The sequence below is a fragment of the Sylvia atricapilla genome, chromosome 5, assembly GCF_009819655.1.
Source record: "Sylvia atricapilla isolate bSylAtr1 chromosome 5, bSylAtr1.pri, whole genome shotgun sequence".
NCBI lineage: Eukaryota > Metazoa > Chordata > Aves > Passeriformes > Sylviidae > Sylvia > Sylvia atricapilla.
In genome coordinates, this window is record NC_089144.1 from 49,011,315 (window position 1) to 49,273,957 (window position 262,643).

General features: G+C 43.6%; 4 protein-coding genes and 2 long non-coding RNA genes across 9 annotated transcripts; 2 read left to right on the plus strand and 4 right to left on the minus strand.

Moving 5' to 3' along the window:
* Nucleotides 1–38,121: 38,121 nt before the first annotated feature.
* On the minus strand, nucleotides 38,122–160,598 carry ETV6 (ETS variant transcription factor 6). Its single transcript, XM_066319458.1, is given in 10 exon segments — nucleotides 38,122–38,584; nucleotides 41,774–41,819; nucleotides 41,822–41,873; nucleotides 44,215–44,357; nucleotides 57,200–57,689; nucleotides 57,691–57,743; nucleotides 62,234–62,368; nucleotides 65,314–65,478; nucleotides 116,601–116,727; nucleotides 160,156–160,598. Coding segments are annotated over 10 exon segments (1,350 nt in total). The 5' UTR covers nucleotides 160,189–160,598; the 3' UTR covers nucleotides 38,122–38,478.
* Nucleotides 160,599–170,369: 9,771 nt separating this feature from the next.
* On the minus strand, nucleotides 170,370–188,167 carry LOC136360894 (uncharacterized). Its single transcript, XR_010743535.1, has 2 exons — nucleotides 188,034–188,167; nucleotides 170,370–172,465 (listed from the first exon to the last, which is right to left on the minus strand). It is a non-coding gene; the product is annotated as an uncharacterized lncRNA (long non-coding RNA).
* A 1,805-nt stretch (nucleotides 188,168–189,972) lies between these two features.
* On the minus strand, nucleotides 189,973–194,079 carry LOC136361491 (uncharacterized). Its single transcript, XR_010743648.1, has 4 exons — nucleotides 193,754–194,079; nucleotides 192,953–193,028; nucleotides 192,251–192,385; nucleotides 189,973–191,653 (listed from the first exon to the last, which is right to left on the minus strand). It is a non-coding gene; the product is annotated as an uncharacterized lncRNA (long non-coding RNA).
* An 84-nt stretch (nucleotides 194,080–194,163) lies between these two features.
* Nucleotides 194,164–218,880, plus strand: LOC136361485 (protein mono-ADP-ribosyltransferase PARP12-like). Of its 3 annotated transcripts, none has more exons than XM_066319451.1 (16): nucleotides 194,164–194,502; nucleotides 197,116–197,248; nucleotides 199,940–200,192; nucleotides 200,302–200,421; nucleotides 200,791–200,859; nucleotides 201,430–201,498; nucleotides 201,774–201,887; nucleotides 203,167–203,268; nucleotides 204,604–204,727; nucleotides 205,964–206,129; nucleotides 207,908–208,028; nucleotides 208,581–208,677; nucleotides 209,097–209,178; nucleotides 214,329–214,459; nucleotides 216,322–216,473; nucleotides 217,043–218,880. In XM_066319451.1, the coding sequence occupies exons 1-16, from the start codon at nucleotides 194,222–194,224 to the stop codon at nucleotides 217,420–217,422; spliced, it is 2,394 nt and encodes a 797-aa protein (XP_066175548.1). In that variant the 5' UTR covers nucleotides 194,164–194,221; the 3' UTR covers nucleotides 217,423–218,880. The 3 variants fall into 3 exon arrangements, with proteins under 3 accessions (XP_066175548.1, XP_066175549.1, XP_066175550.1); XM_066319452.1 differs by having other exon boundaries at nucleotides 209,100–209,178; XM_066319453.1 differs by lacking the exon at nucleotides 201,430–201,498.
* A 2,589-nt stretch (nucleotides 218,881–221,469) lies between these two features.
* Nucleotides 221,470–237,668, minus strand: TTC38 (tetratricopeptide repeat domain 38). 2 transcript variants are annotated; one of them, XM_066319456.1, is made up of 14 exons: nucleotides 237,604–237,668; nucleotides 234,184–234,261; nucleotides 233,651–233,732; nucleotides 233,125–233,296; nucleotides 232,006–232,179; nucleotides 231,066–231,141; nucleotides 229,877–229,996; nucleotides 227,658–227,717; nucleotides 226,563–226,601; nucleotides 225,733–225,814; nucleotides 224,680–224,845; nucleotides 222,552–222,711; nucleotides 222,194–222,267; nucleotides 221,470–221,719 (listed from the first exon to the last, which is right to left on the minus strand). In XM_066319456.1, exons 4-14 carry the CDS (start codon nucleotides 233,292–233,294, stop codon nucleotides 221,626–221,628), a joined length of 1,215 nt encoding a protein of 404 aa, XP_066175553.1. In that variant the 5' UTR covers nucleotides 233,295–233,296; nucleotides 233,651–233,732; nucleotides 234,184–234,261; nucleotides 237,604–237,668; the 3' UTR covers nucleotides 221,470–221,625. The 2 variants fall into 2 exon arrangements, with proteins under 2 accessions (XP_066175553.1, XP_066175552.1); XM_066319455.1 differs by lacking the exon at nucleotides 237,604–237,668 and adding an exon at nucleotides 236,968–236,991.
* On the plus strand, nucleotides 237,334–243,276 carry PKDREJ (polycystin family receptor for egg jelly). The gene has a single exon (XM_066319450.1). The coding sequence runs from the start codon at nucleotides 237,334–237,336 to the stop codon at nucleotides 243,274–243,276; it is 5,943 nt and encodes a 1,980-aa protein (XP_066175547.1).
* The last annotated feature ends 19,367 nt before the right edge of the window (nucleotides 243,277–262,643 follow it).

Genomic DNA, 262,643 nt, shown 5'->3' on the forward strand with positions numbered 1-262,643 from the left:
ATTTGACTGCTGATCAAAGATGTTTGAAAGCAGAGGAAATCTGTAAATTTTCAAAGTAGAATCAATCTGTGATGAACAAATTGACATTTTGGTGTCATGAAGCACTGATGCCTGAGGAAATTCCATCACTTCTCTTTTCCTTCATATGCATCTCGGAAAGCCAGAAGAGAGCAGCACAGAGACAACTAAAAAGCAACTGCTTCTCCAGAAAATGGTAAGAAATGCTTGTCTTCCAAGTATATCTTACTGCATATATATGTATGTTTCATTCACATATGGAGCCCAGGGCAGCAACTCGATGTTTCTCTCTCTTCATAAATTCGTGCTTTATAAGCTCTGTTTCCATAGTTTTCCATAGAAACTGGCAGCACAGTGTTGTAGTAAAGGTCAGCCTTGTGCAGATCACAGGGCAACAGATCAATCCATTAATTATTTACATGGGAGTTGCAAGTGTCCTTGTCATCCTCAGATCTGGAGTGTTTATTTAGGTGCCACTATGGGCAGAAATTCCTGCAGTGTTTCCTTCACTGAAGTCTCACCTGCAGCCCAGAATTCAGCTTAGGAAGCTTCATAACTGGGTACTGATGGTTCCTAAGACCAAGCTTTAGGCATCATGGCTTTAAAATCCTGTTTTAGGAAATTCTTAGCTGAATAATAATGTGGACAATATTTCACTGTTGCAAACACAGCTGAACAGCTTGATGGGTGTTCCTGAGGAAGAGATGATCTGACATAGGAGGTAGCAGTGCAGTTTCCACAGTAAGGCTTTGGGATGGGAGGTAAGTCCCTTCCTTTGGGGCTTTTCTTGGTGAATTTGGGCTGTTTCCCATCCTCATGTGACTGCGCTGTGTTTCTTAATACGTCACGCTATTGGGAATATTCCTAGAAAGAACAATATCTCTTTGAAGTGCTTTAATCCACCATTTACCAAGGTGACATGGCCTCTTGGACAGCTGGCTGACTGTCAGGACGAGTCAGCAAAAGGCGGGACTCCAGCTAAGGATTTGTTTAGCTTTTATTATTTTTTTTAATTACATGTCAAAATTTTGTTTAAATTTTGTTTTAATTAATTTTTAAATTTTAATTGACTCGGGAGAGGCCCCCGGCGAGGCCGCCCCTTCCTGCGGCGGCGCCAGGTGGCGCCATGGAAGCGTGATCGGGATACCGCCGGGATACCACCTAGATCTAGCCGGGACAGCCCCGGGATACCGCGCCCGGTGCCACAGCGCATTTTGGGGAACATGTGTTGGTCACCCCCGAGTGTGGGCCGGTGCTTTTCAGTTCCACACAGGCACATCTGCCCCGGGCCTCGCAGGTCCTGTGCACTCCTCCTCAACACCCCTCGAACACCATCCTTTCTCCAACAAAATCCTGTCCTCTAGCTGGAGAACACAGAGCCTCTCATTGAGTTGTGTCAGTTCAAAACCAGTGGAGAACCTTGTGGGAGAAAATGTATGGTAGGTCTGCTTTAGGGAGGCAGACTTAGATCCCGTTTGCTTTTGCGAGGAGGGGAGAGAAAGAGGAGAACAGGTGTTTGTATTTTTCTGTATAAGAAAGAAAACGTGGCCTTGTTTCATGTGTGTGCCTACCCACAGGCAGCTTTTCCAGCCTCCCTGCTCCTGCCTCACACACCGTGGTTGTGGCTGCCATTGCCTGCTGTCTGTTCATCTGTTCAGGCCTTGTGCTTTGCTATTTCCTTACCAGTTTTGGTTTAAAGCCTCACTTCACAGATATCCTAGGATCAAAGTCTGCCTTCCTCACACCTGTCACCCCCCGGGTGGCAGTTTCTACCCAGCTGGGGCAGCTGATCCATCACCAAAATTTCAGGACCTTCGCTGTGGGATGGTGCAGCAGAGGAGCCTTGGAGCAGAGCAGGCCCAGAGGGGTTTGTATGGTTCCTTCACAGCCCACAAGTGTGCGTGGTATTCCCTTCTCTCTGTCAGAGGTTCATGGGGCGCTGCCATGTGAAGTGTCCTCTGTCAGTCCGTTTTAAACAGTTTGATCTTACTCCAAAGTGTTTATGTGATGGTTTCCTCTGACATACAGAACCCGATGGGTGTTTGCCTGGAGCTGGATGTCCTCAGCATGAGTGAACAGTGAGCGACGGTTTTTCCCCTGCTCTTGAGCGGTGGTTTGTGTGTGCCTCTAGTGTCACTGTCAGTCCAGCTGCTACCACTGCCACCAAGAGGAGCAACCCCTTCCTTTCTTCCCACCCTCTGCTTGCTTCCACCACCCGTTGTGTGATTGCACAGTGCTCTGATTCAGCTGAGAGCCAGAAAAACCAAAAAGTGCAGGAGGGCAGGGATGGGGGGGAAGTTCGTTTTCAATGGGATCAATTCCATGCTCCAAACACTTGCATAAGCAAACACAGGACTTGGCCTGGGCGCAGGAACAAACAGCGTGGGCACAGAGGGAACACAGTGTCCATATCAGCTAAAACTGGTACTGATAACTTGTGTGTCAAAACATACCCTGAGGGCTCTTGACATTAAAGTAATTGAGACATAATCTTCCACACCTAGACATTCCTGATCTAACCCAGTAAGCTGGAAGTAGAGGAGCTGGCAGTGGTGGTATCAACATACCTTCAACAAGGTGGTATGTTTTCTCTGCAATACAACATGAAGGGAAGGGAAGGGACAGGAAGGGAAGGGAAATCACAAACCAAAATCCTCAGTTTTTAAAATACAGTCATTCTGTTGCTGGATTGTTTTTCTGGTGCTGTACCATTAAATGGAGAAACCTTTTCCACTTCCCTTTCCACTCTCCTCTTCCTGTGGCAAAATACAGATGGAACCTAATACAGATGGACCTTAAAGTGAGGAGTGGGGTGGGGAAAGGTCCCCTGTTCATTCTTGTGAAGATGTTGCTTTTGTTTTCTCTTTTTTTCTGCATTATGGGATGAAAACAGATGTTTCTTCTCTTCACGAGACACTGTATAGCCTGTCTAAACACAAGGAAAACAGCACTTCTGCAGACAGTGCTAAATTCCAAGACTGGAATCATCTTTATCATGAGGCAGCTGCACTGTGGTGGATACTTTGAAGAAATCTGCACCCAGATTCATGCCCGCATGCTAAACAAATGAATGCTCATTTGTTTCAGAAAAATAATTTGCTAGAGATCTGTCTACCAGACAGTGGTTTGCATTTAGGGATTACCTTTTGCAGAAGATTAAGTGCTTTGTCTCATGACCAAAAATATAAAGAGTTTTTAAAGACTGAAAGCAGACAATAGACTTTACTTTTTATGGTGATGTTTGCTGCTGATTTTGTTACAATTGTTTGTAAGTTGGAATGCTCTGTTTGCAAGGGGAAAGCTCTCGTTGGGCAGGTAGGAGTACCGGAGTGGACAGTAATTTTGTGAATAGTAATGTTGAGATCACAAAGATATTGGCAGTTTGGAAGCACTGAGTCTTGGTTGGCCAGAGTCATCAGTCACTGAGTAGGAAAAAATCAAGTCTAAATTAATACGCTCAAGTAAACAGTTAGGCAGAAGTTAAGCCTTGAAAGCATTCACACTAACAGTCAACCTTGTTTCTCATTCAGCAGTTGGGTTTCTCCACAGGAAGTTCCTGACAGTTTGCAGGGAAGTAGCTTTGGCTTTTATTTGGCGCTAATTTCTGCTAACAAAAATAACCTTTGCGCTTTTACGTGCTCATGCATAAGTCTGGAAAATCTTGACTCCTAAGCAATTAATGTGGGTTAATGCAATAACATTTCTTGCCCAAATAGCTGACAGTGGCCAGGTGTTCCTCTGAGAGTGCTTAGTGCCAGTGACCCTGTTCCCCTCACCTCGGCATTTTTGGATGGAGTCACTTGGCCTCAGAGGCCACACCAGGGAGGCTGATTCACTGCCCAAGGCATCTACTCCTTGGCAAGCTCCCTGGACATCTGCATGGGTTGCTCTCCTTGCTGTCACATATACCTGGGGGACACAGTGGGGGACCTGCTTTGCTGAGTTTTTTAATCCCTTTTGGTTTCCTGCAGCTTCCTGAGTAAATGGAGAGGCATTTTCTTTATAAGGAATTGTCTGTACACCCCACGTGTCCTTCTATTGTTCAGGCTGAGGGAAACTACACTGCAACAGGATCTTTGTTTCCGGCACCCCCATCCCTCTCCCTGTACACAGGCTGAAGTCATAACCCTCTCTAGGAATCCTTAACATTGGTTACTCTAGAAGCAATTGTGTTTTTGTAGACAGCTGTTTATAATTTCAGGTCTGTGAAGGAATGAGTGACGAATTTAGAGGAGTAAAGCTACTTGAGAGACTTTACCCTATTTGCTGGAAAGAAGTAAGGAAAGTTTGGGGAAAATAAAACAGCTGGACGGCAGGGAGACATTGCAAGAAGTGGGTAGTTGCAAAATGAACCTTATAAGGGAATAAATGCTTGGCCTTACCAAGTTTAGAGCACTAGACCTAGAAAGGCATCCTAGATAATTGCATTTTACAGCAGCTTGAGTCAGAGAGCAGGATGAAACAGTTTTTTAGGTCTTGTAATAAGCCATGAGCTATTGTTGTTTTTTAGGAACAGAGAAAAGAAATTGTCCCCTGTTGTCATTCACCTTTCTTTCTCCTTCCCCAAGATGATCTTCTGCCAGAGATTTTTCCTCACTGGTCCCAAGGCTCAGCTGCCTGAGTTTTCATCACAGGTTACACACAGTCCCCTTCAGTCTTTTCAGTGAGGGGATGGTGGCACACAGCACTGGAGTTATATTTTATCTGCTGCTCTTTGCTTCTGAAGAAGTGTTTCCTCTGGCCTTTCCCGGATTGCTGCTGTGGGATGGGATCTCTACTGGAGGCAATCATTCAGGGGGATCTCTGATTCAGTGAAAATTGCCTTCTTGGAGAGTGGGTCTCCAGCCATGCCCTCAACATTTTCACTCTCCACATCCTCCTATTTGTCTTCTACAAGAGCAGTATTGCTCTTCTACGTGTTTTTCCTGCATCTCCTCACCTGAATCCAAACATGTCTCTTCAATTCTCTCTGAACAGCTGCCACTCGTGCTTAAATATATTTGAGTGGAGGTGCCACATTCTGCTTTGGTTAGACATTCGCTCACTGTGGAGTGGTCCCATCTGTTTCAAAGCCCTGGGAGGTGCCTGCACCAGCACCAAGGCAGTTCATGGGCTCCACAGGTCACCCCTACAGTCCCTGGCAGTGAAACCCTCCCAGTTTTTCCCAGTATACTTCCTTTCCCTAAACAACCAGTTTTTCCCAGTTTACTTCTTATTTGTGTCTGCACATCTCTTGCAGTGCACTGCTGGCTTCTGTCTCTAGGTTATCTCAGGATTTACTTGCAAGCAACACTACTTTTGAAGTATTGGTGGTTGTCTCATATGAGCTACATACTGGAAAAGTGCAGGGATTTTTTTCCCCATTACACCGTTGTTCCTGCAACTACCCAATTGAACTATCACTTTATTTTAATGTAAACTCATAACTCTTGTGCTTAAAGAGAAAATCTTCAAAATCTACATCGTAGCAAGTGAATTAGGAAAAAACATTGTGGGAATTTTTTTTGTGTTTTAGCTTTTGGAGTCAGCTCATGATGTGTAAGCCCTAAGGGTTTGCACTATCATGGAAGGAACTGCTTCTCTGTTGTGTCCATATCTGCAAAATTATAATAACCTCTGTAACTCTCTTGTATTATACAGAATCCCAGGATGGGCCAGGCTGGAATGCACCACAGTGGTGTTGTCTGGTCCCACCTCCCTGCTCCAGCAGGGCCATCCCAGAGCACAGAGCACGGGACTGTGCCCAGATGGTTCTGGAATATCCCCAGTGAGGAGACTCCACACCCTCTGTGGACAATCTGTTCGGGCTCGGTCACTGCCCAGGGAAGAAGTTCTGCCTCATGTCCAGGTGGAACCTCCTGGGCTCAGTCCCTGCCTGTTCCTCTGGTGCCATTGCTGGGCCCCCTGGAGCAGAGCCTGGGCCCTGCTCGGAGCCCTCCCTGCTCCCAGGGACACACAGGGATGAGGGACTCTCTCAGCTGGACAACCCCAGCTCAGCCTGTTCTCCTAAGAGAGATGCTTACATCCCTACCAAATATGATAGTTTATATTCCAGCACATTTCTGTTTGCTTAGGTCACAGCCTCCAGTGCTCCACAAACTACTAGTCGAATTCATGCACAGTGATAAGAATGGGCATGCGGCAAAGTGTGGTCTGCAGCAATAAAGAAGAATCTAGATTTAAAAGAAAAAAAAATGCCACTAATGCTGTCCTTTACAGAGAGTATTATGGAAAATTAAATTTCTCAGAATCTCTGAAAATATCAACTCTTAATTTTGTGTCCCTTCTGCAAGACATTTTTCTTATTTAAAAAACTAGCTCTGTGATTTTTTCCCCATAACACTCTCTTCACCTTCCTTTGGCAAATTAAAAACTGTCAAGCATAACTCAGCTGCTCACTCATTTCAGCCTCTAAGTTTAATAACTTCAAAATAGCCAAACCTGTCATCTTCTAATGTTAAAATCTCTATATATCAGAAACTGCTGACCAAGAAACTAATTTATATTTCAGGGCTATACTTTAGACTATGGCTATACTTTAGACTTCCTTGAAGTCTAGACCATGGAAATGGGTCTTTTACATCCGTGTTATGCCCTCAAGGTTTTTGTTGAAGGCTTGACCATCCAAACAGTATAAACCAAAATTTTACATGCAGTGCATAAGGCAGAAAGCACACACCAGTCTGCTTTCTACTGCTACTTTTTGCTGGATAAAAACTCACTACAGCTCTGCTGGGGGCCGTGCAGGAAGACATCAACACAAGTCTTCATGAATAAACATAATGTCGTTGGATTTTCCCTGCTTTTGCTGTGGGGATTGTTATGAGTATACTTGTGGAAACAACCTCTGGAAAAGGCAGGTCTTTGTTCCTTTATTCCCTGCTTAAAGTCAGCTCAATGAGTTGTTTACTTGTGATAGCCCCAGGGGTGTGGCAGCCTCACCTTATGTTTCTCTTGGGTTCTTGGCCTCAGCCTCCAAACGCCTTCAGATGGCAACACCACTCCTTCCTGCAGCTGTCTGGGGGTATTTGGGAAGACAGAGATGAAGGCATGGAGAAGTGTGCCTGGGTCAGAATTCAGCTAAGCTTTTGCAAGGCAGCACACACTTGGGACACAAGCTGCATATTCACTACTGAGATAAATCTGTGTAGTTCATTTGGATGAGCAGAGAGGGAAGCCAGGCTTGAAGCTGAAGCTTGGAGCTATGTACTCTGTGGAGAGACCACCTTGAAAGGCTGTGTATGAAGATGCTGGTGTCGAGGGCTAAATTTGCCACTCCTGGTTCTTAAAACTGAGACATTCGATTTGATGTAGTTTAATGAATCTGTGTGTCTTCAGTCTGCTATGAACTGACTTAAAATCAGTCCAAATCTGAGGTATAAACCAGACCTAAAATAAAACAAAAATAAAATTCTCAAGAGATTGAGAGTCTTTAGTCAGAAATTATTTCTTCAGTGCAGTAGGTGTGGTCTATTACAGAACTACAGAGGAGCAGAAAAAGCTTTTCAAATATGAAGCATGAAGGGGTGGCCACAGTGTCCTGAGCGTTAGGTGCTGACAAACAGATCATTAGTTTCAGCTTCTGTAGTCAATTAAATATGGAAAATAATAGGTGTACTCATTAAAAATAAAAAAGAAACAGTAAGCAAGGGCATGCTTTGGAAACTTTGGGAAGTTGAAGGCAAATTTGCAGTTTCTGAAGCCCTGATTCACAGTTCCTGAATGTGTGGGATTGCTGATGTGGTCAGAGATTTGACCCTTAGAGCATGACAGGCAAGTCATCTCCTGGCTCTCTGATGAGGCTTGTCTTGGTTGTGCTGCATACTGGAAGCCCAGAAATTCCATGTTCCCAATGTATGGGGAGAGGAGAGGTGTCTCCATTTTGCGAATTCTTTTTTTAACGCCTCACAAGTTATGCAAACCCTGGGTTCTACCTCTACTTCTTCCACAGAGACCTTGCAGCAACAGGCAAGTCTGTGCCTCGGCTGAAGATGCCACCAGCCCTTCCATGTCCTTGACAATGTCGAGGCTGTTCCCAAGCAGTAATCATCAAAGGAAGACTTTATTTCCAGGGGCAGTTAAGTGACTAACCCAAGATCAAACAGTGGGTCAGTAGTAGAGGCAGGAACTGAAATCAGGTCTTCTGACTCAAGTTTCTCTTGGCTACAGCCTCTGGGTTACACAGCAGAATTCATTTGTGCTGTAAGTTTCAGCAGTTGCTGAGACAAAACTACATTTTCTTTCCCTGAGATACCGTATCTGTGTCATCCTGTTCTCTGCCCACTAGGAAGCAGCTTCTTAGCATTGGACTTTAAAAAGGGAAGGCAAGCAGGAGATGTTTCTAAGCAATTTCACTCTTTTGATCGATGAGAGAGGTGAGCCAGAGTGTGTTCCAGTGACCTCCTGCTATATAAAAGCTTGGCCTGCCTGACAAGACTTCTGGCTGCCGAATTGCTGTGAGTCACAGCCTTTACTGCTCGGGTTTGATGCGGATTTTTACACCAGGCACTGCAGAACTGAGGTGGCCTCTCGAATATTTGCATTGCTTGGCAAGCAAGGGTATAACCGGGGGTGGATTCAGGAAGTTTTGGCAAGGGCAAGCACAGCTGGTGTTAAGGTCTTTGCAGGGCTCCTTTGTGTGTGAGTGTGTGTGTGTAGGAAAATAGCAAGGCCCCTGGATTTTTTTCCAGCCAGGGTTCCTGGGAAAGGATGAGTAATCTGGAGATTTCCTGTTACTTTTGGACTGAGGAATAAAAACACTTTGCCTTTTGGGGGAATCTTCTTGGATCTTCCAATATCCCAGTTTTTCCCTGAGTGACACAGAAGCCTCCTCCCTGGACTCAGCTTTGTTTGTGGCAGCAACATGAGCTGTGCTGTGCAAACACTGTGCTCTGCCCTTGTTTGCCTGGACAGTCCAGGATCCTATTGGTACAATTTCTGTTGCCTCTTTGAGTCAGGTTTCAGGAACTAAACTCCACGTACGGCACGGGTACCTGTGGTCAAGCTGTGCCTGGCCTGGGATGCTGGGAGTGTTTCCCTTTCATGTCTCAGAGCATCAGCCCTGCCAGGGAGGCACTATGCAGCCACAGAGTGTTTGCACAGCACCTACCATGGCTGGGGTCAGGTTCATGATTGAGTCAGCTGGGTGCTGCTGCTGTGCAAATGAGTAAATAGGAATGACAGAAGAAATGTGGGGGTTTCCTGTTGGCAGAGGTAGAAAGGAGTGAGGTACCTCAACTCTGAAGTTATTAGTATTTATTATTTCAATTGCAATACTCCCTGCAGGCTGCCTTCAGGGGCAAAGGCTGTGTTGTGCAAGGTACATGCACCCAGCAAAGGCAGAGCCATTCCCCACCCTGAAAAAGGTGTTCTCCAACTGAGGCAAGTTGTTGGAGCCTTTGAGAGCAGGGATTCAGGGGCTGGAGTGTACAGCAAGGGGTGCTGCTGCAGCCAAGAGCCATACACAGGGAGTTTGGACATCAGGTCTATGTCCAAACACCTGCTGCTGTTATTTTTATATTCTTGTCCACCACTATTTGGCCACCTCTTTCTCTAACTGGTATTTCTTGATGTGTGCTTAGCCATTTCATGTTCTAAGGCTTTACAAATATTATGTAATTAGGAAAATAACCCTCTGCTTGCGCAGGCAATTGCACAACCACATGTTCAAAATTCAGCCTTCAGAAATGCAGCCTCAACTGAAATTTTCTTATCTGCTCCTAACTCTCCCAGCTGCTCTTCCCAAAATGATTTTTCATCCATGCAACCCCAAAAACTGACTGTGATGATGGCAATAAAATGAATACAGCCTGGGCAGATAAACTGCTCTCCTCTGCAATGTAAAATGTAAGGCTAGTAAAAGAAAGTAAAGGCTGGTAGGGAGTACATGTTTTAGATTTCAGGCTTGGTCTATTTGCTAAATATGATGGCCTTTAGAGGAGGAAATCAGTGCAAAACAAAAAGCCGCATCCCCCAGTGCCTGATCTCCAGCTGCTGCAATAGAACCATGGGCTCAGGAAACAGCCCAGTTGCTTCCCTTTCTTACAGGCCTTGTCTTAGGGCTGGGGAAGAATTTATCCCTAGGACTGCCTGTATAAGTGTGAGCCATTGACACCAAGCTCAAGAATTTTCTGCCTACCAAAATCCAGGGTATTTTGTTTTGTTTTCCCTTTATGCCTTTTTTTTTTTTTTTTCCCCTCTCTCAAAGGTTAAATGGTTCCCACAGGGTGCAAGAAAGGGTTATTGAAAGCAGCAGGTCCACTTTTGAATATTGCACTTCTGGTAAATCTCTGATCCAGCATCTAGTGGTTAACCACTGATACAGGAAATGACATTTAACGTTTTATCACTCAGCCAGAAATGGAAGAACAAGGCACGTCTGTATGTGGTGAAGATGGATCGTTGCCTACTACCTACCCCTTAAAGGCATATCATGCCATTTAAAAGGAAATGTTTTTCAAGCAGGGACTTTTTTCCCCTCTTTGTGTACCTTTCTGCTTAAGGCAGACCAAAAACCTGGAAACAAATACTCTTCTTCCTCCCCCGCCCGCCCTCCAGATTTGGCTTGCTAAAATAGGGGTTATGGCCTTATAAACAACTTAAATCCTCTTTCCTGCTCTTTTGTGTCTTTTGGAAGTGTATCCCAGGCCCTGGAGGAAGCTGGGGGGGGGAGGGGGAAGCGGGGTGGGCGATTAATCGGTGATGGAAAATCCGTGTTTCAGTAGGTGGCACTCGCTGCCCTGACTCAGGGCTCAGCTCTCCCGGGCACGATGTGCTGCTGCCTTTAGTCCGGGCAGTCCTGAGCAAAGTGCTAAAGTGGCAAAGGCAGAAAACAGGAGGAAAAAAAAAAAATCAGAAGACGGAGCCGGAACTTCAGCATGATAAATTGTTGTGGGTTATTGATTTTCGTGTCGCTGCATTGGTTTTTGGTTACAGCAGCGAGCACCCGTCTGTTGTCACCACGGCGGCCGTGCTTTCTGTGGGAGCTGCTAAAACTTGTCTGATTGCCGAGTGCCTATTCAGGAAGCAAGCAAGCAAGCTCGGAAATTCAGTGGTTGTGTATAGTTCAACTAAAATTCAAAAGGCTGTCAGATCTGCCTGTATAAATTCTAAAAATTTCAGATGTTTTCCGTATACATGCTGGAGTGGAAAAAACAAAACAAAACAACAGCAGAAAGATGCAGCATGGCACTTAACTCCTGCAAATAGGATATGTGGGCAAGCACTTTGATTTTTTTCAGCTCCAGTTCCAGAGGCCATTTTCACCTAATGACATAGTGTGAGATGTTTTCCAAAGAATGAACTTCACAGATTGCCAAAACTTTCCTGGAAGTGAGCACAAAAAATATGTTAGAAAGCAACATATTAAAGGTAGACCAGCTCTCCTGGTCTGTGGGACTGCATAACATGATTTTCATGAGTCCAAGAGCCACAAGAATCAAATTCTTCAGAGAGCCAGTGAGTGGTGGCAGCAGCAGAGTCCTTCATGAGGAGTTCAAGGCTATGGGTGAGGGCAGCTCTCCAGAAGTCCTGCTGTTCTCTGGCTTGGCTGGAAGTGAAGCTGGATGATGGGGGTGAGCACTTGGATGCTGGGAAGCTGGCTTGCTCAGTCCTGCAGCAAAGATCTTGGATTCCATCAGCCAGAACCTACCAGCACGGCTCTCCTGTAGCTGAAACACTGGCTCACTCAAAGTGTTTGAAAGCCATCCTTTCAGCACCACACTGGTAGCTCAGGCAGAGAAAATCAAAATGTGTACGACATAGAGACAAGGTCATATTTGTGTTCAGGTGTGTCTGATGTGTACCAGAAATGAGGATAAGGGTCTGCAGTTTAAACCATCAGTTGGCATCAAAAATTGGGAAGTGTAGTTATAGTTCTCAGCATACTCACTGTTCACTTAGAGTGTCCGTCCTTCAGCATCTGCTTATTTTTCCAGTTGTTGAAACCTGCTTAATACAGAATGCAAAGTGAGAAAGCTGTGGAAGCTGCTTGGAGCATGTGGATAAGGGCTCTGCAGAAGCACACATGCACCATCCACAGAGTGAAGATGCACACGCATGAAACCAGATTCTCAGCCCTTAAGGCTGCATATTTTGAAGGTGTTATGATGTATTTTGTGCAGCTCAGGCATCCTGTAGAATGGTCTCCAGCCTTGCAAAGCAGTAGGACACTGGTCCTGCCAGAAAGTCTGCGGAGACTTGAGCAGGTCTTTGACCCTTCTGAATGTTTGCCAGCAAACAGTGACTGTCAGGATCAGAGCCTTGAGCTACACCTTGGGAAGTGCTGGTGTTTATCTCTGCACTTGATTGCACCCAATTACTTGCTAGGAACGTGTTCTTTGAAGAAAGATCTGGAGCTGGATCCTTCTCTCATTGTGACTCTGCCAGCTGCCGTCCCCAAAGCTATTTTTAATCAGACAAGCTTCTCCATTCCTGCCAAAAAGCCCTCATAACAATTAATAACAATAAAATTAAGGCAATCTGGATAAATGAATTGCGCTGGCTCTATAAATCAGTGGCAATGGCAGCTCAGGAAGATCAGTGCTGCATTGTTAATGTGCTGTCTTCCATTTTGGTGTAGCCTTGGTCTCCTTGGTTGGTTCACACTTGGTTGTGCTGCTGGTCTCCACGCTGCCTGTGGCAGGTAGGCTGGCAGATGGGCACCAGCACCTCTGCACAGCAGGCTGCTTTGATTTGCCTCGTTGTAGCTGTGAGGAGGGTGTGAATGATCCCCTTTACGTGCCAGCCATCTTGCATGACAGTTCATTAATTCTGATGACACAGAGCTGCACCCAAGGCAGGCCCGGTGCTTGGGTTAACTCCCGGCCCTGTCATGTCGCAGCCTCTGGTGTGATAATTTGCCTGCAGGCACGTGTGTCCCTGTGCTGTGATCCTGTCAGAAGCTGGGCCATGCTGGGCTGGATCAAAGTGTGGACAGGAGCTCTCCAAGGACAGGCTGCCACCAAAGCCACTGCAGGCAGTGATGCCATTGCGCAGGGGTGGTACTATGTGCTCTGCCCCATGTCATGCTGCACTGCTGCCGGAGGCCTGCTTGCCTGGGCACAAGCTGCTGTTTCTTTGACCACATGTTAACAAAACATTTCCTGGCAGTTTTCTTTAGGGAAAAAAAAAACCCCAAACCCAAAACAAATCAAAACAAACAAAAAAACAACCCCCAACCAATAACAACAACAAAAACCCAAAACAAAAAAAACAACCGACCAAAAAACCCAAAAAACCAAGGAAAAAAAAAAGCCACACCAAACATAGGGGCCTAAGTCCAAAGGTACTGTCCCACCCAAGTCCCCGTCTGAGTGTCTGCATTTGGTTTGCTTCTTCCTGCTGGACAATGTACTTCTCAACCCTGACTCCAAACTGTTGATAATATTGCTCTTGAGGTGTTATTTCATACTCCAGAGCTGGAGGCCTTCTCTGGTGAGGAGTTGCACAGTTTTAAGGGTTCTGGAAGGAAAAAAAATAATAAATGAAAAAAAAAAAAAAAAAAGAGAGAAAGAAAGAAAAAAGTAAATAAGTAACACCCACCACCACCACCACAACTGTTGCATAAAACCTGTCCCCCAGAAGAGCATGACTGCTTCACAAACAGCAAGGATAGCTTTCCCAGGCCCTGTGGGATGGCACATTCATCTCCTCAGGAGAAAACATTGAAGCTGCTCCTTCAACTCCTCAACCAGCAAGGGCACTGCAGAGATCGCAGAGAAGAAGAGAATGTGAAAGCAGAGACAACAGACAGCAGCCTGAGGAGGGCCCTGGAAGCCGTGGGGGAAGAGAAGGAGAAAGCTGTCTCCTGTTTCTCTTGCCTCTTAATCTCATGTCCTTAGGATCCATTTCTAAACTATGCCTGTGAAACTGAACTGAAAGTGGTGTCATTTCTGAAACTGCTGCTGGCAGTAGCCTCTCTTTAAAAACCTGTTGGGATCACATGCAGAGAGCCTCTTGCAAGCCCAGTCTCCCCAGCTCTGAGACTTGCATATGTTTTTCACATGGGAATACACGTTTTTCACAGATACTTTCTTTTCCACAAAAAAACCCCCCCAAATAAACAAACATAACAAAACCCCCCAAACCCCTCAACACTATTTTGTGCTTCTTTCTGAAGAATAATTGCCAAGGTGATGTTCACAGGACCCTGGGAGGTGATAAAAGTGAGTTAAGTGGCCAGCTGCAAGTACCTGTGCTCATCAAACAGGCTACTGCAAGGCAAACCTGCAAAAATTTCTCTGTCTGCCAGCTCTGGAAGCAGCTAACTCTGAAACTGTGTTCTCTGAAAACTCTTACTTTGCTCACCTACCCAAGGTTTCTTATTGTCACCTATGACGTGAGTACAGATCTATTTCAGGCAGTGGTTTTAACATAAGAGGTGAATATCTAGATATTTCCCACTGGATCTGTATTGCCATGAACACTAAAATTGAGCTGCTTCTCCTGAAACACTGGACCATTCTGAAACTATTCATGGACCTTTCCCAGCCTCTGCCAGACAGCAGCCACTGAGGTGGGGCTTTAAGGCCAGAGGTCTAGTGTGTAGAGAATTAGCCTGAAGCATGGTCTCTACAAGTTAAGGTGCTGAGGACAAAGATATGCAAAACTGGCTGAGTTCTCAGTCTACATGTGCCAAATGGGTTTGTATTGGTAAGCTGGTGATCCGGGAAGGCAGAATCAGAAATGTAATTTCCTTCTCTTATATGCAGCTCCTTCCCTGGATATGCAATCTCTTTCACTGAACACTTTGATAGTTGGTGTCATCCCTTGGCAGAGGTGCTGAGAGACCTCAAGATACTGATCCCAAAAGGAAGGATATCTTGTCCAAAAGGCAAGATACCCTCCTCCAAAAGAAAGGTGACATGACTAAGGGTGACTATATGTTTTAAGAGATGAAAACGAGGGGGTTGTGAGAGTGGTGGAAGGCAAGCTGCTCTCATTTTGCCTCAAGTGCTTTGCACAACTAGTGCTGCAGCAAGCTCTGCACACACACAGATGCTGTTGAAGCCATTGTGCAGGCTGTGCAGCCACATGTCACCTCTCCTTTGGAGAGTCTCAGCTCCTGCCATCAGGTGAGGAATTCATCCCCATTCAAATTAGCCCCAGATAGTCATCTCAGCCCTGAAGTCAAGGCCAGCCTGCAACACCAGGCCAGGGAGTGTGGTAGTCTGGCAGCAGGCCGGTGTGGAGCAGGTGTGTGAGCACAGAGGTGTGTAAACACAGGGTTCAGGGTCAAAGTCAGGCTGACTTACCATGTTCTGCAGGGAACACCTAAGCTTTATTCCTAAACTTGGTATTGTAAATTTTTGGGAATGAGCTCTACCAGTGTGAGTGTCCTTATGCTGTTGGAACTAGCAATGGCAGTGGCTTTCTGCTGTGAAACAGAGTAAGCATCACTCCAGTGAAATCCATGGGTGATTTTGTTGTTGTAGTGTATTCACGTAAACACTGCACGAGTCCTTTAGTGGTGGTTTGAATTTTAGAAAACTAGCAGAGCAGTAGAGGAAGAATGAAGGTAGGTCTTAGAGCTGGGCGTTGTTTGTTGTACCGATATAGTCTTCCACTGCAAATATCTAAGTGTTCTGATGGTTTGTGTAATTACACTTCTATTTTTTTTCCATTTTTTTTCTTTTTCTTTTTAAGAAGTGAAAAACACATCAATGGTGCTCTGGGAAAGACTGTGAACACCCTTATAAACAGGAAAGTGATATGAAGCAATTCAAGAGAGATTAAAGAATGTCTGGAAAATAACAATACAAGTTCCAACTTGGAAAAATGCAAACTGGAGAAAAACAACTTGAAACTCAAATATGCAGTAGGAATAAATTGTGCTGAGGAGATCTAGGAATGATAGCAGCTAGCTGATTGGAAGTGGTATTTCTTAAGCTGCAGGAGTGGGCAATGCGTGGGAAGGCACCCTCTTACATGTGGGAAGGCAGAGCATGTGGAATATTGCCCTGAGTCCTGTGTATTGCACTTCTAGGCAGACAGAGGCATGTTGGAGGGGATTCAAGAACAACAACTAAAAAACAGGAGGAAGATTGTCTGTGAATATGCCATCCCAAAATTTTTCACCGTGAAGTAGTCAGGAGATGACAAAGAGGGAATGTGGTAACTGTCGCCAGTGTTAGAAAAAAGTAAATGCTAAACAGATTTACTTAAGGATGTATGCAGGGGGATAATCAGGAGTAATGGGAGTGCTTCTATAAAAGGAACATTGAACTGAATCTCAGACATCTCCTTGATGGAGAGATGTGCAATGCCTTGCAAGGAAGTGGTGGAAACTTCATTCCTTGGGGACATCTAACACTTGACCACACAAAGCGCTAGGAAGTTTATTAGGGGAAATGACTGCATTGGATAGGGGGGAAGTATGATACAAAAGATCACTTTCAATTTATCTGAATGTATGATATGAATGGGAAAATATGTACCAGGATGTTTGTGATTTCCACATTCAATGGTCTTAAGCTGCTTTCATTTATAGCAATGAGAGACCAATTTATTCCCAAAGGTTCCTCTTTTTTTCGCTCAACTATATCTTTCCTAATTTGTGCTGTGAAGCAATAACCTTAGAGCACAGAGGACTGGGAGTCTCTTTCTCAGAATAAACAATAGTTTTGTCAGAAAATCTCATTTTCTGGGTGGATAATGCCAAAACACAAGGCAGAAGGTAGTCATGTTGAGTTAGTGGGTGTCACCTCAGTACGATGTTCCTTCACTGGGAAGCAGCTTGATGTTCCTCATGGAGACACCTGGCTTTTATAAATTCTCACGTGGGTAGTAGAAGCCGCTTGTATTTGCCATTAAAACTGGACACCAGAATGAGTTGCCTTGTTTGTTTGATTGGAATGCTTGAAAGGCGTGCTATCCCTACAAAAAGACAAACAGAAAGTTATACATGCGGCAAAAAAGAGTTTATGGCTACAATATTTTACAGAGCACGCCCCTCCCCGCTGTGGAAGTGTTTCCCCATCCCGCCAGGAGCACAGCAAGCGCCTCATTCCTGTGGGCTCCAAAGGCTTTCAGTGTTGCCTAGATATTCACAGATCAGGTGGTCAGGCCGCAGCTTCAGAGCAATAGGAGCTAACCAGGGAGAGTGGGAAAAGATAGCAATGTGCATCTGGCTGTGCTGCAAACCAGCCTCGAGCAGCTCCTCCAGAGGTGTCCCTTTGCTGCAGCACCGGGTTAACCCCGTGCTCATTAGCCTTGACAGTCTCTCTTGACAGTGTGCCCTCTCTATAATCTAAAGCTGTGCTTGGGAGATAAGGGCTTTATGTACTGGTTATAAACAGCGAGGCTGGAGTGGAAATTCACAGGGCTGGAAGTCAGAGAGCAGCTTTGCAGCTACATTGAGAAAGCCTCAGAAAGGGTGAGGGCTCCTTCTCTCTGCACATTCAAAAGCAGCTTCTCCTCTAGTGTCTCACAGGGCATTTGTTTGTGCTTTGTGTTCTGCCCCCACCTACACAAGTCCTTGTGCTGAAAGGTTTTTCTTGTTTTATTCTGCAGTCACTTTGGATGCATTGTCCTCTCCCAAGTGCTTTGTACTTTTGACAAAGCAAGGTGCTTGAATAACATTGCTGAGGGGGAGGGAAAATAGCTGGATTGAAGGAAAAACACTTACCTTGGGAAATTTTTAATAATCTAGTTTTATTTTGTGTCTCAGATCAAAGGCTAATTTTCTCTTGAAATGTCCAGTTCCGTGGTATTTGTCTTCTTGCACTTCTTTGGTTCTTAATTGGTTTGGAATAGTCCCATGTTTATTCACTATGAGAGTACTGAGAGCCCTCCCACCACCATTCTCGCTCTGCATATTATCAGATCTCGGGGAAAAGCTGGACTTGGCAAGTTCTTAATTAAAAGAAAAAGGAAAATCTAACACTTCTATGTGGTGAAATGAATAGAACTGCAAGTGGTCGTCAGTAAAGGACAGATATGGATTTGTTAAAAAAATATTGTCTAATAGCCTTAGAAGTCATCTAAAGATATAGCAGTAAGAATAAAGACATCAGATGTGAAAGGGTGCACAGCCTTTGAGCTTCCTACCCTCCTGTCCTCCAGCTTTGGTGTTGTCCCAGAATAATTTCCTTTTCACTCACCCATCTGCTTGGCAGATTTCAGTGGACTTGTCAAGGCAAACAAAGTGAAAAAAAAAAAAAAAAAGGAAGCTAAAGAATAGGTTTCTAACCATTATCCTGTTTAGAGCAATATTTTATGACTCTGAAGTGGATGGAGGATCTTGCTCGGTTCAGCTTGGTCCTCAGTGAGCACATACAAAGTGTTACAAGAGCAGTTGTAGCCCAGGACCTGGTGGGGACATAGGAAATCAAGCAGAGGAAATACCAGAGGTGTACCCACATCTACAGATGGTCTGTGGAGGTCCCCAGAGTGAGGAATTGAAATAGCAAGGTGTTCATCTTTGATTCAGCGTTCTTACTGAACTCCAGCATCCAAACTGTTCTCCATTCCTGAGGCTTCTGTGTATCATATCTCACATCCAGCATTTCCTTGTCTGTCTACCAACTCAGTGAAAACCTAGACCTTGGTATGGCCATCCTTCCTTCACTTTCACTGAAGCATCCTGGGTGCATGCAACACTAATCCTCTCAAGTCTCCTAAACAACAACCTCTTTTTTGGCTTCTTGCTCTGACCACTATATTGCTCATCTCTTTCTTCCTTTTGCTGGATGACTCCTCCCCACTTTTGCTGGCCCTACCTTTCTTGCCAAACAAATCTATCTCCCAGGGGCCTTTTGCAAAGGTGACCTGGCTGTCACACCCCAAAACCCCATTCAGGCTGGGACACATTCCTCCCAGACGTCTGCAAAAACATTTTCCTCTCCTTTGGATCTCTGAAAAGCTGCCATCCCTATACTCTACCAGCACCTACTAGGTATGTCAAGAGTTGACACTGCCTGGTCAGTGCCAAATATTGTCCTTCTGTTATTGATACTTTCTCCTTCCCTCTCTCCTTCACATGAACCTAAACACAAGTGAGATTGTGCAGAAGATATTCATGTGACTTCATTAATTTCAGGCTACTAAATCAGGTGGAGTCAGTTAAGTTCCCTACAGAGTCAATAAAGGAAGACAACCTTAATAATAAACCTCCTAAGTTGTCCTATCCTTCTCCACCAATTGCATAAGGAGATTATTTGTCTAAGTTAGGTAAAAATATTCCCGTGAGGATATAATAAAAATATCACCTTTCTTCTCTATGCTCAGCTTCTTCTTGGAGAAAGAAAGTGTTGGGGAATTATGTGTGCAGTAAAGAAAGGCAAGCACAGGGAGCAAGGAGGAGAGAAACTGGGGAGATGAGGATGAGACTGGAATGATGTGAAAGCAAGAACAGGAGATGAGATGAGGTAGTTGAAAGGATCCTCAGGAACAAATAAACTTAAGTGGTGGAAGCGGAGGAAAGATAACTGCAGAAGAGACACTGAAGGAAAAGAGAAGAGAGCAGCAGGAGGCAATATGATGCTTATCAGAGAAGTCTTTGTGAGTGAGCAGGAAGGAAGCAGCCACCAGGAAGGAAAGACACATTTGGAGTCATACCAAATGTGAGCCTGGGGTAGAAGAGCCAGCTGTGATACTAAAAAGCCTGAGAAGGGAAGGAAAGAGGAAGGGGAAGGGAAGGAGAATAGGAAGGGGAAGGGCAATGAAAGATAATGGGCTCAGGAAACAAATTCTTAGAAACTTTTAAGGAATGACACTATGAGGAAGGTTTGGTTGGACCCAATGACAGAAATGGTCAGATGGGGGGAAAAAGAAAAGGCAGCTGTAAGTGGAGGACAATGAACAGAGGAAAGGCACTAAAAGGAGAGTAGACACAGAAACCAAGGGTCTTGGCTTGCTGTCTTGGAGTCTTTCCAGGGACTTCAGTGGGAGCAATTTGGGCCTGGAGCATTTGAAATCGCTGTTACACAGACTTTAGCCAGAACTCATTCTCATAACTCCTATGTAAAAATTTTGTATCTTCAAAGCTTTTGTGGATGTGTATGTATGCAACCCCAACCCTGCCAATCCCCACACTGTAAAATCCTAGGTGATTGCTGCACCCTCGGGGACTGAATGGGATTTGACCTCTCCAAGTATGTAAACACTCACTGTTTGGGTTGCACTTTGCCACTGCAAATAGAACCACTGACCTACAAAGTACAGCAGCTTAACTCTCTGTAAAATAGATACAGATCCAAAGGTGTAACAAAGGTGGACCCAAGACTGCTCAGTGTCCAAACAAAGCAGCAGTTTCCAGCTGGAATGGTCCCCATACTTACATACTGAATTTCTGATCTGTCATTTTGGAAGGCTGTTCTCTGCCAAAGTGTTTTTGCCCTTTTTTTCCTTCATCCCCTTTCCTCCTAAGGAATGACCATGGTGCCTCTGAAAGTAAACAAAACACAGGACAGGTTTGGCAGAACCTTTCAAAAGGAAAATATTCCCTCTCCATCTGAGTGGTTATGAATAATGATCTCCATAGCACATTTAGTTCAGACTTCAAAGCCATTGTCACTGAGGTTGTGTCAAAGTTGATTTGAAACGCAGACTGACAAAATGAAGGCACTCACAGGAAATACAATCCTTGCCCAGAACAGATTGTCAGAGTACTTGTGGCCACTTGGGTTAAGCTGCTTTTGTAAATTATTAGATTTCTCTGCTTAACGCCTTCTACTGGCTTTCTGTCCGTCATTGCTCTTCCTCAGGGAAGTGTGGCTTTTAATGCTGCCTTTGAGAAAGACAGAGGGTGCAAATCTGCCGAGCATCTTCAGAAACGGCCCCCCTGCTGCATCATCAGCACCTGGCACTGCTGCCCCGGGCACTGCTGTCCCAGTGTGATGACTTTTCCCTGGGCTGCAGTAATTTGCCTGCTATCAAGCTGTGTTTGATGAAGATCAGAGCTGAAAACAAGGCTAGATGAAATCTGCTTGGCTAATTTGTGTACCTCACCCTCTGTAAGCACTCAGCCTCTCACCCTTTGCCCTCCTGCGAAGGAGTGAGCACATTGCTGAACTGAGATGTATCGCCCTGCTCTGATGCCAGGGTGATGAACGTGAAACAAAAAGCTCATGAATGCAGGCACCCAGCACCCCTGTCACAGCTGGATGGAACCCAGTCACTGAAAAGCTGTTAGCATGTTATGCTCCCTGGGCATGACATTGTTCTTTCCAAGCTCTGGCAGTGTGTGCTCCCTCTCCAAGCCAAATAGAGACAGCTCCATCCACTTGAAAAAACCCTCCAAAAGGCGAAATTCCACAGGTAGACGCTGCAGACAGTTGATGCAGAATGTTCTAGAGTCCATCTTGCTGTCAGAAAAGCAGGAAGTGCTCTTTCCCCTCCCCTCTTTTGGCCACAGATTGATGGCATATTGTCTGGATTTACCTCCTTTTTGCTGCAGCTTTCTGGCAGTGATAACCCAGGGCTGCAGAGCATGGATGGTCAGTACCTACCCATGGACAAAATGGGTTCCTGTTCAGCTTCTGTGAGTGTCTGCTCTTCAGTGAGGCCTCTGGGTATCTCCTATAAACTGACTGCTTTTGTATTTGGATATGTGTATGCACATGTAAGTGGCCTGTAATGGGTGTGGAGCAATTTTAGTACCTCTAGGCTCTAGAGGAAATGGACTGTGTCAGGATGATTAAAAAAAACAACACGAAACAAAGAGAGAGGACAGCAAAATAATATTTTCTCCACAATTCTTAGAAGGGTTTTGTGGGATTTTTGTAGAGGTAGAAATTGGGTTGAATTCTGTCAGGAGCTGCTGAGGCTGAAATCTGTTTTTGGCTCAGAGGCCACCTCAGATGAGAGGTGCAGACCCAGATTTTGGAAAAATGCACGTGCCTCTGCTTTTGGATGCCAGCAACCTGTTTTTGCAGAGGCACTGAGTTGTTGTTTTTTTTGATCTCAGTAGGAGTTCTGGGTGCTTTAATGCTCATGCAAATCAGGCTGCGGGTATCTGAAGTCGAGCAGCCAAAAGCAAGGCGCCCCAAATTTTCAGGCTGCTTATTACATAATCACAGCTAAAAACCTCTCTGCATTTAATTTTCCCATGTTAATTTTCCCATGAATACCGTGACTCTAAGACGTTCCTAAGATGGATCTTTGGACAAGAGTTAAGCCTTAATTTAGGAGAAAAACGATCCGTGTCAGTGACAGCCAAACTTACTGTATTACAGGAAAATGTATATCCAAAGATGTAAAGTGTTCTTATTCTCCTTGCCCATCCTATGTCCCTGGATATATTGAGTAAATTCTCTGTGGTCCTGGTTGTGCACACCAAAAACCGTAGTCTTGAAGATGTGCTATGAGCTGTTCTTAGCATTTGCAACACCCAGTAGGGAGGTGGTCATAGTTTTGCTTATGGCTGAGGTGAATTTTTGGAAGAAGTGCTGGTTCAAGGCAAAAAATCAAAGGATTTTTTCCCCCTTGAAAATAAAAAAAGAAACTCAAGCATTTCTTTCTTATTATTTTGAAATGCTATACATGATTCAGAGTGATATAGGCTCCTTCTTCTGTTAATTAATATCATCCTTACAGAAATTTAGATCAATCTTTAAATGAAAATTTCCATCCTGAATTTAAAAAGCAAAAAGTTTCCATTTGACATTTCTGGAACAATAATTTTCAGGGATGCCAGACTAAACTTTTTCAATACTACAATTTTATTCCTGCTTGTTTTCAGCTGGAACTCTTTGCTTCACTTGACCTGAACTTGCAATTCTTGACAGTCCATCTGAAATGGCTTTTCCCCAGAAAATACACTGTTAACAAAAATAGCTCATCCAGCTGAACCCAGGCAGAGGATTTTAGTCTCATCTGGTTGGTTACTGATTGTAAAGTGGGCAGCAGCCTGTAGCCTGGTAGCCAAGTTGTCAAATTGTTCTTTATTTCTGCTGAATGAACTTCTAGGAACTCCAGTGAGTAAGCGGGCCCTGGTTCATTAAGCAGCACATCTATGTAAAGCCAAGCTCACCTATGCTGCAAAGAGCATGTTTCTACCAGGTAATGAGACCAGGTAATGGAAAAAAAAGGTATTTAAAGGCTGCAAATAAACTAGAAGTTTCTGCTGAAAAGATAATTGAGAGAGCATGTGCCTTGTCCAAAGGCATTGAAAGCAACAAGAGCCTAAGGGTGAGAGACTGGGAGGTAACATGAGCTACGTTGGGATGCTGGCTTGGGATTTTGTTCAAGAATAACAGGCAGTAAGTGCTGGGAGCTCCTGTGCAGCCCTCCAACAGGAATCTCCTATCTGACTCCAAGGTGGTGTTACTATTTTCCTCAACTTCCTCACTGGAACCTGGTGCTGCTGATAGAAAAGATTGGATGTCAAAATGTGGCCAATTAAATGACTTAAACTTTTACAGTTTCTTTTCTATTGTGTGCCTGATGCAGAAAATAAAAGCGGGCATCGGTGGTAATGATGAAGAATTTCCAAGTGGATTTTTTTTGACAGGTTCAAGGGATTAGGGTTGCAGAGTCTGGGTGTTGGACAGCCTGGCTGTTCCCTCAGGGCAGCCACAGTGCACTTGCGGGTAGTGCAAGCAGCAGGGGCCCAGGCAGCTCACCTGGGCTGCCCGGGGCTGGGGAAAACCCACGGCTCGCCCTCTCAGATGCCACCAAGCCGAGGCCCTGCTGCAGAGCAGTCGTGTTGTGACAAAACCTCTGTTTTTTCTGATGGAACAGAGATCCATGAGAAGCCTTCTGTGGGGGTGCCGTTGGCCCCCAGGCAGGTTGGTGGGGAGAGCCCAGCTCTGAAGGCACACGGGCAGGGAGGGAGCAGACGGGCCTGTCCTGGCAGGCTGTGAGGGAGAGCGCTGCGAGCACCTCAGCTGCACCGCTCTCCTCGCCTCCCGCCGTGGATCCCTGCCCGGCCTCCTCCTCCAGCCGCAGCTCCGGAGCAGGGAGGAGAGGAGCCCGGCATGGCACGCTCCCTGAAAGCTCCACAGCCAGCCGGCCAGGAAGGGATTGTCCTACTCTGCTCTGTGCTGGGGCAGCCTCACCTGGAATATTGTGTGGAGTCTTGGGTGCCACAATAACAGAGACATTAAACTACCAGAGAGTGTCCAAAGGAGGGCACAGGGATGGTGAAGGGCCTTGAGGGGAAGCCGTGTGAGGAGCAGCTGAGGACACTTGGTGTGTTCAGCTGGAGGAGACTGAGGGGAGACATGGCAGTCACTGAGGGGAAGAGGAGGGGCAGGCCCTGAGCTCTGCCCTCTGTGCCCAGGGAGAGGCCCGAGGGAGCGGCTGGAGCTGTGTCAGGGGAGGTTTAGGCTGGGTATCAGGGAAAGGGTCTTCCCCCAGAGGGTGTAGGGCACTGACCAGGCTCCCGGGAATGGTCACGGCCCCGAGGCTCCAGAGCTCCAGGAGAGTCTGGACAACGCTCTCAGGGATGCACAGGGTGGGATTGAGGGGTGTCTGTGCAGGGCCAGGAGCTGGACTCAATGATCCTTGTGGGTCCCTCCACCTCAGGATATTCCATGATTCTGTGATTCTGCTAGCCATGACTAGGGGATGTTCCCCTTCCTCAGCCCTGCTTGGGTGCTCTTCTGCCCCAGCTCCACAGTGGCTGCTAAAGGTGGGCACTGGAGAGGCAGCTCTGGGCACTGCAGTCCCTCATGGGCACATGGATTGTCCTCCAAAGACAGGGAGCCTCCCCTGTACAGCGAGGACAAGGCTCCTGGGACGAGGCCTTGCCACTAAGGCTGGTTTCAGTGGTTGCAACACGGATCTGGGCTTTGAGGAAGCCGAGATTACCGTGGCATGTCCTCCTCTGCCCTGCTGTGCTGTTGGTTTCCCCCCAGGCACTGTGTGAGAAAGTGAGCATGGATTTAATTGCCATGGTGGCACAACATCCAGATGTTTTGAATACTTCTGTAGATTCCTCCTTGTTTGTGATGTGTGTTAAGGCTGCTGGCAGCAAGGTGGGGAGCATTTAATTTTTGTGTCAGAGGAGAGAAAGTGATAACCCACTGTGATAGTTTGCTTCTTGCTGGGGCCACCACTTCTGCCAGCAGTCTAGGTGGGAGGGTGAGGGCTAGAGATATAGGGGACTCCAGAGAACCCTTGGTGAGGGGAACACAGCCTGGGGCAAGCACAGCAGCTTGGTGGTGAAGGCTGCTGGGCTCAGCCCTTGGCAGGGGGCTGAAGGTGCACATGAGCAGCTAGCAAGGGCTTCTGCCCTGCTCTGCTCCATCTCATCACAGTCGTAGCTCTGGAACACGGATCTCACACATATTTGATCCTGAAAAAAACCTGACCCAGGCCAGCACTCCAGATGCCATTTTCCTGGGGGATCCTGAGTAAAGTTCTGGGGCTAAATGTTGCCTCTCTGGCCTCACCCCCAGCTGGACACAGACAGTGCAGCCCTTCCCCTTGTGGTCCCGGAGCCCACACCAGCTCACAGCCCCATGCACGGGGTTACTGACTCCACTTGGGCCTCTCAGGAATGAAGTCCCAGCCCTGCCAGCCCTGCAGTTCAGCTGCCAGTAACTGGCACTCCTGTGAAGTCCTGCTGTGTTGTGGACAGGTGGTAGTAGGATCAGGAGTGCTGGACAGCTAACCAGCATTAAAAGAGACTGCATGAAACAAAATGAAGATGCTGTTTGAAATATTTGCTGCAACAGCTTGTGGATTATGCATTGTGCTTTTCTTTGTCTGGACTGGGCATCCCAAGACACAGCTGAGATTGAAGCACATCTTTTAGATGAGGATGTTGCTTTGGACGAATGCATGTGCCTGAATGTCCAAATATGAACCATCACATACTGCTCTCAGTCTGTCTGGTAAGTGCCAAGCACTGATCTTAGCTGGGCTCTCATGCTGATGATGGCTGCTGAGTTGGTGCTTCTGCATACAGTGTTGATAATGGATGTTCCAGTTCCCATCTGGGGTCAGGTGTTTAATGTCCATCTGGTTTCAGTCATGCTGTGCCAGTTCATCACACTGAGTTATAGACCCCTGCTTCCTGGGAAGGTCCTTTGGGGAACAACATGCCATCACTGGTGGAAGCAAAAGCAGTTGCAGATATAAGCTGTATTTTCTGCAATCCTTCTGCAATGAGTGTGTGCAGCTGTACCTTTCAGAAAGCTCTTTCTCCTTTTATCTTTGTCTCCTTGATGGAATAAACAGCTCCTGAGCATCCTTTTCTCCCTTCCTATGGTTGGGAGATCAGCTCTGCCTCTCTGGCTGTAGCTATCCTACTGAGTTCCTCACTTTATCAGCTGAACTGTCTCCCTGAAAATGAGTCCATATAGGAGGTGGGATTTTGTTTTGCTTGGTTTTAAAGAAGAAAAATGTTTATGCTTTATATATAGGCTGAGGGCCCACACAAAGGAAAAAGTTTCTAATTGTTCCTGATGCAATGTGTTTGGCAGTGAGAAAAAATGTGGGTGGGGAATAAAACACCTACTTGCAATAATCCTTTTTGCCTCCTTGTGGGGGGAGGCAAGAGAACGAAAGCAATTTGTCTTAGGCAGGTATTTGTTCTCTTCTTTAGGGCTCTGAAGTTGCTGACTATCATGCAAGCAAAGATCTGCACACCTAGTGTCATACTTATGTAAAGATGTAAAAAAATCAAAGCAGCTTGCAGAGTTAAATTAAATTAATTAATTAATGCCTCCTCAGATGATGCTAAAGGACAAAACAGAACCCTCAAAATCCCCTCAGTGTCCTTCTTGGAGTTTACCAGGCAGGAAAGGACCAGAAGGGTTCAAGGTGATGGGAAATGTCTCAGGGGCAATTAGGGACATTAGGAAAGTACCTCTGCCTCTGTGAACAGAGCAACACCCACCTATTGAGCAACACCCATCGTCTTTCCCCAGCTCATCTCACTGAGTCTGCAAAGATCAAAATACTGGTGGGAGCCGGCAAGTGAATATCCTGGGGATTTCAGAGCCTGGGAATCTCAGCAATCTGTGTAGAGGTGGTTACTCCTTAGCCAGCTCCTCATCAAAGATGAGAGGGTGCTGGAAGTTGTGTCACACTGCCAAGGAAGCAGCCAGGAGACTATGCAGTGTTGTTTTGGATAATCAGATATAACGTGTACTGAAGTGAACTTTCTTTCCAGTGGATTTTTATCTTGGAAAGGATGGGGCTTCTCTCTAAATCTTACACAACAGGGTGTTCTATACACCAGAGGCCACCATTGGCAGACAACAGTATGTTTGAAGATACATGGTGCTCCCAGGTGAATCCAAGGGCAGCACCAGTGCAAGACAGCAGGGTCTGGCTCTGGGAACTTGGGTGTCCCATATGAACTGTACTTGTCTTCCATGTTCCTCTACCCTGCTCTCATTCCTCTGCCCATCCATGAACCTCCAACAAAGGAGCTACAGGCTCTTTTGAAACTAAACTGTTGGGTTATTCTCAGATGGCTGCACAGAGCACTTGGGGAGGTCATAATTGAAAGGTAGAAAGTAAGTGGTGAGGGCTGCAGCTGAAAGCCTCAGAGAGCTTTGCACATATGAGCTCTTCTGAAGTACAGATAGCAGGACAGCCACGCTGTCTGACTGTGTAAAGATGGTGCTGTGCCCCAGGAATTCAGTTTTCCAGCCTGGTTTGCTCGAAATTGAAAATACTTGTGGGTGTGTTGGGTTGGGTTAGATGTCAGAAAGCAAAAAAGGGAATGGCAGCATGGAGCACCACGGGAAGCAGATGGCCACAGAGATCTGTCCCAAGTGGGATCCAGCTGGGCTGTGGTTTCCCACTCCTCTTCCCACTTTGGGATACTTTTTCCCACTATCCATCTTACAGCAGCACTGCTACTTGTGTTGTTGGGCAGTGAGACAGACCGAGCAGCTGAAAACCTGCTGCTTCCTTCTGTGCAGGTTATTTTCACCAGGTCAGTGTGTGTGGCCACTGCCAAAGGTGCTGGCACCAGGAGGGGTGTGGGAGTACATGGGAGGACCTGGGTGTAGACTAACATCTGTGGCTGCAGAGAGAGACTCCCTATTGTCAATTAGGGTGAGGCAGGTTGTGTTGGCTGCTCCAGAGGACATGTAACAGGAGCAGAAAGAACTGGGGAGCTGGTTCTTTACTATGTTTTTATCCTTTTTTCCCGTTGATAGTGTCAGGTGGAGCTGTGTGTTCCTTGGCTTTCTGCAGGTGCTCCTGGAAGCAGTGTATTGTCTCCTGCTGCTTTGTAACAACTACTCACGATTGCCCCTGGGCTGACACCTCTTCTTTCCACACAGGCACATCCATTCCTGTAATTGCATGGATTTACCAATATGTTCTCAATTTGGTTACACATTAAGACACTGTCGATTTTCCACAGAGGCAAAAGGCAGCCAGCACACTCAGAGATAGTCCCTGTGTCCATAGCCTGTGATTTTTATTAAATTTTGTTTTGTTTCAGCATCCAAGATTTAAACTACAAGCAAATTGTTTGTGTGATTGGTCACATTATTACCACAGCTCTCTAGTTTGGTGGAGGACAGGAGCAGATGTCACCTCTGAGATGTCCCTACTGTCCCAGATGTCCTGGCAAAGTTTGGCTTAGGGAGAGACTCAGTTATAGCACAAAGCCTGTGAGTTTTTCATGTGGCTTCCTAGGGATGCTGGCAACACTGTAGTGAAACAAGAGATCAAAAGAGCAAAAGACAACAGGGCATTTATTTTGTGGATTGAAATTGCTCATTCATTGCATACAGACCACATGTGGCTGTGACCCACAGGAGGCATCTGTCTTACATAAAAAGAATCAAGGTGGAAGAAGGAGAAGTGAACTAGATGCTTGTTTTCTGATTAGGACTGCTTAAATGGCTCTTGAAGAGGTGAATGAATTGATTTTCCCCTTTGCTTTTCTGGCAGTAAGCCTTGGGCTCTAATGAGCTCATTACAAATAGCCTTGTGCCCATTAACAGGTGAAGAAGAGCAGAATTTCTCTTCCTTCCCCTTCCCTTCCCCTCTGCGGCAGCAGCAGCAGCAGCTACAGCTGTTCAGCAAAGCCTCACAACTTTTTTTTTTTTTTTTTTTTTTAAATGACTTCCCAACCCAAGACACAAGGATGTTGTGGAGGAAGGATGAAAAAGGACAGAGCTGAAACATTTCCCTCTTTTGTAAACAAAAGCTGGGAGAAAAACAGTTGGTTTGAATTTAAAGAAAATGTTTTCATTTGGAAAATGAATAATTTCCTGAAAGAATTATGGCTGAATGAAAAATGCTTCCTTCTTTGTGAAATTCTCTTGGATAACCTTTCACCCTTTCATAATTGCCTATCACACCTGTAGCCGTGTTCTGTTGCTGCCTTTTCAGCATGGACTGAGCTACTACCCTCAGTCTCTCTCTCACTCTGCCCTTTCCCATGCAAAATCCATGGGTTTTGTTGACTTCAATGAGAACTATATGTTAATCAGTCCTTTAGGAAGTTGGACCATAGGTTCCTAAGTCTTGACATGGTCTTGGCCTGTTTTTTTTTTTTTTGAAGTGGGTCATTTGTATTGTACAACACCCTTTTGCTGTGAAATTATTTCATTGAAACCCTTCCAGTTGGGAAATACATGACTTGACAACCCTGGATGCTTCAGTCCTTGAGAGGCCTTAGATCTGAGGCTGGTTTTGTGCTGACAGTTCATCTGTGTGTGGGATTTGATAGATGTCAGCACTGAATACAGGTCTCTGCAAAGTACCATCAAAACAAATTGTTTTCACTTCAGGGTAGGAATTGACTTGGCTGAGAAGGTTGCTGTGAGGGTTAAGTTTTACTTTTGTAGTAAACCCTCAGTTTTTCCTGTGTAGGATATTTTCTGTGGGTACAGATCTCTATATTGCACAGATTTTACACAGCTCTAATTTCCACTTTGCTTTAGCGAGCAAAGGTGTCACTTCATGCATGAGGTTGTTACTGTGGGATAGCGGATCTCTCTGGCCCTTTTCCTCCTGCTGTGTGTAAGGTTGAGGAAATTTCAGTGGGGGTCAGATTATGTGAATTAACTCCTTGGTGAAGCCCAGCCCATGTGAAATTTGTCTGCCCGTTAATTATTCTTGCTTGCTGATTCTGTGGAAATTTTAGGAGTGATCTAGAATGTAAATTGGGGAGGAAGAATCTCTGAGGCAGTATGTTCCAAAGACCATTCACCCACACTTAGAATATTTTGAAAATAAATAAAGACACAGGTAGCCTCTTTTGCTGATGTGTTTTCTACTGTATTTGCAGGTAATCTCCCCAGGGTCATTCCCAAGTGGAGACAGACCCTCCCACCCTAGCTGGAAGGTTGGAAGAAGCATGATTTTTGGGTTACCTGGGCTCTCATGGGACCAGAAAGACATCTCAATGTGTGTTCCTCCCTTTCCCATTCTGTTTCACATCAGCCATTTCCCAGGAGACTGACGTGCTCTCTGGAGCCTTTCCTGCAGGAAAGGGCCAGTCAGCACTCCAAGAAACAAGTGTGGATGTGTCCTGCAGCTCTCTGGGCCAGGAGCAATCCCTCCAGGAAGCCACTAAAGAGCTTCAGTTCCTCCCTTGCTTATTTAGCTGGAAAAAAGAGTAAGAGTTGCACTGATTGCAGTCAGTGAGGATCTCCATGTGCAAGTGGGAATACCGTGGTTTACAGAAATTAGAGAAGAGAAGCATAATGAAAGCTAATGGTTGGAAGCAGAATTAAGAGGGAGTTAAATGGAAAGAAAGGGACACATTTTAATGCAGGAGATAAGTAATCTTTGGTAGAGAGGAGGTGGAGTCCTCATTCTGCAGGGTTTTGAGTAGAGACTTGCTCAGATCCTGCAAACGCACATTGGCCAAGTGAAAGTTACTGACCTTGGCCCTTCCCTTGGTGAACACTCCCAGCTTTCTTGTTGTGATCATCCAAACTGACTCTTTGCTTGCCTCAGCTTTCATGCCACCCCTGCTTCTTTCCTCACTTTCTATCTGACGATCACCCACTCACATATTTCCGGAGCCTACTGGAAACAATACCTGCTTTGTTTGAGCTGTCTCCAGTTCTTTTCCTTCACCTTTCAAACACCAGGAAGGTTGACTCGGAAACTTTGTCCATTTAGCAGAACTTGGCTTCAAGTCAACAACCCCAGGCTAACAGTATTTATCAGGCAGTAGGAGATCAATTCTAATTCCTGAACAGTTATCATTCTTCCTGTTGTGGCTGTTCTCCAGCACTTAGAGATGCTAGGAAACTTTATGGAGAGGTGTTGCAGGAGGCAGAGAGATTGATGTGTCCCTGCGGGTTTTACAACTGATCATATCAGCCATAACGACCTCTACTGTCTTATGGGAGGGCACTGTGTTTTCCCTTTTTCCCTAAACGTTGGTTGTAGTTTGTGATGGCGAGCTCAGAGCAGTCACATAAAGAGAGTCTGCCTGGTTTTAAATTGGCATCTCAGCCTGGTTCCTGTGCTGGCACTGAGGATGGTGGAGATGCACACACTTGCTTTTGCTGACAAATGACAACACTGAAGTAAACAGGTGTACTGCTCCAATTCTCTGTAGCAATTGCCAGAATATTTCTTTCCCATTTGTACCTTTAGCCTGCCCCAGTCTGCCAATAACCACAAGAAATGGGTGTCCTGCAAAGTGGCAACCTAAGCCTTACCCTTCAGTGGACATCTAGCCAGGGGTGGAGAGATGGTCAGTAAGTAGACAGGTTGCCTGAGTTACATGATTAACCTTAGAAGATGGTCATTAAGTGCTGTTAGTGCTGTCCTTTTGAGCAAATGAGGGCTGTTAACAGCAGGGATACAACAGTCCTGCCACAGGGCAGGAGAAAAAGGCTGTTTCATTCACTGCTGACATTGGCAGTGTTGGACCCAGCTCCGGCTGAGCTGGTTGCTGAGCATCCACACCCCACTCCCCTTTTTTCAAGGCAACAAGTTGAGGAAAGCAGACTGGAGGGATGAAGGTGGGAAGACAGGCTCTTGCCCCTCTTTTTGCCCTGGCTTCAAAATGACATAACACTTTCAGCTGATTGGGGAAAACCTAGAATGAAGAAACTGATGTGATTTTGTTCACAATCCTGTCTTACATTTTATGCTGGAGTTCTAGCTGCCCTGGCATTGATTTCTTGGCACCTCATGTCCTTGCTTATTTTGGAAGTGGGTCCTGGGAAGTTCATCTTCACCTGGCTCTCTGTTGGGCTCCTAGGAGCTGCTCAAGGAGTGAAAGCTTGAACCAGGCTGCAAACTTTCCCTTCCTCCCTCCGCAGCTTTCCCCTTGCTGGGCGTGGCAGGATGGCACTGTGCAGTGGGACATTTCTGAACCCAGCGTAACCAGCAGATCCCTGGGTGCATGGGAATCCAGAATGGACAGACCTGACATGTGGTAGTCAGGTAGTAGCCCTGTGCTGTTGGAATACTTACACTGACACACCAACCTTTTCCTTCAGGTGATTAATGAAGCAATTTTTGTTTTGGGCTTCATGCTGTGGCAGGGCATCCTTTCTCTCCTCACATCTTCCCTAAGTGGCTCTTTCTGCATTGCTTGGAAGCTGCTTGGGTTTCAAACTGAGGTCAGCATGTTCTTGTTTGCTTGTGCCTCAGAGGTGGCGTCACATCTGGGAGAAGTGAACACCTTTCTTCATACGTAATTAAAAAAACGCTGCTGTCAGCAGCCCCTGTAAGTCCTCAGAGTGTGTGGACAGTCACTGAGGTCTTTGACACCCTTGCAAAATCTCTCCTGGTCAGTGCTGGGGAGCCAGATGGAGGAACGATGCACCACCATGCTTGTGGCAGCTGTAGTCTGCAAACCTCTGCACTATCCATGCTCCCTGTGCTGCTGCTGTGGCCTAGGAGCTTTCCTTTGCAGCTCAGTCAGTTTTGAAAATGGGAAGAAAGATACGCACTGGACACGCACTGCTGTGCCTCTTCTGTCCCAGAGCTTCCGAAGGATGTTCTCTGGACTCAGGACTAGCTCTTAAGCTGAGACTAATCCTTACTGGAGCAATAGCCAAAACCACTGAGAACTTCTTCCACTATGCCTTCAACCTGCAGCATTTTCTATTGTTCAGAGTGCAAAAGAAAGCTGTGCCAAGGTGTAGGATACATGTATTTCCTCTCCTAAAATTAGAGAAAATGGCCTTAAGGGACTGAATTATAGAAGAGCACACCTTGTTTCCTTCTTGCTTAGTGTCTTGGCTGAGAAAGGGGTTTGCTTACTGCTTACTCTTGCCTTTGTTTTAAAAACACCAGTGAAACAGAAAATAAATATTGAGCAAGGAGCAGCTGAGTGCTCCTAGCTCACACAGCCAGACTGTTATGGGCCATTCTGAGATGTAGATGGGATCCAAACATTTTAACCTGCCATGAAGACATGGATCTGTTGAATGAGAGAGGAGGGCCACAAAGATGATCAGAGTGCTGGAGAATTTCTCCTAAGAGGACAGGATGAGAGAGTGGTGTTGTTCAGCCTGGAGGAGGCTTCAGGGAGCCTTAAAAAGGCTTGATGTCTGAAGGAAAACCTACATGAACATTGAGGAGGGACTTTTTACAAGGACACATAGGTGATAGGACAAGATAGAATGACTTTAAGAGAGGAGTATAGGTTTTTATTAGATAGGAAGAAATTCTCCCCTGTGAGAATGGTGAGACCCTGGCAGGAATTAACAGTTCCTGGAGAAGCTGTGGCTGCCCCATCCCTGATAGTGTCTAAGGCGAGGGTGGACAGAACTTGTAGCAACCTGGGGTAGTGGAAGATGTTCCTCTCAATGGCAGGGGTGGAATGAGATGAGCTTTAAGGTCCCTTCCAGCCCAAACCATTCTCTGGTTCTTTGAGTTGCTCCCACCAGAGAGCACTGGCTGTGGGCTGTGTGCTGCTGACAGGATGTGTTTGTTTGCCATGGCATTTGGTGGCACCTCTCTCAAGCAGGGAGAGATGTGTTTGTTTGTTTGGTGTGGCTTTTGGTGGCACCCCTGGAGCAGGATATTCAGAAATCCTCCAGAGGCCTCATGCTGTCAAAAGCAGCAGGAACTCCACCCATGCAGGAGACAGAAACGGCAGGGAGCAGCTTGCGCCACCTCATCTTGCTCTCCCCTCACCTCCTGGTTAGGGATGACTACTTGAAAATACAGACCTGCTATGCTGGAAGACGGGGGCTGGGTTTCTAGACTGGTTTGCAAAGATGAATATTCTTCAAGACCTCTTGCTCTCGCAGTCTTTGATCTGGCCTGTTTAGCAGGCTAAAAAATGCATCAGTCATCGTAGCAACTAATTTTTGGGTTTTCTTTTTTCTTCTATGTCCACTCCAAGAGAAGGAAGAACCAGGTACATGCATCCAGTCATTAGAGGAGTAGTTGGCTCATCTCTCAGTTCAGACAGCAAAGTAAATATTTCAAGGGACAGCCTCAACTTTTCTGAACACTTCCAGAGAAGATCAAGGCACTGCTCATACGTGTTTGGACAAGGGGAGCCTGCAGGTTTCATTTCCTGACTGAAAACAGCTGCTGTGTGCTATATTCTTAGGTATAATGGCTCTTAAAAAAATAACCTTGCAGCAATGATTGCACCAACAAATTTGGCATTCCTGCTTTTATATTAAATTTTTTTATTGAGATGACATAATTACAAGCATTTTAAAAATTATTTGCAACTCACTGGCCCTGAGAATAGGCTTGTTTGTTTTTTGTTTTCTTACATTCATTTGATTCAGTCCCTTAGCCCCACACCTTAAAAAAACAAAAGCCATCATCAATAAAAACACTAGAATTTTATTTAAAAAAAAATCTGGAGATACAGTGCAGTATGGAGAATGTATGTGGAGTTTGAAATCTGGGGAGGATGGCAGCAACTTAGTGTTCACAGAAAGGGCCCCAGTAGTGTTCTCTGGATGGAGAGACAGTCAACAGATTTCAAACTTTAACCGAGAAAACATGCTGCTGAGGAACTGCAGCATGTCCTACCTGACTGGCCTGTGGCTTGTTGAGGCTTGTAGCAAGCTGATGACAGTGGAGGTCCCACTTAACATTTGCTTAACCACTTAGCCACTCAGAACCTTTGCTGGGTGCTGAGGTTGCCAAGGATCTCTGGAGGTCACCTGGACAAACCCTCTCTGGCCAAGCAGGGCCAGCCAGGCCCAGTTGCCCAAGATTGTGTCCAGATGACTCTTGTGTGTCTCCAAGGATCAAATGCTTCCTCCCTTTCCCTCCCTTTCCTGATGGCAAAGGCAGAAAGTTTGGCTGTTTTGCTGCTGGCAAATTCTACACTGGGAAATTAGAAACTGGGAGGGGGGGAAGGCAGGTGTCAGTGTTGGTGGAAAGACAGTGTTACCTTTGCCAGCCCTGGCAGGCAGCGACGCATTCCTATGGCTAAGGATGTTAATGCTGTCTTTGCACTCCCACGGATCTGCCAGTGGATGGGAGGTCAATGGGAATCCCTCCTGCAGCGGCTCTAGCCCATCAGTACCTTTTTATTTTCAGACATACCTGATAAACTCACTTCATGACCCCAAGAACAGTTCAAATCCTGCAGTTCTCACAACAGGCCCCAAGGCCCACAGTTCTGGCAGCTCCAGTGTCACCCACACCGTTCCCCTTTGGCACCAGGTGACCTGGCCAGAGACAGGAAGAGCCTCTGTGGTACTGGCCAGTTCCAAGGTCAAAGGCTACTTTCATTCCAGCTAGAATCAGCCTTGAGAGAACTCCTGTGTGGTTGTGATGATGCTGTCTTAAGATATCCTTTATGTGCAAACTGGGAAGAGTTTCCAACAGCCACAAACATTTTTTTCCCCTTTGTCTTAGATTCTACAACTGGAAGTGATTGCATTTCTTTGTAAAGGTGAACAATTCCACTGTAAAGCTTCCCTAACAGACAACACGTGTGATTTTCCTGTCTTACTCAGTGCTGAAGATGGACTTAGTTTGGTAGATAATGTGAGGAAATGGGTGGATTGTCTCTAGTTTTCTGTATTTTGCAGTGTGCACCTTGGCCATGACAAAAACCTATGACTCATCAGAGCACGTTATACAGAAAGTCCCTATTGGTTTTTTTTGTCCCTCATCATCTTGTAAGAGCAGGCAAAAAAAATTAATGCAGTTATGCAGTTGTCTAGACCACAGCAGCAAAGAGGATGAATCATCCTCTGCAAAAACTTGGTTTCTTTCTAGCACTGTACAACCAAGGATCCAGCCAGAGCCTTTCTTTACACTGGTACTTCTGATCACAGTCCATCTGTCAAATTCACCACTCCAGCTCCTGAGACCTGGCTGCAACTTGGGGGCCCTTGAGCAATGTGACAGAGCAACTCCTTGGGCCCTTGATCTCAAGGGACCTTAGGTTTCAGATGTGTGACTACTGAAGTTCCAGTGTCTCCCAATCTCACACCTCATCAGCTTCAAGGACTTAAGAGTCACAACAGAGACAGGTAACACACTGCTGAAAAACACTCCCCTGTCCATTATTTTGAGGCAGAACAGATCAAGTACATCGTGTGCTGGGACTTGCAACTTACTGTGATTTTATAGAAAAACGTGGCTGGGAAAAGCTCAGGGAGAAATGTACACCCTGTCATCCCTCATCAGATACTGGCTTGGAAAAATCTCTTCTTGTTGTATGATGCTTATCTACGCCTTTAACAAAGCTGTTCCTTCTACAACCTGTGACTCAATATTAAGTCTTTGGTGAGACTGGCCTATCTCTGTTTAATCACTGTTCATTGCTCAGTGCCATTTTTTCTGGATAGATTAACCCTCTTGTTAAATACGTAGAAAGATCACATGTCATGTTGGTTTAATAGCTGATAAGAGCTCTATCATGGGAATGTACCTTGTTTTTGGTTGAAATGGATTCGATTAGCCTTTTGATTTTTTTCCAGATCTAGTTTCTTTTATGTTTCCATTAAAGAGGCTTTCTGCTTTTAGTGCACTGCTGTGGACGTGCTTTCTTTCAGGCACCATGTGATTCCTGCAGTTTCCCTATGCACCTTCTCCCTCTGCAAACATCATTTCTGCTGCTAGATCTTCTTTCCATTCAAAGAACCACTGCTGATGGATCACTGGACACCACAGACATTCCTGTCCTGGTGGTCCAAGCTGTGAAATGAAACAGGCCAGCAGTTTCTCTTGTTTGGGCATCAAGGACTGCCGAGCTTTCTGTGACCAAACTAGGCATAGCTCTTTGCCTCATGCCAAGCACCTCAGTGCAGCAAACCAAATGGAGAAACCCTGCAACCAGAACAAAACCCCAAAACAAGAAAGCAACACGGCTGTAGGGTTTTTCTCTTGTCTTAAATCACGTTAAAAACAGGCAAGCTGGGACAAGCTTCCTTGATGGCAGTGCTGTAGGATGGGGGAGGGCAGTGGGAGGCATAAAAAAAACCAAATCCCAAAACAAAGCCAAAATCAATTACAAGATATAAATATAGCTATTTGGTCTCTAGTTCTCTAACATCAGCTTTTAGAGTGGTGAATCATCTACCTCTCCAGCAGCACAAAATGATCCTGGAGAGGCTTCTGAGTAATACAAACCATGTGATGAGTCCCTTTGCTTTCTCCCTATGATGTAAGAAACAGTCCTTCACCTTTCACCCCAAAATTGCTTGCAGGTATGAGAAACCCCTTTTCTTCTGTAATTACAGAGCTTCAGTCTTCCCTTTTTATAGAAAACACTGAACTGAAATTCACAACTGTGAATATACTTGGGGGGATTACATATATATTTATATATATATGGAACTTTTAGATATATATACACACATATATGTATTTGTCCCCACCCTCCCTTCCTCCTGCTCCATTCTATCACTTCTTTGCTAGAAGGAGGGAAAATGTTAACTGATAGTCCCTTGCAGAGGTTTGTCACATTTATTTTTCTCCTCTCTGGAGCACTTAGGTGATTGGTTTTGGTCCATATTCCAGCAGTTATCAGCCACTCGGAGTACTCTTTTGAGCCCAAGCTATGCTGGGATGACAGCCCAGCCTACATGTGAAGGGTGTCTCCTCTTCATTTGACAGGTATGTGTGAGAAATTCTTTTGGTAGCTTCAACACATTTCCCAGTGGCAGCACATATAAATTGATCCAAGCAAACTGGAAGCCTTGAGCAAATCCCTTCTGTGTTGCTATTGTTTATGCGGTGTTGTGTCATGAGACTTGCACAGAAAATAAGAGCACTCTATTTCCATAGGAAAGCCTTCCAAAAACAAAAAACCAAAAAAGAAGCATAATCTGATGTCTTATCCTATGTGAGATAAAGAAAGTCAAACTGCATGTTTATTAGGGAAAAAAAAAAAAAAAAAGACAAAACCCCAAAACAAACCAAAAAGAAAGAAAAATCTCAAGGGAGACTTTGTAGGAACAGTGAAGTAGTGCGTAAGTCCAGGCTTTCTCCCTTTGCTTGCTTTCCTGCAGCACTACTTCTGCCTGTTAGTTTGTTTTGTTAAGGTGTTTCAGGTCCTGTGTGGTATTCAAGCTAAGCAGCGACCTCAAGAACTGCTCCTGTGTTGTTGCTTCCCCTCCCAAACCGTGCTGATCGTTGGGCAGATGTTTCTCCCCTGGACCCACAGAGGTGGTGCACCCGTTTCCTTCAGCACTCATCTTCTTGGTATATTTGTTCATCCAGTTCCTGGGATTCAAGGTGCTCAAGGCGGTCTGTCCTGCCACTCATGATCTCGTCTGGGGTCTTCATGAACCTGCAAAACAGAGGAACGAGCCTGTTTCTCAAGGGTCTCAGCTTTTATCTTCATCAAGTTGTTGAGACCCCTGAGCTCTACAGCTCCCAAGATAATCTTTGCTGTATCCTCCCAAAGCCTCAGTATTTCCCAGCTTCTCCCCAGGTGTCTTTCCTCCTCCATACCTTGAAAGGAAACAAAAAAATCACCAGCATTTACTCTGGCTTCTTGAAAGCCTAAATCTGAACCAAACCCCATAGTTTTTTCTAAAGAATTATGTTTATTTCCTCTTTCTCATATTGTGCTGTTGTCACTCAGATGACAGCTTGGCCCAGGTACACTTATGTGTGGTGTCTGGTGACAGAGACATGAAAGGTCTTTATGATCAGCATATTTCAAAGCACAAGCCCTTGCAAAGTGTGGGGAGGCACAGGGCTACTGGTTTGTGCAGGCCTGCGTGTAGGTGAGTGAGGAGAATACAAAACACCAAAGGAACAGAAGGGGAAAAAGCCAAGGTCCAAGACAGAACAAGTTCCAGGCAATGGAAAAAGCCCTGAAGGAAAAACGTTTTGGGTTAGGGAACTGTAAGCAAAGACAATCTCTTCCTGTTTGATTGTAGCAAGTGTGACTGCAGTGAGGCAGCATCCTCTGTAATGAATGCCATGGCTCCCAGCATCATGTCTCAAGACTGTAAGTCTGCAGGGTGCTGGAGACACAATCTGCCTCTGGGGAAACCGGCAGCAGCAGGAAATGAGAAAGGACATCCACCAGCCTGCAGTTTAATTCTGAAGTCTTGGGTTTTGCCAGGATGATTTTGTGTATTACTGCACAGAGGTAGCACAGAAAGGCTGTGCTTTTTCCTTTTCAGTTTAATGGTATAGGAAGACAGCGTGGCACAGGAAGGACGAAATCCTAGTTTCAACACAAATCAATTTTCCAACTCCCAAGCAGTTCTGGACAAATTAGGATGAAAGATGTTTATGCTGGAAGTGGTACGAAATTTCACAGTCTTTCATTAACAACGTACTGGTTAACATGCAGCTTTAAGAAATGTGTTAATTGTAACTTCAGGTTGATGATTTGCTCAGTATCCTTGCCCCAGTGAAAACAAAAACAACCAACAAACAGGAGTCTTGTTACTATCACTGACTCAGAATGCTCACTGCTGGAGCCTCTCAGCAAACACACAGCATAGCCTGGAACTGACCTTTTGCCATCCCTTCTAATTTTGGCAATCATGTGCACATATGCATTTAGGAAAAAAAAAGAAAAAAAAAAAAAGAAAAAAAAAAAAGGGCTATGACTCACTGCTGTGTCACTGCTGGAAAAATGCTGCTGCTACAAACAGTGTTAGGGTGGTGAAAAACTCATATGCAGGAGTGGTGAATCAGTGCCTGGCTACACTGAAAATGCATCAAAGCCCACGGCCAGACTGTGCCCTGATTTAAACCCTGTGACTGTCTTGTTGATCTTGCATGAGGATGAAATCAAAACAGAGTGGTCCCAATGCCCTCCTCCTCTCCATGTGGGGCATGGGCCAATAAATGTGAGCTGCACTGCAGGATTTTGGGTATTCCTTCTGGTCTATGCTTCAAGTCACATAAAGAAAACCAGAGTGTGGGTACTTCTAATAGCATTTCATTACATTAAACAAAACAAACAAAAAAACCCAAAACCAAACAACCCAACCCAGAATTGCATGAAAATTAAGAATACTATCTGTGACCTATTTTGTTGCAGAAGACAGCCAGCCAACCTATTAGAAATCCTTTTCTGACTCCATCTTACTTAAAGCTCCATACAGATATCTGCAGATGACAAATGCCTGCACGTTAAGTCACATTTCCTATTATTTCTGTGCTTGTGAGGAATAGCCAAGAAAGGCACATTAGTGACTTGATTTTTTGCAGCTGTTCTTTTCTCTTCAGATATAAATAGGTCTAAGAAAACAACATCAAAAGTTTTTATTGGGAATTGTGCAAAGAAATGTTTTGCTGGTTTTTTTTTTTCCCAGTTTCCAAAGGAAATGAAGTTTATATAGCTCAAGTTTTATCCTCTCTGGTGACCTTTGAATCTGTTGGTCAATTTGGCCAAAGTCTTACAGAGGAACTGAGGTCTCCAAGGGCATTAAGTTACAATGGTTTTGAGAAAACAGGCAGCCCGGTTGCGAAGAGATGGACTCCTGTTTGTGTATGTCCCCACTGAAGGGAAGGCTTAAAGAGAACATTCAGCGTTCGCATCAGGAATTTCCCCAGGGCAGTGCAGTCTTTAAAAAGACCACAGAGATACAGGTATTTTGGTACTGATGGAGCAATCTTGTTTTAACTTTCCACCAGAAAAAAAACTACCACCGAGCACTTGGCTTTGCCCATGACTGCTTCTTTCCTTCACTCTACTTCCTGCACCTATGTTTCCTTCTAAGAGGTGACATAAACAAGTCATCCCACAGAACCTTTTCACCTGAAGATAGTTTGAATGCTAATGCAATTCTGTTAGCTATTTAAGAAAACAAATTCCAAGATTGCCTTCCTATTGTTATCATTTCCAAGCTAGATCCAGGCCACGCAAAGCAGTCTTGGGTTTGAGTTCAGTGCTCTGAGGGTCGGACATGCACTAGGATTGCTGGTGTTGTCTGAAGAGAATTGGAGTACTCTCAATCTGTGCTATCTGCATTCAAGTTTGTACAAGCAGGTCCCTTTTAATGCTATTTCAGGCTCTATTTCCTAAATTCTTGGTTGTGTCATTCAACCCAATGCACTGGGTTTTATGAACAGCTCTTGCAGCTCCCTCTCTTCCTTGAAGGCAGCACCAAAGACATGGTCATCAAGTGCTCTCTTCTGCAATACCCTTGAGGAAATGCCTGATTCCAGCTCAGCTGTCACTGGCAGCTGTGTTTGAGAAGTCCATTTGGAGTGGGTTTTCCAGCAGCTTGGCTGAATCATTTATCTAAGGTCTTAAACAATGGCACAGCCTGCACGAAGCAGTGAAAAGGCTTCTGCTGTCTCCACTGACCACTGAGACAGGCCTGTGTTTTTGAAATTGGTGTGGCTGCCCTGAAAGCTGGGAAGCACTGCTCTAGACAGCTTTTACAAATGTATGGTCATCTTCACTTGTGTTGTAAGTGTGGCAATGAGGTATCCCACACAATTACATCCTCCATTACTCAAAAATAATTGTCCATAGAAAGAAATGGCAAAGAAAGAAAATTACCTGAACAAAAGCCTTTGTCCTGGCTCCTTCCGGATAATATTTAGTTGTAGTAGTGACGTAGGGCTCTGGACATTTTCTCATAGGTCATATTTGTTCTGTTCTGTTTTTTTCAAAAGAAAAAAGGAAAATAAGTGGTGAAGTTATTCATTAAAACGTTCCTAAGCCCTAAAATGAGGTGCAGAACTATCACGCTACCTAAAGTAACAAAGACGGTTCAAGAATTACACTTACCATTTTTTGCTGTTTGCAGGCCCATTCTGCACCCACAGCCCTCATCATCAAAGTTTTGTGGGTCTCTTTCCACTCAGGGCAATTTAAGCAAGGAGTCTAACAAAAATTCCAAGCAAGTTTTTCTACAGTTTCTTGGAACACAGATAACAAAAGACTTAATTAACTGCAAGAGGAGGCATTAGGTGGAGGGAGATGCTCATGCCAAGTGGGATGTGACAGGACTGTTCTTAATGCAAACATCTTTTGTAGAAGCCTGGGAGTAGTAGCTAATAGGCTGAATCTGTCATCAATCCCTGCCTGGGGCACTGCTCCTCTGGGATTCCCCTGCATTAACTAGTTAATGCTCACAGAGCACTGTGGGGACTGACAGCATGTTTCTCCTCATTACACAGGTGTACATCAAGAAGCCAGTTGGGTGGTTGTGCTTCTATGACAGATCCTCCTCTTTATTCTGGGAGCTGTTGGCTCCAAAGGCCATGGCCAAAGCACTGAGGTATACTGAAGTGTGAGATGATTCATTAAAACCCTCCTAAGCCCCAAAGGAGATGGCCCTGCTGGAGCTGAGTGTCAGAAAGCAGAACTGATGGGCACTGTCAGAGCTGTCTGTAGGGAGCCCCCAAATTAGTGACTTGGAAGAGCAGGATCAGCCCCTTAGGTTATGTCTACACGAAGAGCATTTTTCTGGTCCAAGGAGCAGTGGTTTCTGTGTGTCAGAGACTCCCAGCAGAGACACAACTCTGCTGGCAAAGCTGTGTGTGCAAGAGTGTAAACAGCCACCTCGCCATGGGCAAAATACGCGAACCAGTAGAAGCATGTTTTTGTTCTGGGAGCCTCCATGTCAGGAGTTTGGCTTCATCAAAAGACACTGATCCACCTGCCTAAAACATTCAGCAAGAGCAGACCCCCTCTGCTTGCCCTGACTACAATAACTCTGCTAAGGGAGGCCACAGCAAGAGCTGCTGTGGCAATGGAATGCTAACATGGACAAAGTTTTCCCTGCAAAATCTAGACTCCTCATTGGGAACCTCCCTGAAATAACAGTGTGTGCTTCTTCCATTTCTTATATGCTGAAAGGCCACTGTGTTGCCTAAGTGGCCAGTGGTCTGAAGGAGCTTCAGTTTTAGACACCCAGCATGAGACATCATGGCATGGCCCAATTATTAACATGCAGGTTGGGTAAGTTAGTAAGTTTCATAAAATTCTGTATCTCCAGCAGGTTCAGAACCATGTGGATGACAGCACAGCTCTCTGGTGTGTCAGCTATTCCTCCCAGTCTTCTGTTGTCTGAGAATCTGTCCCATCATGCAAGTCATTAATGGGCACACAGTACTGCCCCCAGAATCAATCCCTGGGGTAAAATGACTAGTGACTGGATTTTGTGCCATTGATCATCATCTTTTCAGCCCAGCAAATCAGCCAGTTTTCAATCTACCTCACTGTATTCTTGTCTAGGTCATACTTAATTAGTCTGTCTTTGAAGCTGCTATGAGACAGTCTCAAAAGCCTTTCTAAAATCAAGATAAGCTATATCCACCATTCTCCTTGAATCCACTGAGCCAATCATTTTGTTGTAGATGGATATCACAGTGGTTAAGCATGATTTCCCTTTTGTATATCCATGCTGACTATTCATACATTCATATGAATATACTTATATGTATACAGAAATATCTATACATAACTCAGCCCCAAACTGTAAAAATCAGTAATAGCTTTCCAGAGAATAAAGCAGGAACTGCCCTCTTAGAAGGAAGTATACATAATCCTGCAGCATTTGGTGTCTGTCCCAGGGCAGCATGTGGAATCTGGGAGTTGCTGCAGACAGGAACACAGAAAGCTCCTGCTCTGTAGTACAGAGCTCCTTGTAAATTGCATCTCTCATCAGAATATCCTCAGCATCAGGTTTCGAGAAGAAATAAGATGCCTTGAGAGAGAAGGACCGTTAATTCTTGCACTCCTTATAATTTTATAATTACATGCATTTATAACTAAAGGCCTTTAAACCAAACCAACAAGTTCCCTATTTGAAGAATAGGTTTTAGTGCTTCAGGATGGATGCTTTGTATTTCTAGAGTACGCAGAATGAAAGACTACAGTTTTCCAGCAGTAATTTACAATCCATCCTTTCTTCTTTCCCCCCATTTATACTGAATCCTGTGATGCTACAAGAGGCAAAGTGCTGCAGGAGGAAAACTGTGTTACTTCCTTACCTTGTGGTTTCCCCACAGACGGGCTAGCCCATTGGGATCCACTATCCGAAATATTTTTGATTCCTTATCTTCCCATCGGATGAAATTTTCGTACCGGCTGTCAGAAAGCAGCTGATAAACATAATCCCAAAGCAACCTACAGTCTGTGAAGAGAGAAGCAAGAAAATAATTACTTTTTTTTTTTTTTCCTTGGGATTAGTTCTGGAAAACTTTTTGGGTGAATGTGTAGTGAAAGGACAGTTGGGATCAGGGCTGGAACAGGTGCTGTGACCTGAAATGAAAATGGTTTGGCTGGTATTGAGTAATGTTTGCCAAATGGGCTGGAATATACAGCCTCTCCTGATGCATCCCAGTTCTGACACTGACAGAGCATCTCCATCTCATCAAAAGCTGTGTGAGGGGACCTGCTGGTCTTAATTGTGTGTTTATGGTTGTACTGAAGCATATAAAGCTCACACTGTTGGCCCTGATGCTGTTGCTGGCTGTTTTAAGTGGAGAAATCACGAATCCTGCAACCTGCTCTCCCCTGCTTGAGGCTGCCCCTTTCTGTGCTAACATGTGAGTCTAAAGCATGGGCAATATTATAGCTTGCCTTTGTAGACTCCATGTGATGTAAAACTGACAGCTTCTCCCATTTTCAATTTGATTTTCTGTTTTACTTTTCAAGGTTCCTGAAAAGAAACAACACTAAGTATTATAATTACTTGAGTGCTATTGAGAGGTTAAATACTTTCTATTTGGATAATTGAATTCAAATTTCCTCTTGGCAAACACTCCTTAGGTCGCTAATTAAAGGTCTAACAGACACTTAAGTTTTAGTTTAGTGTTTTTCAGTTTCATGGCAGTCTCTTGAGACTGAGGAAGCCAAGAGCTGAGCTGCTTCTACTTCCTGTTTGCAATGTGTGTGCACAGCACAGAATTACAGGGAATGTGCAATGTGGAACTGAATTGTACAGTGCTGGGGGTACTGCTGCTGTCAGAAACAACACGGTTTTCACAGCTCAGCTATCCAGATTTCTAAGGTGGCTGTGGGGTTGCATTTTACTTTGAAAGTAATACCAGCCTTTGAGAAATGGCTTGTTAGAGTTGTTCAAGGGCTGGCAACCAAAGAAATCCAGCTTCTGAGTGCTAAAATAGATCTTTGTCAGCCTGTCTTTCTATTCCTGTCTGTCTGTCTGGGGCTGATACATGTTACAAGGGGGATCATGACATGAGAATATAAAACTTTTTAGGAAAGGATATGAATAACATGTTCAGTGAGCATACCTGAAATGGATAGAGATTTTATTGTCCCACTTTCAAACTGTAAAGAGTATCCCTGACACCAGCAGCGTCTCTAAAGCCAGAACTTAGTTTGCCACAGCCCTTGCTTTAGTCTTTCCCCGTCAGTCCCACCAAGAATGCAGAAATTTGTTTTGAAGAGATGACATCTAGCAAAAAATGCAAGTTCCCATTCTAGCTGAAACCTACCCTGATGGTCACCTCATCCATGACATCGACACGAGGAGGAATGTGAAAGGCAAGAGACAAGACTTTTTGCTTGGAAAAACCTTTTTCATTGACATTTTTCACAGAAAAACATTTTCTACAGAAAAAATGTCCATCCCCGTTTGAGATTTTTCTAGGTTTTAATTTAAAAAATGAAACCTGGGCACTAGTTTCCCCAGGCTAAGTGAGAGGTCTGAAAATGAAGGTTGAAGAGTACCACTTGAATTTCTGTCATCCCCCCTCTCACAAATTCACGAAACACAATTCTTACATTTCCTTTCTGCCAATGTTTTTGCATGCATACACACACACACACACACATACACATTAGAAAAAAGCTTCTTTTCTAGACTTTATTTATGATTCAAGGGAGATTATACTGCTCTTCTGGTTTGTGCTTTTTAATATTGTAGGAGGTTTTCAGATAAAAGGGTAGTAAGCCTCCACCTAAATGGTTCGTTGACACACATGCAATTCATTCTAGAACTCTTTCAATGCAAGAAATGTATAGGAAATGTCTTTTTTACTGCAAGAATCCCTGGGGTCAGCTGGAGGGATGGTGCTCCTGCAGAGGCCAGTCGATGTCAGGCTTTGTCATATTCTTGAATGTCAACCCAGGGCAGACAACCTCCAATTACAGCACCTATAGCTCATATTACAGTTCTGCAGAGATAAGATTTACACTCCTCTTTACTTGCACCTCATTATTTGCAATAGGCAATGTTATTTTAATCTCTCTCAAATTCAGACACACCTCCTGGGGGCCTCCCTCCTGCACAAAACAGAAGAAGCACACAAAAAAATCAACCTGAGATGTTTAGGTGGAAACAAAGAGAGCTCCAGATGGCTAAGAAGAGGTAGGATTCAAGTGCAGATTTGTTTTTTTATTGTTCACTTAGTTTTTAGGATGGATTCAGGCTAAGCTTGAATATAATACACCTCAAATGAGAAGAAATCAGATTTGCATCTTGAGATCTTCACAAGAAAAATTTGAAGTGATGAAGGGGCCCCATCCCATATTCTCAACTGACTGAGCTGCTCAGACTTGCAGAGGTATTAAATAGGCTGGTGGAATTTGCAAAAAAATCCCAGCCACCCGAGTATCTGAGACTGCTGTTTGCTTCAACAATATAACTGAAAATCCTTGAAAACTCTGCTTGGTTCCTACAACCACTTAAAAACTTGATTTCAAACCATATGGCTGTCTATCAGCAAATTCAGATATATGACTCAGTTCCAGTAATTTACTGAGCATTAGGGCAACTGTGGTAACTGTGTCTCAAGCCACTGCAAATAGGAAATAAGAAGCATTAAGCACCAGTAGAAAAGATTCAGGCTCACTGCATTTCTCTCCCCAGAGTTGAGAGTTCTGAGCACACACAGTTTGTTATCTTGGAACAGCTGATGCTTGCAGCACACTTTAGTTATGTATGAGCTCTGCTTGCACAGGACCTAAAGCAGCTTGCCTTCCTTCTAGTTTTACCTGGGACACTTTTAGGAATTTGAGCACAGGCACTCAAGGGTTTTTTGTTTGTTTTTTAACCAGAAATGGTTGCCCTACATATCTTTCTCAATGGATTGCACAGTAAAAAAAAAAAAAAAAAAAAAAAAGAGGTCCTAGAGGGTTCTCCCTGACTGACAAAGGATCAACAATTAAATAATCTACCAGAGAGACCATCTTAATAGGACAGAGACAATGTAGTCGAGGCTACTTGGTAACTCTTAGAGACTGTAATGAACTTGGACTAGACCCCATTGCAGGCCTGTGCAACTGGTCAAAACCCAAGAAGTTGGCAATGCTAGAAAATCCTTTTAACAGGAGCTTCTCTGCTAGGAAAAGAGGCACCTCCACAAAAGGCTGCTGGAGATGATAGACAATGTGCTCAGGCACAGGGTGGGATCCTTGGGGCTGCCTTGTGCTTGGCCAGCAGTTGGACTTTGACATCCTTGTGGGTGCCTTCCAACTCAGGATGCTCTATGATTGTAGGACACAGAAAGCTGCATTCTCCAGGAAGGTCAAAAGTGTGATGTGTATTTTTAGGAAGGATAGAGGAAATGGAGAGAAGGATTGTACGTGGATGGTTGTTTTGTAAATGTCAATCACTTGTATGAAGAAACCCTGGATGGTGGAAATGACTCCATGAAGACTCAATCTCTTCCTTGGCTGTCAGAAGGCCTCCAAAGGAGCTGTTGCATCAGGGGACTCTCCACAGGGTGTGTGTTGGCTAGTGAATAATAGCAAGAAAGCACATGGATGTTGCTGAGGCCAAGCAAGTTTAAAAGTGTAGGAGATTCAGTCGGAGAGTTGAGTCAGGGCTGGTACCGAAATTGTTTGGGCATGCTGCGATTTCCTGCATTTTGGCTAAAATAAGCTTACTTAGAAAGCAACTATGACTCCCTAGCACAGGGAAACATCATTTCCCCCTAGCGCACACAAAGGATTTTTTTTAAAGTGAACTCACATAGTTGGACTTTGTATAGTCTGCAGGTACAGAGATTCAGCTGTGAATAGAGCTGGGACTGGGAGGCTTTAAGGTGATGTAGCTGGAGTGGGAAGGTGGTGAATGGCCCAGCAATGTGGAAAGGGCTCCTAAACACTGGCATTTCCATGCCCTACCATTTTCTCAGCTATAATACTAAGTGAGTCTGAACTATGTAATTAGCTGGGAATTAGGGCAAACTGCAGCTTCAAATGCAGAGATATGGCCACAACTTTCCTCCTGCAGCTAATGCTTCTAGAGGGACTTTTATAGGTATCACAAGGTAGTGATACCTTATCACAAGGTAGTGATAAGGTGTACAGTACTTAGCTGGTTCTCAAATTGTCTGCCATAAGCACTGTCCTACATGTCCAAGAGGCAGCAGTTTCCCACTCCTGCTAATAAAATCATGTTATTATTAATTGATTAGGCAGTCTTCTGAATACACACTAAAGAATACCGGCATATAAATACTTCCTAATAGCTATATGATAGTAATAAATATCCCTTAGAATTGAAATACTATCTCAGAATGATCTGTAAATGAAACATTATAGATCTTAGGTTCCTAGTATTTTGATATTTGTCCAGCCATCACAAATGACTTCTCCAGTATCATTTGGCCAAGGTCATCTTCATGTTGCAGTAGTGAGAGGTCTGTCATCTGAACTCCCTAGGACTAAATAATGCTGTTAACAATACAGGCATATGCATGCTAAAGACCTCTTTTGTTCAGGATATAACATTTCTCTGCACCGAAATATTACTTGAAGCACACGCTGTATCTGAGCCCTCTATTGTTTAAATGGGGCCCATGGTGCAGAGCTGGCCCTCCTCATGTAGCAACTACCAAAAACCCTCCCATAACCACAGAAATGTTTTGTGAGACCCACCCACATCTTGCACTGGAGAGCATTATATACAAAGTATTTGATCTGGCTGATGACTGCCTTGGAACCCAACATGGCTCCACACAGGAAGAGATGCCAAAGAAACGTTGTCATACTCCCCTCTGACTTCAGCTGAGGCTTTACCCCTTGCTGTGTAGGTTAGCCTAAAATCTCTCCAGCATGATATCATTTGACTTAAATGGTTCTGTGATTTCTACCAGCTGAAGAGTTCTCCCAAGCTTGGCCCCCTTTGTTTTACAAGGTGATTGTGCTTCAGCTGCATTGTTCAGAGTGAAGCAAACAATAGCTGTTCACAACTGAAACTAATGAACAGAACCCTGGAAGTTCCCTGGCATTCTGGTTTCTCTAAGTACACCTGAAGTGTGTGTGAAGACAACACGGTGATGCTCACGGTGTCAAAATGATGAAGTGATGTAATTCACAGTCACTGGAGCTGGGGAAGGGCCTTTGGTTCCAGAAAGTCTCTGACACTGGGAACTCCACTGTCAGCATCCCAGGAATGGTCTGACTGGGGAGTTTCCTTAACAGACGTGCTGCAGGAGCTGTGCTGAGATACAGTCCAACCTCAAGATCTATCCATGACATATTCATTTTAGCAGACAAAACTAAAAGGAGAAAGTAAGCAAGTCTCATGGTTAATGGTTCAAACAGCTCTGAGGCCGGGGGGAGTACTGACCAGTCCTGAGATGGATCAGTGTTTGTTAATCCATGTCCAGGTCACTGAGGGAAAATAGTTTTATTTCTATGAACGTTGCTGCTGAAAGCAGCATGGTGACTGCTGTGGGTAAAGCCAATGTTTCTTTGTGGAGAAACCTCTTGACAGACAACTGTTTGTTCAGCTCAGTAAATTCAAGCTGGGGCTGAGTAAGAGGGTTGCCAGATCACACAATACAACAGTTGTATGTTGCTTCTGTCTTGTAACCCAAATGCTGAGTGGAGATCAGCAAAAAGAGAGTAGAAACCTGAGAGTGTCATGCTGCTAACATTTGTGCTGTGAGGTTGTAAAAATAACACAGCAAGATGAGGCCAAGCTCTGTCTTTGGCAATAAAAACTTGTACAGGGAAGGAGGATCCAAAACACACCCTCATGTGGTTGTAGAAAAGAGGACTGAAATCACAATGAATATGTAATGGATGGGTCAAAGACCATTTGATAGATGAAGACTGGAAAGCTAAAGACTGTTGTATTAAAACCAGTCTTTTTCTTCCTGTGCCATTCTTCTGCTCCATCCTCTCATCCCCACCAATCAGATGGGCTTTTTCAGTACTATCTTCAAGTGCTGTTCTTTTTCTGCTACAACCACAATGATAGAAAAGGGTCCTACTAAAGAAACCTGTCTCTGATTCTCCTTTGGCTTTTCCTCAGCTTTACTGCTCATGAAAGGCAGTGACTGGAAAAGAAATTTAACCTCTACCTGTCTCTTGCACTTCTTACAAACACCTCACAACCTGTCCATCAGATTCCCTTCCCTTCCCTTCCCTTCCTTCCCTTCCTTCCCTTCCCTTCCCTTCCCTTCCCTTCCCTTCCCTTCCCTTCCCTTCCCTTCCCTTCCCTTCCCTTCCCTTCCCTTCCCTTCCCTTCCCTTCCCTTCCCTTCCCTTCCCTTCCCTTCCCTCATGGGAGATGGAAAACAGCCTTACCAGTTTAACGGTTTGCATTGAATTAATGTAAACTGATGTGTGCTCCTTGTCACCAAGTGATTGGTTTTAAAGGCAGAGTTAAAATAAGCCTGTCTCTGGAGACCGTGAAGTGTGGTGTCAACACTGTAAACAGTGTGTTCTCCTGGTTTAACTAAGAGGATTCAAAGTGATCCAAGTTGCTTTGTAGAAGAAAATCTGAATTACTGAAACAACTCTAGCCTGAAGGAAGTGTTTAATATACAGGGAAAATAAGGGACCTGCTTTCATTAAAAAGCAAGTTTCTTAAAAGAGGTGTAACGTCCTGCTGACCTCAGTGGATGGTTAGGGTACTCTGAACCCACTTATCTGTATAGCCATGGGATGTAAATGGGTGCTGCAGTACAGCAATGAGGAAGAATGAATCTAAATTACTGACCTTTCCTCTGGCTTGGTCAGTTCTGTCTTCTGAGCAGACCTGAACAAGCCCTGTCTGCAATTTCTGCTCCTGTAACTGTGCAGTAAGAATGAAGACAGGTGCGAAGGAAGACACTTCACAGAAAATCCACAACCACCTATCAAAGCTATTACTATTCAGCTGTTGTTTGAGCTTGAGTGTCATTAGTTGAATTGGAAGGGAAGGGCCCACTTTCATGCTGAAATTAATTGTTAATGCCATGTTAAGAAGACTTCAAGGTTATAATGAAAGCTTCTATGAATGTGAGCTCTATGAGCTTGACTCATCTACACTTCAGTCTCTCCAGCAGTCTGGAGAGCTTTCCACAGGGGCTTCAAGAGACATGTAATGTAGTGGAAATGTAAAAGTGTACATGACTGCAAGGGCAAGTGGTGAAACAAGGCCAGTGACATTATCATTGTCATATCCAAACTGGAGTGACAGGCCAGCATTACACCATGATTTTCACATTCTTGCAAGGCTCCAAACTGCATGAGCCCTACAGGAAGGAAGGTCAGTTCCCTGGAAAACAGCTACTGAACCCCTACCACTTACAACTTAGAAATTGCCAAAGTGAACCACTGTTTTGGCTTTCTCTAGGTTGCCAGGCTGTAACTTGAAACTGCTCAGCTGCTGTGACTATCCTGTCAAAGCTGCCCCGCAAAGTCTGTGTGAGCCCAGGGGAACAGCCCTGTGGAACACTTGCCAGCTAGATGTGGCCCCATGCACTACAACCCTTTGACAGTTCCTTACCCAGTGCACTGGGAACGCACTCATCCCACAGCCATGCAACTCCACACATACAAAAACCTCCCTAAAATGCAGAACACTATACCCACCACCTTCCCTCAATCCACTAGGTGGGTGATGTCATCATACCAAGTTAGCAGATGAATTAAATGGGATTTACCTTTGTGGCTAACTGTGCGTGATGTCTGCATTAAATGCCTTTCAATAACACCCAGTATTAACTTTTTCATCATTTTTTCCAGCCCTTCTGTGGGGGCCAACAGTATCAGTTACAAAACCTGTAACTTCTAAGCTGTGCTTCGATGCTGGTTTTTACCCTCTTCACTACAGAGGCACAATTGGTCTTTGCCTCCTTTCCTACCCTTAGCATATACCATTGCATAGTAACTGTGCCTGTACAGCTTTTACACAGAAAGAAAAAGAAACTAATGTGTTGTAACCCATTATAAATAATAAACTAATGTGGTACATTGGCACAAAGGATTTTACTGGTATATGAGTTAAAAAGTATCCCGAAGATACTTTTTATCCTACATTATTATTATCCACATTATCCTACAATGTGACACAGTTGTAAAGGTCCACAGACACATCTGGAGCAGATGTAGGCACTGGGGATCTGGTCCTAGTAGCTAAGTAGTGAGGAGACACTGCTGAAGTGTAGTGGTTTGAAGTTTGGTGTCTTTTGATGTTTAAGCTCTAAATTTCTGTGTTACAAATCTGACAGCTCAATCATCTGAGTTTTTCTTATCCTCATTTAAAAGCTTTTCAGCCCAACTCCTGAGTAAAAACAGAAAAAAAGTACCAGTTGATTTGCACTTTTTAAAGCACTGTATTTGTGAAAGGGATATTCCACTGTCCCCTCCTGTCTTTTCCCCTCCCCACGAGTAACTTTTTCAAACAAAGGAGGAGAATACATGATTCTGTTCCTCCTCCAAACTCTGTCCCCACACAAAACAGTCTAACCCCCCTTTGGAAGACCTCCCCATGCTCAGAGCCTACGCCCATCCCAAGTGCTGTTTTGTAGATTTTAGTAGAATGTGAGTCATTCATAGCTGATGTGCTCGTACCATGGGACTGCATTTTTGGTTCGGCCATCAGATTGTTTTTACTGAGATGCCACACATGCCTTGCCACAGATCCATGGGGTTAATGCCTGCACCCCTGGACTCTCAGATGTGTGGCACACTGAGAGGCTAAGGCAAACCAGGAGCAATCTGGAGGCAGCTCCCCTGTCATGACTTTGGCAGGGTAAGAATCTTGTCTATCCTCATTCCAACAGCAGTCAATGGCTTTATGGGCCTAACCAGTACAGTGGTAGACAATGTGCCTCCCAACAGTTAAACATTGCCTGGCTTTCCCTCAGACTCCTGAAGGGGAAGAAACAAATCCAGCAGCTCATAAAGTCAGATACGGTCCAGTTGCTAAGGTAACCCAGCTGATAAGAGCAGCAGGCTGCTGATAGATAACACCAGGCACAGGACTCATCTGCCTTTAGATTTCAGCATGCTGTGGATTAGTGAACACAGCTTTCAGTCTCAGAGCTGGTATAGAAAAAGCTGTACAGCTCAGAGCTGGAAATTCAGGGACCTGCTCAGCAATGCATTTCCCTTCACAAGAACATCCAGAATTGTATTAATGAGTCTATGTGACTAAATCAAAAGTGAGGTAAATACCACCATGACATTAGCTTAATTGGAATTTTCTAAAACAAACCTCTATGGGATAAAGGTAAGGATGAAACCAAACCTGTTATAGCTGGATAGTCCCATAACAGCCTCTTGCATGTTGGGGAAATACCCTTTACAAGATATCAAAGCCCTAAAACACTTGGTAACAAAACCTTCACAGTCAGAGGTTCATGGGGAGTAGAATTTCCAGCCTGCAGAAGGGCTGAATTTGAGGTGCCCCCCTTGATCTGAACTCCAATTGTGTTAAAAAAAAAAAAAAAAAAAAGAGAGAGAGAGAGAACAAAAGGTATCTATTTTCACCCCACAAAGAGAGACATCCTGGAGACAGTTTGTGGACAACCAAGACTGACTACTAGAAAAAAATTCAGAGCTAAAACTAAGCCATATATAGAATGCCTGCTTGGTAGAGTCCAGGTTAGGACCTGGCTACCAAAAGTGTTGCTGCTCTGAATTAGCAGTTCCAGTAGGGAAAACTCTCCATGACACTGCTCTGCTGAACTCCCCTTTTGAGGTATTTTAAATATTTTTACATGATAACTAGATGACTACTGATGCCTGAGTTTACTTAGTTATCTCTTGCCTGGTGTCTTACAGGGGGTGCAAACCTGCCTTCTTGGTCATCTCAACACGATGATCTCCAGTTCTGACAAAGTTACACAAAGACTTGTGCGTATCGTGTTGAGAAGACAGCTAATCATAAGTTTCAAAATCAACTCTAGCCAATGATGAATAATATATGTCACCTTAATGAGTAATATAAAGATACTGTATGCCTCTGGCTTTCCTAGAAAAGTTGTTAAATGGCCTTAGATGAAAAGATAATAAGACCTTCAACTTGAAATCCTTTGCTGTAAAAGGGAAAGTGCTTTACCAGTAAAATGAAATATTTTGAAAATGGCATTACTAAAAAAGATAGGAAAAGATTAGTCAGTAGAGGTCATTATTTGTCTGACAGAAAGTCCAGAGCTGTATTGATTGACCTCCTGAAAGAGAGCATTTGTGTATAGCAGCAAGCAAAAACATTGTTTTCTTTTTCAGCACCAACTAATTGCATGCTGCATTTATAAACACAATCTACAAGTAAACAGATTAATGAGGCTGTGAGGTGTCTTAAGTCCAGAGAAAATTCTTTCTACAATATATAACATCTGAGCTGGGAACAGAAGATGCTCTGGAACACAGCCCTAAAGGTTTTAGTCAGCAGCCCACCAGGCTTCCCTAGTAGCTCCTCATCACTATCTCCCCTGAAAATCACCTTAAGTGGTTAAGTTATGGGAAGTCAAGGCTCTTCTCAACAATGGGAACAGTTGAGCACTCAGTTCTGGCACTGGACTACTGGTAATGTTTCCACTGCCCAACCCATCAATCATCTTCATCAAGAAACAGAAGTAATGTTAGTGATTTCTAAAAAGCCCTTTTAAGAATATATCTGCATTGATGTACATTTGCAGTTTAAGAGGCCACGTCTCACACCTTTCATGGTCTCTCACACTGAAGTGGCAAGCATGGTTGGTCAAGCACCTCCATGTTAACTATGGCAGTAAAGGTAGGACACTGAGATGAAAAATACATTTATGATGACATAAAAAAGAACGTGAAATCACGCTTACTGGGCAAGAGCGTGAGATGGGTGGGAAGCAGGTAGAAAGGTACTTTCTTTCTAGGGGCCTAAGTATGCTGCCATTGAATTCAACAGCTCCAGTGAAGCTCACTTCAAGGATGAAGCAGGGGCTATCTAAATGGTTGGTAGTAATCCAGTTTTTATCACCTTTAAATTAGCTGTGAGCTCTTTAGAGGGTGTCTCTACACTTCAGGGGCCATTACAATCCACCAGAGGAGCAGTAGCTTGTGCCTGTAACAGCAAATGAGGCATGTGAGCTTTACAATTAAAGGACTTGGGCACTGATGGAAGCACACTGGCCAATTTATCAGCAGAAATCTAATCAATCTAACCACGAGCTCTGTAATTCCCCAACTCTGGGCCATAAACACTGCCCACATGTGAACCAAATGCTTGAACACACTCCAGGTTTTTCTGGCATGAAGTAATTCACCAGCTATTTCAGGTATGCCATCCTTGCTTACGGATCTCAGCAAAGCCATGGGCCTGCAAGTGAAAGCACCTAAGTCTGCAGGTATAGCCTTTGGATAACATTTTTAATGGCTACACATACTTGCCAAGCAACAGTGTTAGGCTAGATTTCCAAGGGATTGAGCTCTGTTGCCCTGCAAACAACATAGGGATAGAAAGGACATGGGAATTACTGGTGCTGGTGTCGCTGGACCCACTGAACAACGTGCAGAAACCAAAGATTCCCCAATTGTATAAGAAAACTCCTAAGTTCAAAGTAAAAAATGTTTTATTCTGGAAAATAAAGATTAACTACCTTGATCTCCCAACAACACTTTCTGGGAAGGCAATCTCCAGTGATGGGACCAGTAGGATATTTTCTCTGCCATAACTTTAAAGTATATTTATTAATTTGCTGAGAATTTTGTGGGTAATAAAAATCAAAAGGAGTGAGACAAATGTCAGCCAGGGAAAAATGTCAAAGGATTAACTTCATCTTTCTGTTAGTTAGATCATGGTCCTTGCTGTGCTTGATCTTGACTAGATGGTAAGATATGTATCTTGGAATTTAAAGTGGCAAATCTTAAGAAATAGAAAATCTTCCTCATTAAAGCTGAGGCAGGACCACATCTGTAACAAATTTAAGGCATGTAAGGACAAAAAAGAACAAGGTGTTTGTAGCTCTGTGGACGTATGTAATACCCCACAGGAGCTGGGGATCACACTAGGTCACTGCTGACACAACTGCATGGAATCTTTCTGGGTGTGGTATGTTTTTACATCTCTCAAAAGAAATTGGTTACTGGGGCATCCAGTGTATTTCTGAAGTGGTTGGATTCCCCTTCCCCCTCTCCCTATTTACAGTTCCCTTTGGAGTACAAGAAACATTTTCTGTAACCTCAGCTTCCTGATTCAGCTGTTGTGATGTCAGTTATTTACGGTAACAAAAGTGAGACAATGCCTGTGGTTTGTGTGGGACAAAGCCAACCTTGTTTCTGTAAAAAGGGACAATCCTGATGTGAGAAGCCCAGGAAAGGCTAGGAAGTAGGACTCCGAGGTGGTATTTAATAAGTTCTGCCAGCTTCGTAATGGGCTTGATACTGCATTATTTCCAAGGCTACTGACAGAGGGTTTCCTTCTTTCCATAGGATTGGAAACTAATGTGAATTGAACTCTTGGAAAACTCTCTCTTTGCAGAACAAGGCTTCAGAGATAGGTATCTTGGGAAATGAATGGATTGCTAGTGGGTGGAGAGGCAGCGAGTGTCGGGATGCAAATGTTTCAATACCAATTACACGTTCTGTGGTCACAGGCAAGTCATTCTGCACCTCTGCTTACCTATCATGAAACTCATTTATTAATATTGCACTGCCTAAGCCACAGATGTAGTGAAACTTGCAGAATGCCAGTAAACTCTTGATGTCACAGAGCAGCAAAAGGAAAGAAGAAACTTAAAACAAAGCATGGTTAGTTATGAATGAAGAGCATCAACTTTGGTGTAGCCTAGAGAATGTCCCTTACCTGCTATCCTGCCGATTGGCATTGCGTGATCCTCGGGAGGGGAGACAGACACCATGATGTGGTTCATATAAGCTAACTCTTCTCGGTGGGACAGGTTGATGGGCTTGACCTCTCTGTGCAGCCCATCCTCAGACAACCTTGGTGGTTTGAAATCGGAGTGCCTGGGGTTCAGTATCAAAGGATGCATGATAGTGCTGGGCATCAGCTGGATGACCCTGGTGCTCTCCTGGCGAGGGCTGGAGGGCTTCTGGAGCGCCTCGGAAGGAGGTGGGCAGTGGTTGTTTTCTATTGGGGACACTGAGAGAGGATAGGGCTCCTGCTGGTTGTTCTCATGCTGGTACCTTGTCCCTGGCACCCTGTCGGCCGGGGACAGGCGACGGAGGGTGTTGTCCATGGGGGACTTCAGCGGCCGCTGGTCGGGGTCTGGCGACGGACGGTGATTGTTGGTGACGGGTGACCGCGAGCGATGCAACAGTTCAATGGTTGGGGGGGTTGTGGTGGACTGCTTCTGCCGAGGGTCTCGAGGGTCTCTGCACAAAGCCATCTGTGGACAAAAAAAGGTCCCCAAATACAGACTTTCTATATTATGAACAAGGTATAGGACCTACTGCTGACAGCTTGCAAATGTTTTTTATTTGTGTGACCTACAGATGCCCAGAAAAGTACTGCATAAATGCAGATAGTTATTATTTCTACGCAGAATGAGAACAGCGAAACAATCTCCCTCCACCACCATGCAACAACAGTTCCTTGGGAAACACACTAAGAGAAATCCCATTTTGAAGAGCTGACTGAACCCTTGTGAAGAAAGTAAGCTCTGATTTAGCTGTGCTGTGTCCCTGCACAATTTTTTTGAAACTTATCTCCTGCCACTCATGTCTCTCCATGTCATTCCTCTTACTACCATGATGAGCACTGTAAGGTAGAAAAAAGGAAAGAAAAGGGAAAGGAAAGAAAAAAAGAGAAAATGTCTCCAGGACAATACTGGTTATTAAGTTTTAGATGGTAGAGGCTTAGGTCAAGGTAGAAAATAACTCAGTCTGAAGTATGAACGAGGTTGTTTAAAAAACCCCTAGTTTTTATCCCTACTTGATTTTAAGAGCATGTTACATCTTCATAAGTATATTTTCATCTTCTTTTATTTAGTCTGTGGTGTTTACTGATGGATTGTACCATATAAGCACTTACATGTCTTCAGCAGGAGGACTTCTAGCATCACTCTAGCATGAACACACTTTCCCAGCTGTGATGCTTAACAGCAGTATGGAGATAAACAACTAACAATCCTCTCACAAAATTACAATTTTTGCCAGTGCAAACTTTCAGGTTAGCTAAGGCCATCAATTTCGACTTGGGAAACTACTGCCAAGGACGAAAGCACCACCAGAGCTACAGTGACTAACAGGTTTTTATCAGAAAAACACATCAAATTTCAGTGCTGTTTGTTGAAAGCCTTGGGTGATAACAGAAGGAAACTTCTGGGTATGCGTCAACAATTGAAACAAGTAGCTGCCTACTTGAGGCTGCCTGTTTGTTAACTCCATTTTCTCCGAACATTAAATGATTCTCTTGCTCTCTTGCCACGGCAGTGCCACCTGTGTGAAGATCCTGTTGAGGTGAAGACTAAAAGGCTTCTGCTGCTCTGGAACCCAGGCAGGCATCAGGAGATGGATCAGCACATACCCAGGCCTGAACAGGAAAAGCTCAAGTCCCAAGAAAATGTAGTGCCAGGCACTGACAGAGCATCTGCACAAGAACACTAAGGTCTACAGGAAAAACTGGAATTTTAGGCAGAATCTACGTTGCTCTAGAATACTTACTAAACACACATCTGTGGTCCCAGACAAGAAAAATTTGTAGGGCTATTCAAGACACTCACAATGGAACAGATGGAGGACATGAAGCTCCAGAACTATATATTGTTCTTGCTTAAACCCAAATAGTTTTAAATACAATCTGGCCAGCCAATGTGGGATAGCTCAAACGAAGATCAAAGATGAAAAATTTACAATTGTACCTAACTCTGTGGCTGTCTTTCCTCCTTTCTGTGCCACAAGAGTAAGAAAATCAACTCCCAAACTTTTACTCAGTGTCCTATCTTCTAAAGACCATCCACCCCCATCACTGTACATTCAAATGCACTGTGCTCACTCTTGGCCTATAAATATAGACCATAATATTGTGCTGTTTGTCCTGTTTATTTAATGCCTTGGCTGAAGGGACCAACTATCTTTAAAGCAGAAAGGAATGTCCTGCTGTGTTTTTCACCAAGCTCTCTGCAAACATTAGCTGACTCTGATAAACTCCAAACAGAGGTGTTCCTGCCTGTCTGCTTCTAAACCACGGTGATATTGAACCCGGACAGAGGAGACAGAAAGTAGAGATCAAGGAACTCTTGAAAAAGCATGAAGAGGAAATACCACAAATGGAGACACACTAGTAGCTCACTTTCCTTCAAGATCTTTTTCTTAAGTACTTAACAAAAGAATCCCCTTGTGGCCAAAGATGTTGTTTGCCATAAAACAATTCCAACTTGCCTCCAAGTAGGACTACCACAAATTATCCTGAACAGAAAAAAAATCCTCATCACATTCATTCCTTGGCACATCTGGTGATTGTCAGTTGAGCACATATGGTAGATAATTTCAGGCAGCACTAGATTCACTCTGGCCCTTCATTCCAAATGAGCAACACTCTTTTCTTGAAGACAAAGCTGTGAAAGGAAATTCACCTCCCAGGAAATTTGCTGACCTATCCATATAGGGATGGGTGGGGCTGCACTTACTCTGGGAGTGAGCAATTGCTGCCCTGAAAGTCCCAAAGATTGGCACTCTCTGCTTACCAATGAAAGAAGTGCAGGGAATGACAGTGTAAGCTTCCTGCATGGCATCCCATCAAATGACTCAGAGCTCCGGACCACGAGATGAAGGTAATTCACTTTCCATTGCTCATCCCTCTGCAGGGACAGAGCCCATTCCCAGCCATATCCTGAACAGCAGTCAACTGATTTCAAACAGCCAACCCCCTTTGTTTAAGCCTAGTAAGAAACCACTAGATGGAAAGCATTTAAAAGCAGGATCATAAGTATAAGCCATTAGGAAATAGGCAGAAGAGCCAGAAAATGGAAAAGATCACTGGAGTAAGGAGAGATTGTAATAGATACATCACCTGTGAAGTTTAACCACTCAGGGTAAAACCTGTTCCCTCTGTCACAGTTTGTCAGTTAACCAGGGTTAAGTTCTGCTCCTAACATTCATTCTCCTTTTCTAAGTAAGTTGCATTTTGCTGAGGGAAAATGAAAACTCAATTGTGCTAGTTTCTCTCAAGTGACTTTGTGAAATAGGAGGAAGAAGTAATGTCAAAATAAACAAATTCACCTGCCTGTAAACTTTTGGCATAGAGATTTTTCCACTGCTCAGTCTTGTGGCAGACAATCTGTAGTTTCTTTTGCTTATTTTGGAGTTCCTCTCAGCAAACCAAGAAATAATTTTTGTCATTAGAAAGAGAAGTTTTAAGTAATAGCACAGAGCTCTCTAACCAAAAAACAGTGTTACTATCAGCAGCCAGAGTATTTTAAGGAAGAAATCTAAATTGTTTCTTAATCACTAGATTGTAAAAGACATATTTTTTAAATTATACATGTGAAGGGCCAACTGATCATCCCTGTGAAATCCTCTCTAGTCAAAGCTGCTCCTTATGTTAAATATAAGAGTGTCTGAGAGAGCAGCTAATATTTCTGTTTGAAATTTAGAATGGGAAAACTCAAGGGTGAAGGCCAAGCTTGAGGAAAAGACTGAGATTTTACTGATGGTCTGAGCAACTGTGAGCAACTGTCTCCTGCACAACTCTGCCAACTGAACCTCATCCTGACCTGCAGCACCCTCATCTAACCTGGAATATTTACACAGCTGTGTGGAAACACTCTGGAGTGTCCTTATTCCACCTGCTGCTGTCCTGCTGTTGGCTTAGTTTCAGGGGTTTGCTGGTGCCATTTGACTCTGGCTACCTCAGCCTGGCCACAGGCAACCTGTAGAGGTCTGACAGCACCCCTGAATCTTCTCTTGCAATCCCATGTTCAATCTTGAAACAGATTCATTTCAAATAGAATTAGCACACCTTTTCTTCAGTTAGCAGAGACCAGGGTGAAATCCTAGCCCCCTTATATTCTCTTCTCCTGTTTACTCAAAAAAGGAATAACACTACTTTTTCCTAGATCCTTGAAAATTAGATTAATTTTAATTGAAAAAAATTAATTCTGCCTAATGCTTTAAGAGAAAGGACCTCTGAAAAAGCTTAAGTTTTATATTTTCTATTATACACCCAAGAAATCCAAGAAGTACTTCAGTATGTGTATTTTTAAAGAAATTAAAACCTGTTTTCCAGTGAAAAAGAAGCACGCTTCCATTCTGTAGTAGAAGAAGCCCAAATACGCAATTCCACAAACTTAATTATTCTTTTTTCATCACCTCTGATAGTCATGATATGTATGCACACTAGTAGACCTAAGCAAGTAATTCTGATAGTAAAAATGAGAGGAAACCAGCAGAAGCCCCCTTCTCTCAGCAGGAATTGCTCAACCTGCCCAACAGCTGAGCAAGGTGATGGGCTCAGTGCCAGGAACTGTGGCATGATGTGTGACAGACTCAGCTGAAGTGACTGGAAGCTGGACATTCCCCTCTGCAGCTGCCCTCCCTTGCTCTGCCGACAACTGCATTTAGCTGCATCTCCAGGACACTAAAAGTCAATGAAGCAACTTTGTCTATCTAACTGGGTGTAAGGAAAGATGAATCAATAGGGTCAATAAAATGTTCTGCTTTTTAATCTGTATCCGACATAGCTTTTAAAGATGCTTTGGAAACAGAACAACATAATAGAAGATAAATGGAGAAGGGCTTGTTGACTCACTAGACCATTTGACTGTTCCAAAGACAGAGGGAGGAGAGCAGCTTTATTTAAGTAACTTTGGAGCAAGAAAATGACATAATTCCTACTGGCCTTTGTAATGGCAGCTCTTGTAAGAATGAAAAGAGTTACCTTCATCATGATTCTGGTGCAATATGACCTCTGGCTCAGCATGGATAGAATTCCCAGGGTGGAAGAAAGGTGTGAAGAGCATACGAGCTTTCCTTTGCTTCAGGATATGCTGAAGGAGTTCATACAAAACATCACCTGAAAGACAAGCAGCAGGAAAAAGGAAATGAAAATGTACATAACTGATGAGAAGACTCATTTAGCCATGTGATGCACGAATTCATGGCTCCTGGGTACTATTTTCAGACCCAAAAATGCTAGCAGTAAAATCCTGCATCCCACTGCAATGCAAAGTTCTCCTTTGAAAGGAAAAAAAGGCACATCACACCTCTGAGTGTGACATGGCAAACAGAACAGCAGTCCCCGACACCATAATTGTTGTATCTTTCCTTAATGGAACATAACACTGCAATATACAGGAGACCAGTGGACTAACTGCTTATTTTGTGCCTTTTATAAATTACATCTTGTATGGATGACCTTATTCCAACATCTACATGAAACACGTAAGGTACTAATGCATTGGTCTGGTGTAACTGGCTGCACATTTCAAAGTGAAATTGTACATCACAGGATAGGAAGTCTCTTGACTTTTCATTCTGCCTGCTCTTTGGCTTGTCACTGCTCATATTACAAAGGAACAGGGTTGTAACAATTACACATTTTCTGAAAATGGAGTTAGTGAAGTTTCACTTCGGAAACCTTAGATTTTCTGGGAGAGTTTTCCCAAACATAGGGTTTTTTCAGTTGTTGTTCCTATGAGATTGTGAGCTATGCACTAGTTGTCCCTTGTCTCTGTAAACTGCCAATATTCTAATTTGTGGGCAACTTGAGTTTCTCTGTGTGAAACAGTTAAAGCTATACTGCTTTCCATAGTTCAGCTTCCTTTATTTTTAACATCCAGGCTGCTTTTACTGTCTCAGCAGTGACTTCAGGGCATTTTTAAAAGGTGATTGCAATACCTGAAAACCTAATTAAAAACAAAGCCTTGAGCACCCAGTTACATGAAAGTCTAAAAAGTGATTTTACCACATAATTTCCATCATTGAATGCAACAGTGGCATAATCATAAATAACTAGTGCTGTAACACTCCAAGCAATAAGGTAGCAAATTTGTACCTCTTTTGATTGGCCACACGGACTAGTGAAAACACCCATAAAGCTGTCTGCATTTTTTTTTTTTTTACCTAATGAAATAGCTCAGACTCTCGCATCACCCAGATGCAGCAATGTTAATATGATGAAAAACATTTTGTACTCTCTCCCTCCTCTGCTGCCTCCCTTCCCTAGGCAGCCCTGAACAGAACAGCTGTAGGGCTGTGAGCCCCTTTCTTGGCAAGGCTGTGGGAGTGGATGCCCTTCTCCTGCTTTAACCATGAGGGGAAATGATACAGCTTTCGTGTGGCTTCAGTCTGGAAAAACTTAATGCCTCTGTGGCAAACATTATTTCACAGTTCTTAAATTTCACGTACAGTTAATTCTGGGAAATGCTGAGGTAATGCCCCTTTACCTACAGTTATCTAAATTTTTAGGGACTGACTCAGATGTCCTCCACAAGGTTTACTGTCAGTGGGGAATACCTGGAGGGAAGGAAGAGACAAAATGCAAGGGAGGAGGCCTTTAGTTGGGTTATTTCATTTCAAATTCAGCTTAATCTTCTGAATAAAGTGAGATTTTGCAAGTCAGAGATTTTGCAAGTGTTCTCTGGGAACACTTTATTTCCAGCCTAGAAACATTTTTAATCCTGCTTATTTCAAGTGCCCTCACGGCACACAAGGGGAAGAATAGGAACACAACTTGCAGGCAGGAAGGGGTGTTGCACACAACATACAGAAAGAAGACCCTTGGAGTCCTTGCCCACATCCCTGCTTTCAATACTCCTTTTGCTTCAAGCAGGGCTAATTTTTACACTCCAAGTGGTGTAACAGAATTTAAAAAAAAAAAAAATTCTAGGCATTAGTTCTCATTAATGTATTACAGTGACAACAGACATCAAGTTTGGGCTCATCTTAAATACAAAATCAGTCCTGGATTTGAAGCACATGCTTAACAAACTTTATATGCACTAAATATAAGCAACAGTTTGTGAGGCAAACGCTGCAGGAGGATGGATGCGGAGAGTGGCCAAGCAGGTTGGTGCAGAATTAGACTCACAGCTTGATTATCAGCTGGATCCCAGCAGCACCAGCTGTACCCCTGCACCTTGTGAGCCTTGCACTGGAAGCCTCCTCACAGCAATTGTGTCACCACTTGGTCCAAGCTCTTTGATCACCTGTAGTGACTGAAGTGCAAGCCTTTATATTTAACAGGAGTACCTCGTGTGGTCACAAAAAAAAAAAGCTCAAACTCATATTTAGTTAAACACCCCTGACAAAGGAGGGCAGAAGCTTATTCTGACTGTGAAACTGGAGCAGACAGACCACAGGGGATACAAATACAGGCAGTCAACTCAGACATTTCTAAATCTCCTTTGTGAATAAATGAAGACATAATTTGAGCAATAGGCAGACTGATTCACACACCTGTCTGTGCTGTGCTGATGGCTGGACTCCAGCACATGTGAGAATACGGTAAAGTAAAGCAAAACCCACAGGGGCTGTTAAATAGAGGCAAAGTCCCCAAGGAAGGAGTTTTGCAGTCAGTCACTTCTAGCAGCACCTCAGCCAAGACAACTGGAAGGCAAAATGCTAATATGGGCTGCTTAAAGAGGCTGGAGCACTTGATTAACTTGCTGCTGTAGCTGGGTCTGTGAACAGGTAAGTCTTTAAAGGGAAGAGCTGGAAGTCACAAAATGCTGCCAGAGCCGCTTGCTTTCTGGGAGCTCTGCAGGGAGTATTAACTATAAACAGGTTGGATGTTTGGGTTTGAATTTGCATTCAAATATGCCTACAACTCAGGTGTATCAGGATTTCCTTTCCTCTTTGTCCTTTCTGTCCTTGCCTCATCCAAGTGTCTGTCCTCCCTTTACCCTCCCTTTCCCAGTCCATCCCAGCAAAGGTGACCATTTCCTCCTCTGTCCCTTTTCAGCTTTTGCTGCAGCTTCCTCTCTCTTTCCAATCACAGCTTCTGTAAATAATCTTCACCTGAATGAGGGGACCTGTATCGAAAGTCCTCTTTGGTCAGGAGCAGCAGAGCTTTGCCATTCATCTCAAAGGTGTTGCTCTCAATGGGCCTCAAGGAAAACTCTTTCTCCGCCCACCGGAGCCACTGTGCCACATCTTCCCTGCTCCAGTAAACGGGCTGCAAACCTGTGCCAGAAAGAGACCACAGTTCTGTTACCAAATTGAGACAAGGCACAGGAACACAGGCAGACATCACTGAATTCCCCCCTTTCTCCTCACAACATAACATACAAAGTCTCAGGGGAAAGTGTGGGAGAGGAATGTCATGTTGGTGCAGGATTATTCTAAGCACTGGACTGTGAAATACTTTGGCACTTTGGTTTATCTGTGACATATTGAGAAATGTGAACTGCCTCAGCATCCTGAAGAAAGCTCACAGGACATTATTTCATTCCAGGTTTCCGCTGTGCAGAAGGATTTTCCTCCACATGCTCCTTCTGATGTGCAGAGCAGGCAGCAGGCAAAATCCTTGGTGCCATCCATCCTTGGTGTGTATCCTTTCACGGAAGATAGATGTGCTTTCTCTCCACATCCCTTTTACATTCATGGATCAAGAATAATGAAAAGTTGTCAAATGCAAGAGAGCCATGGCTTCTCTCCAGGTGGCTGGGGTGGGGTCTGTAAGGAAGGGCTGCTTAAACACAGCCCCTGTAACAGTGTGATTATCAGCACATGTCTTGTTGAGAGAGGTGTATTCAGACAGGTCCACCCCTCCTCCAGGTGCCATTACGTGAGCAGGTGCCATTCCCACACGGAGAGGAAAGCCAAGATTGTGCCACCTTTGGCACTGCTTTAGCCTGTGCTTCCTCTGTAGCAATCAAATATTACCAATGTAACTAGGTCCATGTAAGAGGGTATAGCTCTTTTTAGTAAAATAGTAGGGATATTTGGTTTGGGGACAGATTTTCCAAGGCGCCAAGGAGAATCTGGCACTTCCCTTCTGCCAGCCAGCTGGTACAGCTTATACAGCCTAGGCTAGCGTGTTTACTTACAGAGGCCCAACCACATTACCATCTAAGACATTTTGCCTGCTACCTTTATTGGGCCCAGGCAGAGATGCTTGGGAGGTATGACAATCCAGTATCTGTTCTACACACAAATTTAAAATAGCTTCCTTCCCCTGGAGAGAAGGCAGCACGGTGAAGAAGAGCTGTTTATACCCAAGTGGAGAGATTATCTCCAATCCAATGGGCGATAAAAGCTTTATTTTCCTTCTCCCTCGTGAGATGACTCATTGTTTGACTTGCTACAAAGCTTGCCCACTGTGCATAGGAACATAAAATTTGCCATATCTGATCAGATCTCTGGTACAGAGCCTCTGGCAGGAGCCAGCACCTTACGCTTCAGAGGAAGACGAACCTCCCTTCCTCGTATTGCACCTGGCTGATTGTATGCTGCACATGGGAAGAAATTTCCTTCCTGGCACACCATTCTATGAGATCTGATTACCCTCCTCCTACCAAGCACTAAAAGAAGCCTGGGAGAGTTCTACCACTCTTGTTTTGGTTTGGTTTTTACTTCTTTAACAGATAGGCAACCCGTTTCTTTCTGTTTTAGCAAGAGGTAACATGAAGTGAATTGCATTCTGCTGCTTTGCCAGATTCCCAGACAACGGCTTTGGAAAGTCCCAGAGCCACAGCTGCATATAAAACTGAATCTCTGTCAGAAGAGGAATTGAGACTGTGCCTGAGAAAGGGTCAGAGCTGACCTAGGGAAGGGATGCCTCCATGGCTGTAGCAAGAATTTCCATTGGCTTTCAACTGTAGCATACTATTGTACTACAGAAACGAGGAGTAGCCTTTGATCATTTATGAAGTAAATTCTTTTCCCCCTATGAATTAGGGTCTGCTTATTGAGGTCAGAGTTTTCTGTAGGACCTTTCTTTTTGAAGGGACTGGGGTGAGGTGTAGATTTGCTCAGAGACATGGAATCCGTCATCTAAAATGCCAGAGTGAGGTCCATCTTCTGCTGAATAAAGGGCTATTCCTGCAGAAAATACACTCCAGACCCCAGACTGTTGCTGTAGCTAAAAGAAAAAGGTGAGACATGCAGGCAGACCACAACACATGAAAGGGTTTTATAAGACAGTCTGAGGAGTGCCTGAAATGCTCATGTGTGATTTTTTTTTGCCTCCCTCTTTGCCATGCCATGAAAGCAATAAATTGCCCAAAGGAGAACTGTCATGAAGAAATTTAACCGGCCCTCTGATGTGTACCTCACCTGGTGAGGCATGAAACAAAAGAAAATATCACTGTGAAAATCAGGCTGACAAGGACAGAGTTGTATGATAACTTCCCATGAGGTATGTGCTCCCTTACAGATAACAATGTAATAAATAAATCACTCCCTGTACAAACACAGATCGACACTTCCCACCTGCAGGTGACAGTACATTTCTGCCCTCTGTTCAACTAGTACAAAAGTACCGTGTCCAAAGAGAGCTTTAGATTGATCACTGCTAGACTCAGAACAGCCAAGTAAGTTACACAGACTGGGACAAGCCTTGTGAGCTGTGCTGGCAGCTCTGAAACAGACCCAACACTTCACACTGCAAATGAGGTCTCTGCTGGGTTGCAGCAGCACCTCTGAAACTTGTGAGAAAAGCCCCAAAGTAATATGACCTAGGACCACTTGGCTTGAAATTACTGAGAATCAGCAAGCAGCCAGTCTAATTCAGTTTGGCTATGGCTAAAGTGAGTGGGTGGATGTGCCACATCACTCCACCCCTGGGGTGATCCCATAATTAAAATACTTACATTGTGTTTGAAAAACATAAGGTGCCATAAAATAAGTAAACTGCTTTGCCCTAGATGGATTTCTTATTCTCTCACTTCCCTCCCTTCCTGCCCTGCTGCTTTCCTGGGAAGTTAGTTTCTCAAAAAAACATGCCCCCACCACACGCCCATTTGTTTTGTGAGGCTGAACCAGTTCAGTCACAGGAGGCTTTTCTAGGGGTGCACAGCAGTGTTGCTGAAAGTGCTTCAGAAACTGTCATTCAAAAAATAATTCTTTCACGAGCAGTACAGCATCTACTAAACTTGAGTGCCACCTTCTTTGACCCCTCTTAGGAAGAAGTAGCTGGTTTTGTGAAAACAAGGTCATGAGATGGTTGGCTTTGCAGCTGAAGGGATTTTATAGCACAGTGTACACTGCTATCAGTAGGTGATAAAAATGCTTTCCTGTACTGTCCATGAAAGAAAACCTAATCCCACTTATACTATTTTCCTTCTTTGGATGCTGTTTTATTTTCCTCTCTCCATCTTCTTTTATTGTCATACCCACAGTGGAGGAAAATGGGCTCTTTTTATCTCCCTGGTTTAATTCTCTGCAGAAGCTAACAGCACTGTCTTCGCCTAACAAAGATATTTACCAAGCAGAATAAAGTGAGGAAAACAAGAGCTGTGTTGCAAAATGAAGGCAGAGTTTTGCCTGCTGAACTGACTGCTGAAATCAGTGTGAAGCTTTTGCTGCTTTTACTAAGTGCAGGCCAGACATGGGGGATGCTGCTGAATTTTGACCTAACAGTCAGACCTGGCTCTGCTCCCATCTCTGCCTTTGCTCCTCTGGTTGAAATCTGGCAAGCATTCCCCATCATGGTCTCTCTATCTGTGTAGTGCAAAAATAAACAACAAAACCTTCTTGAACTCAATAGCTGAAAGCAGGTTAGACAAAGCTGTGCAAACCATCAGAATCTGGCTCTGTGAGATCCAGCGTATTTTCTGTCTTCTGTCAGTTTCCAAGCAGCACCTCCCGCAGAGTAAAATACAATAATTCATTGACATGTTTATAAACTGACAGCTTTATATGCATTAAACAGGGAGCAAAACCTGTGCTCACCTTTCTAACACTGCAGGCTGATGGTGTCTTAATAGATTATCTACTTCTGCAGCATACTCCTCACCTGAAGTCCTGTTTCTAACACCTGTTACTCTGGCTACCTTATAAATGATGAGGATGATCAATTCTCATGCTGCAGGGCAAAAGCTGGTAACCATCCTGAGTGCAGAAGAAATCCACTCTTCATTCCATTCTATTCTCAAGCAGCAAAGCCAAGTACAGTGGAGAGGGAGTGATGGGGTAATTTATACTCTGAAGTAGCCAGTAAACCTGTTAAACACCAAAAGACATGGGCTCAAACAGGAATGTACTGGTTTGCTGAATACTTTAGGCTGATGGTCTCTGAAGAGTTCACTTCTGACAGAGAGCCCCTCAGGAAACTGAAGCCTGTGAGATTGGAAAAACAGAGTGCTGTGCTCAGGCAGTATAACCTTTGCACTTACAACTACACAGCCAGCAATATTTTCACCTGACCACAGACTACTGGTGGGATTACCACTTTGTTTTTTTGAACAGATGTAGCCAGCCTTGAATCTTGCAAAGCACATGCACTCAGCAACCCCTTCTTTGGTTTGGAAGACAGAGTATTTTACAGTATGAGTTGCTACGTTCAGTGTACGCAACAGATACACCTAAAATGTGAAGTGTAATGTACCACAGGCTGTTTTCACCTTGACTCATTTTGGAACAATCTGAGGACACAAATCCAATGCAAAATGTGATGCAAAGTACCATCAGAGCTGCTGCTTTGCTTTAGTTTCGAGATGAGGACACAGCCACAGGACAGCACACACATGGAAAATAGCATTCAAAGTTTCGTCTAACTTTTTGTTCCACTTCAGCTACGCTCTCCATCCTCCCTCCTGGCTGCCTGGCAGGCAGGATGATGATGTGAGAAGGGGGTAAAGACAGACCTCTCATTTATCCCTGCTTTCTGCAGGGCAGACAGAATTGTTCACACTCCCACGCCAAAAACTACTTAGCATGGTTGGGCAAACAGCAAAGGGGCCAGTGCATGCAAATCAGTGGCTGGTTCCCAAACACCCAGGGACAGATGCATCATCACTGGCAGCATCAGGGAAGCCAGCTCATGTCTGTAGCTACTGTGAACCTTTAGTGGGAAAATGATGCTGGAGAAGTTCAGAACACTTGAAAGTCTCCTACCAAGTAACTCTTTAGGAACTTATGCTCTCTTTCTTTGTTACTGATTAACAAAATTTTTCCTTGTTAGCTCTAAAGCATAGTAAGTGCCTCTCCGCATGACTGTGTATGTCAAGCAGGAGAGGTGCATGAGGTTGTGTTTTGGTCCTAATTTCTGTATAAAGGCAACACAGTCTAGAAGAAAAGCATATGATTAGATTTAAATTCTTCTCTCAGGCTCTGCCAGAGCAACTTTTTAAAGTCACTTCCTGTCTCACATGTTTGTTTGGAATGCCGGACTACCAAAATGCAAAGAGGTGTTATAGGGCTTTGCCAGTTAACATGCAAAATGCTCTGAAGTGCAAAATGCTGCACAGCTGCTTCAAATGACTCCAGTTCAACACTGCCATGGTGCTGTGTGTGCTGCTCTCTGGTTCCTTGTTCAGAGTCACCGATTGTTGCAGCAGACCAGGGGCCCTGTTCTGGTATTGTGCTTGGATGTGACAGAGCCACCACCACCACACTGCTCCCAGCAGGGCAGTGCTGAGCTCAACAGCAGCACGGGATCATGCTGAAGGGCTTGCCAAGCTGAGCCACTGCGGTCCTCCTGAGGCAGCGATTCTGTGCTTTCTCTGCTGGGGCTGCTGCACCCATTTCTTAACCCAAGTGACTTCCCAAAAGCACCTGGGGCCCAGCCCCAGCAAGTCACAAAAATCCCACAGGTGCTCAGCAGTTCTTCAGAACTATCACTGCTATGGTAGGTAAAGGCAGGAAGAGTAAAGATCTTGCTTTCTCAGGAAGTCTTTCCAGTTCCTCAGAGGTGACAGAAACCTGTGGCATGCCTAGCTATTCTCATGCAGATGGAGAGTGTAAATAAGTGCCCTCAGGGACTGTTCTGGGGTTAGCATACATATGGAAGACGTAGCCTTGCCACAGGGTAAATCCTGTACTGCTGGCGGTCTGTGCACTTGCTGTTAGAGCAGGGGACAGAAGTCTGTGTGCAGTGATGTCCCTGACTACTTGCCCTCTCCTGCAGGTGCCCCTCGACCCAGGCAGTGGAAAAGCAGTTGTTATTCATTGCTGTTGGGTTGCAGGGACTGCCTCATCATATAGTAGAGAGCTGGCTCTGCACTTCACAGGCCCAGAGATAAGCAAAGGTAGAAAATGAAGAAAAGGTTAATCCTGGCTAATCCTCAGAGAATTATTTGGGAGGTGAGTATGAACTGGCACAAAAAGAAATGCACAACAGCAGATAAAAATGCCCCTTTAGAGGTCTTGTTGAAGAAAAAATGATTGGATAGGGAACAGAGGAGTTGTGGCAGGAAGAGAGACCACAAGTGAGGCTTGCACATTCTTTAAGAAGGTTTGAAAGTGCCTGTAATCAGAATGACAAGGCTTTGGGGAATCTCCTGCACTGCTGGGAACAGAGGGCAAAACAGCTTTTACAGCAATAAACTGAAATAAAAGGTACAGGCTTATTTCTCCTGGCGTCCTGTTGAACAAGGTATTAGAGGTAGAGCACAAGTGCAGGTAACGCTCCATGCACTGTGCCTGCTCTGGGGCCTCCATGTGTGCAGGCAACTGCAGAAACCAGCCCAGTGAAGCTCTGCCATGGGTTTCTGCCATGCTGACTTTGCTGGTGTGGTGCACTGCGACCCAGCCCTTCTTCTTTCACTGTCTGTACAGACACCCTGGGAAGCTGACACATCCAAATCCCTCAGGGCTTCAGGGTCATAAAATAAATAAAATTGCTTTCCTAATGCAGCCTTTGGAAAGTCTGTAAGAAACATATTGATTGGAAAATGCTCAATTAGAACAAGCTCTCATACAGGGAAATAAATCTTTTCAATTGCCCACACCCTGTGCCAAGCTCAGCTTCCTGGAAGCAACTATGGTCCTTTCTGGAACTGAGGTGAAAATCCCATGTTCCATCACCTCGCTTGACCTGCTGACATTACACATGGTTTGCATTTGCTGATCAAATGCACAAGCAGGACTCTAAATTAGCTTGCTGGGCTGAGACAGCTCACTGATTAATGATGGCAGATGAAGTCAGCAGTGCAAAAACCCCACAAAATTTGAAGCCACACTACAGAATTCAAAATGAAGAATATATTCTTTCTCACTCTATGACAAATCTGTTTTCTATGTAGGGACAAGTTAGTAAATGAAGTAACTCTCAGACAAAATTACTCAGCTGTGTCCAAGACCCCCTGCCCCAGCAAGTCCCAAAAGTCCCTGAACACTACTGACCAATTCCCGAAGTCCTTGGAGTTACACTTGATGTCAGACTAAAGCTTCTAGTACAACCCAAGTGGTTTAATGTGGTCAGTTGTGCTGCATTTCTTATAAGTGAGAATATTTGACCCATGACAGCCACTTGTCTCCCTTCTGTTTCCAGTGCATCATCCAGAGCAAATCTATAGAATAAGTGGTATTAGAATGTCCTCTGTGAGCTGCCCCACTTTGGGATTAGTCAGAAACAGAAAATATTGCAGTGCTGGAGCAGCCTACCTGCTGCTGATGGGCAGTTTGTGGCCTGAAACAGAATTCGCCCAGACCAGGACACATCAGTCTAGAAAATGGTGCTGGTTTATGTGCTGAAGCTGGATTTGAGGTTCTGAAAGGGAAAAGCTACCAAAGAAGCGAGCAACCACAGAGGTGATGAAAAGACCAGCGGGTTTTCTAGGCACTCATTCCATGAGCCATGTCCAAGAGCTTTCAAGAACTCCACAGACGGCTCCAGCTTCCTTTCATGTTGTTTGCAAAACCTTCCTAGAAGCCTGAAAAGGAGCTCTCCTTCCAGGGCAGGGTGAAGGCTGGCTTTTTCCATCTGGGCCGCACGTTCAGAGAAGGCCAGAGTGTAGCAGGGGTCAGTGAGCCACGGACAGCAGGACGCTGCCTGGCCGCCAGCAGCCGCTCCACTGCTCCCACACCACGGCATTCCTGCCACAGCAGCCAGTGCAACACCAGCAGTGCCAGTGGGATGGGGAGGGGGGAAATGCTGCCTTGGATCTGCTCCCAGTTACAGTCTTAATCTACTCCGGACTTCTTCTCAACCAATTTTTGGCTGTTGTCCATGGAGCAGACATTGCTCTCCTACTGTTCCCTTCCAAAGGGAGCTGAAAGAAATGTGTCCTGTTGGTTTTTTCCTTGTATGTGCAAAAACTATATCCTGAACAAGAGCAGCTGAGCCCTGACAATGTCACAGGGTAGCTAGCTCAAGCGATGATGCTGCCAGAAGCTAACAGTTTTGCCAGTTGAAGTCAAGGGATTATAAAAACTTTCCTTTTCTTCTCAGCAACTCTTTCTTGTTTCAAACCAATTTAATCTTAATCCAGGTCAAAATTCCAGGTCTAAAAAGCATCCTTTGCATTTTTTCTGCACTGGCTATGGCACTGCTGATATTTAGTAACACTTGCACGTTTACACTACACAGTGCCTTTCAACTGCAGACAAATTAGATTGTTATATCTGTTTTATAGATGTGAGGCACAAAGGCACTGGATGCCTGCCCATACACTGAGGGATCAAATCTGGGAACTCTACTCTGCTCCTCTTTACAACTGGACACATGCAGAGCATCTCTACATCCTTTACACCTACTTTACCTTCCCATTTCTTCTATCAATTATTTGATGCATCCTAGCAACAGTAATTTTAAGATAAACAACCCAACACCAAGTTAGAATGAACTGTCAATAGGTGTTGTTTCTTTCTTTTAACACAATATGGCCTTGATCTCTGGCTGAGGGTTTGAAGATTTTTAAGTAATCAGAAATAAATTGATCTTGGTAGTCTTGACCTACATATGGTTTTATTTAAGTCTTTTGCCTGCTACCTAATTGCTCTACAGCGGAGCAGAGTGCTCAAATTATTACCATGCTTACAGTATGTAGCAGTAATGCTGGTAACCCAACTGGAAGCTCCAGGTTTAGGTACCTGATCAACACTGCTGAAAGATATGAAAACCTGAAGAAATAGTTGCTATCTGCAATAAATACAGCTGCCTAAAATTAAGAGGGTTCTTTCAGCAATTTATCACTTTAACCTACCATCAGCTATGTCACCTTGATCTCCCAGTCAATGCAAATTTAGAGAGATTCTACATTTTGTAAGAGAGGGGTCAGGAAGTCCTTTTTGTATAGCTGAATCAAGTGGAAAGTTTTGAAATCTCAGTTTCACATATCAACAAAACACCACCACCACCATTATAATCCTTCGTATTAAAAAACTGCCTTTTTCTCACAGGGAGATTTTGTTCTCAGCGGCTCACATCCTGAAAAAGTTGGGTCCCTTTCCCTTGAGGAATTTTGGCTGAGACTTTGTTTCCTAGCTCAACTGTGACTGTGAGAGCTGGGGAGGGGGGAGTGTGTACACAAAGAGCATGTTTTCTAGGCTGTTTCCAGGGAATGTGAGGCCAGCTCTACTACACAACAGTCTATGCAAGATGTCATCTGTTGGCTTCCTCTGCACTGGGGCTCCAAGGCTCATGAGCTGCAGCTGCACTTGTGCTGCTACTGTAAAAGCAGATTTTGGCAGCACAGCCCAGAACCATGGCTTACTTTGCCTGTTACCATTAAGCAAATCACCATAGAAAAAAAATTACCACCAGCATGTGGTAAAAGTATGTAATACTTTTACTGTAACTGATTTTGCTTTTGGATGTCTTGCTCATGCAGGCATTCTCTGCAGAGTCCTCATGCAGGAGGGCTATGACAGCCTACTTCAATACACAAGTTCTGTGCTTTATGCAAAGACCTGCCTTCAGGTAACATTAAATATTAAATTACTGGTGGAAACTGTACAAATTACAACTTTAGATGATACTGCACAATGTACTTAGTTGTGAACCACATCTTTGGAGGTAAAAGCCCATTCTTAGCATGCTGCAGACATCTCTGACTTCCAAGATGCTGCAAAAACTCCAGATTTAGCTTCATTTCTTGATGGCTCCTTAATGAACCAAATCCCTACAGCTCTGACAAACTGTCAGTCATTTCTCCATGAAGACACTGCTGTCCTAGAGAAAGGTGAAGTTCCTCGAAGAACAGCTCTAGATGCCAGGGGTCCTTTTCCACATTCAGAGGACAAGGAGGCTACTGAGATGGACTCCAAAGGGCCCTACAATACATCACCCATTCAGGAGAAGTAGCTGCATTACATTTCCATGGGGCCCTTTAACCTTCCAGCGCAACTTGTGCTCAGAAAGGCCTCTTGTACTGAGGTACTTGTGCTTGAAATACATTGATAATGAGAACGAATTAAGTGTGTGCTCTTTGATTATCAGATGATAAATTATCATGATTATCTTTGCTGCAGCTTGAGAATTGCTTCCTCTCCAGCATTTAACTCCTTCTTGCTCTGAAGCTAGTCAGCACACCCACTAATTTCTCATATTAAGGCCCCCCAAAAACTGGCTTGTTTTTATTATTTCTATGGAAGTCATACAAAGTTGAGGTGTTAGTACTTCTACTCAGAACCACTTGAAAATACTGTTACAAGGAATAAGAAATGAACTTTATCAGTTGGGACAGCATGCAAGATCCTGTTTGAGATAATTTCTACCTCAGTGCTGGGGTGTCTGCAGTAGCTACAGTGTCCTTCAAACAAGCTCATCCTAGGTGACAGCTTGGACAATATGTAGTGTTCAGCGACCGTGTTGACTTAGTCGTGTTTTCTGGCCACCATACCGATGTGCCAGTGCATTTGGTGGAGAAGCTATAGAGTGCTCTTGATGAGGGAGATAATCTGTATTCATGTCTGTATGTACATCACTTTCTGCCTGATCAGCTTTCTGAACAGATTAGGAGCACAACTGCACTAACAGTTAGGTCAAAACAACTGGCAGGGAAATGGCAAATTGCAAAAAGAATAACAGCTGGATGTGGTAACAGAAAACAGAGAAAATGCTTCAGCCAGCATCGTTACAGAACATGTCATGGCACTGGAAAATAATGCATGGGCTTCCTGTGTCACTTGAGTTTAATCTGGATGATGTCACTGAGAAAGGCTTGCTTCCAAGAGTAGAAAAATGATGGCAATGTCAATAGAGGGAAATGATTTACCTATGCAGTTCCAGTAAAGGATCAAGCTTTGAATGAAAAGGAACACAAATGGATGAGCTAAATCACAAGAAGACTGTGTCTCATCCAGCTTTTTGGGTTTTCTTGCCACTGTAAAGGTGCAGTGAGAGAAGCTGCAGACATCTACTAATGATGGGTAACTGGTATCATCCCAGATTCACAATTCCTAGAGCCACATAATCCTACTGTGCTGGTACAGACACTTAGTAGCGACCTCAACATCAGTGAACCTATCTCCAGGACTCTGTCCTTCTCACCCTTCCTTTCCCACAGGAAGGATGGCGATCCCTGTGCTTGCTATGATCAACAAACTACTGCAACATGCCATAGGAAAGGGGACCCCTGTGCTTGGAGAGGGGCACTGTGTGCTGTGAGCCCTCAGAGCTGAGCTGGGATGGGCTGTGGAGCTGCGACAGCAGGGAGGAGTGAGGAACTCACCCCTCAGCCCCACTTAACAGTGCCACCTCTTTTGAAGGGGTGAGGCCAAATAAGGTTAAATAAGTTATATCACCTGTCAGAAATACTTAACAACATCTAATGGCTTCTTTACGTGGCTGACAGTTGTGCCAGGTAGCATAGAACACCGAAGCAAGAGGACCATCTGCCTGGAGGACATGACTATATGGGCAGACAGGAGAAGGAAGGCGTTCAGCAAACAAGCAAAGTGACTGCACGATGGTGTGCATACCATGCTCATGTCCCCAGGAACCAACTGAAACTACTGGAGTCCTCATACACTTCATTACGTGATACGGAGAAAACAAAGTTGAAATGCTTTTTCACCAACCTGTCTAATTAAAATTGTCTTAGCTGTGCTCCCCCGTATATTGGCAAATTTCAGTCAGCTCTGTGAGGGACATTTGTCTAATAATTTTATCTTATCTGTTGCAGAAATCCAGATTCTGGACAAACAGACAGGTTTGTCTGTTCACACACCACTTATACGCACAAAATCTCAGACAATCACAATGACATTGAAGTCAAGATATCTACAGAGGTGTCTCCATGAAGTCATTTCTCTTCTATTTTTCTAATACTTCAGGACTTGCTTAGTTTACAAAGTCCAAACCAGTTTTACTTCATTCTTTTGTATCATAACTTCCAAATCATCTTAAGTTTTTGCTCTCCTGGGAAGACTGACTCACAACCAAGTTGCAAAGCTTAGGACATAATTTTTAAAAAAGACACACTGGAGAATTAAGAAGGTAGGAACCAAACACAAACATTAGGAAAGGATGGAGAACTACATTTTGAAGAAAGGACACCTTCTAACCTAATTCTGCAGGTTGCCTTAGCTTTTCCCTTCATGCCTGCTTTTATAATTCCTACATTACAGAAACTACTAAGCTCATTGATCTCCCTAAGTACAAAGCAAGTTGACATTCCCAAGTTGACATTTTCTTTCTTCTTAAAAAGTTTCAAGCGGAAAACTACTTTTCTAAAGTACTTTGCTAACTGATGTGATTCTCTCCTCCCCCAACCCCCATGACTGGGGTCAATCAGTTTGGCACTGACAGCATGGGGCAGAAATGCAGACACGGGCACATTGTCAATTTGAGGAGTGGGAGAAGCCTTCTTCAGCAATTTCACACAAAATGACATTAGGGAATGCAAAGTGTCAAAAATTTCCCGTGAAGCCCTGAGAAAATCTGCAAACTAGATGTCTCACACCTCTCTGGCAGATAATAAACACAGAGCATATGGACCCAAGTACTGAATGTTCATGAAAACGGAGTCCTCCATGTTTGACAGCATGCAGAGTTTCCGAGGACATAAATGCAGTTTCAGAACAGATTTACACCCTTGTTATTCAGGTGTTTGGATAACAAACAATGGAAATTCAGAAAAGCTTTATTTGTGAGCCGGCTTATTCCTTAATAAATTACAGTATTTCTTTATATCTTCTGAAGCTGCTGGAATGGCCATTGGTCCTGTTCAATATTGTGTCTTCCCCGCTGTGACCAAATTTGTTGACTTAGGTCCTGAAACACTACTTCCCTCAAAGATTAATTCTCAAAAGAAAGCACAGTGATTGATTTTTAACAAAATGTTTTGTGATGCCTCATTTTGGATTTTTTCTTGACTTCCTCTTCCCCCCACTACCCCTGAGGTGTGCACACCGTGTGAAGAGGAGATTTCTCTTGTCAATCCAATCTCAGTCTTATTCATTTAGCACTGTCACAGTCATGCTTTTGCAACTCTGCTGACGGAATCAGGTGGGAGGAGGAGGAGGAACTGACTCGACAAGAGGAACCTTTTGTTTGCACATAAATATCTTGGTGTTATCAGAATGAAAACAAGGAGCGAGCAGCATGCATTGTACAAAAAAAAAAAAAAAAAAAAAAATCACAGCACTGTTACTGTTTTGTTCCCTGGGTTTTTTTCAGTCTTCACCCTCTTGCTTATGTAATGCTACACACATGGTTTCTCTCTTAAGCCTGGGGAAGCAGCAACTTGAATAATGCAGCATTGACACACTGGATGCACCCTCAGTGCATGAACCCAGCCCAGAGTTAACACTTCAGCAAACCCCTTCATCTGACTGTACTCTCTGGTTGCCTCCTGACAACTGAGTCCAACCCTAGCTACGAAAAACCCTCACCAATATGTCATATTGACCACAAATTCAATCTACCCAGCTGAATGTTAAACAACAGACCAGTTAGTGCCTGCTCAAGGTTTTGAGAACACTGGCTTTCAAACTTGAAAAGTATGTCTGCATCTCCTGTGAAAATCAGTGGTAATGTTTCTACTTGCCTTCTCCCTTCAAACTGGAAGCCAGGATGGAAGGATACCAGTGCCTTGAGAGAAATCTGGGACTAATTCTGTACCCCTGTCAAAGCCTAGTGGTTTCTTTGCTCCTTTCATTTGCTAGAACACATATGAAATTGAAAAAATGGTACTGGGATATCATCAGGGTGCTTGCCCTCTCCAGGATTCATTTAACATCTCTGCCAGCTTCTTAAAAAGACACAAAAGAGGAGGCAATTTTTAATCTCCTTTCATGGTGCAGTTGCCAACATCACAAGCTAAAGCTGCATCTCCTCAGGAAGAGGGAGGTGAGTGTGTCCATAGCTGCTATTTCCGAGTTGGCAGGCATGGTGGAGAGGCCTTTTGCTTGCCCTGATAAGGTCATTTGCATAACTCTACCCAACTGGCTTTGCATATATTTTTTTCCTCTTCTTTTTCTTCTCTCTCTCTACTGTGTAAGTTCTCCATGTGCCAGAGAAGCACTAGGAAAACTTTATATTAGCTAATCCAAATATTCATTCCATTAAACATTTACTGATTTATTTTAATTTCTTTTTAAAAAGCCAGTGTACATTTTGGTAACTCTATTCTTACACAATGTGAAACAAAGAAAATCGTGCTGTAAGTGCAAAAAGAATTCTACTTTCTCTGTATAGGTTCCTTTCACATTCAGTCAAAATGGCTGTTTGTTTTCTTTCTGTTTTTAAATGAAAGCCTGCTAATTACTTTTGTTTTAAAATAAACAGTTGACACTTGTTCAAACTAAAAGGAATTCTAAACAAAAGTGTGATATGCATACTTGCATTGTAAAAATTGAGATAAATGCAAAATTGCACAGCAACCCTCATAAATAGTGGAAAAGAAGATGAATACCAAATTGTATCAATTTAAGCCTTGTTTAAGTAGTAAACAAGACACTGAGAGCTGCATGGTTTAACTCATACTCCTGTGAGCACTTCTAGTGATTTTAGTGGGATGTCTCTCTCGGATAACTGCCATCCACGAAATGGAAGGGCTGAAAAACCTGTCCTTCTCTTAGTCAAATTCCTTCTTAAAAATACACATTTTTATCTTGGTGTTTGTGTGTGCCACCTTAATTCCCTTTTTTTTTTTTTTTTTTTTACTCTAGAAAGGACCACGCTGAAATTTGAACACATTTTGAAGTTCTTCCTAACAAAACAAACCCTTGCCTTATTTTTATAGCAACTTAAAAATATCAAGTATCTTTAAACCAGTGGGCCTTGTGCCCTGCTTGTACAGAAACACATAACACAGTTATTTCCCTATCTACAGCAGCTCATACTATAAGGCCCTGGTCTGTGTGAAGGACCAGGAGATGCTAATCCTAATTCAAATCAAATTACCTTCATCATTTAATTCAACAGGCCTGCATTATTACTCTGCATAATTGTAGTGTCTCAGTTGCAATCATAAACCAGGACCCCAGTGTGCGTGGCAATGCACAAACAGGAGAGAAATACTATTTCTGTCCAGAGAATTTCCTTGAATTGTAATCTCCATGCAGAGCTATTAAAAGGATGTAATTTATTGGTATTTTTCCCAAATTCCCAGTTCATGAAAACTGTAGAAAACAGAAAGGATGGGGTAACACCATAGATTTTGCTACAGAAGGCAGAATATTGATCTCCACAGGCAGTAATTGAGGAAAAAAGGAAAACTGAGAGTTCACAATACTTGTGAGAATGGTGAGACCTCAACAAAGTTTGTTTGAATATACAACACCAGACCCATTGAAAAAATAAAATGGAAGAAATCTGCAATATTTCAAGGTTGGCATTAATCCAACCCTTTGCATTCCAACTGCAGTCAAGGTGCAAGCTCTCTTTTGTGTTTCGGTTTCGTAACACTTACTGTAAGGTCTGATTTGAGTTTTGGAGTAAGAAAGATATTGGGGTAAGCAAAATTTTCCGTAATTGTTACAAGAATCAGTTTAATAGCCAGTTCTAAAAGCTCTTTATTTAAATTTAGAATATTTTAGAAAAACCCTAAAATGTTACACTGTTTACCTCTTCTAGGAAGAATTTTTTTTAAAGACAATACTTTTACAGTATTAAAAAATTAATGTTAAGAAGGTTTATTGAGAGATAAGGTCTATTAATGACTTCACTTCTGAACTTTACTATTTATATTTACAAATTAAGGGTGTGAATTCTCAGTTTATTAATCTGCCAGTTGGATAATTTCTTTGCAGCCTTGAGCTGTTTCACTTTACTTCACTGAAAATATTTAATAGCCAATCTGTAGTGAACCTGAATTTCCCCAATACTTTATTATGTTTATACACTATATCACAGATTTCCTAGTGTATTACTAGCATTACAAATTATTAAAACAAAATGACATTTTTTAAAATGAACAATACAGTGCCTTGTCCTGCCATTATCCCCTCTACTGACTAAAGTTGACCCCCTTTCCTCTTTATCAGTATTTAGTGTATGTATCCATGCAGCCCCAGAGCCCACACTTTGCAGGACCTCAGATGTGTTGATGCATATGCAAGGCTCATATAATTGGAAGATCAAGGTACTCACAAGCAATGTTAATTCTGACATCTCTTCACCGTTAAAACCTATGGGCTATAATGCAAAATAAATATACTGAGTGTAATTTTTCCCTTGTTTTTAAAGTATGAGTCGTGGTGAAATAAAAAAAAAAACTCTCAGAAATTCCACCGTGGCATCATAGTGAAACCTGCATGGGTCAGCAGCAGGAGGATTGGCCCTTTTACAGCGAACCTACAGACCTTTGCCACTTTTTGCTAAATGGACAACCAAGAGCAGCAGGACTATACTGTCATTTGTTATAGGAACCAACACTCCTTAGGAGGGCATCAGTCACTCTGACAAAACTCTGGTTCATTTTCCAGCAGGTTGTGCAGCAGCAGGTATATATGACAGCAGAAGAAAGGCAAGATTAAGAAATCCATCCTCCTAGCTCGACTTCACATCCCTCTCTTTGAATTCTAACTGTGCCTTTTGGCAATGCTGATCTCCCTGACCAGCCTCCTTGTTGCAGGCTCTTCCTTCTCCCCCAGCCCAAGTCTGAGCTCTTCTCACTGTTGTCTGTGCACAGGCAGACTTTTCTCCCATCCAAATGACCCAGCAGAGGGGTATCAAGGGTACAGGAGAAACTTCCTCTCTTCCTTCAAGTCTGTTCCAGGTCTTGGGGCACTGGGTATTTTGAGAGTTCAACATCAACGTATTGATCACTGTCCTGGTGAAGAAATATCAGCCGCAACAGGTAAAAAGTGGAAAATATATCAAACCCAAGTTTTTATACTGGCAACTGTCTGGAAACCTGAAAAACAAGGGGATCAACCACTCATCCCAGAAAATGAGCCTGTAATTTTTCCCAGATACCTTCGATTCATAGCAGGTTACAAAACACAGGGACTGATGACTACGTGTAACTCTGAAGCTGTTTGCTTTTTTCCCAAGAGACCTGAGATCCAGCAGTGCCTCACTCCTGTCTGCCCCATAGCTGAGAAGCAGCACTTGCAATCTAGGGTCCCCTTTAAGCCAAGAAATGACAGCCAGCTGTCACGGCCAATGTCATGAAGCCAAAGGCTGAGCTAGCTGGCCAGGCTGCACACATTTCTGAGTCAAATATGTTAATCAAACCACTACAGTCACTGGTGGCTGAAAGAAGGCTGCACTGAAATGATACCATATCAAAAAGTAAAAGCTTAAAGCACCTGTTTTTACTAGTCTAGGGGGAGTGGACCTAAAGAAGTTCCTTCAGGACTTCAGAGTCCCATTTAATTTGTTCTTAACCACAATATTTAATATAAGACACAAAGCGGCAAATGATGTGCCTTCACCAGATTCAAGAAGCTGAGCTCTGAAGAAAAATAGGAACATTAAGGTAAAAATGTCTGAAAAATCTTGCATCTTTTGGCAAAATATTGTCATACGTGTCTGGGATAAATTAAACCTACGGAAGAATTACATACAGACAACAAACCCCACTGTGTAGGCAATATTTAGGCAACAGATACAAATGGAGATAAGTTCTACCAACAAGGAGGCTTAAAGAATGTTACCAGGATCCAGTAACTTTGTATGAGGAATTGTTAAAATCATTGTGTGGTACAGACGAATTCAGCAGGCAGCAAGGAATACTGAGGTATGGTAGGGATAGAGGGAAAAATCTGAAGAGGTGAAAGGGACACTGCGAGAGCAGAAGCGCAGAGGGTAGACTGTTGAGAGGGAAGCACATAGGATGGTTTATGGGGCTGATGGACTGACAACTCTGAAGTCCTACACTGAGCTTGACAGAGGAGACATCAACAGGGACAGAAAGAAGCACTACTATCCCAACATTACATAGGAGTAAACTCTGGTATAGCAAGACTAAAAGGCAAGAGCTGTGGAAGGATGAAGGTCATTTTCAGGTACTTTATGCGACTTAGTGTTGCCTAAGGTCCCACTCAGCTGCAGAGGCAGCATCATGACCATTGAGACTGTGTGCCTATGGAGAACTCTCTGGCATCAGGGTGCGTTCCTCAAATTAATTCAGCACCGTCAGCCTTGGACTGATTAAACACTGTATTAGTCACAGGCCAGAGTTCCTAAGAGCTCACCAAGCTCCAGTGCTGCCCAGTGCAAAATGACAAGAGGTCTTTGATGGAGCCTGGAGTGCCATTCACAGTAAGTTATTTGACAGCCAGACCATCCTTTTTGCACCAAGACAAAATCCCAGTGATACAAAGTGGCTCTCTAGAGACTGCCAGGGTCAGCCATGGGCTCAAAAACCGTAATGGTACCTAAAGAGGGGACCCTCCCTCTTAAGGAAAACAACTGGTAGGATATAGGTGACATCAAAATGTGCTGTTCTCCCATCAGGCAATGACTTTTTTCCTCCACTGGTTGCAAGCTTCAGAGCCACATCTGGCAGCCTGTCCACAGTGGGACACTTAAATAAATACAGGCTTTCCTCAGACCCCAAGAAGTGCTGATCTAACTGACCCATGGGGAGTTTCCCATGATAAAAATTCATCCACAGCTTCCAGAGACCTGGGTTCAACTCCACCAGTGCACGGCCTCAGTGAAGGCTTCAGCAGTCAATGGCAGCTGTGGGTTTTCCAGTGAGTAGTTCCCCTGTCCTATCAGCCCAGATCACTCAAGACAGTGGTTGGCTCTTCCTGCCACCCAACCTCCCTCAGCAGAAAGCGCCAGGTGACGATGCTTCCTCAGCTGCTGTGGTTTGTGGCCTCCAATGTCTCTGTTATCTGCCCCCTGCAGCCTCTCCTCTGACAGGAAGCTTCCCCAGAGTTTTCCATCACAGGAAATTTCCTGTGGGGAAGCACTCAGTAAGCAAACAAAGAGTTCCTTGGTACTAAAAAAGAAGAGTGAACATGCACACAGCTGTGAGGAAAAAACCAAATGCTGAAGCAGCAGAGGCAAGGGCACCAGGTCACAGTCCAAACTCTGTGAGGATAATCAAATGACCTGAGAGGCTCAGAAATTCCCAGGTGAGACCACTGTGGTCAAATTTGGCTCACAAGGCTGAAGTTTAAATGTCACAGTCAGGTTCTGTTTGACTTCTCTGAAAAGAGTCAACAGCCTTAATGTCACACTGAACAGAGACCACAATGCAGGCACCATTTCAGGGGCATTTTCTGTGGCACCTTCCCAGCGAGGTCAAGGACTGGCACGGGCAGAGGGCACACAGCTGTCCCCACAGATGAAGTTGTGACTGCAGTCTAGGATGAAGTGTCAAGTGTCCATATCAAGCTCACTCTGCCATCACCTAATAATGAGTTTGACACCTCCTGCATCACGAATTCCCTCTTGTGTAGGTTCAAATCATGCTCTGTACACACTCTTACAAAAAATACATTTGTCTTCAGACTGGATAGTTTCCCTTTTTATAAAATCTGTGCTCCTGGTGTCTTTTTCTTTCTGCTCTTTGAACTACATTAATTTCTTCCTATTATCCCATTGTCTCTTGCCTTCTTTTTTACTACAGCATTTTATGTTAGCATCCTCTGCCCTTCCTTTTTTGTCTCCTCACTCCTCTTTCCAGAAACAGATCCCCTGCTTCCTGCAAATGTTGTTTCAGAGGGCTGGGGAAAGAGATGCACATGTGCTATAAGCAAAAATAAAGATGACTCAAAAAGAAGGGTCTTCCATGCTGAAATTCAGGCAATCAGCACAAGTTTGTGGCATCACACAGATTTAATACAACACATGGGACATGGCTGGTTGGGTGATTTGAACTTGTCTGGAAGTACCCACTGGGAAGCCTCATGCAGGGACATGGGAAAACCCTGCTGGAGAGTACAGGCTGACTTAGCAGTGTCTCTTAAATCCTGCAAGGTATAGTGGGGTACAAAGTACAGGTACCATGGACACGTTTCATTGAAGAGGTCTCCCTCTAGCAGCATCAAACTTTGGGATAGGACCATGTACTCTGAGTTAGTTTGTAAGGTGGGCAGGAAGCATGTGAGTATGAGCAGAGGTGACCTGAAATTCTGCACCATTTTTATTTCCTTTGTATTTGGTTTTGAGAGTAACAATCTGCAAACCCACTCTGATCTACCATTTGCTTATGCTGTGGATTTTTAAGTGTCTAGTTCAGGCTCTTCTGAGCTATGTGACTGCAAAAGGCACTGCCAGCTATTTTCCACCCTCCTCTGGTTAATTGCAGCTGTGGTAAAGGGACTTCTGCCAACAGACCCACAATGCTCTGTTCCACAGGAAGTCCTAAGATCTCTTCCTGCACAGGAAATTTCCTGTGGTCCAACAGACATTCCTCTTGGCTTTTATCACTCACATACATTTGTTTTGGCAAATATCTGTTCTTAGGAACAACAAGAAACGGACAGAGTAAAAAGCAAACACTGCCACACAGAAGAAAAAAAAAAAAAAAAACGGCAGCTATGGTTAGAGTAACAAGTATGACCAAATTAACCCTCTGTCACACATGAAAAAATATGCTATGGAGCTGACTTGGGAGGTTTGCTATACCTTAGACATTATTCAGAAATAAAGTCTGTTCAATATACACAGATACAATGATTTTTAAGATTCCACACACAAGTTATCTTTGCCTTTTAGAACATTTTACTGATGCATTTTCCTAGAAATGCACTAGGCAGTGTGAAAGGAATTTTGGAGTGTTCCTCTCTTTGCAAACTTCATGTAGTTATGGCCCTAGCTCTGATCTCTACCACATCATTATCAGCAAAGTTAACAGAAGGAAATGCTTAAAAAGAAATGCTTTGGTTTTATTTTACCCAACACAACCTTCTGCAAGTCAAGGACTTTCCCAATCCTAAATCATTCCTCCTAAGCAGAAGAAAGTTATTATTTTAGAAAGGGAAGAGAATTCAGTTTCAATCTTGCAATTCTTAAAGCTACAAACAGGAGACATCAGATAAGTTTTTCAGATGCCTTTCCATGCTTCAAAATAAAGGTAAGGGCATAGGGGAACTTCTAGAAGTGCTCAAGAGAGTAAGAGATCTAGATTGAATATGCACCCCTAAAAAACCCAAAAGGCACCTGTTTGTGACCTTCATTCACCTAAGAAAAAAAGTCTGAGAGCAAAAGGTTCAGACTGGAAAATCTTTTTCACTGTGAGGACAGCCAAGTTCTGGGACAGGTTGCCTAGAGATGTGCAATCTCCATCTTTGGAGGTTTAAAAGACCCAACCTGACAAAGCACTGAGGGACTCTGGCCTCAGAGCTGACCCTGCTTTTAGCAGGAGGCTGGAGTAGAGACCTCGTAAGGCCCCTTATGACATGAACTATTCGGTGATCCTAAATCTCTCTGTAAATGCAACTCACTACCATTTAAGTTCTAATTTGACAGTACTTGAGAGCAGAGATAAGTTTACTATCTCAAATAAAAGACAGAATTTTTTAATGAACTTCAGTAAAAATTAAGTGGAATGCATGGTTACCTGTAAACGATGTTTTTCAAATAATTTAGTGAAGCCTTATGATTCCAAACTGTTCTGAAACTCACTTAGCAACTACAGTCCCTTCAGTCCTCTTCCCCCTACATCAGCGCCTTTTGCTAAGCTTATTTCCTCCTGACAGCAGACTAAGGAGAACAGTCAACAGCAGCCTGACGTTCCTTCCTATAGGTTTTCCTGGGGCTCGTTAGCCTGCACACAGCACAGAATCACAGAAGAAATGAGGTTGGAAGGCATCTTAAGGCACCCCCCAAGCCCAGCTCCTGATCAAAACAGGGTCAACCACAGCAGGCTGCTCTGGGCCACATCCACTTGGGTTTTGAGTATCTCCAAAGACAGACTCCAGAACCATTCTGGGTAGCATGTTGCAGTGTTTGATCATGCTCCCACTACAGGAGTTTTCCTTCAATGTAAATGGAATATTCTGTATTTCAGTCTGTGCCCATTTTCTCTGCCTTCTTCACTTTTTTCCATCACATATTTATACATACTGACAAGACACACCCAAGGATTCTCTTCTTGAGGGTAAATAGCTGCAGCTCCCACGGCCTCTTCCTTTCATGTTAGATGCTCCAATCCCTTAATAAGCTTCATGGCTCTTCACTGGATTTCCTCCAGTATGTCCATTTCTTACCTGTACTGGGGAGACTAGGACTGGACAAAGCACTGCAGGTACAGACTCCCAGGGCTGAGCAGAGGGAAAGAACCCCCTCTCTCTACCTGCTGGCAAGGCTCTCCCTACTGCACTGCAGGACTGGCCTATCTGGGAGACTAAGGCAGAAAAAATGATACATTTCTATGCCACCATCAGAAGCATTATATCCTATTATCAAACATTAGGGTCAGGTCAACCAAGAATTCAAACATGCAGGTTCAGAGGCAAAGCTTTTTCTTTAGTTTTTAAGGAAAACAGATCACTAAGAATTCAACTCTTTTTTTTTTTTTTTTTTTTTTTTTTTTTTTTTTTTTTTTTTAAAGGTGATTTGCTTTAAAGGAGTTGTTTGCAAAAAGAAAAACAAACAAAAAATCCCCAAGGCAGTGAAAATACTTCAGAGCTAACCTTACTGTGAGACAAAGCTTCGTTAGGAAGTCACCAGGGATGGAGTGATGGACTATGCAGGTATGAGCAAAGCACCCAGACTTCAGCAACCTTCCCACACCAGGGGGATGGCTGAAGCTTGCTCCTCCAACACTCAGCCAGTCCAAGGCAGTGAGGAGAAGCACCAGAGCTAATCCAGCAGGTACTACAATAGATGTTTCCCACTCCCAATGAAGGCAGTGTGACAGAGAACTGTTCTACAGCACAGATTAGGCCATGACACCAAGGACTGCCAGCTGGACACCTGCAGTGAGTTTAGTACTTACTTTTCACTTTTCTTCTGGACATCTAATAATGCCATGAAAGCTTTAGCAATCTATTTATTATACTTTGAGTATACAATTGCACCATTTCTTGGAATATTTTACTCTCTGGACCAGATAATTTGTTATGTTGAAAGTGCCAACGTTACACCCTGTCCAGTAAAAGTCATTACCCTCACACAGTTTGAAAAATCTGCTGTGGGCATTGTACAATCCATAGAGAACTTGTAATTTTATACACAGATCATTTGTACATATGCAAGTACCCAGGGATGGTTTCCAGTCAGGATTCCAAGACTTTTAGGGATGTTAGGATTTGTATTGGGATTTTATTTTCCCCATTACGCCTCCCTAAAAATGGTCCTGACTTCTCACTATTTCCATTCTTCTAGTTTTCAGACACTATTTCCTCATTGGCAGTTTCCCATCTTCCTCTCCCATTCTCAGACAGTGAGACATAAAAGCACTGAAATTTAAATACATGCTTAAACACACCCATCTGCAAGTAAATACAAAGAAAGAGAAATCTAGTGCAAAGTAGCACACGATGACTGTAGTTTTTGAAGTAGGCATAGTACACAGTATGAAGAAAAAAAAATCTATCAGGTAGCCAGGATGATAACTGGCTATTTAATCAATGCAGCAACAAATTTCTGCAAATCACCAGCAGCTGACAAAGCAGATGTAGACATATATGCACTGAATGGCCTCATGAATTCCATCAGCACACACAGGTATGGGAGCATTAGATACGTATCTGATCTCACAGACTAAAATGGGCTGACTGACACTGAGACCTGCTGTGACCTACATCACAGTAAAACTCTTCTCACTTATTTATCAGCTGTTGATAAATGCGTGTGCCAGATAATCGATAAACAACAAGAATTATCGATGTGGTGACCTCATTCAGCACCTCGTTCCTGTTTCAGAAAAAACAAAGCTCCCCATGCTTAGAATGAAGTCCTAAGTCAAATCTTAAGATTAACAACCCTAAGTATTTCTCAGCACAGCCCCTGAATAAAAAGACATAACAAAACCTGAGACATAATTAAGTGTGCTTGGAGCTGTGAGCAGTGGTCACGTTGCAAGAAGCTCTCTGAGAGGGGAGCACAGCAAACCCTAGGAGATTATAGCCTGCAACCACCAAAATGTGCCTTCTAAGGAAAACACCAAGAAGCAGAGCTGGTAGGAGGAAAATACTACAGCTTTTTACTCTTTGTTCCTAACAGCATTTTGCTAAGTTAAAAAACATAACGCCCATCATTTATGTGGCAGAAGCGTGGATGAGGTTGACCTCAAAGAGATGACCAACACCAGGGATATGAACTCCTGAATTTGGGGTGAGCTTCCTTTAAGAAGCTGCAGAGGACATCCTCAGTGCTATCCAGCTGTGTGGTATCTGTGAGGCTAGGCAGGCTGGCTGAAATTCAAATGCAGCACCACCAGACTGTGTTTGACTGGAACCCTGTGCATGTTAGCTTAATCAGAGTAAAGCTGACTTGGGGAAGCCCCCAGGAGTGATGTGAACACGCACTTCAAAAGGCTATTTACCTGTACCTCAGGCCAGAGTTTTATGAGCACTTTAGGTTGCTTTAAAGTGGCACTGTCACAAGAATACCTACTCCCAGCTGTGTTCCAGTTTTCACACAGCTCCCCTGAAACTTGTTAGTGTTCAAGTAGCTGTACAAACACTCTGATCACGAAATTAGCAAGGCAAAAGAACCAAAACAGAACTGTTTTCTCCCAACATTAGTTTTAACCCAGAGGAATTTCTCAGTCTGAATATTTGAGCAACAGAAAAATAAATTTTGTCAGCAGCCAGCATGCAGGTGAGAATAACAGCCAGAGCAGCAGAAGGGCAGGACTTGGCATTTTCAGCAGGGGCATTACATGACCCTGGTTTACTGTATTTGGTGAAACTGGAGCCTCCATTTTCCCTTCTCCAAAATGGACAATGGTAATAACATTAATATCCCCTTCCTCTGGGGGAACTCTAAAAGTTTTGAAAGTCCCTCAGTAAAAAAGGTATTTCAGGATCTTGGTGTGAAAGCATCATCATAATATATACTCTTATTTATGAGCAGCCAAACCAAACTGTCAGCAAACAATCCCCAGTGAATGCTACTTTGGTCAAAGGCACAGAATACAACCAAGGCTTTCATATTGCTTCTATGCCAGGTATAGACAATCAGCATGTTGTCACAGTCCCCACTTCTTAAGCCTGTGAAAAGATGTCCAACACACTGCCTTCAGCATACCAAACAATTTATTCATAAAAGAGACTTAATCTCTTAATGGCTATTTGCTGAAGAGCGTCTTGCTGTGTTGAAGAGAATTATAATAGCTGATGGTTGGAATCCTTGTACATGTTTTGTTATTATTGTTTTACTGATGATTAAAGCCCTAACTGTGAAGGAAATGCTGGGGGGTGAAGTGACTGACAAAATGCTGAGTTTTTTAATTCTTTAATTTCTTCAGTTGACAAGTGGATTTTTCTTGGCTTCCCTCTCCCTTCTGATGCTGTACCAACCAGTTAAGATTTCTCTATCACTTTCCATGACACTTTTGTATCAGTAGGGAAGTCAGTGCTTGAGAAAGCAGGAAGCATCAGCCACCAACAAAGTCTCTACTATGCAGACTAGAGAAGAGCCACTTTTCATGACTTTGCCTCAGCCCTGGGATAACCCTGAGACAACAAAGGTCATTTTATGCTTTGAGAACCTGTTTTGCTCTCTGATCCCTCCAGGCCTGGCAGATATACCTGAGCTCACAGATACACCCAGAGTTTGTTAAATGATAGGGGATGGATGTGCACGGACAGTTCTTCAAAGACAGGACAGATACCATCCATTCACTTCGCAGAAACCACTGAATCACCACCACATGTTTATTTATAATCACAGCTGGCATGATTTGGACTCAAAACAAATGTCTTCAAGTCCCCTTGATCCAGCCTGTCCCCCATTTTCACTGGTCCCTTCCCCCATTTTTCCCCTTAGTCTATTCTGTGACTGAAATAAAAATTGATTTTTAGTGGGTCTTTAATGTACGCTACATGGTTTTCATCCTGGTGGGTTCTGGAGAAGTGAAGATGGTGTGGTGCTGTGTGAAGATGGACTATACCAGTAAGGATGATTTTAAAAGTTTAAAAACCCCAAAACACAACAGACAGGAGATATAATGAGCCCCATCTTCATTTGGATTCTGGTGTGTTTGAGGATATGGGAAGAGAGGGAAGAAAGTTGTTGGAGCAGACTCATGTATTGCAACCAGACCTTACACAGCTGAAGTTGTCCAATGTCTCAGTCTGTGGCTGCACGAGAGGCTGAGAGTCAGAGGACATGGATCACCTCACTGGAACAATTTCTCTAGTGCAGCCTGAGATTCCCTCATCTGTCTTCTTTATTTTCTCTGCAAAGATTCCTGTTTCAGTACCTTGTTTCTCTCACAACAAGCATGGAATGCGATAAAGCAAAACCTGGTCCAGAGCAATCACAGCCACACGAGTAATAGACTGAGACTCAACTTCCTAATTTCCTTTAACGTTAAGAACACCAGAGAGCCTCCTGTGAAGGAACTGACTGGAAATGCTGGCTCTGAACCAACCACAGCAACACTGTTCCTTTGTTTTCTACAGCTCTCCAAGATACCTGGACTAGGAGGAGCTTATGTCCTCCACTTAAAATTGCTTATTTAAGATGGAAATTTTAATGCATTACTGCACTAATTTTATTGAGTGTCACTTAAAATAATCAGACAGCTCTCAACTAGAAACAACTTTATGTCTCTCCTAACTCACCCCTCTACAGTTGCTGACACCTCTGTGGCACTGCCAAGGAGCATGCTTTTTCAAAAACAGCTACTGTCTTTTAATAGTCACCCCTTTATATTTACACATGTTTAGTAGTCATCTTTATATTTACCTGGAAAGTAAATAGTTGGAAATCCATGACTGACAGAAACCACCCAGGTCAGTAAAACACTACTAATGTGAAAGACTTCCCTTTTGTTACATAAGTATAACACGTGCCAAGGCCTTTAAAATAAGACAAAGGTAAATATCAGCACTCATCTCAAATATGGAAGCTTACTTTTCCTTTTACACAAGTTTTGCAGTTTTGCACTGCTGCACATTTTTTTCACTGATTTCCTTCCGAAGTGACATCAGGAAGATTGAAACCCTCTTTATGTCAAACAGTCAAATCAGTAACCCTTAAAATGAATTAGGATTACATTGCCTTTCATACTACAGGAAACACTGTAGAAAATCTGCAGTTGTTTCTGTGTGCTTGAAGAGGAACAACATGCAGCAAAATCCCACAGAGGAAACAATGTCAGAGCAGCCCCTTCTGAAGCTTCCAGCATGTGCATTCAACCACTGGAAGTCAAAACCATACCAACTAGTTTTGCTTAGAAAAGTAGCACCAGAAACCTTTTCCAAAATGCAGCCACTGTCTGTCAGTGTTTGCAGACCCTTATGACACATTTGGGAGATGGACTATGGAGCAGAACTAAGGTGTCAACAACACATTCAAAGTCCTGATAACTACAAATGAGGAAACATGTCCCTGGCTCGTGTTTTGTTCACTCTCTGTGCTCTTCCAAGTTACTGTTGTGTGCTACAGACTTTCCACCTGTCCAGTGTTGACTTTGGGAACACAGATGTGCTGGGATAAGACATTGTGGGGCTCCAGCTTCTCTCAGCATTGCTCAGGGCAAAGGCACGTTGCTGCACTCAGTCACCCTTCTTCAAATGGTCTTTAAAGGCAAGCCTGTTAGATAAACTTCTATCTGTCAATGCCTTTTGACCCACATTCCCTATTCTTCCATCCTCTTCAGACAGAATTATTGCTAAACCCCTGGAATAATGGAAATAAGCACCTTTCATTGGCAGATTTAAACATATTTTCTAGAAATTAATGTGTTTATCCTTGCAAAAGACCTTCTTCTAGGTAGGAAAAGTAAGGAGCATCATGCAATAAATTGTCACAGCCAGTAAAAGATTGCAGAAGGCTTGATAACCTGTAGATCATTAAATACAGCAAATGGGACAGTTTTTACCAATAATGCAAGCCTTGGGCAAACTCATGTAAGTGAAGAATGACATGTAAACTCTCTGTTTGACAGTCAGATAAAGAAACCACATCCATCATTCTGCTGAGGAGTCTCACCAGTTGATAATCACCCAATAAAGTGTGAGAGTAAATTTGATTCATTTATATTCATTGACTAAGCCTTCAGAAAAATCAACTACTTCTGCTGGAATAATGTGTTTTGCACACATTTGCAAGTCACATAATGCCAAATATGCCAGTTTTCTATCCCAGTGCAGGCAGCGTATGTCTGGATCCCTGTTTTTCTTTTTTCACAGAGCAGATCAAAGGTCTCTTGTGTACCCTCCTCTCTGAGTTTCACAGAAAGCACCTCTGTACTTCCCTAACTTGTCCCATAATCCTTTTGCTCACATCAACACTCTCTCTCTCTCCCTCATCATCTCAGTCTGAACTCTAATGCCTTCCACAAATATATACACTTTCAGTCTGCACGGAAGACAGGTTTTTGTGGCAAATTGTAACCATAGGAATGTCAATAAATCTCAGGTTTTGCACACATCTCAGGCATTGTCATGAACCTTGACTTGGAAAACTCCACCGAGAGCTCCAGATTGGCGTGACCAGCACACAGGGCTTTAAGGCCACCAGGTTTAGAAGAGACCCTTAAGCAGATCTGTAGGAGACCAGAGGAACAGTTGACTGGCTCAAGACTGGCTAAGTTAAAGTTTGCTGAGTTGAAGTTTGCAGAGTGCCTTACTCTGTCTGGATGTTTTAAAATTTACTAAGTACCTTATTCTACTTGAATGTTTTGAAGTTTGCAAGAAAAACTTGTTATTGAGCCTCCAGAGAATCTGGCTGTTTCTCCTGTGCACCGCTCAGGGTAAATCCAAGTTATCTTCCTCTAAAACCATCAAGCAGGCTAGGGCACTAGAGGATCACTCTTCAGAAAGCATCACCAAATTGAATCCTCTCTACAATAATCCTGTTTAAAATGGCACCAGCTCCATCAGCTCCTCAGACTGCTCCAGCCATTAATCCTGCTGGATGATTTTCTACAATCCCACTCCTCCAACAGCTATACATCTGACATATCCCAGATCAACATGTTCATGGCCATTACTGGTTTTGGTTTTCACTCATGCAAAGGCAGAGGTTGGTACTGGATTTTTACTTACCTTAATCACTTAATTATCTTAATTTCTGTAAGACTCATCCCTACAATAGCCAAGCACCCTTGTAATAATGGAAGCTATAGCACTGAAAGACAAAAAAGGTATTCTGCCCTTACAGGCATAACAGAACCCGAGGTGAATTTTCAGAAGGAAACACCAGTAAAACATTACAGCCCAGTAGTTCACTTATGGGAGAGTACCTAAGATGTACTCTGGTGGGTTTAAGGTTGCTAGGTAAGAATATAATGTTATTTAAGTACAGCACACTGCTGAAAGCTGAAATGTACATCATTGTGTTGGTGCCTGCACTGCACCTTTCACAGAGATATTTATGGTGGAGTTGGAAATTCTTACTATATCCCAGAGTACTGGCTGTCACAGGCCATCCAGGATCCTCTGAAAGTACAAAGGAAAATCTTTAAAGCACTAGGAAACACTTTAGACTTTCACTGCACAGCTTTAACACCTATAGCAATGTTGTGAGTATCTTCCCTTAATGCCACTTTGCCTGAATGGTAAATCTCAGGCAGCGGCCCTCCAAACAACGCCTGTGGTTTGGCACTGCACACACACTTAACCAGGTACTATTCATACCCTCCTGTGTGTTAATTCAATGAACAGGGAAGAAGAAAGGTGTATTTATTCTCTCTGTTTCAACAGCTGCAGAGAATGCACAGCCCTTCAACGCTAATGCATCAGTGCTCATGTTTATTTAATAACTCAGATTGTTTCTTGAAATTGTGCAATCCAGCCTATGGAAATTTCCTTGTTCGCGTAATTCTGTCATGTTAATGTTCTTGGGGTTAAACTCAAAATGTTGCAGGATGACAACTTTAAAACTAAGAAATCTCTTATGGTATTAGTAGGAGGGGGCATGTTTTTATGCTTTTCTGGTTTTGAGAGTGGGGGTTTAAGTTGACTTCCAGTAAGGCTCGGAGGTCATTTTGAGTTGAACAAACTGCAGTCACAAGTCATGCTCATCTGAGCATAAGCAACACAATTCCCAGAGTCTTAGACAAAACAGCCAGAATGGTATTTAGAAGTCCTGGCTCATCTGCTCCCAGATTTCCTGGACACTAATTTAACACACCCTAGAAAAACCTGAATTAGTAGCAATGAAATTCCTACTGAATTCGTAGCAATGAAGTTCCATCCTACAGCTTTTCCATTTTCTGACCATAATTTCTCATACGTGCACAGAACTCCATCCTTAACCCCTGGACAGAGCTCTTTGCAGGCTGTTGCTCACCAGTAGGTAAAGCCTTATCCTGATTTTCATGGCGAAACCAACTCATCTACTGTCATGCTTGTTGTGCCTCCTTTGTGCTTCTCTTTTTCCTCTCTGAATTTTAAGTTGTGGCATTAAAAGCTGCATACTCTCATTAACGGCAAATAATAGCAATCAGGCTTTGGTTTTACTTATTTTGTTATATCAGAATAGTTTAGTGTTTTCAAACCAGGGCCACGAATCTGTGGCTGGTAATGATGTAAACAGGCCCACTGATGGTGAGTTTAAAAACAAAGAACAAGGAAATGTCAATGACATGTGCTTTCAAAACACTCTTTCCTTTTCAAATAGTTAATAGAAAAAAGCTCCTTCTAACTGGCGATTTTCATTAGTCAGTGGTACGTCACCAACGGCCTTTTCCAGGAAATGTGTAATCAGGGCACTCCCTCAACTCATACTGGATTTAAAAATAATAATAGTTATTTCATATGACTAACTTCCTTAGAAAGGAAATTTCCCTAAAAAAAAAAGGTCATTTTGTCTTAGTTTTTCACAGGTATAAGCAATCTTAGTGTCAGGGTGAAGAGAAAGATCACCTGCTTCAAAAAAGCTGACTGCCCATCCTCAAAAACATTTAAAGCAGACAGTTATGGTCACATCAGTCTAGCTAGGCAGAGCTGAATCTCTGACACGAGTAAAAGAGTCAAGGCAAATGCAAGTGATTATGGTTTTGAGACTGTTGAACTGCAAAGACATTTTGTAAAAAGGACAAATTCTTTCCTTTTCAAATTCTAGTTTATGGATTTCAGAGAGTCTTTCAAGCTATTTCCAAAAAGGCTTTGAAAGGTAACTGAAGAAGTAAACCTACTGTCAATACCCCTTGCTTAGTTAGACACTGCTTGCAACCTGCCCTGGAAAAAAAATTAAAAGAGAAGCATTGGAAAAAAAAATTCAAATTACTAAAGACTACAAGGAGTTTGACTTTGCCTGTCTTATCTGTACCTTATGTTGAATTTTAATTCAAGTCTTCACTACCATGTTATCCATCCTTTAGTAAAGTAACTTACATGGGGATCCACATCTTTTTTCATCCTTTCCCTTCAAGTAACATTTGTTCAAATACTAAGAGAAAGATTTCCTTGAAAAAATTATTACATCTTTCAGCAGTTAAGAAGTTAAACCCTTTCATATACAGTCAGACATAGTGATTGAAAATGCCTAAATAGGGATTGTGCAAGAGAGGAAACTCATGTCCTTAATTTTCTCTTTCAACCTCAGTCTTCTCCATGCCAATCCACTTTCTCATGGGAAGCAAATGCAGCTGGTGTAGGACAGCCTCTGTTACCATGCTGAAATTCCATCACAGTGACTGCTTGAGCAACATACCAACCAGCATTGTTGCACACCTCATTCTCCCTCCTTCCAGATCCTCAGGAGATGAACCTATCTCAACTCCCAGGGCTGCCTGGAAAGCTTGATTTTATTCTTAATTTCATAACTCTCTCAACACAAACATATAGATATTTAGAGGAAGTAAAATATGGAGTGTTTACATTTCTTTCCTGTTAACATTTCTTGCTGCAATAGATTTGTGATTGTAGATTACACTGAGGTGAAAAAGGAAGCATTTCAAATGATCAGGACAAAATCCAGCTGGCTAAAAACACCAGTTACTGTCCTGACAACCCACGACTCAGAACAGCAGAAGAATCCAAAGAATAACTACCTGGAAATGATCTTTGGCTTTCCTATTCCTTCCCCAACTTTTCCAACACCACACCTGCTGAGCTTTCACAAACATTGCATGTATTTCATGCTGCACTGTAGGAGGAGCAAAGAGTTTAGCAAGAGAAATGCCCACAAATATTTGGTAGCAGACGAACATATAACACAATGAACTGTTCTGGAACACGTACCATCGCCCAGATTTCTAATTTCAAGCAGAAATACAGGCTACATGGAGAGACAGAGCTCAAGATAAGGCCTTAAAACATTCTCTGCAAGAGTAACAGTAGTAAGCTGCATCCTACCTCATCTCTCCACCCTTTCCTTTGTCCTCAAAGAACCTTGCATTGGTCGTCCACAGCTATTCCTATGACAGGAGTAATTGCCTACAATTTATCTAAACTTCGTCATGGACAGATTTTAGCTGATTAGAGAAATCCCTATTGACCCACAATTTCCAGAAGTGAAATGTAAGATTTCCCCCTTCTGCCACTCCAGCAAGAATGTCTACCAGGAATCTCTGAGCTTTCCACGTGGAAGCAGGAACAATACCCTTAAAGATCAGTCGTGATTTTCACGTCCTTTTTCCGCCTCATTTCCTTCCAGCACTCTTTTGATAACGTGCCAAGAACAAGCAGTGTGTGCATTTAAAGCAATAAAAAACCAGCACAAAGTAAGTGTCCTCCCACCCACATTTTACTGGAAATCACTATCATGAAGTTGAACAGTGATTGGAGTGGCACCCGATTAACAATGCAAACTTTTATTACACACAAAACCTTGGTGAAACTGTTCTGTTTTATAAGCAGTTCATCATTGTGCTCTCACTCAGATTTCTTCCTGGCATGGTATAACTGCCACCATCACAGGATGCCACTTGGATTTTATTTTTGAGTAGATTAGAAGTAATTCTGTGTAGTATTTGCTCAGAACAGAAAGGTGACAGAAATGAGTCTCGTGTTGTCTGGAGGGAAGACGAGAAAATGGGAGCTCACAGTTTGGAAAGGAGGGATGACAAACCCCACAGCTGTTTGAGGCTGTGTCAAGCACACAAAGAGAGAAGTGCACATCACCCTAGCCTAAGAAGGAGGCAGGCAATATAGAAAGTGCAATGGCATTTCTTTAGATGGCGATTAGCTGATACATTAGCAAGGACAAAAAGAGGAGCAACTCAGGCAAACCATATGTAGAACATTGATTTTAATCATTAATTTAATGCTATCAAGACGTGGTGACAGCATAAAGGTTATGAGCCCAGTGTTTATCCACTTCAGGGTCCTTTATATCTGATGTCTGAGACAAGTGAACCACTTTTTCTGGTTTTTCTGTACACAGGCTAAAAACTTGCTTTAAAAAATACAAATAGCACCTCAAATACTTTCCCTGTCATGAAACTAACTCCATCATACACATTTTTAAGAAAAAATGTCCAAAAACTACAGCACTTCTTATGAAATCATGCAGTGTTCTGCCAGTGATCTCAGTGTTTCAAAACTACAAAGAAACTCACTAAGCAATGAAGAGGGATAAGACTTCCTTGGAACAACAAAGCACATAACACACACCAATTCTGGGGAGTCCTGCAAGGAATTGAAACAGCTTTAATAGCCAGCCAAATAGGAGGCAGGGAATAAAGGCTTTCTCTCCATGGAGAAAAGAAAATGCTGATGCCACACTTGTGTCAGCGCATGGCAGAAAGATAACATGGAACTCTCACTTGTTTGTTCCCCCCACCTCTGTGCCATCTGAAATAATATCCTCCATCTGCAGGTACATTGTGTTTGGCAACCCCAGCAGTGTGATCAAAGCTCTTCAGCCAGCCCAGCGGAGCTCACAGCTATGGGCATCCCTTGGGGCACAGACACACACAAGCACTCGCCTTCCCTTTTCCACAGACGAGGCAGAGCAGGGAAATGGTATGAGCTGGTTGGTGCCTATTGAAAACAACTTGAGCTCTCTGGCGATGCCCTCCCTCCATTGTGTCTTGACTGGGATGGAGCAAAGGTCCTTTTTTTCCTCTTATTTAACAGGAAACAGTTATCTGCAACACTTCCTCCCAGATATTTTCATAACTGCACCAAGACATTCCTTACAGGCACTGACTTCAACTTAGAGGATATCCCGACTTTCTCCTTGCCACAACCGCATCAGCAGCAATGGCACCCATTTTGAGGGCAGCCTTGTGCCATTTCTGTGACTTCCACCCAGGGCCAGCACAGCAGGGTTTAAACCAGAGCTAACTGCTCCGTGGAGGAAGGAACACATTTAGCAAACATTTCCCAACCTTATGCCCCTGTGCCTGTTGGTTAGAGGAGGCTGCAAAAGATAGACGACAGGGAAGCAAATAGCAGGGGAGGGGGAAAGGAGGAGGAAAGGGAGACCTACAGGGAGGAAGGATATGGTCTACTATGGAGAATCCTGTCAGGATGCAATTTATTTTCATTCTGTGCAGGAGTATAATGGTGCACCGCCTGAGCTCTTTCAATAGCTGTTTTGAAGCGAACCAGGGTTGGTATGTCTTTAATTTATCATTTCATTATGAAACGGTTTCCCTTCCAAGAAGCCTTCAAGTCAGGAAGCTCTGTCTGCCCACACAGGAAATTCCTTTGCAGCAACTTCCCCAAAAAGGAAATTTCCCTCAGAAGTGAGCCCAGCTCATGCCTTTGAGCAGAGCTGTTTGAAGAGGCTCTGGCATGCGAGCCCCGCAAACACCCCTGCCTGCTTGCAGCAGCCAGCACTGGGATCTGCAGCTCTGCCCTTGCAGAGAGGACCCCACTGACCCCGCTCTCCTCTCCCCAGGGACAGCCAGGAGTGTTCTGAGGGCACAGAGCACTGATTTTTCACTTAGGAAAAAATATCTTGAGAGAGGCACAGGACACACAGAGCTGTGAAAGAGCAGAGGAAGAGGAGGGGGAGCTGTACAAAAGCTTTGCAAACTATTCTGACCTCCCACTTGAAAACTGGGGGAAAATTCTACACCCTATCTTAGATCTCTTCCGATGGTATGTCGGAGACTGCACTCTGTCCCTTACACGTACCATGGGTTGTATTTAATGAGCCTGAAAACAAAGGAGAAGGGAGGGGAGGATATACAGCGGGAAGGGGGAGAACCACATTTACAAAAATGAATCTCACAGACATCTTGTGAATCACTAAGTGGGAGAGAGCCAAGAACATCCAGGCCAGAGTGAATAACGACATACGGTATTTTATGAAGCACCTTAGGAAAGAGGATACAGATCAGAAGCGCTACCAGTCTTCCAGCTAGTTTTTAATTTACCGTTTTAAATCACAAATAATACTGAGTAACTTTTTTTAATGACTATACTCAAACTCAAACTGTTGTTTGGGGCAAGAGAGGAAGCAGAACTGAAATTCGTGTTACATATTTACATGGATGTGAGACAGGGCCATAAAAGGGGCACAGGTCAAACTGGATCTTGGACTGAACAAAGAGCAGAAAAACGAAAGCAATCCTTGGAGGGTGTATGGGAGAAACAAATGCCAGGGATAACAGAGTCATATGGGGATGACTAAAATCCACTAGAAGCTTATATGCTGTGGAGAGAGGCTCTCCACGTTTTCCCAGTTTCAACTTCAAAATTTGTTTTTCAAGCACTTGGAGCAAACCTGGTCCCTCAAGCCGAAGCTCCAGGAGGTGGCTGCCTGCCCTTCTCTCCCTTTCCCCCCCCCCCCCACCAGATAGCTTTGCCCTGTTCCCTCGCCAGCTAATTTACATGGCTTTTTTTTTTTCCCCCTCTCTCGCTGCCCTTGGCATTACATTCAGCAATCCAGTCAGCTGTTGTGTAAAGAGACTTTTGTCAAAATTGCTTAAAGGCAAATCCCCCCACTTAACTTTTTTTCTGTGGCCTCTAGCTGATGAGTTAGTTATCACCTAAAAGAGCCCTCTGGCGTAGCATATGCGTACTGAATATATATCTGCTTGGATGGCATCCACACTACTGTCAAATCACTGGAGATGGTTATGACATGGAGAAAAATATAAAAACTACCATACTAGAAAAGATCTCCAAACATCTACAGCAGTTGATGTATAAGCAAAAAGTTTGAGGAATAAAGAAACATGAAGCAATCTCTACTATAATATATATTACTTATCTCAGCCTCTGGTAATCTGTGGTTTAAGGACATCATGAGCTGTGGTTGCACTCAGGCCACTGTTTCCATACTGACCACATGGCCTATCCCTTTCTCCACAGGTTTGTCTGCTCCTTTTAGAGATCTATTCACACTTCCAGCCCTGCAAACATCTTCCTGCAATGATTTCTTTCATGTGGTGATGCATCCTCATCCTTGTTTCTTTTAGACGTGTTGCCCAATGACTTATCTTGGATCTCTGGATTCACTGTTCTGCTAGGAACTGTGAATCATCATTTCCTGGTCACCTTCTCCATACCAACTATGATTTCACAGCCACATGATAACTTTCTCCCTGCAAACCTACTCACTTACAAAACTACCCTTCTTTAAACTGCAGGGTCCTATTTCCCCCTCTCATTTCCTAGGAACGGGAGGACTGGGGAAGTAGTCTGTTCTAATTAGGTTCCCCCAGCACACTAAAAACGACCACGTGGATGAGACTACCACACCCGGAGGGCGACAGAGTTTGAATAAATACAAAGCATTAAGACACCTCCCTAGGAATTCATAAGCTTTAACAAGCCTGTGTTTGAATTTCAATTACCTAACAATTTTGGTGCAAAATTGTGGAATCTATGCACAGCTGCAATACAAATTTGAGTCTGGTCACTGATTTTTGACAAATATCTTAGCTCAACTCTACAATCAAGGAACATTTACAGGTCTTACTGTAAAACCACATTAAAAAGGCATGAGCTACTCACATCAATAATTGTTTTCTACTGAACAATCACAAAATCCTTCTGAATGAGATTTCCTTGTAATGTGGTCCCATATGAAAAATTGAGAAAATTATCAAAATCAGAATAATTTACTTTCATCCCAATTCTGGATGACACTGGGAACAGTTAATTTAGTAGATGACTATAACTTCAAGTTGTAATGACATGCAGGGCATTTTACTCATACTGAAAATGTCCCTGCTCTTCCAGTTGTCAGGATCTATTGAAGTGCAACTGTTGTGATGCTGAAATTATTTAAAGCATATGTGTGATTTATAGCTGACCAAGAAACATGCTTTGTAAAACAAATGATAATTTTACAGCCTTTCTGTTGTTGATGTTATACAGACTTATAAAACTGCGCAGTGAAAATGCTTCAGAGTGGGGTCAAGTCATTTCAGGATAAGATTATCAGTGTGAGCTACCTTTATTCACAATAGGTTAGAATACTCCAATTATTTCAGCTTCCAAATTGGTGCCAAGACTGTTTGTGGATTAGATTTCATATTAGTACTCTTCAGGAAGTGGCTTACGGAGCGCACACAGTAAGAAAGCATTAAAAACAGCTGACTGAGCCTCATCTACAATTTTAAGCCAACTTGGAGATTTCACACTTATACTGCTGACTCTGTACACTTGAACCAGTAAAAACCAACTGAAAGACCATTTCAAACCTAGGCCTCTAGACTCAAACACAGCATAACCCTCTTGTGTCTCCTTGCTGTTGCTGAGATGTGGGGAGGGCAGCAATTCTGAGCTTGCTTAGCAACTCCTGTGACACAGAAGGCACCTTCCACCATCTTCTGCACCCAATTTTTGTTTCATCATAGGCAGTAATTTTACAACTCTGCCTAAAAGAAATGGTTGTAACACATTCTAAGTGCTAATTAGCGTCAAAAGAAAAAGGAAAAGTTACAGTCTTTCTGTATAAAACCTAAGTACTCCAGTAAGCCTTCTTTCCAAAGGATCTAAATATGTACATGCACATGGAGATACATGTGTCAGATTAAGAAAAAAAATAATCAAAATTTCTCAGCTTTAAAATAAATTTTGATTGTTAACTCTTGTCTGAGTTCCAGTGGCGTTTTTGTGCACACATGTTCTCACTGCAAATGATGAAGCACCAGAAAGGCCAAGCGTGAGAAGCTGTGTTCTGAGGGTTATTTGGGACTAGATAGATTCTCCCAGAACTCTCACAAGAAAATCATAATTATGGAGAACTCACCATAACACTACAGATCCAACCGATTTAAAAGACATCTGGATTTACTTCTGTGTGTTCTGTTGTACTGAATCAGCGCCAAACCTTCTGAGATTCAGCCACTGCTATTGCACACACTGATAATGGTGTGGCATGAGGCCAGCAGCAAATACTGACTCCTTTAACAGCCCAGCTGCTTCAGGTCTGCCCATCACAAACACAGCCCAGCTCACTATCCCTGTTACCTCTGCTGTCACTCCCAGTTCCTCTGTTTGTTTTTCATTCTGCAAGATTTTAAAAATGAGAGGGGGTGTAAAAATTGAAGATCTATAAATGTTCCAGCTCTTACTGACATTAAGTGCTATTCCTTGTTTCTATTTTGCTGAGCTACAAGGCTTCAAATCCTGCATTAAACCTTCTACTGCATGTGACTGGTTCACCACTACTCCACAGCACACACTGAAGCTCTGAGAACATTAAGTGGAAGTAGGGAATGACTCCTGTAAGTTGGTTATGCTCACTTTCAACAAGCAAAAAACCACCAAGCAAGCTGTAGAGCAGTGATGAGACAAGCCCCACATATTTAATAACAATATTTGTCACCACTGCATATTAGTATTTAAAGAGCAGTAAAAAAAAACAAACCTCTAATAAAAAGATCAAGGTGCTTTGAACAATTACACACCCGGCAACACAGTAATGACTACCCAAAGTAATGAAGCCAAAAGCCCAGAGGTAGTAAGACTACTAAGGAAGTTTCCAGGGAAGCAAGATACAAAGAAGTATAACACAGAAAAACAAAACAAAAAAAGGAACAAAGAAGTATTTTGTACAGAGGGCTTTTCTGACAAAATGCGTTCACTGAATCATGGAGAGGAAGCGAAAGCCAGCAAATAAGTTAAAAATTGAAAGAGACAGATTGCTTGGAAGAAATCAGAACAAAAGAGAGAGTAGGAAGGAGGAACTTATACACATAAAGGGAGATTTCCCCTACTAGGAAATACACAAGGACCCACTCGAGTGGCAGAACTGAAATGAGTAACTGGTTTGTGGACCAGCAGGGACTGGGGCTACTTCCTTCTGCACTATCGAGAAGGAGGAAGTAGAAAGGGAGAAATTCTCAGTATTGCACAGACCAAACAGGCATAGTCATTCTTTCACCTCTCTTCCCCCAAACACTGGCCAAGTAAGTAGAAGCACAGTGCAAGCCTACAAATTTATTCACACTCACACACGTTCTGGAAAAAACTGTGGGAATTGCTGGAGACAGTGAGACAATTCCTGTTCATTTCAGCAAGTCCAGTAGGTCACCTTTCACACCTATTGAGCTGGCTCAACAAACCACTGGCTCAGCCCCAACATTTTCACCCAGGACTTGTGCAGTTTTGTTCCTGAGGGTCAAGCCCTGGTTACGCTTCCTGAACCCTCCTCCTTTACCACCACCGCTTCTGTTGCTGGTGCCCAGGGTGGCCAAACCCTGCGCTCTGGAGTCTGTACAGAGGGAGGGTATAAATATCACAGAATCTCTCTGCTGGCTTGAGTTGATGGAAACGTTCTTTAAAGCTCAGCATCAAAGGATTCACTTTATAAGCTGCAAGCCTTGGTTCTTGTGCCAGCAGCGAGTTCCCCCCATGATTAATTAATGCCGTATTAATTGTGCATGTTCCACGGGCCTGTTGAGGAGGTGTGCAAGGCCTGCACACGCAGATGAACCTTTCTGGTGCAGCCAAGAGAGGAGCACAGGAGACGGGAAGTAAAGTCCCTCCAGGTGCCTACAAAGGAATACCACGTAAAGCGATGTGCTCAGGCGCTCCGGAGGGGCATGTGCCGAGCCCTGCTGTGTCATTCCAGCAAACAAGGAGCGAGAGGGGCACGGGGGAATCTGCCACCAGCTGCACTCTTGTGCAATCTGCTCGGCTCTGGGCCAGCCGTGAGCGCTGTCAGCAGCCAAGAAGCCCATGGCAGCTGAGTGCCCTCACAGGCAGGATTTGGCCACAAGTCATAAGATCCTGTGAAATCGCTGGAAGGAGAAAGGGGGAGGAGGAAAAGGGGGATTATTCTACCTGCTCTCTGCTGCATTGGGCCCCAACTCTCTGCTGGCTGCCGGCACTGAGGAAGTGGCACCGTCGCCTTGCAGGGGCTTTGGCCACCGTTCAACCACTGCTGTACGTCCAGCCCAGCACATCCACCTCACCCACCCACCGGGAAAATCATGGAGAGCTCAGGACAGGAACAAGTGGGAAAACAGGATGACTCTGCCACCAACACCCCCAGGGACAATGCCCGTCCCCAGCTGTGCCTCAGGATTTTGCTGGAGACCTTCATCCATCACAGCTGTGCAGAACTTGCCAGCCTGCACAGAAACCAGGGACTGACCAAGGTCCAAGTGCTGCTCAAGATGATTTACAAAGCACTCAACCTCTAGAAAACTCTCAAGGCAGTGGACACATATACATTTTCAGCTGCAATCTGAATGACTGCTACAGCCAGCTTGGAATCTAACCTGCAGAGACATTTTCACATTAGCTCTTGCAGCAAATTCATTCATCTCTACAAAATTTTACATGGGTAAACAATTATTTGTTTCTCTGAAGGTACCATGTGTTTGGTGTTCGCTTTTTAAAAAATAAAATAAAGCAGGATTGGCAAGGGAAAATTTTAGCAGAAGTCCGAAGTGAAAGACATGAAATTAAAAATACATGAAACAGAACTGTAGAAAGGGAGAAGATAACGCAGAAAATTCAGAAGGTTTATAAACTAACTGCACAGAACTGTCTCAGCAAGCTACTTTTAGAAAAAAAGGAGTTTATGCCTAACCATGCATTTGCTATAGCATATCCACAGCAAACGGGAAAAAATGCAGCTGAAGATACGCTGCTTACTTTGAGGACAAAGCACCTTAAACTATACATAGAGATGCACTGAAATACAGGCACAAAGCAAAAGCATTAAGAATTCTGTGTAAAGCAGGAAATACCTTCCCTTCATGAGGGAGGCAAAATGCAATTTATGTTTACCATATAAAAAGGTGGGTTTTTTTTTCTTTTACAGTGTTGTAAGAAGGATGAGCAGAAATAAACAGACATTGAAACTTTACAAAATTAAATGTATAAATGCAGATTAAAAACTTTACTTATCTGGAGAGCAAATGGGTGCCAAAACTAAGACTTTTATTGTACACTGTCCCTTTCTTTCAGTAGTTTGAAATAAAAGCTAAACAGATCTCCCTACATTTTTTAAAAATAAAAAGGTAGGTATTTACAGCTGCATTTATTGAAGCCATTTCCTTATCAGGAAGTATGTAGCTGGGAACTACTATCTGCCTGCATCGGAAATTCTTTCAGGGATACAAAAACCCAAAAAGGAAATTTCCCTTCAAAAATATTCCGTGGTTTTTTTTGCTGCTGGTGGGCATTTAAAAATAAAATGTCAGTGCTCTGACCAGCTCACAGCCCCTTTGGGATGTTTATTCTGTAAACAAGAAGCTTTAAGACACCTGAGGGAAACATTAAAAAAAAAATGCTCCTAGAGAACTTGAAGAGGGAGAATGCTGAGAAACAGTAAGAAAATAACTTATCAGGATGCTGAGACAGTGCAAATTCGTTACCAGTGCCACAGTATCTACCTCTGAAATAAGCGTGTTTCTGCAGTTCCCAGCCCCTCCTGACTGAGTTTCTGTGGCTCAGTTCACGTGTTCCCCCTGCACCCTCAGGGCAGGAGTGGTGCATAGTCCAAAAGACAGTGAAACTACCACTCTTCCTTAGAGAGGGGATGGAAAAAGCCCATAGGGGCTGCACTTCACAGCACCAGGACAGGGCAGAGGCCATGCAGGCCATGGGTAGAATAATGCCTTCCTACAGGAGAGGTCCAATTTCTCATAGCCCATGGGATCCAGCGCTATAAGCAGCTCTGGACTTGGGACAGTGAATCCACAGCTACAGGGATCCCCTCGGTAAGCTCTCAGATTGGAAAACTTCCACTGTCCCCAAAGCAACCTCCATACCCAAGAATTTTGCCTTTATCCTTCCTTTCCATTGACTGCAGAACACCCCACACCGTGCCTGTGGACTCTAAAGGCAGGATGAACACGTTGGTTAATCACTGGAGACGTTAATTTAATTTTTACTTGTCACAGTATAATTTAACATTTTTCTTTTCGGGTCTGTATAATTGCTACACCATGCATTACCTGACCACGCTGCCAGTGCAGAGCAGACACTTCTTTTTTTTCAGTGGGATACAAAAGCATAGAGATCAAAACCAGACAGGCAGATGGAGTAAATAAAGCAGGGTGCTTCAGGCTATTCCTGGAGTATGACTTCTATGCATAAAAACTCATGAGGAAAGATTTGGAGTTAAGCAAGTTTCCTAATGCTTTGACTCCCAAAAGCCAATCAGTGGTGATTGTTTATTAACTCACAACATCACCAACCATATGTCTATTAAACATGCAACTAACTCATAACTTCTTGAACAAGGATCACTGCTACATTAACAGCACCATGCTTGTGCTACACACAACATTTTACATGAGAAGTGAGCACATTCAAATTTATTCATCCTATAAAAGTGCACAAGCATTCCACATGGCTGGAATGCCTGATGCATTAAGTGCTCCACCCTCCCAAGAACCTCTGGAGAACAATACTGTAAAGAGGCTCTTGGCTGAGGTGTTGGACTGGGCCTCCGAATCTGGATGGAATCACTTTACCAAAAACGTCTTCAACAAACTCAAGAAACATTTAGCCCTTCTGTTCCAGCAGTAAAATGGGGAGTTCTAAAATATATAAAACCCCATTTAATGGGTATTTTACCAGGCTGTATTTGTTAAGCACCAGAGAAGGAGTGCCAGCACAGGAGAGGAAAGATATAAAAGTACAGCAGAAGGAAATCCAGCTTCTCATAAAAGGCAGCAAATAATTGTTTTCTTTCTGTGTGTGTATACACATGACCTACCACATTAATTCCTGGGACCTCAAAGCTACAGCAGCTTTCTCCTTAGACACTGTATTCCCCTCTCAGTGCTGGATAGAGCTGCTCTTTTCCAACAGGCAGCAGCTCATCCCTGTCAAAAGATCATGATGCTCTGCTGTTTCTGCAGGGTTTTTTACCACACTTGTGTTTTGTTGCAAGGCTCTCACCACACAAAGGTTTCTTATTGTGAAGTTGTTAGTCATGGCTTACACACAGTTTCTCTTCTGTGTTTTCTTTAGGTGTAAGGCTGTTTATGAATGCCACATTCTTTGCATTCATTTTATTTCTTACAAAATATAATTTTAAAGAGAGAGCATGGAAGCATTTATAATGTAATACAAATGAAAAATTAAACAGACATTTGGGATGAGAAAAGAAAAGCAAGCTAATTTTAGGTGCACTGATCTTGACAGTGTCCCTTTAAGACAAAGCTAAAAATGCTTCAAACCCAGCAATACCATAAATGTCCTGCTGCTTTTGCTTCTTATTCCTCTCCACACTTTCCAGGGGAATTCCACAAGGGATCAAGCTTGAATCCCGTATTAAAGTGACACGGCTTCCTTTCCCCTCTGAGCAGAGGTGAACGTGTATTTTGGAGATTTAAAACCCTCCAGTGAAGCTTTCCAAAAGGGTAAATGACTGGCTTAGCACCACCAGGACTCCCACACTGCCAGCTTTCCGGATCCTGAAGCACGGGGTCTCTTTGACCTCCCACTCCAGAATGGCTTTTGCAAGTTCCCACCGAGGCAGGAAGGATCTTACCCCTCCACACGTTTCCACTGGGAACTGTCAGTGCAGGAAACTGCTGTTAACTCTGGGCAACAACCAGGCACACTGGGAAAAATAAAAACCACTTGTTTCGATAATCTCTCAAGGAGCAGAAACCAGCTCACAGCAAGTGGGCTCCCTTTACAAGTTTTTGCACACTTAACCTGGATGCTTCTGCCATAGCCACCAGGCAGCAGTAAGGAGTTAACAGATTTAGGGTTAAACTCACTAACTGTTTGCAAAAGTGACAAGTGAAGGGGCCCTGAGTCACTCCAGTGCAAGCACAGTGACAAGGGGGTTAATTTCCTACAGGTAATGAATGAAGACCATGCCAGAAAAACACAAAGCAGGATCTTCATGATCCAAAGGACAGTTTTCCCAGTGGAATCGGTAATGGGGTTTCAGTCTTCCCAGTGCAACACAATCCATATAAAACATCAGCATCTATATTGTGCCCAGCCATGGCACAAGAGTGACCCAGGACTGGGCTTCCCACATATCCGAGTTCCTTGTTTGGATGATCTCTTTGAGGCTGGCCTGAGATTCCCTGTAAGAAACCCTTGGGATGCAGGGTGGAGCAGATGAGTTCAATTCAGGCGAGCATCAGAGGGTGCCTGTGGAACAGCCCACCTTAGGTTAGAGGCAGGCATGATCACTGCCTCCCCAGCTCATGATTTTCATCCTTTTTGCTCAACAACTGGACACAGCTCAGAGTCCTGAAGGAGTTTTGCTGGGGTTAACCGGAGTAATGGGCACTGAGGCTGACAGGATGGCTGGCTGGGATTTCCACACTCCAGTCAGTAGATTATTAACAGTCATAAACTGAAAGACCAGGAGGCACTGCAGGATGGATCCTCCCTGCAGAGCTCACAATGAAAATGTGCAAGAACAGCCTATGGTAGAAGACAAAGATGTAACATCAAGATTAAATAGTGCAAGAAGGTGCTAGCAAGCAGTGCCATTGCCAGGCTTAAATTTTTTTTTTTTTTTTTTTTTTTTGTAGTGGGTTGGTATTGGTTACATGTAAGGTAAAAAGCAGATTAGAGGAAAAGGCAAAAAGGCAAGGGCAGTAAGAGGGAAGAACAAGGCTTAAGCGGTCATAACGTCAGAGAAGAGCAAAGAGAGGTCTAGGAGAAGCCAATCATTTGAGAAAGAGGCCAGCCCAGGTCCCACGAAAATCAGTGGGAATTTAACCACTCATTTCAGCAGGACCAGGATTAGTCTCAGCCACTAATTTGACATTCTGGCCACCTCTCCCAGTCCCTTTGTCATATGAAGCTTTTATTTTATTTTCCCTGTATGTGCGTCAGTCAGTTTTGTTCCACTAAGATCCTTCCAAAGCAAATATTTTTATTGCTTGCTGCTCTAAATGTGGCTTAGGGTAAAGGGCTTTTTTTCCCATCTCACTGCATACTTTCAGTTCAGTGCATTGAATATTCTAGTAACTAAACAACAATATGCTTAATGCTTCAAAGTGGCTTTCCAGCTGCTAGCCAAAATTGTAGAATAATTAACAGGTACCAAAGGATTAATAAAAGGAGTAGCATAATTAATAGACACTACACAGAAAAAAATGAATCCTTGGCAATCCTGAGTGTTGTTGTTTCCTCCTCCTTCTCTTAATTGTTTCCTGCATTCCTTTAATAAGAAAAAAAAAGAAAACTAGTGCCCTTAAACCACAAATGATACATATAAGCAACAATGCCTGATCAGAAGAAAGAAACTGGTAACAAACTGCCTTCAGGTCCAATAAATGCCTTAGTTTAAAGAAACTGCCCAACAACCTGTACTACCGTACTACTCATGTCCATACAAAAATTTATTGCAGTAGGTGGCACAGCTAAGGTCACAAAGATGCCACACCAAACAGAATCACTGAACTAGTTCCCACCAAATCAGAGTATCAAACAATAATACAAAGAGCCACACAGAAAGATTCCTAAGAAACACACACTAAAAACTTAAAGGCCTCTAATATAAACACTGCAGAAAACTAGAAGTTCCTTTCTGTCTTTAATGAGGGAAGTAGAACAAACTATAACAACAAGGCACACAAATTAAAAAAGCCATCTCACTAGCTATATGTGACCAGGTCTGCACTCTGTGAAGTTTATCCAAATCAGCTGTGACCTGGAAAACCAAAAACCAGAACCCAGGCCTACACTGGAAACAAAAAGCACTCGAATTATTTCACAGATAGGTCTTCAGCTTTCCCTAAAGTGAGTGGAATGCCCCAAAAGCGAGTGGAGCCAAGACAACTCTGCAGACCCAAAGTAAAAGTTCTCCCCTATGTGGTGATGCATGTACTGTGACATCTTGAGTCTATCACTGCGCTCTGAACATCAGTGCAAACTGTTGGGAGTTCAGAAAAAAAGGCAACAGCAATGAAAATTAGTTGTTGCCAAGAAGAACTGCTTTGTGTGCACAGAGAACTATATGCAGCATGTCTTACTATGACAATGGGCTGCAGACGTGTGAAGGATGCCAACATTAAGGAGAGAAGAGTAATTAGTTCAGAGGAACAAATGAACTCATTTTCATGTTTGTATCAATAGAAAACACCGAAATCTTTGCCCATGAGATTGCTCTCCCTAAACAAACACACACATGTTCCCAAGAGAAGATGCCCTTCAGAGATAAAAATCAAACTGTACAAATCAACATAAGCATGCAAAGGGGAATGATGTTGCACTGGATCAAAGCATGCAACAAATCCTTTCTCAGCACTGGGATTTCTTCTATCTCTCTTGCTGAAGAAGTTTTATATTGAAGGAGACATAAGAAAACAATGAAGCCTGTAGCACATATTCACAGTTGCTATTTTAGCAGGCGAACCACCTCATTTTAATCTTGCATATTACAAAAAAGGGAAAAGCTGTTTTCTCCCTAATTCAGAGAATACTAATAGGCACAGGGAAGGGTTCTCATATCCATCTCTTACATGATGTACCCTCTATCCAAGTTTCAAGAACTTATTACTACAAGGTATTTGCCATAGCATAAAATAAGTAGCTAATGACATTTTACCAGATGAGACAGAGATAGGCTTTAATAAAAATGAAATTAAAAAAATACACACCCACTCCCCGACAAAACCCCACTAACTTTCTCTCTGACAAAATAGAGGGTTTCCCCAGCAATAACAGGTATGTAAATAGTTCCAGAGGGCTTCCACCTGCCTCTATATTTTTCATTATTATGATACCTGGGCAGTTTCTGTATTATTTTTCAAAACATTTAAGAGTCTTTGCACTCAGGGGTTTTTTCATTTTACCGTGAGGGAGCTAAAACAAGGTGTCCAAGGTCCCAGAAGGCACCAAGGGCAGCACCTGGTATGCGAGCTGAACTTGCTTCTCTTCAATCCTCAGTAAAAAAATGTCCATTTTCCAAACACTCCTTCTATCTGACATTAGCGTAGTTTAGTGGGGATCACACATGCTGCAAAGCTACCATGGCAGACACACCAGGGACAGAGAGCAACTATTTTCTGACTACATACTTGAAATGTAGGAAAGGATATGCCCCAGCTCCCCACTGATATTTTGTTGCTGTTTGTACTGGATGGTAGGCAGACAAGTATGTTTAAAAGTCCCAAAGTCCCTTACAGAGAAGTGCAGCACCAGAGAAAAGTATGTTTTATCCAGAAATGATTCTTACTATCCCAGAGATTTAAAGTTCAGACTGATTACACTGCATTTTTATACAATAGGCTGGCTGGGGAGGAACCAGCTACTTAAAATATGAAAAACTTGTGTAAGAAGGGTAAAATGCTTTCGAATCACCCCTAGGAAAAGGTGTTTGTCTATATAATTCTAGTTCTGTTGACCAAAGAGAGGGAAGCTTGTAGTAAAGAGAGGTTTGCATTCCACTCTTCCAAACTGCACTTCGTTTTCCAGTCTCTGGATAAAATCAGCTCAGCCTACCTGAGGCTCATTTGCTCACTAAGCAGTGAGAAATGATTTATCACACCAAAGGAAGTTGCTCTACTTATTGTCCTAACACTGTTGCTGATGGTGCTCTCAGAGTGATCAGGAACATTAGAAAGAGTGAAATTTCTTATCAGAAGGCATAGAACTGCCTGAATCCAGAGAGTGTTCTTCATGTTCCATGTGAAACATTTGTCTCTAGCTCTCTCTTTGGGTCAATTGCTCTTTGCAGCTGCACCTACAGCACAGGTACCTGAAGGTGTGTGGGTTGGGACTGAACCCTGCCTTGATTTTGTTGAACATCATGGAAACAGAAGCAGCAGAGGCCTGACAACCCATGGGCTGTGTGTGTTTGAGTGGAGGAATTCACCACATCTCCCTGATGTACTGGAATGAGTGAGGGCTGAAAGAAGTTATTCTGCTCCACATTAACAACAAAAACTACCATACGGATGGAACCAAACAAAACCTCAGACCTAGAAAATCCTTGGACTTTGCACATCTAAAACCAGCCTTCACACAAAGCCTGAACTACAAATTAGTTACTTTGCCTGACGTCTGAGGCAGTTTGGATTTAAGATCAAAGCTGTACCTCAGATACATCTCTAAAAATAAACAAATAAACAAAAAATGTATGAGAGAAGTCCATGCAGGAACTGAAAAACCCTGTATTAATACCTCTTAAAACCTCATTACACAAAACCCAAAAGGAACTGAGTTATTTCTATACATGGTATTAGCAAGACTACTGGAATATCATCTTCATTTCTGTTGTCTTCACTTTAGGAAGGACGCCTGAAGTGGGAGACAGTTCACAGAGGTGATATAAACAGGATTTGAAATCTGAAAGCTTAACAAGAAGATTGACAGCCTTAAGAACCTCTCTTCCTATCTAGTTTAGCCAAGAAAAGGTTAAGAAGTGACTATCTAAAAGCACCTATATCAGGAGGAGTCTTTTGACAATATTTAGCAGGAAAGGCGATAATGAGATCTAATAGTTGGAAGCTGAAGCTTGACTAATTCAAACTATAAATAGGGCACTTAAGAAAAAAAGCAAATAAGGAGATAATTAAGCATTAAAAGAACATCTAGAAACCTTATATCCTCCTCATCACTTAAGTTTTTTACATGAAGAACAGATATCTTTCTACACGTTGTAGCTCAGTTACCGGACCTAAACATAGCAGTTGCTGCATGAAGTTTTGTAACACAAGTTACACCAGAGATGGTTTTAGAAGTTCAGCATGGCTGCTCCCAGCCTAGCTATGAGGCTATGTACTTAGAATGGTTTTAACAGTGTTTAGGTGGTCTGTTGGCTGCCAACAGTGTTTTGTGTCAATAATGACTGCATACTGAGCTACAAAATACTACACTGCCATTGACTACAATTAGTAAGGCTATGTAAATGTGTTCCATGTTGTTTATGACCTCAGACACTAACTTTATGGAAGGCTATTTCACAGATATTTCATTATTAATCATCTGTGCCTTTACACTGCAACAAGTCAGACTGGTGTGGAAATACTAAAGAGAAAGAAGCCTTACAAGTTTAAAAATGTGCCAACCAAAAGAACAAGAAAACCAAAACAAGAGTCAAGGTGAAAGGCTGTGTCATATTCTAAAAATACTGTAAAAGAAGTCTTCACTGAGAGGAACCTTTATAAATTCAACACAATCCAGCATGCTGGCTAGCTGATGGGAAGGAAGCAGGTACAATATGTACCACCCCCTTCAGTATCAAGAGTCTCTGCCTCCCTGCCTTATGTATCTGCCAGACACAGAGGGGAGGGCAACAAGTAACTGGAAATCCAGCTGTGATCCTGTGATCCTGGCTATGGAGTGGACAGACAGCCTCTCACAACAGAAGTAAACACTACCAACTACCGCAATGAGAAAAAAACCCCAAAGATCTGGGGATAAACAGCAGCATTAGGTAGAAGAACTGCTGGAGAAAAACTGATTCTGTGTTGGGGTTTTTTGTGCCTACTTTGGGCTAAGCATAGAAATGCCCTGTAAGTGTGGCAGCCAATTCCTCCCCGGGCCAGGGGAGCAGCTGAGCAGCCACATACACATGCAAGCCAAGCCTGGGAGCTCATGGATGTTCAGGAAGGGACAAGACACGGTCAGAAACACTACAGCAGCAGCTCCCATTTCCACCAGGAAGCACAGAAAACAGAGCCATGCAGGACATGTGAGACACAGCATGGGGCAGAGTAACTCAGTGGCCAGCAAGGGAGCGAGTACAGAACTACAGAAATGCTTTAAACAGTCTGCATCCAGAAAAGGAGTGTGTGTAGAAGACAGCCGAGGACAGGAATGAGAGTGTTTTGTGATAAACACGGACTTCCCTCTCTTCCCCCTACAAAATCTCAAACCCATTTGTCAGAGGGCAAAGCCCAAAGTTTTGTTTGCTCCTGGCTCTCTTGTTCATTGTTGTTTAAGTACCCCAGTAACACCTGACAAAAGTTTACTCAGAACATCTTTATTTCCATAAGAACTGCTTCCCCTCCAAAAAGGAAAATTCCACTCTTCTTGTCCCCATCATAACTCACCTCTCACTAGCCAACAGTCCTTGGCCTTTCCTATTTGTCAAACACTAAATCATCTCAGCAAGGAAGTACCTGGCTCTCACCTTGCCCTCAGCTCCAGTTTCTGTTCCAATGTCAGTCATATGTCCTTCCTCCTTTGCAGCATCCTTTTGTGCTCAGCTCAGATCACTCCTCCTTTCCCACTGCCTCTGGCAGCCCTCATGCTCTACACTAGAGAGCCCGGGCATCACAAGTGTTTGAGACCCTCAGAACCTGAAAACAGCCACAGCACAAATGCATTCCACTTGCCACAGCTGGTGAAACTCTGACCTTGTGTTGCAGAACATAACGGAGCAATTCCAATAAAGTGGAAGGAAACACAGCACTTCCTGTCAAAATAAACCCTCCATATTTGTGCCTGTCATGAGAAATGCTTGACAAGGGGTGCAGGAGATGGGAGGGGAGATTCAGTGTACTGTATTTAGGAGTAATTTTCTTCAGTTAAAAACAACAGCTAGGAAAACAAAACTAGCTAGAGCTTATTTAAAAAGAAAAAAGTATAAAGCCAGGGACTTCCCTGCTCTCCTCCATAAACCCAGAAATAACTCCCCACCCTGCCCCACCCCCTCCTCAGTCCAAGAACTCAAGCAGCCTCGTGCTGACACTCACGCAGGTGTGCTGGCAGTCTGATGGTGTCCTCCTCCATCCTGATGGCTTGAGGCACTGGGACATGTAGTGGTGACGAAGGGTAATTTGGTACCGGGCTCGCTGGAGGTGTGTACGAAATTCTTTCCTGCTGTTAAAAGAAAGTGGGGGGGGGGGGGGAGAGAAAGAGAGAGGACAACGTGAACTTTGGAACAGAGGTATGAAACTATGGCAGAGGAGGTGGATGTGGGTGGAAGGAAGGAAGTGTGTGCCTGGTGATGTGAGCAGCACTAGTGATGCACCAGCTGCCCAGGGAGACCCAGAGCACACAGAACACTGATAGCCAGCACTGCCCAGTGCTGCAGAGAGGCCAAGCACCTTTCAGGCTGGCAGGATTAATCTTCAAAAGAGCCATGAAGTTTCCAAGGGTCTTGTCAGAAATTTGCCAAGGGAGGAAAGGGGAAGTGACATTCAAGTGGGGAGATGGGTTTTATGTCAGTGAAAATCTGACAGCAACTCCATGACACATGCATGAGTACCACTGCAATGCCAAAACCACTTCATCTTACACTAACAAATCAGTTGTGATCTGAACAAGCTACATGTTTAGCACTATACTCCTTCCTACCATTTTAAAGACATTAATCAGTAACTTTTGTCATTGCTGCAGAAAAACACATCACTAAAGACTACCATCAAGTAACGTAGTAGTCTTGTTCTTGCTAAATGAGTTACAATTACCTTCTTTGAAGTAGTTTAACTTGAAGCCAAATACAGTCAAATAGAGTTAAAGGACAATTTGTGAATGTTGTGCTAGTTTCATCATTGTCACAGTTAGGTTTTTACTGATGAAAATGCCTGACAAGAAACCTAAGAACTGAAACTTTGTATTATATGATGAGAAAATTCTTCCATATTCTAAGCCTCCAATCATAGCACAAAATATACCCTTCGTAAATAAACATAGCCACAGTTTTACAGGAACATAAAAAAACCCCATTATCATATGCTTCCTGGAAGGTAATCTATGTTGTTCTCCAGAACCATGCTACTGACATGTAATGATACCAGTGCAAACAGTATGGATTTACATCCCCGCACATATGGAAGCAGAAGGAGCTACTGTAATTTTTGAGCATTTGCAGGATAGTACAAGTGCAGCTTCTCATCCTGACCTTGATTTCCAGCAAACGGAAAAGATGAATTTGGTGCTGGACCAAGAGAAGGTAATTGCTTCCATGACAAACCACAGCACTACCACAGCCATGAGACAGGAAAATAGACTGAGGCTGATAGAGGCACCTGCAGAATGCAATGTAAGCACCCTTGCCAACAAAGGGAAGGGGAGGTTTGCAAAAAACTGCAGGTAGATTAGGCGACATCCAAAAATACAGGGAACACCTAGAAAGTCCTGCAGCCACTGCTTCAAAGCAAGCTCAGTTCATTATTTTGCAAGGTGCTGTTTGCTGCTTAGGAGCTCAGGCTGAACCAGAAGTTTAGCTTCAGCATCAGGAGTCCCACCACAACACCCTAAAACCACATGGCAGAGAAGACAGCATGTGGAGAACCAACTATTATAGGTTTAGACAGAGTGAGAAGACAGGCCTGTTTCACTCCACCATCACTTTGTTATTTCTGCAAGTATGGCCCCTGTGGCTGTTAGCTACTTTTTAATAAGAAATTGTTAAATATTATGTTCCTGTCTCCCACAAACTCAGTTTCTTTCTAGTCATCACTGTCCAGGCAACAGCAACCCATTAGCTTGCATTAATTCAGCTTTTCACAGCTCCCAAACAGGGACGTTCACTGTGACACCATGAAAGATGCACCTGTGGAGCTACAAGGCATTATTTGGTTTTCAACTTCCCCAACTCAGACCAGCTGACTCTGTGCTTCCCCTTCCAGAGGTGTGGCTCCCCGTGCCCATCTGCGCCTCTCACCCTGGTGCACAGCACCCCTGGAGAGGAGGGAGACCAGGCCTTCCCAGCATTTCCTGCTGTGATCCACAGTGCAGAGAATCAAACCACACTGCAAGCTGCTCGCCTTGTTCATGGAGATATTTATAAAAGGAGGAACACTTCTGAAACACAGCCACACAGATGCCTGCCTCTGCTAACAGGCACTAGAGGATAGGTGGGAGACACAAAGTCCTTTTCCTCCCTCCTGAAGAATGCAGGATACAGTCCAAGCTCAGGTCACGTTTCATGGTCACTGAATCACCACTGCAAAGACAAAGTGGCTTCAAAGGGTCTCCTCACTGCCCAAGAGCAGGTGGAAAATGAAATCAAATCCAGAACCTGTCCGCATCCCTCAAGACCCAGGAGCTGCAGTATCAAACCAAGGCATCAGGCTTCCAGTATGTGCTGCCTTTACTGATCAATCTCCTAAAGGCACACATAACTTGATTTATACCATGACAGTTTCATTGAGGTTTACTGGTTTAAACAAACGCATTTGATTAATTGTTTCCTAGTATTCATAAGGACAGGACAGCCCAAACCAAACAAGATATGGAACTGCAGTTACTTTTCCCACACATCTTGGATGTCCGCAATACTGTGTGAATTACGATTTGCAGAAAGCTTTTTACAAGGCACGAAGGGAGTTAGCTATCCAATTCCTATTAGTGCCTTTGAAATGCCCTCTCTTGCTAATCCTACATTTTTCTGTCAGCACCTTTAGCCTAAATATCAAAGCAATTTACAGACATTAGGTAAGTCTTTTTCTTTTTATTAGACACACAGACAACCTGAGTTACAGCAAGAACACAGCTCAAATGAGCTAAGCAATTTCAGAGTTAAGCTGTCTTGAAAAAGGACAGCATGTGCCTCTCAAGGGCAATACATTTAACAATTGCATGCTGAAAGAGCTGTCCTTTAACTATCCTGTTAAGATTTTCAAAAGGTGTGGAATGGTAATGGCAGAGGGAGGTCAAGACCCTGGGCTTGTGGGAAAAATTAGCTTAATCCTTGTTTGCAGCATGGGGCAGTAAAGTGGCTGGCAGCAGAACTGCCAACATCAGTCTAGTTCTACAACCTGCCCCTGCTCTGTGCTCAGCCACACGCAGTGCCCAGCCTGCACAGTCAGTGCACAAGGCCACATGTGCTCCTCCAGGCTTTCTCAGGCTTTTTAGAGTCATGTTTCCAGTAGGTACCTATTGTGCTCACACCACTGAGAACAGATTGCATTAAACTTCACAACTTCAGAACTGCCCAGTGCCTCTCTCTGTGGAATCTACCAAACAAAATCATTGCTGGTGTCTCATTCTAAGGTTATGCAACCAGATACTCTGCTACTAAGATTTTTTCTGAAAGCGTTTCCTAACTAGTCAAGTTTATTATTTCCCTTTGTATTAGGGCCAAGAATGGTAGAGTAGTTCAAGCCATAGCCTGGAAGGAAGGATAGGTAGTGCTGGTAGAACCTGCATGAACCTTGTGTGTTCTTGAGCAAACAGCCTTGCTGCAGCTTAATCTACTGGTAAAAGAAACGAAATCAATACACATTTGATGTGGTCCTGTGAGATTTTTGGTGATGAGTGCTAAGAAAGAGCTTGGTACTACCACATTCCATATTCACCACCTGCCAGGGGACTCTATAAACATCTAAACCTACAAGTGACCAAACGCTCAGCCCCAAACAACTACCAGCTAAGAAATTTCAAAACAGCAACTCCCGAGCATTTTGCCAGTAGCCACAAAGAGGTGACTAAAATAGACAGCATATTGCTTGGTGTCATCATTTTTGATCAGTTTCTTCAGCTCACACTGAGTCAAGAAAGTTTCACCATGAAATTTCATGTTGCTTATAGTAATTGAAGAGCTCCATGAAGTCAATTTTTACGGAAGGCCCTCCCCGGGGATTACTCTGGTGGCTGGTGCTCCAAGAGTGCCACCTGGACAACCAGCCAGGTCTGCTGAGACTAGGACATGCTTTCACTGCCCAACTGAGCAGAGACAGGCTGAAACACATGGCTAAAAATCAAGAGGATCTATGAGTTTTCTCTTTACTAAATATTCAGCTGCTGAGAATGCCATAGATAAAACCATCCTGTCTAAATCAAAAGCTATACTGACCATGACTATGTAGTAGGCGTGTATCCAACAGCTGACTAGACTCTCAAAGCCATCAAAGCACACACTGATTTCAGTTTGAAGAACTGGGGTACATACTTTACTGACAAAAATCTACCTCAACAGAATTTTCTCTGTCAGGAATACCGATAATTCATATTGCTAAAATAAAAATATTAATTAAAAATCAAAGTATCAAAATTAAATTTAAAAGAAGTCTAACAGTTGAGGATGAGGGAGGCAGCAAATAAAAATAGCTTCAGGCTTTTGATACAATTTCACCCTTCTAAACTCCAAAGCAACAGCCTTGCAATCTGATAGTCTTTTTGTCCCTTTACTAAGTTCACTCAGATGGCAGGAACAAAGAATCGACATGTTTTTGTAGAAATGAAAATAAAATATGTAAGAAAGTCTGCTAAGCAAGCTCTTATGTTGTGCCAATGACATGATTATTTCAGTAGCTGGATAAGTGGTACAGTAAAACTACCTTTTTTTAATAAAGCAAAGAAATGTCATACCCATTGCAGCAGTTTCCAGGAAACTAAAACAGCCAATGTGGTCTGCAAATACCTTGTGCTGGACAGAAAAGGTAGCTGACCCTAATCACTGCATAAAAACTTTCTCCTACATTGCACCACATAGGGAGAAAGGAACTGAGAGTGAAAGCTGACACACATTTGCCTCCCCAGGATGCTGGTGTACCTGTAGCACGAAATGAAAAGACCAAGGCCAAGGGACCAGGAGCCAGGGGGAGCCTGTGAGGGTCTGGTTTTCCTGCTGTGGATCCTCATAGGAGTAGGTGGCTCGAGTATAGCAAAGGGGGTAAAAGGGCCTTAGAGACAAGGGTGGCTGGGGGAAATGATGTGTTTGCAGGAAAAATTCAGAAGGCTCTGGGCACCCAGCAGAGCATCAATGACAGCAAAGCAGCCACAGAGCAGCACAGGGGGAAAACAGCAGGAGATTCAAGTAAGTTAATCCTTAGGGAAGCAAGTGAGGAGAAGGGGAAAGAGAAGGACGACAGATACACTTTTACCAGTGGTTTACCACAGCTGGATGTGAAAGTCCAGATTACTATGAGATGAGTTACATGGTCTAACATAGGGAGCACGAAGGAAATCAGAGCCCCAATAGAGTGTATAGCACATTTGGGGTCAGTGTTATAGTTTGCATACTCCAACTTCTGCCAGGGACAGAGGCTCAGGCTCCAAAAAACCCAACAAGAGCTCTGCAGTAACAGGGTATGAATTCAACTCTCCACTTCCCTCCCTTCCCCCAGCTGCTTTCGTCTTCTTAATTTCCATGGCAGACATCTCCTAATTTTTGATCCCATTAATATGGCAATTCACGTCAAATCTATAGCAGCATAATCAGCACACTATCAGTAATTACAGAAATTAAAACAAACACAGCTCTCTGGAATGGACCTTATGCAAAGCAGCACTGGGAAAAGATTAACATCTCTTTTTCTGGGAAGAGAGCAGAGATTTTGTCAGTAACCTTAGCAATTTTGTGAAGTTCAGTTCCTCCCTGACTCCTCCCTCCAGCCTGTCATCCCTGCTCAGGGGCAGCTGATGGCTCTCCTCTCATGTCTCAATCCTTATTTAAGCAAATAAAAAACAAACACAGAAGTGCAATGGGAAGGGGAAAGGAGACATTGGGGAAGCCCATTCTTCTCCCATAGTGATTACAGTCACTGTCCTAATTAAATTAAAATTGTACAGACAGCAATACCAATGCACTCAAGTGCTATGAAAATGCAGCTTGAGGAGGTCAATGCAGTCATTGGAAATGCCATGACACAGTTGCATTATTGTATAAGCACTCCAAAATATTTCAAATTAGCAAGTATCAAAAAAGCAAAAGACTAGCTGAACCACATGCTCAAAAAAGTATTTCTTTGCTGGTAATATGGGGGAATAGAGAATAGAGCAGGCTATGTGAAGACAGTAAACTAAACAACAAAACTATGGCAAAAAGCTCAGTACAGTTCATTAAAGGATCAATAATTTATATGCATAATAAAGAATTTTATCTGTAGATATCCCAGCTACGAAGCACAAAATACACAAGAGGCAGATTCTGGTTCAGGATTTGGAAGTGTAATCATCATAGTCCAAACAGGAGTAAAGCCACATCTATCCACCCACCCTTCTGCAGCAAGGCTCCAAGAAGAGGCAGCAAAGCTGGGACTAGGCCCTCCAACATACTACTTCAAGGCAGAAGTCAACCATGGATTCAACTGCCTGACTTCAAAAAACTATCTGCCCCCAGCCCTTTTCAACATGCAACTCCAAAATTTGCATCCTGGGGTTGTCACTGCCATGCTCCTCTGAAGAGCTTGCTACTGATCTTTGTTTAAGCAGGACATGGAAAAAGCTGGGCCACTACTGTGATCCACAGGGTCCCTTTGGCATCTCGACCATGATTTCTTGGTACACTCACTCCACGCAAAGCACCACAGAAGGCTCAAGGGAGACAGTTAATTGTACAGCTAGGAAAAAAAATCCCACATGAGGCTTTGAAGTACTGTGGCCAGTGAGTAAGCAGCACGGAAGCAAGGAAGGCAAAGCGAAGAACTTTCCAGGCTTAGCTGCATGTCAGAGATATTTCACTGCACTTTTTGTGTTCCCTTTTCTGAACCAGGCAGGGCTGGGGAGCCTCATGTCTGTGACATATGGTGGTTGTACAGCCTTGCCTGTGTGCGTGGGAATTGATACCCTGAACACCCTTACTGCAGTCATGTGCTCATTTCAGGGCAAGATTCCTGGAGGCCATGAAACTGAGATGAGAAGACTATGGAGAAACATGGTGTACAGGGAACTGCCCTCTCATGTGTTATGGGGAAACTCCTCTTCTGCATCTCAGGGCTGGCACGGCACAAATGTTTTTACTTGACTGCATTACTGAGCTGTCCAAGTCGCAATGTTACTACGCATTCAAACACATACCCAAGGACAACCATCATTTCTGATCTTCCTACCATGGATGTGCACTGCTTTCTGAACAGCTCCACTGAAGCTACAGTTGCTGTGAACAGGGTCCTTCACAAAAGAGGATATCAAATACTTACACAGCACAAAATCACAGGTCAGAACTGTCACACAGACAAGGTCAACTCAATTCACTGTCCTGGAATATCTAATTGCCCATCAATTAAGTAGTGGAAAAATCATGGGAGAGTAATTCACATAAAAGTCATAGCTTCTTTTAACCCTCATTCACTGATGGAAACAGTATTCCTGTGGAGCTGCAACATCCTGAAACACACATTTTAAAAATACCACTTACAAGAAATTACCCTTCTTGGTCCCATTGCACAGCCTGGATCCTGCTCCCATTTGTACCCACAAAATTCTTCAGTGAATTTTATTTATTTTTAAGCAGTGTTTCTGGTCCAAATTCACACTGGTGGAAGTAAAATCCACAAATGAGCCTCAGTCTTTCTCTTCTTCAGTAACTTAGGCTTACTTCTCTCCTATCTATTATCTCCTTACTACTGGCATACACACTTCCATCACAGCATTTCTCCACACTTCAGACTTCTGGCAGACTTTCCATGAAAGAGGAAATGCCAAATGCCCAGAGAAACCTTGGAATGCCATGCAGAGATCTAATGCTACGCCTTACAGTTTGCTGCTCCTGAAGATTCAAGTAGTGCCACAGTAACCCCCACACAGCATGGCAGGGAAGTGTACCACATCCCCTTGTTCCAAAGCACCCCTAAGTAGGTAAAAACAATTTTCCAGACAGAATCTAGGCCAGTCTGGGAATAGGACAGCTATAATAAGGCCTGCTGGTGAAAAAATGGGAAGACCTACTTCAGTAAAACTATTCAGAATCCTCAGTGAGAGAAGACAGCCAAATAAAATACCCATTCTCAGAGACTATCTTAATAAGCTACTCCAGAAACAAGAGATCACGGATGTTTGCCACTATAAAGTATCTCAAAAATTCAGATTATTCAGCTCCCAATATATAAAATGCAGAGGGAGTTCCTAGAAAGGGCCACAGTTGCATGGACCTTGACTACTGTAGAGAAACTGGATATGGAAGAAACATCAAATTACAATCTTCCTCTCTCCCTATTCTTTCACCTACTCCAGCTATTTACTTCAATGCAAACAACATTAAGATCAGTGTGACTAGAAAAGGAAACTCTAGCTGACAAAGGAGACTACATATAAAACATCTGGTAAGATTTCACTTAGAATATTGCATCCTGCAAATTTGCAGGCTCTTCATTCTGCATGATACAGCCCCCCCACCATGTATGCAAGACAGGCAAGTTTTACAAGAGTCAAATGATCCAGCTTGTAAGGAAGGAAAAAAGGAACTACTGAGATGGACAGAAGAAAGGATAGATACAGCCCAACATCCAAAAGGAAATAAAAACAGAGAGAAGAGAAGGTAATCTGGAAGATATATTGCAGGATGATAAGCTAGTAAATAGCTGTGATTAAAACAAAGATGCACTGGGAGACCACTGAAAGAAGCCAAGTTACATAAAAAACAAAATCTGCAGCAGATCGGTCTGTACAAACATGGATTTTAATTTATTTTTTTTTAAACAAGCTATTTTGGCAGCTTTTGTAAGGTCTCTCCAGTCAGCAGTCTAATGGTATGAGAATGCAAAGTAGAAGAAACTGAACTGTTTGCTGATCATCAGACACCAAAATACTACTCAGAAAAAGAAAACAAACCACCTGGGGGGTAGCCTGAGGCATAGTAAAATCTTTTATTTCCTGTAAAACATGGTCCTTCCAGCACAGGACCATCAGGATTGGCAGAACTTTAAGGGTAGTTTTTAAATATATTTGTACAGAAACAGCTGGTCATGGTACTGCATATCTGATCCAAAAGAAGAATAGATGTGCTTTCATATGTGTTCAAAGAGAAGCTGAAGCTCCTAGAGCAAGACATACTTTTAAGAAGTGGTAGATGACAGAAAAAGAGCAGAGCCTGAATTCAACAATATGGTCTATATTCCATGGACAATGACAGGGTCAAGTGACAGCTCTTTATTAAATGCTTTCTCCTCCATTAATGCTGCACACTCTAATGATTTGACCATTGCTATTAAGAAATCTGCCATGTCCCTGCCTGGAGCTAATAAGTAATGAACTAAGCGAGTGAATATTCTGTTGCGTAAGGAGAGCTATTAGCAATCCTTTCCCAACTGCTCTGAAAACAAGAGATGCCTTCCAGGTATGACCTGTCCATGTGACAGGGTACACCCCCCACACAGACGTTATTCCTTCACTCTGGAAATTCCAGGGGCACTCCCAGCATTCAGAAGAGGAATAAGAAGTGGATCACCTCCTATTTAGGGATGCTACACAGGGCTGGGAAGCAGATGCCAGACAACAAAGCACAGGATAAAACAAGCTCCGCAGAAGAGATTTGAAGAGAAATGGTGAGGACAAAAGTCTGCCTATTCCCAGACCTGCTATGACTCTCCAAAACAACTTATGGCACTACCACAGCCCTCATTGCCTTGCTTGTGCCAACAGGACAATGGGATAAACGCTGAGGCCCACTGGTGTGTCAAGCCCTGTGACAAATCTCAGTTTAGCTGCTTTCCTTCTGCCATAGCTTTTCCTGTTCGTTAAGTTCCCCAATTGTTTTAATTGTTCCTTTTAACCTCTGCCATTGCTTTTTGTTCTTCCTCAAATTATTATTTTGTTTTAGCTCATAATCCTGAAGCATTGGTTATGATGTTGTTCCTGGCAGAACAGAAGTGCTGAAGTTTCACTCTGGTTATCTTTGGCTTGTTTTCACAACTAAGCATTGCTGGTTCACATATGAATGGACACTGCAATGAGAGCCACTCCACCCTTACCATAAGACTGCCTCTGACCTGCAAATATTGCCTCACTACAGAAGTGAGAAGCTTGGGAACTGAGCCAGCTGAAATAGAGTAAACTTCAGACATTTAAAAATGAGAGTAAAGTGCTAGTCTTAAGCCCATTTTAACTCAATCTAAAGGCTTCTTCATGGTCCTTATTACTACACTATTTAAATATGTCCTATACCACCTTTAGCACTTTCTTGCAATGAAGGGAAGTGTTGCTACATTCACCTTTACAAGTGGAGGCACCAAAAACATAAGCAGATGAGGTACCCATTCAAGGTATACAGGCTGAGGAAAAACCTACTTTGACACCTTAGAACACAATACATTCTCCCAAGAGCTCTATTTGGCTCTGAACCCCACTGTTAGGATTTGACATTTATACAGTGACAGCACTCGGACAAGATGAACAAACATCACACTATTGCCCAAAGTGTACAAGAGTGACCCAGAGGACAGCCCTGATGAGCTCAAAGCTAAAAAAAGTCAAGATAGTGAAGCACCAGAGGAAGGGCTGCTTGAATCCTAGTTTACAGCTAGGAACAGAGCTGCAGGAAGAAGCAGCAAGTAACTGAAATCCCATTTCAACCCTCTACAACCCTCTACCCACACTGCCATGTTTTTGGGGTTATGCTGCTGCTCCAGAAACAGAAGGATGAACTACAAGAGAAGTAAAACGACATGGACAACTTGGAAAAGCTCTCAGAATGCATAATTTCGTTTTGCATTTTAGCATAGATTTTAAACATCCTCCTCATGGGAACTTCTGATTTCTAACATTCCTCCTTGTCAACGCATTGACTGAAATCTCTCCGCTCACAAGCGGCAGCAGAGATGGCCTAAATCAGAAGAGAGCTTCAAACCCGTTCCAGAAACACATCCCTCCTTTGCCACAAGAATCAGGACAGAGGCACTCCAACCCTTCCCACGGTTATGCAACAGCACAGATCCATTTGGGAAGGCAGGTTTCCTCACCCATCCCAACTCACAGCTACAATCTTAAATACCAGCACAGCTCTCTACTGGTACAAGCAAAGCAAAAGAGGGGGACATCAATCACCCTCAGTTAATCAAGCAAGGGTGTGTTTAACACCAGAGCTGTGTCAGAGGAGATGGGGGAAGGAAAAAAAAAACCAGATCTGCTTACACGAACCATGATAAAATGCTTCTTTTGTTCTTACAGCCAAGGTGACTCGGACAATATTCCCAGCATTTGAGGGAATGTTCCTTCCAGCATGCACCCCAAGCCCCTTCCACCACGTGCCCATTCCCATAGTCCACTTCACACACAGCCATGGCTGAAGTTTTCATTAGGAGAAAATTAACCCCCTTTTTTTTAACCCGGCAACAAAGACATAAGACTTTTCTTGGCATTTCTCCTGTTAGTACAGGACCTGCCAAACCGGTTGTGTGATTTTTACACTGCTTTCTTTTCCACAAAGTCCATCAAAAGGCAGAATAACAGAAAGCAACTAAGGAAAAAGTTTGATCATATAGGTTCAAAGATCAACCCTTAGTACACAGTTGAAAAAACAAAAATTAACCAGAATTCTCCTAAATTTTACTATCCAAAGACCATAATTGTTTACATTTATTATTAAGACTGTGTTGAAGTAGAACAGCGGTTTTCAATAGTGGAAGGCAGTCCCGTTAAAAACTGTTCAACAGCTACAAGAGATAAGTTACATGGCAGATAACATGGGAAACTGAGGCAGAGAGTAGTCAAATAAACTGCTCAAGGTAAGCTGAGGCTGAGATCAGGTCTTCTAAGCAACCACCTGGTTTCCTGCATATTCAGATAGTCAATCCTGTCACTTCTACATTACACGTGCCTAATTCCCAACCAGTGCTGGGATATGCATGTCTGACAGTTCTGAATCCCAGAAACTGATGCCACTTTATCCTCCCATAAGGCACTAGGCAGAAAATTATTCTTCACTGCCTGGTTCTACGTCTGCTGCCAGGGGTCTGAAGACCAGAACTATTAGCAAATGTTAGTAAACATTTCCCTCAATACATGCAATCTGGGTAAAATAAAATAGTTACCCCAAAAATAGCCTTTTCAATTGCTACATATGGGTTTTTTAATGTCGAGGATTGTTGTTTGTTTTTTTTTTTTCCTCAGAATAACAATCTCAAGCACAGCAGCACACTGTGCTGCTACACTTTACATTTGGCCTTTGATTCGGAAGAAATTTCTGTTTTGATATTAATTTTGCTGTCCACTTGCACAATCCCGAAACAAAATTAAAAGTAAAACGCAAGTTTAAGCTTCCCGTTTGAAGTGCTCTTGCCTTGCTCTAATGTCAAAATTTGCCCCCAGCATAATAATAACAAAGCTGTAGACCTTAAAACAAACAAACAAACAGACCAAAACCAAAAAAACCCCCCCAGTGGGGTGTACCAAACTAGTGACCCTACCCCAGAGGCCAGGGTGCCCCACTGTTTGCTCAGGTGTCCCTATCTCCTCTGATGGCACAGGAAGCACGGCCTTCCTCCAGCACCGGCGATGGCTCCGCTCTCTCGGCCGCGAGGCCACGGAGCACACACGGAGCTGCCACTCCACGGCCCCGCTTTAACTGACATGGCAAATACTCATTTTCACTGGGCTGGATAATAAAGGATGAGATAAAACCTTGAGCAAATAAACGGGCAAAGTTCAAGCCTACAGCTGCTCCTCACGGGTAACTTTGAGCTGACACACCTGCTGCTTTGGCAGCCGGTTTAGCTCCCTAAGGCTTGGGCTTTGCAGGGCTGGGCGATACGCTTACACAGGATCTGCCTGTCAGCCAGAAAGATCCCAAAGTGATTTACAAACAATTTATGAGGGATTTACAATCTCACTGCGCAGCAAGTGAATGGGCACCACTCCTTACACACCCGCAACCAAAAAAAACCACCGTTCACCAGATTCCTGTTACACCAGAAAGCTGTTGAGAGTCCTTAAAATCACCTTAAATGAGAATAACCAGCCCTCCTAACCCTGGCAAGCCCCAGAGAAACACCACCCCCGACATCTGTAACTGCCTGAATGTCCAGCTCCCTCAGTGACCACCATGGAAGAATTCAACAGTAATATCTGCATTCATAACCATAGAGCAGTGCAAGAAAGGATCCCTTAAAACAGACTGGATGCTTTGTAACTCATGTGCATCAGACTTCATAGGCATAGTGAAGCCATCCCACAGACTCCTCCTCTATAGCCTGCATCCTTGAGCTGCTTTCAGGCTCAGACAGATGGACATCCCACTGGTGGCAAGTGTGAGTCTTCACACCAGGAGAATCCAATCAGAATTAGACACCGGGTGCGTGACAGGATGATATCCACGCAACAAACTGCAGTTGTCACGCAGTCAACTACAGACCACTCTATCTGCCTTCTGCCTTCAATCCAGTGCTAAAATTACTTAACTTTGTGAGCTGCAACAAAAAATTAAAATGTACTTTTAAATTTATTTAGCTTCTCCTCTTCCTATCCCAGTCCAGACCAAAATCGTAGTACAATGATCCAAGGCCCTAGAGTGGCAGTATTAAAGCTACTAATACATTTAAAAGCAGAGTAAGCCTGGATTGAATGGAAACCTAACACTTTGTATTGGCTTAAATTATGTAGGTGAAAGAGTGGACAGGCAAAGCAAAGCCCTGCTACTTTTCAACACATGTATGCATGTCTGCACATACACTTATGCTACAGATGAATGTTACTACATATCTCCATTTCAACTTAATCCTAACGCCAAAAATTATAGTATGAATCAGAAAGCTGTGCTTAAACTCACCTCAACCTACAAGTATGTGAAAATAAATGTGAGACCTTAATATCTGATGTTGCATGAGCTAAGCTCAAAAAAAAAACCAAAACAAAAAAACAAAACAAAAAAACCCCCAAAAAACAAAAAAAACCCTGTGAGCAAGCATGTACATTCCTACTGACAAGAAAGAGAGGTCTTGCTGAACACTGAAAATTGCAAACACGGAAAACAGAGATACTGGTATCTTCAGGGAGCAGAACTACCTGCTCCTATTACTTGCAATACCTGGCTGGTGACATACTCCGTGATACCTTGCAGCATGATAATACACTTGGGCATAGCTAAGCCTGTAATTACAGAATAGATGGGGAAAAAAAAAAACCCAACCAAACCAACAGAATATCAGTCCTGTTGGCAGATGCATATACCACCCCTGGCACATCAGAAATTATTATCAGATGCACACAAAGCTCCTAGTTCGGAGACAGAATGAGGAATCCTGTTACTAAGAGACAGGTGAAAATTTAGGGGCACAAATTCTCTAGAGCATGGGAGAAAAAAAAATGGGGAACACTGCTGTCTCACAGATACAGCAGAGGACATGAAAAAGAATCAGATCTCACTGCTGAGGATGGCAAGGAAACACAAGACACCCATGAGAACAAGTGAGAGGAAACACCACGAGGCCTCTTGTCTGTAGAAGCAGCAAAGTGGACCTCTTACCTTCAAGAACCGTGAATGTCAGAAGAAGCATAAACATCTTTTTTGTTGTTGTTGAAAGTGGTGGGGCTTCTTCCACCCCCCACCATGGAAATATAAATTCTAAGGGCTCTAGCTGTGCAGACTTCAGAAAAAACTGCAAATCCAAATACTTCAGCAAGCCCTAGAGTACAGTCCTAGAGATGAGAGTGAGAGACGGAGTTTTCACTATTCAGAAAACAGGTGCTATTAATACAATGAAGGTAGAGGTTTTTCTAAGGAAAAAAAAAAACCAAAAAAACAACATTTTATTCCACCCTCACAGCCTAGTAACATTAGTCTTTTGATTAAACCAAAATTGGAATATTTCTTTTGGTCAGCCAACAGCAGCTGCATGTGAAACATTATTTAGATAAAACCATCTCCATTCTTTATAGAGATGCAACTCAACACTAATCCTGTTACACAGCTCATTGCTATGCAAGGGGTCATCTAGAAGTTCCTTTGTCCTGTATTAATTTGAACTAATTTATCTCAATACTCATGAGAACAGGCACTGCACCAAACATAGAGCATAGCATTGATCTCAGAAGTGGTGTATCAGCCCAGGACAACCACCCAAAAAGGTCATCCTGAAGTCAGTGTTGGCTGGTAAATATTACACCTGTGTTAGTAAATGGGAGTCAGTTGTAATCGCTTCCTTTGAATTTACACTGGACAACGAATTCCCATCTAGCCAAAGCCCTGGGTTTAATGAACAATTGCAGGGATTTAACTCCTGTTCCTTGCTGCCCTGTCACCAGGAGTCACAATCTCAAAGCATTTTCGGCAAAAGGGAATGCATGAGCGCTCTCTACCCGCCCCAGAGCAAAGTCCAGGAGCCACCTGAAGCCACTGGGGGCCAAACCCAGGCAAAAGTGACCCTCAGGGTGAGCAGAAGCATTTGATTAGCTACACACAGCTGCTGAGTTAATGGAACTGGGATGGCTTACACTCTATTATTGTTTTCCTAACTGGAGCTTTGGCAACAAGGCCTTCCAACCACTTCAGCTCAAGAAGAAAGCAGCACTCTAGTGGAGGTAAGGATGGGTAAGCAAACAGGGAAGGCAGTAGTGGGGAAACTGGAGTTACCAGATATATTGACAAAGCAGTGAGGAAAAAGACAGAGCAAGTCTTCAGTGGTCAGTCTCTCAAGGTGTTTGGTTTTTTTCCTCCTAAATGATGCCATTTAAGGCATGCAATCAATACCACTGTTCAAAAACAACCAAAAAAACCCCACACCACACTTCCCTCACCAAAAAATCTAGTACAAGTGATACAATCTGTGTTTTCATGTATTATGTACACACTTGATGTATCTATGTTGCCCATATCCACAAATTATTCAAGTTCTGCCAGCCAATTTGTACAGCAACGAGGGTAATCCCAGGTGCAAGCGTTCTGTTCCCTGACACATATTTACAGGGCAAATTGTGTCATTAAAGAACATTATTATCCACACAACAATCTTTTTCTCTGTATTTTTTTTAACCTATAAATTCTGGACATTTGTTTCAGAGAACAAGGGAAGAACAAACAAAGCTTTGCTCACTTGCACACACAGACACTAAATCTAGGCCAAGAGTAAATCCTCAGCACCCAGAAAGACAGAGTTAATTTCTAAACATAAGGCAGTAGTTGCCCATGCTAAATATCACTGAGCCATCCCAGTATAGATAGCAAAAGCCTAAATAAGCTTTGATGGCTGAGGAGTAGGACCTGACTGAGCCTTGAGGGCAGACTGGGAAAGGCCACATGGATCCTCTCTGCACTGGAGATTATGATTCTCTGATGCATTTTTACAACCTTTGGCCAAAATGCCAACTCTGTCTTCAGAAAACTTCAGGTCTATATTTTTTTTAAAAAAATCATAGCTGATTATTTAATGTGATATATGAGCACACTAAGTATGATTGTACAAACTGTAGATGTCACATGCTGTTTCATTGCTTTTGTTCAGCTAGACTGCAGCAATATAATTCTTTATTCAAGGACCTTTGAAGCCAAGAGGGGAAATCTTACAGGGAAAACAAAACCCAACCAAACAAACCAGAAGTTCTTTCTTCAGTTAAATTTTAATTGCACTGAGGCAAGATTTCCTTCAGCACTGTAAATCCCCGAAGTCTACCTGAACCTTGACCTCATTTTCTTCAAGTTTAATGCAAAAAACAGGCTTTCAGATAACTTGGACTCTTCTTAATATCCTTACCACAGGAATGGCTGTTCACACTTCTCTTCATGGCTGCTGAAGCATGTCTCATGTCACCCATGCTAAGTTAAGATTTCAGGTGGGGAATTAGCAGCAGGGCCAGACATTCTCAAGAAGCAAAAGATGCTGCTCTCATGATGACATTATAATGAAAAGTCACAGGAGAAATTTCCTGCCTCTCTCAACTATGTCAAAATAGAATCTTATCAAGTACAAATCCTGCCCAAAGTTTCTCCTCCATGGCTCTCTGGAAGTAATATTACAACATATTTCCTTTTAAACCAGTGTCAGCTGCTTCTGTCAAGCCGCAAACATTGATCATGGAGTCCTTAATAAACGTTCAGCATCAGGCAATTTGGGAAGCAACTAAACCATGGCACAAGAGAATGATTCCAGCGCTGAAGGAAAAAGCCTGTGGTTACATGACAGGTCACAGCTACTTCCCTTTGGATAGAGCTGAGAGAGAACCAGCCTGTCTCTCCCTAGGGTCATTCCACTAACACCCATGCTCCTTGCTTAATCCTGCCTCATGTCCTGCGCCACATCCTTCCTAGCAAAATATGAAATCAGCAGGAAACAGAGATGGTTTAGGGACTACACCGTGCTGCTGCCAAGCACAAGGCTGCTCATGGCCACAACAGCTAAATTTAGTACAAAAGAGAGGGCCTGGAAGAAGGGATGCTCTGCACCAGCCCATTAGCTCTTTTCCTCCCTCCCTTCCCCTGCCCTTTCAGGAAGCACAGTCACTTCCATGCCAGGCAGTGAGGGGCTGAACACTGAGCTGAGCAGATGTTGCAAGCGCCTGAGAGAGGGCAATGAACATTAACACACAGAGAATGTGCTGGAGCAGCAGAGGAGCCATCATCTGAAAGGAGCCACAGGGTGACTCTGCCCAACCCAGCTGGGATCACAAAATGCGCCATGGCAATGAACTTCCTGATGATTAAAGCTGCTGGGGGCTAATTTCAATTACCTGAACCTGGAAGCCAGTCTGTAGGCAGATGGGAATGGCCCCTCAGCCCTGTAGCACCCAGCCCAAGCCACACGCCAAGAGTGTGTAAGTTCACAGCACAATTTAGGCTATGAAGGAGGAGATGAATCTCTTTGTCCCCACCTACTTACAGAACAAGGAGACCCTCCAAAACAAGCCCTTTTCTATCAACAAATAAAGAAAGTCCCACTGTCAAAAATTCCTACCATCTGCTTTCCAATTTTTCCCCTATAATGGAAAAATACATTCTCTGCTATTTTTAAACAGAATTTGTTTGCAGTCCTAACTTCTTTGCTTTCTAATGAACATTTTAACCTCAATAGGTAGATGCCACTAAGAAAGCAGGCTTCAGATACAGGGAGAATCTGGCCTAGGAAACCACATCAGACCCCAAGCTCACTGAGAGCTAAATCTCACTGAGATGGGAATCTCAACTTTGGACTTTCACCATTTAAAGAAAATGACAACGTTCTAACTTGAAATAAATCTGTGATTCAGAATATATTAAGGAAAAAAAAACTCCTTACTGATAATAACTGATAATTTTGATTGAACAGGATTAGGAAGCAACTACATAGGCAAAGCTGAACAAATAAGCCTTTTGTAGGCAGGTGGGGTGGAGGTGGAAGGAACAAATAATCTGGTAATACATACTTGAGACAGCATCTCTTCAGTTTGGATTAACTGCAGGCAGAAAATCATGTCTGACCAGGTTTTCAACCAGATTTCTCCAAGTCAAATAATAATAACCTTCTTTATCTGCTTTAATTGATACGAGCTTTTAGGACAGACTAATAGCACAGATCTGAAAATAGGAAGTAATACTGAGAAGTGGCGGATTTTCTGTTTGTGGGTAACAAAATACATCTTTATATTTATGGAAACAGAAGTGTTGCTCCTAAAATCAGATATAAAAACTTTTTTCCATTATAAAGGAAAGATCTATTAAAAATCATATTTTTTACATTTTTCATGGGAAATGCCATGTTCTATTTCCATGTAACAAACATGCTACAGAGAGGTAACAGCACACATGGTTACAAAAAAATGTCAGGGAAACACACTCATCCTGCTATTTCCGTATTTGCACATGAATTTATGTATTGCAAAGAAAGGGACTGAATAAGTCTCATTTAAACCTGTTTTTTTTTTTTTTTGGCTTAACTCTTTCTTATTTCTGAAGTACATGCTTTTAAAGTTAACACATCATCATGTGGATGAATGTCTAAAAACTGTCTTGTGAAATGCCTGGAATTAATATTGTATCTGTGTATGAATTTGGCAGTACTCACATTAATAGAAAAGTTAGGATGTTAAAGGAACAGATAAAAAAAAACAAGAGTGATATATGACAGTTTGAAAAGCGAGCTTAAAATGCTTAGACCTGCAGGTCTTGTTAGATCCATTAAAAAAATACAACTGTAAAAGCTCAGCCTTAAAGTCTGCTCCAAGTCCACTGACAGGATCTATCACACATGATAAAAAGAGTTAATTTACTGAGTGTTTTGACTCATCTGCAATAGTGCAAAAAGGCAATGACACATGGCTTTTCCCCCAGATTACTCCAGCATCTTCATATAGGGCTCCCATTAAAATGTGAAAGTGGATAGGTTGATCCCTAACAAAGGGCAACACTCGTGCTCCCTCACTCCCGTAGGGCCACAATCCTGTCATCAAATCTGCACATACAGAGTGTCCACTGAAGTCACAGGCACAGAACTGCGCATACACAGACCTGAATGTGGGCTCAGGAGCGTGGCCAAAACCCACAGCAAGGGCTTCTGTACACCTGGGTCTGGGGAGGACGATGCTTTAGTTCCATTTTATAAATCAGAACAACTACAATTCAGGAAAGATTCACAGAAGTCAGGCTGTGCTGATGTAAAAAGTCATTCATACACCTTACTGCTTTTCACCTCTGTTTAAAACACCTTGCCTACAGAAAGCAAGCAAGGAGCACAGCTATTACAGATGAAGCCATTGCCTGAGTTTTATTCCAGAGCAGCTCCCCCCACACGGAGACAATTCTGGAATTGAAGTATTTTTGACCCAGAATAATTATGTTGCTAATAATGTGGGCAATCTATTCCATGGCAACTGAAGTACGGCAGGACAGCCCTTCTAGAAGAACTCAGATGGTTACAGTCCCCACAGTAGCCTAGGCCGTCAGGAATACAAGATAGATCTGAATGCCAGCTAAAAAACAGTGGGAGTCTTCCCAGTGACTTCAGTGGGCTTTGGCTGAGGCACCATGTAAAGGAAATTGCTTAATTCCTGTGTATTTTTAAAAAGGATTCTACAAAAAAAAAAGCCCCAACCCATATAAAACTGAGCCACAAGCCCGCGGGCGTTCAGACACCAGCCATCCTCCAAACCAGCAGTGCCGAGCACATTCCTACAACTGCTCCCAGTGTGTGAATACCACATCTCTGCACCCAGAGCTGACAGAACCAACCCTTAACCCTTGGCTTTCCCACTGACAGGCAGTCCAAAAGCCACAAAGCTTGTTTAACCATCAGCTGCACCTTGCTTTAAGCTACTATCATCCTCTTTTTTAACTGGAGCAACATGAATTAACAGTGTGACTTGAGAACATCAAGGTGAGAAGCAAGGCAATCAATTCCTTAAAAAAAAAAAACAACCAACAACCAGCAAAAAATCTCCTCCATACCATGTTTGGTATTTCCCAAGGGATTCATTTTGTAATTGTTTAAGTTTCAGCATCAGCTGTCTATTTTTTTTTTTTTTTTTTTTTTAAGAATAAAATCTTTCCATCTAAAAATTCTAACCAGATGTGAATTTCAGACTTCCAAATTTGGGAATATTCAGATCAAGAGCTGTCGTTCTAGTCTTTTTAGCCATAATCATCACTGTAAATACTGAAGTTTCAATTATTTCCTCCTCAAGTCATTAAGATGCTCAACCTATATTTGGCCAAAATTAAGTGCAGGTTCAGAAAAATCTCAGCAGACATTTACAGGACCCAGCCTAAGTCACAGAACCTTAGATCACAGAAGTTTTGTACAATTCTAGTAATCTGGTTATGAAAGTTTAACAGAATTTTTGATGCAAATCTCATGTATGGCAATTACCTGGGTGAGCTAAGAGTAAGTTTCAAAACTGGTAGATTGCCTCCCTTTGATTTGCATCACAAATTGTAGGTTTCTAAGGTGGAGGGGTATCTTCCTTTCTTTCCTTAGCTGAGCTCTATTACTCTACCTTCTGACATGTTGCAGAGATGAGCAATTCCTTTCTGAACCACCAGTCTGTCTGCCCTGTGCATCTCCCAAAAGGAAAGAGAAAAATGAGAAAATATTCCTTGTGTTGTGGCTCTAGCTTTCTACTAACCATTTAATAAACTTAATTCAACCTTTTATTAATTCATTTAGCCATTTAAAAATCATTAGGCAGGTATTATTTAAGTAAATCTTAACCCTTCTGGCTAAGGGATTAGATGTTGACCCGATGGCTACTAATTTGGTAGCACCTTTATGGCAGTGGCCAATTTTTGTTATCATTCTGTACAGTTGCCTCTTTTACCTGTTTTTAGACATCAGTTCAACCCTTTCAATCCTTTACAGAATTTGCTTCTCTGTGAAAACTTATCTGCATGTTCCGAATATCAAAGACAACGTCAGTCTATTGTTGCTACTGACTTGTGCCTATGATCTGTGGAATAAGATGTCTGTGGATTGCTGAATCCTGTACAACACAACAGAGGAGTATTTTTTAAATTTGATGCTTTTCTTAAATGCAGGAATGACTGAGGCACAGGCAAGGTGCACACAGAGAGCTAAAGGAGTCACCCATAAAAAATTCCAGCTGTCTCCAGGATCGGACAAAAAAAAATTTACTTCAGACTAGCTCTTCAGACAGCCTACAGTAGTCTCTAATTTTAGAAAGCAGCATCACTTAGAAGCAAATGTAGCAAGCAACAACATATATTGCACATAAAATTATGATATATATATAAAATCCGTATTGCACTTAATGTAGCATATAATAATAACAATACATTTTGATCCCTAATTTATGAGCTGGAATTTACGTCAGTGGTAATTGGTAATGGAAACTCCCATTGGTTCTAATCAGAGTAGATTAAGTCCTGATGCTAAGATTGCAACACTTACAAAAATCCTGGACCTATAGATGGAAAGAAACAAAAGTATATAAAATCCTGGGATATGATCCTGAAATTTGTTTTCTCATGAACAACCTCACTAAGAAAATCCAACACAGATGAAAGTTCTGAATCATATCCTTCCAACACCAGTGGCAAAGGCCCCAGAATGATCAACATGACCAGAGGGATATAGTGAACTGAGGTTTGGCTTCAGAGGAGAAAAATGAATGGTGTCCCATGTGATATAAGGAGAGAACACAGCAGCAAATGGAGTTGCAATGCTTTCTAGGCACTGTAATCCCACAGCCCTGGAAACAGCTCTTGAGCTGAGATCCTGAAAAAGGTCATTTTCTTGAGGTCAACAAACTGCTGCTCTCCAAAGAGCGAGTTTGGCTGTCACACCTTGGGGTTCATTAAAGCAGCTTCCAGTGCTGACCCAAGTCTGCCTGTTGGCACAACCATGAAACATTTCATGCCAGGACAATTGCAAAGACTGAAAGTCTCTTTGAAGACAGACAAGCAGATGTATTGGAACAGTCACTGCTCATTTGGTTTGGGGTTTGGTGCTAGTTTAGGTTGGTGTTTGTTTTTAAACAGAGGTACTACACCGCTTAAACACTCAGGGCATGACTAACAGGGGTCATTACACTGCTGTATCAAAGTGTTTGCTTGGTGACCCTGTGCTGTCTCTGTGTGATTGTTCTGAGCTCATCTGGAGGTTCAGGACTTTCTTTTCAAGTCAACTGCATCCAAGAGCCACCTGCCAAACGAGCTTATTTCCATCTCCTGCCACCCAACTACTACCACTTCCTCACTGTTCAGATGACTCTTTGCTCCACCTTCTGCATCCCTAATGATAAGACAGGTTCTACAGGCCAGATGTTGACACCAGCTGTGTCCTGGCTGATAGCCTGGGTGATTCCAGTGGGTTGGCATGAGTGGGCACAGCCCTGCATCCTGGGTTCAGAAAGAAGTACTGTTTACAATGCTCTGAAAAGAGGAAACAGTAAGGGAGCTATTGCCATGTGTATCATTAAGCATATGCTTAAATGTCTAGTGGAACAGGTGCCCAAAGCACCAGGCTAAAACAAAACAGGTTGTTATTTCCATTTTAGGATTGTAGGTGCAACATAAGCTGCTTCCTTCTCACCCCTGCTCCTCTCTGCCTCAGTTTTCCATTAGAAAAGCAGGAAATTACACTGATTTGCTGTGTAAAGCCTTTGGAAATAGTAGCTAAAACACAAAACAAAATGTTTCCTTGTTCCACCAAGGACCCAAGGCCTGGTTACCACTTACTACAATATTTCAGGTAAAGAGTTGCATTGTTTTCAGGAAGGACATTCTATAAACTGGAGGAAGGACACAAGCAGCATGCATCAGTAATGAACCACACATTACAGACCTGGAACAGAACACCCAGCCATCTCCTCCCAGGGGCAGAGCATGTCACAAGACACATCTGAGCTGCTCCTCACACCTCCTTCATAATTTTTTATAAGGACTGCACGTACTCTACAGACACGTGCCAACTTACCAGCGTTCACCAGGTCTGACTAACATTAGCACAGCTGTGTGAGCAGAACGCCTGCTGAGACCAAACCATACCAGTAAAACTGCACTCACACTGGAAGAATTTGTTTCACTAGTGGACAGCAGTGATTTTTACAGCAGTAACACTTTGCTATGCAGCAACACTTATCCTCAGACCACTCTGTCAGTACGCTCTGCCTGCTATTCTTGTCCGTGTAAAGCACTGATATAGCTTCAAAAAGATTTCTCTTCCTTTCTCTGGCCTGCACTCCCACACTTTCAGGAAGCTCTTTGAGCCTATCAACCTCTCATTTTCTAATCTGCTATTCCTACACACACACACAGTCCTCAACAACTCTGCTTCAAACCACAGGAGGCAAGAAACATCCACAACCACTACAGGACCACAGGAATCAGGAGTACACAAAAACACAAAGCACCACTACTAGAGATGTAAGTGGTGAGCAAGACCCAGTTCCAAGAAATGCAGAGTAAGGTGCATTTGTTCTCACCGCTAAGTGGATACGAGTACAAGCAAAAGTCCTCCAGGGTCCCCCAGGGAAAGAAAACTCTTCCAGGAACTGATCCCCTTGCCCTTTCTCAATGCATTTAAGAACCCACAGCTCTTCATAGGGATACCCCAAAGGCAGGCAGGATGCTCAAAGGGAGCTCTCTCTCTCTCTCTCTCTCTCTCTCTCTCTCTCTCTCTCTCTCTCTCTCTCTCGGCACTTCAACCACCTTTTTGTAAAGCTTCTAAGTGAAGCTCAAATTGGCACCTAACTTCCAAAGGAAATCTTGTATCACCAGTAGAACACGCAAGAACACTCTCTGGGATTTATGTGAGAGGAAAGAAGTGACCAGTGAAGAGCTGGAGATTATTATTATTATTTACAGGACAGAAAGCAACCTCCCACACACATACACACACACCTTTCTTGTCTGCTGTACTGGTCCTGAGCAAAAATTGCACAATAACACTGCGTGAGCTTATCTAATTCAAGGATGGATACCACAACTAAAGTAAGTTAGTTACTTCAACTAAAGTTAAAGGAACTTTCTCAGAAACTAAAGCAAGCCCAGCAGGGGCAGCTCCAAAATGCTCTGTGCATCAGCCCAAATAACCTAAGAGGAATATACCAACAGGTGCTGCGACTTGGAAAACTGCCTTATCTCAGACAAGGTGGCAAACATGGATTGTTTCAGACATGTCATGATTGTTTCATGTCACAGCATGGCAAACATGGACTGTTTCAGTCTAGGAAATGAAAAGAAAAAGAATAATGCCTAGGAGCTGCCTGTCAGGTCACAGCTACTGTCCCTTAACAGAGCTGAGCCCACATCAGCAGTGACACAGGAACACTGGCAGAACTTAGAGAAGCAAGGAGGGCAATGTACAGACAATTCAGCAGGGCAAAACTGTGGAAGACAGATTTCTAAACCAAAGATTTCTAATCTTACCTAACTTGTTTTCACCACTTCCCTCTCCTTTCCCCCCACAAAAAACTAATATTTCACTTTCATATATTTAGGAGTTCTATCTAATAATTACATCGTCCTGAGAACTAATGGCTATCTACTTACAGGGAAGGGTTAAGCTACGGGTTGTTTCCTTTATGAAATTAAACTCAACAAAAACATTAAGCATCCGACCTCTTCACTGTCTGATATCCACTGAGTCCATGCTGAACAAGTCCAGGGCACTTCTTGTCTGTAATCCTACCTTGGCACCTCAGTGCCTCTTTGTATTGTATGAAGTGTTCACCAAGGAGCAGCTGAATCAAGAGGGAATCACACCTTTAAGATGGGACAAGACACAAAACCAAGAGACACAACCACTTTAAACAAAACTGAAAGGGATTTAACAACTGGAGATTTCTTCCAACCACAGTACCCACAAGGAGACAATAATGAAATAATAGCCAGGATGAATAGAAGACAGATGTCTTCTACTGCAGTCAACCAAACTAATGAGGTAGATCTACACCAATTTCTTATTTGTCAGAGATATTCTGAATGTATTTTACTGAGAGGGAGGGATACAAACTTTCCCTCGGTATGTGAGATTATTTAAGTTTTCCAACTTTGCAGGTAGTGCAGAGGCTCAGGAGAAAAAAAAAAAAAAAGGAAAAAATAAAAAGAAAAAAGTACCACCAATTCCTATTTCTGCTGCTGCTCCGACCACCTGCTATTCAGAAACTATCATTATTAGACGACATATTGTCTGTCTATATTTGGAGGGAATGGTGTTCTTTCAGTCAGCTTCTTCAAGCTGAGTCAGGAAAAAACAAATGAATTCTTGGAGTTCTGAAATGCTGAATTGTTCTGCTTTGTATGAGAATACCTCAAAATAAAAGCAATAGTAATTAAACAGACAAATGGACTGCTGTTAATAAATCCCCAGGAATCTACACAACTTCTTAAGGTTTTCTTGAAACCAAAGGTATTCTTTTTTCCTCATGTTCCAGCTTTCAGAAAATGAATTAAAACTACTGATGTTACCTATGTGACAACATCCATCTCTTGTCCTAGCTTTCTTTTTGACCAGTGCCACTGACTAATAAGGAGTTTCTCTTTGTCATTCATCCCTTCCTCAGTTATCACTATAGGCTTCAGCCAAATCCTCTTGAATTGAGTGAAGGCTAGAAATGAGGTTCAATAAAACACAATTCTCTTACAATCTCTGTGTCATGAAGAATGACATCATTTCTCCTTTAGTTGTAGAATTTTCTTTAGCTTTTCAAGTAACTTTGGAGGTGTGAAAAATGAGATTTACTTTTTGGTAGATTTTAAGAAATAGCTTTTAATAAAAAGATAAGACAATTAGGAGATAAGGAAAAAAGCAAAGTACGGTCGGCTGGGTGACTTGGCATTTAGCCAAGTCTACAAATTGCTATTTTATAGGCTTTTTTAAAATACCCTTTTTGTTGTATCAGTTTGTTGAATATTCATATTTTTCCATAAACTAGTTTCCATATTTTAGGGATTGTTTTGCATGGCCCCTCCTTGGGTCCGCCTTTTTAGAGTATACATGTTTCTTGGTTGTGTCTTCATTATCACCTCCAGATTGGGCCTTGGTCCGTGCTTTCTTTAGATGGGAGATGCTGATAGTTGGTGTATCAATAGCAGAGTTTTCTTTGTATGTTCATTGGATTTTATCCTGGCCAAACAGACAGTTTAAGCATACTCTATCACTACTACCACTATGCTTAATTTTCTTTACTAATAGCAGAAATAAAAACTTATATCCTTACCACAAAGTTATTAATCATATAGCACACATTTTGCAAAAAGCCAATAACAGAGGGAAGAGAATTTCTCAAGTCTTCACCACAACATCATCTAAGCTGCTATCAGCTGGAAGAAACTATTTCATTAAAATCTACACAAATCAAAAAGCTTGGAATAATACCCAGTTGGCAACTTAGTCAGTTCCACACTGAGCAGATTTCTATACTGATTTTCATTAAATTTTAAGTTCATTATCCTAGCCATGACTCAGGCTTTCTTTTGTGCATCAACCAACACAGCAGCACAGTGGTATCTAGAGAGCTTTTCAGGTAAGTTCACAACAAAAGTTTTATTAGATGAAAAAGAAAAAGAAGTGGTGAACTACCCAAAATCATACCTGAGTGCTATTAAATCCTGAGTCCTACTACCAATAACTCTGCAGCATTAATCATCCAGCAAGAAATTAAGGCAAGATCTTATTAATTATCTGTATAACAGAAGCACAAGCAGTTTCCACCACTCATGTGACTTCATTTTGCTAGGTGTTAACACTTTATGAAGTGGTAATCACATTAAACGACTTCAAGGTCACAGACAATACAATGACAGAGCAGGGACTAAAACTTCCTGTACCTCCACAGAGTAACCTTAACCTGGGCCTACACTCCCTGTCCAGGATAACGAGCAGATATGCCAGGGTGGTATATTTTATAACCACGCTACCAGGCCAGGACAGGAGATACTACAGATGTAAAACAAGATCTGTGAGCTGGCCTACTTTTCTATTGAAAGGATGTCACAGATACCTTGCACACCAAACTGGGCATATACACCAAGTTTTCTCAGGAAAGCTTAAGTAAGAACGGCTCAAGGACTGAACATATCATTGCCATGTTTGCATGTTTTGAGGACATAATTTTAAGAGGTAATTGAAACCCTGAAATGCCCTCTAGATTAGGCACGTGCGACAGGCTTCCTTCCCTGACCCAAAGAGGCTTCACGCTTTGCTGCATGGTTAAACAGGTCCAGACTGTCTGTCAGCAGTGGTACAGAAAATGCAAATTTGCAATCAAAGTGGAGAGGTTTGGCTTCCACTGTTCTCAGTCTATCTCAGAAAACTCAGTATGTGTGAGTGCCCGTTTTTATTAAAGCAATTAAACCTAAACAATTCAGCCGCATTGTGCTCAAACACAGAGCAAGACACAGTGTGATTGGGAGGCTGCAGGTGACAGTGGCAGGGCTCACACTGATACCACAAGGCTCATTCAGACCTCCAGGCAATAGCTATACCCCTCACAATACAACAGCAAACCATACTGCTTCAGATGCCCAGTGTATTTTTTTTTTAAAAAAGCAGAGATGGTGTCTCAGCAAAAGAACCATCAAGTTTTCCTGAACCTCTGACCACTCTTCCTGTAATTAATCTATCTAGCCTGAAGGGACAGTTCTTGTAAAGAAAGTAGGCGTGAATCCTTAAAAGCTTTGGTTCTGATGACATGTAACACAGATCTGGCCAAAGGTTTATTCCAAGTTTCATCAATGCGTTAATCACAGATCTGTTGGCACCACCACCAAAAAACCACGCCCTGCCCTCCTCACGTTCCCAGCAGGAACTGCCCCCACCGGGCTGTGCCTTGCACTAACACAAGCCATCCATTTTCACCCAGACCTGCTGCCCTGTCATGCACACATCCGCCCCAACACTTGTGCCAGCCCACAGGAGAAGAAACGGGAAGAGTAGAACGAGATCTTTCAGGGTGCTACCACCTTACCTTAAGAGTTTCTTCAAACTTTTTTCTCAGTGAAGTAAGAGTGGTGCACTTCTGCAGTGTCTTTAAAGTATGGTTAAAAACTTGTGAAGAAGTAACCAACTCAAAGCTGGGTATGAGCAAATACTCCTTCAGAGACACTGTCGGAGCAGGGAAGGATGGTGTGACTGTTGTACAGCCACACCGTATAATTCAGGAACTCGCAGAGTCAACCTAGAACAAATACCCAGAACCCCTGCTCAAGTCACAATTTTCACATGCCTCACCATATTTTGAGCAGGACTCTTCTTTACATCACGGTCAAAGATCCTCACCTCTTACGAGTAAGAAGCAAAACAAGAGGAGGCCAGTCACTAGTTAAACAAACATCCCAGCACAAATTACTTGCGCCTGGAAAAATACTTGGGTTTCTTGACAAGCCCACAGCCAGAATAATTAACAATGAACACCGGTGAGATGTGAGACTGAGAAATGGAGGGGATGCAGGCAATGGACCTGGCCGCATGAGCCTGTTACATTTGCACACTGGTATCTGCACATTGCTTTTTAACTTTAGGCAGATTCTGTGCAACCCAGCAGCAATGGGAAATCAGACAGGCTAAGATTATCCCTTCATCTGACACACAGTTAAAAAGCCAAAGGTAAAGGACTTTTCCATTAGCATTCTAAATCACTTCAAGTTTCTGTCTGTAGTGCCATATAAATTATCAAATCCTCACGTTCCTCCCCCCCCACCCCCTCCCCCGGGAAGGATAAGATTAGATAGAATGCTTCTGCTTTCTAAAACAAGGCTTATCATTTAGCTCCCATTTCAAGTCGCTTGAAGAACCAACACTTCACAGTCTCCTAGGGTGGTGTTTTCCCAGTATCATCCAGCTACAGTCCTCAAAAGTGCCACCACCACTTTTAAGGACTGTAGCTTCAAACAAATAAAGGGTGAGGTAAAACTTGAGGCACAAACTTAAAGGAAAACTCACCATGACTGTGCAGGGCTATCCATTTGGAACTGTGAGGAAGGGGTGGACTGAACACTAGAAAAGGCAGGTATAGTAAAATTTAGCCCTACTTCACCAGCCTACACTGAGTGCTACATTAAACAGTGCACCATTAACTGTTCATCTGCCCACTGATGGCATTCCAGCCCCCATTCCCAGCACCATGAACCACACCAATGCCCAAAGCCTGAGTGGGAAATTCAGGAATTGAGTAGTTGGGTGCAGACAGCTAGGACATCAGAGAGTTAGAAATGGAAGATTTATCTATGAAACCTGGCAAATGATGCAGCCTTTGGTCACATGTTAGTGATGTGCTTGCACAGTGGGTTAGGAAAAGTGCATGTCCAGACTTTGCATGCGGTACACAGACATGATTCCATTCACTTTTGAACAGAATAATAAAATTAACTTCCTTGTGTTTAACACTGGGAAAACAGAATTTCTTCAGCTATGAGCATCTTTTGGGACTTTCTGCTTCTGCTTCAATGTGTTGGTAGCAGGTGTAATGTCTTCAGACACGGAGGCTCTGTAGACAGCACTTGGAAGAAGCAAAGGAAGATCCCCAGATCTTCCAGATCTACCCGACAGGCTGCTGCAGTGGGACAGGACCTAAGAGAATTAGAGGTGAGCAAGTTGTGCTTCACAGGCATCACAACTCAGTCCTACCTAAAGCCAGGTGATGGTGTACAGTGTGAGAGCAGGCTGATAAAGTGGGTATGTCTGCCTGCTGTAAGACACCATTCCAGATGGGGGTCTTTGTTAAGGACACACAAGCATCTGCAGGTTGAGCTTTTTCCTTTTTAGCCAGCTCCCTTCTCTAGCTCTAAACGGCCACTAACTGCACTAGCACAGGACAAGCATCGTTTGAGAAACAGCTCAACTTGCACTGAAGGAAAGCATTTGGTGTATGCACAGTCCCACGAGAAGGTCCTGCCTCCTGGCTTGCTCATTTCTTAATGGTTATATATAGAAAAATGAAGTCCAAGCACTCAGTAAACAACACATCCTTCTCAATTTTTCCAGCTATTAGGAACTTGAAAAGAAGAGTCAGGGATTGAAAGGCAAAAAGATTGAACGATCAAATCAAGATAGTCACTCCATGCAGGTTTCAGGCATGCCAGTGAAATAAATAAATGCAAGTGCTGGAATGGCCCCTGTATTGTATAACACCTGTTCATCAGCCACCATCAGGTGGTTACATGTTTGTGCCATCTAAAGAAAGTTCCTTGCAAGGAACTGTGTTCACTTGTCAGACATGAGAAGAGGTGTGCCTGACACAGCACACAGCATTTGAATTATCTAAGAATCTAATTATTTTTTCCACCCTCTGTCAGCCAAATCTTGGGAAAAGCCTCGAGAAATAAAATAGGTCAAGGCACTTTATGCCAATAAATAGCATCACAGCCCAAGAGGAGAGTGAAGGATAGGAAGATCCCCAGGAATTTTCCCAAACAAAATTCATTTCATAGTCTGAAGAACATTCCTCTCATGAATTTCAGATGGTCAGTTTACCTCTGCTAAGGAAATATCACAACAAGATCAAGAAACAGAGCAGAAGGTCTGATTCACATGAGAGGTTTTCCTGTTATTTTTCCACTTGTCAGAGGCATCTGTACAGAGTCAAGCACCAAATATGAAAGTCCTAAATTAAAATGGAAAAACACAGTAGTCCTGGTCAGCTCAAAGGTCTGTCTAAGCGAATACCACATTTCCAGCAACACCCAACAGGAAATGCTCAGGGTAAGAGCACAAGGAATAAACGATCCCTTGCACACACCCACAGAAACCCACAGGTTAGGGGCTTTCTGAGCCAAGGACCACAGCTGTTCTCTTTGCACTGAATGGTCCTGGACAGATCTGTGTAGTACAAACTGTCTTTTGAAAACAATTGCCTACTTGGCCCAACATTACACCTGCTGCTACCAAGTTTGGGAACCTCACTGCATGTTGTATGAAAACAGACTTCCCACTCTTCAAAACTGCCAGGTGCTTCCATCTGATCCTCGCATACAATGAGAAATAACTCTTTCCAATTCAGCTTCTCCCTGCCTTTGCCTCTCATGACTAAAGCATATTTTTATGATTTCCACAGGAGTCTGCAACGGGCCTTGCTCCACATCATAGCAAACTCTTCATCCTTACTTCCTAATTTCTTCACTTTCAAGCCCACCCTACTTCTTTAGTTCTTGTTTTCCTTCCTACAACTACCTCCAATCCCAAGGGTTAGAGTAGGTGTACAGGAATACAGATATCAGATCTTTGGTTCAAACAGCTCCCTATCTACACATGCGTGGGGAACCTCCCCATGTTTTATGTTGCAGCAGTGCCAAAGAATACCTTTAAATTTCTGTGTGTCTGACTGTGAGGGTGGGTGGCCTGAAAGCAGCATAGCCTGGGAACTGTGCTGGAAATGAAGATAGAAGCTCCAACCCTGAAGCTCAGGACTGCTCACCTGGGCTCCTATCACCACCAATATGTGGCTACAAAAACATGCAGGTGAGCAGTGTGTTGGAACTTAGAAGACTGTGGTAAGTTTTCTCAGAAAATCCACAGGAACAAATAAAGTTTATTTTTCAAGTATATCTGTTTATTTCCAGAAGCACAGATACCAACTAAACTGCCCTTCCCCCCCCCCCCCCCCCCCCCCCCCCAGGTAATTTCATAAAAGTATTTTGAGGACCAGTCAGTCAAAAGTAGCTCTGTTTCTCTGGTGTTATACGGAAATTTAAATATGCATAGGCTCACTGTAATGCTTAAATTTAAATATGCTCTAAACCTCACTCCAGGCCAGCATTCAGTGTCCTTTGTAGGCAAATCATGGAAGAGGCTACCTCTATGTCTGCAATCGAAGGCTTCCACACCTTCCTCACTGCAGTGCCAACCATCTGCCAACAACCTGGGTCTACCTATGCTCCTCTTTTAATTGAGTATAAGAAAATTACTATCTCAGTTGTTACTTGGGGAAAGGCTTCTTCCTCTTCAACAAAAAGGAGGCTGAGGCCTACAGAGCTGAACAAGTATTCTTCATATGATAGGGTGCTCTGCAGACGAGTGATGGGAAACAGACATGGAATTATGAAACCCCAGTCTAGACTGAAGAAAAACAGACCTTTATTTCATCAGCACTTATGTTCACCTTATAACTCGACTCGTTGAAGTGGCAGTGACATCAGCCTTCACCTCCTAAGGGACACACAGCAGGGCCATGAGGCTCTCACGCCAAGCAGGAAGAGCCAGCATGAGTGATGGGATGAGCACAGCATCACCTGCCAAGCCAGCAGAGAGGGGAGACCCAGGCAGGCTGCCGGCAAAGAGCCTGAGGACACCACTTTGGTGAAGCACAAGGTTACTGTGCTGCAGCCCATGGGCACCAAGAGACTCCATGAAGCCACATTGCTCCCTGTCTGTGACGCAGGACAATCCTGCTTGCCTCCCTCACGGGGAGCTGACAACACATATACTCAAACATGGAGCTAACCGAGACTGCTGAGTATCTTAGAAAGCACACACGCCTCTACTACAGGGCATGAGCTAAAACCTGTTTCTTCTGAGCCTTTTCTTTCTAAGAATACTACTGCCATAAGGGGTTTGGGCTCATTTGGAACCAACAGCCTGTTCTGCAGCTACAATGGCTCCTCTTCTTGTTTGCAAAGCCAAACCTTGGTGCCAAACTGGAGGAATCCCTCTCACATCAGCTGATCTTCCATTGCTACAGCACTCTGTGGCTGAAGAAGATGGATCTCACCAATAAAGCATTAAATGAAAACACAGTATAAAGGGTAACATGCAGAGGAGAGAACAAGATTTTGACTAGCACTGCATTCAAAGCATTATATCTCAACATGTACAATTTTCCTAGGCCACTCCTATTAAAAACTGAAATTTTAAGGTGTTTGGAGGGTTTTTTTCTCATTTAATACAAATTATGAAACATAAAACTAGAGTGTACTGACATCCAGGTATAACTACAATAGCAGAAAATAATTTTAAAGATAAATCCCAAGCACAATACTTAGTGTCAAAGCACATTCAAATGAGCAGGACTCATTATTCTACCTCTAGAGCCTGAGTCTGTCAAAGAGCCAAGCCTGCTTCTGGTAACAGATATGGAGAGAATACTTTCTTCTTTCAGTTCAGTCAATTAATTCATTACAATGACTAGGTCACCCAAAGCTGGGAAATGCTTTAGGGCTGCAGAAACAGAAAGCTTGTTTCCTTCCTCCAGTCAACAAAAATTCAAGATGAGGATACAAAATCTACTAATACTAAATCAACATAGCAGAAAACAATCAGTACAATTTAAAAAATATGAAAATTCGCACGCTTAAGAAAAAAAACTTGTTATTTATTAAGTAATATTACCTCAAAATGTACCAGATACTTCCATTTCATTTTAAACAATTATTTATACAATTTTAAACCTTTCTTTCTTCTTAAGAGCTACTTTTAATTCTCAGGTCTTGATTCTGTACACTGCACTTGCAATTACATTTCACTGCAAAGCCGATCATCACAACATATAAAATTATTACCAAAAAAATCAATCATCCAGCAAATAAAGTAATTTGTTATTTGCCAAAATAAAAACCTAACTAAATCTTTATGAGACTATCCAATTACCTAAATAGATATTTGTGGACATTGTATGGATTAGCAGAGAGGAAAACTAAATTTAGGTTAAAAGCCATTTTTAGCTGCACATCAATACATTTTAATGGCTGTCCAACACTGTGAATCACTCTCTCTTTAGGAAAATACTTTAAAACTACACATGCAAAATAATACCAGAATTGATTTTGTATCGCCATATCTTCTGTTTGCCATTTAAAAAAAAAAAAAAAAATCACAGTCAAAGCATGATGCAACATCTGTACAAATGACAACATTCCTTAGTAAGTGACACAGTTGAGTGAAGGTTTGCAACATTTGGCCAGGCAGTGAAAGCAGCAACTCTGATGCCCATTGCTACAAGCTCCAGTTGGGACCCCATTTGTCACACATGTGAAAAGGAGTTAATGCTTCAAGGACACATTTCACATGGGTGACAATGGAAATCTGGAGACCTTTGGAAAAGCATGAGTAGCCCACATTTGGCTCTTAGAAGCAATCACTTGCCTCTTCCCCAAAACCAGAAGATTTTTTCAAATCCTGATCTGTAATTCCAATTTTGTGTATTCCCTGAAAGTTTTGCCTTCTGTCATTTGAATCTCAGTAAATACAGAAGCAAAGCTAAGCTCTTGCTAGTCCAAGCAACCTTGACTTCACAAGTCTCAGACACCAACCCTTCCTTAGCTCTCTTCTCACTAACAATAAATTAATCTTCCTGAAATCAAGACTGCTGGGGCTTAGACTTAGAAATTATTCCAAAGAGGCAGAGCACTTAAGACTGTTCTTCCACGGTACAGAATTTTATATGGAAGCATCTGAATGCCTACACATCAGAGCAAGCCTGTGATCTTTATCCCCAAAAGAAGTCTCTGTTTTGGGAAAGGCTTAGCACACAGAAAAAACTAACTTCCCCCAGAGTAAATATAGGGAGGTTCCCCCCGCCACAGTTTGTTAGTCTTAATATCTTCCTCATGTTCATCTACCCTCTCTTTTTTAAAACCCATTTGCACTTTTAGCCTCCCCACCACCGTGCAGCAGTGAGCTCCATAACTCCACAGATGGAAGAAATACTTTTTTTAATCTTCCTGGCCAGTAATGTCATTGTCTGCTCTAGCTTTGAACTATCAGGAGTTGCTCTCTTTACTGCTGTGCAATTCTACAGTTTTCTATTATATCTCCCTCAGCAGTCTCCTTTCCAAGCCAGAAAGTCCTAGGCACTGCAGCCTGTCTTCCCATAGAAGTTTCCCCAGGCAACTCCACTCCACATTTCTGTATCTTTTTCAGTAATCAGAAAGGCACGCTGTAATCAGAACTGATAAACAGCAGAGATTCAAACTGCAATATACAGATGATTTCTATTTTACTCCCTGTTGCTTTCCCACGATGGTTTTACTTGCCTATTTCACCCCAAATCGAAAACTGAGCTCAGCTTTCTCTTTCATTCACTAACCAAACCATTTCCTAAAATATGATCCCAGGTGCCAGAGCAGTTCTGGGAGGTCTATCAGCAAACAGTACTGACCATCTCAAAGAGACCTCACTGTTTCTCTTAAGCAGGAAAGTTTTGAAAGTCCCCCACTCAAAACTACCAAGAAAAAACCACCAACTATCCCTGCACTTTCTGCCCACTTCTCCAAGCCTGCAGCCACTGCCTGTCAATATGGTTCACTTGACTGTGCTAATTGGCTCTGCATACACTATTAATTCACTCTCTTCTTACTTTGAGGCTGTAATTTGTCCCCATTGGGAAGTAATAGAAGCCAGCACGCGGTCAGTCATGGACAGCTCTGATGACTCAGCTGCTGTGAGGTAGTTTGCTAGGACATGATCGCCAGTGTGTTTGAGGCCAGTGTTTACTATGCAATGGGTGGTATGCATGTCAAGCCACAAGCCAAGGAACATTTTACATCCCATAACCTTCTCCTGGAAGCTACTCCTACAGTCTTCCCCCAGTCCTCTTCCAGAGAGTACATTTGCTCAAGCCATAAGACAGTGACACAACCACTCAGTCTGCCAACTGAGAAGCGAATTTATACCCATCAACACTCCTGTTCCTGCAACTTGGTGCTCTTCCTGGAACCCCTGGCAGCACTGAGTGCATCCTCATGCCTCTGTGAAAGCAGTCCAGCCCTTCATTTCCTCACCTCCAGGGAGATGGTGGGTCTGCCACTCAGGTGGCATCCAGCATGGCATGGTCATCCATGCCAGTTGGACATCCAACGCCTATATGTGCCTCCACTAGTGTGCCCAACCCAGCAGTGGTGCTCTTAACACAGGGAGCTGTTCCCACGGAGCTGGAGTGACACTGCTGGGACCAGAGCCACTAAAGAGAAGGACAGCAGCACAGGTGACAACAGCCCATCAGCGCTACCTCCTTTGCTCTGCAGGCTTTAAGCTGCAACCAGTCTTTTATAGTGCTGCCCACTGGAAACACGCAAGCAGCTTATCACAGATGGGGCAGGGAGGATCCATCTGCTGAGGAATGTTTTTTCCAGTAGTCTCCAGTGACAAGCAGAACCAAAAGCCTCAGTCCAGGATCTGAAGCTCCTCACACCCTACCAGCTCAAAGCTCAACTTCGGCCAGGTCAGAAAATGCTTGGCTTTGCCTGTGTTTTAAAGCACAAGACAGGTAAGAAGATGAGAACAAGCCACTCAAGAGGGAATGTGGTAAATCAACTATGTCCAGTCCTAATCCACCAGGAGAAAAAAAGGATTAGCTCTGTCATGGAGAGGGGAAATCACAATATAGACTTATAGAAAGTCAGGAAAGGGCTCCCCAGTATTGCTGGAAATGCTGGGATCACTGCATTTGACCTCCAAGAGCATCAGCAAAGTTTCATGGGGCTCCATCAATGATGAAAACTACCTTTACGTGAAATCCTTTGTAAGAAAAAAAGGAAGAAGATATACGGGGTATGTGGTTTGCAGCTACAGAATGCCTTGTTGCGGCTCTACTATCTGGATAGATCCATCTCTGAACTTTAGTACTGCAATCTCTGGCACAGTTATTAAACATTTTATTTACCTAGTAGAGCTCTAAGCTCATAGATTTCCACAGAATCCCAGACCATGTAGACAATGTTCGTAGTTTCTGTTAATAGATGTTTTGGAGGATCCCACTGAAGACATAATGAAAAAAAATCACTCCTGCTATATTCAGTTGAAATTCGAACCATATAAAGAATCTCACTCTCTGCTTCATTTAATCTGTTTTAAGGATAGTCCTTAGCGGTGGCCAGTTGGCTTTCTCCAGAAAACTCCCAAAACAAGTAATTTACAATTTCTTGATCAGACCCTACTTGAGCTGGCTAGAAAAAGCCCAAAATAAAATCTGCAACGAAAGCAAACACATAAATAAAAAAAGCCCAAGAAATTGTTTATTGTTCCTATTCATAATCATATTAAATTTTACTTTAGAATTAAACATCCAAACTCTGGATTTAATATTGGGCAGCTGTTAATAGTTAAATATGTGAAATCCAGATGTCACATCCAAAGTAATTCTTGGGAGTTGTATTAACATAGCTCTTGCAGTTACACCCTGGCAATATATATATATTTAAAATTATTTACAATACTATATATTTCTGTGTGCATACATTCCATAGAACACCAACATACACTGCAGTGAGACCCTCCTTCATACCCTTTTTCTCTCCAGACTGTCTTAATAACTAAGACAGTCTTAGCAAACTATACAAGAACAACACAGAAGCAAAGACACTGCATGTGGCTTTACAAGGAATAACCTTTGGAAATTCATTTAGATGAAGAATCATTTATAGCTTTCCTTACTTGCTATACCCAGTTCGCTTTGGAGATCCGTAGCATTACAGCAGATGATACCATCTATCAGTGAAAAGCTTAACCCTTTTCAAAATCCTTTATTTACCAGTGCTCCAGGACATTCCATAAACAAGTTTAACTTTGGCTGGAGTTTTCTGCATTTATTTTCCTGCCAGCAGTGGCATTTTTGAAAAGAAAAAAAAAAAAAGAAAGAAAACAAAAGCAGTCACTACAATCTAGGCTTGAGTCTCACATGTTACTGAAGTAGATGAAGAGTGTAGTTCTCCTCCATGCTTCAACAAAACACTGCCTGAAGACAACTCAGCAAGATCAGAACCAGTATGGTCTAAATTTGGCATGGGTTGTAGACCTAAAAATAACCCACACAAGCAGGAATCAATAGCCACAACCCCAGTGTTAAAAGCACAGAAGCTTTGGTGGCCTGTCTGGTCTTTTTGCTCAGGCTGCACCCAAGTACATACCTGGGTTTGGTTTGGCTGCTTCATGATTGCCTAGAGGAACATCCCACCCATGGGCTGTTCAAGGCAGCCTCCTTCCCTTGGGAGGCACAGGGACATACTGCAACTTAAAAATTAATTGTTGTGGCAATGCTAGCAGTTCATCACCATCATCCACTGTCCTCACCAGGGAGTCCTCCCTTGCCAGGGAAAGAGTAACACCTGGAACAACTGTGTATGCAGCCTGCTCTGCTGCCCTGGGAAGGGTTGGTGGTCAGAAAGGTGGTGGGGATAGCTCTGGCACCCACATCTGGCTGCCACGTCTCCCAGGTGCGCCTGCCCTGGGCCAGCAACAGGATTGTGGCAGCAACAAGTGCCAGCCTCTCCCAAAGCCGCCTTCCATGTAGGCTGTGGGCACAGAAACACCACCCTGCCCACGTGCGGCTGATCCAGACACCAGGACACACTGAAGCTGCAATATCTTGCTCAGACTGCTCAGCAGAGGTAGGTGCCCCATGCCAAAAAAGCCAACAGCCAAACAACCACCACCACAGCTCAGCCCCCAAAACACTGTGTGAACTAAAAAGCCAGGTACAAATCAGATCCTTGTCCCTGATTTCTGTAACAAACACAGTTTGTTTCCTTGCTGCATTACAAGTAGTTAGCCCTGCTACTGCCCTGCATAGGGACATTTATTATTATTTTATGCTTGTTTCACAGGGAAAGCAAAGGCCAAGGCAATCATTTTCAGAAGCACTGGCTTTTTAGTGTTGGTACTCTGAGGATGCCCAGCTGAAGGCAATGAACTACAAAATACTCCAAAACAAACATATGCAAAAAACCCCAAACAAACAAACAAAAAAAAAAAAAAACCAAAAAACACCCCAAAACAAATCAGCCATTTTTTGGACCGAAGGTCAAAACTCTATTACTGGCCAAAAACACTAATTACCTTAGCTCTCTCCCTTTCCTGCAGTAAGCAGGTTATTAGGAGAGCTTCTGGCAGAAGAATTCAGAACACAAGGACTCAAGGACCCAGATAACTTTTCTAAAAGACAGAAAGATTGCTTCTGTGTCACTGTACAAGACTTCATCTCCCTCTTATCATCATTTCTATCAGCAGAGCACCGTTTAGTCGCCTCCCTCCAAAAGTCACTTTGGGATGCATGCTGCAATATGCATATAAATTATCATTAAAGCATACTCTGTTTCACTGGGGCATTTCAGATTCAAGATGCTGTTTTAATGGGTTGCCTCCCAGGAAACTGACTTCACCTGTAATGACACAGTGAATGCTAATGACCAGTGTTTAATTGGGGCACTGCTAGTAAAATTTTGCTTCAGAGGGATTCAATTTACTTGGTGCCAAGGAGTTAAGTGATTAATCAGGTGTTAAATAGTATGTACTTCCAAACACTGGTCTTCTACCATTCAATCCTACACCACTGAATTTAATGACAGCTTTGTCATTGACACTAACAGAAGAAAGATCCTCCTTCTAATACATAAGTAAACATTAAGGAGCATGTTCTGCACTAACAGATACTCAGCCCTGGCTGAGGGCAACAGGATTCTGCTCATGTGGTGCTGAACAGACCCTCAGCATGGAAAGCCTTCAGTGACAGAGGGCTCTTTGGAGAAGCATGAATGAAGTATCAGGAGACATAACCCACCATCCAAAAATTAAGTCAGTCAGGGGAAGTCAGCTAAGATTGAAAACTCAAATGCTACACTGATTCCTTGCCCTTCAGCTTTTTCTTTCCTCTGCCATTTTTTAAACTATTACAAAGTACATCCTCCAGTCTAAAAACCACTCTGTGAAGTCCTTCAGCTACAGGGTCCTGAAGCCACCCCACTGAGCTCAACGCAAGAGAGCGCGTACATCCACCAGCGAGCACCTACATAAAATCTGCACTGAAACCAGTTGTGAAACTTGACTCGTGGTGAGGCTCTGCACCTTCAGAGCTCCCCACAGAAGGCACTTTCAGCTAAAGCATCTGCCATGTGCACACAAGGGACCCTGGGCTCAGAGAAGTCCTGGTCTGCAAGACCTGAAGCAGCTGATCTGTCCGCATATCCCCAAGTTGTAGTTCCCACACAACTCCAGCACAACATGTAGGGTCACATGGTAAGTCAGACTAAGCAACCGAAAGTGTCATATTTATAAAAGATAAAATAAACAAATTAAACTGTGCCTTTCGGAAGCCTTCCACTTGCCTGCTGTATTTCGAATCTCCGTATAACACCACAGTGATATTCTCAAAGTATATTCATTTCAGGCAAAAAAATAAGGAGATCCTGACTATCAGAAAGCTCCAGGCGAGGTTTTAAACAAAACTTATCACCACGAAGACCTTAATCAATCACAAAAATCATCATCTGTGTCTAAGTGCTAATCCTGTCTCTCTCTGAGCTTTTGCCCCCATATATGTCTTTGCCAAGATGTTTACACTCCCCTGGTGCCTCAATTCTCCCATCTGTGGGAGGAGAGGTGAGGCCTTAAGGATCACTTGCCAATACTCTAATGAGTGCCAACGTCGTGGCAGTATTTACAATAATATAATTAGCTAACTACTGTGGCTCAGGATCAGAGGAACAGGTTTACACCAACACAGATATTCCATCTATGAAAAAAAGAGTCTTACAACGACAACCACACCAGATGCCCCTTCCTAGCTGACCTCCGAGTCAAAGCCCACAAGCCCTCCCAGACTGGAGTTCACAACCCCAAAGCCTCCCAGTCCAAGCACAGAGTATGCTGACGCCCTAAGCCGTAGCAAACACTGAGGGCCCAACCTTCACGTTCATCTCTCACCGCCGAAGTTTTATTTTTCTAAACCCCAGGACACAGCTTTAGACCCTACTCACATACTTCACCTGCCAGCCACAACTGCACAGTGGGTCTGCTTGCCAGGAGCCAGGCAAGCACACACCCAAGGGCTGGCTATCAGCAGGGTATTTTTCATCTCTCGGAGGAGTCAGCCAGCACATACTTGCAGCAAAGCAAGCACATATCAACACACAATCGCACACACATTCTAATAACTACTTAACACAAATCAAGATATTACTTCAAGCTTATACTGATTACCAGTAATAAAATATAGACCAAAACTTCACCTCCTCAAAGTTTTCCCGAATCTGATTAGAGCACTTCTCTAACACGATGAGATAGGAAGAGTGTGTGCTAAGCAGCTCGGGCATAAACAAAGCACCAGCCTTCACCCTCTCTGCTGAAACTTTCCATGTTCATCACCCCAGGTGCTGTGGCATTTACTGCCTACACCCTTGTCCCAAATCGGAGGAGGAAAGGGAAGAAAGAACACCAACAACAAACCAACCAAAGAACAAGAAAACACACCCACCAGCACCTCTGCTTCCCCTTCAGGGGCTCCTAGCGAAACTTAGTGACACCCGCGTAGCACAACACTTGCCTACTTTTCAGAACAAGGCAGAGAAGTTGGGGTACTCTGTGTAGCTTTTTCCTCTGCCTCGGGATCACATTCCACATCCTGAGCCAGACAGGAATACTGAAGAAACTATCAGTTGCACTCACATAATCAACTACCATTTAAACAGCTCCTCTTAAATCCAGCTGCTGAATGCAATCACCTTTATCACCTGGTTTAAAAAAGTGTCCAAAAACCAGTGATAGCTAGAAAAGCTGAAGGGAAAGCTACCTGAAACAGTTAAGACTGGTGAAGAAATGCTTTCATTTGAAGTTCATATTTCTGTCTGAAAAGTTTAACTTTTAAAATTTGAAACTAATCAAATAGCCAGTAATAGGGAAGCCAGTAACAGCAGTTTCTACACATAAACGGTACATTAAAAAATAATTTCAGATCATGATGTTTAGAATCAGTCACTTCTTAAAAAAAGGAAACAAACAAAATCAGTTTTCCAGTAACTGCTGAAATGTAACGAAAATGTGGCATTTATTAATTTCAAGACTGAAGGAGAAGTTTGTGTCTCTCCAGCGAGGAAGCTGATTACTTATAGCACAATTCTATAACATACACTAGTGACGCTGGGTAAGGACCAGTTTTACAGTTCCTGAAATTAACAGGATGGTTGATTTCAGTAAGAGCAGAAGTAGGCGTTCTGTTTTCAAAATGACACATGTCGAAAACAAGGAAATACAGCTCATGACACCACTTTTTCATGACATTCATTTGTGTTCTTAGGTCCAGAGAACACATTCTACCTTTCCACAGCGTTTACCAGAAAAAAACCCAACAACTATATCTCACTTTATATATCTTTAGGGAGCCAATGAGTTAATAGAACACATTTTGCCTGCATTAGCATTTCACCATACAGTAACACGCATACAATACCCCGTTATCCAGTTTGCCCGTCTGTGTTATGAAAAGTCAAACTAGACTCTAAGCCACGAGACTTCACGGGACACAAGCCTGATTGCATTTAACTCAGCAAGAGAAAATACACCCAGAAGTTTTCGAATTGTGTTCCCACCATACAGAACACAAGACTTCCCTATACACACACGGGACAAGCAAACAAAAGAGCATCACGCTGAATAAGTGTTTATTCCAGACTCTTTCCCTTAGAGAGGAGTCTGGAAGTCACCTCTTTCTTCCAGGCAGGGAGGGACAAGCACTAAGGCTCTCTTACTCGGGCACAGTTAGTCACGAGCAGAAGGGAGATTCCTGGCTTGCAACAAGACAAAGCGACTCCCAAATAAAATGCAAAACGGAGAGTGAGGGAAGGAGAGAGGAAAGCAGTGGGCTGCGAGATAGGAAGGGTCTGGACAAAAAAGGAAACTCAATTTTGTTTCCATTGTCTCAGCTTCATGCCGCCTCCACTTAAAACGATAAACTTCCCGGGGTAAGCCCTTCTTCAGCAGGCCAAGGCAAGGGAAACACATCCCCCAGCTCCTGCTGGAGCGGGGCCGGGCTGGCAGCCCTGGCTCCCCTACCTGCCACCGGCAAGCGATGCCAGGAATTACAACCACTACACTACAATGAACGGCAGTAATACGGACAATAAGGGGAAAAAAATTAAAATTTAAAAGAAAAAAAAAGAAAGCAAGCCCCACAATCCACTGTTGGTGGAAGCAACAGAGGCTGCATCTCCTCGACGGCAGGAAACTTCTTAGGAAGTTGCCGGCGGGGACGGCGGGCAGCCAAGCCCGCGGGAGGCCGGGCCGGGCTCCGGGGCCCCCTTCAAGCTGCACGCCGCGGAGAGCCACGCCAGCAGAGCGGGGCCCGCCGCCGTGTCCCCGGGCAGCGCAGGGCGCCGACAGCACCGCGTCCCCGCCCGCGGCCGGAGCGCCCGCAAACGGACGGGCACCGGCCCCCGCGGCCGCCCGGGCTATAAACAGGGGGGAAAACCAGTTATTGCCACCAAAATAACCCAGGGCAAAACACGGCGAAGCCCACCGCCCCGAGGCGCCGCCGGGCGCGACCCGCGCTGACAGGGGCCGGGCGGACAGAGGGACGGGGCCTTACCTTGATGCAACACTGAGCAGGAGCCTCGGACATCTCTCTAGAGGGACTCGGCGGAGCCCGGCGGGGCAGGCGCGGGCGGGCAGACGGAAGTTCTCGGGCTTTCCCCACTTTCCGCTCCTCTCCCGGCGCGGCGGCGCGGCCCGATCCAGCCTGGCCCGTCCCCTCAAGGGGAAGTGGCGGCCGGGGGCGGGCGCGGCGCGGCGGCGGCGGCGCGGGGGGGTCCGGCCGCGGGGCCGCGGGGCCGGGGCCGTTCCTCGCTGCTGCCGCCGCTCCCCGCGGGCGCTCGCGGCCGCCCGCGCCCCCCTCGCCGCGCGCGTGCCCTGCGCGTGCTCGCGGCTCCGCGTGAGAGGCGATGTGCGCGCGCGGGAAGCGGGAGGGGGCGCGGGAGCGCGAGGGAAGGGAAGTGGGGGGTGGGGGGGGCGCGGCCCCGGTCCCCGCCGGTGTTTTCCTTCCTGGAAAAGAGAGAAACCGAAAGGCGGCAGCGGGGGACGGGCCGGGCCGGGCCGGGCGCTGCGCCCCGCCCCGCGCCGCCGCTCATTGATCCGGAGTTTCGGGGCCGAAACTGACGTGGTTCCCGGCACCCGCACCGCCCCTTAAAGGGGCCGCGCCGGCAGCAACGCCACCGCCGGCACAGCGCCTCTGCCCCGAGGGCGGAGCGGGAGCGCGGCTCGCTCTGGCCGGCGCCCCGGGTGCCGCTGCGGGCTGCCCAGAGCTGTGCAGAGGCCGGGAGGGCCGGCCGGGCCGCGTCGCCGTAGCCAAGCCGGTGCCGTGCGACGCGGCGCGGGCCCTTTAAGCGCCGAACGGCGGTCCCGGGGCGGGCAGCGGGACGGGCGGGCCCGGCAGCGAGCGAGCTTTGTTCCGCCGCCGCCCGGGAAGCCCCGGCTGAGGAGCGCGGGCACCGCGGGCACGGGGAGTCCGCGGAGGCGCCGCCGGCCCGGCCCGCTGCCCGTGTTCGGAGCCCGGCCTGCGCCTGCGTTCGGGCGCTCCGGCGCAGGGTTTCGGGGATGTGTTTGTATCACCCGCAGCGGGGGGATACAAACCCCTGCCTTGTGGGCGATTTCCATCCGCGATGGTCTCAGCGCCGGTTAGTCTGGCTCCTGGACAGTACAGCCCCAGCCTTCGGGATGGGAGTGAAAAGCGCAGGGGGGAAAGTGAAAAACACCACGGCCATCTCTTCGTCCAAATCTCTCTGTGATTTTACGGGTAGTTTTTTGGCGTCCTGACTGGTTTTTAGATGCATCCACTTTATTGCAAGGCCTGAAGGTGCCTGGGAGCAGAGCACCGCTTTGAACTCGTGGGACTGCCAGGCAGAGCTGCCCCTGGAGCCTGCTGGAAGGATGCTGTGCACTGGGATGGGGGAGGCTCCTGTAAGTGATTTGTTGCTACCAAAAATGGCAAACGAGGGAATCCAACCGCGGTGCTTTCAAAGCAAGGCTTGGCTCATATTTCGTGGTGCCTGCCTGAAGTGTGGTGTGCTGGCATCGAATGCAGAGCTGGTTCACCTGCACGGCCAAGAGGCTGCTGTAGGCGCCCTTTGGTCCATTTTGCAAACCAGGTCCACTCTTTGCAGCCTCTTACAGCTTCATTTTGACCTTAAACTAAATGAGGGAGAGGGAGGGAAGGTACTATCCCTTCCCAGCCTAGCAAGCAATGACCCTTTTTAAATAGAGGGCCAACTCCACAAAGAAGGACTCATGTTTACTGTCTTCTCTCAGCATAGCTGAACTGTTGAAGTAGACTTGTTGCTCTTCAGTCATGGAATCATCAAGGTTGGAAGAGTCTTTTGAGATCATCCAGTCCCACTGTCAACCCAGCACTACTGTATACCCTAAATCACTAAACTTGGTGTTAGATCCAGATGCCTTTTAAGCGCATTCAGGGATGGTGACTCCACCACCTCCCTGGGCAGCCCCTTCCAATGCCCCCATACAGTGATTTTTAAATTTTTTTTAAAATCATATCCAATTCAAAAATCCTGTGTCTCAGCTTAAGGCCATTTCCTCTAGTTTTCTCACTGCAGGCACGGCAGAAGAGACCAGCCCCCCTCCACCCTCCTGTCAGGGAGCTGCAAGAGAGTGATGAGGGCACCCCAGAGCCTCCTCTAAACTAAACAACCCCAGTTCCCTCAGGTATTCCCCATGACACATTTTCTAGACCCTTCACAAGCCTTGTTGCCCTTCTCTGGACATGCCGCAGCACCTCAATGTCCTTTTTAAAGTGAGGGGTCCAAAGCTGAATGCCAAATACAGGGCATTGCCTCTCTCTCCCCTCTTATCCTCTCTGTTTCATCACCATGACATTTTGCCCTTTTATTTACATGGTTATCACTGGCTTTCCCCAAGAGCTGGGTTGTTATTCTCCATCTCATGGCAAGTTGGAGGTTTTTGAGATTCTTCATATCAAATATAGAAATATATTTCCTTTTGAGGTGGAAAAGATTTACTAGGTCATCTACTCTGCTCCCCTGATGGTAAAGGATTTACAGCACATGTATGATTTTTCTTTTAAACACCTCAGGTAATGGGGCTTGCACCTCTTTCTTGTCAAGTCTGTTTCACAGTCCAGAAAGTCCCATGGTCGGGAAGGTATTTGGCCTGTATTTTCATTTGTCTGGTTTCACTCAGTTACTTCTGGTTACACCCATGTTGTGGCAAGTCCCCTAAACAGTTTTCCTCCTGGACGGGTGTTTGTCTTTTATGCACAGGTATCACTTATTTGCCTAGATATTGCCATCCTTTCTTTTTATCTCATTCATCAGTCCCTGCAGCCACTTTATCACTTATGTCATTGGTCTTCTTACATACCCATTCAGTTGGTCATCATTTTCCCAGCCCATGGATACCCACATGGTCTCCCATCACAGTTTCATTTGTTTCCAAGCTTCCTCAAAGGCTTGCGCAGAATCTGACATGGCTCTGAACCAGATCTGGTCCCATGTGTCCTCAGTGTTCCCTCTTGCAGTGCCATTGCAATCTGCTTTTCTCCACAGACATTCTGGTGAAGATGTGTGTCCCAACTTTCAATTTTCTGCCTGGAGTTTCAACATCTGTTCCTTCTTGGGATCACAGATCGCTGCTTTTCCTCGCACTTTGATTAATGGCCCTTACAAGTACAGGCCTTGATCCATCCCTTCAAACCTCTCAACCAGGAGGGATGGTTGGAAGTATCTGCTCAAGACCACAACCTGTTTTAGAGCTATTGTCTTCCTGCTTATTCTGGTTTTTTCCATTACTCCAATAGATGTGAGTTTCTGGATGGAAACCAGAAAAGGTAAGGAAAGAAATGGTGAATGTGTAGAGAAGGCCACAAGCATGATAGCAGCACCTCTTCCACAAGTCAATGCCACTAAAGCTGCTGTAAGAAAGCTGGGAAGGAAATGTGGCTGGACAAAACACACCCCACCCCACCCTGTGGTGTGCCCTTGCCAGCAGAAGCAGGTATGCCTCAACCATGCTGGCTAGGTGCTGCACACTGTGACTGGAGAACACCTTTGAACCCTTTGAACAATGAGGGCCAAACCCTGTGTCATGTATTAGCTTTTCTGCTTGGTTCTGCCCTTGTTCTGCCCTGATTTCTTGCAGTTCCTCTCATTAGCTCCATCTCTTGAGAGCTCAGAGTTTAAGGTCCTGCCTGCTGCTCTGGGCAGGAGAAGAAAAATGCTACCAAATCTCCTGGTGTGCAGGGTGGTCCATGGTTGCAGGACAGTTGTTCTGGAAAAGTAAGGAGGAAGCTGCTCCAGCTGCCAGCTCCCCTTTAGATCTGTGCCACATGGAGATTGCACAGAGCAGAAAGGAAGTCCATTAGCTCATATTTAACCTTCAACAGGTTCCCAATGAGTTTCTTTCCCTCTCACCTAGAAGCTACTGCTTACCTTATCTCTAGGGAGGACCTATTAGTAAAAGCAGGATTTATGATCTGGCAGAGCCACCTGTCATCAGCTCCAGCCAGAATTCCCCTAACTTTTTGTTTGGATAGATGTCAGCAGCGCTAATACAGGGAAAAGTATGGCCTAGGAAGTGAGGCCAAGCTCCTACCTTCTTAGGGCTCTCCCAGGAAGGGAAGGTGGGTGGTGTGTTGAGGGACAGCAGCAGGATGAGGAAAAACAACAGACTGAAGTATGTTTTTCTCATAGTGGTCTGAAAAATCTGGCTCTAGAATTGTATTGGTATTGTATTTTCTGGCCTAAAGTTTGTCCCTGAAAACAGCAAACCTGAAGTAAAGGAGACAAACCACCCTTTCACTGGGACATAAAATTTTCTGTCCACAGCAGTGCATCTGCCCAGCAGCTTCCACTGATTCTCTGCCGCCTGGGCCTCTTTCACAGCCGTAGGCCTCCCAGTGCACTAGGACTACCTAGTAGCACTTGCTCAGCAGCTAGGCTACGGGCTTTTTCATACGTCCCAGAAGGATGTTGAAGCCTTTTTCCCAAAGGAGTTAGACACTTGGATACCTACGTCCAGCTGAAAGACAATGTTTTCATTCTTTGTTTTGTGTACTGTTTTCCTGGTTTCAGCAGTGTACAGCAACGCCTCAGATGTTTGCAATAATCATTGACTTTTATTAAGGAGACTTTGTTCATAGTAGTATTTTCCTTTCCTCTTTTTATTTTCAAACCAATCATTACTTCCCAGTGCCCAGTTATCATTAACTCATTCTACTGCTTCTCCTCTGATATCTTTTCCTTCCCTTTATCTTTATGCAGCACGACTTAACTGACTCATTTAATGCTCGCTTGTTTGCCTCACTTGTATTAGTAGTTTTATTTTTGTCTGCCAGTGTTTGAGCAGATTCAAATGGGAATTGTTTGGTCTGCTGATATTACTGGGCCTCTACAGAGACGGGTCTTCCAAACTGAGGGACAGAATCATGCTCTAAAGCGACAAAGTAGGAGGCAAGTAGGAGGCAGTAAATTCATAGAACATACAAGTTCATGTTAGAATGCAACTGATTTTTTAGGCTTGAAGGCTAAATGGAAATTTATGAGGGCTGGTACACAGAGGTGCTGTGGAAGTGATTCCCATTGCACATTTAACACTGTGATTCCATTCCCTCTTACCAAATCAGTTTCTGAAATCAAATTGTGTTTCATGGCCCTGGTGTGCATCGCTCATGCTGCTTCTCATCATTAGCAGTAAGACTAGCTTTCACTTCATATTATCAGGCAAGTCCTTTTTCCAAGATTCAGACAGGTTTCTTGTGGTAGAAGTCCCAAATCCTTGACTTTTTAGGAATAGTTATGAAATCCAGTCTGCAGTGTTAGAGTGAAAAATGCTACATCCATTTTATTTGTATTCTTGAAAATTGGTTCATCTAAGAGTCTAGTTTTACTTGAGATTCCGTAGTCTGGCTCTATGAATAGGATTTGCACCAGTATAATGATTTTGATTAAAAGTTTGTTTTGTTTTGATTTGATTTGGTTTTAAATCAAAATAGCAATATTTGTGCATTCCCCAAAGCTGCAGATATTTTGATATAAAGATACTTGAATAGTTTCCTTAGGCACTCACATAGCTTTCCCATTTCAGAAACCCACAACAGCCAAACTAGAAATGTAAAAATCCTGGTATGACACCTATTCCTCCAGCAGCAAATACAGGTGAAAGAAAATAATGCTGAACATCATTCTTGATGGTCTAAGCCATGTCAACCTCACACATTGTCACATACTGTATTATTTTGAATCATCTAGTGTATTGCTTCTGTAAATAGGAGAAAAAGTTTTCTATTGCTCCAAGTGTGGCTGTTGTGCTCAAGAAAGGGAAAGGGAAATTGAGAATCACACTGTTGTTCAAAGCAGCACAGCATTTTCTTAGAGACAAGTTTATACTCATGTTTGAGAAGTGGACTCCATTGCACAAGACACTGCTTAGACACGTGCTGGCAATGCTACTCCTGGCACATATGCTCAAGTTTCGCACATAAAAATGAGGCAGTGAGTGGCCCTCACAGAATTCCTGAGAGCATTGACTCAAGTGACACCAACCTGGCAAAAGTTAAACCTGACTATCAGGTTAGTCCAAACTGCTTGGGACCACAGCCCCCTCTCATGCCACCATACAACAGTCCTGTGGCACCACTGAGGTGGTTACAGCCAAGTCCTTTTCTACCTCTCCTAGTGTTTTGGTTGCAGTGTGGTGCCACAAAGCAAAACTTCCAGGGCTAAGAGTGTAAAAGACATAAAAGTACCCCATCCCACACTGCTGTGCTGTGCAGGTCATGGTACACCCTCCTTTGACTGTGCCAGCAGCTGCCTTTAGTACTGTGAAAAGGCACAGGAATACACAATCTGTATGTTTGTGCATGTGTGTCCCTGTGTTTAAAGCCAGCTCAGTTCCCCTGACTATGGTGCAAGCAGATGGAGACTGACAGGGATACCTTGAACTGGAATCTTTTGGTCCCTCAAGGGCACAGATTCAGCTTGTCCCCCCAGCTCATGCTAGCAGTGTCTCTTCCTCACCTCCAAAGAGCCAAGAGGCTTGGCCAGGTGCTGCTCCTTGCCCTGCCACTACAGAATCTTGCCCCAGCAAAATGTGTGGAAGGGCCACCATGCATGCAAGGACCAAGGAGTAAAAGCACAGTACCTCTGCCTTTGGCTGGAGATGGACAAGGCTGGGCAGGCTGCATCAGAGGCTCTGGGGAGGAGGGAGAGCAGCCCCTGACTTGGGTGGAACAGGGAGGGGAAGGTCAGCAGCAGGGAGCTGTAGAGAAGCTGGGGTAAGAAGCTGGGGCTGCACCAGGCAAAATCTCCCCACTCAACCTACTTTAGCAGGGCTGGTTATTTAAATGGAATTTAAATCTCTGCAGATATGTGAGGAACTTCCTGGCATCACCCAAAGACATGCAGTGACAGGGGCAGGGCTGTGCTAGCCAGGGTCAGACACAGGCAGAACCAGAGCAGGGACCAAGGTCCTTGATGTCACAGAGAAATTGCTGTGGACATGGGCTCATCATTTCTGCAAAGCAGTAGTAAGGGAGGGAAAGCAGAAAAGGTTACCAAACCCAGGATTTTTGGAGGACAATTCTGCAAAGCACTAGATGCCCAGCTCTCAATTTCAGGCACAAACTATTACTTTTGTGTTTGGCTTTTTTCACAGTCCAGAACAGTAAAGTGTATGTCAGTATTTACAACCTCTTGAATTCAAAATAATGAGTCAGTTGCATCTCACCTCGAAATCACAAGACTTTGAGGAGAAAAAGTACTTTGGAAAGTTCCTTAAATTGTATGTGTGTGTATTTTGTTATCTGCCTCCAGATTTTGTCTTGTAAACTACATGTTTTCAAACATCCCCCACAAATTCTGAATGCTAAAAAATTTCTTTCTTCTCTTTCATTCCTTCTTCTTTCTTCTCTGTTATTTTTCTCTATTCCTTTTTGCTTTTTTACCTGTCTTTTTACTTCATATGTAATTAAATTATGTGGACCCAGAAAATTAAGAAGCATTAAATTATGTGATGTAACTCAAGGTAAAAGTAGAAAAATCATCAAACTATACTCTGTTACTGTAAAACATTTTCAACAAAAATAAAGAAAAAATTGAAACTGAAGGGACAGAGTTCAAATTTTGTGTCAGGTTAGTCCAAATTGATTTACATTTTGCAGGGACTATGGTTGATTTTTACTTCTCCAGTCACCTCAGCTGCAGAGGTGAAGCAAACTTTTCTAAAAACCCAATCCTCTCTATTAGTAATATTTTCCCAGTCTCACCACTCCCTTCCTCCTTTTTCAGCATCATTTTCTCCACAGGGTGACAGGATTACAGCTCTTGTGCCAGTTCCAAGTTGTGGTGTGCACTCTGTCATCTATGTCATTGTAACTCTGTATCTTGCTGGCAGTGGAAGAGTGACACAAATAGTCTTCCTGCCAGATAAAAATTGTCTAGGAGATTTAATGCTCATAACCTAATGTGAGGAATAATATTATATGAGCAAGAGCAGTCAATCTGCTCATAATGGTATTGTGTCCCCTGGTACTGAGGGGGAAAATTGAGGCTGTGGAAGCTCAGCACCTTTCTGTGCAGTTCTGCAAACTCTGGGGCCAGGGCTTACAGCAGTGTGACCACACAGCTGCAAAGCCAGTGGGCTGATGTGAAAACTCACGCTTGGAAACAGAGAAGGAAATGGAAACTCAAGGTTGAGAGTTGTGTATGCTCAGCAAATGATACAATGAAACCCTGGTAGATGAAAAAAATAGCAACGTGAGTACAGCTTGTTGCACAGAGCTGTGATTTATCTGCTTTTATTTTCAATAGTTCCAGTGGCATCATGATGTAGGATTTTATAGCCTATTATATCATGCCTGACATTTATGGATGTAGTTTAGAGTGCATGCATTATGGGGAGTTAGTAGCCTCTCCCTGGCTGAGCAGCAGTTTCCACTTACAGGTCTTACTCCATCCTCACGTCCTTTTATACCTTGAGCTAAGATACAGCCAAATGCACTCAAAAAAAAAAAAAAATTGTTTGAGAAGACAAAAGATAAACAATTTTCCTGTTCCTATTGGTTTTGGACTGTCCTGATCTGAAGTGGCCAAAGTGACCTGAAGGTGGGTCTGCACCCGGAAGGATTGACTGCAGATTCTGCAGGCACTGCACATTCTGCCACCTGCATCCCAACAAACAGACTGTCCTCTCCCAGGAAAAAGGTATTAATCAGCCCAGGTTGCTGACGGTTTTCTTTGGTGCATGTAGGGAGTGGCGTAATTAAGACTGGAAATTTGAGCTGACCCCAACATTAGCCTGGGAAGAGGTGCTGAGGCGAGTGGACCTGCGTGCCAAGGCCTGACCTGGGTTGTTACTTAGACAGTGGTGGGATCACCACTGCTGCCTGCCCAGCATGTGTTTCCCTGCCCCTTCCCACCTCGAGGGTGGACAGCAGCTCACAGCCACTGCCTAGGAAGTCAAGGGCTCCACATTGGGTTGTACCCATCAAGGCAGGCTGAGAGGGCACTCAATAAGGAAGAGCAGGGAGAGCAGCTGCAACAAGTCCTGTCGGATATAGAGAAAGGGAAGAGCAAAGCAACTGGTGAGGTTGGAAAAGGCAGTTGTGATGAGGACCAGGATTTTTGTTAAAAGAGGCTCAGCAGCAGTTTCAGGGGGTGAGAGAGAGGGAGAGAGTGATCAGATAGTGTCTGGAAAGGCTGGACCCTGACTGGAGGTAAATTCAGCCTTCTTGCCTGTTATCCTTGCAGCCAGGGAGACTCCTCTGTGTCAGAGGACTATGGCATAGGGACCTTTGTGACCATGAGAAAGGAAGGCTTTAGCTGCCTGTGGAAGATACTTCCATATGCCAGGGCTTGAACTAAGCGCAGATTGCAGTGGTCACAACTATTGCAGCAGGAGATAAAGACACGTTTCACTCTTAGATACCATCTTACAAATGGTAATTAAGCTTTACAACATCCATGTGAGGTAAGCACACGAGTACTGCTCCTATTTTAAAGCTAGGAGGGGAGAGAAGGTGAGTGCGGTGCCGAAGGCCGGGCGGTGACTCAGTGGTACTGCCACCAACACCAACCAGGAGCTCCTGGTTCCCAGCCTGGCCCAGGGGCCACCGCAGCCTCCCTGCCAAGAGAAGAAAGTGAGCTGATTTTTTCAATCGCTTTGATGGGAGGAAGAAGGTTAGAAATAGCCTGAGGCTGTTTCCATAGAAAGTGTCAGGGCTGCAGGAAAATTTGGGAGGAGGGGGGCAGGAAAGGGGAGAGTGGTAAAGGAACTGTTGATACAAATGGTTATGAAAGGAAAGGCAGTGGCAAATCAGAACCCAACAACAGGAGGAAAATGGGTCAATAGACTAAGTAGATTTTCTTGAGAGAGGCCTATGGGACAGAGGAGAGGTAGCAGCAAGGGGGGAAAGAGCAGCAGTGGGGAGGGAGAAAAAAACACAGAGTGTGCATGGCAACGTTTGAAGGTGTCAGGAGATGGACAAAAAAATGCCACCAAACACGGGGTCTTGCAGTGTCTGGGCAATTATAATCACACTATTGTCTCTTCCACAGCAGCTGGAGATCTGAGAGCCCTCCACAGAGTATTGTTACCTTTGTTTTACCTATAGGAGAACTGAGGCTCAGACCAGTGAAGCCAACTGCCTATGGTCCCACAGCATGGCCAACAGATTATTCTGGTTTAAACTATTACAGTAAATGCAACTGGAAATGGGAGTAAACAGACAGGGGCACACAGTTCTCAGGGGCATAGAAGAGAAAAAGAAGAGATGACTGCTGTCAGCAGCCCAAGTTTATTTTTTATAGCTCTAAAATACAAAATGTCATATCAAATGATATTTGGAAGCTGTGAGCTTTGGACCCTCTATGCTTTAAACTACAAGCTAAGTAATACTAACAGTCAGACACGTCACTCTATGCACAAGTACATGTGCACACAATGGTTCTGACATTAGCATTAGTGTGGTTTGTGCCCTTCAACAATCAATTTTCTCAGTTTTCCAACTTTCAGAAAAATTAAGGCAATCTACAACTCCAGCAATGAAGAGATGTGTATACCAGAAGACTTCCACAACACCAAGTATTGTTACATTACTGAAGTCCTTGGAGATAGAAGAGAATAGAATGGAATATAGTATCTCAGTTGGAAAGGACCTGCAATTGCCTGGAAGTGGCATATGACAGCTATTGTGGTGGGGTCACTGTTTATGGTAGTTATGTGCCACAGCAGAGAAACGATAAGCCTGACAGCTTGTGGCTATCATATCAAAAGGAGCATTCTGTGAAAAAGTTCATAAAAATTGCCACCAGTACTTGTCTGAGCTAGCATAATGTTTTTAGGGCCTAGGAAAAGGACGTGTGTTTGTAAAAGTTTCTCTTCATTTAAAAAACCCCACCTTTTCTCATCTCGTCTGTCTTTTTTTCCTCACAAGAAATGAAAAACTGCTTTTTTTTACCGTAGTTTGAGGAGGATAGAGTAGTAGGAGCTGTGTAGTGCTACCACCCTCTGGCCACTGTCAACAGCACCACCCTCCATCTGCAGGAGTGCTCTGAGCTACATGATCTGCCTCGCACACCTATGGGAGATAAATGCTGCTTTTCAGTGCACCCAGGAAAGAGAGACAGTGATTTACACCTTCTGACGAAGCTCTACACAATACCTGCTTGGGCTGCTTGCTTTTGTAAAGAGCTCTAATCTGGGTGAAGGGTGCAGAGGTCAAACACTTCCAGATGTGTTTGTCCTCCGTGGGTCCAGCTCATGTGGCCAGTTCATCTCCTACCTGGTCATAGGCAGATTCCAGGCAATTGCAGGTCCCTTCCAACTGAAATAATCTTATTCTTATTCTTATTCTTATTCTTATTCTTATTCTTATTCTTATTCTTATTCTTTTCTATTCTCTCTAAGAACTATGGAAACATAAATTCCCAAAGCTATCCTTTGGAAAAAATAAAAAAAAGTCCAGTAGCATCTCTAAACTTTCTCAAAAATGAGCTGCCCCTTCTTTTCCTCTCATCTACCCTCCAGTCCAAACCCAAGTGCTCATTTATTTAAAAAACAAAAAATTAACAGGGAAAAACACATCTACTATGCCCACCACTTTGCTATTAAAAATACGCTTCCCAAAATTAAAACCAGCAGCTCTTTACACATAAAAACTCATTTTTCCTTTTTTTACGTCCATCTACAAGAGAGATCCTGGCTATCTGCCCAGATGAAGAGGAAGCCACAGCAAACTGTGGCATCTTGCATCACACTCTTCAATGGCCAAAACTGGCATGTCACTTGCTGTGAAAGGGAATGAATTCCAATGTCAAAGGAACTTTGACAAGTTCCTTTAAAGTAGCAAGGTTGTACTTTACCTTTGCTTCCTCTCTGGACAGTAAATGTGTGTCTTCAAGTGACAATATCTGTGCAAGTAAATCTACTGCCTCTCAATGGCAAAGTTGGACTTTGGGGGTACTGCTGCCTAAGCCATTATTTTATGCTGATGACATGACACATTCAATAATAATGATAATGAATGATAATTAACAAAAACCCCAACCCAAACCAAACACAACAAAAATCCCACTCAATCCCTACCCCCCACATCTTGATCATCCACTATTGAAAATGAAGTTCATCGGTAAAAGATTTCCCATGCTCAGCTTATTTTCTCAGATGATGTGTGTTCCCTTTGGGAGATAGATGGTCTCTTTCAATTTTATATTTGATGGAAACTCTACCACCCCTTTAACCAAGATAAGGGATTGGATTCTCTTACTTGGTGATTCCAAATCTCTCACTAGCAGAGTGAGTAAAAACATGCTGGAAAAAACATCAAGGCTGAATCCTTGTGCTTCACAGGTAGATGTGTCTGCCATCAAAGCCTGCAGAGAGAGCAGAAACCTTCTTACAAGTTGGAAAACCTCAAAATATCTTTGCAACAGAAATAGCATAGTTGTGGGGTTTTCCTTCCCCTGGTCAGGTATCTACAATACTTCTGTCTCCAGAGATCCCAACTGAACAGTCAGGCCTCTGTTTATTAATCCCCAAATCCTTCTAGCTGACCACCAACCAGCAAATCCAACCAACACAAGAGAGGAAAGTATGGGGGAGGAGGGGGGGGCGCGGGGAATCAAAAAGTGTTATGGCTTAAAGATACCAAATCTGTAATGAGGGAAAGTGAGGAAAATCACAAGTTCAGGCTTTCTCCCTGAAAACACTTGCCACCAGCTGTCTCTATTTAAAATGCCTTCATTGATGCCAAATGCCACATTATTTTACAAAGAAAAAAGAGAAGCTGATTGAAAAGTTGCTTTCTAGTTTGTGTAAGAGAACTCAAATCACTTAAAACTCTAGAGGTCAGTGCTGTGAATGCTTGATGAGTGACAAAACGTTCTGTAGTTTGCTTAAGAAAATATATTTTCCTGGATATGTATGTGTGCTACTCAAGAAAGAAAAGGTTCACACCAAATAAAAATCAGAAACTGCTTTTGATGAGATTTTTCATCTCTTTTCCCAATCAGAATCAATCTCAGAATGACAGAAGTGTGCTGATGTGGCATGATGAAGACAGACAGATCCACGTGTCTGACATTCTATAAAAATACCACAATCACTTGGATGCAGTGAGCCACCATGAAGTGAAGTGCCCAGCTGGGCAATTGTCCTTCAAATGGCAACGGGCAGCTGATAAAAGACAGGAACAGCTCCTCAGTCCTTTTAAAAAGGCTCATGATTTTAAATGAAAGCTGCCACTTTGTCCACTGCTGATCATAAATTTGCCCAGTGTGCCTGGAGGCATTGGCCAACCCCAGAGTGCCAGACCTGCAGCTGTCCCAGTAGCATCAGCAGTGGTACAAGAGTGCCATCCCTTCCTCCAGAGACCAGAGAACACAAAAACCTGGGGTTCAGTGCCTTCATGGGGAAATTTGCACCTGAGTTCCCTTCCCTGCTACAGCTTTCTCAGCAAACAAAATCAGAGTTGTGGTAAAGCAGCTGAGCATAGACAGATGAAAAATACAGCATGGTAAGTAGATATTATCATAAAGAGGGAGAAAAGGTTTCTTTTTTTCATGCCATTTACCACCCTCAGAGACATAAATTCAGAATGCACATAAGCCATAATAAAACCAGGTCACATGATTTGAAAGGTGAACATGTTTGTATGGATCTGACAGGTGTTAATGGTGATTTTCAACTGAAAAAGGAATCCTGGGAGACAAATTGTTTGTTAAACAAGTCTAACAGCATTAATGTTTTCTAGCAGCATTACTTTCTAGAGCCAAGTGTTGCAATACATAAAGTGTCATGCTACCCTTATTTAGGAGAAGATCCTTATGAATGTGATAATCTTTTAAGGTCCAATTTTATTGTATAATGTGCTGCAAATCACGTTTCCTATGTTTGGTTCATAATGAGATTAGTACAGTATAAATCTTTGTGCAATTTAAATAAATAGTCTCTTGAGTGTCTCCCATTAGAAATATATTATTGTTCTGTATTTGCCTATGGGCACTGATGTTGCATCCCATAATTGTTAAGTATTTATCTGTGTCATATTACAAGGCATTTGATTTAATTTTAAATGGGAGAGTTTAATCTTTTCTTTGTTTTGACCATGATATAATTTGGTAAATTACCATTTGTTGGATTCTTTTTCCATTTGTCACAAAGCCTTTCAGTTAGTATTTCAAAAGTAGCCCATACAGAGTTGCCTTTGGCATAGTATATGGAGCAGTCACTGACTCAATACAGAGATCACTGTTGTAATGTCAAATTTATCCAGTTAATCTTGTCTTTCCAGAGTTCAATTTATATTATTTTCCACCCACTCAATCTGAATGATTAATTTCCATATTAATATTCTTACCTTTTGTTCTGATTCCTAGGTTTCCTAACTCTGTGGATTCATGCAGTAGTGGCCCATATTTAATATGGCCAAGGAGAATTCCAGGTAGAAAAAAATAGTACCAAATTCAGAAGACCCTTTCCTTCCTCAAACAGGGTTTCATTCTGCTTTCAGCTTTACCGATGAACACCAAGAAAAAAACATCAATTGCAATCAGTAAGAGCTAGGGGTCCAGATCAGTTGTTCTCTTGTCACTCTGTGGCATTGAAAGGGAAAGATCTCTCTTTAGTGGCTAAAGTTCACCTCATCCTGTTGCAGGTGTCTGCAAAGGGTTGGAGGAATGGGTGAATTTTCTCTTTGTCACCACTGACTGCAGCAGTAGTTTAGGCAATTTGCCAATGTCATGCAAACACATATCCTGGGCTGTCCCATTTGTGCTTGCAGTGTATTTGCCTCTGCTTCATGTTGTTGTGGCAGGTCTATCACAGCTCCAAGGCAGTGGAGGACACGGTGCTGTCTGCTTCTCGCTGGTGCAAACAGTTACAGGATCATAGCATCTATTATAATAAGGCCAGTAGCTCAGCACTGGAGAATTTACATCAGCATAAAGCCAAAGTAAGCTCCAATAACTTCATCAAACTCTATCTTTGTTGTGAGTATCTTGTCCACCTCAATATATTTCACAGGACCTATAGACTTCCCTGGATAACTCCTGCACCAAGCTCCAACAGTTTGAGGCTCAATGATACCAAGATCAGCAAACTGATATCCTGCTTGGTTCAGAGCCCCTTCCATGGGAGTTAACCCCTTCACATCCAGGTAAGAGTCTCCCATCCTCACCACTCTACTAGTAGACACTCTAACAGTATCATCTTGATTCCCAGCAATATTCTGCTGGCGAAAGAAAGAGGCATGAAGTTTTTTAATAGATGTCATTGCTAATATTGAATTTACTAGAAATAAGTAAGAACTGCAAAGGCATTGTCTTACATTACAGAACATACTTTTGCTAAGCACTGTTGTGATGGGTTTAACAGTGTCACGAATCCACCAAGCATGACAATGGTTGATCATTGATGAAAGGCTTGCTCCACATGTAGACACTTACTTAAAACGAACAAACTCCAAAACATCATCAGCAAAATTTCATTTGTGATGTTGCTTTGCCAAAGGAGAGACCTGGTGTGATTAAGCTATTCTTCTCTGCCTCCAGCTGCCTGCTCTTAGTGCTTGTAACTCTCCAGAATTACCACTATGCCTGTGCTGGAGGCAGATGAGGTGACACAGCCGAGGAAGAGGAAGAAGAGACCTTCCTCTTTGCATGACAGGGTCGCCTGACCTTTGATGCAAGGCCTGACAGAAGGGATGGTGTTTCTTTTGCTCCTTGTATGACTGGGTCTGCATGGGCCCTTGTCACATGAATTGATGCTGAGGTTGCTCCTCATCAGCTGACCTGGTGGGGACATGCCACCGGGGACATGGCCCAGCCAGCTGTCATCCGTCCTCTCTGCACACCCATGCATCTGCCTCTGGTGGGGTTTTTTAGCCTTTCTTGTTTTGCTTGCTAGAATCAGTAATTCCATGCCTTTATCTGCTGTTATTATAATTTATATTAAAGCAAGAATCAAGTTTCTCATGCAATTACTGAGCTGTAGAACCTGAGGCTTGAAGAAGAGTAAATAACCTGATTGACAGAACCATGAGCCAGCAGTGCCCTGAGGCACAAGAAGGCCAGTGGAACCCTGGGGTCCATCAGGAAGAGCAGTGCCAGCAGGTCAGGGAGTGATCCTGCCCCTCTGCTCAGCCCTGGGAGGCACATCTGGAGAGCTGTGTCCAGCTCTGGGCTCCTCAACACAGGAGGGACAGGGAGCTCCTGGAGCAGGGCCAGTGGAGGCTTGGAGATGAGGAAGGGCCTGGAGAATCTCCCTGGTGAGGAAAGGCTGAGGGAGCTGGGGCCATCCAGCCTCCAGAGGAGCCCCAGCTGGGAGAGTCCCTCATCCCTGTGTGTCCCTGGGAGCAGGGAGGGCTCCGAGCAGGGCCCAGGCTCTGCTCCAGGGGGCCCAGCAATGGCACCAGAGGAACGGGCAGGGACTGAGCCCAGGAGGTTCCACCTGGACATGAGGCAGAACTTCTTCCCTGGGCAGTGACCGAGCCCGAACAGATTGTCCACAGAGGGTGTGGAGTCTCCTCACTGGGGATATTCCAGAACCATCTGGGCACAGTCCCGTGCTCTGTGCTCTGGGATGGCCCTGCTGGAGGAGGGTGGTGGGACCAGACAACACCACTGTGGTGCATTCCAGCCTGGCCCATCCTGGGATTCTGTGAAGACCTTAGAGGGTTGGAGGTTTTATTTTCTGACTCCTCATCTAAACCTATTGTAAATTCTCTGAAACAACACTTCTTGAGCACAGCCAGTTCATTTAGCCCTAGAGAGAAAAGGCAGGGCCAGCTGGGGCCACCACAGTTGCAAAGGAGTGGGACAGTTTAGGCAGTGAACTTAAAGGGATCTGTGCCCAAATAAGATCAGAGAGGCAGGGCTGAGGAGCTCCTCCTTAGCTGGAAGAGGCAGATGCTAAAGAGACTTTGCTAATTTCCCCTGCCTGGAAACCTGTAATGAGCTCAGAGCAGAACATCTGTTAGTTTCTCCTAAGCTGGAAAGGGCTGAAAGCCAAGAGACATGTCTCGGGGCCAATTTGCTGGCCTGTCTACCGTGTAGGGGAAAGTCTAAGCCCTGGAGAAAGCCTGGTGCACTCTGTCTGTGAGCAGACAAAGCTGGCAAGTGTCACTGGGAGCCCAGGGGGGTGACACAGCTTATGGGACAGGAGAAAGGTTTCCTTCATTCATGCAAATGTTCATGAAGAACTCCAGTCAATTGTATCATACACACATTCAGTACTGCAAAAGTCTACGTTTGTCCATGGATGAGATGCTAAAAAATATGCTGCCTTGGCACGTGACACAAGTCATGAGGGAGACTGCTGGATGCAAAGCCTTCCTGCCCACTGACAGGCAGAAACAACCTGCATCTGGACAGTGCCTGTCATGATGGGACATTTAAATATGCCCAGGGCACTGCAGGTAATGGAGGTGCTGCAACCTTGTTACTGTTGTAATTTAACTGGGATTAAACCTTCCCTTTCCCAGCAAGGTTAATCATCCAGTGCTGTAGAATCCCAGAAGCTAAAGGGCTAACGTCTATATCTCAAATACAGATAGCCAGAGGGCTGGGGAGCCAGCCAAGAATTGTTGGAAACAGCAAACAATAACATGCTGTGGGCAAGAACAAAGTGTGGCTGAAAAAGGGGGCAATGTGGAGGTAGGGCAGCACTTCTCTGGGACAAGCACCCTTGTTCTAGTTCCTGGAGATAAGCACAAGACAGCACAGAGCAAGCACAGGGATGAGGCTGAGAAGTGGGCATGGAGTGTAGGGGGAATTAACACCACCCAAGACCCCCTTAGCCCTGCTGCCCATTCCAGGAAAGGTCTGAAAGAAGGGATTGTGCCTAAAAACTAATTTGCATAGAAAATAAGAACTCTGTCTTCAGGGTAAGGAAAACTTATCTTGGTACCCCCACCAAGCCCAGGCAGCATGCCCCAGGACCCTGGACATCCCATGGGCTGGATCAGTGCCAGAACAAGGACTAGTGTTCTCTTTTTCTCTCTTTCCTCCTTTCTTCCTTTTCATCTTACCCCTTTATCCAACTCCCACTAACATGTGCTTATATAGTAAGTCAGGGACTTACCTACCAGTTCCCATGCCAAGGGTGTCATTTACTAACATGAGTTTTTGCAGACCCTCTGACTTTTGTTGTTCCTTTTGACCACGAGCATCCACAAATCTTGGGTGCTCCCTTCCCTTTAAGGGTGGGAGGTCACAGGTGCATGCAAACTTTATCTCTTACTCCCAAGTAACATCAGTAAAGTCAGGTAAACATAGTGTCCCCAAGACTGCTGGCATGGGACAGCCAACAACATCCTTGTTAAGGTCATCCCTCCAAGCCACCCAAACCTCCTGTGAGGTTTGATGTCCCACATCAACTCCCAAACCTTGCTCAGACTTTGCTCAGGTGCATGCTGGTTGGTACAAGGGAAAAGGTGCTGCCAAGGACCACTGCAGTCAGTGGCTGACCAGGGCAGGCAGCTGTGTTCCCATCGCTGAGGATGTTTCCTGACACTTTAAATTGCCATGGTGACTGGCCCTTGGAGTGCTAAGAGGTGCTGCACTGACTTTACAGTTCAACCACCCTGAACTACATACGACAAACAACAGGGAAGGATATCTTTCCACTTAGTCATGGGATGTTCACAGCTGCAGGAAAGTGCCAAAAAATCTACAAGCTCTTGAGATATTTAGATATATAAATATAAATATACATAAAAACCTTTCCAAGTAATGATAAAATCTAAAGGAAAATTGTTGGAAAAGTAAAAGCTTCAAACGTTGGTGCAAATTTTGTGCTGCAGGATTAACCTGGCCTACATTACACTGGCTTGGTGTTTGCCTACATGCCTGAAAAACATCACTGCTAGTCCAGAGTTAAATGCTGGCAGCATGTTCCCTATCACTTCAGCTTTCCAAGAAGAGAACACTGGAAACATTTTTCAGGTAAAATGCTGATTACAGCTACATCATCCTCAGACTGAGTTTCTGCATCTTGGAACAGTCAAGATGTTTCCAGGAAAGGCTTGCAAACGATTATCACACCCTTGTTCTCCATCAGTCACCACAGCATAGCAATACTTCTGGGCCACCTTTTATTTTTTGAGATATCCCATTCAGACTGAAGCTTCCAGTTTTACCTTTGCTAGTCAACTGTACTTCATATTTCATATTTGCCCTTTCCTGGAGGCAGAATTATTCCAGAATAGATGGAACAGGATTAAACTAAATGTAAAACCTTTATCACTTCTGAATGTTTCACATCAGTAACTTGTGCCCTCCAATAAACAAATGCCTGCATATCACAGAAGACAATCAAACTCAAAGTCTAGGAAAACTGTCTCCAGCCAAGTCCACAGGGATTTTATAATAAGCACGAATTGTGAATGCATGTCAGTAGTATCAATCTGGAAGACACTATTTCTGCATGGTCAGTGCAAACAGTTTTATGGAAATGAAGAAACATCTGAATGGGCATTTATTACTTACTCCTAGGAGGATCAGCAATGAGTTGCTAATGTTAGCTACTGTTTTGAAGTTTTGCTACTTCACATCATATTAATAAAATTTATCATTACAAGCACAGTCTCTTATATGGCAAGAGTGCTACAACTCTGCTACCCTCTTTTTACAAGTCAGTTGCTTCTTCATTTCATTTATACCCTTATTTCCAAGAATATTGCAAAGTCTCTGAGGCAAGCTGCTTCTTTCCATGAGCAGAAAGACGGATTTGTTCAGTTGTCAGCATCTGGGAAACAGAAGAAGTGCACTGACCAAAGCCAGGGAATTCAGAATTCACATGCAAGGCAAGACTCCAATTAAAGAACTCCTCATCTACCTATTCTCAAAGTACCTCATTTGACTGACCGTCCCCTATTGCGAAAAGGTTTGTATCTTGCTTGAGTAGCACCACACAGACAGAAAGAAATGCCAAAAGTGGGAACTGCAATGTTCTTGGGTCATGTGAATCTTGCAGTCTTGGGTCTGTGAATCAGGATGAGCTTTCCATATGGATAGTGCTCACCCTCTTTCTTTATCTGTACCACTTTTGCGTGACCCCACCTGGTAATGATTTCTCTGGAGCTTTACTCTTCCAGTTAAACCCCTCCAAAGGAAACTTCACTGGCCTCAGATTAGGTTCTGTAAACTGCTCCTGTTAAACCTCCAAGCTGAATTGGGAAGACTAAAAGCCTAAACATTGTACAAACCTTTAAGTTACAGATTTGGATTGTTCTGCTATCAATTAGTGTATTTCATATAATCTATCAATTAATTGATACATTAGATTAGGAACTAACTTCCCTACCACTTTCCTTGCATGCTGCTTTGGACAATTGGAAAAATGGACTTGTAAGAAATTTGTCTTTTCTTTCTCTGAAGAACTGTGTATCAGAAAGGCCATTAATCTCCTGCTACCAGAGCAGGTTTTCCTGCTCCATTTTCAATATTCTGATGGCTTTCACTAATTTCTTGGTGTTTATACATACAAATTGATAAAGAAGAGTCTCTTTCCCAGAACAGTCACCATTATTACCAGTTTTTAAATTTTATTTGAATGGTAAAACAACTATTGAGAAATATTTTGGAGCCTACCACGTGTCTTGAGAAAACAAACATCTCTGCATTGCTCTTAATTAATAATAATTAATAATTAATATTGCTACTGTTAATATACTCACAGTATCATCTCAATGCGGGTAAGGAAAAATAATCTCTTTTGACTTTGAAGGTGGCAAATGCATTTGGAACAATATATTCAATTAACTCACAACCTACTTATCTGATAACAGCTAAAGATACTGTGTTTGGTGTGAAAAGACAATACTTAATCATTAAGCATCATTTAGAATATGAACTATTTTTAAAATTTGTTTGATAATAGCAAGAATTCTACTCTCCTTGTAGCTGGTATTTCTTTAAAACAATTAATTGCAATTCTTGAGTCTTCTGTTTCAGATCTGATCTAGGCTTTCTCCACATTACTCTGTGCTCATCTAAAATCCCAGCTGTGTTCCTACAAGCTGTGTGCAGCGATGTTTCAGCCGAGACCTTGAGCAGCACAATCTGAGACAAGCAAGCCACCCTTCCAGGGGCTGGCCAGTGGGAAAGCATGTGCATGAAAAAAAAAGCCTTGTGATCAGGATTCGGACAATCTGGTTCAGCTCTAGGTTAGACTTTGAATCTGACATTAAGAAAGACACTTCCTCTACCTGAGGTGTATACTCAGCTGGTATAAATTGCTGTAAACTCACAGCATCGGGGCTGCTGTGCCAGCTTTACACTAGCTCCTGAGCTACTCTTTAAACCTCTGAATTCCCTCATGGCAAGTGATGGCTTTTTTGTATTTACTAGGGCACTGCTTGCTTTCTTTGTCCCCAGGTACATTTTTCCTGTGAAGATTGTAACCTGCTTAAGGGAAGGAATTCCTTTTATTCTGTTAGTACAAGAAACAGCACAACACAGAGCTGATCTTGTTTGGGGCCTCTAGGCTTTATAATACTGGTTGTTTTTTAATTGTAATTAAATATTCTAAGCCTTTAAGAAATGAATGGTAGCTGTCCTTTAGTTTGTCTTATTTAATGAGCTGTAAGAAAACAAGTTTGGAGTCTCAGAAACTGGAGGACAGCAGAATGCAGGATTTGTGTTGTAGATGACTGCATTTTTGTCCGCCACTGTACACTGGCAAGGTGTACCCCACCAAGGAGTATTAAATAGCTTCGAGAATAACATACTGGATGTTCAAGCACACTTTAAGGCAGACAGTTTCAAAACTCACTTCAGCAAAGGAGGAACCAAGCCACAGCCATGTTAAATGACTTACCCAAAATCATGTGCTGCTGGTCTGTCTGATGAAGGACATATCCCAGTGCTCTCCATCAAGCCATCAGAGGCATTTGTGCCTCTCAGTAGGAACCAATAACATTACCATGGCCTGGACATAAAATATTCAGTATCTCTGCTCACTGGAATGAATGAATTATTCACCCATATTTTAGGAGCTCTTGCTGTATTTCCATAAAAGCCCTTTGCAGCGGAGGGCAGGTGTTGACATTCAGCTCCCAGACTCACAGCCCTACCTAAAATCAGGATGAACTCTGTGCCGATGATCAGTGAATTAATACGAAGTGTTTGAGTTCCATCTAGTGGTTACAAACTCACCTGCAGATTTGTTCAGTCGAGGAGATTGAGCAAATCGTCTTTGTCTCCTCCGAGGAGGAGCAGTGCCACGGGGACTGATCTCTTCACTCCCGTGACAAGACTCAAGGGAACGGCGGGAGGTGTGTCAGGGGAGGGCGACACTGGATAGCAGGGAAAGATTCTTCCCCCACAGCATGAATGGGACTGAAAAGGCTCCCCAGGGAATGGCCACGGCCTCAAGGCTGCCAGAGCTCTGGCAGTGTTTGGACAGCACTCTCAGGCACGGGGTGCGATTGTTGGGGTGACCTGTGCAGGGCCAGGAGTTAGAATTCATGGTCCTGATAAGTCCCTTCCAACTCAGCATATTCTGTGTCTCTCAAATGGGTTGTTCCTATCCCATGCCCCTCTCCCAGGGCCCCAGGAGCAGCAGGGCAGCCAGGACATAATAGGGTTTTTACCATGCCACCATCACCTATTTGGTCCTTTGATTTCTGACCAGTCTGTTAGCCTTTGCCTTTCTGAGGCATTGACACTCACTGGGCTTCTGCCTACCAGCTCTCTTTAGTTCTGTTCCTACTCTTGGGGCTCCTGGGCTCAGAAGCATCACAAGAGGAGAAAAGCTCCAGCACGGTACCACAGCTGTGTGAGACACTTGGCCCTGAGGGTGTAAAAGGAGAACAGGAAGATCAAGTGCTTTGCACTGACAGCATGATATGTGGTCGGTCTGATTTTAAGCTAAGAACAATCAAGCCTTCCCTATTGCTCCTGACAGTTTATTCTTCATTCAGCTTCCATCCTTTATGACTGGAAATTTTGTGGATTTTTTTTAATAGTCTAAACATTTACTTTGTGTTGGAGTTTTGCTTCATTTTCATTACCTTCATTTATCCTTCTCTTTAAACTCTTATAATCTTCCTCTGTTATTAGCTTTCTCCACAGGCTCTAAATCACAGTAATCTTTCCCAAAGAGCTGCAAGCAACTCCTGCTTGTGATAAAGAGGTATGATTCGTGCTGACAAAATTGAAAGAGCTATCAACATTTTAAAAATACTAAAATAAGTAGTTAAAAATGTAATGCCAAGGAGGAGAGGGAGGGGTGTCCTCTCTTCTCCTGCAGATGTCTCCAGATGTTCACTAAAGAACAGGAAAGTGCAGAACAGGAAAGAACCGAGGTAAGAATAGCTATAATTATCTAGAAGACAGGAAAAACCTGGGAAAAATCCAGAAAAGTGGTAATTATATTGAATTTGTTGCCTTAGTGTGTCAGCAAAAGTATATTTATATATATAATAAGCTTAACGTGCATGTGTAATTAGGAAAGGTAATTTACAGGACACAGAGGAAGACCATCAGCCTTCCTCCCAATGACCCCTGAAAATGAGGAGACCCCAAAAAAGAGGATGATGGAGTCTGCACAGTAGAGGTAGAAATACGGGTGATGACACTAGTGATGTAAATTTTACGGATCGAAAAAAGGAGGAAATAGGAGATGACCCACAGTATAAAAAGGTTAATTTTAGAACAGCCCTGCTCCGTACCCCGCAGGAATGTATCCCGCAGTATAAATTTGTTTCTGTATTATTATTTAGAACCAATGCTCAAATTAAAATTGCTGCTATATTTAATTTTGTTTAGAGGGTTATTTTTTTAGATTGAAAATTAAGCAGCACACTCATTTATAACATGCTGATTTTCAGCATCCCACTACCTCACATCAAGGAGGATTACTGGAAAGACCAAGGGGCTCAAGAGACTCACCCTGCTGTCTTCACTGCACTATCAACTCTTGTGAATTCAGGCTTATGCTAACAACTGGTCAATTTTAAGTAATGCTTGTAAAGACTACCTGGGAGAATGAGTCACTGGTAAAAATGTCTCCTGGTTCTCCATCCTCAGTGGGAAGAGTTTTTACCCCATATCTAATTGGAAAATCTTTTGTTTGTGTCTGTCGCCTCTTGTCCTTTCCTTATGCACCTTGAGAGTCTGGATCCTTCTTCCGTGTAACCATTTTCTTCATCCATGCTTTTCATAGCAGAATACACAGTAAGGTCTCACCTTCACCTTGTCTGTCCCAGGCTGGCCACACTGAGCTCTCTCACACACACACCTTCCCTATGAATTTTCAGGTATTTTTGGGCTGGACTCACCTGGACCACCACGGTGCCGTAAAGCGCTCTACCACCCCACACCGCCACACTGCCGTAAAGCACGGCCACCTCCCCGCCGTGCCCGCCACACTGCCGTAAAGCACAGCGGCCGTGTCGCTGCTCCCGTCCCGAACCTGGCGCTCTCCCCGCTCCCGTTATTTCAAAGCCCCTGAAGTGGACTCTGTGCACCTGGATAGAGTCCTCAGAAAAAGCCTCACACCGAGGAACCCCTTCAAAACGACGCGCCTTAACCCCAAAATTATGGGACCCCCCCCAGAATAACGGAGACCCCACCGAACTATTAGGAACATCACAAAATTATGGACTCCCCCAAAATGATGGGGAATCGCCCCAAAATAATAGAGGAACTTCCCAAAATTACAGGAATCCTCCCCCAAAATGAACACGACGTCCCAAAAATTGTTTAGGGCCCACCAAAAATTATGAGGGAGGCTCCAAAATTACGGAACCCACCGCCCGAAAGGGCGGGGCACCCCCAAACCCCAGCTCACCGACCAGCCCGCTGCGGTTTCCCATCGATCGTCCGCATGATCTGGATCCTGCCGGGGGGATTTCAGGGCTGAAATAAGGGAGGCTTTGGGGTGCCCCCCTCGCAATCTGTAATAATTAAGGGGGTGGGGGATCCCTAAATGAACCCACCCGGGGGGGACGCAGCCGCAGTACCGAGGTCCGTCCGCAGGTGACAGCAGGGTCACAGACCATCCATGCCCCAGACTGGTCCCTGGGAGTGAGCGGAGAGAAAAGCCGGGATTCACAGAGGGAGTGATTAGTGACCGGACACGGAGGCACTGGGAACAGAGAGGGATCCCCACGGCAGGGGATAGTGGTGGGTGCAGGAGTGTTACCATCCGCTTTAAACCCAGAAGAGCAGGGAAAAACTTAAGTCTCTGTGTCTAAACCGGGAACAACTCTGAAGATTCGAAATATACCCCAAAACGAGATTGAAGCCAAATGAGGTTAGATGTTGGTGCCAAAAAAATGATACGTTTTATTTAATAGTAAAAGAGGCATAGAGAAAAGAAAGAGAAAAGAAGGAAAGAAAGAAACAGAGAAAGAAGTGTGCTTGGGGAGTAGGGGGACAGGGAGAGAGTGACAGAGGTTAGGTGGAAGAATATCCATCATCTGAGAGTCCCAACAATGTCTTGTTTCTCCCCTCCATCTGATCTTCTTGGTGGCGAGGGTCCCCTGCTGCCGCAGCCACACGCCAGAGTATAGAATTCCGTGAATTAATATAGGCTTTGGGTAAGTGGGAACATCCATGTACCTCCCTGCAGGGGAGCAGTTTGACACCGCGCCTTGCAGCACGGAGGGTCTGCTGCATCATGCTGCAGTGCTCCGGTGCAGGGTCTGGGCGCCCCTTTGGCGGGGAGGGTGGCCTCTGATGGGCCGTGTCACCCCCGTGCTGTGGATAATCTTTTCCCCGGGTGAAGGGCCCCTCTGCTGGGCTCCTCTGCACAGTGGAGGTTGGGCGGTCACTGCCTCTGACCAGAGGTTTTCCAACACACACCCAAAGCCTTTTTCCCCCCACTCTTTTGTACAAGGGCCTGTTCCAGCCTGGCAGCTGATAGCCCTGGGGCTGTGGTCTCTACCCCGAAGGTCTTAGGCTTGTGCTTTGTGACTTTATCTGACCTTCATCAGCAAAGGGACTAGGGCCTCTCAGAGCCCCAGTCAGGGTGTGGTGGTCTTCTCTGCAGCTTTTCTAACACAGTTTTGCTATAATAAGCAAAAGTCTTTAATGAAAATGTTTAAGTCGTAAACTCTAATATTTCAGTCTCTGACAATGAGGAAAAGGGCAGAATGAACCAACAGGGACAGGCAGCTGGACAAACGGAAAAATAGCAGCAGGGTGCAGAGCAGAGAGGAAGGAATAAAAAAGTGGGCACAGCAAGATGGATGGAGAGAGACGAAAAAAGGAAAAAGCAACAGACTATGCAGCAGGAAGGGGGGAATTAAAACACAGGGGTGGGAAGCAATAAGATGCAGGGAGTGTGTGGGATTCAAAGCAAGGGACAGGGAAATGGAAAAGGAGAGGCAGAGGAGGAAACAGAATCACACCATCCACAGGGCTGAGAAGGAAGAAACTGAATCACAGGGAGCAGGACAGAGTCAGAGAAATTAAAAATACTGATGCACTACAAGACAGAGAGCAAGGAATGAAAAAAGAGGGAGCTGGGGCCAGGCAGAGAGAGAGAGATGGAGAAATTAAAAACAGCCAGGGACAACAGGGCACAGAGAGAGGAGAAGGAAAAAACAGGGATACGGAGCCAAACACAGATATGGCAGAATAATATGATAGTAATGGGGTAAGGAATGAAGATAGGGATAAAGCACCTGACACAGGAAGAACAGCACCAGCTAGGGAATGAGGAATTAAAACAGGGACAGGGAGCCTGAGGTGGTCAGGAGAAAGAAAGATGGGCCTCAGGGAAGGAAAAGAAGGAATTAAAGATTGTGATCCAGCAAGAGACTGAGAGATGAAGAAAGAAGTATTTGATAAATAAGGAGCAGGAGCCTGAAAAGAGAGAGAGAGAACACATCCCAGTACAGGACAGAGAGCAAGGATTTCAAAATGAGGGGCAGGGAGCAGAGCAAAGAGAGATGGAGAATGACACAGACTCACTCCATGCTACAGAGTCAAGCAGGAAAACCTTGAACAGGGACAAGCTGCCAGACACAGAGACAGAGATGGGAGAAACACCGACAAGCTCCAGGGACAGAGAGGGAGGAACTCCAAAATACAGCTTGGGAGCCAGAGAGCAAAGGAAGAAGAAGCCAGGGACTGTAAGGCAAATACAGGGTCAGGAAACCACTCAGAGCAAGCTGGAAAAAGGAGATAAAAGGGTGATACAGGAAACACATATGCGTATGAAAATTCAGAATTTTAGAACCATATAATGTACTTAAGTGGGTGAAGGGGAAACAAAAATATATAGCTTATTTAGCAAGTTTGTAAAAGTAGGAAAACAGCTTATAATAGAAATGTAATTTGTTAGGTAAAAACAGTTTGTCACAGAACACATAGGAATTTAATTTCTAGGTAAAGGCCATAACGATAAGATGTATATTGTGAAAAGTCAGTAAAGCAGGACTTCGGTATTGTGAACACCCAATAAAGCAGAACCGGTTGATTAAGAAACCAGCAAGAACCAGGCTCCCGGTTTTGGCCAGGACAACCTAACCCGGGAGTTAACCAAACCCCGGCTGTGCCTGCCCAGAAGCAGAGGTGAGTGAGCAAGCAGTGAACACTGAGGAAGACGTCTTTTACTTCATCCAAGACCCCCACCCGCGACCACCAGAAGCTGCGGCATCACAGAAGACAAATTATAATATGAAGCTCAAGGAGGCGGAGAGCGGGCGGGCGGGGAGGTGTGGGTTTGTGGCCTCCGTGCGTATTTAAACCTGAAACCTGGCTCGACCAGGTACACATAATTGGTGGAAATATCCCCTCTGCGTCCCAGCTGGAATAAAACATACTGCATTACAATTTTAATTGTCAAGTCCTTATTCCGCAACACGAGGGAGCCAAAATAAAATTTTTAAAAATGCAGCGCTGTGGGAAAGAAGGAGGAGGGAGGCAGTGGTGGGGCAGACAGGGTCCTGGGACACAGAAGAGAGGAGACAGAGCCTACAGGACTCACCATAGCTCTCCTCCTTGGCACTGCTGGGAGAATTTGCTATTCCAGGTGCATCTTTCTCCTTCTCTCCTCCCTTCCTCTCCTGTAATTCCAGCTGCTGGGCTGTCCTCCACCTAAAAGAACAGGTGAGTGTCTCAGATCTCCTGTAAGATGAGGCTTCCCAGGCACATGGCCCCACTCTCACACTGCAGCTGTCCCACGCTGTGGTCACACAGAGGGACCCACAAGGCGCAGCCATACTCCAGTTGCCAGGACAGACTGTCTCAGAGAGCTCACCAGGACATTCCAGGTCCCATAGCTGATCTCCCCATGGTTTTGCTCCTAGAGACAAACAGGTCCCTTCACATCCTGAGCTGGTCCCTGGCATTTGTCCCCAGCTCCCAGACCTTCACCTTTACACCAGCTGGTCCGTCACATACGCATCTGCACTCACTCCAGTCACTGACTATCCCTTTATTTTCCCGCACTTCTTCCTCCTCTAAATTTCTCATAAAAAAAATTCATCCTTTCTTGTGTGATCCAAATTGACTTTGTCCCGTTTTGGCTCGTACTCCTTTTCCTCGTCTCTGGAACATGGCACATGGGAGGCATGTCCCTGCCCAGCCAGCCCCACAGCCCAACTCATTCCAGCAAGAGACCTGAGCAGAGCCACAGTTACAATTAACAATGAAGAGTGTCTTCTTCCAGTGCCTGTGCTGGGGACGAGACAGTCTGAAATGACTGCAGTTATTGGGTGTGTGGGTGGGCAGGCATGTCAGGTGAGAAGAGAGCCCCTATCTCCCACCAGCTGAATTTTTATCACATAGCTTAACAGTTTCTAGAGAACAAAGAAGCTTCAAAATCATCTGGAAAGCCTCAGGCAAGTTGTAAACGCAGCCAATTAGCTAAGTAAGTAAACAGTACTGAACTGGTGGAGGGCTGTGTAAGAAATGGAGGGAGGAAACAAGAAAACAATGGTGCCAGGACGTTCTGCAAAATGCTCTTTGAATCAGTCTGGGAAGCTAAGGCAAGAAAAAGAGTTGGACGTGGGGCAGAAAATAACTTGTAAGGTGAACCTGAAGGAGGCGTCTCAAGAAGTAGAGTGAGTGTGACGATCAGAGAAACAGAAGAGATCACATGGCAGAAAAAAAGAGGGGAAGCCGGTTTGACAGCATCATTCCCAGGGTGTTTCTGCACACTTCAACCATCCACGCAGGGAAGAACTGCTGATATGGTCAGAGCCAGAAGCTGGGTTGCACCTATGATTTAGAGCAGGAATAGCCTCTACTTCACGTGGAGCAGGGCAGCTCCACTGAATTCAGTGTAACCCCTGTTATAACTGATTAGAAGCCAATTCAAAATAAAACAATTTATTTAGCAATTTTTCCAAAATCAATTTGAAAGGCCACAATAAAATCGGACATCGATCAAATGCTGGGTGGACAGAGTGACAGCAGCAAAAGTACCATCCAACCCCGCCGCACATACTGGGTCTCATACAGTTTTTATACAGTTTATTTATCTTGAGGCTAAGTCCATTGAAAGTCCAAATATTGATGTATTCCTTTATTTCCAAGCGAGGTTTTGAAAAGGGCTCCAGTAAGTATGAAAAGACAATTTGATAGTCTTCCTGGATTTCTTCTTTGGGGTGTTGATTTGATCATCCTCCGATTCCCCCACCAAGATTGATATCAGGTGTTGAGCAGATGTGGAGGCCCATCCTTGATGAATGGGCCATCTCCAGTCTGGCCATGTCATTTTTGTTGCAAATGTTGTGATTTCACAGCTTGCCCAATATGCCTTGGAATCTTGAGTAGCTTTTAATAGACCAAACTTTTGATACAATATTATATACAGGAATTTGTACATTACATTTACCACACTGTCCTGCTCTTCGACTGCAGATACATCAGACAAGGCACATTTTTTTCAAAATCCATCTTGTAATAAGTAATCAGCCCAATTTCATCAATAGACCATTTTATTAAGAAATACAAAATAGAAATTCGAAAAAGCCACAAGCAACGGACAGCATCGAGCCTGGGATCGATGCTGGGTGAACCTCAGAACCGGCAGCGTGCCCTATCCTCCCCCGTTCACAAAGTCTGCTTTTGCAGGGCTGGCTTATATACAGTTTTTCCGGCCAGAAAGAAGGTTGCCTCATCCTTTTGTCCACTCAGTCGTTGTTTCATATTCGTATTTCTGTTCTCTCTGTCTGCCAGTCCGATGAATAGCTTTCCAGGCAGGACTGGACGTCTGATTGTGTTTACCGGAACCGGTATTGGGATGCACACCCAGGCTGATGTAGATAAGATTTCCATCAGGTGTTGATCACTGGATCGTTGGCAATCCCATCTTCGGAGGAGACCCATCTCCTGGTGGAGACATCCTTCTTTCTGTTGCAAATGCGCTGCTTCCCCTGTTCCCGGCAGCTTCCCAACTGTCTTTTATTTCTTGGACAAAATGATTTTATACCATATATTTCTATAAATTATTATCACGAATTAATTCTCCAATACTTACAACAATCTGCACCCAGTCAAGCTGCAGAAGTTGTATTTACATATGCATTCATTTCACTCAGCTCCCCAGCTTTCATTCACATTAATTCAATTTATCCAACTCTGTTGACACTGTCAAAACCTCACACTCACAGCCCCCAGGGGTGCTGATTTTGCCAGGATCCACGTGTCCTGTAACAAAAGGGAAGATGGGCACTAACCATCACAGCCTTTTGGTATCTCTTCCGTTATTTTCCACTGGCAGTGTGAGACATTAGTTTTGAAGAATTAAGGAGTTTAGTTAAACTAGATATTGCTGAGGTAGACTTCCCTTTGCTAACTAGATATTGTTGAGGTAAACTTCCCTTTGTTCATAGAAGCTGGATTTAAGGAACTGATAAATCAAGAGGCCTGTCAACTTAATCAATAGACTCCAAGAATACAATGTGATCATAAATCAGATAGTCTTGAGAAAACAGGATCCAGGTGTCACCAACACTAAAAGGTTAAAAAGTCAAAGCGAGGAAGACCCATCTTACTTCATCATTTTGAGACCCCACCCCATAAGAAGGACCACCAACCCATTTCAAAGAACAAACTACGCATGCTTAATTGCTTTTTGGCTAATTACCATACGAAGCGGGGAATGGGATGGACCAGAGTCATGAATATGCATTTGTGTTTTGGGTATTCAATACTCCTGTACATAAAAAGACCCTGTGAGCATCGGTAAATTGCACGTGTGTCTTTGGGAGCTATCCTGCACACTGCCCGGCGTCGTTATAAACATACACTTTCTAAATTCAAACTGTTAGAGAGTCTTTCCTTGTTGGATATCGGTATTAGATCAAGATCCTTATTTTTTTAATCAATCAAGTGGAAAAATGCCTTGGAAAGCTTGTGGAACGACCACTGACTGTGGTGGCATCCTCGTGCTTCACAGTTTGCCTACTGCTGCCTCCACGCACTTCCTGGAACTTTTTTGCTTATTTTCTGTGTTTCCACATTCTATGGTCTGCTTCCAGTTGAAGCAATAGGAAATAAATGTCATTTGTGACGTGCTGTATCTTCCTGCCACATCCAGCACATCAGATGGTAGGATTTTCTGCTGACAAGTTGTCTGTGCTGTAGAATGCAGAACTTCTGGTTTGAGAAAAACATTTCTTGGTTTTACTGCCTTATACGCTGTGGTTTTGGTCATATAGCACAGGCCATTCTTTTAACCTTTGCTCTGCTGCTTCTGCTAGTGCTTGCACACAGCCACTTTCATTCATACTTTGCTCTTACTAATCAATATTTCAGTTTCAAGTCTCTGAAAGCTGGTTTTGCTTACTACAGAGTGAGCTGAATACCAGAGTCAGGGCAAACAAGGAAATACTACAGCTGCAAATGGAGGACACCAGAGAGAAAAATCTACAGGGCAGCAAGAGGTTACAGCAATCCAGCCACACTGGTTTCTAACTTTAAGCAAAGGGCTTCATACTTAAGGCTGGAATCACTGTGAAAATAACATAATTTTGGTACTCTTTCATACAGAAATCCCTTTTGCCTCACCCAGTTGTGTTGTTTCACATAAATTCTTTCTGTTTAAAGTTGCTAAGGAAGTAAAGTATTTGGCCATTTGTATTTGCAGAACATAGTAACAAACAGGATAAATCCAGCAATGTTTCTTTGTTTGCTTTTACTCAGGCCTGATCCAAACCCCTTCTTGAATGTATTTAAGTGGAGAATAGAACATACTTGCCAAGACTGCATTTGTAGCTTCTTTCTGCTTTCTGCTCCATTCTGTTAATACTGTTCCAACAAAATATACAGCAAAGCTCCTCAGGACAGTAGTTCAGAGTTCTGAGTGTATTAATTCAGAAATGTATGTTTCTGAAAAATCTGAAAATTTCTGAAAATCACTGTACCTGTCTGAAAAAACAAAAGACAAATAGCTATAAGCAAATTACTGTACGATTTCTCTGATTCATTATCTACTCCTTAAAGCTGGCAATATATTGCTGGCTCAATGTTTGAATAATTTTCTACCTTATCAGTCAGTCCTGAAACTACCTCAAGTGTGGATCTGAGTTTTATTATCCTTGATGATTTGTTGACAACCTGAGAATGTCAATATCCACACCCAAGCATAAACCAATCCAGAACTTCATTTTACTTCTCTAAAGCTATGACGTGGCAAACTCCTCCTTCTACCTCTCCTTTTGTATTGCTTTTTAAAAATAATTTCATTGGTTCGATTGTCATAGGAAGGAGACAGGTATGGGGAAATACACCAAAGAAAAGGTTCTTACGAAGCCTTCAACAACAAAGACAGAGCATACCACAGGCAGTACCACCTTGGCCTTACTCCTGCAGGTGGTTTTCTCTTTGTGACCTGAACAGTGACTGTGACTTTGTAGTTTCACATGCCTTTCAATTCAGGCATCAGCAAAAGGCAACAATGGCTACTCACTTTATTTTCCAGGTAAACTTCCTGATCCAGAGGGAGTAGTTGATACTGTCCCCAAAACTTGCGCTGCCAAAGGATTTCAGTATAAAAGTTCACCTCAAATGGATTTAATCCTCAACCCTTTCTCGATTCAGTATTTGCTGTGCTTTTTCCCCATCCCACAGACCCTCCCCAGCCCTACTTCCACACTAAGAGGAACCTGGCACTGCTGCTTCTGTAGTGGTTTAACCACAGCCAGCAGTCTGGCCCAGGCAGCCACTCACTCACTCTCCACCACTGGAACTGGGGAGAGAATCAGAAGGGTAAAAGCTGGAAAACTCCTGGATCGAGATCAAGACAGTGTAATAGGGAAAGCAAAGGCTGCACGCACGAACAAAGAAATCTAGGCATTAATTCCCCGCTTCCCTAGGGCAGGCAGGTGTTCAGCCGTGCCTTGGGAAGACAAACTCCAAACGTCCCAGCCTTCCTCCTCCTGCCGCCATCCCCTCCTCCCAGCTTCCCACACACCCCAGCCCCCTCCCCAGCGTGGCAGTACAGGGAGTAGGAAAGACCTTGGCTCTGTGCAAGCCCCGCTGGTTAGTAATGAAAACATCTCTATTATCATTCCTGTGCTGGGGACAAATGCAAAACACAGCTCCACAGCAGCCAGTGGAAGAAAATGAACCCTTCCCCAGCCAAAACCAGCACGGCTTCCCAGCCCTGCCAGGACCAGCGCTGATCAGCAGCTCAGTGCCAGCCGGCAAGAATGAAAAGTAATAGCATCGCTACATAAATACTACAGTTATTCGTACCATTTATGTGTGTGTTTTATCCTGAATGATATATGTAATTCTCTGCACTAGATTGGCGTCAGTGTAGAGAGAGCAAAAGTTAGCAAGGCGAGGAAAGGCAAGGCGGCTGCCTCATCTCGGAAGTGTTCCAGGCCAGGCTGGATGGCGCCTGGAGCAACCCGGTCCAGTGGAAGCGTAGGGGGCGGAACGGGATCACCTTTAAGACCTTTCCAACCCAAGCTACAGCGCGAAGGAAACCTCCCGGTGTTTTCAGCCAACCTCTGGCGTTATTTATTTCCCGCGTGACGTTCAGCCGCGAAGGCCTCGGGGCCGGGCAGCCGGCTGAGCGCGGCCCGTGCCTTCGGTTTCGATTCCCGTCCGGCGCGGCCCGGAGGCGGGGACGAGTCCCCGCCCTGCTGCTCCTGTAGGCGCTCCCGCCCCGCTCCCGCCGCAGTCCGCGGGCAGTGCCGTCCCGCGCCGAGGGGCAGGATGTGCGATCCGGCCGTGTCCAGTTTCCTCACCCAGGCGCTGTGCGCCCACGGCGGGCGGCTGGGGCTGCAGGAGCTGGAGGAGACCGTCGGGCTGTCGGCGCCGCAGCTACACGACACGCTGTGGGCGGCGGGCCCCCGACGGTTCCTGGTGGTGGAGAGCGGCGCGGTGGTCGTGGCCGTGACGGACGCGCGGGTCTGTGTCCTCAAGGAGTGCAATGGCTGCGAGCGGCTGCACCTCTGCAAGCTGCACCTCATGGGCAGGTGCCACCTGGGGCCCAGGTGAGCGCGGGGGCGCGGGCAGCCCGTGGGGACGGCCGGGGGCGCCCCCAACCCCAGACCACCTCAGGCACCCTCACCCTCAAACCCCTTCGGGCCCCCCTCGCCGCCCCCCAAACTCCCCCGCAACCCCTCGCATGCCAGGGACCGCCGGAGGTGCTGTTCCCGCCCCGGTGCCCCGGGAGGGGCGGGCAGTAATCCCGTCGGATCAGCCGCAGGGGATCCTTGCTCCGGAAGGGCTCGTGTCCTGCCCCCCGCTGTGTCGGCAGAAGCCGACGGTTTGGGTGGGTTTTTCTTGTTTCTTTCCTTTTTCCGGTTTTTGGTTTGTTTAATCTACTCATCTCCGCGCCCGTCGCTCAGCCCCCCTGGCGTCCGGGTGAAATAGTTTACACCTATTTCTCGGAAGGAAAAAGCGAGGTGCTGACATGCCCCCTCTGGTTTCGGTCTAGAGAGCTACAAAAGTTGAGTTTTGCTGTAGGTCACTGCTTGGCTTACGGTCTTTTTCTTTGAGAGGCACTGTTTGATCAGCCAGGTAAATCAGTCTCGGTTTCTGGAATATGGAGGACTCGTGAGATGGGCAGGCTTGGCAGCCTCTCTAGCCGCAGGTGGCCAAGGGTGGTGCCTATTTAAAAAAAACATAAAGGAAACCAAAAGCAAATGCAGAAGAGTAACCCAGCTTTGCCACTGCAAATGCCAGCTTTGCCATTACCCATGGAAGAACTTCGTCGTTGAAGCCCCCAAGCCCCAGGTCTGGTGCTGATGCAGCGTTAGGAACGTGCATGATCCCACTGGATCCTTCCTCTTCTGCCCGACAAAATGGATCACTGTGCACTAAGATCTGGACAGCACGGAGGGAAAAAGCCATATTTCTCTTTCATCATTAGGATGATAATAATTTCTTGTTTTTTGTTACAGTACAGACAAAACAGTAAGCTCCCATGGGGTTCACTGTTGGAAATGGCCTTGACATGTGTGCAGACAGTCATGATGGATGACTTTGTGTGAATTAAAGTTTGGAATGAGGCAATTCCCTTCATAATGATAAATCATTCTATCCTCTCAATAACACCAAGTATTTAAAATCACTTTGGTATGCGTTAAAAATTAATAAAGCAAAGAGTATATCGTTCATGAGAGGGAGCTTGATTAAAATGATAGGGCAGAAATTCTGCTAGGTAGACCACACAGATGAAGACAGAGACTGTTTTTTAACTGATAAGGTAAAATCTAGCCCTGCTTCCAGGTCTTGCATCCTTTTTGTTTTAGAACCTCTGGAAAGAAAAATGTCTGGGAAAATTACTCGGGTCTTCTGTTTAGTGGAATCATTATTTTAGTCCAGTTAATCCTGTTTTTAACTAATGTCTGGCAAGTGGCTTTTCACTGTTATCTCCTTTTTCCTAAACGTCTTACTAAACTCAACTGTGCAGTTGTCATTTTATTTGTAGAGTGTTTCAACCTTTGACTTGGAAATATAGACTCAGGTCATGTAGATCACTGTGACTGCCGGTGGAGTCTCAGGTTGACTGTGGAGGAACACGAGTGATGGTTCCCACCTCAGATGCTCTGTAGCTTACCTACCTTCATAGCCATTAATTGAGTGCCTACAGCACCTAATACCCTTGGAAGGTTGTTTCTTAGGATGAAAAACAGCACTTCTGCCTTTTCTGTTTACTTGCTTACAAAGAATATGTCCAACAGGTAGCAGGGGTCAGGGGAGAAATACCTACACAAGGGTGTGTAGACAACGATTGGATCAGACACACCTTGTGGTAAAACTGTTACAAGGAGAGCTTCAGGAATTAATTAGAGGCTGAAAGAGTAAAAGGATAGACTGAGATCTGGTAAATTAGCAGGTACTTTTACTGGTTGAGTATGTCTAATCTTAAGGCTGTATCAGATCGTGTGTTGAAGATCAGGATATGAGGAAGCCGTACTTTACTGCATTGAGTTAATGCTCAGGCTGACAATGTGTCTCCTCTCCATTAGTGATTCGTAATACCATTTCAAATAGATGTAAAAAAAATCCCTGTCTAATTCATCCTCGTCAGACTTTTGGCTTTGTAAGTGGCAGCACTGACTTCATTGTTGTAGCTTAATTGCTTCCTTAATCAAAACTCCTAAGTTAAACTCTCTTACCTGGTTTTTTTTGGATTTTTTTTTTTAACAAAATGTCTTGTTCTCAGCTTCATTGTTGCTTTTGTTTTGTTCAGACTCTTGTATGTTTCTTTATTTGCCATCTCTAGGACAACAACCTTTTATGTTCCCAGAATGAAGGCTGTTGCAACTTCCGGCATTGTTGGTGTACTCCTTAAAGATAACCTTCCCTCCAGCCGTTTAGCTCATGTGACTTGGATCTTCCTGCAGGCAAAGAATGCTTGAGGTCTGGCAGCACTGAAGTTTGAAATGAGGAGGGTAGGGTCACTCCTCCTTGACAGAGGAGTTCTGCCGTTTGGTCCATTTTCTGGCTAATTTCAGATCCCATCTAAATATTCACTGACACTCTCACCAAGCCACCTTCCTCGCATGGCTTTTCCCAAGTTGCACATTATCTGAGGTTCTTCTTTAAATCAACTTGAGTGAAGGAGTAAACTGATATTTCTGTGTATTTTCTTGCAGCTCTTGTAAGTACTCGCATGACATCATGAATGCAGAGAACAAAAAAGTTCTAAAAAAACATGATTTGTCTGGCCTCAGTGAGATTGAGCTGCAAATCCTGCTTCTCCAAAACGATCCATTCTTCCTCCCTGATGTAAGTTGTATTGATGTCTTAAGAGAAAGTTTTTGTTCATTAGGAATGGGACAGAGCAAGAGAGAATGTGGAGTTCTGATCTTATCGTCCAGCTGTTAAGGTATGAAACAGGATTAGTCAGAATGAAGGAGGAATGGGAATGGCAATGTGATATAACATAAAGCCAGATCTGTGAAAGGGCTGTGTACTTAAATTAATTAAAAAACCCACCCCCACAGCAGTAAAACTGTTTAATAAGTACTCAGAGACATGCATCTGGAGAAGGCCCTGTCATCTGTGATATGCCAGGAGCAGACCTGCCCTCTTGATAGCGGGAGGTGGGCAGCTAGGCTACAGCCTGTCTAGTGTGCCATTTCTGTTATCCCAACAGGATGGCCATAAAGCTGCTCAAAATAAGCAAACAAAAATGTCAGCAAGTTCACCAGAGGTTTACAAAGGGTGAGATAATAGAGAGTTGAAAGATCACAATAACTGTACATGCTTTCAGGGTAAAAGATATGACCAAACCCCATTTTGTTGCTTCTTCTCTATGAGATGATGAAGACTAGGAAGTGAGTGTCCCTTTCCTCGTGCAGTCCATGTAGGCCTGCACACATTTTGGTGCTTGAGGGTATAAGAGATGAGAAGAATCTGTGAGAAAATGACCAAATGACTGCAATCAGTTTTGTGTCAAATCTGTCTGTTCCAAAGTGCATGGAGTTTTTGTACACTGACTTTTCTATGAAGGAACCTTTGCCCACTTTGTATGCCACTTATTGATTTTGTTAAATTTGGATGGAACATTTCATTCTGGTTCAGCATGTGTGTATAAGGGCAGCTGTCTTCAAGGTATGGCTGTTTCAAAGTCAGTCATACCCTGTTCTGGCTACAGCTGCTCCTGGTTAAGAAATTACCAAAGTACTGCCCTTGTCTTTTCGCAGGTTATGATCTCCTCAGATTTGTGCAACAGTTGTATTGTTTCTTTGTTCCCTGCTGTGAAAGTGCTAGACTTTGACAAAAATAGTTGTTGGTTTTTTTTTTTTTTTTTTTAATTTAAATTTTTGTAGTGTTTTAAAGTATGTTTTACTGGCAGACTGAAGGAGCATGGTGGTGATAAGCAAGGAGAATTATTAATTGTTCCAAATAATGAGCAGATAGTAGCAACTATTCCTGATTGATATTACCCTTAAGTGCTTACTAGAAATCTCTTCAGCCCTCCCCCCTGGCAGGCATCATTAATTACCTGTAATTGAGCACATTACTCCTATCATGCAGTAAAATAGCAAAACCAAAAGAAAACTGTGATCAATGCGGTCCATTCATAAACCTGAGAGCTTGGAGGTGAGATATAAAAGCCAATTTGGCTGTTTCCTGCTTAGAAATGCTGACTGTGTGTGCGAAGGCATGGCATGTAGGAAGCTCTCAAGCAAGAGGACACTTTGGTATTCTGTGAGCTGAACTGGGGTTCAGAGTAAGAAAAACACAGCATCACAATGTCGAGTTTTCACATTTTCCCTCAGCTTCTTCCTGGCTCTCCTGTTTCGTTTGTTTGTTGGGGCAGTGCTGGTCAGTTTGTTTGGTTTGGTTTCTTTGGTTGGTTTTTGTTTCTGTTTCTTGGAGGATGCAAGGGGACAGTGTGGTTTCTTGATATAGCTAAATAGTGGATTCCTTATTGTCATGGTTTAAGCCCAGGTAAGTACCATGCAGCCACTTGCTCTCTCCCACCCCGATGGGATGGGGAGGAAAACTGGGAAAGAGGTAAAACTTGTGGGTTGAGATAAGGATACTAAAATAATTGAAACAGAATAAAATATACTAATAATAACTGAAATGAGAAGGAGACAGAGATACTAATAAAACCCAAAAGAAACAAGTAATTCCCAGTACAGTTGCTCCCCACCCACTGACTGATGCCCACCCCATCATCCCTGAGCAGTGGTTGGTGGCTCCTGGAAAGAGGGATTTGGAGGGGACCTGTGAGAGTCCCAGTGTGATATTGAGGCTCTCTGCCAGACAGTTTTGTGTCCTCCTCAAAGAAGCTTTCTTGTTACAGGCTGCTCCAGGAGTAAAACTGTTCCTGTGGTTCTCAGTGGTCAATATGAAGGCATTTTTGGTCTGTGATTTGTTCTCTGGTCTGATTCTCTGTGTGAACAGAGATTCACTTAATTTTTTTCTGACTCTCTTTTTTAGTGAATAGAGGAATAAAGAAGTGCATTGCTTTTTCCATATGTACTGTAATCTCAAAGCCCTCGTCTTACCATTTTATAAACTCAAATCTTCAATGCAGGATAAGCTTTACAAATAGGAAGTGCAAATTCAGTTTCAGCTCCAAGAAATGGTAACTCATTTGACACAGTGTACATGTTTTTATGGAGATATTTGTTCTTTGTTCATTGTGCTGTAGGGTTTTTTTAAATATAATAACTGGAAACTAAACCTCTGGTTTTATGCAACTGTCTTGCATTCATTTTTGGCCCTCCTAAGTTTGTTGGATTGGCTTTTCTTGGAAACAAAACATGCAGAACTTCAAAACTGAAAATGCATGAGTCAGCTCAAAATACCTGCTCCTCTCTGCAAGAAATCTGTCTAGATTAAAGAAGTCACAGTAAACACATGCCTTTTAATCACCATTTTTCTGCTGTTAAAGCTGCATGTAGGACAAGGAAAAATCCTAATGTTCTTTTGCATTTCCTGTATCCTCCCCACTTTTAGACCTGCCACTTTTACAACAAAAAAGGTCATCAGTGTATGCACCAAAACAACTGCAACAAGCTTCATATTTGTCGACACTTTCTCCTGGGGAAATGTAAATTTCCTCAGTGCATCATGTCCCATAACCTCTTGGATTCCCATGCACTGAGAGTGTTGGAAGCTGGAGGCATTGATGGGAGGATAGCTTCAAACTTCCAGGCTATATGTGATTACAAGCATTTGGAATTCAACAGGCAACAGAAGAAGGGGTATGGTAAGTTGCAAGAAACAGTGGCCATGAACATGATTTTGAGTTTGATAGAGGTAGAAACTGTTCTTGCCTTACCTCCCAGTTAACCCCATCGTGCTTTTGGTACTTTCAGTACACAACTACAGACCAAGAAATGATAATTGGAAAAAACCAGCAGTTACAAGGAATAAAGAACTGAAGACAACTTCGAAGAAAGAGGAATCCAAGCTGCACACGCAGCCACCTTCAGAAGGTAAATACCTAGATAATAGTACCAACTGTTTCCTTGTGGAATCAGCTTTTGTATTTTTCCTCTTGCAATATATACATATTTTTCCCTGTCTGCTATTATGCACTTGCAAGAGTGGAGTAAGTCTTGGCACAATCATGTGAGAGGAAGAACTGCACTTTTATTGCCTAAAGTAATGCTTTCAAAACAGCGAGTGGCTGGCAATAACTGTCTAGCTAGGGTTTGTACTGTAATTGCATCTCTGTTGTATCAGCAGTGGAGTGCCAGTAGAAAATTACACGTCATGGACATAGTTCTCCACAGAGACTGGGATATTGCCAGCCAGCTCAGCTTCTGGCCCAGCAGTGCTGTTCATTCAGTTTTCTCATGCAGGTCCCAGTAGCACTGCACCTGCTCAGAGCCAAGACCAGTTGCCAACAGGAGCAGGAGACAAAGACAAAGGTATGAATTGTTTCTTACCCCCTAGTCTTGAGATTGGTGGTTTTCACTGGGACTGGATTTCACACAGGCTGGCAGCTCCCAGAGGTAGTTGAGTGCGGCTGATGTGCTTGCCTTACTGTGTGCTGAAATCCATGGTGCCAGCAGGCCAGCAGAGCAGTGTTGGAATTTCTGCCCAAGCATTGTGCAGCACTCTACACTGTCCTGGACACATTTTTTTTCCTTCCTAGGAAGGTGACAGAATTATTTCTGTGCATGCAGTATATTTCCTTGCCTTCTGTCCATAGGCAATTGGTATAGCTTTGTCAGTAGAGGTGTTGCCTTGATACACCTTCCAGTGAGTGAATAGCAACTCGTAAATCTCTTGTTCCGGGCAGAAGGACCTTGACTTTAGAGCTTGTCAGGGTCCAGTACTCTCTGAACAGGTTCTTTTAGATATTGCACCCATGGACGGTGTAAAGTTTCCTATCAAATTACATGTGTGATGGACATAGTTCTCCACAGAGACTGGGATATTGCCAGCCAGCTCAGCTTCTGGCCCAGCAGTGCTGTTCATTCAGTTTTCTCATGCAGGTCCCAGTAGCACTGCACCTGCTCAGCGACAAGACCAGTTGCCAACAGGAGCAGGAGACAAAGACAAAGGTATGAATTGTTTCTTACCCCCCAGTCTTGAGGCTGGTGGTTTTCACTGGGACTGGATTTCACACAGGCTGGCAGCTCCCAGAGGTAGTTGAGTGCGGCTGATGTGCTTGCCTTACTGTGTGCTGAAATCCATGGTGCCAGCAGAGCAGTGTTGGAATTTCTGCCTAGGCATTGTGCAGCGCTCTGTACTGCCTTGGACACATTTTTTTCCTTCCTAGGAAGGTGACAGAATTGTTTCTGTGCAGGCAGTATATTTCCTTGCCTCCTCTCTCTAGGCAGTGAACATGGCAACGCCAGTAGAGCTGTTACCGCGACAAACCTTCCCAGTAGCACTGCACCTGCTCAGAGCCAAGACCAGTTGCCAACAGGAGTGGGAAATAAAGATGAAGGTATGGATTGTTTCCAACCCTCCAGTCTTGAGATGAGCTTATCTAAAGAGAGTTGACGTCATGCAGGTGTTCTGGCTCAGTGAACAGCACACAGCCACTTGCTCGCTTGCCCCTGATCCCCGAGGGGAAGAGAAAAGAAAGAATAAAGGCAAAAAAACCTTGAGGGTCAAAATGGGGGAGGGAAAAATCCTCCAAATTGTAAGTGGAAGAGGAAAACCAAGTAAAAGAAGTGATAACAAAGGCAGTCACTCACTGCTTCCCACACACAGGCTGATGCCTAGCTAGTTTCATAGCAAAAGGTAGCTAACCCTCCTAAAACTCCCTCTTCTCCCCTTTTATTACTGAGATTTATGGTATATGGTGTGGAATATGGTGAGTTTGGGTTCTTTGCCTACTTGTGTCCTCTCCCAAGCTATTGTGCACTCCTGATTCTTCTCACTCTGGGGACAGGGTGAAAAACTGAGGCCTTGGTGTATATGACTGTTCAGCAGAAGCTAGGGCTTGAGTTAACAGCATTGTTTGGTCAGAAATCTAAAACAGCATCATATGGGTTGCTATGAAGAAAATTATATCTTAGTCTAGCCATGTCCAGTACAGTGACATTTCTGATGTAGTAAAGTGATGCAAAGTCCACTGGAAACAAAATGCAAATGTTAACTTAAAAAAACATAGCAATGACAATGCACAGTTCAATCACAATAATAATGGGATTCCCATTGCAGATCTGTATAATATACTCACTGTCTCAATATATACTCACTAGGTGTCCCCAGTCCTGGGGAAGTTGAAGCCAGCTGAAACCTGTTGCTGTTTCCAAAATTCTTTGGTTGGTTGTTTAGGTTTAATGCCTCTGCATGGGGCTGAGCCCTGTGTTCACTCCGCTGATGCTGGTCTGGCTGACTTAGAGGTAAACATTTCTACCTCCAGTCAGTCTGCTCAGCTGACATTGCCATTTATGGACCCTCTGGTCCCCTCGGTGTGGAGACAAAGTCAGCTTCTTTGCAAGACCCATGATCAGTCACACCTTGTGTTGCTCTGAGTTTCCTGATACTGCCCTTGCCCTTCCTCACTGAGACTTCTTCCGGTGTCAGGGTTTATTGTTCAGTCACAAACCCCTAACTTCTGTGTTGGGCTGTATGGGAGAGAGTCAGATCCTGGAAGTGCTTGACTCTGCTGCTGCAGTCAAATCCTTGTTATTTCTAGTACCAAAGTACCAGAAGTACCAAATGCAGGATCTTCCTCTTGAGGCCAATATGGATTGCTGTGTTCTTTGCTGTAGGTAAAAAGGACAGTTCTTCTGATGAAGATTCAAAGGACAATAAAAAAGATAACTCTGATGAGATCTGTTTGTTCTATGTCTGGAAGTACTGCAAAAACAAGGGTAAGCTTTGTGAAAAGTATTGTTGTTGATGAAGAGTTGTCTGCAGAGGCACTCCTGCTCCTTGGCTCAGTGCCTCCTCAATAGTTCGTTTTCTTTCCAAGTATTAATAAACACTGTCAGAATTACAAACATAATCAGAGAAAAGCCAAATGGTGTACTGAAACCTTTTCTCCTCTGGATAATCCAGCCTATTTCAGCCCTTTTGATGGGGGCAGGTTTTGGGTATGTTTCTGTGGCAAAACCTTTTAAGTGTGAACTGTTACCCTTTCTGTAGCTAGAAGATCAGGTTATGAGTTGACTTTATGCTGTCATCATTGACAGCTCATAAATGTATGCCACCCTTTATTCCTGCTATATCTATCCTATTTACCTCAGATAATAGTCACATTCTCCCTCATTAAGTCCTTTAAAAAGTGATCTGAGGTGTTAAAACATCTTGAAAAAACACTGGAGTTGTACCAGCTAAGCTAAAGATAAATACAGTCCATTGTCTTTTTGATAGTGGCCAGAACAGAGGTCCGAGGGAAGAATATAAGTAATTGTATTTGGGAGCTGTCCCTAAACAGTGGTTTAACCCCCAGGTTTGGCTCTTCCTTTACTATGAGGAGGTACCATGACATTTTCTTTCCCTGATCTTGTCCAGTCACTTTCTAAAGGACTGCTACTCCTCTGGCTACCTGGTCTTGGCAGAAGACCCTGTATAATGTGAATGGTGTACCTGGGTGAAACTGTGAAGGTCAGGCTCAAAGCAGCCATACTGTGACCACCAGATAATTAAACTCAAGTAACTGTTGGAATGTTAGTGTGCCTTATTTGCCACATTGGACTAGAAAGTTGTAAGATGTTTCATCCATACTTGGATGTGGAGTGTCAGAAGAAAGCGCTTCAGGCCTTGGCAACCACCCCATGATTTCTAAGGGACTAAGGAAAAGAGAACCAAATATACCAGAGTGTTTATGTGATGTGTAGGCTGGACTTTACAGCTGAGACATGCAGTTTTGTGACACATAACAGTGCACTTCCTATCTGTGGCATTGCTCTCTCAGCTGCCAATGTTGTGTCTCAGCAAAGGGAAGGTTCTGGTGTCTTTCAAATATATTTGGCAGTATATATGTGTGTATGTATCCATATCTGTATCTAATCTATATCTTTTCTTGCTAAGACTGCAGAAACCCACTCCCCTTCTGTTTTCAGCACTCTGTCTTCATTGCTTATAGCAAAACCCAGGAGAGAAAGCCTCAAGGTGTAAAAGATGCTAGTTCTATTGTTTTTTTCTTGTCTTGCTCCCTGTGTAAATTATTGCAGAGTTCTTGACTATGTCTGATTTCTTTACAGATAAATGCCAATCTGTTCATTACCATTTGCCATATAAATGGGAGATGTATGATGGGCTGAACTGGCAGGAACTTCCCATGATGGAGGAAATTGAAAAGGCCTATTGTGACCCAAAGAACAGCAGGTGTAGTAATGCTGGAGTCTTTGCTTGGAGTGTTGTGATTGAGTTCGTGTAGGAAAACTTGTGTTTTCTTCCTAAAGATATCTGACTTCTCAACTTCTGGTTACTGAGCCTCTCAGAAACTGAGAGGATGTAAAAATGAGAATGCTTCCTTTTAAAAAAGTAAAGTAAGAGTGATTGCATGAAAATTCCACTCTAGTTTTGTCTTTTAAAAATAATAAAAAAACATACCTTGCATTTAAAACTCTGTAGAAGGTAAAAAGCCAGTGAAATACAGAGTATAAAACACTAGCATTTCAGATCATCAGTTTATTTACAGTAATGAAGTTGGGCCTTCTGACAACATTTCAGAGATGGTCCTTCTCTAGGCCTATTTCTTTGCTTACTACTGCTAGTATCTGTAATAAAAATAATAGTAGTCTATTATGTGCCTAGAGACATCTTATGAAATGTCCTTTGGGTAAGCAGCCCATCTAATTTTTCTTTTTTCTTTTATTTCTATTTTAATAGTGTGTTTTCCTTCTAACTCCTAAAGTTCTTCTAAAGAACTAACTTCTAAAGTCCCACTCAAAGCCACCTGGATTCATAGGGCACCCCAAGTCTGGCTTCACAAAATGGAATTCTAGTTTTGGCCCATGTTTCTTAAGGCACCAGATGATTCTGATTTGCAGTTTTCTGGAGATCACAAGCAATATTCCCAAGAAAACCATCAGTCTTCCTGCCTGGGTGTTTTTCAAGCCTCGCAGGAGTAAGAGCCCAGGGTATGAATACAGCTTGCAGAATTCAAAGCTGTGGTTGCTGTGATTGCATCCTTTGTAACCACAGAAAAAGAACAAAGTTCATAGGCTGCAGGTGTTTGCTGGCAAATTCAGTCACACACTTTGTACGTTCTATTTTTGTACTGAGAAAGACTGTAACCACGCTTAGTTATCACAGAAGTTCCTTTTGCCATGCCGTACTTGGAGCCTGACGTTGTCTGTAAAGCTGGCACTGCCACATGGGATTGAGGTGTCTCACAGGTCAGAGCATTGCATTTAGTGTCTCACAGGTCAGAGTTCACTCTTGAAACTTGGAAATGGTTTTCAGAGCTGCCACGTGCTGTGGAAAATAAATACTCTTATTTCAGATCTAATTCAGTTTGGTCACATTATATTAAGGAAAATGGAACCAACTTAAACTGGGGATTAGAGAGTAAAATATGCACTGCTGACTATAATAAACCTGAATTTGTCATTACAGCTTGCCAAGTAGGAACATTGATTTCCAGACAATGACCCACTCTTTTTCTTTGGTTCGACGCCTCTCTACACCATCATCAGTCACAAAACCCACATTCCTACTGACCACACAGTGGGTTTGGTACTGGAAGAATAACCAAGACAAGTGGATTGAATATGGAGAACAGGTGAGTTCACATCCTGTGCTTTGAGTCACTTCTGCAGGAATATGTGGAGCCTCTCTGCATCATTTCCCCTTTTCTCAGCAGGATTAATTAAGTGAATCCTTGTGCTTGAATTTCACAGCGTTGGGTAAGGCAGTGAAGCATCTGTTCATAAAAGACATGAAAAACGCTGACAGGCTGGAGGGAAGAAAGCTCCCTTTTGGAGTTGTCCATGGCTCCTACAGAGATTTAACATCTAGACACTGTCCTTAAGATCCATGGGAGGTAGTTGCCTCTTGTCTAAGCATTGCCCTGCTTCCTTGAACATCCAAACATTGCTCTTTTCTCTCAGATCAAATGCAGTCTTTTTCCATGTATGTCCAAGTCCTCTGATGAGAAACTAATCTATGTGAAAAATGCAGGAAAAGGAATATATATAGAATCTCACCTTCCCCCAAGCAGATGAGTTTGCCCTGTATGGTTTACAGTATAGCAGCACAAATGGTAGATCTCAAAGGTGATCCAGGAGCTTGGAAAAGTACACAAGGAAAGGTGTTGGACAGAGCACACTTTCAAAGACTCAGAGTAGCCTCAAAGAGTACTCAACCTCAAGGAGTCACCCTGAGAGATGTCCCAGGTCCAGGAGAGATCACAGCTGTGCAGCTGCTCCTTAGCAGGGAGAGCTTGTAAGGAGCTCACTCAGGCTTTCCTTATCTGTGGAATGAAATGGTTGGCTCATAGCTAAATCACAAGCAAAGTAAGATCTAAGAGTGAGACTCTTGACACCTACAGCATTTTTCTTTCCTTGGCAAATTAGTCTTGGAAGAATCACGTGCTATTCATGCATTAATCACATCAGCAGTGTTTGTTTCCAACCTCATATGCGTCAATGCTCACCATGCCATCCTGTTCCTTTGTGGGTTTCAGATAGATTGCAGCTAGAAAAGTTCTTGGCCTTGGCCTTTGCTTCCTTGGGAGCCTGAACCAAACTAGCTCTGGTTTGGTAAGGTGTTGAGTGTACCCATCACACCTGGTGGCAGCTCAGCCCTGTCCCTCCTGCCACGGGACTCACCAGAGAGTGAGAAAACTCATGGGATGAGATGAAGACTAAAAGATAAAGCAAAAGTGTGTGCCCAAGCAAAGCAAAACAAGGGATTCATTCCCCACTTTCCTTGGACAGGCAGGTGCTCAGCCATCCCAGGAAAGCTGGGCTCCATCACAGGTCACAGTGACTTGGGAAGACAAACTCCATTACTCCAAATGTCTCCCCCTTCTTCTCCCACCTGCTTTTTGTATACTGGAGTGACACCTTATGGTCCAGGATGTCCCTGTGGCCAGTTGGGGTCAGCTGTCCTGGATGTGTATCCTCCCAAAGCCTTGTGCCCCCCAGGCCCTCACCAGTGGGGTAGGAGAAGAGCAGAAAAGGCCTTGGCTCTGTGCATGCCTAAACTAAGTAATAACTAAAACATCCCTGTGTTATCAGCACTGTTCCAGCACAAATCCAAAACACAGCCACTGCCAGCTGCTGAGAAGAAATTTAACTCTACCCCAGCCAGAACTGTCACAACTTGTTACAGGAATTTAAATGGAATATATTTGTGTCCGCCATTACTAATTATGTATTTGTGTTTATGTTAAAAATACTCAGTACTCAGCCTCAGGCCACCATATTTCTGGGTAGATTCTTTGTCATCCTACTCTTAGCCTCCTCTTTCCCTCTACCCCAGCTAGTTATCTAGGGTTTAGTCTTGACTGTGATACTTCTCATTCTCTTTATTTTTTTTCCTCTTCTCCCCACAAAGGAAGAAGGGAATAGCACGACCTCGCCATCTTCTGCTGTTATTGAGAATTTGTATCAAGCAGATCCATGTGCCATTGTACATTTCCAGACTGACCAACATCAGTATGAACTCAATTTTAAAGGTAGTAATTTTAAAAGTTGTCATCTACAACTATGCAGTGTTTTATAGAGTCTTGCAAAGTCTCCCAGCTTTTAGATGTTATAACTTCCTTTCCTGACACCAGTTTCAGTTACTGGAAGTGAGGTACTGATGGCCCAGAGGAAATTCCTTACAAAACTAACCTTTCCTCCTTATTCCTTGACACTCTCTAAACTCATATCTAACCAGAAATTTAAATGTTTATAGTCTTCACATAATGTCATAGTAAACCTTAAGTAAAGTAACTTAACTCTGAGGATGATCAAAAATATAAGTTAGGCATCTTTGTGCTGCTATAGCAATGTGTAAAGAGCATGAGTGGCTTGAGGGAGTAAGTGAGATAGACATGGGTTCAATCACAGAATTACAGGGAAGACAGGAAGCTTATACAGCCTTTGTGCAACTATTATTCCTCAGCAGGTAGAATTGACAGTGAATATGCAGTTTTCATTAAGGAATTACTGATGATGACAAGATGACCCCATCTTGTAGACGTATTAATGACTTTTTTTCCCTGCTCTTTTTTCTCCTCAAGAGATGACTCAGACAAACATTACTTTTAAAACTCGAAGACAGATCTGCAGGCGACCAAAATTTGTGTCTTCTGAAGATGTGCAGAAGATAAAGACAAGGTGAGTGCTCTTTAGGTTTTGTTTTTTTTTCATATTTTAGGAGTAATTATAAGGCAGAATGGCTCCCAGTGCTGGCAGTAGTTGTACAAAGAACACAGATATGCTGCTGGAGAAAGCCTGTCCATGGGACTGAGCAACAGAAGCTGTATCACAAACTGCAGTCATGGTGCATCACCTGCTGCCTGGGGTTACTCCAGGTACTCCAGCCACAGCTTTTACCTAAAAAAGCAAGTGCAAGAGGCCTGTGATGGTTGAGTGGCAACATGCAGAGTCCAGCTTGCAGACTGAGGCTCTTTCCTGGTTTCTTTGTGGTTTATTTTGTTGATTTTTAAATACAGGAATTGATCAAAGGGGATGCTCCAAATCTGAGTGTTTAGAGCAGTACTAGATTTACTAACTCTGCATTTTCTGTCTGGAAGCAGCCAGAGGGATTCTTCTATTCCAAATCAGACCTGTCCTAGTCACTGGGATGCATCTGCACTGCCTGACTTCGGATACAAGGTATCTTTTTTCCCCCTCCTCTTGTAATTCTCATGGAAAGGCAGGGTTCAGACCTTAACTGAATCATCTGTAGCTGCGTAGATGCTAAAAAGGGCCATGCAAAAAGGAGTCATTTCTTGGGTGGGTGTGCTTAAGATCTAGGTGCCAAATTGCCTTGAACTTCAGCTGCATTTTAGGCTTTTATCTACATGCCAGAAGCTTACCAAACCAAAAACTCAAAACTCCAAACAACACCAAACATGGAACTCACCAAATTCAAGACAGGAAGAGTAAGTTTGGATTGGAGATCCAGGAAAAGAAATCTCTGTGTCCTCCAGTACTGTCAGATACATCACAGATCCGAGCAGAGACCTTGGCCTCAAGAAATGGCAGCAATAAAGATCTACAACCATAAAATAAAAATAACATTGCAGTGATGTCTTCCACAAAACAAACCCAACCCCTGTCAACCCAAAGTCTATGTTCTTATTTGATCTACCAAGATCAAAATGTGTGGGTGTTTTTTAGATTACTAGGTCCTGCAGTCCTTTGGAAGAGCAGCACAGTTTGTAGAAGTACTACAAGAGTCTAAAAAAAAAGGCTTTTTCATGTTACACTTGCCCGTTGTGTAGTGATTTTGACCCTGCTTGAGGAACAGAAGCATAAGAGGTTTTCCTTGTTGACTGTGTCACAGTCTTGTGTGATGCTGACCAGGTTGTGTTGGCACAGATGCCCTGGGGGCTGAGGAACAGCAGTGTGTGGTTGTGTCAGTGTCATGGGTGGAGTAAAGCACTTCACTTAGAAGAGAGAAGAAGTGCTATGTTGATGTAAAATCACCATTTAACAAAATTTGATAGTGAAGTTCTGAACAAGAACAGGATCTGATGGCAAAGTATACTTGATTATTTACTGCATAGAAGACAGGGTTAGACAAAACTGTTAGAGACCCTCCTGTTGAGTCATGACTTTCATAAAGAAAAGATTAAATAATAATGAGAGTGTGTGGGAATCTGGCAGGCAGCCCATTTGAAGATTTGCCTGTGATATTTGGAGCTCAGTGGAACCAACAAAGGATGTTCTTCCCTTGGCTTATCAGCATCTTAACTAACAAGTATAAATTTTTTCAAAGTATTCCAGAAAGACAGGCAGCTCTGTTCTTTTTGGGTCTCTTGAGCTGTATGTACTGAATTGCTTCCCATACTTGCTCTGAAAACTTGTTTGAATTTTACTTGAGTACATTTGATGGGGTGTTTCTGCAGTCACTGGGGTGGATGTGGGAGGCTTTGGAATGCATTACACAGATCAATAGTATCCTTTGGTTGTACATGTGGGGATGTATGAGTAGAAGGATCACCTTGTTCCCCAGAGCTCAGTTTGCTTGCTGAGTTGGCACCTAAGAAAACATCTCTTAACTTGTGAGCGCCTTTCACAGGCAAGGAAAAGTGACAATGCCCATGATACCTGTTGTCACTAAAAGTGAAAGCCTGGGCTAGGTTAAATCTTTCTGTGGGACCCTAAGCTTGTTTTTTTGCAGTAGGTAATATTGGGAGTAGCTGGGATTCTGCATGCTTGTGGTGACCATTGTAAGAGCTGACAGCTACAGCTCGATGAACTGCCTTCTCTTCAGACATTGACAGATAATCCTGGCAAAATCTGCAGCGCTGGAAATGATCCGTTTTAAAAAGGAACTTGTGAGATAGGCAGAAAGTCATCTTGGCTTAAAATGAGAAGCTGTGTTTTGGTAACATTGCTTATTTTTTGAGTATTGCCATGTCTTAATCTGTAAGTCATTGAGAATAGTTCTGTTGAAAGAAGTGTATAAAATGCACAATGGAAATTGGTAACTCTGATTGGAAAGCTGGTGTGAATTTCTCCTGTCTTTGTTCTAACAAAGTGTAAATAGTAGTTGTTAAATATTTTAAAGGAAAAACAGAATTGATTATATCCTGAAACTTCATGCTGGGTTTAAAATTGTTTCTTTAATGTACAGCTGAGAAAAATGTGCAGTGGGGGTGTGGTTTCCTGTCAGTCTTTGTATGGTTGATGTGCTGCTGAATCCTGGCCACATGCAGGCCAAAGATTACTGCCCTGTACCAGGCACAGGATGCAATGTGAAGATGTCTGTGCATTTTATAGATGTCAGTTCTGGTGGAGTCACTGACACCAGTACCAACCCTGCTCCTTCCAAAACCCCAGTGAAGCAAAGCTCAGAGTGTGAGTCACGAAGTGCTGCTCTTGTGTAGTCATACACTGGTGGGAATTGCTGCCAGAGCAGTGATTCCTTCTCTGTCTTGGGAACTCTGCTCCTTGATAACAGGGTAGCAAACGCTCACACTCAGTGAGATTTTCCTTTTCAGGCCTGAAGGTGAAAAATGCTGAAGTTGTGTAGGTATGCCGTATCCGCCTTCAACACCACCTTCAATGGGGTGCTGTGACCTTTTATTAGCACTAGAAGCATCCTTGGGGAAATAAGGACAAACCCACAAAGTTTTCATGGAAAGGAGAACAGCTTTGTTCTCTGGAGGCTGTTGTATAATAAAATAATGGAAGTACCTTTCATACAAGATTAGGCCTTGTGTAACATGGCTGACCCTCTGTTTTACCTAGAAAGGTTACAGTTCCTTAGGAAGAGATCATAGAATATGGAATGTGCTGAGTTGGAAGGGACCCATTGGGATCATCAAGTCCAACACCAGGCCCTGCACAGGACACCCCAAGAATCACACTATGAGCCTGAAAGATGCAGCAGAGCAAAAGCACATTTGTAGTTTAAATGGGAATTGTTCATGTATAAATAAATTTGCAGATGACACCAAGCCAAACACTGCAGGTGGCACAGCTGAAGGACAGGGCCATCCAAAGGGATGTGGACAAACTCAAGAAGGAGTCCATGGGAATCCCGTGAGGTTCAACAAGTACCAGTGCTGCACCTGGGCCAGGACAACCCCTGGGGTCATTCCAGGCTGGGGATAAGCAGATGGAGCTGATGCCTTGGGAAGGCTGGCCTGGAACAGAGACTAGACACAGCTAAGAGAATTAAGTAGGTATTTATTAAAAAGCCTTTACAGATACACCTTGGGCAGGAAAAGAGCCTGGCCAGGGCTACACCCAAGATGGACCCAAAATGGTCACAAAATGGATGGCTGGCCATGAGGTCTCACACTTTTCTAAGTTTTGGTCTATTTGCATATTGGAATTAATTTCCAATTACAGCTTCAGATTATGAAGTCCTGTCCGTCTTGTTTTCTCTCTTCAGTTCACCATTGTTTGTGCTTTTGTGCCTGAAAACTTGTAACCATTGTCCTTGGTCTCAGTCTAGAAAAGGATTTGTTTTGTCTACCTATTCTGTGAAGTGAGCTTACTGACAATATAAGGCTCAGAACTACACATCAAGGCAGCACAGAATCTGAAAAACATAAAAGCTAAAACTTAAGGCATCAGAGCAATCCTGGGAGAAGGACTTGAGGGTGCTGGTGGTGAGAGCTGGACATGCCCTGTCTCTAAACCACCCCCCTTGTGCTGATCTGATTATTTACAAGGGCTTGGAGTGACAGGACAAGGGGGAATGGCTTCAAACTGACAGAAGGGAGGTTTAGATTTGGTATTAGGAAAAAATTCTTCCCTGTGAGGCTGGTGAAGCCCTGGCACAGGTTGCTCAGAGAACCTATGGCTGCCCCATCCCAGAAAGTGGCCCAGGCCAGGTTGGACAGGTCTTGGAGCAATCTAGGATTGGAAGGTGTCCCTGCCTATGGCAGGGGGTGGCACTGGGTGGGCTTTAAGGTCCCTTCCAACCCAAACCATTATGTGATTCTAAAGATGTAGTACTGAAATACAGTGACATGATTTTCATCACCTGATGGTGAGCAGCTTGGGCTGTGCACAGACGGTGTGGACAATCAGTACTTGTGCATCCTGACTGTTTTATGTGTTGTGCTGTAAAGCTTTGGAAAATGCTCCTGTATTGAGACATTGGAAATTTCACTCACCTTTTTAAAGGCTTTTAAATAAATTCAAAGAAATAGTTCTTTCTTGTGCAGCTGACTTTATTCTTAATCTTTAGAATACTCCCCTGTAAGTGATCTCCTCGTAAGTACTTAAATGTAGCTGTAAAACACAAGTTTTAACCTATTTTATTTTCACTCTAAGCTCAGCCTTCTAAAACGGGGAGGTTTTGCCTGGTAGGTTGTTAGTTTCCTTGTTACCTTTTAGGATGCGCACAGCTTTCCTGCTTAAAACACTTTGGAACATGGGATGTTGGGATTTCACTTTGTCATCTTTAGTCCCCTCTTGGCTTAAGCTGTGGTGAAGTGGAAAGTATTACCAGGTGACATCAGCCTGCCAGCATCACACTTTTGCTGTTTATGGAGATAAATGTTGATTCAAGAAGATGAAAGACACAAGTTACTTTGGAAAAAAGATGGAAAAATTTATGCATGACATAAGCAAGCAGAAAAGCTCAATGTTTTAATTATGTTTTGTATTAAATTCTCTTGGGGGAAAATGAGCATTTCTTAAAGGATTTTTAAACACAAAATGTATAGATAAATAAATAAAAGGATAATGGCTAAATAGACTTTGTTTCCTTTGGGAAAGAAGATATATTTGTTTAAGCAGGTATTCAGTGTCACATTTGTTTAGAAATGTAGGGTTTTTTTTCTCAAGTCCATATTTAAGTGAAGCTTTCTAAGTTCTGACTTTAAAAAGGTAAGGCACTACAATGCCAGGAGGGTGTTTGTGTTTTGTTTGTTTCATCTTTAATAGCTGAAGCTCCTGTAAATGTTTAGTTACAAGTGATGCTGTTATCTAACATCTTTCGTTCTTAATCAGCTTGAGATATAAAGCTGATACTATCTGGAATAATGTCACATTTTATTTTTGCAATTTCTGTACCACTGAGATTTAAAGTTGCAAGTGTCAACTCTTGGAGATAATAAACCTTTCAGCATCCTTCCTGAAGAGCAGTGAGGTGTCCTTGCAAAGCAGGAGTGACATACTGATTTACTTGGTGTTTGGTTATTCACATAGATCAAGAGATCCTAAAGCATTTAATTACCCTTCATAAGCATAGTTTGGGGACCCTTCTGAAAGTGTACCTGCTGGAATTAGGGTTCTGCGTGTTCCAAACTCACTGCGGCCTCACGCCTTCTTTTGCTTTGGTTTGTGTTTTATAGGCAGTGGTGATCAGCAATGTGACCTCTGAATACAATGGAATAAAGCAGCTGTTTCATCAGACTATGAAAAATTACAGCATCCTTAAAATACGGAGGATTCAGAATCCAACCCTCTGGAAGGTGTTTCAGTGGTTAGTACTTGTTTCCCTATCCTTATGAGGAGACAGTCTGCAAGAACAGGTTGTCCTGTATGTGCTTGCTAGGAAAGAAAGGAGGTTGCCACCTGTGCCTTGACATGACTGGTATTTTGTTATTAGCAGTTTCAGGAGTGAGATTGGTGTCTGAGGCCTTCCACAGAATGCCATGCTCTGTGGGGAGGTTCCCTTTGCATGGCTCCTTGGAAGAGAGGGGGAGCAAGGAACATGGAGAGAAAGATATGCATGATGCGGAACTGGGATGAGGATACCCACAGGGACAGTGATTGTTTCGGAGATGGAGCAGTAACTTCCTGCTGCACACGTGCTCTGTTAAAAATCTCTTATTCATTAGAATATATTAAGTGCTAAAAAGAGTAAAGGCTGCTTGGGCCTTTTTGTTCCAGTCAGATTTATTTAAGGTGCTTTTGCTGAACAAAGTCAGTATTCACTGAGAAAGAATCCTTGTGTTTTAACTTGATGATCTCTGAGTTCCAGAGCTCCTTTCTGGCTTTCAGCATCTGCATTAGTAATACTGAACTCCAGGTACTTAGGCCAAGCTGGATCCCAGCAGATTAGAACTGGGGCTCAACCATGTTCAAGTTAGTTTGATGTAAGATTAAGCTGTTGCTTAAAACAGTTGTCATTCAAGGACTGTATGGAATGGTAATGGAGTAGAAAAATACTGCTCAAATAAGTGCTTTCACCTGCAAAATTATAGAACCCAGAAAATTATCAGCTACTGATTTCATAAAACCTTTTCATCTAGCAAAACATGAGAGATTTCAGAACATGTAATAGTGCCTAATTTTTGTCCTCCTCCAATGAACTAATTAAGCTAAGCAGGCAGAGTTTAACATTGCCGAGTCCAGAGGATGATGGAGTAACTTGGGTTGGAAGAGACCTTAAAGCTCATCCAATCTTCCATGGGCAGGGACATCTTCCACTATCCCAGGTTGCTCCTAGCCCCATCCAACATGGCCCGGAATACTTTCAGGGATGGGGCAGCCACAGCTTCACTGGACACCCTGTGCCAGGGCCTCACCACCCTTACAGTAAGTTCTCAATGAACAAGTTTCAGTCTGTTGCTCTTTTCATTTACTAATTTACAAGTTGAAAGGATTGACCCCTCCCCCTGGCTTAATTTTTAGCTGATGACTTTCTGAAGAATATCACTATCTTGTCCACTGCAGCAGCTTCTGAAAACTTAAGAGGTGTCTGGATGCTGTGGAATAATGACGAGAAACACAAGTTGAGCCTTTTGTTGCGATTTCCCTTTTGACACTGTTCATAGCTCAGTCTGACTCTGGCCTCAACCAGTGAGGTGAGCAGTGGGCAAAGCAGGCTGGGTTTGTGTCCTGGCCCCATCTCCTCGGCAGCACTGACCTCTCTCAGGGGCCAGGAGCTGTGGTACAGAGCACAAGCTGCCTCCAGCTTTGAGCCACTGTGGAAGCACAGAGCCTCTAGTTAGTGCTGCCTCCACTCCATAGAGAGCTTGGGTGGAAAGGAACAAGGGACCTTAAAGCACAACCAGCAGTGCTCTACAGAGGAGCAAAAGGTTGGTACAGTGACAGCTGGAATAGTGTCAAATGCCTAAATTCCCTGAGTAAAGCCAAAATTATCTAGAATTGCTGAGCAGTGGTGTCAGTACAGTGCTCATCTCGTCCTTGCTCATCATGCTGCTGGTGTGTCTGGTCTTCCAAGAGGAGAGATCTAGCCTTCCAAGAGGAGAGAGCAGGCTAGAAACCTCATCCAGCTGACATGTACATGGATGTTGCATAGTTGTTTGTATTGTTTAAAAAACCTCTTTTTCCATTTTCTTCCATGGCTCACAGTCTCCTCTCCTTCATTTTTGTCAGGCAAAAAGAGAAGATGAAAAGGGAAAATAGAGGGAAGGAAGTCCAGGAAAAACAACTGTTCCATGGAACCGACGTGCTCACCATGAAAATGATCTGCACTCAGAACTTTGACTGGAGAATTTGTGGAAGCAATGGAACTAACTATGGGAAGGGTATGTAGAGAGAGATGTCTGCTGAGACTCCCTTGATAGTGGAGCAAAGTTCCAAACTCTTTACTACAGAAGGTGAAAAAACTAAGAATTGCTGTTACAGTCCTTCTGAAGAGGGCCAGGATTTGCTTTGGGTTGGGGGTAGGTCTTCTCACAAGGTGTCAAGAGCATTAGAGCAGGGATTTGCTGTAGGTGGCATTTTCTCATGTCTGAGCTCATAATTTGAACTTAGAAATTAGTTTTTATGGCAGGGAGCAGACCGGTGTGCATTCCCTCAATGTGACCATGGAAGGTCCTGATGTTTTTTTGTCCGTCCCTCTCATCATAACACACAGACTGTAGTGTGCTTATTGGTGTAGCTTTAAAAAATTACTCCTAAAATAACAAATACTGAATGGAAATTACACAGTGCAAATCCCCTCTCTCGCAAAAATTTCAGTGGCATTCTGTAAACTGAGTAAGAGAAGTCCTCAAAGTTGAGTCAGATACCTCTTAAAAATGCAGGGGTTGCTCAGATTTTGCAATCACTCTGTAGATTCTCCTCACAACCACATTTTCATCTTGTTTTCTAGGAAGTTACTTTGCTAGAGATGCTCACTATGCCCATGCCTACTGCCAGGCGACAGCAGAGGGATATTTGATGTTCGTGGCTCGTGTTCTGGTTGGAGACTATGTCAAAGGCAAGGCCACCTATGTCCGTCCCCCGGAGAAGAGTGCTGACAAGCTGTGTCTTTATGACAGCTGTGTGGATGATGAGTTAAATCCTTCTGTTTTTGTTGTCTTTGAAAAACACCAGATTTACCCAGAGTACATAATAGAGTATGAGAAGGAGAGAATAGCACAGCAGAAAGAGGCAGGAATAAGAGCATATGGAGAGGAGAGAATAAGACAGCAGAAAGAGGCAGGAATAAGAGTGAATGGAGAGGAGAGAAGAAAATGTGTTATATCTTAAAGGAACACGGCAGTTTGCATTCCTCATCTTGTTTTTCATATTGCAGATATTCTCCTATTTGGTGACTTCTTTCTTTTTACTACAGTTTTCGGAATGTTAATCCAAACAATTTTTGCATTGAGGAGGGCTGGCAAAGCAGATGTTATATTTGTTGTGAGTGCCTTTTCTTCTCTTAAATGAAGCATAGATATTTTGATAACCATAGCAGGAAAATCAGAATTGTGGGATGGAAAATTGAATGTTATGACTGCTGTGGGCAAATGTAAATGCATTGTCTAAAACGAAATAGAGAGGATTTCTCTTCGCAAACAGTTAAAAAAAAAATTAACAGTACCATAGTTTTTAAGGAAGCTTTCAGGTTTTCAGTAGCCAGTGATTCTTTTCAGAGCAGAATTCATCTGTTCTTGATTCTCTCATCTATCATTATTATAAACAATTCAGTGTAGGTGATAATGACTTGAGTTTGTTTTCAAAGCACTGCTTGTTAATGCTGGTACATGTTTCAAGTTAAAATAGTAAACAAAAAAAGAAAAAGCATATTTCAAATCCATGTTGCTAGTGTCTCGAGAATTTTCATCTGTACAGTGGCAGATGGATCAGAAAGCTGTTGGATCATATTCTTTGTGGAAATTTGCAGTAACTTGCTGTAACCTATACAAAAGCAGAGCTCAACTGAAACTGTGAAAGCCACCACATGCGAGTAAACAGACACCAAAATTTGGTGCTTTGGCTGCAACTAATGGCCGTAAGGACACAAGGGCTGTTGTCCCAGCGAGTCAGGCTTTCCAGTGGATGTGGCCACGTAGTGCAACAGGACAGAAGAAACTTCTTAAGGAGCATAGAGACAGTCTGTCCTGTTTGTGCATTAATTTTCGTTTTTCCAGATGTAGAACGGGACTGAAAGAGACCAGTTGGGTTCTCTTCAGGCCAGTGGTACAACTGCTGTCCTAAGGCACCATCTGTGTGTTCTGCTGCCCACTTGGTGGGGCAGGCTGCTGACAAGTGAGGATCCTCCTTTGTGTTTTGTGGGGGATCCTGGGTCAGAAACCTGTGCAGTTTCTACTGAATGTTGTTAGCAGGGAGTCTGAAAGTGGATCAGACTGAAGGCCCTCTGTACAAAATGCCATATTCATGTAGTTAACCTGTTCAGAGAGAGACTGGGAGTGAGGACAGAGGAGCAGTAATTTTTACCTTCAGATAAGCTGTACAAAAGCACCAATAGCCTCTTAAGATTTTTGTATCTGTGACACAAATCTTTCAACTGCTCAAAGATAGAGAGTTCTTCCCAAGAGGAACGGAAAAGGTAAATCGAGGAAATCTTACTAAAACGACTTAGAACTAAATGAAAACGTGCAAGGAAGATTTTAATATTTTTTAAGATCTCTTTCTCTTGTTTGCCTGTAGAGTTCCTGAATTACTGAGCTTGCTGTATTTGCAAATAAAACCTGTTTTCAGGCACTTTCAATGTGCAGTTTGTCTTTGTGTAAACATGGCAAGAGTAAACATGCTGAGTGAACCAGCCCCTGCCTGCATTCCCTGTCTTCCCTCAGTGTTCCTAAGCCAGGGAACTGCACATGTCGACTGCCATTGTAGGGTAGGTGCTTAGCTAATTGCTACGGAGAGAATAGTATGATTCAAGGAGAATATTTCTGTAAACTAACTTCCAAACTAGGAGATGTTTAATATTAAAGCAGTGGGTTAGTTTGTAATTAAACAACTGCTCTGAGCAGTTCATGAAGTCCTAAGAAAAGGCAAAAGAATTAGGTGAGGTAGTGGCAGAACTGCTGGTTTTAAATCTCAAAGTAGTGAGATATTGAGACGTTTCTAAGGATGTACTTCTTTAAAATGCAGATGAGTAACGTTTAAAGAATCTGAACGAGGTGCCTGTAGAAACCCCCATGCCTGCAAGGCACAAGGCAGGCCTGGATGGGGAGGGTGCCAGTGGGATGCTGACAGCTTAGGATCACTCCAGATCACTACACACACAGTAAGGACACAGCAGTACAGGAAATGCAGAGCTGTTCCATGGTCCAGCCCACCCTGGGGCAGGGATGCAGCTCTCTGGTGCACAAGGCTTTGACTTTTCCATCAGAAGAGTGGACTGGGGCTGAGAGCTGCAGCTGGATAACTCAGCTGAAGGGGGAGGAAAGCTGGAAAATGCAAATGCTTAATGCAGGATGATGGAAAAGAAACAACAGTTCTCCCACCTTGTGGCACCTCAGCCTCTCCTAACTGGCACGAAGCCCCTGGGAGGCTGTGCCACGCTTGGGCTGTGACCCTGTGTGAGCACAGAGACTGCTGCTCTCCACTGCTGGATGCTTCTGGCCACTGTGATGGAAACAAAGTGGGTGCACACCATTACATGTCTATGAAATTAGGCTGAATAACACATTTTAAAGCTTCACACATGGAAAGAAGTCATGTACTTGCTTGCTCAACAGAGATCATCTTTGAATTTATTAAGGCAAAGTAGACAAAATTCTCAGTAATGTTCTATCAAAAGTAGAGCTGTCATTGATTACACACTCTCAGCTAGAGCTTTCACAGACTTTTGTTCCCTTACATAATTTGTTACATTCCTTGAATAAAAGTTGTGTCTAAGACTTTTAGACAAAGGACTTGTCTAAAGTCACTGCTTGAAGTGCATGTATTAAAAATAAAAGTAAAAATGCAGTGTAACTTGTCCCAAATGAGTTGCCCCCCACCATGTCTGAACGGACAAGCAGTGATGAAGTACAGCACACTCATAAATCAGAAAACCTGAAGGGAAGGAATGCAAATCCCTTAAGTGGCTTCATTATTATTGCTTTAAAAATAAGGTATTTCTGCCTCAGGGGAGGACTGGATTAGGTAAAGCGTCAGCAAAGCACTTTCACCTCTTGTTCCACAATGCAGCAACTCCAGGGGCAGCACAGGGCCAGCTAAGGAAGTGCTTTCTTAAGTCAAAAGGAAACTGCAGGACAAGGCTGCTGTGGGACATGGGGAGGAGCCTAAGCTGGACAGGAAGGAGGGCCAGGCCTGTGGGGCCAGGAGAGCTGGCAGATGTGGAAGCAAAGCCAGAGCTTGGGCAGTTGCAGAATGGGGTCTCTACAACAGAAGAGGTGGCATGAGTTCAGTTTTGGTCTGAAATACAATCTTCCCCATCATTAGGGACTTCTGGAATACTACGCAAGACAATGCATTAGTTCTGGGATGCTGCAGGACTCCAGAGGCACCAGAGCTCCCTCGAGGCTCATGGCTCACACTCTACCTGGACTTGCAGCACTGAAGTTTATCCCATCATATGTGCTGGGACAGAGCTGTGTCTGTCCCCTGAGCCCTCTTTCCATGGCAGAAAGACCTCCTGGTCTTCACCTCTCTCAGGTGTGTGCTTTAACCCTGGTTTCAACCCAACATGGAGGGACTCTGGAGTGAGGTGGTAGTAATAAGGATGGGCTATCCAAAAGCTCAGGGAGGCACAAAGACCCAGTCCAACATACCCTTCACAGATGGTACTGTTCACCTGAAATCCAGGCTTTTCCCTTTTTTCTGAAAGATTTAAAAATGCTGAGGGAGCACCCATGTCAGAAAAGTCATTATTTCTGGCTGATTCTTGTCTGGTTTCATTCACCCAGTATTGTCAGAAAGCTCTGCTGTTTTATATCGAAAGGAAAAACTTAACATTTTATGAGAGGGAGTCTAAAAATGTATACCTGGAAAGAGATCCTGAATGCAGACAGATCTGAGAGTCCTGCCTAAATGGGCTGGAAGCTTGATATGAATTCCATTCATGCCTATATTGGCTCTGGCCCACACCTTCCTATTAGCCTTATTTAAAACCTCCCTTTGAATTACCTGAGCAGTTTACTTCACAGGTAGGCCAAGTAACAAATTGGGCCAAAGAAGGACTGAAACCCAGGCACTGTAACTGCACTATGTACAATCAGGGTCAGAGAGAATGTTCAAGAAAACATACCAGAGCAGCACTGCCTTTGGGATGCTCCAGAAAGCTGTGCATTATCAACAAGTTTTCTTCTTTCCTTGTGGAATCATCTAAGACACAACCTCTGGAAATGCAACAGCTCTGTCTTTTTTTAAGGAAACTATTCTCAAATCTTTTAACCCTGAGTACCTCCCCAAGTTCCTTCCCACCACCCTTGCACTCCCTCCACCCAGACTTCGTGGAAAGCTCCTGGCTCTTCCAGCTGCAGATGGAGGAAAGCCCTACGCCATGGAATGCACGGCTGCTGCCTTCCTGATCAGTCTCTCAGTCATTGGTGACTTTGGTCTCATCATATCACGTTCATGCAGGAGACACCTGTGAAAGGAGAAGGAGGAGGGTGAGGAGCAGGTGATAAACGTGGAACTTTCTGCCAAACAGGCTGTGCTGAGGCAAGCCTACATGGCAGAGCACACCTCTGACTTGCCAGCAAAGCAGATGTCAGCAGTGGCACTGACTGGAGCTGCAGCAGTTCACAGAAGCTTAGCAGGCCATAGCACACATGGTCAACAGGCCGTATTTGAAGACAGAACCATGTGAAAATCAACTACCCTTAACATGAACAGATCATCCATCCAGGCTGCAAGCGTGCACTTTGGGAATTGGAAGCTATTGTACTTTCTATCCTGGTTAAATGTTGCTACATTTAATATAAATGTTTGTATATCATTTTAGCCCTAAATTTATTGGTTTGAATATATTTGTTGCTTCTTACTTTTTGAGTATATACATTACTTCTTACTTTTAGCAACATTGCTACCTCCACAAATATTTATCAGGGGAAATACTCACCTTGCAAGGTTTCGTTTGGTCTTGGATTTAGAATTTAAAGCAGCATGAATCAATAACAGGCTAAAAACATCTCTCTGAAAAAAAAGTCAGCAAAATACAAATTAATAAGTAATTTTTATAATGTATTGCTGGCTACAATGTCTTGGTTACCAAAGTATTAAATTCACAGGAAGGAAACATATCAACATTAAAAATAAATAGCAAAGCCTGCTAGTAAGTGTTTGCCAATAGGATTCAGTCATGAGCACAGTTCAGCTTTTCACTGAGACTGAAGTGCTGTTGATGTGGTAAGCACTTAATGGCGGCTACTGAAAGGGGGTTAAGTCACATCAAAAAATCTTTTCTGCATCTCCTTTACCTGAGCATCACTGCCTCCCACTTGGACTAGTTCATAACGGATTGGGTAGAGCAGGTCTACAGCTTTGTCACAGTTCCCATTTTCAAACTCTACAAAAGCCTGGCACAGGGGCAGCCCCAAACTTGGAGCCAGGGAAAGCTGGTGGTCTTCATGAGGTGTTCTGTAGAATGAGAAAGTGGTTAACTTCCATAAGCCAAAGCACAAACAGCCATATTTCAATGCCAGTCTGCCACTGCCTGCAGACAGGTTTTTATTTATTTATTTTTTTTTTCCTGTACAAAGCCTGATGTTTCAGGCACTTGACTTAGGTCATATCTTTTGGTGTGGTTATGCTACTTTCACCTTTTTGTTACTCATCCAGCAATCAGTTTTTACTCTCCTGAATATACCCATAAAAGGCATAAGCCCAACCCTCTCCTACCTTTGCAATAAACAGTTTGGGCTAGGAAAGTAAGAAAACTGCAGTTTCCCTTCTGCTGACCCCACCAGAACATCCTATTGCTAGTCCTTTGTCTACCAGTCCTTGCACACAGCTCCCAGTCATGACCTTGCAAGCCAGCTCCTTCTCAAGTCAGCGTTACAAAACTTCCTGTTTCTTTCACTGGCCCAGCCTTCATTTTCCAGCAGGCAACACTGCCCTATGTGTTTATCATTCCTTAAACAAACTGTGGCATCCTAGAAAGATAAAAGTGCACAATAGATGTTGATTTGAAGCAGCTTGAGAGAGCCAGTGATGAAAATGATGGAACAATTCCTCTTTTACACGTTTTGTCCAGCATTTCCATGGAAAGGAGCCTGTGACATCAACCACCAGAGTGCGCCATGGGACACCCGACAAGTTCCCAGCAACTTTCCGTGGCTTAAGGCCAGGGAAGAACACCGCTGCAATGCCAGCTGGGACTGATGGTCGTGCCCAGGTTGTATCACTGCTTTCTTAACACATACAAAACGCCTCTGGGCTATCATTTATATATTACATCTTTGTTATAGACGTAAATTATTCCAATCATTAATATAGCCCCTTCAGCTCACAGCCTGCTTTCTCAAATAATGAAATTAAGCTTTGTAATATTTCAAACTGCAGCTAAAAATGTACACATGTATTATTAAGGCTGAAAGTAGGTGAAAGGAAGCACTGGGTGAAAGAACAAGTAGCATATATGAATACATGTTCATTAAAGCCTCTGTGATGGGCAGTTCTCTATACTTTATATATACTGACATACTTATATAAATAATAGAATAAATAACAAAAGATATTTGCTGTTTTCTGCTTTAGTTAAATGAGACATACTTAGGCTTACTTTGAAAGTTTTGTTTTGATAAGTATTCTTAAAAATTACAGTATTTCTCAAAACTACATATAGCCAGGAACAAACAGTGACAATTTCAGGTTCTCTTTCCTTCTTTTTAAGGTCAAAGGAAGCAACAGATGCTTAAACAGAGGGAAAAAGAGGGCGTAGTAGGGGGAAGAAATTGAATTTAGCATCTATAATCAACCCTTTAAAAAAAACCCCAAGGCAATTTCCAGTCATTTAATACCTAAGGGAACACAAACCCCTAATTGTTTGGATTTAGTACTTAAATATTCAACTTTTTCAAATAACCTAATTTGAAAGCAAAATATTCTAGATTATTACTTTGGTAGTACTTGAAACCTAATTTCCTGCAGATAGACTTAACAACACATCAAAGAGGAGCCATTAGAATATCACTACCAACTAATGTTCTGTTATTAACCTTTTAAACCAGAACAGAAAAGATCCACCACAGACAGCGGACATATCTTGTAGAATGTTCTTATTAGTATACTTTACTCCTTGTCTGTATCACAGCTTAGTGTGACCCCCCTGAAAGGAAACAGACAGCAACTGCTCAGGTGGTGTCCATGACCTCAAATACAAAAGATTTATGCTCAACAGGATGAGAAACCCTTACAGACATCAACTCAAAAAATAAATATTGATATGGGTCTCCTAACTGGATGTTGTCCTGCTTAAACCAACACATCCCAGTGACATGCTAAGGCAGGGAAGAGCATGTTGGAGCTCCAGCAAGCCAGAGACATCATTGCCCTGAAGCTCATTGGGCTATTCACTGAACCCAATGCAGGAATTCCTTTGCTTACCTGGCAAGTTCCTGCAGAGTTGTTAAAAGCTCCTCAGTAGTTTTGTGGTCTTTGGCTCCAAGGAAAGACATCAAGAAGTGCACATCATTGAACAGAAGAATGTGATCCTTGGTGTGCTTCTTTGTAACCCCAAGCAGATCATTCCACCTGTCCCCAAGCTTTACACCTAAGAGTAAAAACTACTTCTATCAATAACATTGCCACATGCAAAAGTATGACTTTGCAATGTACTTTCAGTCACTCAGCATAAAAAGCATTCCTACTGAACTCAAGAGAACATTTCCTGATTGGCCAATTTTATGCAGTAATAATGCTCAGCTGCAGCCTGACCCATCTGGGCCAAGAGTTTCTTGACTGTCAGGAGGCATTATTTTAGTCTGCATTGTGTGAGCTTATGGTTTTATTATGAGATTGCTCATAATGTCTTAGAGGTGCTGCTCACCACGAGCCATCTGTAGGAATCACAAGACAGAGTGAGAACATGGATTTAATAAAAACCCCAATAAATCATTAGTGTTTTATCCAAACAGTGTGAAATACTGTCTGCCCATCGTGCCCCCTCCCATGAACCGCAGTGTATAAACACTGACATAAAAAGGGGGAAATGCCACTGAGTTAGGAGAGTACAAAAAGCCAGAAGCTCTTATGCCCATAGTAATTATTTCAATCAGGATCAAAACAGAACAAGAAAGGATCTAACTGGAAATTTATGTCCAGAAAGTGCCATGGGTTTTTAGAGGCTTATGCACTTGATTGCTCAGCCTCAAACCTCCGTGGACAATAAAAGTGAATTTGTAAAGAAGAAGTATGTGACCTGTGCTAGCTGGAGCTGACTGCTATGCCACACTGGCATGGAAAATGGAAGCTCTTGGAAAGAGTAAAGCTTATGGATATTATTAGGAACTTTACATTGATGCTTTTCTCAAGTTTCTTCTGAAACACTGATCGAGCTTGCTGTGTAATTACACTGAAATACTTCCCCCAACATGAACAGCAGGGGAAGGGAAAAAGAAAATTGCAGTAACAAAAAAGAATGGCCAGAGGATATCCTACCTTCCAGATGAAGCCTGTACAGCATCGAACTGTTATCAACTACATCCAGGATGTTTCCACTTGCCAGGCACGGGGGAGCAATCTGTAATCACAAGTATATCCAGGCTGGCCAAGTGATGGTAGTGCTAGTGGAAACTTCCTCAGATTATCCAACTTATTTTCACAGTACTAAATTAATTTTATCCTCCTATTAATTCAAAATTACTTGTTTCATAATAGTCCTAATTGCATCTTTCTTGAGTACAGGAATTTGAAATGACAGAAACTTACATGTGTTGTTTTTCTCAGTAAATACGGAGAGTCACTGTGGTATTTTATTTTTTCCAAAATTGTGCCATAAATATTACTTCACTTGATCAATCTTAATAGAAAGTTGCCCAGCAGCTTTCTTAATGCTTGCAGTATTTTTACAATCCTTACAAAGATGTCCTATGTTATCTAATTTGATATTGCTTATTTACAAAGGTTTTGAAATCCAGACAGTTGACTTTGTATCTAACATGCAAAACCAGTTCTTAGTAAAGGTCACTTGACTTTATAGGAAAAGTAATTTACATCCTTTAAAAGGTATGAATAAGAAACACGGACAGAATGGAAATCACTAGTACTGCAGCTCTTTCAAGCACTCAAACTATGTAACACTCAAGTCCTGGGGGCATTTTCCCTAGAACTGCTGAGAAGTTGTTTCCCTGAAAGACTGTAATAACAGATGTAAGCAATATTTATACACAGATCACACACTGTGATAAGTTTCAATCTCACACAGAAGGAAGAAAGCATACATCGTGATCTTGCATGATCTCAGTAAAGGAAAAAAGGCCCCTACTCACATGCTTGTCATAAATTGTCAAAGCAGCTTCATATTCCCCCTGGAAAAGCAAAGGACTGTGTGGTTAACATGCAGACACAGCAACCAGCAGAGACTGGCAGCAACCAGAGACAAACACATTAACAGACCTCAGAACAGCTCTTCAGGACTGCCTGATCAAAACAAACCGAGTCAAAGAAACCTTGAGGTGTTCAAAGCAGAAAAGCCTGGATTTAACAGGTAGAATGATCAGTATGTTGAGGTTTCATCTAAGAATAAGTACCAATACTGGCAGAAGTTAGGCAAGAAGGACAAACATGAGGTATTGCCTCTCATTCTAATGATCCTTGCAGGGATTTTTTGCAAAAATCTGTTCATCCTATGGTGAGTGCAAGGAGAGGGGAAACAACCAGTTTTAAGTAGCCTTCAAAAAAGTTATGTGGATAGAAAGTGGCAAAATAAATGAACTGTTGGACTCCTGTTGAGAATTATGTTCCTTCTATGTTCCTCTGCTTTCTGGCCAGAGGATGCTGTCTTCTCAAGGATGCCACAATTATCTCCCTATTAAGCTGAATCCCATGAGTGGTAAACATTAAATCCAAGGAAATTCTGACAGGCTGGGTAAAATTTTAACCATTTTTAAAGGCTTTCAATAGTAAGAATTAGTAACAACATTAAATAGCATTGGCAACCCAATTTAGAGTTTATGGCCTCTTTTTTTATAGTCAGCAAATTTTTGGGCCAGAAAATGAGTACTGAATTTGGTAAGAATTTTGTTAATTTTTGTCTCAAAATTAGAGATCTAAGTTCATCTTGCTATCAAATAACTGTGCTAAATGTCATTAATGAAACTATTGGATCTTCAAACATGCAATAGTCTCACAGCAATATTTCAACATTCTTGGAAAGATACTGAAACTTTTGACCAATGCAATTAAAATTCTCAAAATAACAGTAATAAAGGACTATGCCACCTTGTAAATGTAGCACTGTGCTATTTTATAAAAACATCCCTTTAAATAGCTGATTCCCCCCCAGTAAATATTAGTTCTATCTTTTAAAGAGCTTTAGATAATCTATCTGGACCATAAAGCACTTGTATGAAAATATCTCATACCTTTTCAACGTAGTATAAAGCCCAGTGCCAGTAATTATGGCAAGCAAGCATATCACTGCTCTGGAGAAAGAAAAAAAAATTATTACAAAATAACTTCCCTTTTCAAGTCATCTAACCAGATTTCTGTTTCTTTCTTTGGCAAAATTGAGTACTTCAAGAGACACAAAAGACACAAGAAATTTAAATCAGCTGCCAGGACACCTTCTCATTTGTTACACTTGTCCTTGCAGCTATTAGGGTGACACCTCAAACCCAAGGTTTCCCCCACATAATTTTCCAGGTAAGAGTTTAAGTTGGGTGCCTCAGAATTCACCTTTCTTCAGCCCCCTTTTTTTTTTAAAGAAAACATTTTAATCTACATCTCTAAGAAGAGTAAGATTTGTCTCATCTAAAATGTAGGCATCTTGTCTGAAGTAACCTGGCCAGACAGTGGAGAGAGGAGGATAATGGAGGCCTTAGGAGGGCCACTCACCCCAGCCATCTAGAACCTACCTCAGACAAAGAGGAATCACTTTTTAAACAAGTTTACAACAGGCTACAGAAGCTGCAAGAGATGCCAAACACACTAGCAGCTGATCAGGTGAGATGAATATTTGCTGGACTGCACCAATTTTGAACTGTCTTTTCCAGCTGGTGCCAGAACTTCAAATCCTCTTCCCTAGCCTGCAGTTCAAGGCAATTGTAGTTTATTTTTGTGAATGCATTAAAAACAAACAAATGTAGTTTCATAATCCTTTGGTGAAAATTAAAATACCAGAAAGGTTCACCCCTCTCCTCCCATTCTCTCCCAGTTCTGTAGTTAAACTTAATGGCCTCACAAGTGGAAAAATCATCTTTATTGTCATACTGACAACTGTAACAACCGCTTTCAGGACACACAAAGGTAAAGGCTCCCAATACATGTCAGGGCCTTACAGTGCTAAGATAAACATTCTGATAATCTTTGCTTGTTTAATATTAAATCACAAAATAAACCTGAGCAACAGAAGCAGTTATGTGCTTGGCATGAACACTGGTAATATCAAGCTGAATATCCTACTGCCATTCCAAATGTCATACAAACCAGATCATGGAATTACCTGACTAAATAAAGCAAAACCTTTTCCCTGCTGCTAAATTTGAGCTCTAAAAAAGATCAAACTGCTAGAGAGAAGTGGGCTTGCACTTGATTTTATTTGGATAAAGAGTATGAACCAAAGAGACATGCAACTAATTTAAGAAGGAACAGTTTAAAAAAATCGACCCAAAGGTCACTAACTGGCGTTTTAAAGGTATCACCCAAACTGTCTATCACCTACATCACTGTTTCATTAAAACTAACATATTAAAAGACAAAATGCTTTCCGGTAAGTGACAGATGTGAACTTCAAGCAAGAGTCTTCTGGCTGCAGTTCCAAGCCCAGTATCTGAATGCTTAACTTAAAAAATAAAGAAGCACAAAGACAGCCTTTCTAGTCTCACTGTCCAGTCCTGCACTTTGGGTGAGGTGAACAGCCAGCTCAGATGACTCTAAAATAGACTCTTGGGGGTTCTAGCAAAGGCAAACCTTCAGCTCTGAATATAACAGACTTAATCACTGGGCAAATGCTGTCAAGCACAAAATGAAACTTAATTTACAGGCAAAGGACTGTATGACAGACTAATTAACCTGTTCAGTATTCTGAAAGATGGTATCAAACATGTTGGCTATAGAAAGTAACTGATACACTAGAAAGTAACTACTACACTAGAAAATACATAAGAGCATAATACCTCTTTTCTTTACAGTTGTTCTAAAAATCCCCTCCCCATCCAGAAGCAAACAAGTATTTTAGTGTTTTGAAACAGTTGATTTGACTGTGTCATTTTCCAGCTCATCTTAGGTCCCATGAGGAGATTTAGCCAGGTCCTTTAACTGACAGTCAGTGCTTACCACAGCCTAAGTAAAAAGCTTGTGAAAGAATCAGTGGTCACTTAACTTTTATAACCACACAACAGGTCACAAACACGGACAGTCATGTCCCTCATAATGTGCCACTTCTTCCTGCCTCTTGCTTTAAAAGCTGCACGGAAAGCAGCAGCACCTCAATGGAGGATTTCCTCTAATATGCAAACTCTGCATTGATTGTTGCAGGTCTACAGGTAGGAAGGAACTGCAGGCAGAGGACTCAAGAACTTGGCTGCAGGAATTAAAGAAAACCTGAAAGGAGCTTTTTCAGAGATGCCATGAAAATGTTTACCTTCCAGTTCTTTTCCGTTTCCTTCATGAATTTTAAGCCTTTCTCCACCTCTGCTTTCATTTCATTTACATGAGCTATAGTATGGACAGACCATGCATCTGTCTGATTTATAGCCAAAGCCTGTGAGTGAAAAACAGGAAAACATGATGAGATTTACAAACTTGCAAATATAGACATTAATCATTGCTTATCTAGAAACAAGAGACTACTTTTTACTGGCTGCATGTTAAGTACATCCTTGTACCATTTCAACTAACCACAGCCCAGAAGTCTGATTTGGACAGAAAAGGAAGGCAATGTTTCTTGGCTGACTTCACTTCCCAGCTTCTGCTGCAGGGAGATGAACACAAAACATTTCAAAACACAGGCTTTGATGATGACTGTGAAATGATACCTATTTCACAGACAAGCACCAATGAAAGAACTGCAGGCACAGGCACAATATATACCATGATATAGTGCCTTGCAGACAACTATTTCTTTTCCAGCTCTGAGTATTCAGCCAATTCCTCTTCCTTGGCCCAACAACTCGCACCAGGCTTTTGGCATTTTGCAAAGTTAGTCATAAACCTAATAAAGGCTTAAGTTTTAGGGTTTGGTCTCTACTGTCACTTCCAGCAATTTGATGTAACAGAAATTTTGTCAAGAACACCCATTAGACATTTGTGTCTGAGACTGTTGGAGCACAGGGATAATCCTGAGGACTGGAGAAAGTCAGCTATCTTCATAGAAAGGAAACAGGCTGGCTAATACTGATCCCCAGGAACATTGTTACAGTTAATTGTTCAATTATCCAGGAACAAGCATCTAGGAAACAAAGGGAGCAGGAAGCCAAACACGACTGACTGTCAAGAGCAGACTACATCCAAACAATCCAACATTCTTTAATAGGAGGAAACAGCCAATTAGACATGTGGGAAGCAGCAGACGGGCTGATACATGGATTTTATGGGGGTGTTCTGACCACATCTGACAGGGCATGCTCATAAGCAAGCGAGGGGAATACAGTCCAGTGAAACTGCCTTGGTGGGGCAGAGATGTGAGAATAGTCATCAACAAGTCTCACAAAGCTCTGTGAGCATTTCCACGTTGAGCTTTATCTCTTTGCTACTTTGACTAACAACTGGAAGAAACTACTGCCCTCTCTGAGAATTCTCCAGGCCTTTAGCACCAACAGCAGGCAGTTTACCTCATGGGCAACCTTCTCAGCACGATCCAAAAGGTTTGTTTCCACAAGTCCAAAAGAGTAGTAGCCCTTCACATAGCTAACAAAAGGGGGGAAAAGAGCACATCATCCATTTATAACCAGGTTTAATCCAAGACTGAAAAAAACAAACTAGAAAGAGCATTTAACTCAAAAAAGTCCTTGAAGTGCAATTTACAACAAGGGTTCAAGGGTTCAAGCTCACAGGATACAGCACTACTAAGCTAATTCTCAGAGGAAGTGAGTAACCCTGAGACACCAGCATGGCAAACAATGACAACATGCACATTGGAATGGATATTTCCATCTGTGCATGAGACGGAATCACCAGCTACACAGAACCAGCTACTGATCTCCATAACGTTTGCAAGATGCAGAATTAAAAGGCTAGAAGTGAGATACTGCTGCCACCAAAGCTATCTGAGCATCTCAAAGGCAGTCTTCTACATTTTCCCCAGTGCCCACAAAACCACAGAAGGGTACAAAAGTACATGAAGTGGCCCTTTTAAACCGGTTGTAAATCATCCCCATTAAGCCATAAAGGCTCAACACAAAAGAAAATTAGGGATGTTATGTGCACCTAAATTACTTAATGGATCAAGATGAATAGTATTTTTTTTTAAGAAATAAAGAAATTTTGCCACTGCCCTGGGTGAGGACATGATTTTATCCTGTGTGTTACACACCATGTGCTGTATTTGACAGCAGTGAGACACAGCTCACTTAAGAAAAATCCCTCAACAATGTCAAGAGGGATACTGGAGACACATTCTACCTGTGGTCAAGTTTGATTAACTTCCAGACTCTTGATTTTCGTCTACATGTCTGTTTCCAAAAGATCCTGAAGTTGCAAGTCTGAACTCAAAAACCACGTAGTCCATGCACACCAGGTAAAGAGCAATTTCCAAATGAAGCATGACCCCACCTGCTCAGTGGAACATCACGTGTCCAGAAAGGATAAACACGGGCCACAGAATCTCGCATCTGACGTTGATATCCCAGGTAGAAATAAGTGTCATGGGAAAATTTGAGGGCTAGCAGGTCAGTTGGGTGGCTCTGCAGAATCTGCTCCCATAGATCACAAGCTTTTGGAAGTTGGCTACAAATGAAAAAATTATTTCCATCACTGGAAGAAGGCATACATGCTTGCCCCAACTGTTAGTCCTGAGCTCAAACGATGCTGAAAAATAGAAAATTCAGCACCAAATGACTTATTCTTTTCCTTGAAGGAATTCTTTAGTCTTTTCTAAGCTAATAATAGGATTATCTTAATTTGGCACCTTCTGAGAAATCTTATGAAAGAAATTGTGTTGGGCTACATCAAATCACTGTAACACACAAGGAAAATGAAACAAGCCTAAACCATAAATCTAAAAATATTCCTACTGGGACCCACCATAATTAATGGAACTTTGTATGTACAAAGACACCTTCCCTTCCTTTTGTGGGGATCAAGCCCAGTGGCAGGGCTTCAGAAGCTTCCTCATTTTCTTTTATGAGATATGAGGCTAATCCATGCTCACCCACTTGTTTGGCAAACAAACAATGAAATAAATCATTAGCCCATATGTTCTGCAGTTCATATAGATTTATCATATAGAATGAAGAAGCAGTGAGCCTCTACAGCACATGTGACATTCTTATTTTCCTTTTTTTACAGGAGAAATAGATTTTGACATAGGGAGACAAGTGAGAGAAGTCTGTAACTTTCCTTCTGTGCATCTGAGTTGGGACCCTACCGTAGCCAACTACTTCATTTCCTAGTTCTAAACCACACTGATGGATCTGTGACAGATTTAAAATGGGGAGTGCTTAATGCTAGGAAGTGGTGGCAATAGAGCACTTCACCTCCTACAGTGCTGCTCACCAGCTAAACATGGCTGTTAGGGTGGACAGAGAAATTCAGGGACACTCTGTGACATGTCACCCTGACCCTTTGCTAGATGTCAGCTAACACCACACACCACTACTGCCAACCTTCACTTCTGCCTGCAGTAGACAATGGAACTCTTCAGTCCCTCGAGCAGGGTGACAGAGGACTCACCCCCTGGCAAACACGTCCAAGGCTGACACATGAAGCCTCTCCCTCTCTGTCAGTGGCTGTGACTTGGAAAGTGCCACCATGGCTCTCATGGCGCTGTCCAGCTCCTTGTCGAGTCTCACGGTCCTTCCAGTGCCAATCAGCTCCAAGCCATTGGCAATGACGTGTCCCATTGCTGCAGGAAACACCACAGCACCAGCTGAGCTCACAGCAGAGCCTTCAGCTCCACAAGACACTAAAGGAGCTGAGCATTTTCAATAAAACTGACTTGTGGAAACAGGGGTCCAGGAAGTCTCCCAAGTCTAAAGTTCTCAGAAGCTTTTCATGACAGCTATTCAAATATCATGTGAAATGGAATTTAAAAAAAAAACCACACACACAAAAGCATTCTGCCTGCTCTAAATTTTGAGTAAGTTTTACAGAATTATAGATTATCACCTTGCCCTTGCATAAACAAAGTTGGTTAAATACCAAGACAACAGGCATTAATCCAGCACTTTCTATGCTCATAATCAAAGGTCATACTCACTGAAGTTTGGATCAGCTGCTTTTAGCTTGGAGAGACATCCATCAATACCTCCAAGGCTCTCATTATTGGTCCAAGTTGCATACTGTAAGAGACAGAGTAAGAGAGGGTCGAGAAATCCTCTGTGATACTGGGGTTCTTTTTGTTCTCACAGACACTTAAAATTCAAAAGCAAGACAAATGACTAAAAGACAAATGTTGCATTCAGGTAGGTTTTAGCATAGTAGAAAAAAACTGGATTTCATATCATTCAATCACCAGCAGAACCAATTACCCTGGATTTCTACGGGGTTTTTGTCAGCTGGCTGATTTGCTGGTATCAAGTGGAAAGAGCACACTGGCTGAGGTTTTCACCACAGCTGCAGCATCTGGCACAGCCCTCTGCTTAAAGGGTTTCCTGCCACCAGCTAAAGGCTAAACTCCTGTGGTGGCCTGATTTTGAGGTCTCCCAGCTAATAAGAAATTTAAATATCATCTACAATTAAGAGTGTTTCATGCACGAGTCCCTTCAAATCCCATTTTCTTTTCGGTCATACCTGTGTCAGCACAGCATCAAAGAGCTTACAGGCTTCATTGCTGGTCGTGGACAGGACAAGTCCAGCATCCTGCCAGGCCTGCACAACAAACAAACACAAAAAGCGCTCCTTTTACACCCTCATCTTCCAGGCTACACCGACAGATGTTCAAACTGATGCTGTCCTGATCTTTTGGTCTGCTGTGCACTTTTAAATAGAAAAGTTGGAAGGACAGTGTGAGGCAGAAACAAACCTTTTGTTCCGCTGTAGTTATATCTCAGACTCAATTCATTGGAGCTAGCAGTGAGACTAAAGTAGCCAACAATTACCAAGTGTAACAGAAGATCCCCATGGGTTGCCCAGCTGATAATGACAGCACCATTCTGAATTCATTACAGCTCTTGGTGAGCTCCTCTGCTACAGGCACACATCGTGTGAAGTAGAGACATGGTAAAATAAGCCCTGTTCTCCTATAACCTATAAATTTGTAATCTTCTATAAACAGTAATGTTCTTCTGAATCAACTTGCAGACCAGACAGCCTGGCAGAGCAAATCCACTAAGTCTCTGGAGTTAATCAACTGAAAGTCTGGACCACAGATTTATAACAAGCCTGACAACAATAAGAACATGGGAAATGGATAAAGCTAAAAAGAAAAGCAGAACTGGGCTGCCATAATTTCTAGTAACATAACATGACTGAGGCACAACACCTCCTGGCTGGCTGCTGGCAAATGAGCAGAGTTCATTTGAAGAGCTGCCCCAATTACTCCAGCATTACTTTAATGCAGTACACAGAACATAAAGGACAGACATATATTATAAAAACAGACTTGGGGCAAGCTAATTCAGACTTCTCCAAATGAGGGCTTAGTCCTTCCTGATGCTGCAAGAATTCAGCTCTTCTCATTTTACATTTTAAAGCATTTCCTAGCTATAATAATCTGTCAAAAATTTTAAGTAACCAGGCAAAGACAACTTTTTTGTTAATATAATCTAAATCTTTCCCACAGTGATTGGATTAAAGGCTCACATTCCAACAGCCAAAGCAACTGAGTCTTCAAATTATATGCCTGAAAGACTAGACCTGAATCTAAAATGACACATTTTCTTTACAATTCATACCACACCCACAATTCTGAAATTGGCCAGAACAAACTTCCTAACACAATTTGATGCACTAGAAAGCAGGCATTCCTTGTCTGCACAGGACACACTCTCCTTGTTCTGTGGGTGTGATGAGACTTTGCAACAAGGTCTATATCCATCAGAATCATACATATTTGTTAATATGTGCTTCTTACCTAATACACAGAACAAATTCCTAGAACGAATTTGCATGCATCTGCCTCCTACTGGAAGTTCTTTTATGGTCCTGGAGAGTCATAAAAAGGGGTCTCAGACGGTTGTATTCACTGAATATGCCAATATTAAAAGCGACCTCTCTTTGAACTTTTTTTTTCGGCATGTTCTGTTGTTTCTGTGTTACATAACTTGCCAAATAAAACACTGTAGTCCTTCTTATCTGTTTCTCCACTGGTTCCAGACATTTTTATAATCCTGTGTGCATACCTTTAAACCCCTTTATCTTTTTTTGCCAGTTAGTCTTTAAGCTCTATTCAGCAACCTTGGGGGAGCTGAAAATTTTTATTCTTTATGTCATTTTTTTATCCAGAAAAAGAATAAAGAGAAAAGTCAAGCAGGTAGCAATATTAGGGTTATAGACTATCTTCCATAGGATGTACAAAAGGGGTCCTGCCCAGACTAATTGGGACGCTCAGGTCCTGGGGCCTCTCTCTAGTGAGGTATCAGACTGTGACTGAAGAAATCCAGGAGGGAGTCTGAGTGTGCAAAAATCAGCCTCAAGAGTCTGTAAGGCAATTATCAGTTCCCCTTTCCACAGAGGCTGCCTTTGGGCTCTCTTACACCGATCTCCCACAACCCTCTCTCCAACTCCAGGAGAGAGTCTTCTCTGTGATGCCTCTTGTATTAGTGTCATGGCCTTTGCTCTTCTCGTTGCTTCTTGGTGAGGGCAAAGCCTTGCTCTTTCCCCTGCTCTAAGATTAGAATTCAGTCATGAGATCTGGTGACTGTTTATTTGTATTTTTTTCTCTGCTAGAATCTTAGCTGGCTCTAAGAATTGTGCTCTCTATGGGCTGCAGTTGGCACCTCTTGAATTCCTTGCGTGACAGATCCCCAGAGCTCTGTCAATCACGCACCTGTCACACGCAATCTTCAAGACTGTTTTAACCTGTCCCTGCCCTAATTAAACGAAACACAACCATAAAAGAAGTTTATCAGAAAGAGAGCACGCAAATGACTTAACCAGTAAGCAGCTCCTGTAGGGCGCACCCTTTGCCCCGAGGCTGATTTAGCGTTAATCGAAGGCCTGACCCACTCTTGAGGCCCAGGGAAAGGGCAGGTGGGTGCCATGGGACGCTGGGAACAAGACCCAGAGATGCTCAGACATGGGTCTGCTTCCTCAGTAGAAGGCATGGGTGTATTCCCCCTTTCCAGATCCCAACAGCAGCTTCCCTCCTCCGAAACCCACCCGAGTGTATGAGGGTGAGCTCCAGCCACAGCGAGCCGGGCTCGGCTCCCCGCCCGCCGCAGCCCACAGCCCGGCGGCAGCGCCCGGGACCCCCACGGAGGCCACCCGCCGTCCCCGGGCGCAGGGCACAGGCAGCGCGGAGCCGCGCTGCCTCGGCGCCTCAGCGGCGCCCTCCCGTCACAGCCCCTCAGCCCTGCTCTCACCCTGCAGCCCCTCACGCTGCCGTCCCCTCGCAGCCCGGAGCCCTGCCCTCACCTTGCAGTCCCTCAGCGCAGCCATGTCCCGCCGCGATCTCTCCGCGCCGCGGCTCCAGCGCGAGCAGGGGCGGGGCCGCCAGGGGCGCGAGCGGCGGGCGGCGGGTGCCGGGTGCGCGCGGAGGCCGCGCGCCGCCGCTCAGGGGCGGCCGCGGCAGTTCGGCGGCGATTATTGGCCCCCCAAATTATTGCTCCTTCTGCCGGACCGACCTCCAGCCGGCGGCGTCCGAGGTTAAATAGCGTTCTCACCAGCTGCCCTCCGGAGGAGGCTGCAGCGCCCTCGGGCTGCTGTCCCACCCGTTGGGGCCGCCCCAACGAGCGGCGCCCGGCAGCCCGCGCGTCCTCCGCCCCGTCCCCTCCGGCCGCGATGGCCGCGCTCCTCCTCCTTCTTCTGCCGCTGCTCGCTTGCTGCCGCCGGGGCTCCGCGGCGTCCCCTGTGCGTCTCCAGCCGTCGCCGCTGCGGGTCAGCTGCCCCGGCCCTCACGGCCGAGTCTTCCAGCGGCAGGACAACGAGCACAGGGTGTCCTGCCTGTGGAACAGCACCGTGACCCTGCATTACCAGCCCGCACCAGGCGTAGGGCCGGAGGTAGAGGGGGAGGAGGGGCAGTCGCCATCCCCACCTTGCTGTCTCTGGTACCTGAACTCGGCCTCTGTGAGGAACGTCTCACGCTGGTCAGGCCAGGTGGTGCTGCAGACAGGACAAGCTCCCTCACCTGGGGCCTCCAGCCTTGTTACAGTGCAATGCTCGTCTGCCTCCTGCGCTGCGCCCGAGTGCTTTCACCGCAACGTGAGCGTCGAGATCTCGGGGCAGGACGTGCGGCTGTTCGTGCTTTGGCCGCAGACACACGTTATCCACCTGTGGCAGCCGGTGGAGCTGGGCTGGTGTGCACGCCTCAAGAGTGCCGGCTGGCACTACATCTTCAGCAGCCGAGGAGGTGTCCCCTCGACCTTTCTCCTTCCCAGCAGTGAGCACCAGGACATACCATCACCTGCTGTCTACCCAACAGTTGAGTTGCAACAGACCTGTGCCACCTACTTCAGCTACCGCTTGAGTGTGCGCTACAGGCACCCCGGGGTCCGCGTTGCTTCGGTCCGTATTAAGGAGATGCCTCACATAAGCCTCAACCTCTCCCTCAAGGTGGAGCCTGACTTGGTGCATGTCCTCAGTATCAGCTCCAAGCTCCTTAGTGTTCCTCAGCAGCCCCTCAGCTTATCCTGGTGGCTTCAGCCCCTTACCCTGAATACACTCGCCTACAGACTGGTGGACACTCAGGCTGTAGGAGGTTGGCTCCGCTCCTACAGTTCATTTACACTATCAAGCAACTTCTGTGCCGTTTCTACTCCTCAGAGCCTGGATGAGATAGTGGTGGCCAGCATTTACTTCCATGTTGATGGAGAGAGATTTGAGAAATTGGCGGGGGAACTGCACCTGCTTAATGGTACCCTGAACTTAACTGCAGGCAAAGAAACTCCTATCCATGTCAACCTTTGTCCAGGGAACACCAACAGCAGCACTTACATTTTCAGGTACAACGAGGGAGCATTTTACACATCTAAAGACAACAACAGCATTTTTTCCACGGATCACCCTAACACACATACTGTGTTCTACCAATACAAGGAGCTCTCCTACTTACTCACCATAGAGTTTGTGGCCTTACAGTGGTACAAATTCAGAATGTACCTTTATATGAACCAGAAGAGGGTTTTGATTAGGCCACCAGCAGAAAGAGACCTTGACGTCCACATTTTCAGCAGTGGCCGTCCTTTTCTGCAGAACTTCAGTTATTTAGTGTGGTTTATCCCTGCACAACATCCAATGCTACAGTGTGAGTGGACCTTCCATCTACAGCTTTTTGGCACAAAAAAAGACCATGTTGTCCAGAGTAGCACGTACACATACAACGACCACGTAAAAAATGCCATGCGTTTTGTCCGTCGCTCTGCTTTGCCCTTTGATGCAGAGAAATACACAGGGTTTGTTGCAAAAGTGAACTGCACCAGCAGTGCACCTACACCAGCTCTTTTAAGCATCAAGGTCAATAACTATACTGCAAAAACTATAGAAGCACCAGTGGTTTGTGAGAAAAAGGAATGTAAGATATTGAGGTGTTGGATTCAGAGACCTGATTACAAAGCCATGGTCTTGTACAAGAAAAGGGCATTATCTTTTTATCTCTTTGTCAAGTTGAACGTAGACTGCCACGTTGGCATATCTGTCAAGCCTTTATGGCAAGTCTATCCTGCTAAGGACACAAAAACTGAGCCAGACTGGTCAAAGCCAGTAAACACTTCTGCAATGTTTGGCATAAAAATGATACATTTAACTGTTCCCAGTAATTATTTAGATTACGGGTTGTATCTGTTTTATTTCACTGTTGAGGTAGTCCCAATTAGGACCTCAGTAGTCCTCAAGGCCTATGATATGATTTATGTTCAGATTGAGAGAGCTGATCTATTGGCAAATATTTCAGGAGGCTCAGTCCGCACAGTGGGTTTTTCTGAGAGCTGGACTCTTGATGGCTCTGAATCCTCTGATCCTGATTCACAGGAGGGATCACTGATATTTACCTGGTATTGCACTAAAGACTCAGCAGACTATCAAACCATGAAATTCAAAGTGAAAAACAAATGCCATCCATTCCAGAAGGATTTGAGATGGATAACACCCTCAGGTCCCATTCAAAAAGTACCAGCAGAATCCCTCCCAGGAGGCACCTTATACTACTTTCGCCTGGTGATTGAAAAGGGCAGAAGGAAGGCTTATGCTGATCAAATTGTAGAGGTGGATCCTGGCCCTCCACTCACTCTGGATGTGAGGTGCATTGAAAACTGTGGGGCCAGTTTAATTCCAACAGAGAGATTTTCCATATCTGGAAAATGCTCAAACTGTAAACCAAGCAACAAGCCACTATATTATTGGACCCTTTTTTCAGACACCTCTAAAGAACTTCATTTTGATTGGGATTCCAAAACATCAACGGGGAGGACTGGGCCTTACATGTCTATACATGCTCTGACTTTCACAAAGCCTGCATATCGATACTATGTACTTCACTTAAGTGTAACTACCTGGGATGGTAGAAGCACATCCTTGAGAACAGCCTTTTCAGTAAATACTCCACCTCGGACTGGCACGTGTAACATCAACCCCCACCGCGGTGTAGCCTTTCTGACAAAATTTGTTGTTAGGTGTAAAGGATTTTCTGACAGCCATTTACCTCTGACATATAAAGTGATAGTAGCTTCCAATGTACCCCAAACTACTACAGTAACTTCTGTGGTGGAAAACACATTTGGCACAATTCTTTACTTTGGTTCTGAGCCTGTAACTCCTCCATCTTTTCTCCCGGTTGGAGAGCGCTCTCGCAAATACGCTTTGACACTTTATGTCCAAGTCCGTGATTCCCTCGGGGCGTTTACCCAGGTGAGTTTACGTGTCTACGTAAAGAACCCCCTTAAAACCCAACCCCTTTCGGATGTGTTTCGTGAGCTGCTGGCTTCAGCGAGCCGTTTAAGCACTGCTCAGCAGACTGGAGATCGTCTTAGAGCTGGTTATTTGGCTTATCTTGCAGCCTCACTCTTAAACTATGTTAAAGAGACACCAACTGTCCAGCTCCCTCAGGCTCAGCTTCGGGAAACTGTGGTTAAAACAGCCTTGAATATTTCAGTAAATAGCATCATGGAAGTCAACCAAGTGGCAGCTGTTCTTTCAGAAGTCACAGAGGCAGTTGAGAGAATGAATGTTAGATCACAAGACCTTGCTATTGGGAAACTGACAAAAGTAACAGAAGTTCTGAAGAAACAGAGAAGTCAGACCCATTGGTCTGAGGAAGCAGAAATTCAGACCAGTGGAATACTAAGATGCTTGTCCAACATCCTGAGAGCTGATCTTCTGAGTCTCAAGAATGTCAGTGCAGATGGAGTTCAACATGTTTTCTCCATCATGGAAGGTGTAACAGACATAGTTTTCTGGGGAAAAGTCCCTGAAGAAATAGAAACTGTAATAGAAACAGGACACTGGAATATCACTCTGAAGAAAAATGAAGCCTGGAACATTTCAAATTATTCGCCTGCCACAGACACCTGCCACAATTGCTTTTATCCAATACTGACAAAAGGAAAAAGTTCAGGAGTGACTTCGGATACTGTGTTTTCCACTGCTGTTTTTGAATTTGATGAGAGCCCCTTCCCTTGGTTAGGTTACACATCAGATATTGCATCAATGGTCATGGGGTTTAAAATGGCAGAGACTAAGCCTGATGGGAATCTAGTTCCCTTCACACCTGAAAGAGCCGACTTTTTTCTTGTCAGGAAAGGTGGATTTACAACTTTTAATTTAGTAATGGGACCTGATAAAACAGAAGCTTACACAACTGGAGGATTCAGTTTTGAGATCAATAAAACTACCCCAACCATATACTTTGAGATTGTGACAAAATTGAAAGCTACTTTCAAGGTCCTGCTATTTACAGGTACCAATCTCACTGACGCTCAGCCCGTAGTGTTGTTTGTTGCTTCTCATAACATGCCAACAACAATTACACGTGGAAATGAGACAACCACTGATGACTGTAGGATTTCAGGTCCCTATATAGTCTGTCTCCCATACCCTCTGCTGGCAACCATAGTGCAGGAAAGTGGCATAGACACTCAGAACATCTCCATTGTTTTGGAGACACGCTATATCTTAAGGTACCCAAACCGGAAACTGGTGGGCATATACGTCTTTAATGACTACTGCCTATTTCTGGATGGAGTTGGAAGTCAGTGGAGCAAAGACACGTGTGTGGTTGGCCCTTTGACCAACTGGCAGAAGGTACACTGTATCTGTGCCTCTAAGCGGAAACGCAGGAGTCCGTCAGTCCTTCCTGCACCCAACATCAAGTTCCTGGCAGCAAAAGTAGTAGTTCTTCCCAACACAGTAGATCTGGGGAGAAACCTGATAGTAGACTTACCTAAAAACCCACTGACCCTCATAACAGTGCTTACTATTTTTGCCATCTACTTGCTTTTGTGCTGCTGGGCTATAAGAAGAGACAGGGTTGAGAAGGAAATCAAGTACATTATCGTTCTGCCAGATAATGAGGCTTCTGATAAAGGGACCTTTTTGGTCACTTTGTACACAGGCAGTCGCTGTAATGCTGGGATCAAAGGAGAGGTCTTTCTGCAGCTCATCGGCCAGCATGGCAGGAGTAAATTCCGTTGTTTATGGCACCAGCCTTCTCCAGCTTTCCAACGGGGAAGCATTGATTGCTTTCTGATAACTACTGCGAGAAACTTGGGAGATATTCGTTCCTTCAGGATTAGGCTCAATAACGAGGACAAACCTCCAACCTGGTTCTTAAGCAGAGCTGAAGTTGAGGACATGTCCACCAGGAAGGTCTGGTTCTTTCTGTGCAGAAAATGGCTTTTCCTTGACCCAGACAATCCCTCACGAAACTGGAAATTTTCTGTCACAGACCCCCAGACACCTCTACCCAAATTCGACTATTTTCTTATTAATTTTAACAGGAGACTGACAGAGTATCATCTATGGATCTCAGTTTTTGCTCCTGTTGTCACTGGGGCTTTCACCAGGTTCCAAAGGTTGTCTACATTTTTAGCAGTAATATTATTCACCTTGCTTGTTAACATTATGTTCTTTAATGCTGAAAAGGATGTCGAAACTCCAGTATACCTGAGGTATTTGAGATCAATAACAGTAGGAATTGAATGTGCCTTGCTTACCCTCCCTGTGGAAATATTAATAATTGCCTTATTTAAGTATTCCCAGAAGGATCCTCCTCCTGTTGTGACTAAGATGTACCCAAAGGTAGATTCTGAGTACTGGAATAATTGCATAATATCTGAAAAATATGCAAATGTAATTGACACAGAGGAACAGAAGATAGCTGTGAGTGAAAAGTCCCAGAAGTCAAGTTCCAATATTGCAGAAGGGGGCACCTTTTCCAAATTAAGGAGACTAAGCACTACCATAAGGCAGCTTCGCAAGATCCCAGACACTGAGCCCTTGCTGTGCTGGTGGTGTATCTGTGTGGCCTGGGGACTGGTTCTGAGCATAACTGTGCTCTCATCCTTCTTCATTGTGCTCTATGGTTTGTCCTATGGCTACCAGACTTCCCGAGAGTGGCTCATAGCATCTGGAACATCCTTTCTTGAGAACGTGTTTTTCCATTCAATTCTGAAATCCTTACTTTTCTCAGCTATGAGCACAATTCGTCCAAAATACCTTGAAGACATCAGATGGGTAACTCGGGAAAAGCGTGTGGAGATTAACTCAGCTGAGGAAGCCGGGAGACGTACATGAAACTTTCTAAGTCAGAGGCACCAAGCAATATCAGCCTTTGGAAGCTGATGAAAGCAAACATTCAGCTTCTTTGCCTGAGAAGAGCGAAAATTAAAATAAATGTGCTTATTTTCATGAAAGGTTTCAGCCATCATCTTTTTATCACTGCTATTAAATTCTGCATATTCCACTGAGAATGCCAACGGTTTCCGCTGAAGCCAGTCCCTGAGCAGAAGCTGCTTCCAAAAAACTTCTCCCACCTAAGTTTTGTGGCTAAGCATAACCTTGTATCTCACAGCAGTATCAACTCCATTGCCCAGCTCACAGAGGTGATGCCCAGGGAGCCAGCTCCGTGCTGAGTGTGGCTCTTACCTCTGGCGTGAGCACATGCTGATGTAAGAGCAAAAAGTATGTCGGGGTCAAGAAGTTCTCGGCGTGTCCATCCCGAGAACTGGGAACGCCTGGGTGTCCCATCCCGAGGGCTGGGGCCCGGCTGGGGACGGGCTGGGGACACGGCGTGTCCCCCGGAGCCCGAGCCGGGACTGAGGGCGGGCAGGGCGCCTTCACGGGGGCAGGGCGCCCCCTGCCGGCCGCCCGTCGCCCCTGCCCCGCGCGGGAGACCCCGGAGCCGCGGCGGCCGCGCGCCGGTGGGGAACGGGAACGGGGAATGGGAACGGAGAAAGGGAAAGGGAACCGGGAACGGGGAACGGGAACGGGGACGGGAACGGGGACGGGAACGGGAATGGGAACGGGAACGGGACCGGGGACGGGAACGGGAACGGGAACGGGGATGGGGACGGGAACAGGAGCGGGGAATGGGAACGGGAACGGGGACGGGAACGGGGACGGGAACGGGAACGGGGACGGGAACGGGGAATGGGAACGGGGACGGGAACGGGGACGGGGACGGGAACAGGAACGGGGAATGGGAACGGGGACGGGAACGGGGACGGGAACGGGAATGGGGACCGGAACGGGAACGGGAACGGGGACGGGAACGGGAACGGGAACGGGAACGGGAACGGGGACGGGGATGGGGAACGGGGAATGGGAACGGGAACGGGAACGGGGACAGGGATGGGGAACGGGGAATGGGAACGGGGAATGGGAACGGGAACGGGGACGGGGATGGGGAACGGGGAAAGGGAAAGGGAACGGGACGGGAACGGGAACGGGGAAAGGGGAAAGGGAACCGGGAACGGGGAAAGGGAACGGGAACGGGAACGGGGAACGGGAACGGGAACGGGAACGGGGAACGGGGAATGGGAACGGCAACGGGAACGGGAACGGGAACGGGAACGGGAACGGGAACGGGAACGGGAACGGGAACGGGGACGGGAACGGGAACGGGGAAAGGGAACCGGGAACGGGGAAAGGGGCAGCCCCGGGAACTGGGTGGAAGGTGTCCGCCGAGGGCTACTGGAGCCGGCGGGAAATGGGAGGCAAGCAGGAGCTCGGGACGGGATGGGAAATGGGGGGTTGAGGGCGGGGGGCAGAGAGACACACGGGAATCGGGGAGGAAGGGGGAGCTGAGGAGGGGATCGAGGAACGGGGGAGATGTGCGTGGGGGTAGAAATGGGGGCCCGGGAAGAGCCTGGGGGAGCCGGGAACCGGGATGACGGCGGCGGGAACCGGGAATTGTTGGGCAAAGGGGAGCTGGGGAGACAACCGTGATCTGGGCGGGGAAGGCGAGCCAGGGGAAGGGGAACCGGGATGCGGGAGGGGACACGGGCAGTGGGGGAGGACAGCGGGGCCCGGAGCGGGGCAAGCAGCTGCTGGCCAGCACTGCCGACCTGGAGACACACACGGTTCCTGAGCTAGAGGCCACTGTCTTCCAGCTCCAGGCACCTTGGAGCCAAAGAACTGCATCTGTGCACTAGTAGTTAGTAGGGATATGCAACTATATTCTTACAACTGAAATGGTATGCTTTATATATACAAATTTTAAGACCTTCATGATTCTGGATCCCATACCAGAAATATTTTCCTCATGCCTTAACTTCCCATGTAAATTACTGGCAAAGAAGCTGTTACAATGAAAGCATTAGTGATACCTTGTCTCACTTTGTGTCTTGCTTCAAATAGAGTCTGTGATCTCTACAAATACGACAAGGTTATGTCAAGAGCCTGATGAAGGCACCCCTGAAAGTTTTATTTTGCCCAGATGCAGCAGTCTGAGGTTGTTCAGACCAAAGAAGGATTTTGTTTGATGAGAGCTGTAGGAAAATACTTGGATTCTGCTGGCAAAGTGACTTGTGATGGAGATGTGCTCCTCAGGCTGGTTGAGATGCCAAGCTGTCTAGCCTGTGCATCACCTTTGCATTGATCTGTTGACTAAATCAGTGTTTTTAGTAGCACAAAAATCACTACACCAAAAAGGGTATTAAAAGCTCCAAAATTCCCAATAGAGAGGCAAACCTTGAGATTTGGATTAAGAAAGAAATCAGTTATCTATGTGGTTGCAATGGTTTGGGCTTCTTTGGTCTTTAGTCCAGGCCTGAAGAAAGCAAAAGAGGATTGGCAAGTGTTTTTTGGTCCTTTTGTCAGAGCCTGGTGAAAGCATTTTCACCTGCTCTTTCTGTTTTCTTTTTTGCTGCCCATCTAACACCTGAACCATGCTGCTTCCTTTGAAGTCTGCTTTTAACTACAAGCCATAATAACTTTGCACTACACCTTCTCCCCCGGCTGTTCATTTATTTTGTCATAATTTTTCCAACATGAGTGAAGTAATTACTCATTTACCATGCTTGGAGCCATGTATATGTATGTGCAGAAAGGAGGCACACATTTAAATCTGGCATGAAACATGACAGTGTTTTTATCTACCTAGACATATAGCCAGCTCTTTAAAAAACTTCAAAAAACATGAGCAACATAACAATTTCTGTCAAGACCCCATCAGCTCTGCTGCTTAATTAGCTCTACTCTGAGCCCACACTTTCTTTTTGGACCTCAGTGAAATCTCAGTCAGACCTGTCTGTGTTTGCTGGACAGGTGGAGATCTAAAGCCAAATAAAATGTTATTAAATATCTGTGACATGTTGAGGATGCTGCCAATTCTCAGTGGATTTTGAGCTGCTTGGGTAAAAAGACAGAACTGTGAAAATCTGATGTGTCTGCCTTCCTAGCATGTGACTCAGGAGAAGCAGTCCACTGGTTATGGTGAATTCTAGGATCTGCACATCTCCATCCATGATTACATTTATCATATGAGAAAAAGCCACTTTTCTTCTGTTTTACCTGTGATGAAGAGAGAAGTTAATTTGTCCGAAAGAACTTCTAGAGGAAAGAGTGTTAGTATAGGCCCTCTGGAGAACAGACTGTGCAGGGCACAGAGTATGCACAAAAAGAATGGCCTGGCATTCAGTGACAAAATAGGTCTTCAGCTGTCTAAGAATACATAGTTCTCTGTGTCCTACAGAGAATTATGGAAATGGTTCTGGTATATGTGCCTTGATACCTGTTTGATCCACAGGTGTTGAAAGATGTGCAGCCTCAGTACCTGCATATTTTTTAGGCAAAGTAATCCAAGTACTAGTTGTAAAGCCAAGTCTGACAGGGGTGAGCAGAGTAACCTGAAAACATTGCTAAAAATTCAGGAAGTCTCATGCCTGCTTGAATTCACCTTGTTCCATATTGCTACATGGCTAGAAGACAGGAATTTGACATAGGTGTATGTCAGGAAGTTCAGAAGCTGCTCACCCCTGACTAAAAGACCTAATTTCCACTGTAAACTGTAACCATGGAGTGACCTTGTTGTGAAGGTGTGAAACAAGGAACCTGTTTGCAAATTTTTGTGACAGAATTCCCAGCAATTGCCCCGGAAAGGAAAACTTTCTAAGAGTTGGGTGACCATGGCCTTTGCTCTATCAGATGTGCTGCCAGTGGATCACTCTGGTGCTTTTCTGTGCTTACTGTTCAGATGGGATAACAAGCCTCGAGAAGTATGTCCCAGAGGAATTGAGCGTGGCTGCAGAAGTTGTAGGTACAGTAGAGACAGGCCGGTCTTTATTCCAATGCTTTCTTGAAGCTGGCACTCTTCACCCCGTACCTCTCACCCCTCTGGTAGTTTTGTTTGCTTTTCCTTCTGGACAGTTTTTCTTTACTTCATTCTGCAGTCCCCAACTCGAGCTCAGTCCTAACAAACTGAGAGCTGCAGTCACACTTTATTGGAAAATATTCCCTTTCCCAGGTATGTTAATGCTGAGCATCTTCTTGGTCACAGGACACGGTGGGCACCAGCTCCAGAGCACAGACACTGTCACGTGCAACCCCATGTCATGGAGCTGAGTCTTTCCTTGCAGTCCCAACTTGGCTTTCTGTAGGGAGATTAATCACTGTAGGGGCTGTATTTCTTCCTTTCAGATTATGTCAAATGGCAGTGTCTTGTTTCCTGAAATACTGTGTTAGCCTCTCCTCCTCTATTTCCTCAAAATCTTGGTGTTCCTATTTTTAGACTGTGTTGGAAAGTATTGCACTAAGTTTAGATTGTGCTTAACAAAGCTGATGCTTTCACTGGTACATGAGTAGCTCTGTACTTAACTTTTTTTAAGGACAACTTAAAAAGTAAGGGTCACCACATATATTAATAGAGCAACTTGCTTTTCCCCACTGTGGCTATTAATGTAATAAATTTCTAATAGGGAGCTGCAGTTTGGGAGGGAGACAAAATGAGTTTGGGACAGAGGGTTACTATGGCTGTAGGCTGATTTTTTTACTGTGGCTGAACCAGAGGAGATTTAATGAAATCTGACCTCAGGTCTGGTTTTTCTATTTTGGCAAAGAATAACAGTTCTGTGATCTGAAGTGATGACCACTTCAGCAACACTTCAGTTTTTGGATCTCTTGTGCTATGGGTAGATGATGCCTTGTGCGGCCTTCCTGTGTAAAGCTTTAAATTCTCACCTAATTTGAGGTTCTTACTAAATGCTGCCTAATTTAAAGCAGGCTGCATGCTATCTCTGAGTAAGGGCCACTTGGGCTCGGTTTTTGTTGAGTGTTGGTTTCTCAGCTTAGTTAAATCATGGATCTTAGGTATAGATACCTTTTTGAGACTCATTGTGTGTTCAGAAAGCTTTTTTACCTAAGGAAGGGGGTTGATTTGCCTGGCTATATTAGTCCTTTTTCCCTACAGGTGTTCAGAAAACACACTGGATTTCACGTCCATGACCACCTAGACTGTTTATCCTGCTGCTGCTGTGGGGGAATCCATGGAAGCTGTTGCTCAGGAGCGAGGCTTGGGGCTTGCTCTGTGACCCATGGCTAGAGGGAAGCCTGCAGGTATCTCTGTTCCTTCCAAGCAGAGAAAGTATAGCAATGCCAGCACAACCCCCCAGCCTGGAGGAAAAGGGTGCTGCAACAAATTAAGGTTTAATTCAATCAAGTGATCTTTGGGAGAGTGAGTAAGGATGAAAGTTCTGAATGGTCACTCTTGGTGAAATTACAGTACTGGGCTAATTCATGCTGAACCCGAGGTAAGTCACCTCAAAGGAAGAGCAGGGAGACAGCCACAGGTGACCTAAACGTGCCTTCAGGGATGTAGCGTGAAGGAATGAGAGGAAGAAAGTTGTTCACCTGGAGATAAACTAGCAAGTAAGAAGGTTCTGCTGTTTTTTCTACTACCTGATCAATTAGGCAGCAGATTGTTTCTCTGAAGAAGGCAAGTGCATTGCTGGTGCTGAAGTGTATTTAAATATCTGTCACATCAAACACTGACACATGCCAGGGTATGAACTCCTGCCCTTCTACTGGAGAGCACTCCTACCTGTAGAAAATCGAGCTGTGAATATTTTAATAGACTATTGTCATCAACAGTGGATACTTCAGGAAAATCCTGGCAGATAAAAGAAACAAGAGTTTTGTAGGAGAGGATTAAGGGTGTGTCAGTGTTGGTTTTATCTGACAGCCTTTCAAATCAAAGCCTGCATCTGTTTATAGGCACTTTGTTTCTTGTATGGTTTCTCTAGTTTATCAGTGACTCAGAAATACAGGAGTCTCCTGTGGAGTATTAAGAGGGGCTTAACCTATGCATTGTAAATACTTGTGCTAATGAGGTTTGAAGCAAAGAAAATCAGATTACTTACCTCTGCTACTACTTTGCCACTGACCCTGACAATTTAAGGGTGATTTATGATTTCTGGCATGCCTTCCAGGCCTCTTAGCACAGTGCTCTGAGCAGAATCACTCTGAAGTCTTTAGGAGTCTCCAGAGAACTGGACTGAGAGCCATTTCCCCATGTCTGTATCAGGTATCAGTTGCAGACAGCAAGGAGAGACTCTTTCAGCACTACCTAACACTTGCCTTTCTTTTACTGCAGTTATTTCCTTCCTATAGCACTGAAAGCTGTGTGCTTCACCTTTTGCCAGGACATGTGAGCCAACCTCACACATGTCCTGCAGCACTCTAGGCTTGATCTGGCAGGTTTCTGTGGAGCGTGTTAGTTCAGTGGTTACCCAAGCAAGTGGATAACTGTGTTCTTTCCAGAAGAGCTGGGCATGTGCCTCAAGTAAGGATGTGTTCAAGTACCTTGTGGCTTCCAGTCAGACTGGAAAATGCTTGGGCAGAACTCAGTTCTAGACAAGCTGTTGTCAAAGCCTGTTCATGCTGACCTGTTCAGCATGTGTGTCAGCCAGGCAGACTTGTGACATGTTACTGGTACATGGTGCTGCTTAAGAACATTCCAAGGTTAAAAAAAACCAAAATCAACCAACAAAAACCCAGTGGTAGCACCTAGTGATTATTTGGGCTGCTTGTGATCACAAATTTGGCTGTCCAAATTATTAAGAAGGGATTAGTGCCCTAGACTTTCTCCTCAAGAGATCCTTTATCCTGCTGCTGCGTTGCTAGAGAGAAATGAGTTCTCACTTTGCTTCATGTGTCTGGAGGGCAGACAGACACCTGCCACACTGTCACATCCTGCTAAGATGGTGTGTGGTGCCAAACCAATGAGCTGTTTATCACCAGTGTGATAAACCAATGTCTGGCTCAGCTGGGTTTATGACACAAAGACATGGTTATTCAAAGCAAATGAACTTTTTGGAAGTGACTCTTTGTGAGAAAGTGCATCTTGGGACTTGTCTGCTTGGTGGTTTAGACTAAAGGTGTGAAGCACATGTATGAACTTGCCATTAAATCTTTCTTCAGAAGGAAATGGCTTTACTTTGTTGCATGGCAAACTTTACTTCTGAATGGGAGCATTCACTCTGTAATCTGTTTGTACATTGACCTCACACCTTTAGTTAGGGACCTTAACTTTCCCAAGTGCTGATGTGCAGACAAGATCTCAGGACAAATGATGTTCCCAGTGAAATAAAACTTGGTACAGCTGCTACCAGTGACTTGTAAGCTGGGAGTAAGATGGAAAGCATCATAAATTCATCTGTGCCTTGCAGGCAGGATCATATGCTTTTCAACTGGCATAGCCAAAAATGTGTTTGTACATAGATATCATTCCTTCCCAGTGGCAGGCACTGAACAGATTCTGTTCTACATGCCGATGGTTGGTGAGAGAGCAGGTGCTTCTATATCTAACGTACTTCAGCTCTGAACCCAGGGCTGTTATTTTAACTTGGGATCAGCACATATTCATTCCAAAGTCTATGACCCTCACTGCCATAAATACTTCTTTTTTGTTGTTGTGGTTCTTGGTCTTTTGCAGTGTTTTAAAGAAAAAGTCGCCATTATAGTTCCCTCTGTTTGATTCAAATGACTTTCCATACTCTACTTCTTTGAGGTTAATGACTTCTCCTTTTTGAGGAAGACTATTTACAAAAAATTGCATACAAGTGTTGATCTGAATCTCATTCAGTCAAGTGGGTGAGTTGGTATTGCTGCTGGGTACCTGCAGAAAAGGTAAAGTTAGGGATGTCAGGGGGACCTAGCTGGTAATCCTAAAATGCAGGGTTGAAAATGTAGACTCTTTAGCTCAGTTAGTGCATAGCTTGAAGGATACAAATTACAATACATAGGGAGAAATGGATAGCATGTACATGCCTTAAAACTAACTGACATCTCAAAACACTTGACTTAATTAAATGCCCTCAATCATCCCTGTGAGGTAGGGAAAATACATCATATCCAAGGGTCATATAATTTGTGAAAAACTACAGGTTCATAAGGTGTTCTCAAGGTGAATTTATTTATTAATCCAGTGTCCAGCCCCATTTGTGTTACATCTGAAGAACTATGTGCTACTGAAATGCCAGGAATGATAGTGGAAAGGCTAGTGGTAAAGGAGTGATGAGGTAAGGGAAATTATTTCCAAAATTAGGTTTCAGGTTTAACAGACTATGACTTTCTGAATTGCATGTCTGTCATGAAGCCTCTGTAACCCCTGAGGATCTCCCTGTTCTTCTGGAACATTAGATGACAAGTAGTCCCAGCTCTGCTTCACCTTGCCCCTAGTTCACCTTGTCAGCAGATGTCTCTGAGGATTCAGTTTCACTCTGTTGGGCAAGCAGAAATAGCAGCTTACTGTCACCAAAAGAGGGATGTGCAGGTCTCTCATCTCAGCCCTGCCTTTCTGCTGGTGCTGCAGTTCTGCCTCTTACCTTGTGCTACTGTTAGCAACTGTTGGATTCCTCTGCAAGCCAACTTAGTTCCCTAAAAGCAATAAGGAAAAATATTGGAAGAAGAAAATTAAAAATATTTTTGTTACTGCATTAGTAACTGGTGTGATTTACTAAGACCGAAACCATGGACCAGAGTGTTGGATACCAGCTGCCCATTCTCTGTGTTTTGGGATCACCTCTGGTGCCAACCTGTGGGTTGGATGGCCACCAGCTGGGTATTTAGGCTGGAATGTTTTAGGTGCTTCTGGAGTACACCTTTTGGGTTGTTTTTTTCTGAAACGCTCTGGTTTGTGTGCTGTGAGACTGCTCTGTGGTGCAAACCTGTGTGGTAAGGAGGGACAGGCAATTTATTCCCAAAGAAAATCCCTGAGCTGAAGCGTAAATGGGGACATGGCCTTAGTGAACTGAATCAGGTCTGCAGAGAAAGGGTCTGGCTGCAGAACTGGAAGAGTAGGAATGCCCTGCTGTCCTTTGGCAGACTGTGGATGTGCTCAGCTGGGAGCTTCTTAAGAGCTGTTTGGCATGAAGTGGAGTATTGAATAGCAGTGCTTTTTCAATGTGACATCAGGGTGTGTGTATGTTCACTATGTATTAGTATTTTCAGGGACCAAAGCCTTTTCTCTCTCTGCTAAGTAGGAATAGTTTGACCAGAAATTATGCAGTTACAGCTTTGTCTGCAGACATTAAACTCCCCATAAAATAAACCAGTTTGCTCTAAATACGTGAGTAGGTTGGTGGTGGCCATCATGGTCAATAAATCCATGAGACAGACGTGGTTGGGAACTCTCTGGAGCTGGAAGTCAGGCATGTACTCAGCCTTTCACCCCAATAAGACCACTCAGTTTCTTAAAGAATGGAAACAGCTGTTGATCACCACCTGCTGGGGCTGTTGTCCTTGGGCAGCTGTCTTTTTATCATTCCAAACCCCACAGTGCTACTGGTTTTCCTTCTTCCACTCAGCAGAGCAGTGATTCACCTTTGATCAGGTCCATTCCTGAAGAGTCTGAATGTGAATCTTAATTTAGGTTATCCAAGTTAATTGTTAACATCCCAGATTTATTTGGATTGTTCAGGTGCGAAAAACAAAAGAATAATGCTGAAGCATCACACTTCTATAGATTCTTTTAAGAAACAGCTTCACACCCTATCTTTCATGGCTTGCTGACAGGTCCTGAATGCAGTGCTGCAGGAAATGTGCTGGACAGGAGGCCTTGTCCAATGGCTCTGCACTGACCAGGGCTGGGAATCCTGCAAGGGGAGCTTTGCAAACACAATCCTGCCTTTGTGCCCCAGGGACTTGCTGACAGGGTGATCTGCCATGATAAGGTGCCTGATCTTTCCTAACAGTGGAAGGCTCTGGCCATATAATTTTCTGTTTGAGTGGACAGAAAAAGGAGAGAGGAACACAGTGGTGGACACACTCCTGCACACACTTGTGTGTGTACTGAGGCAAGGAGAAGGCAGTACGAATTGACAGAATGCCTTTTATCCATATTATTACTATAATCCATGTTTGATTTAAGACCAGGAGTAATCCAGGTGCCCTTGCTGGGTGCCATGTGCAGCCAGACACTCAACTGGCTTCTGTATTATTTTGCCTGGAGCTCCCGGAAAAAGGGGAAGCTTTAGTTTTTCCCAAGGAGGTTGCCAAATTATTAATAAATGCCCTCCCTCTACACCCTGGAGCTAGCAGTACAGTCTGTGACATAAACTTTATGCACACTGGAGGTAACTGCAAGGCTCTCTCCTAGCAGCTCCTGCTTTCAAGATCTGGAGACCTAAGCTTTACAGCAGTGACATAACCAAGAGCAGTAAAAACTTTGTATTTTACACTCACATGCATGCAGCTTTGGAAGAGAACTTCTGATTAAAGGCTGTGCAATTGAAATGGTGGCCTGACAAGGTACTGGAGTTGGGCATGCTATGGAGTGCCTGTCATAAAATAGAAGATAATTACTTTAAGGCAGAGCATTGAGAAAAACTTAGTAAGATAACATTGAGAGGCTCACCAGTTGCTCTATGTTTGGAAGAGAGACAGAAAGTGCAGTATAGGACTAAAGGCAGCTGCAGAGTTGAAGGTTTTGAAGAGAAAAGGGGCTGCAGAGCTGCTGCATTGCCTCATGTATAACAGCAGGATGAGCAAATCAAGTACAAAAGGCTGATAACTTTTCAGCCTCCACAATTTCCCACTCTCAACCATCCCCTACTTTGAAGTATACACTTAAAGGCTTGAAATTATTCTTTTGCAGGCCTTTGGAAGAAGCCTATGTTGTGAAGGATCCTTTCACCCCTGACTAGGGACAAGTTAAGGTCCTCATCGCTGGGTCTCATTGCAGTTTGTGTAGCAGAGCAGTGTGAGTTGGTACAGTAAGTAACAAGCAAAACAAGATGCTTCAATCATTTCTTTTTGTTCCAGTCCTGGTGACCTGTCAGAGGAACATCAAGTGGCAAAATCCCAAACAACCCATTTTTAAGGCAAACCATTCCTCCTTGTCTTACCACTACATGTATGTTAATTTTACATAATTGTGCATTCTTGTGGATTCTGCCAGACGAAGCTCTCAGTATTAAATTAAAATGATCAGCAACTGTGTGTGTTCCATTTACAGCTGAGGACAGTCCAGCCTCTCAAGCACAAGAAATGCTCTTTTCTGCTTTCTTAGCACCAGGAAATGCAAGGGCAATATAAATCACACTGTAAGGGCAGTGTAGATCACACACAATAGATTGGAGTTTTTTCCATGAAGGGAACATAAATGTCCATGGATTGTTAGGTTTACATCCACAGCACAGGGCTGTCATCCTATTTGCAAAAGTTAATTTTTAAAGAGATCAGAGAAGAGAGTTGTACCATGCCATGCTTGCTTTCTGAAGAATGAATTTTAGTAGCAGCTAGAAGGCAACCTTAAACTGTGAAATCTGAGTGCAGTCCAGAAAGGTAGTATAAAATGACTTAATTCTTTCTTCTCAGTGCAGAACTGGCCCCTTTGTTTGATGTGAGTCTTGGATTTTGGGAGTTGGGCAGATACAGCCAGAAGGATATTGGCACATTTAGCCCAGTTTAGCTGCTATTCTCACTTGTGGGCAGTCAGCACCAAATATGAGTTAAGAGGAGCATGCAGTAACACCTTTCTCCTGATTGGGTTTATTTCCTCGTTAAAGAAATTTCCTACCCAAGTTTGTCAGACATCCAACTCCAGGAAAGAAAGATTTAATGACTGGTGCAGCAGCAGGAACAGCTCAAGGGGCCCCGAATGAAGAAACCCCTGCACTTTCATACCCCTACAGTCTATGCACCCATTCCCATGGGGAATTTTGGATCTGGGGTCTTCCTGCTGTTCACTGGCTCCTGCAGAGTCTTGGGGTGATCAGTCCTCTCCCAGACTGTGATGCAGGGCTCTGAGCCCTTCATTAGGAAAAGGATCTGGGGCCATGCCTGGCTTGTTGCTGGGGCCTCCAGTTGTTTCCTACCATCCATGGCACAATGTGCAGTTGGCATGGGAGCTTGCACACCCAGCTACCTGTGCTGGAGAATTTCTGAATATCCTATCTCTGAAGTCTCCTCTGGCATTTAAAGGACTGAAAATCACCAAAAGTGATTGCAGCTCAGAGGGTTTGATTTCTTTTTTCTATTCTAAACCTACAAGAGGGAATTGTAGGCTCTGACTAAGTGAAGTGCCAGCACTCTCTCGTTGTAGCTGTGGTGGCTGGGCTCAAGTTTCCAGAGCCAGGTTGCTCAGGGCAGTTGTGTGGAGGCAAAGCTCACATGAGCAGGATCTTTCCTGCTGTCCCTGCTGTGGCAGGGGCTGACTCCCACACACAGCCCAATGAGGAGCCAAGTGCAGCTACTCAGGGAGTTTGGGCTTGATTCCTGCCCTGACACGCCAGGTTTATCCTTCCTTTTTAACAGCAGAGGGTTGGCAACACAGACACATTTGGGACAAACTTGAGCACATTTAACTATTTTCATTCTCAAATGAAGTGTCTTGAATTTAGGAAGGATTCAGCAGATATTTCCAAATGTGGCAGTTTGATCTGTTAAAAATAAAGCATTTCAGCCTCTCAGGGTCTTTGCACACGCTGCGCTTTTCTGAATGAAGGCGGGGATTTTTCTTTGAAAATATGTGTTTTTTCCTAGTTAACCTAGGCCTTGGCAATGAATAGAAGATACTTGCAGTGAGCTGATGGAAGTTTCAAATCTTTTTGAAAGTCCTGCTTATTTTGCCTGTTGTGGAAATTTGTCAGTCTCTTACTGCTTGTTATCTGAGTTTTCAAGATTCCCCTGATGGTATCACTCAAAGTAAAACATTGATTGTAAATAATTGAGAATAAATTTCCTACCAAACTGGCCAGGCTAGATAATGAATCACACATATGACTATGGTTTCAAAATGAATTTAGCAATACTGCTTAGGTAACACTGAAAGAGATCTGCAGAAATGATAATTAGTGCTTTAAACACCCACACCACAAAGTAAGTAAACACATGCTATTTCTATTCATGTAGGGAAATTTAAAAGTCCAGAGAAGTAAAAACTTATCCAAGGCAATAGAGAGAGACAAAATTAGGATAATATCTCTGTATTGGTTGAGGTTCCTGCTTATGCTTGACCCAAGTGTATCAATTCACCCCTGAGCTGAGTTAAATGTTAAAACATAGGAATTGAAGCTGCAGAAAATGATATTTTCTTGGGCCTCTTTGGCAAAGAAGTTGTACCAATTGAAATGGTTTTAGTGACAGGTTGTTTTTAATATTGTGGTAATTTAGAATTGCATTGGGCTAATGTGTGGCAAAATTAAGACTTCTCTGACCTTGGATTTGGCAAAGGGATTTTAGCTAGCTTTTGTACCTAAGGAGACTTGAGTGACAGATCAGATTTTAGGCTTTTCATGAGACAACCCATGCTAGCTGAAGTGTTTTTTCTTACAGTTGCTGTGCCAATAAAAGTCATGACTTAGCAGCTGTTCTGTATAGTGCTCATAAACTTAAATATCTCTAAATATCCTCTGAGGTTTCACTCAGTTAATTTACTTCAATCATTTTGTAGCCTGTATCACCCTGCTTAAGTCTTTTATCAGAGTGTCTTGGTGAGTGCCATTAGTTCTGATCCTACGGGGAATAATTCCAATGATTATCTGTAATGTCTTAAAACATGTCAAAGCCACACAAAAAGGAAGATAATAGAAATGCTTTTAGAAGTCCTCGGGCAGGTTGAGTGCCCTTCCTCCTATTACCCTTTCAGAAAAGGGGAGAGGAAATTATATAATCTGACCAATATTAGTAATTGAAAATAGTTACTTCTGTTTTATTACAATACCTTCTAAAGACATGGGGAAAAAAAGGTGGCTTTTGGAGAAGAAAGGAGGAAAGGGAGTAAGGTGATGGAGCACTGACCCTGGGCATGATTGTAGGTATTAAGTGATAAATGTAATACCACAGCTGCTTCCCACTCTACTTCCAGTCATGCAGGGTCAGTCCTGGATATGGACAGGCAGAGCCTTTCCTTTACGTCTTGTGCTAAAGATACCACTCCTATATATATATATTACTTTCAGACATGATTCATGGCAAAACAGAAATAAACTATGGCAGCATGCTTTGGCAGTTCTGCTTTACCTGAATTGGACTATTAAATTTGAAATTGAAATGGCCTCCTCCTGCCTTGGACATGGAAAGGGAAAAACACATGAAAGAATCATCTGATTAAATGCAGAACTGTACCAGGATAAAGGTTTAAAAGAAGGGCTCTACATAGTAAATTTAATTCATAGGGCATTGAAAGAAGAGTTAGGCTGAAAATCCCAGGACTAACGGGTACATGCTCAGGGGGTGCAGTGGCTCCTAGTCATGATTTCCCCAGTTCCTGTTGGCCAAAATCTGCACTAGGTGGCAACTCATTTCAGCCAAAAGACTGCAAGTTGAGCACCTGTGTTATCTGTGAGGAGCTGTGTCTTGACATCGGGGATTTCACCTGCAGGAACAGCCTCTCCCCTCCTTTGCCATGGCCCAGTGGCCACCACTGAGAGCCCTGAGCCTTGAAGCTGGGGGGCTGTGTGCCATTTGGCAATGCAAGCAACAATAGCCAGGCCAATTTAAACTCTAATCTCTCCTTTTAAACTGGCAGCTTAAGGTATTAAGGATACCAAGAGACAAAAAACAATAGGCTCTGGAGGTTGTGCAACTGAAATCCACTTACAGGGCTTTTCAGAGGCTAAGGCCTCACACTCATTCCAGAATATGAAGGGGCCTGGCAGTCAACACACTAAAGGACAATAGATGAAGAGTTGTTCCTCAAGCTTCCAAGTCACATGGAAGCAGGCTGATTGTGATTTTGATATAATTATCAGTTGAATCTGCTGCTAAAGCTACATAAGAAACAAAAGCAAGGAGAGGAACACAGAAATAGCCAAGCCTAGCTCCCAGAGAAAGGCCAGCTACAAATGACCATGGCAAGGGGAAAACTTTGCTATTTAAGTAAGACCCAGGGAATCCATTTCTCCCCAAAAGATGTCCAGTTCTATCTAAACTGATGTCTTTATCTATTCTTAAATCCCCAAGAATAATCCATCAGCAACAACGATTCCAGCTTACCCATGAAATCCTATTTGGAATTTGGTGATCAGCACATCAAGAGAACCAGGGATGTCAAGTCTCACTGCAGAACAAAGGAATAATACATTAATTAGTTTCTCTTCCAGTTGTTCAAACTCTACACTGCAAATACATTAAAATGTTCCATCAGTTTTGCTTCTTTCTATTCAATTACTAACATCTGGTTACAGCTCCTGGGGAAAAAAAATATTTGGTCTGTACGAGTTGTGAACAGAACAGAGATAGCAAAAATACCTTCTTTGCACAAAAGCTTTTAGATTTTGCCATCAAGAGTTCAGAGGAGAGCCATTTGCTCAAGTTTTAGTACCAAGTGTGGTTTTAGGTTTTAACCAGTGAGTACATTTATTGAGGTTAAGGGATAAAATCTCATTTGAATTGTCTCAGATGAATGGAATTCATTTCACTGCTCCAGTTACTGGACACCTCTATGATATTGATATAATAATGATACATTTTAGTAGTCTCCTAGGACAATACAAGTGTTATACAAGGTTAATGGAAGTAAGAATAGATTTTTTGGGACTTATGGAATAGATGGTCTCTTGTGAGAGCTCCCAGTATTTGGTATTTGTGTTGGTCTTTAGGCCATTTTTTGTGGAGATTGATGAGGTAGAGTGTGCTGAGGCTCCAAGTCTCACATGCCATTGCAGGAATTTGGAAGATCCTCACAAGAGGTAGAAATCTTCATCATCCAATACTTAGAGGAAAACTTTGCTGTTTCAATCAAACCTACGGAATCTCATGCACCTTTATTCACTCTCCAAATATAATCCATCAGCAACACCAGCTGCAGCTTACCCATGAAATCCTATTTGGAATTCAGTGAGCAGGCCAGGGAACCCATGCATGGTGCTGGAAGGAGAAGGCAGCTGAAGGAGCAGAGAGGTGGCGAAGGTCACTTTAATAGGTACACTGGGACAGTTGATTTGGGTTTTTTTTTTTTCACCCACTTGGCTCTAACCAAATGTTAGAATTATTGAGTAGGAAAAAGGTAAATTGCTGGAATATTTCAGCCTTGAAGAAGAATAATTCATTTTAGAAGAATTCTAAATATAAATTTAGTTTAATGAGACTGTGGAGTGTAAGCATTTCCATTTTGTGTATCCTGCTAGTAATGTTATGTTCTTTATAGGACTGTAGTTCTGTTCCACTCCAAAAGTTTTTGCCTCCCCTGTGTGAAGGAAAATCTAAAGGCCTTTCCTTTGGAAATACAAGAAGACATGGATAAAAGGAAGTTCCAGCAGAAAAAAAAAAAAAAAAAAAGAAAAAAAGAAAAAAAAAACAACCCAAAACAAAAAAAAAATCCCCCAAAACACCAAAACAAACAAAAAAACCCCCAACAAAACAAAACAACACAAAAAAAAAAACGGATACAAAGCATTAATCTTGAAGGACCAAGAGAGACATTTCTTTGGCTGGGATTTCTCCTCTCTCTGCTTGGAGACTATCATGTTGCTCCTTTTAAAGAAGTGACCTTCATCAGCTCACCACTATTGGAAAGAGCAGAACATTTCCCTGCCCTTGGCTCAGGTTCAGACATCCCCGTGCAGCGCCGGCTGCGCCAGGGAGCGGCTCCGAAGTGCTGAGGAGCCAGAAAGGAAGGCAGCAGAGCCTGCTGTCACCATGTGAAATGCTTGCAGCAAGGAACCAAACAGCACAGAGCATAGGAACCACGTCCAGATTTTCACAATTTGCTATTTTAGTGCTTTAGTGTTTTTGTTCTACAGTGTTAGGAAATTCCAAAATAGATTGATCTGGCTTAATTCAGTTTATATGCAAGAAAATCAGTGTGCACCAATTGTTAATCTGGCATTTTGGTAAGATTACATTAGGCAGGGAATTTAAAGCTTTATTTTAAAGTCTAACATAAAAGTGCTGTGAGAGAATGTCACAAATATAATACCTAAATTTTTCAATATTGTAATCTTAATGCTATCACAGTGTTGAGACTTGAGACTCTGAAGGTTGGTGCTTCTGCAATCAATAAAAGTATTTACATGTCCCTTGCCCTCCCACATAACAATATCAAAAACCTTAGATCAAACCCACATATAATTTAAATCTCCAGTAAAAGAAGGAAAATAAAGCTGATTAAGCCTAAATACAAAACCAATATGCAACTGGTTATTAGGAGAGCATTTGGGACATAAGCAAGCACAGATACCACACTCCACCTTACATTCCAACACTTTTCACTTGACCTTCCCGTCAAGTCAGCACAGCAACTGGAGAGGACCCTGAATACATTTGGCTTATGCATTACAATAAAGGTGACTTCCTTTTCTCTTTCAAAGCAGTTAATCTGGAAATAGAAAAGTTCCATTAATACACTCAATTATTTCGTGAACTGGACAAATAAACTGCAGCTGTAATAGGGATGCCAGAAACACAGTTTCAGGCAAAAAAAGGTAAAAAGTTCTTACAGAAACAGCAGTTTGTTTAGCTCCAAAAATGGCTTCTTTGGTTATCTGTTTTGTCTGTCTTAAAATTTAGGTGGCTTTTTTGTAAAACCAGAGTGACATGCCTTAAGGAGATATGTAGAATGCTCCCTAATCACAAAATCAACTTTTTTTACTCAAGTTATTGTTGGTAATTGCTTCAGAACCTGGTAGTGCCTTGGTTAATATCTCTTTTTTCCAGCTCTTCCATCCATATAATTAGTAGTAAGACAACATCAAAATGAGATCATCTTAGTAAACTGAACCTGTGTCCATTGAAAGAAATCAGCATTATCTCAATTCGTTGTTTAGGACATTCAAGTATCCTAAAATCTTTCTTTTTTCTGAACTTAAGTGTATTGGTGCCTTCTGTTCAGGACTGAAATTTCTTGCAGTGACTGGAGGAGCAATAATGGACCTATTAATAACCTTTTCAAGCCCTAAGTGCTTTAATAAATCTATATGTAAAATATATGTATATCTCTTATTGTGGGAAAAAAGATCCATATTAGGAGACAACGTTTCAGATTCCTTTTTGCAGTTACAAAAGACTACTTTCAGGAAAAGTGATACTAAACTTATATAAGATAGGTGGTATTATATTTCAGTTTCATGTTAGGAACACTGTTTAAAAGCTGTGGTGTGTCTGTATCTGTTCTGAATAAACCCCAGAGGCATGTCCTGTGCTAAACCCACAGCTGAAGAGAGCACTTTCCCACCTTGGAATTGTAGTCTTATAATCAAGCTGCCAAAGCAACATGGTTATGTGAGACCACAGGATATGTTTATACCAGCAAACATACCTTAAAATATTTTATTTCCTGGATTTTCCATTGTTCATGACAGATTATACTCTTAAAAGCAGGTTTTAAAAGCCTGCCTAGTGCAGTTTCCATGTCAGTGAGAATGGGATGTCATCTCTCTGACCTGTTTTTCCTCCTTTTCAGTTTCCTCTGTGCCCTTTTAAGACAAATGCAGTTATCTCATTTATTCATAACCATTATCTTTGCCTTTATGATATGACTGAGGAGTCATTTAAAGCCCTCAGAAATTGCCATGCCTTTAAGTACTTGTTATGTTGAACTAGAGGGGAAAAAGACTCATTATTAAAAGGGAGCAGAACCTCAGAGCAGAACTACAGAATATTTAATTTGGCTCAGTACGGTTCAGTTATTTATTGCACAGCAGGAAAAACCAAGTCAGGGATGCCTCTGCTTCACAGTTACCTGGCTGTGAAGACCTGGTAGATGCAGAAAAGCCAGCAGGTGCCACAGAGGGAAAGCAGATGTGTTCTGGCATCTCTGGTCTATGCTTTAGGGAAAGGAGACAGCCCCACTTGCCACTTGGTGTTTCCTGGAATGACAATGGATTATTATCTGCGCCCAGCTGTTAGAACTTATGTATTCCACATTCTTGTATTCCCATTGAACATGAGCATTATGTTCTCAGTATCATCATATTTTGGTACATACGTGATTTCACAGCCTGAATGATAGCATGTCCAACCTTTCCTGCTCTTCATGGAGGTTGTTTTCTAGTCCCCAAGTACTTTCTGCTGCTCAACATCAGGTCTTCCATGCTCCTGAGCACAGCTGATGAAGAAACCTGAGTCTTTTTCCTCTGCTGTAATTTTCACTTCAGCACTCTCTTCCCAGCTTAAAATATCCCTAGATTCTGGAAGGAAAACAGCTACCTGTGACATATTTCCCTGACTGACTTAATTGAAGATGTGCTCATTGAATTAGTCAGTGCTGCACTTCACACGGA

What these genes read in the sequence shown, in the direction of transcription:
- LOC136361485 (XM_066319451.1), top strand. Translation starts at nt 194,222, where the DNA reads ATGTGCGATCCGGCCGTGTCCAGTTTCCTCACCCAGGCGCTGTGCGCC. An exon ending in AGGTGCCACCTGGGGCCCAG is followed by an intron (nt 194,503 to 197,115) that starts GTGAGCGCGGGG and finishes ATTTTCTTGCAG; the next exon opens with CTCTTGTAAGTACTCGCATG. An exon ending in TGGAACTAACTATGGGAAGG is followed by an intron (nt 216,474 to 217,042) that starts GTATGTAGAGAG and finishes CTTGTTTTCTAG; the next exon opens with GAAGTTACTTTGCTAGAGAT.
- TTC38 (XM_066319455.1), bottom strand. Translation starts at nt 236,991, where the DNA reads ATGGCTGCGCTGAGGGACTGCAAG. An exon ending in AGCAGCTGATCCAAACTTCA is followed by an intron (nt 233,297 to 233,650) that starts GTGAGTATGACC and finishes TGTTTCCTGCAG; the next exon opens with CAATGGGACACGTCATTGCC. An exon ending in ACTCTGCAGGAACTTGCCAG is followed by an intron (nt 222,712 to 224,679) that starts GTAAGCAAAGGA and finishes CTCATTCTACAG; the next exon opens with AACACCTCATGAAGACCACC.
- PKDREJ (XM_066319450.1), top strand. Translation starts at nt 237,334, where the DNA reads ATGGCCGCGCTCCTCCTCCTTCTTCTGCCGCTGCTCGCTTGCTGCCGC.